Source organism: Budorcas taxicolor, chromosome X, assembly GCF_023091745.1.
Source record: "Budorcas taxicolor isolate Tak-1 chromosome X, Takin1.1, whole genome shotgun sequence".
In the NCBI taxonomy this organism is placed as follows: domain Eukaryota; kingdom Metazoa; phylum Chordata; class Mammalia; order Artiodactyla; family Bovidae; genus Budorcas; species Budorcas taxicolor.
The window spans coordinates 129,051,986-129,261,637 of NC_068935.1; the positions used below are offsets into that span (position 1 = coordinate 129,051,986).

The 209,652-nt window shown below is 41.2% G+C and overlaps 4 protein-coding genes across 4 annotated transcripts; 2 read left to right on the forward strand and 2 right to left on the reverse strand.

Annotated features, from left to right (window-relative positions):
• Positions 1-21,032: 21,032 nt before the first annotated feature.
• LOC128069667 (carbonic anhydrase 5B, mitochondrial-like) lies at positions 21,033-32,770 on the reverse strand. The gene is made up of 3 exons (XM_052662783.1): positions 32,693-32,770; positions 29,025-29,223; positions 21,033-21,273 (listed from the first exon to the last, which is right to left on the reverse strand). Exons 2-3 carry the CDS (start codon positions 29,168-29,170, stop codon positions 21,033-21,035), a joined length of 387 nt encoding a protein of 128 aa, XP_052518743.1. The 5' UTR covers positions 29,171-29,223; positions 32,693-32,770.
• Positions 32,771-44,200: 11,430 nt separating this feature from the next.
• CLTRN (collectrin, amino acid transport regulator) lies at positions 44,201-87,861 on the forward strand. Its single transcript, XM_052663162.1, has 6 exons — positions 44,201-44,258; positions 44,865-44,923; positions 48,771-48,856; positions 69,649-69,762; positions 74,765-74,959; positions 87,138-87,861. The coding sequence occupies exons 1-6, from the start codon at positions 44,201-44,203 to the stop codon at positions 87,292-87,294; spliced, it is 669 nt and encodes a 222-aa protein (XP_052519122.1). The 3' UTR covers positions 87,295-87,861.
• A 21,500-nt stretch (positions 87,862-109,361) lies between these two features.
• Positions 109,362-156,950, forward strand: ACE2 (angiotensin converting enzyme 2). The gene is made up of 18 exons (XM_052663576.1): positions 109,362-109,547; positions 120,822-120,980; positions 122,506-122,596; positions 124,307-124,450; positions 125,768-125,880; positions 126,690-126,795; positions 129,662-129,759; positions 131,962-132,131; positions 133,870-134,096; positions 138,641-138,785; positions 140,611-140,709; positions 141,394-141,516; positions 141,929-142,101; positions 143,281-143,339; positions 148,287-148,384; positions 150,181-150,297; positions 152,110-152,304; positions 156,821-156,950. Exons 1-18 carry the CDS (start codon positions 109,362-109,364, stop codon positions 156,948-156,950), a joined length of 2,433 nt encoding a protein of 810 aa, XP_052519536.1.
• A 1,783-nt stretch (positions 156,951-158,733) lies between these two features.
• On the reverse strand, positions 158,734-203,462 carry BMX (BMX non-receptor tyrosine kinase). Its single transcript, XM_052663337.1, has 19 exons — positions 203,388-203,462; positions 195,703-195,849; positions 194,611-194,715; positions 192,720-192,801; positions 188,011-188,130; positions 185,754-185,818; positions 181,748-181,923; positions 180,186-180,257; positions 179,455-179,508; positions 177,077-177,131; positions 175,525-175,604; positions 172,606-172,733; positions 169,295-169,369; positions 168,296-168,467; positions 166,716-166,932; positions 165,697-165,761; positions 163,956-164,074; positions 160,451-160,608; positions 158,734-158,808 (listed from the first exon to the last, which is right to left on the reverse strand). The coding sequence occupies exons 1-19, from the start codon at positions 203,388-203,390 to the stop codon at positions 158,734-158,736; spliced, it is 1,968 nt and encodes a 655-aa protein (XP_052519297.1). The 5' UTR covers positions 203,391-203,462.
• Between the last annotated feature and the right edge of the window lie 6,190 nt (positions 203,463-209,652).

The window sequence follows — 209,652 nt, forward strand, 5'->3', positions numbered from 1 at the left end:
GGTAAAAAAAAAAAAAAAAAAAAAAAAACTCTGCCTGCCAATGTAGGAGATGCGGGAAACCCAGGTTCCATCCCTGTATTGGGAAGGTCCCCTGCAGAAGGGAATGGCAAACCACTCCAGCATTCTTGCCTGGGAAATCCCATGGACAGAGGAGCATGATGGACTGCAGTCCATGGGATCCCGGAATCAGACATGACTGAATGACTGACCTGGCAAGAGCACAACTCCCTCCAGTTGAAGAAAACTGCTGACCACAAGAACGCAGATCCTAGACTGGTTGAAATTGAAAACTAATGATGCTTGAAACTTCACCTTGATGCCACCAATCCAAGAATTGTTCACGAAGTGATCATACCCTGCTCCTTGAAAACTATAAAACTCCTCACTACTCTGTCCAGAGTGGGTCACACAATCTTTAGGGCATTAGCCCACTGTGGCCCCCTTTGCCTGGCAAGCAGTAAAAGCTACTCTTTTATACTTCACCCAAAACTCTCTCTGTGTTTCTGTTCGGCACAGTTGAACAGAGACCAAGTTTAGGCAACAAAGACATAATCTGTACCAGGTCTTGAAAACTACAGAAAATTGACAGAAGGGCATTCTCTTTCAGTATGTAAAAATGAACACAATGCACTTGAATGCTCCTTTAAGGGAAAGGAGTGAATTTCCTTGTATCCACAGAGGCTGTGTTTCTTCTAGTGAAAGTGAAAGTCACTCAGTTGTGTCTGACTCTTTGAGACCCCATGGACTTAGTCCATTGAATTATCCAGGCCAGAATACTGCAGTGGGTAGACTTTCCCTTCTCCAGGGGATGTTCCCAAACCAGGGATCAAACCCAGGCCTCCCACTTTGCAGGTGGATTCTTTACCAGCTGAGCCACAGGGAAGCCCAAGAGTACTGGAGGGGGTAGCCTATCTCTTCTCACGGATCTGCCCAACCCAGAAATCAAACCAGGGTCTCCTGCATTGCAGGTGGATTCTTTACCAAGTGAGCTATGAGGGAATGGTTGCTAATGTCACTTTTGGAAATTTTATATTTAAGGACTGGAGAAAGTCATTCAGGATTGATTTTTTAACCCAGACAATATTGGTTTAGTGTGCACTCTCCTGTAATTTTCTACCTTCATACATTTCATCCATTCATATATAGTCTGTCTCTAATCTAAAGAACAATGCCTTTTCTTTCTTGTGAAAGAAGAAATGATCCAGGTATACAGGGTAGAGTGAGGCACATTTCCAGTTTACACTTGGAAGCTGATACCTACAAAAAGTGTTCAAAGCCTGCTTGCAAAGATTAGAGCACTTCAGTCCAGAGGTCTGTTACTGGGCCGACCCCAATACTGAAGTAAGAGAGGGGCAGAGACAGAGGCCAAGAGAGGCAGCAAGTAGTGGATCAACAGATTTGTCTGGTTCTGAGAGGTGGAAGGCTGAATGAGGAGGGCACTAGAAAGATCTTGATGAGGAAACAGAAAAGACTTCAGTATTAGGGAGGCCAGGCCAAGTGTTGAGGAAACGGATGCTGTCACCTAACAGGTGGTGGAGGTTGCAATTCCTGCCGCCTTCCACTGAGTCATTCCTTTTGGTTTTGGGGTTTGTTTTACTCTTGGTTAAATTTCTTATTTAAGAATGATCCCCAAGCCTATGATTTTGAAATAAAGGAAATTTCCTATATTATTTTATTGTTAATTGAGACATGTCTTCATAATAGTAGAAATGAGTTAATTTATAGCTAAGATACCTCTTAAGATGCTCGTAACACTGAAGTGGAATTACAATGCAATTTGGCATTTTTTGCTTATAATGTATTTTTTTTCTTCTCATCATCTGCAGAATTTCCCACGTCCTACTTTGCAATGTAACGCAGAGGGTGTCGTTCTGGTTTGTAGTTACTGATCCTTCAAGAAATCACACCCTTCCTGCTGTTGAGGTACAGTCAGCCATCAGGTAATCACTGCTAAGTATGCCTTCTCCTGGTAAATCAACTTGTTGATTAATTCAGCTGTTTTCATAGATTTTGAAGACTTCTCTCTCCGCTTCGCAATGATTTGTTGATTAAGGTGTCAGTGATTTTGCTGTGGTGGGCCAGAGGCCACCAGCATGGAGTGGGCAGAGGTTCGGGATGCTAGGGAACACCCTCCAGTGCCCAGGACAGCACTTCCCAGCAAAGAACTGTTCAGCCCCCAGCGTCAGTCGTGCTGCGGTTGAGAAGCTCTGCTTTAGCATTAGCTAAGGTGGTTTCGTTCTGTCTTCCTTTGGCAAGAATACCCTGAAAGGCACTATTGTGTGATGGCTCATCACATGCATTCTTGAGCCTGAATGCTCAGGTTTTGAATCGTCGTCGTTTTGCCTCTTGGTAGCTATCAGAATACAGACAAGTTACTTCCCCTCTTTTTGCTTTCCTCTTCTCATCTATAAAACAGAAAGAATTATGGTACTCTCCTCTGGGAGTTGTTGAGTAGATTAAATGCAAAGCATTTCGAGGGGCAAGTCATACCTTTGACTTTTATTTAGAAGTCAAGAAAAATATTCACATTTCTTGGGTTTCTAAGAACTTACCTTCTTGAGTTAATGTACAGTCCTTACCTTTAAAGCATACCTTTTGGGGTTAAAAAAAGGTAAAATCTTGACTCTTATATAAATGAAAAATAAATGCTGTCAAAGAATGTGGGCTTTCCTGGTGGCTCAGGTGGTAAAGAATCCACCTGCAATGTGGGAGACCTGGGTTCGATCCCTGGGTTGGAAAGATCCCTTGAAGAAGGCAGCGGCTACCCATTCCAGTATTCTGGCCTGGAGAATTCCATGGACTGTATATCCATGGTGTCACAAAGAGTCGACACCACCGAGTGACTTTCACTTTCACTTTCATCAAAGATTTTATTATCTTATAAGTTAATGAGGAAACTAGTAAGATATTAAAACCATTTTAATGGAGACTTCAAGGCAGCATGCAAATATAGGAATTGAAGATTTGTGGTGTTTATTTACTAAAAGATACGCCAGTCTATCCATTGGCAGTGCTCCACCAGACACAATTCACCTGATTTTCTGTGGACAAGAATCATTTACATTATATTAGTTTTCTCAACTTACAAATCTGAAAAATAACTCAAAGACAGTAAAAGGTGGAAATTGTTCAGAAGGGTAGACTGGCCAGACACTCAGTCATATTTTTCACCCATTTGAAGTTTTACCCATTTTTTTCTGACAGTTCCCCTCCTCCTCTGCTTGGGATTAGAATAAACTTTCAGAAGTGAAATATATTCCTTTCGGCACAGAAGGAGAGGATGCAGTTTTTATTTCAATTAGTGTGCAATTTATGTGTGTCAGAACTTCAGATACCACACATGATTGGTGTTGGGCAAATTGATTTAGAAATCAAGAAAGATATACAATTTCTTGGGTTTCTAAGGATTTACCTTCTTGAGTTAATGTATAGTCCTTAGCTTTAAATTTTAGGGAAAGAAGGGTAAAATCTTGACTCTCATATAAATGAAAAATAAATACTGTCAAAGACTTTGGGCTTCTCTTGTGGCTCAGCTAGAGAATGAATTCCCAATATAATCTTGATCCTGAGAAAGAAAGATTGAAACAAAGTTCACCCTCCTTACAAAGGGATTTACAGGTTATTGAAATGCACATTTTTCTCATTATATCTAGTGAAAGAACTCATTTGCCCTTTGTAAAATGTTACCATTTAAGGCAATATGTGTATAATGGAATGCCAAATGTTTTTGTGCCAACAATCATCTGTTCCCCTTGCTGAAGTGAAGGCATTGTGGCTCTGTACCAATGGGAAATGGTTTAAGAAGAAGGTTTGAATTAAATTGTTTCTGCACTTTTGCCACTAAGAATACTGCTGAGAGCCACTACTTAGGGAGTAAAATTAGGAATACTGTATTTTGTGAGAAAGGGGATTTTATTCAAGCCCTGTGATCAGGGAGGACTACAAGGAAAATGAGGGCACTGTGGTTAAAGCAGGCTTCAGTTATTGTGGGGGGAGGAGTGAGTGCTTAGGCTGAAGGTGGAGGATGGAGATGAATATGTTCCCAACAAAATGTCTGTTTCAAAGGCCCCAGTAGGAAGGGCTGTTTGGTGGATGATGGCCAGTAGAATGGGAATTGATGTCAGGGTATGGATAGGGCTCATGAGGAGTGTATGAAATTAAAGGAAACAATACCAGGAGGGCAGGACAGAGTGAAAAGAAAGGACATGGTACCTGGAAGCAGCTAATAGGAATTTCAAGGCTGAAGAATCTATGTCATCGGGCAAAATGATACTAGTTCCACCTAGTGCTTGCTTAGTATCTTCTGGTTCACGAGGCATATTCTGATGCATCTTTGGCTTTTAGTATCAACACCAGTCATTTCTGAGTAGTTATTATTATCCCTGCTTTACAAATGAGAAAATTGAGGCTCAGGGAGATAAATTGCTTTTCCCAGGTCACCTTGTGAGAAAAGTAGAGTGACGACTTGAACACAGGCACGCTGCCTTCGCATCCAGTGATTTGTTTTCCCCTACTCTACTAGAGTATCCACACCTATGGCATTAGGTGGGGGATGAAAGATCAGTTCTAAGATGTCTGCTTTTGGTCTGTTTTGAGGACCTGGCCTTATTCAATGCCAATTTTGAATAGAAAGTATCCATGGTGATTGACGCCTATTGGGGATTTCAGTGGTAAATGGAGATATAGTTTGTATTGAACTGGAACTTCTGATCAGCCTGACTGCTAAGCAACAAAGTAGACAGAATGAGAACACAGAGCAACTTTTCATTTTACTGTTATCTGTTGGTAGGGGGCTCATCATTTTGTGAAAAGTTTTGTATTATCGAAATTAGGTTACAAAAAAAGAAACCATTCCATCATTTGATAAAAATTGCACTGAGATTGTCCTGTGCTGCAGATTACCTGTCTAGGATTCTCCTTCATGTGAGTAATCTTGCCTCCCTGTAGACTTTCATTTACTAAGGGTGGTCTTTCCTGACACCCTGGTACTGGTCTGCAGAGATTCTGAAGCTATTACTCTCAGGTTCAAGATGTGCACTGTCCAGTACAGAACTCAGCAGCCACAAGTGGCTCCCAAGACCTCGAAATGTCTCTAATCCAAGATTAGATATGCTCTGTCAAGTACACACTGAATTTCAAGGACTCTGCCCAGAATACAATGTAAACCAACTTACTCTTGATTACACGTTGAAATTATCCTTTCTTGGATATATTGGGCAAATATATATTATATTAAAGTCAGTTTTGCCTATTGCTATATTTTTAATGCAGCTCCTAGAAAATTTGACATCAGCTAAGGTAGACTGCAGCCATGAAATTGAAAGACGCTTACTCCTTGGAAGGAAAGTTATGACCAACCTAGATAGCATATTAAAAAGCAGACACATTAGTTTGCCAACAAAGGTCCGTCTTAGTCAAGGCCATAGTTTTTCCAGTGGTCATGTATAGATGCGAGAGTTGGACTGTGAAGAAAGCTGAGCGCCGAAGAATTGATGCTTTTGAACTGTGGTGTTGGAGAAGACTCTTGAGAGTCCCTTGGACTGCAAGGAGATCCAACCAGTCCATCCTGAAGGAGATCAGCCCTGGATGTTCATTGGAAGGAATGATGCTAAAGCTGAAACTCCAGTACTTTGGCCACCTCATGCGAAGAGTTGACTCATTGGAAAAGACTCTGATGCTGGGAGGGATTGGGGGCAGGAGGAAAAGGGGACGACAGAGGATGAGATGGCTGGATGGCATCACCAACTCAATGGACATGAGTTTGAGTGAAATCCGGGAGATGGTGATGGACAGGGAGGCCTGGCGTGCTGCGGTTCATGGGGTCGCAAAGAGTCGGACACAACTGAGCGACTGACCTGAACTGAAGATTCACATATTCTGGTTTTCAGTTCTGCTCTAGAGGTTGTTGAAATCAGCTCGTCTAGTGTAAATTCAGAAAAGGCCATACAGTATCTCCAGGCAATCGCCCCTAGTTTGCAAATTCCAGCTAGAAATTTAGTTTTAGTGAAATAAGTTTTTGCTACCAACCCCTCCCTGACTGCTACCACCACCCAAAATGCAGATTTTCCCCAGGGAACGTAATACATTTACCTTCGTGTTTCTCTAAACTTTTGCTCCTAAAGCACCATTTACTTTAGTCATATGGAACTACTTGCAGTTGACGAAACAAATCATACTGTATACCAGGTCTCCAGTTCCCGTGCTGACTACAGGTCTGAAGTGAGTACTTTGGGGCTGAAGTATTCCTGCTTGTCCCTCAAAGCACAGCTCAAAACTTGTCTTCCTAGGAAACCAGCACTGACTTCTTACTATGATGACACCTCTGCTGTATTCCCTCAGTGCCTATTTTTACCTCTTTCATAGAACTTTTTGTACTGCACTATGATTGTGGAGGGACTGGTGGGCTGTTGTTCTAGGCTGTAAGCTACTTGTTTTTGTTTTTGTTCCCATTTGTATCTGTAGCACCTAGCAGAGGATCTGGTACTTAGTACGTTTTCAGCAATTGTTTGTTGAATTGAATGGAAAAAAAGAAAAAAGATCAAACTGATGGATTAGCAGCTCCTCCTGGCTTCATGTTTTCTTTCTGCTCCTGATTTCCTTTTATTCTTATGTTTATCATCCACTTTTTACATATTAGTTTGTGTTTTCAGGCTGTTGGTGTTTATGTCAGCCACCTAAATAGAGTTCCCTCATTTTAATCTAGATGCTACCTCTCAGGAAATAAAATGTGGTGGGCAGAGCTCAAAACTCAGGACTTCGCGTGACTTCTAGAACATTCATGACAATGGAGGGCAGTGGTGCAAGACAAGCACCTCTCTGGCAGCCAGCACCACCACTTAGAGCGGAAAACCACAGCATGATTGCCCTCATCAGACTGTTCGACCTGAAGTCTTCTGCTGGGGAGATGCTCTGTTTATAGAGGGGGTGGTAATCCCGGGGACACAGGGCTCTACCTTTGGTTTCTAATGTTTCTTCTCTCTTGTTTGTTTTTAATCATCCTTGTATTTTAGGATGAATAGAAACCGGATCAACAATGCCTTCTTTTTGAATGACCAGACTCTGGAATTTTTAAGAATTCCTTCCACTCTTGCACCACCTCCTGACCCATCTGTGCCCATCTGGATTATTATATTTGGTGTGATATTCTGCATCGTCCTTGTGGCAACCATGCTATTGATTTTATCAGGAATCCAGCAACATAGAAGGTAAGATATTTATAAAGGGAGACATTGAAAGAGCATTTTCCTGTTTCCTCATGACTTGGAAAAATAAGGAGAGGATTTTCCCCTACCTGAAGTGAATCCCTTATATTATAAACTGAAAAAATGGGCAGTTTTCAAAATATCACTTATGCTTTTGTTTTTGCACACTTTTTGGAGTCCAGAGTCCCTTACTTGACTATGACTACTTCTATTGCCATCTTTCTTTCTTTTCTACACCATGTGAATGTTTCCCATCTAGAGTTGTTTTTAACGTCTGGGTTATGATTTTTTTACACTGGATATACACAGCTTAGCAGGCTTCTCAGATAGGCAGAGTTAAACTTTGGTTTTCACCCACCTCCATACTAGTTCCACCGTTGTTTTCCTACCCTCCCTGGCCTGCCTCTTCCAGTACCTACAGCCACCATCTTGTACCAGATACTTTGTGATGTCTTTACATTCCCTCCCTTTGGACGCTCTTCCCTCGAGTCAGGTGATTTCATATAGACCCATGTTCTTCACAGTGGCCTTTGAATCATCTCCCTGTATCAGAATCACCTGGAACACTTGTTGAACACATAGGTTCCTTTGCTCTACACAGAGCCACTAAAGTTCATTCTCTGAAGGAGATGCATTCTTTTAATTGAAACAGTTGATGTACAATTGAAAGAGATATGTTTTAATGAATATGCAGCTAATTCACTTTTTTGAGGGCTTCCAATTTAACTACTTACATTTCGATTACCACTCATGGAGTTCATTTAGCTGAATTCTGGGGCACATGCAAGCTTTGGTCACTAATTTATTGATATTACTTCCAGAGAGAATTTCAGGCTGGTGAAAGAGTTACTAAGGTAGGGAGGAAACAAAGCTTTCACAATGCAAGGAGAAAATAATCTTGTGTACAAGCACCTGTGATTCAGAGGGTAAGTGGAGAGAGTCCTCAGCTCTACCTTGATGCTCCTAAACCTTCCCTTCTGACACCAAGGAAGGGGAATTCTGTGAAGTGGGCATCACAGGCACACACATTGGTTTTCAAAAGCGTTGGTGCCCACATGGGACATGCAGGTTGTGTTTGGCCAAGTTTGTGTTCAAGTAAATGTTTCTCCTGAGATTTTCCACTTTCCATATGGTTCACGCTGGTTATTAGCAGAAGGTAATCATTTTAAATTTGTGGCTTTGCAGTTGTTTTTCACAAATGATCAGTGAAATGCTGTGGAATGAATGTGATCTATGTCTAGTCCCTGCATTAAACTTAGGATTAAGATCAGGTTGTAATTGGTTGATTTTCTTGCTCTTGGCATGACATGCAATGCTGAGAGACTTGATCCAAATTATTAATTAGTTTTCTTTTGCTTTCTAGAATATTAGAAAAATTCTGTTCTGATATTTGCATGCCTGTGTTTAATAGCTTTAAGTTTTATATTAATCCGGAAATGCTAGGATTCCGTGCTTTCTAGCAGTTGTAACCTTCATGAATTCACTTCATCCCCTTGTTTCCCAATTTCCTCACTAGTATGTTATGGTGTAGCTGGTGGAAGAGTGGGCTTTGGAGGTGGACTGCTTGGATTCAAGTTGTTTATTGGCTGGACTCTGCTCTGGGATGTAATGCATTAACTGTATGGCTATCAGGAAGCACAGGCAATGAGTCAGGGAAGCCAAGCTGAAGAAGACATGGTTTGTGGTGCTGGAGTCAAGTTGGTTAAATGTTTCTTTACTATCTGTGCATAGATAACTTTGCTCGAGGGACAGTGAGGTGTGTTAGAAAGAATTAATTTGTTGGAATTAAACGTTAATAGAGTAGCATTCTCGAACGAGCGCCTGGCACACAGCAAGTGCTGAGTAAGTGTTAGCTCTCAGTGTTATTTCATTATCCTGCTGTTGCTGGTCTTTCAGTTCATTTGTACTGGGATCAGCTATCTTCCTTCTGAGCAAACTCTCCAGTAATATAATAATTGGGCGTGTAGCATCATAATCTGTTGCTTGGGAGAAGTGACCCTGTTGCTACAAGCTTGCCTTCACAAATTTAGTTCATGTTCAAACCAGGAAAACAGATGGACAAATCTCCTGTGTCAACCTGGAGAGCATCAATAATCAGCAAATAGAGACAGGACAGTCATGATAACCTTCTGAAGAAAAATTGATTTGTTAGGTTTTCCACTTGATATGGAAAAATTTTGCTGGGTTTCTCTTGGGAAAAGTATTGCTTCAAAAGTGGGGAGAGGGTGCAGTTTGAAGTGGGAGGAGCTCTGATCTTTGTGATGAAAGTTTTGTCTATTTGTTGAAAAGATAGAAGTTGCCCTCAAAAGCCTTTAGTGTTGAGGAAGACACAGATTTGTTCAAGAATGCAATCGACAGGTTAGATGGTAATGAACACAGTTTGTGTGACAGAACACCTTAAACCTAGAAGATCAGGAGGGGCCACAGGGTCATCTGAATCACCCTTCTACTTCTACAGAGAAGAGTGCCAGTGTCCTCTAAGACCTGTACATCTTTTAAGTTACCTTTGGGGAAATTCTCAGGTGAAGCTTTAACTCTTCTGTTGGCCGTGTCAATAACAGCTTTCCACTGATGGTTCAGAACCTCTGGGTGGAAAGTGTGCAGTCACTGTGGCCCAAATTAGGTGAACTCAAATACTAGCTATACCTGTTAGCTGAGCGAGGTTTGTTGCATCATCAAATTTCTCCATCTGTACGAGGGAGGTAATGTCTCACAGGGCTTCCGTGAAGATTGGGTGAGAGAAATGTGTATAAAGTATAATATGTACTAAATAAATAGTAATTATGATCCAAGATGAGCTTAACCCATTTCTGTGATTAAAGAAGGCTGGAAAAGATCACTTTTCCATCCAGATATTGCCACAGTAGTACAGAAGCTTCTCCAGTTCATTGGCCTATTGCTTGAGATTTTTTAGTTAACAAACACCTATTTTAAAAAGCAAGAGGTCTTGGTAGGTCAGCTGTTTACTGTAGTAGTGGTGAACTGGCTAATCAGCCTTCTCTCTAAAAAAAACAATATCCTGATTCATAGCATTGGCTGATTTCCTATCCAGTCTGAAATTTCTGAATATTTAACAGTCTCCTCTTGCAAGCCTGAGCCAGCAGGTTTCGGCATGTCATCACAACTGCTGCCTCTTCGGGAAGTAAATTTGAGGAGATTGCTTCCTTTCTCCATTACCATCTAGTTGAGAATTGCACTTTGTGAAATAAGAGGTTTATGGAAGGAAGAGTTAGAAAAGCGATTTTTTTCTTTTAGAGAACGATTAGGAAGTGGGTAGGTGGAAAGGCAACTAAGACAAACTGCATTTACTTGACAGTGACATCTGTACTAGATCTGTGTCTAGCCCCAGGCTGGAAGTGGGCATTTTAGCTCTTTGGTCAGCTTTGATAATGGTGATGATGATGGTGGTGACAGTGATGGTGGATGATGGTGGTGATAGTGATGGCTTTAATGGTGGGAATGATGTGCTAATGGTAATGATGATGAAGTTGATGATGTGATGTGTGTTTTAGTTGAAAACCACTGGATCGATACTCTTGGTTTTGGGTCCCAGTCTTAGGCCCTAGCATTTATTGGCTGAGTGCCTTGATGCAGTCACATACAGAAAATGAGGATAGTATTTTCTTAAATAGTTATGCTGATGGGAAGACAAAATTAGAGAATACACACAAGTGCTTTAGACACTGGGGAATGCTATATCAATGTAAAGAAGCATCACCATCAAAAAGCAGTTACAGAGTGCTAATTCTATGCAACCTGGCATTTTGGGCTATGAAAGGAAAGTCAGAGACACAGCACAATTTGACTTGTATGTATATAGTAGAAGTGATTCATGAATCTTTTATATAAATGGACTGTTATAATGTTGTTATCTTAGGAAGGGACCTTAAACAATGATCTGTAGCCATTTCTCCAGATGCCGCGAGGCCCAGGGAGGTAAAAATTATGTTTTTCCATTCCTTTATTGACCATGCATTCTGTGACAGGAACTCTAGAATGTATTGTGGAAGAGATGTACAGAGATAACATGGTTGGCCCTTGCCTATAAGGAGATGATAATCTTGTACTTGTAACAAAGCCAGGTCGAGGACTCAGGACACTGAACCCTAGCTAATGTTTACAGTTGACTAGTGAGTGAAATGAGTGAAATTCACTCAGTTGCGTTGGACTCTTTGCAACCCCATGGACTATACAGTCCATGGAATTCTCCAGGCCAGAACACTGGAGTGGGTAGCATTTCCCTTCTCCAAGACAGTTGACTAGAGTCACTAGTAAATTCACTTGATATCCTTCTGGTTATATTTCTCTTCCCATAAGGTCAATAGTAAAGAAAAGTGCATTTGAGTTTCTATGAAGTTTTTCACACAGGGGCTGGGGCTCAGCCAACGTTTTTACATACTGAAACTTCACATTCTTATAAAGTCTCAATCAAATGAGTGAACTGTCTTGAAAATAGAAATGTAAATGAACTGAGAAATGTTAGAGCTAATAATTGTTTTACTTTGCTGATCTTAAATTGTACATACTCAGTAGGAATCAAATATGTGTTTTGAACAAAGTCTGGGAAGATGAAGTAAGTCCCAGGTCCAGTCCTTTCACCAGTCTTGTCCCATCCTGAAAGATAAGTTCCTCTCCATGTTTGAGTCTCAGTTACTTCATTTGAAGAACAGAGATGATAATAAAATCTACATAGTATTAACAGTAGGAATCAGCTAAGATGATGTATACAAAGCAGTTGTCTTTGTAATAGACACTAATTCTTATTGTTTCTGCTATCACATGGCAGATAAAAGAGAGACCAGTTAGAAAGTAAGGGCATCAGTATTTAAACCAGATGTCCTTGGTGCCAAAGCCCACCAGACTCACTATGCTGCAGCGCCCACTAAAATTGTTCCAGCAATTCTGCAGTTTCTCCAGGGCTAATCTACACTGATTAGACGACAGTTGCAATTCCCCAGTCATCAACTCTGTCCCATTTTGAAATCATATTTGTGTGTCCTTTGTTGTTTTTCTGGCTGTTCTTGAGCCCTGCTTTTCAACCTTATCTTGTTTGAAGGGGGACAGAAATACTTTTTCTGGTTTTAGCTGCCACTAGTTTATCTTGAGCAAACTCTGTTCCTCAACACCCCCTCACCACGTGGGCCACCCAATACAAGCAGACCTCCTTTCCTTGTGCTTCACTTTATTGCATGTTTTTTACAAATTGAGGATTTATGGGAGTTTTTTACAGTTTTAAGTTTTATGGCAGCCTGCATCAAGCAAGTCTATCAGCACCATTTTTCCAACAGCATTTGTTCACTTTGTGTCTCTGTGTCACATTTGGTAATTCTTGCAATGTGTCAGTCATTTTCATTATTTTTATATTTGTTATGGTGATCTGTGATCAGTGATCTTTGATGTTACTGTTGGAATTTGGGGTGTGAGTTCCATAGACCATGCCCATATAACATGGCAAACTTAATGGTGAATATTGTGTGTTCTGACTGCTCCACCAACCAGCTTTTACAATCTCTCTCCCTCTCCTCAGGCCTTTCTATTTCCTGAGACAAGAATATTGAAATCAGGCTAATAACCCTACAGCGGCTTCTAAGTGTTCAAGTGAGAGTCATGTATCTCACTTTAAATCAAAAGCTAGAAATGATTGAGCTTAGTGAGGAAAGCATGTTGAAAGCTGAGACAGGCTGAAAGCTAGGCCTCTTACACCAATCAGTTAGCCAGGTTGTGAATGTGAGGGAAAAGTTCTTGAAGGAAATAAAAAGTGCTAATTCAGTGAATACAGAAATGATAAGAAAGTGAAACAGCTTTATTGCTGATGTGGAGAACGTTTCAGTGGTCTGGATAGAATATCAAGCCAGCCACAGCATTCCCTTAAACCAAAGCCTAATCCAAGCAAGGCCCTGATTCTAATTTGTGGAGGCTGAGAGAGGTGAGGAAGCTGCAGAAGAAAAGTCTGAAATTAGCAGAGGTTGGTTCATGAGGTTTGAGGACAGAAGCCATATGTGTGACATAAAAGTGCAAAGTGAAGGAGCAAATGCTTATGTAGAAGCTATAGCAAGTTCTCCAGAAGACCTAAGATAATTAATGATGGTGGCTATGCTAAACAACAGATTTTCAGTGTAGATGCAACAACCTTTTATTGGAAGAACATGCCACCCAGGACTTCCATAGCTAGAGAGGAGAAGTCAGTCCCTGCCTTCAAAGTTTCAGAGCACAGACTGACTTTCTTGTTAGTAGCTAATTAACTGGTGACTCAAAGTTGAAGCCAGTGCTCATTTATCATTCTGAAAATTCCAAGGCCCTTAGAACAGAGCCTGCATAATAGCACGTCTTTTTACAACATGGTTCACTGGATATTTTTTTAAGCCTACTCTTGAGGCCTACTGCTCAGGAAAAGATTCCTTTCAAAATATTACTGCCCATTGACAATGCACCTGGTCACCCAAGAGCTCTGATGGAGATATATAACAAGATCAGTGTTGTTCTTATGGCTGCTAACAAAGCATCCATTCTGCAGCCCATGGATCAAGGAGTAATTTAGACTTTCAAGCCATATTATTTAAGAAATACACTTCATCAGGCTAGAGCTGCCATAGTGATTGCTCTGGTGGATCTGGGCATAGTCAGTCAAAACCTTCTGGGAAGGAGTCACCACTTAGATGCCATCAAGAACATTCATGATTAATAGGAAGAAGTCCAAATATCAACATTCACAGGAATTTGGAAGAAGAAGATTCCAATCATCAGGGATAACTTTGAGGGGTTCTTTGCTTAAGTGGAGGAAGCAGCTGCAGATGTGGTAGAAAAAGCAAGAGAATGAGAATTATAAGGTGACAAAGGAGGCTTTGAAGAACTGCCTCACCATTTGTGTGTGTTTGTGGTGGGTGGGTAGAAGAGTGTTTCTGGTGGCCCTAGTATGTTCAAGGAAACACTTTCAAATGCTGCTTTAGAAGGGCTGGACCCACTGATACTCACAACACTGTCTTGGATTCCAATTCTATGCATCCTTCCCAACAAAGTCCCTCCAACAATCCGTGGTTTTCTGCTAGTGAGCTAGAGGTACTTATAAGTGAATCACTCACATGCTTTTACTGGTATATCAACATGTTGATTAATTAAATCCAATTTCTTAGACTTCAAATATGTTTCTTTCAGGCACCAAGAGGTAAAGGATTTCATTGGTCAGTTAATATTGGAGATTAGCATATATCAGTGGTGCTCAACCAGGGTTGAGTTTGCAGTGGACATTGAACAAGGTCTGCAGACATTTTTGGTTGTCAGTACTTGGGGCTATTACTGGCATCCAGTGAGTAGAGGCCAGGGATGCTGCTAAACATCCTACAGTGCACAGGACAGCCTCCCATAATGTTTCTGTTGGTATATTTATTGGGACCACATAAAATTAATGGAAAACAAACAATTTATCAAGAATAACCATTTAAGGAGAAGTGACATCAAAGGTGTCTTTATGATGTATTCCTATTCAATAAAATGGCATGGATTGTATAGTTCAAGTTTTTTTGGGTGCCTTAGGAATGTTTTACAGTTGTTTTGGTTAACATTTTATGTTAAATTCATTGCAAGGTATTTTAGTTTTTTAGTTTGCATTGTAAGTAGGGTTCTTCCTTCCATTATGTCTTCTGTGATTTTATATGTCAAAGGAATTGACTTCTATAAATTAATAATGGCATTCCACTAATTTTTTTGTAATTTCATTTATATTTTTTGATCTAACTTTATTGGCTACTAGCAGAATTTAATTCAATTCAATATTTAGTATGCTAATAATAGTGTCATTAGTAGATATCCTTTCCACATTAGGCATACTATTTACTTTTTAGCTGATATTAATCTACTTTATTAGGTTAGGGAGTTCTTTCATTTCTGTTTTATTTTTAAAACAATAGATGGTGATTTTGTGGAATGTGTTCTTGGAATCTCCAAATATATGTCCAAACTGAGACAAGGTGTTAGCATATTTTTTTTTAATGTAGAAGCATTATGAGATGTTAAAAAGTGAGGTCAAGGTTTGAGCCCAGCCTTGTGTTAAAGAGGCAGACTAGAATTTCTTAATTTAGAAATGTAAGAAGAACATACCTGTTCATGATCTACCTCTTATGGGCTGCTTCCAGGTGACAGATTCTGAGAGTAGCAGGTTAGTCAGGGACCTTGAATAGGTCCCGTAATCCAGGCAGGTGAGCATCAGGCAGGAAGAATCAAATAATCCACAAGGGCATCTCTTTGTGGTGAAAACCACTCAGGAACTGGATGATGAGGTGATGGTACCAGGGGAATCTAGGGAACCAGCAGTGGTCCAGAGGAGCTCCAGTTACCTCCAGACACCTTAGGACAGCATCATGCCCATGCTTTGCTCCTGTAATTAACTACAAATCTCTCTTTTTAAAGTTTAGATATAACTGACTTAAAAAAAAAATTGAGACATAACTGACATTTGTATAGTCCTCAGTGGGAGGCGTTAGGTGGTAGCTGGTGCATAAATAAGAAGGCCTCTCTTTTTCAAGAGAGACTAATGGAATTTTCATTTCTAAAATGCAATGTAAATTAATCTTTGGGGTGGACAGAGGTATCCACCCTGAAAGATGTGGGCAATTGTTCTGTAAAGCTGGACAAACCAAGTTTCTATCAAACTTTTCTCTGCTTCCCACCTGTGGGAGGGTAGCTAGACTCCAGAAGGCTGCCCTGAGGGTTTGCACAAGGACTGAGAAGGAGCAGGGGTTGGGGCCGAGAAAGGGACTCGTTCTGTTCCCGAGTCCCTGAGTGCTCAGTGGCATGGCAGCCAAAGCAGAGCCCTTCTGTCCCCTGCAGAGTGTCCCAGGGCCAGGGGCTCTCTCAACAGAAGCATCATAAATGGAGAGTTGTCTTAAAGGGCGACTTTCAAAGAGAACCTCAGTTGCACTGAGGTGAGTTACATTTCCCAACTCAAAGTGCCCTGTTATTGTCTCCACTCAGAGATTGAAACATAAAGCATATCTCAAGTGATTTAGAGGGGAAAAATTACTTTGTGCTTAATTGATGGCAAAATACCAGTTTCTGTAGCTCTTTATGATGTTTGCCTAACTAAAGAACAATGAATGAGAAAATATTAAAAACAACTGACATCTCACTCTAGAATTGTAACAGAATGTAAATTAAAATCAGATTGGTGATTACCTAAAAGCAATCCACAGTACTGCAACTGCGATTAAATTGATAATTTTTTTTTTACATTTTATAGTGTTTATTTTTTTAAACTTTTTATTTTGTATTGGAGTATAGCCAATTAACAATGTTGTGATAGTTTCAGGTGCACATCAAAGGGACTCAGCCATACAATTTAGAATGTTATAAACGTCACTGAATGAAAGTAGACAAAACAAATGAGCAGGCTATTTGTTGATAGGCTGGAACCCATAGTCTGGGAAAAGGAAAAGGTGTCCTTTTACTCCATCAGCTTCCCTCTCTGGGTCTCACTGGTGCTTGGCACACAAGGGCTCTGGAGGAGGAAGCTCTCAGGGCAAACCAGAGCACAGTAAGGCACAGCTTTCAGTTCAGGCCCCTGAGTCCTGAGAAGCCTTAGTGCAATAACCATGTTTTCCGGTTTCTATATTTTATGCTTTGAAAGCTGAGGTCTTGCTAATGCTAGAGGGATCCCCTCTCCCAGAGTTAGTCAATTGCTAGAGAGAACAACAGGGAGCACACCTTTCATATGCAAACCAGCCAATCAGACCCGAACTACTTCCTTTTGGGGGTTCTTACACTGTAAGTCACTATTCTTTGCCCTAATAACCCCAGGGCCACATACCAGACAACTAGGGAAAGCCTCTATGCCCAGAGCCTGCTGAAATTATCCAAAGTGGCCAATCCTAAACCTGCTTATGTTGTCTTACCTATTCCTTCCCATGGAAACCACAACAGAGGTTCTGTCCATGTATTCCCCTGCTCTCTCTGCCTCCTGACCACCCCTGGAGATTCCCCATGTGTCCCCACATGGCATTCCATGTCTCTCCTTTTTAGGTATTTGTGAGTATAATAAAATTCTTCCTCCACGATAGCCACAGTCTGTGTGTTTTACCATACCTGGTTAAAATAAAACCTGGGTGCCCTTTAAACACTCAGCATCCACAGTGGACTAAGGCAGGGAGCTTGCAGGAGGCCTGCACCTGTGGAACCTGTAGGAGCTCAGAGATCCTGTGTAGAGTATGGTCCGTAGAGCTCCAATCCAGTTCTCCAGTTGCTGAGTGACCTGCCAGGAAAGCATTTAACTTCACTGAGCTTTACTTTCTTCATCTAAAACATGGAGATGAGGGTCTGCCAGAGAGCCTTCTATGGGAGATAAACGAAGCACTCAGCAACTGTCGTAAATGTTAGTTCCCTTCCTGATCATTTCTCATAGTTGTTTGCCTTTATCTTTTTACTCCATTTAAAATATATTCTTAACAAATTTCACACTTTAACTGGTATTTATTATTATCCCCTTTTATCCTTTTATACCAGTGCCTAAAAATAGAAATATAATGCAAACCACAGAGGTAATTTTAAAGTTTCCAGAAGTTGTACTAAAAAAGTTAAAAAAGAAACAAAACACAGGTGAACTTAATTTTAATACATACAGCACATGTGAACTTGTATGCTAAATTTTGATCAGAAATACTTGATTTGTTTATTTTACACTTGAGTTGTATATTTTACACTTGAAAATGTATATATCATACCCAAGCTGTTCCAGACATTTTCAAGTTTTCCAATAACTGAATTGTCAGTTCCTAAATTTAAATGACAATTGATTAAAATAAAATTTAAAATTCATGTCCTCACAGTAGCCACATTTTAAGTGCTCAACAGCCATATATGACCTGTGGCTACCATACTGGACAGCCTAGTTTTATACCATTTGAAATATATTCTTAATCTTTTAACCATTGTTTATCATACCAATGTATTGATCCCCATATTCTTAAAGTAAATAACAATATTCTAATGTTCTATTTTTTCATTCTAGAATGCAACACATCATTTAAACTTGGTAAGATTTTTTTACCTTTAAAAATATTCCTACCATAGCCAAACCATCTTCTTCCAGTTGCTGCGCCCTCAAAACTTTCAAATTGGATTGCATTCTGATATACCAAGTGCAGCTGAAACACCATTAAACGAATTAGTGCCTGATCATATAGGATCACTCCAAAATAAGTTGGTGGCCTTATTCAGCCTATACTATTTAAACATGTTTCCTCACCTAAAATAAAGCCACTGGTAAAAACATGACAGTCTGGTGCAAAATGAGATAGAAACAAAGAATAGGAAGAAACCTATGCAATTAATTATGCAATTAATGGAGCAGCAATTAATATTACTTGGAATAAAGGATTTATCTGGGGAGAAACATTTTAAAAATTTTATAGTAAAATGAGTAACATTTCAGTGAGGGATCAATATTTATTCATTTTCATCTTGATCTGCAGGAAATACTAAAATCCAAAATCCATCTGCATCAAAAGGAGAGAAGATGCTTGTCTTGAGAGAAATAGATTCTTCCTATGGGAATTAGACAGGAATTGCAGACATATTCCTTTTTTGAGGCATAACCAGTTGAAATGTGTTTCTATTTTTAATGTAACATTTAAAATTAAATTAGCAGAAAAGTTGTAAGAAGAAATTTTTTTTTCTTACATGCTCCCTATTTTTCCCTACAAATTATTCATTGTCCATCATTCATGAACTTTCTGGAATTGCCACCCCAGAGACTCCCAAGTGAGACACCACAAGATCACGGTTAACTTTGCCTTCTTCTCATTTGAAGAAGACTCCAAGTTCTTTTATTTTTATTTTTTGCTTTTATTTTTAAAATGATTGTTAAAACTTGCTTTCTCTCCTTTGATTGCCACAGGCTCCCATCATCTCCCATGTAGATTAATCTTGTACTGTTGCCTGGGTTAACCTCAAAAAAAATAAAGCAACTGACCAATTATTTAGATGATATCATGTTATACCATTCTCTTGTTTAAAAATAACCAGTGTTATTTTTAGGCAGTCAGAAGACTGCCTTCCATCTACCCTCTTAATCTTCAGTGGTCACCATTCTTCCTGCTTCTCCCCACAGCGTACCCTCTCATGTTGGCCACAGTGGGTTTTGGACACTTTCTTAACATCTGTTTCTGCACATGATTTTCCTTCAGTCTGGAATGCCCTTCTAATCCTCTTGGCACATGCCTATTCATCCTTCAGTACCCAACACAAATGTCCCCTCCTTAGTGAAATCACCATACACTCCTCTGAACAGTCTCTATCACACCCTCATCTGTGGTCCCACAGTATTTTTAGAAACTCTTTTTCAAATCATATTTGCTGTATAATTCTAATTTACTATATGTTTCTCTCACTAGTCTTTGAATTCTGGGAGGCCAAGAATCGAGTTGTTATTTCTAGCACTTAGTGCCATGTCTGGCACATGATTGGCACTTAATAAATGTTGAATTAATAAATAAATCAATGAATGACAAAATACATACATGTTGCTGGGTGACCAAATCTTTTTCTTGCCTGACTAGCCTTTTGTTCTGTACAGTTGACCTTTGAATAACGCAGAGGTTAGGGGTGCCAGCCACCTCACAGTTGAAAATCAGCATATTTAATTTTACAGTTGGTTTTCCTCATCCTTGGTTCCACATCTGTAGATTTCAACCAACAACGGATGGTATAGTACTGTAGTATGCCTTTTTTAAAAAACCCATGCATAAATCTGGCTAAGTAGTATTGCTATTTAATATGAATTTTATTTGTCAAGTCAGTTAGCAGGGGATTACCACATATTCAACACACACAGGAAATAAATTTCTAGCAAAGTTTAAACTTCATGCCCTATCTTCTACATCAGTAATACAATCTATACACAGAGATATATGTATTAACAGAAAATACTATTTATTCTAGTAGATGGAAACATGAATAAAAATGAGAAGAGACACTTATCATACACTCAGAGAAGTCTAAGGAGGATCCAGCAATCCTGCTTCTGGGTATATACTCAAAAGAATTGAAAACAGCATCTTGAAAAGATATTTGTACACCCATGTTCATAGCAGCATTATTTACAATAGCCAAAAGGCAGCTGCCATGAATAGATGAAGAGATAAACAAAATGTGGTATATACAGCTGACCCTTAAACATCATGGGTTTGAACAGCACAGGTCCACTTATACGTGGATTTTTTTTTTCCTTAAGTAAATATGCCAGTACTACATAATCTGCAGCTGCGTGGCTCCGCAGATACAGAGGAACTGCAGATATGGAGGGCTGGCTTTAAGGTACACTTGGATTCTCACTTTTGTAGAGGGTTGGCACTCCTCTGTGTTGTCTAAGGATTAACTGTACATACAATGGAATATTATTTCTCTTTAAAAGGAATGAAATTCTTATACACGTTACAATATGAATGAACCTTGAAACATTATGCTCAATGAAATCATCCACTCATTAAAAGACAAATACTATATGATTCCACTTAAATGAGGCACCCAATAGTCAAAATTCATAGAAACAGAAGTAAAATGTTCATTGCCAGGGGCTGGAGGGGTGGGGGGTGGGGAATAAGCAGTTATTATTTAATAGGTACAGAGTTATAAGGATGGATGGTGGTGATGGTCATACAACAGTGTAACTGTAGTTAATACTACTAAACTGTACACTTAAAAAAAAAGCTAAGATGGTAAATTTCATGTTATGTGTATTTCACAATGAAAAAAAGAAGTAAGTCCAATGAGTCCCATACCACTGCTACCAAGAGACTTCCCGGGGCTGTGTGATGTGGCCTGTGCTGACATGAAGTTGTCCCTTTAACTCCAGATGAGACCACGGGTCTGGCTCTCACCTGATTTATCTGCAGAGTCTTCAAATTCCACGAGGAAAGAGTACCCGTTATTCCAGACGTGGAGGCAGGTGGTCGGGTCATAAGAGATGGTGAGCGGCTGTAAGCCAGGATCGTAGACACTGTCCCTCCACCGGATGTTGATGGGCGACTGGCGCTCACCCGCCGGGGCCAGGTCCACTTTCTCCCAAACGGGGTGCACCATGGGGCTGTCATCGAGAGGCCCACTAGCTGGAATCCTCACTGTGGGGATCATATGGGCCCACGTAGGCGTGTCCTCTGAGTTCACCTCTTATGGGAGCCAGCTGTGAGGATTAGGCAGACATCCTGCAAAGCCTGGCCAGATGTTACCATTGCTAAGGTCCCTGGAGTTCTGTCTGTCACATGCGTAGCTATGACACTGTAAGTTCAGGGGTACACGCACACTCTGTCTCACATGGCATCACCGGTGCTGATTTTTCTACCAGACTCAAGCGCCAGGTCTTTGCGGCAAGTCTCTGATAAATCTCAACAAATTTCTTATAATAAAGAGAGCTCTTCACTTTCACTTTTCACTTCTATGCACTGGAGAAGGAAATGGCAACCCACTCCAGTTTTCTTGCCTGGAGAATCCCAGGGACGGGGGTAACCCCAGTGAGCTGCCGTCTATGGGGTCACACACAGTCGGACACGACTGAAGTGACTTAGCAGCATGCACATGTGATAGACAGACTCCATGTGTATAATTCAGGTTGTCCAGGTCTCTGCCCTTTAGAAGCAGCATGGATGGGCAGAACCAAGACCAACAGGAAAACCAGACAAAATATGAATTGAGATAAATCATGACCAATGCCCCTCTGTACCTCATCCCACCACTGAGAACGAGCCTGAGGATTTGAGAACGTGACAAGGCAGCTGCTGCCCAGTCAAACCCCTCTGTGCATGGCAGGGTCACTGGTACTCCACTTGTCAGAAAAAAAACAAGCTTGCCCCCGGTTTCCTCTTACACGGGAGATGGTTCTCTTCCTGAGATAGCTGCCCCAAGCGGGATCCTACAAGTGGCCCACAGTATAGACAAAGAGCGTGCCAAGGCAGTTTCTAGACCAGTGGTTCTCACAGGAGGGAGCTATGGGGACCCCAGGGGACCTTTGGCAATGTCTGGAGACACTTTTCAGTTGTCCAACTGGAGGAGGGTGCTACTGACATCTAGTGGGTAGAGGCCAGAGATGCAGCTAAACATCCTCCATAGTAGCAGGACGGGCTTTCACAAGAATTACATGCCCCCAAATATCAGTAATGCCAAAGTTGAGAAAGCTTGGTCTAGAGCCAAAAGCAATAGGCAAACTCAGGGTATTCCCTTTTTTCTGCTCAGCTTTTCACATACTGCAGATCATCTCTTCTCCAGAGAGGTCTGAACCCAACGTTTTGGGTTTTCTCCCTCGGTATAAAGTAACTTCTGAAGAACAAGAACTTACTTGAGCGCAGGAGAACTTTCTGTTTCAGAAATCTAAAGTGAAAAATGGAGGGAACTGGCACCATATAATTATATTATTATTGGATTGGAATGCAGATTCTTTGCAGGCAGGAGCCATGTCTTCCTCCCCCCTGTAGCTCCTAATTTGATAAATGCCCTTTAATCTGAGCATGGATTATCCAAATGCTATTGTTAGGTTAAAAAGCTGTATTTGGTAGGTTTTTAGTTTGGTATTTTAAAACTTTCAGAAACCCCCAGAACAGGCCTGAGTCAGTCTTAAAGCTTACCGCCAGCAGAGGCCTGACATCATTTCCCCTCTGAGATGCCCAGAGGGAGGCTGAGGCTTTGAGCATTCACACCCTTCAAAACCAGCTGGTGAGGGTCTGTCTCCCATGGAGACTAGGGAAGACAGGAATGACGAGCAGATGCCTAAGACGATGCCCTGTTTCACCTTTAATTGGCCACCACTTTGTTCAAGAAATGCGTAGAATCTTCTCCCTCACCCACAGAAACAGCAGCCTGAGGAAACCAGGCCTGTTGCTTCAGTGGCTCTTTTATGGTCGTAACACTCCTATCAATTCACGCCCTTCAGTTCCCAAGTTTAGCTTCCAGGCTTTCTCCCACTCACCTCCTCCTTTAGGAACTCAGACCACCCCCCACAACTATCAGGGAATCTTTGGTCACCGTCCTCTTAGTGAAGCCAGCTTTTGCCCAGGGCTTGTTTTACTAAATTCACATTTTTGTTCTCTTCTCTCTTCCTGCATTCTAACAAAGTAAAAGTTAAAATTATTTCTCGGTAATTGCTCAGACTTTCCCTCCAAGTAGGAAGGTGATTATATGCGCTAATGGAGCCTGTGTTTCCAGCTTCTTCTGTGGGGAAAATGAAATAAACAGAGCTAGTGATTCCGTCAACCAGGGTTTAAGGGGTGACACCACACTGTCATTAGGAACAGTTCACTAATGTGCTAACAGCAACACAATCCCTCTAGATCCCATAGTGAAGATGTGCTCGCCTTTAGTCCTTATGTACCTGACTGGTCCTGGCTTTGCTTGACTTTGTGCTTGTACCACCTTTGGCTCCTGCCTCTGAGGTGTCCGTCTTTCAGCATCATGCCTGCCTTAGCCCCTTTATTCCTATTCCTCCTCAGAAATCAACTTCCCCTCATTCAGTTCAGGTTTGGCTCCTATTTTTGGCTTCTCACCTCTTCAGCAAGTGTCATTTCCATACCTCTCTGATTATCCTCTTAAACAATCCTCTCTTATTAATCATTGCATTCTGGTCTTTTCCTTCAAAACGTTTATTACACAGGTATAATAATTATATGCATGTATGCATACTTATCTGCTGCCCCTCTAGTTCCCCCCTAGCTGGCTTTTAATCACTGCTTGTGGACTAAATGTACAAAATAAAGACCATTCTGGGAAGGGTTTGAGAGGGTAAGAGGCAGGAAGGCTAGGGCCCCCAAAACGGAGGAAATAGGCTGCAAGTGTCAGACATTTTTTCTCTCTCTAAAGCAGTAGGAAGAAACAAACTACAAGTCAGATGTTTTTCCCTTCTCTATACAAAATTAAAAGGTGGTTTCCTTTAAAATTCTGTGTTGCCATGACAACACCTGTTTCCACCAGAACTTAACTTTTCTCAAACCTTGAGCTAAGCAAACAATGTGTTTTTCTTATGGAAATGTTTTTCTTAAGCTATGTTAATGAACTATGTATTTATCTTAGACTCCCTCTTTCTTCAGGTCTATTCTGCTTAAGACTCAGAACCCACTTGACAAACCAGTATGTTTTACTCATGCAAATGTTCTCTTAAGCTGTGTTAATAAGACTATGTATTTACTTGGAAACCTGCCTTTCGTCAGGATTCATGTCAGTCGTTTTAAGGCCTGGGATGACTCACCTTATGCCAGTGCTATCTCAAAATGGATGTTGTGGGTGATGTGCCTGATGCCACTCAGTTTTGAGACATTTCCTTTCTCTATTAGCAGCCTGCTAGTAAGTATATAACTTCCTGCTAAAGACTAGCAGCGGGGCACTCTTTCTGCCCCTTTCTGATGTCTCCGTCAGAAGCTTTCTCTATCTCCTTTATACGTTAATAAAACTTTATTACACAAAAGCTCTGAGCAGTCAAGCCTCGTCACTGGCCCTGGATTAAATTCGTCTCCTCTGGAGGCCAAGAATCCTGGCGTCTTTCAAGGCTCAGCAACAACCTTTCAGGTTCATTCCTGTCTTACCTTTATTTCCTTTTACTCTGCTGAGCACATTGTTTTTTCCTTAAGGATCTTTGAGGTTTCTCTCTTCTTTGCCCAGCCCATGACCACCAGCCTAGTTTAGGCCCCTACACCATACACTTTTCCTCGAAGAAAAGTCCTTTTGCTCACTTTTCCTCCTCTGTTACTGTTAGGAGAAGCACACTGATTGAAACTGCCCACCCTGGCCAGGCACCATAGTAACCATTTGCGTAAGTTGTTTTATGACAGGAGATCCTGATAAGAAATACGGAACTAATAAGCCACCACCAACCGGAAGAATTCGGGAAAGGTTGAAAGGAAACATTGGGTGTCCGTCCACTTTCCAGAATCCCTCTCGCTAGCATCCATCTTGGCTGAGCGATGTGTGCGCCACCAGGAAAGACTCTGAATTAGAATGATTGGCCAAAGACCACCAGGAAACTAATCCCATCACCATAAAACCTGAGACTGCGAGCCACGCGGCAGAGCAGTTTTCCTGGGTTCCATTACCCTTATTGCTCTCCACCCAGGTGCCCTTTCCCAATAAAATCTCTTGCTTTGTCAGCACGTGTCTCCTCGGACAATTCTTTTCCATGTGTTAGACAAGAGCCCAGTTTCGGGCCCTGGAAGGGGTCCCCTTTCCTGCAACATTACTACCCTCTACTATGTTTTGCCATCCATCAATTTTCCTAAATTACCACCTTTATTATGTTGTTCCCATGTTAAAGACTATGTGAAGTTCAAACTTCTGTGTCCAGGCACCAAGGTTTTCATATTAGGAACCCACCATGCCCATCTAATTTTATTTCTCATCCTTCCCAAACTCTGGTCTTGCCACGCTATTCCAGAACCTTGCCAGGTTACTCCCATTGGTCAGTCAGTGAGATGTGCTGAAAATGTAGGGTATAGGATACCCCACTGGGCTTTGAAGACTTACTCATGTAAACTACCTCACTAATAATTTTTATATTGATTACATGTTACAGTGATAATATTTTGGATATATTGAGTATATTATGCACATGTGTGCATGCTCAGTTGTGTCTCTTTGCGACACCATGGACTGAAGGCCCACCATACACCTCTGTCCATGGAATTTCCACGCAGGAATACTAGAGTGGGTTGCCATTTACTGCCCCAGAAGGTTCTTTCCTGGGACCAAACTTGCATCTCTTGTGGCTCCTACATTGGCAGGCAGATTCTTTACCACTGTGCCACCTCAGCATTTGACCTGTTTCTTTATCCCTCACTTAGTGTGACTATTAAATCAGAAGAGTACATGTGGCTTGCATTATATATCTTTTGGACATTACTGCTCTATACCGTCATTAACCTTTTCTCCTGTATCTTGCCCTCTACTGTCCTTTTTCTTGAGATATGCTATTTCCTCATCAAATTGAATGCCATCCTAGTGGGCCTAGGGATACTGCAGTAAGAGGATACACAGGGACCCTCCATGTGACTTTGTTGAGGATGGTCACAGAATCACAGACTGCCTTGTTAGAGCATCAGGGCTGTAAGAGGCACTTTGACGCTGAGCCCAGGTAACCACAGCATCACATGCAGTTACCTACAGCAGACTAAGGCCCATGTTTCCTGGTGGTCAGTTTAGGGCTTTTTGCTAGTGCTCTGTAGCTGCAGATACCCCTGAGGTTGTTAATTAAATCCAAAAGGTTCTTAATGCATCCATTGTTTCTCAAGATAATTTGAAAGTTAATGGAAAACAATATAGTCTGGGTATCCCAGCCCATATTATCAGGGGAATAATGGAATTCTTTGTGAAGACACTGCAAAACAAGCTTTTCTCCAGGCTTTATTAGTGTTCTTTGAAATTAATTAGAGAAATAATAGAACAGTTTTCTAACATAGTTCAGTTATAAAATAGACCAGTCCTGTCAAATAGAAGTTTCTCTGCTAATGGAAATTTCCACAGGTGGCCATACAATCTGAATACATTATTTACATGTAAATACATACATGTGGCTAATAGCTACATTTTATACATTGCTATTCTATTCCAATTTGTTTTAAAAATAAATGTTCCTCTTCTATCTAAAACTAGGGAGATCACAAATGTTAAGAATCAATAGAACAGTAACAAATCTGTACCATTTCCATTCTAGATTATATTTTTTATATTTCATTAAATTAAAAATTAGTATTATTAAACCTATTTCCCAATGGTCTAAGATCTCATACCTAAATGTTTTTTATCAGACAAAAAATTAGGCTAAATTTCACTAGATGATACGTGAAATGTAATTAATTTTTTTCATTTTGGGTAATTGGTGCAGGCTATCTTTATTTTATCATATGACCAGTCTGCAGGGTTAGGACTGTCAACATTTACTGTCTGTAGCTTGAGAGCACAGCAAATAGCAGTTTGAGTTGACACCAGTGATTCCCTGGGGCTGATGGGGAATGAAGGTAGAGCACGGGGCACAGGCCCCAGTGAAATGCTGCTTCTCAATCTGCCATCACCCTCCTCAGTCAGTCCTCGCTGTGCTCCCCAGATCCTAAAAATGGTCAGACATCTGAGGGGGCTGCTGAGCATATGACATGATGATGGTGGTGATGGCATAACAACTGTGGTACTGGAGGTAGCTGCCAGCACTGAGTTCTCACTGTGTGGGAGGCGCTCGCTAACAACTTTGAACATTAACTAACCCCTAGTGGTCTTGGGTCACAAGGGTATTGGGCCTTCCTCTGGGGTACTAAGCTTCCAGAATCAATGAGTATTGTCTTCCTAACCAAATGATGAGGGACTAGGATATCCAAACAGGACATGCTCAGTGGCCCAGGGCACCAAAGACCAATATTCTCCTGGGTGAAACAAGGAGGGACAGTGTAATATGTGAAAACCGCAATCAAACAGTGAGTCTCACCTGTTTCCTCTAGTAAGTAACAAATAAGAACATTTCATCTGATGTGGGAAATTAACCAAAAGAAGTCCCCCTGGGACTTCCCTGGTGGTCCATTGGCTAAGATCCTGCATTTCCAATTTCCAAGTAGATCCCACATGCTGTTCAAAAAGGACCCCATGTGTTGCAACCAAAGATTCCGAGTGCTGCACTAAAACCCAAATAAATAAAAATAAATATAAAAAATGTTTATTGAAAAACAGACAGAATACCCCACCTACCTAAGCCACTACTTTTGGGGTTTTGTCAGCACTAAAAGGAGCAAACTATCCTAAAGACATGAGCATACTTGATTTACTTTCATCACTGTGTAAATACAAAAAAGTAAATACTTTCTGTAAATATAAACAAACAAGAAAATAAGGAATACCCTCACACACAAGATTTAGTAACTAGATAAATATGACTACTTTTTTCCATTTTTAGCCTTAGACTGCAAAGTACCAGTGTTGAGAAGAAGCCATTCTGGGGAGGATGTGGGCTTGCTGGTAGGAAGCCACACCCAGCAACCAGAAATTTATTATGACTCAGGCCAGTTCAGTTTAATGAGAACACAGTTAGTGATGGAAGAAACAAAATAAACTTAGAATAAAAATATATATATGAAGCAGTTTCAAGGCAATGGATTCAGCTAGACTGGCATTCTCATAAATTCCTTTTTTAATGTGCAAATAAGGTCAGAGAGAGTAAACCCGAGGAAGAAAAGTTGAGAAACCTACAATCTGGAAGCAAACCAACATTGGAAAACTGTGTGAATTCACTGTGAATGGTGGGAAATATAGAAAATAACTATTTGGCAGATACACTTAACCAGTGCATTAAACTCATGTCTCCACCATCACACACATTATCCGCTCCTATCATCCCAGGGGTTGTGTGCCAGTGTCCCTTTGCCTCCAGGGGACCTTTAGGGAGGTCTTGAGACAGTTAGGGATGCCATGCAACATCTGCAGCGCACAGTCCAGCCCCAACAGCGCGGAAGGAGCCACCCCCACGGCAGCAGTGCCGTGGAGTCAGGCAAGACCATCTGCCACCTCCCCTGATCTGCGGGGTCACAGCGAAGCACACATGGGCCAGGTGGTCAGCTACAAGTAACTCTTCTGCAATTTCTAATGAGAGATGGAACATTCCAGACTACATCATCATGATGTGTACCTCAGACTTAGGTCAGCTGTAGCTCAATAAAGTTAGGGGAAAAACTTCCCATATTTTAACAAACAGAGAAATAATGGGGTATTCTCCTCAAGGCATCTAATCCCAGTCTGGAATGCCACTGACATCAGAGTTGCACACACTCAACACACGTGACTCTTAGGAGACAACCAGGCTTCCGCTCTGTCCAGGCAGCTGTGTACTCACAGACTCGGTTCCGGGATTTGTAAGTGCAGGTGTAGAGGCTGCAAGGCCTTGCAGGCGTGGACCTCGGAATCTGGAACCTTCTCCACTGTGTCTTGCATGGAGAGGCTTGAAGAATGACCCTCAGGTAACTCATCACCACCATCTTTAGCTTAAAATCTTGATCAGCTCTCCAGTAGCTTGCAGAAACCTAATAACCTAGAGGCAGGACAGAAGAGGCAAAGCCATAAACAACACAGGTCCCGATCATGTGGAAAACATCATTCAGATTGTATGGGGAAGGGGGAGGTAAAGATGGTAGGAGTGGAGTAACCCAGGAGGAGGGTGGTAGGAGATGAGGTCCAGAGGTAGTGGATGCCCTATCAAGGAGACATCTAGGCCATTGTAAAGGTTCTTTCTCAGGGTTTCTCAGCTTAGGCATTGTTGACATTTTTGACTAGACAAGTCTGTTGTAAAGAACTGGTCTTTGCACTGTAGCATGTTGAGAAGCATCCTTTGTCTCCACCTACTAGATACCAGTGGTACCCTCCATCCAACTGTGACAACCCAAAATATCCTCAGGCATTGCAGATGTCCCCTGGAGAACAGGAGTCACCTCTGATTGGGAACTATTGCTCTATGCAAAATGGGAACACAATGAGGTTTTTGGAGTAGAGGAGGAATTTAATCTGATATACATTTAAAAAATATCATTCAGGGTGGCCTATTGGAAAATGACCAGAATGGAAAAAAGCAGCAGGGACCCCATTCAGGATAATCCAGGGGCTGATGCTGCAGTGGACGTGGTGGGAAGTGGTTGGGCATTGGCTGTATCTTCGGGACAGAGCCTGTAAGATGTGAAAGAAAGTAGTCAAGGAACACTGGCAGATTCTTGGCCTAAACAACTGCAAGGATGGAGTTGCCATGAACTGAGATGGGAAGGCTGTGTGTGGAACAGGTTTTGGGTGGGAAATCCATAGATCAGATTTGGGTATGTGGAGTTTGAAATGAAATTCTGATAATTCAAGTGGGAGAATATGGTAGAATAGTCTAGCTTATGGTAGAATGAGGATGAATCCCTGAACAGAGACACAGAACCTGGCACAGTGGGCGAGGGAAAGATGGTGCTCTTATTGCTAACCCTACTGGATTTGAGGTGCTGAGGCGGGGGCAGGCGAGAGCAAAGGTCTAGGGAGAGTTGGCAATGCAGCGCTGCTGCTCAGGAGACGTGAGGCTAGAAAGAGAAACAAAATCCCCTCCTCCAGGGGTAACAGGTGTCTAGAGGGAGACTAACAAAATGGAGTGACTAGGGAGGCCTAGAGAAAAGGAAGTCAAATGCAATCAAGGAAGGAAGGGAGCATGAAAGGTCAGGGGCAAGGAGGGTTCCAGGGAAATCTGAATAGAAAATTTAGCCTGCAATGTGGGAGACCTAGGTTCGATCCCTGGGTTGGGAAGATACCCTCAAGGAAGGAATGGCAACCCACTCCAGTATTCTTGCCTGGAGAATCCCCATGGACAGAAAAGCCTGATGGGCTGCAGTCCATGGGGTCATAATGAGTCGGACACAACTGAGTGACTAAGCACAGCACAGGCTACAATACCTGTAACAAGAGATTATTTATGTCAAGATATATGCTTCAGAAAGATCTTTATCAGAAAAATGTTTATGAATTTGTACCTAAACTGCAAAATTTAGCATTAAAAGTAAACTAATACTCATTATTAAATAGGCCACGGGTGAATCCTGGAATGTATAAATGTACAGTATTCTCAAGCTGTATTTTGTTTATAGGCACAGAAAGATGTACCCATGACATGGATGGACTCCAAGGAAGGTAAGCTTTCTGTGCTACATCCCCTTTGCTATTATTATTTATGTTCTTAGATTTCACTTACACCTTCCTTATCTGCTGTTTTGCAGACAGAAATCCATGAATGAAAATAGATTCCAAAAGCCTTTTAAAATAATTTGTAGATTAGTTATTAAAATGCCTTGGCTCTCGAACTCTGCCTGATTAAGCCATTTATACTTTGCAAAACAGAAAAAAAATAACCCAACTAAAGGTTATTATTACGTTGAAAACAAATTTCTTGATTCTTATCAAATGGGCTGTTGACTTTTTGCCTTCTGATTTAGAAAGGAAGATAGCCTTTTCCAGTTCTCTGAAATTTTAATTATATGTTTCCTTATCTTGACTGAGAAAGATCTGCTTCCTCCTCTGACTCACTTCTTTCAGAGTATGATCCCAATATGGGGTTATCAAAGGTTAAGTTTATAATTGTTTAGTGTGCTGCAACTAATTGCTCCAGTGGATTTTCCCTCTTTCCATCAGAAGTCCTCAATATTCATATTTAGTCAAAAGGAACTCAACTCTTATTGTACTCCAAGTATAAGTGGTGGCAGCCTTTTGCCTGGCTCCAGGAACATCAGGGCAGATGTGCACAAGCACAACAATGGTGCTCTTGCTTCTTTCGGCCTTTAGATGAATTTTTAGACCTGGTATTGAGTTTAAATTTCTGAGTAAAGTAGGAAGGCCTTAGAAAGTTGAAAGGTTTTCATTTCCAAGATACTCAGGAACAGTGTAGCTCTTTATTAGGGCCCTAAGCGGGGAGGGGGGAAAGCAGGAGATGAACTTTGGTAAGCTGTGGACTTCAATGCAGGCTGAGAATAGAGACCATTCTGAGGGATGTGCAGGGGCAGCTTATGGGTAGGGTGAAAGCTTTCACCAGATTCCCGAGCTCCCTCCATATTCCATCAAGAATTTTAAACAGCACAGTGAAGATGACCAGGTTGTCAGCAAAGGAAAAAGGGGAAGCAGAAAGCAATGCGGTTTACAGTGGTTGACAGAGAATGAATCCTACTCAACATATGGTGAACACACCTTTGTTATCTCCCCATGTTTTTCACGCTTTTCAACAAAAATAAACAAGAGGAAATTACATTAATAACAAGGAATTTCCAGCATCCTTAGAGCAGTATCTTTTACTTTATTTATTTTTTGGCCTCCCTGCATGTTAGTTTCCAGACTAGGGATTGAACCCGTGCCCCCTGCAATGGAAGCTTGGAGTTTTAACCACTGGACCACAAGAGAAGTCTGAGAGCAGTAGCTCTTAACTCATGCCACAAAGAATCACAGCCACCACCAACATCTGTATTTGGTAGACTCTTCCCCTCTAGCTCCAGGACTGGACACAAAAGAAAAACAATAGAAGAACTGAGTAGAGAAGGCTTAGATACGGCCACAAGACATAGCTGCTGATCCTCTGCTCTGAGGGTGGTTGTTAACCTGTCCGTAGCCCTTGGCATAGTCAGGGAGATCAACAATGCAGGTATGACTGAATCCCAGTTTGGTAGGACTCGATCACTGAAACTGCCAGCACCTCACTTCCCAAACTCTCTGGGACACCTGTTCTACTTTTAAATGCACAAAACTCTAAGGGAGGGGGTGTAGTTCTCTGGCGACTCTCATAGCAGTGGAACAGGATTAGAGGAGGGAAGGAGTGATTTCCTGCTTCTTTCTCCTCCGTCCAACAGAGGAGCCCGGCCGGGACTGGCCATCTCTAGAGGGGCCAAAAGCTGTCCCGGGTCCGGAGCCCACTGCAGCGCGTGGTAATGTGTAGAAAAGGATCCCTGCTCTCTCTGCTAGGTAACGCTTCCCTGCGCCCACGCTCCACTTAACCGCCCGACCTTATCCGAAGATTTCCCAGAGCGGAAACCCCTCTGTTTGCCACCGGGATGCGAGGGTCATGCGTGCGGCCATCTTGTCTACGGCCCCTGTCGCCTAGATACGCCCCTCACGCCGCAACACGTCATTTCGCTTACCCCACGTCACGGCCCCGCGCGCTCCGCCCACGTCCCGACGAAGCCGGAAATCCTCCCCCGCCCCGGGCCACACTCCCCGTGTCGGAGCCCGAAACTCTTCTCCGCCCAGCCTTCCACCTGCGCTTCTCCCTGACTATACCGCTGCTGCCATCGCTCCGGGCTTCCAGCCGCGGTAAGGAGCCTTACCAGTTGGTCCCGCCTCTGGCCTCTGCCTGGACCCACCCTTCCCTGGAGCAGGGCCATCTTTGTCGCACACCTTAGAGCGTCAAAGCCACGCCCCCACAGACCATCCGCGGCCACGTTCACGGTACGTCCTTACGCTGCGCCTACACCAGGGCCCGCCTTTCTGTTACGTCACTCGCGTCTCATACGCCACTCCTCCCCACCGACACTGATCAGAATCCTTTCACATTCTTTTTCTCCTTCGGGTCATGTTTGTTGAGCTGACACCACGCCACTCCCTTTGTGCTTATGTCTCTGCCTCCACTTTGCTAGTTTATCTGCCCTCTGCCTGAGCTCACACCCCGCAGGCTCGACCGACTCTGTCTTGCGCTTATGAACGACTATGCCACGCCCCTCACGTTCCGATTGAGTCCAACGTTTTCAGGTCACGCCTCTGTGCTACTCCTAGGCCCCTCCCCTCCCGACGTGCCCGTCGCTGACGCTCCTTCCCACGGTGTCCAGGCCGGTCTCTCAGTTCCTTGCCGCACCACATGATCCTGACGTGTTCGTTGATCACACTAACTCCGCGCACGCGCGTTTCCCTGTATTCCGTCGTGGCCACTCCCTGGATTCCCAGGACATCCACCCACTTCTGGTTACACTCTTGGCAGATCCACGCCCCCTGCTGTCCCCTTCTTGGCCGAGCCTGATCTTGAGAAGCCTCAGAGAAGCGGGCGGAGCTTACGAATTTCTGGAGGAAATCGTCCAGGTCTCTCAGAGCTAGATGTTGGCGGCTTTTACAGGGTGAAACGAACTTGCAGGTTTCTGCTTCTCGCCTAAAAATAGGTTTGCTTCATATTTCTCCGGGTTCCAAACACCATAACTCCAAGAGCAGAAACAGGGTAGGAAAGGTAACTGAGGACCAACTGAAACTATGTTCCTACCAGCTCACCAACCGAGTTTAAATAGCGGGCTGCATAGATTAAGCACACGCCTCTACTTCCTAATGTCTCCTTCGACTTTTTAAGGTACCTAGTGCCCTCCTGCTGTGTAGGGCCTGTGACGATAACACCACACTTAGATTTATGCGTGTGGACCCCTTCTTCGAGAGGTCTTTACTGTCTCGATTTACAATTCTGGGTCCACAGAGAAAAGATTAAAGAGGTTATTACCAGCTTTTCCACCCCTCCCCCTTCCTGTCCACAAATCTTTGTCTTCCCCTTCTAGGGGAAGAACACTTTGCATTAGCCATTCAGTTATTCATGCACTGAAATGATATTTATGGAGTACTATGTTCCAGTGCCAAGAGAGACTTCAAGGAGCTTATAGCCTGAGGTTTCCCAGCTTGGGTTTGGATGGGATAAGAATTGAAGAGAAAATTAGCTAAGATGTGGTCAGGGTGTTGGTTATAGGTGGAAGAGGACTTGGTAAATGCCTCTCTTTTTAAAATTGAGATTTAATTGACATATTACAATATATTGGTTTCAGGGGTACACATAATGATTCAATATTGATATAATTGTGAAATGATCACCACAGTAAATCTAATAAACATCCACACATAGTTACAGATTTTTGTGATGAGGCCTTTTAAGATTCACTCTCTTTGCAACTTGCAGATATACAACACGATGTTGTTAACTGTAGTCACCTTTCTGTACATTACATCCCTATGACTTATTTACTTTATAAATAAGTTTGTAGCTTTTCATTCAGTTCAGTTCAGTCGCTCAATCCTGTCTGACTCTGTGACCCCATAGACTGCAGCATGCCAGGCTTCCCTGTCCATCACCAACTCCCGGAGCTTGCTCAAACTCACGTCGAGTCGGTGATGCCACTCAACCATCTCATCCTCTGTCATCCACTTCTCCTGCCTTCACTCTTTCCCAGCATCAGGGTCTTTTCCAATGAGTCAATTCTTTGCATCAGGTGTCCAAAGTATTGGAGCTTCAGCTTCAGCACAGTCCTTCCGGTGAATATTCAGGACTGATTTCCTTTAGGATGGACTGGTTGGATCTCCTTGCTGTCCAAGGAACTCTCAAGAGTCTTCTCCAACACCACAGTTCAAAAGCATCAATTCTTGGGCACTCAGCATTTTTTATGGTCCAACTGTCAGATCCATACATGACTGCTGGAAAAACCATAGCTTTGATTAGACAGACCTTTGTGGTAATGTCTCTGCTTTTTAATATGCTGTCTAGGTTGGTCATAGCTTTTCTTTCAAGGAGCAAGCATCTTTTGATTTTCATGGCTGCAGTCACCATCTTCAGTGATTTTGGAGCCCCCCAAAACAAAGTCTGTCACTGTTTGCATTGTTTCTCTTATCTGTTTGCCATGAAGTGATGGGATTGGATGCCATGATCTAGTTTTTTGAATATTGAGTTTTAAGCCAGCTTTTTCCCCTTTCCTCTTTCACTTTTATCAAGAGGCTTTTTAGTTCCTTTTCACTTTCAGCCATAAGGGTGGTGTCATCTGCATATCTGAGGTTATTGATATTTCTCCCAGCAATCTTGATTCCAGCTTGTGCTTCATCCAGCCCAGCATTTCGCATGATGTACTCTGCATACAAGTTAAGTAAGCAAGGTGACAACATGCAGCCTTGACGTACTCCTTTTCCAACCAGTCTGTTGGAACCAGTCTGTTGTTCCATGTCTGGTTCTGTTGCTTCTTGACCTGCATACAGATTTCTCAGGAGGCAGGGGAGGTGGTCTGGTATTCCCATCTCTTGAAGAATTTTCCACCCACACAGTCAAAGGCTTTGGTGTAGTCAATAAAGTAGATGTTTTTCTGGAATTCTCTTGCTTTTTCTGTGATCCAGCATGTTGGCAATTTGACCTCTGGTTCCTCTGCCTTTTTAAAATCAAACTTGAACATCTGGAAGTTTTCGGCTCATGTACTGTTGAAGCCTAACTCGGAGTACTTTCACTCATTTTACCCACCTCTACCCCCTGCCTTTGGCAACCCCCAATCTGTTCTCTGAATCTGTGAGTTCAGGTTTGTGTGCGTGTGTGTTTTTGGATTCCACGTATAAGTGAGATAATAAGGTATTTGCTTCCTCTGTCTGGCTTATTTCATTTAGCATAATGCCCTGCAGGTTCATTTGTTTGTTTTTGAGATGCACAGTTTTTCTTGATGTTTAGTCCCAACGGAAATCCTAATTTCTCATCATAATGATGCTATGAACTAAGTAGGACACAAGTGTCTTAAAGAATTTCATACAGATCCCCTCAATGTAGACTGTTGCCATAGTAACAAAGCACAGTTCATTAAATCAATTCTGTGAACCACCCACACTTTCCTGTTTATTTGAGATCACAGACCCTTAATGGTATGGCTTAGTCAGGGCAGCGTTAAGGTCATTATTCCCCATGATGGCAAGTAAGTTTCAACTCACATGTCGACTGACTGAATAACTGCATTGGAGTTTTGTGATTGAGACCGGGCTCAGAAGTAAAATGTTCTATAATAGATTAACAATGTCTTTTGTGGGTTCAGGATGGATGAGTGGTTGCAAAAACTTATCTGGCATCTCCAATTTGTAGTAATAGAGGTCTTTCATCCATGTCTTTTAGACAGTCTTTAAAAATATTTCTTACTGTAAGTTTTTGATGATTTCATAAAGTAGAAAGATCAAGGTCATTGTCACTGGCCACAAGGGCAAAAACTTTGATCTTTTGATTACTTCATGTACTTTGTGTATCAACCAGAATGAGGGTAGCTTAAGCTGTTATGAAAATGAGAGCATCCATGAAATTAAAAGACTCTTACTCCTTGGCAGGAAAGTTATGACCAACCTAGACAGTATATTCAAAAGCAGAGACGTTACTTTGCCGACTAAGGTCCGTCTAGTCAAGGCTATGGTTTTTCCAGTAGTCATGTATGGATGTGACAGTTGGACTGTGAAGAAAGGTGAGTGCTGAAGAATTGATGCTTTTGAACTGTGTGTTGGAGAAGACTCTTGAGAGGCCTTTGGACTGCAAGGATATCCAACCAGTCAGTCCTAAAGGAGACCAGTCCTGGGTGTTCATTGGAAGGACTGATGGATGCTAAAGCTGAAACTCCAGTACTTTGGCCACCTCATGCGAAGAGTTGACTCATTGGAAAAGACTCTGATGCTGGGAGGGATTGGGGGCAGGAAGAGAAGGGGACGACAGATGAGATGGCTGGAAGGCATCACCGACTCCATGCACATGAGTTTGAATGAACTCTGGGGGTTGGTGGTGGACAGGGAGGCCTGGCGTGCTGCAATTCATGGGGTCGCAAAGAGTCGGACACGACTGAGTAACTGAAGTGAACTGAACCTAAAATATACAGGGCCTCGCTACCTCTTTGTGCGTGTATACTTGGTCATTTAGTTATGTCCAACTCTTTGCAGCCCCATGGACTGTAGCCCACCAGGCTCCTCTGTCCATGGAATTTTCCAGGCAAGAATACTGGAATGGGTTGCCATTTCCTGCTCCAGGGGATCGTCCCAGCTCAGGGGTGGAACCTGCGTCTCTTGCATTGGCAAGTGGATTCTGTACCTCTGTGCCACTTGGGAAGCCCTCTACCTCTTTATGGAGGTTGTTAACAACGGTACCTAGTGGCAGGGCTAAATGTGATTGGGTAACACTAACTGGCAGTCAGATACAAGATTTAAGGATGGAAAATAGTACTCCATAGAGCGTGGTTACAGTAGTTTTTACCCAGACAAAAAATATCATGACTTGTTGAAACCATGAGAAAACTCTTAATACAACACCCAAGCAGCGTTGGCTATGTCAGTAAAATCTTGTTTTTATTGCATAGGACTCATTTTTTAAAAATTCTTATTTAAAAAAATTTTATTTATTTTCATTGAAGTATAATTGGTTTACAATAGTGTGTTAGTTTCAGATGTACAGCAAAGTGATTCGGTTATGTATATATATTTCATATTATTTTCCTTCATACGTTATTATAAAATACTGAATATAGTTCTCTGTAATAGCAGTAAATCCTTGTTACTTATCCACCCCCTCTCTTCTTTGGTAACCATAAATTTGCCTTCTATAAGTATCTTTATTTTATATAAAGATTCATTTGTAATATATTTTAGATTGTACATAAAAGTGATATCATATCATATTTGTCTTTGTCTGACTTCACATAGTATGATACTCTGTAGGTCCACCCATGTTGCTGCAAATGGCAATATTTCATTCTTTTTTTATGGTTAATATACCATTGTGTATCTATACTACATCGTCTTAAGCCAGTTGCCTGTTGATGGGCATTCAGGTTGCTTTCATGTCTTGGCTATTGTAAATAGTGCTGCTGTGAACATTGGGGTTCATGTATCTTTTCAAATTAGAGTTTTCATCTTTCTTTTTTTTTTTTTAATTTTCTTAAAGAATCTGCATCCTGCTTTCTATAGTACCTGCAACAATTTACATTGTACGTGGGACTCATTTGAATGTATTGGTCTTCATGGACAAGATAAGACAGTCAGTCACATATGCATTCTGTTTATGAAAGTGTTCTTTAAATTGCTACCTTAGGAATATAAAATTGGCAGAATTATACTCACTTAGTTTGTCTGAATTAATCTTTATTTCTAAAGATTAGTGATTAACTTTCTCTGAAGCTGAAAATTGTTACCCTGTGGGGGTGAGAAGGTAAGGTTCATAAAGTTACAGTTGTTGATTAACCTACAAAATTTGACTAGCCTTCGAATATTATAGCTTTGGATTTTTTTTCTCATCTAAAAAGGGCTTAAGGTCTGGGAGTAGAGACAGAAGTTTTCCAAAGCTCAGGGTTCCTGATTTGTCAAAGTACTGGGAATTGTCTTTCTCGGGTGGAGATGGTCAAAGAAATTGCAGTGTACTTCATGATACTTCATTTCCATGGTCTTAAGTGCCTTAGAATGCCTATTTGTGACTGAAGTAAGTCAGCTCAGTTTTACTATCAAATATTCATGGGCCATGAGAAATGCAAATGGAACCAAATATAATCCCTGCCCTCCAGGAACTTAAAATTTGAAGGTTCCAGAAGCAAATCATGTTGGCAATAAATGTGAACAAAATGCTGTGGAAACACAGGACAGAGAATGAAAAGTTAGAGTGGACAAGCCTACAACAAACAACAGCTAACAATGTATAACAAAAAGAAAAGAAAGATTTCTTAAAAGAAGTGATCATTGAGATAGACCTGTAACAGTGGTTAAAATATTTAAAGATTAAAAAAATGAAAGCTCACAGTATTCAGGTTATTCTAGGCTTGCAAATTACCTGATTGTGACAGTGAAGCTATCAGTTACAATTTCAAAGCTGCATTTGTCCTCCATACTACATCTTGTTTTATTGCAGGTAAATGGAGCATATATCCGCCACATGCATTTACAGCTCTGATGAACTTTAAAAGGCATCTTATGTGAGTCAAAAGACCAACCCATGTGTTTTCTTTTCATCTGATCTCATATTTAATTCATTCTCCAGATCAGTAGTTATGTGCCGAGAAACTGCTTTTCAGTAGTGGTGTGGAGTATGAAAAAGCATGGAGAAATCAATTTCTCTTTCCTGTCTCAGGAGACTCTGCCTTTTGTATTGCTCATGGCAATAGTAGTCTCAACTTTTTATCTGCATTCTTGAAACTCTAAACACTGGCAGTAATAGGGCCATATTCTGAATGTTTGAAACCACTTTAGTTGTCATCATTACCACTGTTACTGATAAATTATTAAGCTCCTATTTGTAAAATTGCTGAAATGAGCATTGTAGGGAACAAGTTTGATATGAATTTTCTGGAGGTTTAATACTTACAATTGTGCATGAAAATAAAGACTAAGTATGTGCAAGATTTCGAAAAGTGGAAGAAAAAACCCCACTATGTTGAGAGTCAAGAACGATAGCATCTAGTTCTGGGTTCACCACTTGTACTAAACTCTCAAGCTCTTTAGTTGTTAAAATCTTTTTTAGTACATTCCAACTGATCCAGACCTTGTTTTAAGTCAAGTTATTGACAGTATCTTATTTTATCACTAAACGTTTTCTTTTTCTATTCATCTTACAGGACCTATAAAAGGCAATATTTTTAATCATTTCATTTTTGGCTGCTGTTTCTTTTGCTAATGACAAATACTTTTCTAATTTTCTAATACTTTTCTTAATACTGGGGTATAGAAAAATTAAAACTGTAATTGTAGACTATTTAGAAAATAGAATGAGATCACTGTGCATTTGTACTTGTTATGTCCTGTGGCCAGAACAATATTCCAAGGAAAATTCATAGCCACAGATATTTTCATATTAACTGTGAAAGATTAAAAATAAATAAGCCTATTAGCCAGTTCAAGAGTTATAAAAAGAACAACAAAATCAGTATGATGGTGAGAGTAAAGAATAACTGTAAAGTTGGATGAATCAGGAAGCAGAAGAATTAAAAATTAAATGCAAGATCTTCTTTGATTAACCAACCAAAAGAGTAGGTAAATCTCTGGAAAGAACAGTGGAAAAATGAGGAAAAAATGAATATATAACTGGGAAATATAAAGGGACTATAACAATGAATGGAGTATTTTATGAGATATATATTGTATACAGTCTATGAGAAGACTGGAAAATCTTAATGAAATGAATGCTTCTCTTGGATATTGTAAACAGTGAAAAGGGAAAGAAATAAGAAACCTGCAATTAATGACATTATAAGAAAGTTTTAAAATTAAGAACTTTTCCTCCAAAATATATATAGTCCAGATTCTTCAACTCTGAATATTTAATTTCTTCTGCATTTTCAAGTCTTTGTGAATGTAGATAATGTTACAAATCGTTTTATACCATTTTTCAGGGTGGTACTGTAAGGACTGGAAAAGGGATCAGCACTTGAATAGGAACCTAAATGGTATTCTTCTATGAAAATGGATTTTAAAAGCTAAAGAAAACAAACACAGCAAGTAAGTCCAGAAGCAGGTTAGAAGTAATCAAACTAAGCTTATCTAAGGATTGGATCAACCTAAAGAAATTTTTTAATATAACATGCCAAGTGGTAAAAGTTCTAGGATCATATTAATAGATATTGAAAAGGCAGGTGATAAAATTCAATGTCACTTATTGACAAAAGGAAGTTTTCAGTAAGTTAGGAATAAAAGATGCTTTTATCTTACGATATGTCAAATTTAAAGTGACTCACTGGGGGATTCCCTGGCTGTTCAGTGGTTAAGACTCTGTGCTTTCATTGTCAAGGGCATGGGTTCAATCCCTGGTCAGGGAACTAAGATCCCACAAGCCACACTGCACAGTCAAAATAAATAAATAATTATATTTAAAAAAGTAAAAGATTCACCAGATCCCATGGGGAGCAGCATTCCCATTAGGGTGAGGAAGAAGACAAGGGCCCATGTGATTCCCACTGTGATGCTGTCGTGTTCTCACAGGGCCACTACAATGAGACCAAATGACAATAGCGTCACAAGGGAACACACAAGAAGATCCAAGGCTAAGGAACATGTGTTCCAACTATTAAAAATATATTCACACTGGTCATCCGTATGGGTGATATTGTAGGTATTTTGTACTTTTCTCTTTTTGCTTCTCTGTATTTTCTGTACAGAACTTCTGTTGCCCTTGTCTCTGTTGATTTTTAAAATGAGGCAACAAACATTGAGAAATAGTAATTCAAAAGAGAAAAGAGTTTCTTCTCTTTTCAAATGAATGGCTTAAATACAGTTCACTGTTTTACTGTTTGCAGTCCTCCTAAATAAAAGCAAAAGAGATACTTGATATTTTTATGAAGTCTTAAGGCTAAAGCAAGTCTGAATCCGATTCTTACCTCTCCAGGGCTTTACTATATGCAAACAATCAGTTTTGTTACAATCTCCACCCTCCTCGCTGCAGGATGCCGATAGATATCTGGTCTAACATTTCCTAAGATAAGTTCATGTAGTCTGACTTTGTTTTCAGGGGTTAGTTATGCAGGCCCTTCCTTCTAGGAAATTTCCATTTCCCCTAATAGTGAAATTTCTGGAATGACAGGGGTTCATTCCAGAACCCAGAGAGACTGGGCCACGTCTCTCTCTAGCACTTTTCCTGACTCTGTATCCTGGCAACCGAGGTGAAGGAGATGAAGAAAAGCTCCTTAAGTGGAGTTCAGTTCAGTTCAGTCGCTCAGTCGTGTCCGACTCTTTGCGACCCCATGAATCACAGCACGCCAGGCCTCCCTGTCCATCACCATCTCCCGGAGTGCACTCAAACTGACGTTCATCGAGTCGGTGATACCATCCAGCCTTCTCATCCTCTGTCGTCCCTTTCTCCTCCTGCCCCCAATCCCTCCCAGCATCAGAGTCTGTTCCAATGAGTCAACTCTTCACATGAGGTGGCCAAAGTACTGGACTTTCAGCTTTAGCATCATTCCTTCCAAAGAACACCCAGGGCTGATCTCCTTTAGAATGGACTGGTTGGATCTCCTTGCAGTGCAAGGGACTCTCAAGAGTCTTCTCCAACACCACAGTTCAAAAGCATCAATTCTTTGGCACTCAGCTTTCTTCACAGTCCAAGCTGACACCAGTGTGTCATCTATAATAAACTATCACCCTAACCAGGAAGTGGAAATGAGAAGTGTAGTTATTGATATTTTTCTTGTTGTTTCTTTAAAAATCCAAATTTTATATTTAACAGTGGGGTCATCCAATCTGATTTTTCCATTCATGGTTTTTAAGCAACAAGGTAGAATTTGGGGACTGAACTCATGCAGAGGCTCCGTGATAGAGAGGAAAGCTCCAACACTGGCCTGTTGGGGGCTTGATTGGCATCTGTAGAATGCCCATGAGGGGACAGTTCTTCTCTACTCACTGCCACAGTCCTCAGAGCATCTCTGAGATTTTGTTACAATGTCCGTTTTGACCAGTGATGACCCAAAACACAGTCTGGTTCAGCATGGTGGAGGTAGGGTTCAGGTGTAAGTCATCCAGGCTGGTAAAACAACACCCATTCCACTCCTCCTGTTGCCACCAATGCCTTAAACACTGAATCCTCAGTTTTCTCGTATGTAAGATGATTATAATGCAGCAATGAAGGGCACTGTTTTGAGGATTAGAGGAGTCGTCCAGCGAAGCTAGTTCATGGTGAAAGTGAAAGTTGATCAGTCGTGTCCGACTGTTTGCGACCCCATGGACTATACAGTCCATGAATTCTCCAGGCCAGAATACTGGAGTGGGTAGCCTTTCCCTTCTCCAGGGGATCTTCCCAACCCAGCTCTCCTGCATTGCAGGCGGATTCTTTATCAGCTGAGCCACCAGGGAAGCCCAAGAATACTGGAGTGGGTAGCCTATCCCTTCTCCAGGGGATCTTCCTGACCCAGGAATCAAACCAGGGTCTCCTGCATTGCAGGTGGATTCTTTAGCAACTGGGCTATCAGGGAAGCCCCAGCTCATGGTAGGTAGTTCCTAATTACTTTTGTATAACTGCACTGACCATCATAGTCACTAGCCACATATTTTTACATTAAATTAATACAAATTCAGTTTCTCAGCAGCAGTAGCCCCATTTCAGGTGCTCAACAGCCACCTATGCCTAGTGGCTAGTACGTTATATGTGCTGTATACATACTATATTATTGCAGATATAGAACATTTCCATCATCACGGAATGTTCCATTGGATAGCACTGCTCTATGTCATTAATTTTACACAACTACCAGACCTTAGGGCTGACCAAAAGCATTCTCTTTGATTTGGAAGCCCTCCTGAATGTTTACCTGTGGAGGTGACAGTCAGATGAAGCCAGTCTTGGAAGGGTGTCCTTTGTTCACCAGAGATAGAAAGGAGTGATGTTTGTTTCCTAAATTAAGATAGTCTATCTGTAAGCCAGATATTTCAGTCCTGAAAAGGCAGAGAGTTCACATTGTAAACCTCCGGAAAGGACTAATTCTTTCCACTGTGCATTTAACCAGACAACAGAAGAAAGGGCCGGGGAGGATTCCAACTTCTGAGTCAGCAGAGAAAACATTCTTTGGAGGTAGAGTTTGGGAAGGACAGCTAATCTGTTTTCCAAACAGATTTTCATAAATAACTGACAGGAGATGGGCTGCTTCTATCAAAGTATTAACCCAAATGATCGGGATTAATCATTAAACCTTTTAGGTGGTGACTTGCTTCTTTGTCTCATATTCTAATCTGGGTCACAGAATGGCTAAGGCAGTTTTAAGTGAAGGGTGAATTTTTTTTCCCTCCGTTTGCCTTGTGTTTTCCACTCTGAAAGAATGTTGTGGCTGCTCTTTTTTCTAGTAACTGCTATTCGTGCCGATCTCTGTCAACCAGGTACGTAAGCCTTGAAACTTTGAAATAGATTAACAGTTTTCTGAATGATTGACAAGTCTCTGACTGAAAGACTTTTTATTTTTCTAAATCTGCCGATGTGTTGTGGCTTGAAACTTGAGCCTATGAATGTTTTATGAGTTTGAAAGAAAAATTTCAACCATCTAAGATGATTGCAGTTAAACTTTCAGAAGTATTAAGGACAGTTTAATTGCAATCTGTGTTCTGTTGATTTGAAAAAAAAAAAAAAGTGAACGTGAAAGTCGCTCAATTGTGTCCGACTCTTTGCGACCCCATAGCCTGTAGAGTCTGTGGAATTCTCCAGGCCAGAATACTGGAGTGGGTAGCCTTTCTCTTCTCCAGGGGATCTTCCTAACCCAGGATCAAACCCAGGTCTCCTGCATTGCAGGTGGATTCTTTATCAGCTGAACCACCAGGGAAGCCCAAGAGTACTGGAGTGGGTAGCCTATCCCTTTTCCAGAGGATCTTCTTAACCTAGGAATTGAACCAGGGTCTATTGATTTGAGTTGCTTTAAATATTAGGATTTACCAGGCTCCATTTTGACGGATTTTGTCATCATGTACTGCTGTCTTTTTTCTCTCTGGCAGATGCAGAAAATGCTTTTAAAGTGAGACTTAGTATCAGAACAGCCCTGGGAGATAAAGCAGTAAGTGCAGATCCTGCATGTTCCTTTAAAATTTTGTTTGCTAATAACACTGCTTTCTCTGATTATGAGCCTGTGTGCATAGTTACCTTAAACTTGCACAAACTACTTTTAAAGATGTCAAATCTGATATTTTCTTAAAGCAAAACGATTTGTAGTAAAATAGAAATTGTTAATAAAGTGATTTTGCCTCAAGTATTTAATCTGCGGTGTATGCTGGAAAATATGCAAAGTTCTGTACTACCCAAAACAGGCCTGATTTGGGCTCTGCTCCTCACCGTGGTGGTCATTCGAATTTTGTCAGTCACTTTTCTCATCATTGAAAAGAGGGCATGTTTCACCCACGTAAGATTTTTCATGGCACAAAATGTTCCACTTCTGTGGTCATTTGTCCTCAATTCTCAAAATATCAAGATAGCAGCATGAAATATATGTTTATGAAATTAAAGTTAAAAAGCACTCATGGGGCCACAGTAGCTATAGAAACAGTAAAGCTGCTGCTGCTGCTAAGTCGCTTCAGTCGTGACTGACTCTGTGCGACCCCATAGACAGCAGCCCACCAGGCTCCCCCCGTCCCTGGGATTCTCCAGGCAAGAACACTGGAGTGGGTTGCCATTGCCTTCTCCGATAGGAACAGTAAAGAGTCTCGAATTAATGAGATGGAGTTGTGTCATTCTAGTTTCAGTTTGCCAGTGTGGTCTGTGAAAATTTTCCCCAATAGAAGGTGAGAGTAAGATGCCTCAGGCTAGAGATGATAAAAAGAAATGCTGAAGAAACTTGGACATATTCAGTTTGCAAGGCAGTCCACCATTTTGTTCACTCAATGAGTAATAATCATTCTAACACCAGCATTCCCTGAGAACTTAGCTTGCTTTCTACCTGGGACCCTTCTAATCACTTTGCCCACATTAGCTCATTTAGCTCTCACAACAGCCTTTTGAGGAAGATGACATGGGTATTCCCATTCTCATTAGGTGGATGAGAAAACAGAGGTGCAAAGACATTAAGTGACCTACTCGTGATCTCAAGTCAGCAGGGGGCGGTGGTCAGGTTTGATGGCAGAATCCACCATCTCTGCCAGTGTGTAGGGTTGCTTTTCCCAGAATCCTCTGAGGGCAGGCACCACGCTGGATGCTCAGGATGTGGTACAGCTAAAACCAGACTTATCCTTGCCCTTGGGGAGCTTATAGTCATGGGATTGGTTGCATATCCAATGAACCAAATGCAAGTGTGTGATCTTGACAAGCATTTCAGGAAAGAGAAGTCCACAGGGACTTTGGCCTCATTAGAGGCCACAGGACCTGGCATTTACTGTGAGGTCTAAAACTAGTAGAAGTTTTAGAAGTGCTAGTAGAAGTGAACCTGGGGAATACAAGGAAAGAGGGTGAAAGGACTAGCACATGCCAAGGCTTATTACAAGGGAGGAACGTAGGAAGAGTGAAGGGTGGAAGGATGGCCAAGGTGTTTGGAACTGGAACAGTGAAGAGGAGCATCGCGTGTAATAAGCTTCGAGAGAAAGGAGGGGTCAAGCCCAAGAATGTATGGATTGTATTGAGGAGTTTTGCTATTATTTCTAAAGCAAGTGGGGGTTTCGTGGAAGGGGTGTCATGACAGAATGTGTGTTTGCAAGACACTTTGGCCACAGAGTAGAAGAGGGACTCAAAGAGACTAGAGTAGACAGAAGGAACCAGTTGGGAGGCGATTGGAGCAGTACGGGTGAGAGATGATGGCCATTTGGAGTCCAGTGTGTTGGTGGAGAGAGGGGCAGTGAAAGGATTTGAGAGCCATGGGATGGGATGGCAAGGAAAGGAAGAGGATAGGTCAAGGATAAGCAACTAGATGGATGATGGCCCCTTTAAGACTCAGGGAACTGAGAATAGATAAGAAAACCATGGCTTTTGGACTTACTGAGTTTGAGGCATTATTGAACTGGCTTGAGATATCCATTGCCGCGTCTCTTGCACTGAAGTGATGATGACAGTGCTGATGAAGAAGGTGGAGGATGGCCAGAGGAGAGGGGCTGGCCGTGAGCTTTGTGATTCTTAAAGCGCTTGGAGAGGAGGCAGAGGGACAGCAGGAAGACCAGGAGGATGCTGTGTCAGGAAAGGGAAGAGAGTGCTTTCAGATGAAGGGAGTGTTCAAGAGCGTTGAGTGCTGTTGAGGGGCCAGGCGAGGGGAGACTGAAAACTGCTCATTGTGTGGAGCAACGTGAAGATCATTGGTAGCACGAGAGAGCTGCTTTGTGGAGTGCAGGGACCGGAAGGCAGGTGGAGGGGGTTCAGAATACATGGTCAGTGACCAGCTGCAGACGGAAGGATGGACAGCTCCTGCAAGAATTTTGGTTGCGAAGGGCAGGAGAGAAACGACAGTTGGTAGAAGAAGGAGGACTGAATGAAGCGGTTTGGCTTTGTTATTTTAATGGTAAAGACTTAAGCATAGTTCAAAGTCAATGAACAGCTTCCAGTCAGCATTGAATGCACAGAGGGAAACGGATATAGTTTAGATCCAGAGAAGGGCCAAATGGAAGCATTCCTAATAGAGGTGGATGGAGCAGCCATTGACCAGAGGGGAAACACCACATGTGGCCCTTGGGGGAGGATGTGGATACGACATGTGCCTGTGGAAGAAGTTTTGTACTTGGTGTCAGGAGGGCAGGAGGTGGGACGTGCGTCAGTGGATGACTCGAGATGTATCTATTACTTAAGAAACAAGAGTGCTTAGTGAAAGTGAGGAATGAAGGAAAGCACAGAGGTGTGGAGGGTGTGGTGGGGGCTGAAGGAGATTTGAAACAGTCATTGTGAACCATGAGGGAGAGACAACTGGTGGAAGCCCCTAAGGGGATGCCAGGCAGTTTGGGAGTAGGTCACCATGAATTGAGTTAAGCCACACTGTTTTGTGATTTTCTCCAGTTATGCTAGATTACACACCTAAAATGTGGGTCAACCACCTTAGTTTGCTGCTGCTAAGTCACTTCAGTCGTGTCCGACTCTGCGACCCCATAGATGGCAGCCCACCAGGCTCCCCCGTCCCTGGGATTAGGGCTGCTGTAATAGTACCACAGACTCGGTGGCTTAAACGATGGACATCTGTTTTCTCTCATTTTGGAGGCTGGAAGTCCAAGATCAAGGTGTCAGCAGGGTTGATTCCTTTTGAGTTCTGTGAGAGAGGGATGTGTTCCAGACCATCTCCTTGCTTGTAGGTGGCTGTGTTCACATGTTTTCCCTCTGTGTCTGTGTCCAAATTTCCTGTTCTTACAATGACACCCATCATATTGGATTAGGACCCACCCTAATGATCTGATTTTAACCTAATCACCTGGGTAAAGACACTGTCTTCCATATATGGTTACATTTTGAGGTACTGGGGGTTAGGATTTTAACATACAAATTTCTTTGTGGGAAGTACAATTCAGCCCATCACATGCACATACACTCAAGTTTTCAGCTAAGAAAATGAAAACTTGTATTAATACAGGAAAGGAAGCTGAGATGGGGAGTCAGTTTATGAGGGAAGAGAGAAAGGATGAAAAGGAATCAACTGTTTACATACAGGATGAGATGTCCAAATGCCCTGTTTGTTGACTGGTTACTAATACTGCAGATTTTGAAGAAGAGTGTGCAGTGGGAAACACACCACACTTGCAGTGATAGAATAACCAGGAGATTCTATCCTAAACATTATGGTGACATGATTTATCATGGTCCCCAGTCTTTTTTTATGTAAGATGAAAGAGAGAGACACAGACAGACATACACACACCAGCACCACTGTGGCCGCAGTTACAACCCAATGGACCAGTTCTTATTCCGTGCCTCTCTACTTTTCATTCTCTGTGTTACTTCTCTTTCAGTATGCTTGGGATACAAATGAAGAGTATCTCTTCAAGGCAATGGTGGCTTTCTCCATGAGAAAAGTTCCCAACAGAGAAACAACTGAGTAAGTAAACAGTGAAAAGTCTTAATTGATTGCTTGCAATATTATTTGAGATAGAATTAATGTAAAACTCAATCTTGAAAATTATTTATTTAAATATTACTTTTAAGGGACCCACGTTTTAATTTAACATTTAAAAAACCTTTATAATCTAGGTCAGCTTATAGTTTATATCATGTTCAAATAATGCTCTTCATTCAATAGGCACTATGGAGATAAATATAAAAATTTGTAGTTATATGTCAGAAGCTTTCTTTTTTTTTTGTCATAAGCTTTCTAGATTTCTATTTTATGTATATTTCTCTTGTTGGTACGATAGATAGATGGAAAGAGAAGAGTTCTATTCTCATTGTATTGGTCTGCTCTGGCTGCCATTATAAAATACCATAGACTGGGTGACTTAAACAACAGAAATTTATTTCTCACTGTTCAGGCGGCTGAGAGAGTTGAAGAATAAGATGCTGACAAGGTAGGTTTCGATCTGAGGCCTCTCCTTTCAGCTTGTAGGTGCCACCAAATCTTTGTATGCTCACATGACCTCTTTTTGGTTGAAGGAGAACTGGCAGGAGAGAGAATGAGCATTCTGGAGTCTTTTTGGACGAGGGTGGTAATCCTTTCTATCAGTTAAATGACATCTCATTTAACTCAAATTATCTCCTTATAGGCCCTGTCTCCAAATGCATTCACATTTAGGGTTAGAGCTTCAACATATGAATTTGGGGAGGAGGATAAATCCATAGCACTCATTTTGAAAATAATTTTACATATGTATAGGTTCATCGTACTGTTGGTATCTGTCATAGCACCTTGTTTATTTTCTTAAAAGTTTTAGTACAGTTTTAATAGTTTTACATTTTTGTCTATTCTTCCAGAGGAATCTTCCCTATTTATGATGTTTCTTTTCATCTCTATTTGTGGTTAGGGTAACACTCCTGGTTTTTCTCTACCCTCTTCCTTCACTATTCCCCTTGAGAGGTGAAATGACTGGACTGATCTGATTGATGGGCTGGAAGGGGAAGCCAGCGTACTCTCAGCACACATTTTTCTGTGCTGCTCCTCACACTAAATACAGAATCAGGCCCTGCCTGGGCAGGCTCACACACCCTCACGGCTCTTTGTGCTTTCTACAGCTATGGACTGTTTAGATTGGTAGGTACCAGATCCTAAAGTGTTAAATATCTTGCCTCTTACTCCAGTATGTGGTGATAGCTGTTCAGCTCTACCTGGGTCGTTAGAGATGAATTTATCTCATTTCAGAATTTTTTTACAATTCGGAAGGAAATTTACCTGCTGATGGAAGTCATATCCTCCAATGAAGTCTTTTATTTTAGTCTCCTGTTTGCTTCATTCTTTTGTCTTCTGTTAAAAACCTAGCAGAGAGGGTTTCTATTTATTGGTCCTACTCAAAGCCACAATGTATTATGCAGGAGCTGTGAATATAAGGAATAAACAGAAGAGTAACATTTGGAGGAACAAAATAAACATACAATATGTGGATTTGTGTGTTCACACACACACGTATTTTAAAATATGTAACATATTCACATGATTCAAAAAATTAAAAGAAGGGGGTGTAAGGTTAAAAAAAAAATGCCCTAAGTGAACTCTACTCTTATTTTATAGATTTTTAGAAAAGATATATTTGCTTTTACTTATGCCTTTAAACTGAAGCATCCTTTCTGAAATGATATTAATATCCTTTTTAAAGTAAAAAAAGTAGAAGATTGCCTTCTAAAAAATCAAAAAGGAAAAATACAAGGAGAAAAGGGAACCCTAGTACTCTATTGGTGGGGATGTAAATTGGTGCAGCTACTATGGAAAACAGTATGGAGTTTCCTCAAAAAACTAAAAATATGTGTACGGGCATAAATATATTTATTATGTTTGTAAAAATTCATTGTGTACAATTGCAGACCAAGGTTGCTATTCTGTAATTTATGGGATACTATGTTTTAAAGACCATCTTGGAATACAATTAGAGAACTTAGTATTTTGATGTACTAAGACCTATTTTAAGTTTAATATTTTACCTATGCAAAAACTTTAAAGATGTTATTTTCAAAAGTAAAAAAAAAATACCCTAAAAATAGAATTAACATATGACCCAGCAGACCATTCCTGGTTATTTATCAGAAAAAAGAAACATGCTAATTCAAAAAGATACACACATCCCAATGTTCATAGAAATGTTATTTACATTAGCTAAGATTCAGAAGCAACCTAAGTGCCCATCAGTAGATGAACAGATACAGAAGATGGTGTACACACACACAGACACAAATGGAATACTACTCCGCCAGAAAAAAGAGTGAAATTTTACCATTTGCAACAATGTGGATGTACTTGGGAGGGTATTATGTTTAGTGAAATTAAGTCAGACACATACTGCATGTTATCACTTCTATGTGGAATCCAGAAAATCAAGCAGACTTGTGAAAATAACAAAAAGAAACAGACTCAGATATAGAGAACAACCTCAGTTCAGTTCAGTCGCTCAGTCATGTCCGACTCTCTGCGACCCCATGAATCGCAGCACGCCAGGCCTCCCTGTCCATCACCACCTCCCAGAGTTCACTCAGATTCATGTCCATCGAGTCAGTGATGCCATCCAGCCATCTCATCCTCTGTTGTCCCCTTCTGCTCCTGCCCCCAATCCCTCCCAGCATCAAAGTCTTTTCCAATGAATCAACTCTTTGCATGAGGTGGCCACAGTACTGGACTTTAAGCTTTAGCATCATTCCTTCCAAAGTAATCCCAGGACTGATCTCCTTCAGAATGGACTGGTTGGATCTCCTTGCAGTGCAAGGGACTCTGAAGAGTCTTCTCCAACACTTCAAAAGCATCATTCTTCAGCACTCAGCCTTCTTCACAGTCCAACTCTCACATCCATACATGACCACAGGAAAAACCATAGCCTTGACTAGACGAACCTTAGTCGGCAAAGTAATGTCTCTGCTTTTGAATATGCTATCTAGGTTGGTCATAACTTTTCTTCCAAGGAGTAAGCATCTTTTAATTTCATGGCTGCCATCACCATCTGCAGTGATTTTGGAGCCCCCACCCCAAAAAGTCTGACACTGTTTCCACTGTTTCCCCATCTACTTCCCATGAAGTGATGGGACTGGATGCCATGATCTTTGTTTTCTGAATGTTGAGCTTTAAGCCAACTTTTTTCACTCTCCTCTTTCACTTTTATCAAGAGGCTTTTTAGTTCCTCTTCACTTTCTGCCATAAGGGTGGTGTCATCTGCATATCTGAGATTATTGATATTTCTCCCAGCAGTCTTGATTCCAGCTTGTGTTTCTTCCAGTCCAGCGTTTCTCATGATGTACTCTGCATATAAGTTAAATAAGCAGAGTGACAATATACAGCCTTGACATACTCCTTTTCCTATTTGGAACCAGTCTGTTGTTCCATGTCCAGTTCTAACTGTTGCTTCCTGACCTGCATACAGATTTCTCAAGAGGCAGGTCAGGTGGTCTGGTATTCCCATCTCTCTCAGAATTTTCCACAGTTGATTGTGATCCACACAGTCAAAGGCTTTGGCATAGTCAATGAAGCAGAAATAGATGTTTTTCTGAAACTCTCTTGCTTTTCCCATGATCCAGCAGATGTTGGCAATTTGATCTCTGGTTCCTCTGCCTTTTCTAAAACCAGCTTGAACATCAGGGAGTTCACAGTCCACATATTGCTGAAGCCTGGCTTGGAGAATTTTGAGCATTACTTTATTAGCATGTGAGATGAGTGCAATTGTGTGGTAGTTTGAGCATTCTTTGGCATTGCCTTTCTTTGGGATTGGAATGAAAGCTGACCTTTTCCAGTCCTGTGGCCACTGCTGAGTTTTCCGAATTTACTGGCATATTGAGTGCAGCACTTGCACAGCATCATCTTTCAGGATTTGAAATAGCTCAACTGGAATGCCATCCCCTCCACTAGCTTTGTTCATAGTGATGCTTTCTAAGGCCCACTTGACTTCACATTCCAGGATGTCTGGCTCTAGATGAGTGATCACACCATCGTGATTATCCGGGTTGTGAAGATCTTTTTTGTACAGTTCTTCTGTGTATTCTTGCCACCTTTTCTTAATATCTTCTGCTTCTGTTAGGTCCATACCATTTCTGTCCTTTCTTGAGCCCATCTTTGCATGAAATGTTCCCTTGGTATCTCTAATTTTCTTGAAGAGATCTCTAGTCTTTCCCATTCTGTTCTTTCCCTCTATTTGCATTGATCGCTGAAGAAGGCTTTCTTATCTCCTTGCTATTGTTTGGAACTCTGCAATCAGATGCTTATATCTTTCCTTTTCTCCTTTGCTTTTTGCTTCTCTTCTTTTCACAGCTATTTGTAAGGCCTCCTCAGACAGCCATTTTGCTGTTTTGCATTTCTTTTCCATGGGGATGGTCTTCATCCCTATCTCCTGTACAATGTCAGGAACCTCATTCCATAGTTCATCAGGCACTCTATCTATCAGATCTAGGCCCTTAAATCTATTTCTCACTTCCACTGTATAATCATAAGGGATTTGATTTAGGTCATACCTGAATGGTCTAGCGGTTTTCCCTACTTTCTTCAATTTCAGTCTGAATTTGGTAATAAAGAGTTCATGATCTGAGCCATGGTCAGCTCCTGGTCTTGTTTTTGTTGACTGTATAGAGCTTCTCCATCTTTGGCTGCAAAGAATATAATCAATCTGATTTTGGTGTTGACCATCTTGTGATGTCCATGTGTAGAGTCTTCTCTTGTGTTGTGACCAGTGCATTTTCTTGGCAAAACTCTTAGCCCTGCTTCATTCCACATTCCAAGGCCAAATTTGCCTGTTACTCCAGGTGTTTCTTGACTTCCTACTTTTGCATTCCAGTCCCCTATAATGAAAAGGACATCTTTTTGGGGTGTTAGTTCTAAAAGTTCTTGTAGGTCTTCATAGAACTGTTCAACTTCAGCTTCTTCAGCATTACTGGTTGGGGCATAGACTTGGATTACCGTGATATTGAATGGTTTGCCTTGGAGACGAACCGAGATCATTCTGTCGTTTTTGAGATTGCATCCAAGTACTGCATTTCAGACTCTTTTGTTGACCATGATGGCTACTCCATTTCTTCTAAGGGATTCCTGCTCGCAGTGGTAGATATAATGGTCATCTGAGTTAAATTCACCCATTCCAGTCCATTGTAGTTCGCTGATTCCTAGAATGTCAATGTTCACTCTTGCCATCTCTTGTTTGACCACTTCCCAATTTGCTTTGATTCATGGACCTGACATTCCAGGTTCCTATGCATTATTGCTCTTTACAGCATCGGACCTTGCTTCTATCACCAGACACATCCACAACTGGGTATTGTTTTTGCTTTGGCTCCATCCCTTCATCCTTTCTGGAGTTATTTCTCCACTGATCTCCAGTAGCATATTGGGCACCTAATGTCCTGGGGAGTTCTTCTTTTGGTATCCTATCATTTTGCCTTTTCCTACTGTTCATGGGGTTCTCAAGGCAAGAATACTGAAGTGGCTTGCCATTCTCTTCTCCAGTGGACCACATTCTGTCAGGCCTCTCCACCATGACCCGCCCCTCTTTGGTTGTCCCTCAGGCATGGCTTGGTTTCATTGAGTTAGACAAGGCTGTGGTCCTAGCGTGATTAGATTGACTAGTTTTCTGTGAGTATGGTTTCAGTGTGTCTGCCCTCTGAGGCCCTCTTGCAACACCTACCATCTTACTTGGGTTTCTCTTACCTTTGGCGTGGGGTATCTCTTCATGGCTGCTCCAGCAAAGCACAGCCGCTGCTCCTTACCTTGGACGAGAGGTATCTCCTCACCGCCGCCCTTCCTGACCTTCAGCGTGGGATGGCTCCTCTAGGCCTCCTGCGCCCGCACAGCCACCACTCCTTGGACATGGGGTTGCTCCTCCTGGCCGCCACCCCTGGCCTCGGGCGTGGGGTTGCTCCTCCCGGCTGCCGCCTCTGACCTCGGACACAGGGTGGCTCCGAGTGACTACCAAAGGGGAGAGGGAAGGGGGAAGGACAAGAAGGGGCATGGAATTAAGAGGTAGAGTTTGCTGTATGTAAAATAAATAAACTACAGGGATATATTATATAGCAGAGAAAATATAGCCAATATTTTATAACTGTAAATGGAGTATAGCCTTTAAAATTGCAAATCAATATGTTGTACCCCTGAAATTTATATAATATTGTACATAAACTATACCTCAATTTAAAAAAAGAAAAACATAAGGAAAAAAGCCATTGGCCATCTCACAATGCTAAAACCCCTCAACTAGTCTCTTTTAATCTCTGTTATTCTTGATCAGCAGAATTTATATATACTGTTTTTTATTATACTCTTACTTCCTCTGAGTGCAAAATTTCATCTTGTGACTATGTTAAATCATGCTTCCATTCTTAGGAAAAGTTAATTTAAATTTATAATATTTTAGATTAATTTTGAGAAATTCACTTTTGAAATTTTTTATTTTCCCAAGCCTGCACCTTGTAGGAGTCTATGAATATATGATCTGGTTTATTTGCTGAGATGTTTTAACTGGGTGCGTAGGGTATATACTGTAGCTTTTGTTGCCAATGTCAGTTGAAAAAATTGAAAAGTGCAAAACTAGATTGGGCTTCAACAAATTTTTCCCTGTAAATGCTCAGTTTGAGTTTCAGCAGTACTGCTGTCAGAAGGCTGAGTGATGAGGGCTGCCTAATGAATCAGGATGTGTTTAAGATGCAGTACAGGTGCTGGGCCCGATTCTACATGTGCTGCCCTAAAGGTGGCTGCATCTTTACCCGAGCATGTGGCCCTCTGGGAAAGGGGACCACACGACACAAGATAGATTGAAAATAACTTCCCAGGCAGACTGCCTCTCCCAAGTGTGACAGGTAACAGAAAAACACCAGTAGCTGGGCAAATGGATCAGATTTTAAATCTGCCTTTCAGAGGTCTTTTCATGCCAGTGTCAGGCAGATTGAATTCAAGAGGGGTGGCATGTATCCCTTTGAGGATGGCTTCAGGGATTCAAATTGTGAACGTTTGCCAGTTTAAAAAAATTTTTTTCCTGCTTATTGCTTATTCTATGGATATTGCAGAAAACTTAAAGATACTGAGGTGTACTGGATGGAAAATGTAAAGAACAACTCACTAATGAGGGCTTCCCTGGTGGCTCAGTGGTAAAGAACCTGCCTGCCCAGGCCGGAGACTCTGGAGACACAGGTTTGATACCTGGGTTAGGAAGATCCGCTGGAGGAGAGCATGGCAACACACTCCAATATTCTTGCCTGTAGAATCCCATGAACAGATGAGCCTGGAGGGCTGTAGTCCATGGGGTCACAAAGAGTCAGACATGACTTAGCAACTCAACAACAACTCGCTAAAGATAGCAATGAACAGAGTAATGAAGAAGTGTCATGATCACCTCCATGACACAGGGTTATTGTCTCCTCTGCATATTTGGGAACCTATGAGCAGCCTACCCTTGACCCAGTAGAACCTGGCTGGACTCTGCAGGAGGGTGTTCCTTCTAGAGTGAGGTCCTGGCTGCCTCCATGTGGGACTTACGTCCAGTCAGCATGACCCCACGCAGGCAGTGGAAGAGAAGGTCAGGGGTCCCAAAGGCAGAGGTGTGGGCCTGCAGAGAGGGGGCGGGGCACCACCACCACCCTCCCCGGAGGACGGGTGGGCTGGGTGGCAGCAGTCTGCACTTGCAGCCCACAGGGAGCTGACAGCTGGGCCCATGTGAGGATCTGGTGCCCAGGCCACACTGGTGCCAAACTTGCCTGCTCCCCTGCCCACCCCAGGTCACACAGAGCCGCCAGTAGAGAGAGGAGTCGTCAGTGAGAGGAGAGATGGGCACGTCGTTCCCCAATTTGCACACGTGCCGAGGAGTAGCACCAGAGTAGCAGCGCCTAGAGCTCTGGACACCATGAGAGTGTGTCCAGGCACTGAGACCATCCTGCGGGTGGAATAGAGACTGGCACCTGCCTCTCAGCTGGAAAGCTGAAGGCAAAGGGAGCTCGAGCCTGCATGAGCGAGAGTGGCTTTGCCAGCAGTCTGCCTTCGGATGGCTGCTGGGGCCAAGTGGAGGCCACTGAAGGGAGCTGGACGGGCCTGTGGGGCCCAAGATCCAAGTGCAGGGCCCAGGGAAGGCGGAGAGTGGGCAGGCAGGGCGAGGTGGAAGCCATCGTCTGTGCCAGGGGAAGGGCCAGTGCAGAGATCACCAAACCTTTTCTGAAGGCCCCAAGTGCACTCTGGAGGGACAGGAGGGCCCACCATGATGAGGCCACCAGCAGGCAGGGGCACACGGGGAGCCCACCTGGGGAACCGAAGCTGGCCTCGTCCTCTCCTGCAGTTCCCCGCCCCCTCCCCTGTCCCTTTTCCATCCCTCAGTGAGCAGGAGTCAGGGGAGGTCAGGGGCTATGGGCAGGAGGAGTGGAGCCTGGAGGGCAGAATGCATCCTGCACAGGCCAGCCCAGTGGGGAGGGAAACTGGGTGTTTTAGAGGCGCGAAGACAGTTGATCTAGGTTTTGGTGAGACTGGCCTGAGCTCTTAAACACCCAGAAATGCCACGCCAGCTCCATCAGTCCCTCCAGATGCTGCAGGAGTGAAGGAGAGAGAGAGCTGACAGAGCACCCAAGGCAATGGTGTGAGAAGCAGAAGACTCTTCTTCACTGGGCTCTCCTGAGGCTGCATGTGCCGCACTGCTGGGTGGGAGCCAGAGAAACTGGTAGCCAGTATCGGACGCCTGCTGTGTAGGCTGCCACATAGGCCCTGAGACTTCAGTGATGGATAAATCCAGGTCCCACAGAGGACATTCGCGAGAAGCTGGCCCAGGCACACATGGACGATGAATGAAATGTGACAGAACCAATTCTTTTGAAATCATTACTGACAGATCTTGATATCAGGTGCTTTTCTTGCTCTTCCACGAGTTTTCTTAAAAGTAGGGGGGATGATTCAAGTAAAAGACTAAGTGGAAGAAAGTTCTGCTTTTATTGGATCAAGTTACATTCAGTTTTCTTGGGACTTTGAAAATAGTAAACAGGTGTTTTCAAGGTTTTGTTGTAAAGTTTAGTCCAGATTTTTGAAAAGATTTTCACAGGAAGTTTTAAATGTTGAAAGTATTATCTCAGGAAATTATGATGAACTTTTAGTCCATTTTCCAGGTCAACTGAGAAATTTATCTGCCTCCTTTACTCAAGTACTGTTTTTATCAGATGATTTATCATTTTTAGCAGAGAAGAAGTGTAACTCAAGCACGGTGTTCTCTTTCTGAGTAAAATGATGTAGGGCACAGAATGAATTTCTCCCTCTGTCTAATTATTCAGGGATAAGCCTTGTGATCTAAGAAGGAACAACATGCTCTTGTATCCATGGTAAGGGGATTAACGGTCTTGTGCTTGTAAAAGAGCAGCCCAGCTCCTATTTAGTCCTTTGACTTCAAGAAACAAGAGCCTGATTCTTCTCAGCCCAGTTGGCCCTGTCTGGTGCCACTGATGAGAAGTGGCAGTGGAGCCACTTCTTAGACAGTTCCCTTCAGTCCAGGGCTCCCCACGCTTTAGGAAAGGGAGTGGACAGTTCTATCTTTTTAGTGGTTTGCTGACAGAAGCAATTGTTTATGTCTAAGTATTGCTGTTTCTGACACAGTTTGACAAAATTATTATTCAAGTGAATACAAAGAATTCCATCAGACCCACGTATATTTACAAATCTTGAAAATGTGTGTTTTCCATTTAGCTGTGCTAGTGCAATTTCACTCTGTGTTTATTTTTATTGAACTGTAATAGAGCCCATTATGTGAGCTGCAAGTGTAAAACATAATGACTTGATATTGGTGTGTATTGTGAAATGATCACCACAATAAGTGTGAATAACATCTGTCACCATGTATTGTAATAAGATTTTATTTGTCGTGATGAGAGCTTTTAAGAACTTAGGCATTTCAGTTTATTTATTACATCAAAACATGCTTGAAAGACACATTTACTTCAGTAAGTGCTGTTGGCTGATTTTTCATTTCATGCAAACCCTAGAGGACATTCACTCTGGTCACTTTGGGAAGAAAGGCTGTGGAAGAAGTCATGCTGGTTGGATGTATGATGTATGAATGGAAGGAATTTGCATCTTTTGGTCGCTAAGTAAATTATCTATTGAAATCTGTAAATCAGTCTTCATGTTACTTACTTTAGCACCAACTTTCTTTACATGTACACTTCCGCTTGGCTATTTCTGTCTGCATGATATTCAGGAGTCTTCGTATACTAGGGAGTCCTCTGTGTTATGCTGTCTGAATATTTGTGACTGGGGAACAAAGGTTTGGGAAAGAAATCTCCCTCCTTTCCTTTATTCCTTTTCTATTATTGCTATGCTACCCCCAACTTAGTTTCTCTGTTCCTCTCTTTTTGGGATATTGTAGAAACAGTGAATAAAAACGATGGAGCTCATTTCTCCATTCTGTTAGTTCATCCATCCATCCATTCATTTCACAGTCCCTGAGTGTCCACATGGACGGCTCTTTGGGAATACAGCCTTGGCCTCAGGCCCCAGGCCCGGAGAAGTCTTGTGTTGCTGATGGGCAGGGTGCCTGATAGGCTCCCAGGGGATGTCAGCTGATAAAATTGAAAATGGTGTTCAAAGCTTAGTCTATGAAATTCTCCTGTAGGTAAAAATTAGAACCCCTCCTGACAAAGACTGTCGACAAGCAACATGGAATTCAGAAGTCCTGTTCTCCCGACAATCCTGGGTCAATTCTCAGATGGAGCATGGAGCTTGTGGGCAGATTCTGGCAACTTGGGAGTTTTGGCTTCCATGTTGGATTTAATCTTTTGTTAGGCTCACACTGTGAACTTGATCTTCAAGAGTGTTTTTTAAAAAAAATTTATGTAGTTTTTAATTGAAGGATAATTGCTTTACAGAACTTAGTTGTTTTCTGTCAAACCTCAACGTGAATCAGGCATAAGTATACACATGCCACCTCCCACTGGAACCTCCCTCCATCCTCCTCCCCACCCCACCCATCTAGGTTGATACTGAGCTCCTGTCTGAGTTCATAATTCCCCCGAGTCATACAGCAAATTCCCATTGGCTATCTATTTTACTGGCTTAAAGCTGGCTTAAAATTCAGTATTCAGAAAACTAAGATCATGGCATCTGGTTCCATCCCTCCATGCCAAATAGATGGAGAAACAATGGAAACAGTGACAGACTTTATTTTCTTGGGCTCCAGAATCACTGGAGATGGTGACTGTAGCCATGAAATTAAAAGACGTTTGTTCCTTGGAAGAAAAGCTATGACCAACCTAGACAGCATATTGAAAAGCAGAGACATTACTTTGCCAAGAAAGGTCTGTCTAGTCAAGGCTATGGTTTTTCTAGTAGTCATGTACGGATGTGAGAGTTGGACTATAAAGAAAGCTGAGCGCCGAATAATTAATGCTTTTGAACTGTGGTGTTGGAGAAGACTCTTGAGAGTCCCTTGGACTGCAAGGAGATCAAGCTAGTCAGTTGTAAAGGAAATCAGTCCTTCCAATGGACTGATGTTGAAGCCAAATCCCAATACTTTGGCCACCTGATGTGAAGAGCTGACTCATTGGAAAAGACCCTGATGCTTGGAATGATTGAAGGCAGGAGGAGAAGGGGAGAACAGAGGACGAGAGATAGTTGGATGGCATCAGTGACTCAATGGACTGAGTTTGAGGAAGCGCCGGGAGTTGGTGATGGTCAGGGAAGCCTGGCAGGCTGCAGTCCATGGGATGTCACAGACTCAGACAGGACCGGGCGACTGAAGTGAACTGAATTGACCTATTTTACATATGGTAATGTAAGTTTCCATGATCTCACCCTCTCCAAGAGTCTTAATAGCACTAAATGCCCTTGCAGTTGAAGTCTTCTCCCAACCCCCGCTAACCATAGTGGCCAGTCATTGTTAGCTCTTAGTGAGCATCTGTGAGTGAATGAAGCATGCGTAACATCCTGGCTGTTAACCCAGGGGCCTCCTGGGCTACAGTGAACATGAGAAGATGTGTGACCCCCCGTTTCTCCCTCTCGTTGCACCTGACTACTTGGGTGGATACTCCCTGGGGAATGTAGTGGGGATGGTCACAATAGAAGGAGGTCTCCCTGCCTGTGGTTTAGCTCATGTTGGACTTCAGTGTCTGACCCCTGTGGGAACCAAGACAGTGGTTAATTTCTCAAAGGATCTTCCAAACCAGGAGGCAACCCCAGCCCACTGGGGCATCTCCATCTTCACATGCAGCCTCTGCTTTGCAGCTGCCTCCAGAAGCAGGGGTGTGCTTTCCCCTGGCCCTTTGTCCACAACAAGTAGGCTTACTCCATCCCAGGTCAACTGCTTCAGTCAGAAGAAAATGGAAACACATCTCTGCAATTCTGTCTATTTCTGCAGCTGTAATTTGTAGAGCACAAGCTTACTGGTGTGTTTGCTTAAAACCTTAGGCTTTTTTTGGCCAAACCATCATGGAGGAGGGATACTTACATGTTCTTCTATTGAGGAAGACCCAAGCAGCTAAAACTAATCACCTTTTTGCTGATATCAATTTTGGAGAAATGATGCTTCTTAAGACATAGAATGGGAGATATCCTAATAAATATTTGTTTTTTTAATTTAAATTTATTTATTTTAATTGGAGGCTAATTACTTTACAATATTGTGTTGGTTCTGCCACACATCAACATGAATCCACCACGGGCGCACACATGTTCCCCATCCTGAACCCCCTCCCACCTCCCTCCTCATACTCTCCCTCCAGGTCATCCCAGTGCACCAGCCCCAAGCATCCTGTTTTGAACCTGGACTGGTAATTAGTTTCTTATATGATATTATACATGTTTCCATGACATTCCCCCAAATCATCCCACCCTCTCCCTCTCCCACAGAGTCCAAAAGACTGTTCTATACATCTGTGTCTCCTTTGCTGTCTCGCATACAGGGTTATGGTTACCATCTTTCTAAATTCCATATATATGCGTTAGTATACTGTATTGGTGTTTTTCTTTCTGGCTTACTTCACTCTGTATAATAGGCTCCAGTTTCATCCACCTCATTAGAACTGATTCAAATGTATTCTTTTTAATGGCTGAGTAATACTCCATTGTGTATATGTACCACAGCTTTCTTATCCATTCATCTGCTGATGGACATCGAGGTTGCTTCCATGTCCTGGCTATTATAAACAGTGCTGTGATGAACATTGGGGTACACGTGTCTCTTTCAGTTCTGGTTTCCTCAGTGTGTATGCCCAGCAGTGGGATTGTTCGGTCATATGGCAGTTCTATTTCCAGTTTTTTAAGGAATCTCCACACTGTTCTCCATAGTGGCTGTACTAGTTTGCATTCCCACCAACAGTGTAAGAGGGTTCCCTTTTTTTCACACCCTCTCCAGCGTTTATTGCTTGTAGACTTTTGGATAGCAGCCATTCTGACTGGCGTGAAATGGTACCTCATTGTGGTTTTGATATGCATTTCTCTGATAATGAGTGATGTTGAGCATCTTTTCATGTGTTTGTTAGCCATCTGAATGTCTTCTTTGGAGAAATGTCTATTTAGTTCTTTGGCCCATTTTTTGATTGGGTCGTTTGTTTTTCTGGAATTGAGCTGCATGAGCTGCTTGTATATTTTTGAGATTAATTCTTTGTCAGTTGCTTCTTTGCTATTATTTTCTCCCATTATGAAGTCTGTCTTTTCACCTTGCTTATAGTTTCCTTTGTTGTGCAGAAGCTTTTAAGTTTAATTAGGTCCCATTTGTTTATTTTTGCTTTTATTTCCAGTATTCTGGGAGGTGGGTCATAGAGGATCCTGCTGTGATTTATGTCAGAGAGTGTCTTGCCTCTGTTCTCCTCTAGGAGTTTTATAGTTTGTGGTCTTACATTTAGATCTTTAATCCATTTTGAGTTTATTTTTGTGTATGCTGTTAGAAAGTGTTCTAGTTTCATTCATTTACAAGAGGTTGACGAGTTTTCCCAGCACCACTTGTTAAAGAGATTGTCTTTTCTCCATTGTATTTTCTTGGCTCCTTTGTCAAATATTTGGTTCATTTGCGTATGTAAAAGAACTACTGTTAAAAAATTTTGTGTAATTATTAAAGCCAGTCTCATATGGATGAACTGAATATCTTTCGGTTGAATTCAGCTTATTTTCAAAGTACATTTGTATCTGTTATGTGGTTATCAATGAAGCCAGTAAGAACTGTTACTTTTCCATTGCCGCCTTTTATGCTTAGAGATCAGTTTACAATGCTCAGGTAAATTTAAAAATCACTGGTTTGCTCCTCTATTTTTATGAATATGTGTAAATTTTTCCTCTGTTTCTCTGAATATGTGTATGTGTTTGTGTAAATTTGACAAAGATCTCTCTATCTATATATATACTTAGAAAAGAGTTGAAAAATAATACCGAACTCCTGTGTACCAGGGGCCCTCCACCTGGGGGGGCTTCATCCTTCCATTGCTCCCAAGGATATGTGGAAATGTCTGGAGCATTTTGGTTTTCACAGTTCGATATGCTACTGGCAAGAGTTATTTAGCTTAAAATGTTAACAGTACTGAGGATAAGAAAGAAACTCTGCTCTAGACCTGTTTCCTAATGGGTTAAATCACCATGACAGATACATGAAAATTAAGAAATTAATGTGAATTCAATATTATTAAACTATGGAATTTTTTAATTTCCCTTTTTAGAAACCTGTGTCCTTTTTTTCTGTTCCGAGAGCACCCCATTTTAGTCTGATCCATTCTGGGACACCATCTGCAACTTGCTTTGTTTTTCATAACCTTGGCACTTGAGAAGCAATTTCTTAGTGTCTCTCACCTGCATATGGTACACACTACATCCAGATAGCACCTCCAGGTGGCGCATGGAAATGAGGTATGTCCTGGGGGCATGCCAATTTGGAGGTTCCCTGGCACTGAGCCGGTGGAGAGGAGAGATAACCAACGCGGTGCTGAGCTCAGGAGAGCCGCACATCAGGAGGAATTTCCCCCTGAAAATGTCAACGGCACCCTCACTGATGCACAAAGGTCCCACCCAGTCCCTTTCTAGTAGGTGATGCAGAGTGAAATGCCTTGTCTCAAGTCTAGCAAAGGGCAGGTAGCAAACTTCAAAATAAAAGCTTGATTTCTTGAGTTTCAGCCCAAGACATTTGCTGTGTAACAGTAACTGTCACCATTGAAAATGTTGGCTTTAACAAGTATAGGAACAATTTTAATGATCCGGAAGTCTTTATCTCTAAGTAGGTAACAGCTTTTCCTTGTATTTGTTGAGGTGCTGTGTAGCAGCCTGAGTTGCGTCTGGTGAAAACTCTGAGTGAAGAATTGGAATGCATGGGAAGGGACAGTGGAGTTTCCTGGTGATGGGGACAGAGGCAGCGTTCGTGGCCTCAGGGGGTGGATGGAGTCGTGTGCATCCCTTCTCCTGCCTTGCTTCTTTTCATAGCATGCCTCCTCGCCTACCAGTGTGCACATTTATTTATGTGCTTACCTTCTGTCTCTGCCCTCTTAGAAAACACACTCAATGGGAGGGACAAGGGACTTTGCTCTTTATAGCTATCTTCCAGCTCTCTGAAGGGGAATAGTTTGAAATTCATGTTTGAACAGATTTAAAGATGCTTCAGATGGAACAATCTAGGCAAAGTGTCCAAATGACCCCTTGCTTGGTTCTGGCCTTCTCTATTATGCCAGCTTGTTACTCTGTTTTTACTTAATGGATAGGAATGGCTATGCCACCCATAATATGCCACTCCCACCTTTTTCATTGGACAGGATATTTTTGAGTTCTTTTGTTTAAAAAAAAATGTAACTCTAGCTCCGTAGTTTTCAACTAGGGGTCATTTCTGTCCTTCAGGGAATGTTTGGCAATGTCTGGAGGCATGTTTGATTGTTATTACTGGAGGATGTCCTGTTGATACCTAGGCCATAGAGGCCTTTGCTGCTAAACGTCCTGCAACCCACAGGGTGTGCACAGCACAAAATTACCTGGCCCAAACTCAGCCGTGGAGGAAATCCTGGGCTCTTTCCTGCCTTAAATCTGTGGAATAGTCGTCCCTTGGTAGCAATACCATATTGACTTTATCCCTTCCTCTTTATTGGACGTTTAGATTCTTTCAGTTCTCTCAGCTGACTAAGGGGGCTGGCAAGAACCACTTCACCATCTATGAGTGTTGGGAAGAAGGTGAGTGAAAGAGTGTTTCTGGTGGCCCCACTGTGTTCAAGGAAAAACTTCCAAATGCTGTTTCAGAAGGGCTGGACTCATTGATACCCACAGCACTGCTTGAGATTCCAATTCTCTGCATCCTGCCCAGCATTTGATATTAGTCACCTTTTTGAGTTTGCCAACCTGAAGATGATAAATGAGTAGCTCCTTTTTAAAAATTGCATTGTCTGATTGTTATGTGCTGTGTGCTTAGTCGTGTCCGACTCTCTGCCACTGCATGGACTGTCACCCGCCAGGCTCCTCTGTCCATGGCGATTCTCAGGCAAGAAATCTAGACTGGGTTGCCATGTCTTCCTCCTGGGGATCTTCCCGACCCAGGGATTGAACCGGGGTCCCCTGTTAATAAGGCTCAATACATGAGTCATTAGCACCCCAAGCATTCTAAAATTGGGGGATATGTCATTGTCAAGCACACACCATTTCATTTTGTTCATCTCTGTGTTTTTGAAAATGGCATGTGTTGGGAGACCAGGCTTGACAGTTCCTGCCAGCAGAGGTCACTGTCCCTCAGTGATTCTCCACCAGTGTCATTCTGCACGGACCCCCCTCCCCTCCTCCCCCGGCAACATCTGGCAGTGACTGGAGACAGGTGTGATTTTCAAAGGAGGTTATGTGCTGTCAGCTAGAGGAGAGGTACCAGAGAGTGAGTGAAAGTCGCTCAGTCGTGTCCGACTCCTCGCGACCGCATGGACTGTAGCCTGCCAGGCTCCTCTGTCCATGAAATTCTCCAGGCCAGAATACTGGAGTGGGTAGCTGTTCCTTTCTCCAGTGGATCTTTTGAACTCAGGAATTGAACCCAGGTCTCCCACATTGCAGGCAGATTCTTTACCAACTGAACCACCAGGAATACCCAGAGGGGAGAAACCAGGGTTTCTGCTAAAACCCTGTGATGCCGAGGTCTGCACCCCACAGAGAATTGTCTGGCCCAACAGAGCCAAGGTGGAGAAAACATACTGTGGATAAAATCCTAACATTTGAATCTTTGAAAGGAAGACAATGACAATCCTCATAGTAATAATGAAACTTTTTATTATTATGTAAAAGAAGAACAACCTTTAAGCTCTATAAAGGTTATAGAGGGAAAAGCTCACCTTCCTGAGAAGGGTCTTCTTGGGGGAAAAGGTAGGAAGGAGTGAAGGCTTGGGAATTAGCGGTGCCCCCTCAGTGTGGGCTCTGCAGCGTGGCGGGGTGGCTCGGGGGCTGGGCTTGTGTGCTGGCTGGGGTGGAGGGAGGTGGCTTGGCTGTATATGTGACTCAGGCAGGGGTAGGGCAGGGCTCAGCTGGGTAAAAAGAACTGTGGGTGGGAGTTTCATGGGGAGGTGGTGTCCGGTCCCTGGCTCTCTGGACAGAGGGGGACATCAGGCTGCAGGAGGCCCAGGACAGAGTGCTGGTCTGCTCCCATCTCTGCAGGGAGGCTCTGTGACTCTGCCCTGGGGGTTGGGGGTGGCGGATGGGGGGAGTAGGGGGTGGGGGGTGCTGGCCTTGGAGCAGGGTGGGCTGCAGGCAGGAAAGGCTCAGGCAGGGCCAGACATCTGCTTCTCAGATGCTGTTGAACCCACAGCAGAAGCTCCTTCTCAGAGGCCCCGGCTTGGGCACAAAGGCAGGGACCACTCCGTTCCTACACACGGGCTGGAAGGCCGACAGCCTGGGCTCCGGGCTCTGCCTCGGTCTCTTGGTCTCAGAACAGTCAAACAAGTGAGGCTCGTCGAAGCTCCTTTCTCCTTTCTGGCATCGAGGGAGGGTTCTCAGTCCGGTCTCATTGGCACAGACGTCCGGTTGCTCCAGGCGGGGCAGGCACGTGTAGACGCTGCTGGTGCGCTCAGGGAGGGTGATCTGGACGGTCACCAGGCTCCGTCTGCTGCGGCGGTTCCGGCGGTTCCGCGGGCGAGTCTTCCTGGAAGTCTTGCGATGGCGGGAAAAGTGCAGCCCCTTGAAGTGGTGGAGGAGCAGCCAGCTGGGAAAGGGCCTCCAGGCCTGGTACACCAAGGCCCTGCAGGTCGGACTACGGTACAAGCTGGGCGAGTTGCCCTGGAGCCGGCTGCTGCGGCCCCGGGGCGCACGGCGGACCAACAGGACTTGGCCTGGGCCCTGGCCCAGCGGGAGACGAGAGGGCTCTGGGAACCCAGGCTGCGCGGCCTTGTCTTTGCCCAGCCACCAGCCCAGGTACCTGCTCAAGAAGCTGCCCATGCTGGCCGGCCGTGGGGTCGGATCTTCGAGCTGCTTTGGCTTCTAGGAGTCCGAGGTCAGCAGACGTGAAGCGCAAGAGGCTCAGGTGACCGTTGGCGTCGGGCTACAGGCTGGCGTGTGTGGCGCTGGCACCTCGGGGTCCTCTGGGCTCGGGGTCCTGCCCACACTAGAATTGTGCCCCCGGACGCAGGACCTCAGCGGCTGCCCCTGCCCTCTGAGCAGAGTGGTTCCTCCAAGGTTCCACTGCAGGCTCTGGATCTTGGCTCTGGGCAGATCAGCCTAGGAGTGCCTGAAATCTTTGTGCTTTATATTTGAAGAGACAAAAATGAAACAGTGTACAAGTTTTTGTATTCTTGTCTTTTGAAGTAAAACAGTGACTGAAAAGATAATGATTGGGCAATGTGCAAATACAGAAACAAAGAATAGCTTTTGGGCTAGGGAACTAGTTGCAGTTTAGACTGTAATTCGGCTACATAGCAGAATCATTTGACTCCAAGTTCCTGAAAGATACAGATAAAGGCCTGAAGCACATTCCTAAGTTGTTTTCACAGGAAGCTGACCCACCCCACCCCTTAGGGCTTCCTGGGTGTCTCGGTAGAAAAAAAAATCTGCCTGCCAATGTAGGAGATGCGGGAAACCCAGGTTCCATCCCTGTATTGGGAAGGTCCCCTGCAGAAGGGAATGGCAAACCACTCCAGCATTCTTGCCTGGGAAATCCCATGGACAGAGGAGCATGATGGACTGCAGTCCATGGGATCCCGGAATCAGACATGACTGAATGACTGACCTGGCAAGAGCACAACTCCCTCCAGTTGAAGAAAACTGCTGACCACAAGAACGCAGATCCTAGACTGGTTGAAATTGAAAACTAATGATGCTTGAAACTTCACCTTGATGCCACCAATCCAAGAATTGTTCACGAAGTGATCATACCCTGCTCCTTGAAAACTATAAAACTCCTCACTACTCTGTCCAGAGTGGGTCACACAATCTTTAGGGCATTAGCCCACTGTGGCCCCCTTTGCCTGGCAAGCAGTAAAAGCTACTCTTTTATACTTCACCCAAAACTCTCTCTGTGTTTCTGTTCGGCACAGTTGAACAGAGACCAAGTTTAGGCAACAAAGACATAATCTGTACCAGGTCTTGAAAACTACAGAAAATTGACAGAAGGGCATTCTCTTTCAGTATGTAAAAATGAACACAATGCACTTGAATGCTCCTTTAAGGGAAAGGAGTGAATTTCCTTGTATCCACAGAGGCTGTGTTTCTTCTAGTGAAAGTGAAAGTCACTCAGTTGTGTCTGACTCTTTGAGACCCCATGGACTTAGTCCATTGAATTATCCAGGCCAGAATACTGCAGTGGGTAGACTTTCCCTTCTCCAGGGGATGTTCCCAAACCAGGGATCAAACCCAGGCCTCCCACTTTGCAGGTGGATTCTTTACCAGCTGAGCCACAGGGAAGCCCAAGAGTACTGGAGGGGGTAGCCTATCTCTTCTCACGGATCTGCCCAACCCAGAAATCAAACCAGGGTCTCCTGCATTGCAGGTGGATTCTTTACCAAGTGAGCTATGAGGGAATGGTTGCTAATGTCACTTTTGGAAATTTTATATTTAAGGACTGGAGAAAGTCATTCAGGATTGATTTTTTAACCCAGACAATATTGGTTTAGTGTGCACTCTCCTGTAATTTTCTACCTTCATACATTTCATCCATTCATATATAGTCTGTCTCTAATCTAAAGAACAATGCCTTTTCTTTCTTGTGAAAGAAGAAATGATCCAGGTATACAGGGTAGAGTGAGGCACATTTCCAGTTTACACTTGGAAGCTGATACCTACAAAAAGTGTTCAAAGCCTGCTTGCAAAGATTAGAGCACTTCAGTCCAGAGGTCTGTTACTGGGCCGACCCCAATACTGAAGTAAGAGAGGGGCAGAGACAGAGGCCAAGAGAGGCAGCAAGTAGTGGATCAACAGATTTGTCTGGTTCTGAGAGGTGGAAGGCTGAATGAGGAGGGCACTAGAAAGATCTTGATGAGGAAACAGAAAAGACTTCAGTATTAGGGAGGCCAGGCCAAGTGTTGAGGAAACGGATGCTGTCACCTAACAGGTGGTGGAGGTTGCAATTCCTGCCGCCTTCCACTGAGTCATTCCTTTTGGTTTTGGGGTTTGTTTTACTCTTGGTTAAATTTCTTATTTAAGAATGATCCCCAAGCCTATGATTTTGAAATAAAGGAAATTTCCTATATTATTTTATTGTTAATTGAGACATGTCTTCATAATAGTAGAAATGAGTTAATTTATAGCTAAGATACCTCTTAAGATGCTCGTAACACTGAAGTGGAATTACAATGCAATTTGGTATTTTTTGCTTATAATGTATTTTTTTTTCTTCTCATCATCTGCAGAATTTCCCACGTCCTGCTTTGCAATGTAACGCAGCGGGTGTCGTTCTGGTTTGTAGTTACTGATCCTTCAAGAAATCACACCCTTCCTGCTGTTGAGGTACAGTCAGCCATCAGGTAATCACTGCTAAGTATGCCTTCTCCTGGTAAATCAACTTGTTGATTAATTCAGCTGTTTTCATAGATTTTGAAGACTTCTCTCTCCGCTTCGCAATGATTTGTTGATTAAGGTGTCAGTGATTTTGCTGTGGTGGGCCAGAGGCCACCAGCATGGAGTGGGCAGAGGTTCGGGATGCTAGGGAACACCCTCCAGTGCCCAGGACAGCACCTCCCAGCAAAGAACTGTTCAGCCCCCAGCGTCAGTCGTGCTGCGGTTGAGAAGCTCTGCTTTAGCATTAGCTAAGGTGGTTTCGTTCTGTCTTCCTTTGGCAAGAATACCCTGAAAGGCACTATTGTGTGATGGCTCATCACATGCATTCTTGAGCCTGAATGCTCAGGTTTTGAATCGTCGTCGTTTTGCCTCTTGGTAGCTATCAGAATACAGACAAGTTACTTCCCCTCTTTTTGCTTTCCTCTTCTCATCTATAAAACAGAAAGAATTATGGTACTCTCCTCTGGGAGTTGTTGAGTAGATTAAATGCAAAGCATTTCGAGGGGCAAGTCATACCTTTGACTTTTATTTAGAAGTCAAGAAAAATATTCACATTTCTTGGGTTTCTAAGGACTTACCTTCTTGAGTTAATGTACAGTCCTTACCTTTAAAGCATACTTTTTGGGGTTAAAAAAAGGTAAAATCTTGACTCTTATATAAATGAAAAATAAATGCTGTCAAAGAATGTGGGCTTTCCTGGTGGCTCAGGTGGTAAAGAATCCACCTGCAATGTGGGAGACCTGGGTTCGATCCCTGGGTTGGGAAGATCCCTTGAAGAAGGCAGCGGCTACCCATTCCAGTATTCTGGCCTGGAGAATTCCATGGACTGTATATCCATGGTGTCACAAAGAGTCGACACCACCGAGTGACTTTCACTTTCACTTTCATCAAAGATTTTATAATCTTATAAGTTAATGAGGAAACTAGTAAGATATTAAAACCATTTTAATGGAGACTTCAAGGCAGCATGCAAATATAGGAATTGAAGATTTGTGGTGTTTATTTACTAAAAGATACGCCAGTCTATCCATTGGCAGTGCTCCACCAGACACAATTCACCTGATTTTCTGTGGACAAGAATCATTTACATTATATTAGTTTTCTCAACTTACAAATCTGAAAAATAACTCAAAGACAGTAAAAGGTGGAAATTGTTCAGAAGGGTAGACTGGCCAGACACTCAGTCATATTTTTCACCCATTTGAAGTTTTACCCATTTTTTTCTGACAGTTCCCCTCCTCCTCTGCTTGGGATTAGAATAAACTTTCAGAAGTGAAATATATTCCTTTCGGCACAGAAGGAGAGGATGCAGTTTTTATTTCAATTAGTGTGCAATGTATGTGTGTCAAAACTTCAAATCCCACACATGATTGGTGTTGAAGATACTCATTTCTTGGGTTTCTAAGGATTTACCTTCTTGAATTAATGTACAGTCCTTACCTTTAAAACATACTTTCTGGGAAAAAACAAAATCTTGACTCTCATATAAATGAAAAATAAATACTGTCAAAGACTTTGGGCTTCCCTTGTGGCTCAGCTAGAGAATGAATTCCCAATATAATCTTGATCCTGAGAAAGAAAGATTGAAACAAAGTTCACCCTCCTTACAAAGGGATTTACAGGTTATTGAAATGCACATTTTTCTCATTATATCTAGTGAAAGAACTCATTTGCTCTTTGTAAAATGTTACCATTTAAGGCAATATGTGTATAATGGAATGCCAAATGTTTTTGTGCCAACAATCATCTGTTCCCCTTGCTGAAGTGAAGGCATTGTGGCTCTGTACCAATGGGAAATGGTTTAAGAAGAAGGTTTGAATTAAATTGTTTCTGCACTTTTGCCACTAAGAATACTGCTGAGAGCCACTACCTAGGGAGTAAAATTAGGAATACTGTATTTTGTGAGAAAGGGGATTTTATTCAAGCCCTGTGATCAGGGAGGACTACAAGGAAAATGAGGGCACTGTGGTTAAAGCAGGCTTCAGTTATTGTGGGGGGAGGAGTGAGTGCTTAGGCTGAAGGTGGAGGATGGAGATGAATATGTTCCCAACAAAATGTCGGTTTCAAAGGCCCCAGTAGGAAGGGCTGTTTGGTGGATGGTGGCCAGTAGAATGGGAATTGATGTCAGGGTATGGATAGGGCTCATGAGGAGTGAAAAGAAAGGACATGGTACCTGGAAGCAGCTAATAGGAATTTCAAGGCTGAAGAATCTATGTCATCGGGCAAAATGATACTAGTTCCACCTAGTGCTTGCTTAGTATCTTCTGGTTCACGAGGCATATTCTGATGCATCTTTGGCTTTTAGTATCAACACCAGTCATTTCTGAGTAGTTATTATCCCTGCTTTACAAATGAGAAAATTGAGGCTCAGGGAGATAAATTGCTTTTCCCAGGTCACCTTGTGAGAAAAGTAGAGTGACGACTTGAACACAGGCACGCTGCCTTCGCATCCAGTGATTTGTTTTCCCCTACTCTACTAGAGTATCCACACCTATGGCATTAGGTGGGGGATGAAAGATCAGTTCTAAGATGTCTGCTTTTGGTCTGTTTTGAGGACCTGGCCTTATTCAATGCCAATTTTGAATAGAAAGTATCCATGGTGATTGACGCCTATTGGGGATTTCAGTGGTAAATGGAGATATAGTTTGTATTGAACTGGAACTTCTGATCAGCCTGACTGCTAAGCAACAAAGTAGACAGAATGAGAACACAGAGCAACTTTTCATTTTACTGTTATCTGTTGGTAGGGGGCTCATCATTTTGTGAAAAGTTTTGTATTATCGAAATTAGGTTACAAAAAAAGAAACCATTCCATCATTTGATAAAAATTGCACTGAGATTGTCCTGTGCTGCAGATTACCTGTCTAGGATTCTCCTTCATGTGAGTAATCTTGCCTCCCTGTAGACTTTCATTTACTAAGGGTGGTCTTTCCTGACACCCTGGTACTGGTCTGCAGAGATTCTGAAGCTATTACTCTCAGGTTCAAGATGTGCACTGTCCAGTACAGAACTCAGCAGCCACAAGTGGCTCCCAAGACCTCGAAATGTCTCTAATCCAAGATTAGATATGCTCTGTCAAGTACACACTGAATTTCAAGGACTCTGCCCAGAATACAATGTAAACCAACTTACTCTTGATTACACGTTGAAATTATCCTTTCTTGGATATATTGGGCAAATATATATTATATTAAAGTCAGTTTTGCCTATTGCTATATTTTTAATGCAGCTCCTAGAAAATTTGACATCAGCTAAGGTAGACTGCAGCCATGAAATTGAAAGACGCTTACTCCTTGGAAGGAAAGTTATGACCAACCTAGATAGCATATTAAAAAGCAGACACATTAGTTTGCCAACAAAGGTCCGTCTTAGTCAAGGCCATAGTTTTTCCAGTGGTCATGTATAGATGCGAGAGTTGGACTGTGAAGAAAGCTGAGCGCCGAAGAATTGATGCTTTTGAACTGTGGTGTTGGAGAAGACTCTTGAGAGTCCCTTGGACTGCAAGGAGATCCAACCAGTCCATCCTGAAGGAGATCAGCCCTGGATGTTCATTGGAAGGAATGATGCTAAAGCTGAAACTCCAGTACTTTGGCCACCTCATGCGAAGAGTTGACTCATTGGAAAAGACTCTGATGCTGGGAGGGATTGGGGGCAGGAGGAAAAGGGGACGACAGAGGATGAGATGGCTGGATGGCATCACCAACTCAATGGACATGAGTTTGAGTGAAATCCGGGAGATGGTGATGGACAGGGAGGCCTGGCGTGCTGCGGTTCATGGGGTCGCAAAGAGTCGGACACAACTGAGCGACTGACCTGAACTGAAGATTCACATATTCTGGTTTTCAGTTCTGCTCTAGAGGTTGTTGAAATCAGCTCGTCTAGTGTAAATTCAGAAAAGGCCATACAGTATCTCCAGGCAATCGCCCCTAGTTTGCAAATTCCAGCTAGAAATTTAGTTTTAGTGAAATAAGTTTTTGCTACCAACCCCTCCCTGACTGCTACCACCACCCAAAATGCAGATTTTCCCCAGGGAACGTAATACATTTACCTTCGTGTTTCTCTAAACTTTTGCTCCTAAAGCACCATTTACTTTAGTCATATGGAACTACTTGCAGTTGACGAAACAAATCATACTGTATACCAGGTCTCCAGTTCCCGTGCTGACTACAGGTCTGAAGTGAGTACTTTGGGGCTGAAGTATTCCTGCTTGTCCCTCAAAGCACAGCTCAAAACTTGTCTTCCTAGGAAACCAGCACTGACTTCTTACTATGATGACACCTCTGCTGTATTCCCTCAGTGCCTATTTTTACCTCTTTCATAGAACTTTTTGTACTGCACTATGATTGTGGAGGGACTGGTGGGCTGTTGTTCTAGGCTGTAAGCTACTTGTTTTTGTTTTTGTTCCCATTTGTATCTGTAGCACCTAGCAGAGGATCTGGTACTTAGTACGTTTTCAGCAATTGTTTGTTGAATTGAATGGAAAAAAAGAAAAAAGATCAAACTGATGGATTAGCAGCTCCTCCTGGCTTCATGTTTTCTTTCTGCTCCTGATTTCCTTTTATTCTTATGTTTATCATCCACTTTTTACATATTAGTTTGTGTTTTCAGGCTGTTGGTGTTTATGTCAGCCACCTAAATAGAGTTCCCTCATTTTAATCTAGATGCTACCTCTCAGGAAATAAAATGTGGTGGGCAGAGCTCAAAACTCAGGACTTCGCGTGACTTCTAGAACATTCATGACAATGGAGGGCAGTGGTGCAAGACAAGCACCTCTCTGGCAGCCAGCACCACCACTTAGAGCGGAAAACCACAGCATGATTGCCCTCATCAGACTGTTCGACCTGAAGTCTTCTGCTGGGGAGATGCTCTGTTTATAGAGGGGGTGGTAATCCCGGGGACACAGGGCTCTACCTTTGGTTTCTAATGTTTCTTCTCTCTTGTTTGTTTTTAATCATCCTTGTATTTTAGGATGAATAGAAACCGGATCAACAATGCCTTCTTTTTGAATGACCAGACTCTGGAATTTTTAAGAATTCCTTCCACTCTTGCACCACCTCCTGACCCATCTGTGCCCATCTGGATTATTATATTTGGTGTGATATTCTGCATCGTCCTTGTGGCAACCATGCTATTGATTTTATCAGGAATCCAGCAACATAGAAGGTAAGATATTTATAAAGGGAGACATTGAAAGAGCATTTTCCTGTTTCCTCATGACTTGGAAAAATAAGGAGAGGATTTTCCCCTACCTGAAGTGAATCCCTTATATTATAAACTGAAAAAATGGGCAGTTTTCAAAATATCACTTATGCTTTTGTTTTTGCACACTTTTTGGAGTCCAGAGTCCCTTACTTGACTATGACTACTTCTATTGCCATCTTTCTTTCTTTTCTACACCATGTGAATGTTTCCCATCTAGAGTTGTTTTTAACGTCTGGGTTATGATTTTTTTACACTGGATATACACAGCTTAGCAGGCTTCTCAGATAGGCAGAGTTAAACTTTGGTTTTCACCCACCTCCATACTAGTTCCACCGTTGTTTTCCTACCCTCCCTGGCCTGCCTCTTCCAGTACCTATAGCCACCATCTTGTACCAGATACTTTGTGATGTCTTTACATTCCCTCCCTTTGGACGCTCTTCCCTCGAGTCAGGTGATTTCATATAGACCCATGTTCTTCACAGTGGCCTTTGAATCATCTCCCTGTATCAGAATCACCTGGAACACTTGTTGAACACATAGGTTCCTTTGCTCTACACAGAGCCACTAAAGTTCATTCTCTGAAGGAGATGCATTCTTTTAATTGAAACAGTTGATGTACAATTGAAAGAGATATGTTTTAATGAATATGCAGCTAATTCACTTTTTTGAGGGCTTCCAATTTAACTACTTACATTTCGATTACCACTCATGGAGTTCATTTAGCTGAATTCTGGGGCACATGCAAGCTTTGGTCACTAATTTATTGATATTACTTCCAGAGAGAATTTCAGGCTGGTGAAAGAGTTACTAAGGTAGGGAGGAAACAAAGCTTTCACAATGCAAGGAGAAAATAATCTTGTGTACAAGCACCTGTGATTCAGAGGGTAAGTGGAGAGAGTCCTCAGCTCTACCTTGATGCTCCTAAACCTTCCCTTCTGACACCAAGGAAGGGGAATTCTGTGAAGTGGGCATCACAGGCACACACATTGGTTTTCAAAAGCGTTGGTGCCCACATGGGACATGCAGGTTGTGTTTGGCCAAGTTTGTGTTCAAGTAAATGTTTCTCCTGAGATTTTCCACTTTCCATATGGTTCACGCTGGTTATTAGCAGAAGGTAATCATTTTAAATTTGTGGCTTTGCAGTTGTTTTTCACAAATGATCAGTGAAATGCTGTGGAATGAATGTGATCTATGTCTAGTCCCTGCATTAAACTTAGGATTAAGATCAGGTTGTAATTGGTTGATTTTCTTGCTCTTGGCATGACATGCAATGCTGAGAGACTTGATCCAAATTATTAATTAGTTTTCTTTTGCTTTCTAGAATATTAGAAAAATTCTGTTCTGATATTTGCATGCCTGTGTTTAATAGCTTTAAGTTTTATATTAATCCGGAAATGCTAGGATTCCGTGCTTTCTAGCAGTTGTAACCTTCATGAATTCACTTCATCCCCTTGTTTCCCAATTTCCTCACTAGTATGTTATGGTGTAGCTGGTGGAAGAGTGGGCTTTGGAGGTGGACTGCTTGGATTCAAATTGTTTATTGGCTGGACTCCGCTCTGGGATGTAATGCATTAACTGTATGGCTATCAGGAAGCACAGGCAATGAGTCAGGGAAGCCAAGCTGAAGAAGACATGGTTTGTGGTGCTGGAGTCAAGTTGGTTAAATGTTTCTTTACTATCTGTGCATAGATAACTTTGCTCGAGGGACAGTGAGGTGTGTTAGAAAGAATTAATTTGTTGGAATTAAACGTTAATAGAGTAGCATTCTCGAACGAGCGCCTGGCACACAGCAAGTGCTGAGTAAGTGTTAGCTCTCAGTGTTATTTCATTATCCTGCTGTTGCTGGTCTTTCAGTTCATTTGTACTGGGATCAGCTATCTTCCTTCTGAGCAAACTCTCCAGTAATATAATAATTGGGCGTGTAGCATCATAATCTGTTGCTTGGGAGAAGTGACCCTGTTGCTACAAGCTTGCCTTCACAAATTTAGTTCATGTTCAAACCAGGAAAACAGATGGACAAATCTCCTGTGTCAACCTGGAGAGCATCAATAATCAGCAAATAGAGACAGGACAGTCATGATAACCTTCTGAAGAAAAATTGATTTGTTAGGTTTTCCACTTGATATGGAAAAATTTTGCTGGGTTTCTCTTGGGAAAAGTATTGCTTCAAAAGTGGGGAGAGGGTGCAGTTTGAAGTGGGAGGAGCTCTGATCTTTGTGATGAAAGTTTTGTCTATTTGTTGAAAAGATAGAAGTTGCCCTCAAAAGCCTTTAGTGTTGAGGAAGACACAGATTTGTTCAAGAATGCAATCGACAGGTTAGATGGTAATGAACACAGTTTGTGTGACAGAACACCTTAAACCTAGAAGATCAGGACGGGCCACAGGGTCATCTGAATCACCCTTCTACTTCTACAGAGAAGAGTGCCAGTGTCCTCTAAGACCTGTACATCTTTTAAGTTACCTTTGGGGAAATTCTCAGGTGAAGCTTTAACTCTTCTGTTGGCCGTGTCAATAACAGCTTTCCACTGATGGTTCAGAACCTCTGGGTGGAAAGTGTGCAGTCACTGTGGCCCAAATTAGGTGAACTCAAATACTAGCTATACCTGTTAGCTGAGCGAGGTTTGTTGCATCATCAAATTTCTCCATCTGTACGAGGGAGGTAATGTCTCACAGGGCTTCCGTGAAGATTGGGTGAGAGAAATGTGTATAAAGTATAATATGTACTAAATAAATAGTAATTATGATCCAAGATGAGCTTAACCCATTTCTGTGATTAAAGAAGGCTGGAAAAGATCACTTTTCCATCCAGATATTGCCACAGTAGTACAGAAGCTTCTCCAGTTCATTGGCCTATTGCTTGAGATTTTTTAGTTAACAAACACCTATTTTAAAAAGCAAGAGGTCTTGTTAGGTCAGCTGTTTACTGTAGTAGTGGTGAACTGGCTAATCAGCCTTCTCTCTAAAAAAAACAATATCCTGATTCATAGCATTGGCTGATTTCCTATCCAGTCTGAAATTTCTGAATATTTAACAGTCTCCTCTTGCAAGCCTGAGCCAGCAGGTTTTGGCATGTCATCACAACTGCTGCCTCTTCGGGAAGTAAATTTGAGGAGATTGCTTCCTTTCTCCATTACCATCTAGTTGAGAATTGCACTTTGTGAAATAAGAGGTTTATGGAAGGAAGAGTTAGAAAAGCGATTTTTTTCTTTTAGAGAACGATTAGGAAGTGGGTAGGTGGAAAGGCAACTAAGACAAACTGCATTTACTTGACAGTGACATCTGTACTAGATCTGTGTCTAGCCCCAGGCTGGAAGTGGGCATTTTAGCTCTTTGGTCAGCTTTGATAATGGTGATGATGATGGTGGTGACAGTGATGGTGGATGATGGTGGTGATAGTGATGGCTTTAATGGTGGGAATGATGTGCTAATGGTAATGATGATGAAGTTGATGATGTGATGTGTGTTTTAGTTGAAAACCACTGGATCGATACTCTTGGTTTTGGGTCCCAGTCTTAGGCCCTAGCATTTATTGGCTGAGTGCCTTGATGCAGTCACATACAGAAAATGAGGATAGTATTTTCTTAAATAGTTATGCTGATGGGAAGACAAAATTAGAGAATATACACAAGTGCTTTAGACACTGGGGAATGCTATATCAATGTAAAGAAGCATCACCATCAAAAAGCAGTTACAGAGTGCTAATTCTATGCAACCTGGCATTTGGGGCTATAAAAGGAAAGTCACAGACACAGCACTCTTGTATGTATATAGTAGAAGTGATTCATGAATCTTTTATATAAATGGACTGTTGTAATGTTGTTATCTTAGGAAGGGACCTTAAACAATGATCTGTAGCCATTTCTCCAGATGCCGCGAGGCCCAGGGAGGTAAAAATATCTCATTCCATTCCTTTATTGACCATGCGTTCTGTGACAGGAACTCTAGAATGTATTGTGGAAGAGATGTACAGAGATAACATGGGTGGCCCTTGCCTATAAGGAGATGATAATCTTGTACTTGTAAGAAAGCCAGGTCGAGGATTCAGGACATTGAACACTGGCTAATGGTCACAGTTGACTAGATTCACTAGTAAATTCATTTGATTTCCTTCTGGTTTTATTTCTCTTACCATAAGGTCAATAGTAAAGAAAAGTGCATTTGGGTTTGTGTGAATTTTTTCACGTAAGAGACTGGGGTTCAGCCAACGTTTTCACATATTGAAACTTTATGTTCTTATAAAGTCTCAGTCAAATGAGTGAACTGTCTTGAAAATAGAAATATAAATGAACTGAGAAATGTTAGAGCTGATAATTGTTTTACTTTGCTAATCTTAAATGTACACATTCCATAGGAATCAAATATGTGTTTTGAGCGAAGTGTGGAAAGATGAAGTAAGTTCCAGGTCCACTCCTTTCACCAGTCCGTTCTGAAAGACAAGTTGCTCTCCATGTTTGAGTCTTAGTTCTTTCTTTCAAAAACAGATGATAATAAAATCTACATAGTATTACAGTAGGAATTAGATAAGATCATGTATACAAAGCAGTCTTCAGTGTAACAGACACTAATTCTTACTGGTTTTGCTATCACATGGCAGATAAAAAGAGACCTGCCTACACACATATTGTTAGAATGTAACAATTCTAGTATTTAAACCAGATGTCCTTGGTGCCAAAGCCCACCAGTCTCACTATGCTGCAGCGCCCACTAAAATTGTCCTAGCAACGCTGCGGTTTCCCCAGGGCTCTTCTACACTGAGTGGACGACAGTTGGGATTCCCCAATCATTAACTCTGGCCCGTTTAGAAATCATATTTGTGTGTCCTGTTTTGTTTATCTAGCTGTTCTTGAGCCTTGGCTTTTCAACCTTATCTTGTTTGAAGGGAGACAGAAATACTCTTTCTGGTTTTAGCTGCCACTAGTTTATCTTGAGCAAACTCAACACCACTTCGCCACGTGGGCCACCCAATACAAGCAGACCTCCTTTTCTTGTGCTTCACTTTATTGCATGTTTTTTTTTTACAAGTTGAAGTTTTATGGCAGCCTGCATCAAGCAAGTCTATCAGCACCATTTTTCCAACAGCATTTGTTCACTTTGTGTCTCTGTCACATTTGGTAATTCTTGCAATGTGTCAGTCATTTTCATTATTTTTTTATTTGTTATGGAGATCTGTAATCAGTGATCTTTGATGTTACTGTTGGAATTTGGGGTGTGAGCTCCATAGACCATGCCCATATAAGATGGCAAACTTAATGGTGAATATTGTGTGTTCTGACTGCTCCACCAACCAGCTTTTACAATCTCTCTCCCTCTCCTCAGGCCTTTCTATTTCCTGAGACAAGAATATTGAAATCAGGCTAATTAATAACCTTACAGTAGCTTCTAAGTGTTCAAGTGAAAGAGTCATGTATCTCACTTTAAATCAAAAGCTAGAAATGATTGAGCTTAGTGAGGAAAGCATGTTGAAAGCTGAGACAGGCTGAAAGCTAGGCCTCTTACACCAATCAGTTAGCCAGGTTGTGAATGTGAGGGAAAAGTTCTTGACGGAAATAAAAAGTGCTAATTCAGTGAATACACAAATGATAAGAAAGTGAAACAGCTTTATTGCTGATGTGGAGAATGTTTCAGTGGTCTGGATAGGTGTAACAGAAACAGAAAATCACCATATAATAATAATTGATTCTGCAGAGGCTTCTCAATGGATACTATCACTGAGTAGAAGTTGATTAGAGAATAGGATACTCACAGGATCTCAGGATACTCTCAGGTCTCTCCTATGAGCAATGTACTGATTATACAGAGATATTTGTATTTTGTAAATGGGGAAGTTTGGTGAATATCACCAACAATGACACAAAATGACAAGTGCGTCCAGATATGATGCACTGAGAAGATACATTTTTAAAAAACAAAATTCTGTGTTCTGTGTTCCTGCCCAGCTCCATCACCATTTTTTTTAACCCGAATCTCTCAGGAGGAACTAGTCAGACACAAATTAAAAGACATTTTGTAAAAACAGTTGAACTGAATTCAGCACAAAATAGACACTCCACCAATGTGCCTAGAAATGGATGGACAGACATGAGTGTCTGGCTGGCGAGAGAGACAGATAAATGGCTATATCAATGAATGCAGATCAATGACTGGCTGGCTGGATAATAAACTAATAGATGGATGGATGTGTGGGTGGATGGATAGATGATTAGAGAGTAACTGGGTGATAAACAATTGGATGGATGGATGGATGGATGGATGCTCTACACAAAGTTACTCAGACAGTAACTCAAGGCAGATTTTGAATAGGATCTACCAGAAGAAAGAGAAAAAAGAGGGAAAGAAGGAAAAGAGGAAGGGAGGAGGGAGATACACACATGTGATATTTCTTGTATTTCTTGAAGAGTTATTTTTTCAAATGGATGGAGGAAAATACTCATTTTCATACCTTACGAACTACAAGTGGTATAGATTTTTGCCAGGCTTCACTGATGGGTTTTTTTTTTTATTTAAATTTATTTATTTTAATTGGAGGCTAATTACTTTACAATATTGTATTGGTTTTGCCATACATCAACATGAATCCACCACGGGTGTACACGTGTTCCCCATTCTGAACCCCCCTCCCACCTCCCTCTCCGTATCATCCCTCTGGGTCATCCCAGTGCACCAGCCCCAAGTATCCAGTATCATGCATCAAACCTGGACTGGTTTATTAATTTCAAATAGGTGGAGTTCATAACATTCAAGTAGCATTCCAACACCATAGGTCTCACTGTAATCACTTGAAACTATTTTGCCATTGTACATGCTACTGTCAAAGGTCAAAATGTGCCATTACAGCCCCAATGCTGGGAATGAAACTTGGCGGGTTGTAGTCCCAGAGACCTAGGTAAGGACAGGCTGCTGTGTTTTTACTTCCTCAGGGTGAAGATACTCCACTGTCCATTCTAAGCATCAGCAATCAACAATCAGTTCTACTTTGGGTTGACGTACGATTTCCTGTGATGAGAAGGTCCTCCAGCCAGGTGAAATCACCTACCAGAGGACTAGAATTCTTTGGCCCCTCCTCCTGTAGACATGGATATCCTATCACTCTCCACGTTGTCCAAAAAGCAAAGGCAACTGACATTCTATAACCATCGAGCACATCATGTCCATTCATAGTACCCAACACTCATTCGATACCAATGTTTTGAGTGCCTATTATGCATTGGAAGAGACACAGTTCTTTTCCTAAAGTGAACAGAAAGCGCTCAATAAAAAAGAAAAACTCCAAAGTTCACTCATCCTTCCCTCCCTTTTTATAGATTTTAAAAAACAAAAGTGATGGTTCAGTAGGAATGATACCCTAGGGACAAATTTATATTTATAAATTATCATAAAAAATGCCTATGCTGTGCTGTGCTTAGTCATTCAGTCATGTCCAGTTCTTTGCCCATAGACTGTAGCCCGCCAGGCTCCACTGTCCATGGGGATTCTCCAGGCAAGAATACTGGAGGGGATTGCCATGCTCTCCTGCAGGAGATCTTCCCAAACCAGGAACTGAACCCAGGTCTCCCGCATTGCAGGCGGATTCTTTACCATCTGAGCCACCAGGAAAGCCCTAGGTCATGTAATTTCTCCCTTAATCGCTCTTCATCAGGCTTGGAGTAAGTAATACTTCTTCACAACAATAAATAGGTTTTTAACATTCAGATTTTACCCTGAAATTTGTGTATGTAAGTATGAAACACATATTACAAAAATCTTAATGGATAGAGCATTCCAAAATAAGTGGCAGTGCAATCAATGGTAGTCTTAGAAGTAATGACTGCTAGTGTTCATTTGCCAGTTTCTTCAATTAAAAAATATTTTTATGGAATTAGAAGAAAAATTGCAGAGGGCAGGACACTGGTAGATCATGGCAAGAAATTTGCCCTCTCTCAGTCACAAAGGGAAAATAATCCACCAGGCATCAAAAGGAATGGGAAAGAACGAAAAAGGAAGAAGTAGATGAATGAGAACAAGTTTCTCTTCTTTAGAAGAAGGATTTCTTCATCAAAAGGATTCTGAGCGAAATAGCCTTGGAAATGTATCAAAATGAGAGCCGTGTTCATGGCAAATTATGCACATATTATTCTTTTGTGACTTTAGATCCAGTTGTTCAGAGTCTCGACATTGTAGCCTTCACAAACTGCAGAGTCAGTAACTTGCTGGCTGATGGACATGATAAGAAGCTCAAAGGTTATCTAACAGTAATACAGCCCTTTGTCACATTTCGCAGTATGTCCTGTAATAAACTGATTCACTGCCTGTGCATTGCTCTAAGTATAATAAAACTTATCTTTCTGGATCATTCCTATTTGATGTTCTGCTAAAAACATGAATTCTTTTCCCTGAAAAATAAAATTGAGTATTAGTGACTTCTGCTCTTCCTGCATCATCAGGTGGTTCAGGAAGAGGATTTAAATATAAAGCAACCTGTGAGTAAAACACCTGAAAGTAGGTCTTAGGAGCCTTCCAGTGGCTATTTGTCATAAATCCAGACAGAAAATGGGCAAAAGAAGTAACGAAAAAAGTACAGGCATACCTCAGAGATGTAGCAGGCTTTATTAGACTGCAATCAAGTGATCCACATGACGTTTTTGGTTTCCCAGGGCATTTAAAAGCTATGTTTACATTATACTGTAAACTATGAACTGTGCAATAGCAGAATGTCTTAAAAAATCACTGTACATACCTTAATTTAAAAATATTTTGGAGATAAAAAATGCTAACCATCATCCGAGCCTTCAGCAAATTACAACCTTTCTATTAGAGAAGGGTCTTGCCTTAATGTCGATGGCTGCTGACTGAACAGAGTGGTAGTTGCTGAAGGCTGGGTGGCTGTGCAATTTCTAAAAATAACACAGCAAAGTTTTCCACATTGATTGACTCTTCTTTCATGATGCATTTGTCTGTAACATGCAATGCTGTTTGGTACAATTTTACCCACAATAGAACTGCTTTCAAAATTGGAGCTAATCCTTTCAAACCCTGTTGCTGTGTTATCAAAGTTTATGCAATATTTTAAATCCCTGGTTGATTTTTCATCATCTTCGCAGCAGTTTCACTAAGAGTAGATTCCATCTCAAGAAACCACTTTTTTGGCTCATCCATAAAAAGCACGTTCTTATTCTGTTAAAGTTTTGTCACAGGATTGCAACAATTCAGTCACATTCTCAGGCTCCACTTTTAATTCTTGTTCTCTCGCTTCTTCTACCACATCTGCAGCTGCTTCCTCCACTTAAGCCTTGAACCCCTCCAAGTTATCCCTGACAGTTGGAATCAGCTTCTTCCAAATTCCTGTGAATGTTGATATTTGGACTTCTTCCCATGAATCATGAATGTTCTAAATGGAATCTAGAATGGTGACTCCTTCCTGGAAGGTTTTGACTGACTATGCCCAGATCCACCAGAGCAAACACTATGGCAGCTCTAGCCTGATGAAGTGTATTTCCTAAATAATATGACTTGAAAGTCTAAATTACTCCTTGATCCATGGACTGCAGAATGGGTGCTGTGTTAACAGCTATAAGAACAACATTAATCTTGTTATATATCTCCATCAGAGCTCTTGGGTGACCAGGTGCATTGTCAATGGGCAGTAATATTTTGAAAGGAATCTTTTCCTGAGCAGTAGGCCTCAAGAGTGGGCTTAAAAATATCCAGTGGGGGTACTCTTTCTGCCCCCTTCTGATGCCTATGTCAGAAGCTTTCCCTATCTTCTTTATACTTTAATAAATCTTTATTACACAAAAGCTCTGAGCAATCAAGCCTCACCTCTGGCCCCGGATTGAATTCTTCTCCTCCGAGGGCCAAGAATCCCGGCGTCATGATTCAACAACAACCTGTCACCTTGGGGGCTCGTCTGGGATCCTTCAGGACAAGTGAACAGGCTAAGGAGGTTATAAAGATTCTCTTCATCAGTGGAAGGCTTCCCGTGGTGGACATCTCCACTTCAAGGAAAGGACTTTCTCCAAGTCTGTGAATACCTTCAACAACAATCACATGCGATGCCTCTTCATCTGATGACATCTACCAACCCTAAAATGGACTGGTGCAACACGTTGCATTTTAACTATGGACATAATGTGACTTTTAATTTTGACTTTAACTTGTTTTAATGACTATGTTGCCTTACATCTGTAACTGTATAACTGGATTTGTTTCTAGCCGCATGAAAGCTTTTAAGTTACAAATGGTTGCTCAAACTCCTGCTACTGCTGCACCTTCCTCCAACTACTATTTGGGGCCCCTGGATCAGATATCCTCAATATGAGGATTAGGAGAATATGTTGCCTCGCCAATTTAGGGACAACGCCCCTTCTCAGCTCGAAAGCAGTTATGGAACGAGAACGACGCGCCTTTTCCCTAGGCAACATAATTCTCCTAAAAGAAAAGGGGGGAATGAGAGAGTCATTTCCTAGGCAGGTTGATAAAAAGTCTAGGGGTCCCCAAGGAGAGAGGGGTCTGGAATTCTCAAGGAGGAAGAAAGGACAAACTTTTTTTATCTTAAAAGGTAAATTATGGGAGTAGGTCTGGTGAGGTCTTTACAACCTCCAGACATTCTTTGGATTCACTAGAGAGTATATAACTTCAAACAAGCGGGTACTCTTTCTGCCCCCTTCTGATGCCTATGTCAGAAGCTTTCCCTATCTCCTTTATACTTTAATAGAACTTTATTACACACACACACACAAAAATCCAGTGAACCATGTTGTGAAAAGATGGACTGTTAGCCAGGCTTTGTTCTAAGGGCCTTGGAATTTTCAGAATAATAAATGAGCATTGGCTTCAACTTTGAGTCACCAGCTAATTAGCCACTAACAAGAAAATCAGTTTGTGCTCTGAAACTCTGAAGGCAGGGACTGACTTCTCCTCTCTAGCTATGGAAGTCCTGGGTGGCATGTTCTTCCAATAAAAGGCTGTTGGATCTACACTGAAAATCTGTTGTTTAGTGTAGCCACCATCGTTAATTATAGTTGTCATTATTTTGTAAACAAGAGCTCTCTCGTTCTCTCTTTTCTCTGCCTTCCTTCACCATGTTCTTTAAAGCACTTTGAAAATGAACTATCATGTAGGACTGATAGACCTTGATCATCACTGGGGCATCTTCGTCACTTCCTCACCCACTGGAGACTCACTGAGGTTCCAAGGGACTTTCATAGTGGTGGGAGTCCATTCTGTCACCACAGCAATGTCCACCATCCCAGCCACGTGATCCACTCAGGTCTGCCTCTTTGGAGTTTCCACAGATTTCTGGGACAAGAGAAGCTTTGACAGGTCTGGAAGCCTCATGCCTAACATCGTGCCTCCATGGTGCCCCAACAACCTATGATAATCCTCAGAGAAGCTCTTCTACCCTCTGGTTGCCTAGACGTACTCATGTCTCTCTTCTCCACCTTCCTCTGTGATATCAAGCACAATTGGCTCAGTGTCTTGGCCTTCACAAAGGACAGGAAGAATCTTTGAATTCAAGGCTATATTTTTCCACACCCCAGGGAAATATTAAGGGACTGGTTACCACTTGGGTTGAGATACCAGGGTTTTCAAAGGGTCTGAGAATGAGTAACTTAAAAATTTATCCTGTTAAATTGAATTTTTTGAAATAACCTGGGATTATAGCTATGAATTGTAATTAGTAAAATGTGTTCTGAGTTCCAAAAACCTGACTTACAAATGAATGCAACTATTTTGTAATGAGTAGAGGCAAGGAATGATAACTGCAGTTTATAATGATTACATCCTTCTACAAAGTAATGTGAGTTTGCTTCTTGATATTTCATTTCAATCTGATTATACATTTTCCTCGCATTCCTTCATGCAATTTGTGTGTGTGAATGTACATATGAATATATGTGTATATACAAACATACTCATTTGTATAAATATATATATTCTTTCATATATATATAATTCATGCAGACTTCTGATCTTGATTCCATCTTTTCACCTCATCAGCTTTTTATGATCCTTGAAATCTATTTGAAAATACACAGTGTCACCCATTTTTCCAATCATTCTAAGGTTCCTCTTCCCTTTCCTGATCTCCATGTTGGAACAGAAGACCATGCTTTCTCTTCCTAGATCTAGATCCCAATCATTCTTTTTATGTGCATTTAGGAAAAACAAAGGACCATCTGAAATGGAAGACATTGAAGATAAGTGTGAAAACGTGATCACGATTGAAAATGGCATCCGCTGTGATCCCCTGGACATGAAAGGAGGGCACATTAACGATGCTTTTGTGACAGAAGATGAGCGGCTCACCCCTCTCTGAAGGGCTACTGTTTTACCCTCCCCCCGAAACTCAACACTTGTGTCTGTGCAACTGCTGAACATCACAGTTTATCAAGGCAAGACTATGTATTTTGTTTTCATCATTCTTCTTTTGTAAGAATTTTGAATGTGCATGAAATGAAAAGGCAATGAATTATACCCATGAAGACCATTGGAATCATAAGCTGCTGACTATTCAAAATATTCTAGAATAATTCCCTGACAACACAGTGTATAAGTGTAGTCATGTGGCATTTGCAGTTATTGATTTTAAAAATATATTAGTATTTAAGCATTTCTAGTCATAAGGTCAGGCCAGCATATATCACACTTTTGAAGATCTAAGAAAAAAATATTTTTCCAGTGGAGAATGCCTATAATATGGTGTCTAAATCATTGAAAGTAGATCCTTTTAAATGTCATATCACTCTGTATATGACTAGATAAGGAAAAATAACAATTACTGTAAACTAGATGGATAAAAATGGGAGTGTTGAAATATAAGGTGGAACTTGATCCTGTTATCATATCAACAGTTGCTTATATTTTTTCTGTCAGTCTCTAATAGGGCAGCTCTGCAGTTTGTAAAAGTACAGTCTATGCTAACTTAATAAAGTACTAATCATCTCTTTTTGATTAACTGACTGATTGTGGTCTGCAATTTGTTTTCACACTGTGGAACACAGTAAGTTTAATTTTTATGTTATGTTTAATCTACTCACCAGTCCTAGAAATAAATTACTTTTGTTGTGTGTATCCCTGCTTGAAGATTGTAGTTTTTAGACTTGATTTTACCCTCAGAATGAGAGAAAATAATAGCAAATGAAACAACTGACAAAGGATTAATCTCTAAAATATACAAGCAGCTCATAAAACTCAATACCAGAAAAACAAACAACCCAATCAAAAAGTGGGCAGAAGACCAAAACAAACATTTTTCCAAAGAAGACATACAGATGGCTAATAAACACATGAAAAGATGCTCAGCATCACTCATTATCAGAGAAATGCAAATCAAAACTACAATGAGGTATCACCTCACACTGGTCAGAATGGCCATCATCAAAAAGTCTACAAACAATAAATGCTGGAGAGGGTGTGGAGAAAAGGGAACACTTTTGCACTGTTGATGGGAATGTAAATTGATACAGCCACTATGGAGAACAGTGTGTAGAGTCCTTAAAAAACGGAATAAAACTACCGTATGACCCAGGAATCCCACTACTGGGCATATACCCTGAGAAAACCAGAACTGAAAAAGATGCATGTAACCCAATGTTCATTACAGCTCTATTTACAATACGTAGGACATGCAAGCAACCTAGATGTCCATCGACAGATGAATGGATAAAAATGTTGTGGTACATATATACAATGGAATATTACTCAGCCATTAAAAAGAACACATTTGAGTCAGTTCTAATGAGGTGGATGAACCTAGAGCCTATTATACAGAGTGAAGTAACTCAGAAAAACAAATATCATATATTAATGCATATATATGGAATCTAGAAAGATGGTACTGATGAACCTATTTGCATGCAGCAATGAGGATGCAGACATAGAAAACAGACTTGTGGACACAGTAGGGGGGAAGGAGAGGTTGGGACGAATTGAAAGAGGAACATTGAAACATTTATATTACCATATGTAAAATAGATAGCCAGTGAGAATGTGCTGTATGATGCAGGGAGCTCAAACCTGGTGCTCTGTGACAACCTAGAGGGTGGGATGGGGTGGGAGGTGGGAAGGAGGTTCTACAGGGAGGGGACATATGTATACCTATGGCTGATTTATGTTGATGTATAGCAGAAACTAACACAATATTGTAAAGCAATTATCCTCCAATTAAAAGAATCATACTAATAGACTTGATTTTACTTCCAGATAGGTATCATTCTAAATTCTAATAATAATTATTATACATGTACTGGGAAAGATTGAGGGCAGGAGGAGAAGGGGTTGACAGAGAATGAGATGGTTGGATGGCATCACCGACTCGATGGACATGGGTTTGGGTGGACTCCGGGAGTTGGTGATGGACAGGGAGGCCTCTCGTGCTGTGGTTCATGGGGTCGAAAGAGTTGGACATGACTGAGCAACTGAACTGAACTGAACTGATAGAAAATTTGCAGCTCAGTCTCCCACTGCCATCACCAACAGTTGGTGTTATAGCAGTAGTTGCTAACTCGCTTCCCATATCCCTTTTTATTTTGAAGGCATGGGATGGACCAATTTGATCACTAGAACATTTTCTTCACTGTTTATCGTGAAGCTGAGGGGGTTTGTTCCACTTGCAAAAGTCTGTTCCACTAAATATCCTTGCTAAGGAAGTTTTCTTTGCTAGCAGAAATGCACTGTAAAATTGACCATCAATATAACAGCAAAATAGAGTTTATGTCTCCTGCACTGGCTTTGACAAACATTGCAGGTAATTAGACAGCAGTCAATCATAAACCATACCTTTCATTTTAAAAATAATGATCCTGTAATGTCCCACAAAGGAACACATTGTGAGGTGATATGTAGTGGAAATAAAATGTTGTAAATTGAGTGGAAATATGGCTGTCACTCTCATCTCCCAGTCCTTAGCAAAAACGATGATGAAACTGGAAAGACAGAAGCATGTGAAAACCAAGTCACTGCAGAAAAAATGAGCTGAGATGGTGATATTTGGATTTGTTTCACAGAAGAAATGTAAATGCAGGTAGATTTTGGTTTTGGGGGTGTAGTTTCATCTACTGTATTTTCCATAAGGACTAATCAATACAAAACATCACTATGTAAAAGAATGCAGTGGACTCTTGCATCTAGAATGATACATGATCAGATATTAATATCATCAAGTGAAGTATACACATTTTTCATCCTTAGATAAGGAACAAGGAATAGAGAACACAGGTGAAGAACCAAAAAGAGTGTAAAATCCCTCAAACTCCAGATTCCCAGTCCTTACTGCAAAAGTCAATGGGCCCCTTAACTTAGTATTTTGTTTCCCATCTTACACCTTGTTTTTTATTTATTTTTAATTTTTGAATTTTGCATCTTGTTTTCTTTCAATTACATAAGCAGATGCATGGAAGTTTTCTTTCCTACTAACCTTCCTTTGACCGCCTCTCCATCCCTCTCTCCCTGCCTGAAGAATTTATTGAATGGAGACGCTCTGTGTAAGATAAGATGCTAGGTTCAGGAAATATAAACAGAGAGAGAATTTCCTAGAAGGGATTTGTTCATTATTTAGATTCAGTTTATTGCCGAGAATACCATTCTTTTTTAGGAAATTTTAGTTTAAATGAATATGGGCATGGGAATATGGGGTTTAGGATGGAGACATTTAATCAGATGCAGAGAAAGAGATCCCAGGGTTTTTTTTTTCCCCAAGTGTCTGATGTCTTTTGGCCCAATCTGAAAGTAGATTCCCAGAACAACATGGCTAGGTCATATCCAAGACCATTGGAAAGGGTGGCACAAGAGCTCCTGGGCATGGTGGAGCTCTTGTGAGAACCAAGGTGAGCGCTAGCCACCATGGGCAGGCAAGCCTAGAAGGTGCCATGGTCAAGTGTCTTGCTGCACTGAACAAGTGGCCCCTTTTGCAAAACTTAGCAAAAGTTCAGTTAAGACTCGTGTTCATCACTCCTGGATTCCATCTGTCCTCCTCTGCTATTAGTTCATAGTCCACCATAATTAGTGAACTAATATGACAATATTGTTTATATCAAGGTTGCATTTGTAAACTTAGGAGGTTGAACCAGATCAAATTGACAAAAATGACAGTTAACCTATGTTTCAAGCTGTTAGTTCTCTAGTCAGTCCTTCGAAATTTAGGAATGATGTTCCCCATGTAAATATGTCATACATAGTAAGGGAGCCTTCAAGCCAGTTCACAGGAGCATATTAACCCATGGTGTAGCAGAAATATTGTATATTTATGTTGCAAAATATTAGAAGACAAACTGTTGTAATGTCAGCAGTCTAATGAAAACAAACAAAAAAGACAATGTAATACAAACCAGCTTTGGTTGTGTTTTATTGTCAGTGCTTGAGGAAAAGCAGATTTTAATGGAAGAGTGAGGAAGTGCATGGAACTGGTAAAAGCAACTTAACTCTGAAGACCTTCAAAAGTTGTTAATCCTGGCTCATTAAAAATTAAGTCTATAATTGTCTTGGCTTCACTAACATCCACATGCTCTCCAACTGTGCCTTCTGGGGTCCATTCCCATGTGTGTGTGCTAAGTTGCTTCAGTCGTGTCTGACTGTGTGAGACCCCATGGACTGTAGCCCGCCAGGCTCCTCTGTCCATGGGATTCTCCAGGCAAGAATACTGGAGTGGGTCGCCACGCCCTCCTCCAGGGGATCTTCCCAACCCGGGATCAAACCTGTGTCCCTTACATTACGTGTGTCTCCTGCATTGGCAGGCAGGTTCTTTACCACTAGCGCCACCTGGGAAGCCCTCCATTCCCATAACCCTGAAGAAACTGTCCCCTCAAAAGTCACTAGTGAATTGCTGGTTGTCAAGGTCACAGTGTCTTGGTCCTCAACTTCCTGAATCTTTTTGACCCTTTGACAGTGTAGGGCACTCTGCTCCCCACCTTTTGATACTCTCCCTTCTTGACTTTTCTGTGATATGACCTTATCATTTTACTCATCCCCTCTCTCTAACCTTTTTTTTTTTTTTTGGCCACCCTGTGCAGCATACAGGATCTTACTTCCCAGCAACCAGGGATTGAATTTGTGCCCCCTGCATTGGAAACATGGAGTCTTAACCACTGGACCACCAGGGAAGTCCCTCTAACTGTTCTTAAAGAATCCAGAGAAGAAATTGAAAGGGAAATAAAGATACCAGTGATGAAAAATTAAGAGATGTGTAAAGTATGGTTGAGCTCTCAGTAGTGAAAGAAAAGAGTTGTCTCTTGTGCATAATGAAGGTGGTGGAGAAAATGCTTGGGCTTAATGGTTCTCTCTGCTGACCACCAACGGTTGCTTGGTATTCAGAGAAGGCTTGGAATAAGAGATAAAATGTGCATTAAGTAGTCATTGTATCTTAAATGATGAGTGCTTCACACAGTGGTGGAGAGAGAGTACCAAGGCTAAGAGAACACACTTTCACAATCCTGCAACTCCAAAATCCAGAACCCTCTAAAAACCGTTTGACAGCAACCCCTGACCCAAACAGATATAGTACTCTTTATGATCTATATTTGTTGTACTCAATGGTCTTTATTTATTGTACTTAATATTATTGAATGCAGAAATAGTCAAGTGTTTACTGATAGGACGCTGCCCCAGATCTCACAGAGTGTAGATTAATACTTGGTATATGCACAGTATTACCTCTATTCCTGAATCATTTTTAAAATATTTATATATTTGGCTGCATCGTCTTAGTTGCACCATGTGGGATCTTCCTTGCAGCGTACAGGATCTTTTTAGTTTTAGCATGCAAACTCTTAGTTACAGAGTGTGGGATCTAGTTCCCTGATTAGGAATTGAACCTGGACTCCCTGCCTTGGGAGAACAGAGTCTTAGCCACTGGACCAGCAGGGAAGTCCCTATATTGCCTGAGTTCTAATCCTAAGACCACCATTTAGTAAGTGGGTGGCCCCAGGTGAGTAGGGGTTCATAAAAGTGGAGAGGAAGCAGTCCAGTGAAATAACTTATTTCCATTTGATGTTAATAGACTAGCTTTAAAAAGGAACTAATACTTGCCCTATCTGCCCAAAGAGCTATTGCGAGAACAGAATGAAATAAAGAATAAAAACAGCAGGATTAATAAAGAAAATGTGCACTGTGAATGCAATTTTTACTTATTAAAATTGATAGTGAAACTTCTCAACTTGAGGCCATAAAAAGTAATAAAGATTTATTTAAGGAAAATATTTTGTTGTATGAATAATTCATAACTATACTGGCTTAATCTCAGAAGTAGATAGCCTGCCCGCCTAGGAAGACACAACTACACATAGATGAAGTATTTATTTGAATTTTCGGCCCAGAGGTATTAAAACCTACAAAACTCCACTAGTGTAATTGCAAAGAAAAAAATCATCCAAGTCCATACACATTAATTCTAACCACTATGATCCCTCATTTTCCCCCCATTGGCTATAATCCTATATAACCCCTGAAGAGACAGACAGAGAGAGCAGCTTGTGGCAACTCAGCTAATTATTCCAGTAATAACTTTAATTCAATTAGGTAACAATGATTATGTTTTTAAATGATTTTTTTTGATTCTCTGACTTATCATTGAACCAGTTGATATTTGTTGAATCAACTGGCCTACCTATCAATTCAGGTAAAAAATTTTATCTGACTGGATGGACAAGCTGTTTTGTTGGATTGACAAGTTAATTTACAGTAGAACTTTGTGCATCCAGTCAAATTCTGATGATACTCAGATTCTCCTGTATCGAGGATTGGTACCTGTGACTTGTCTGCCAGGTATGTGGGAATGATACATCCCCGTTTCTTCATTACTTGGGGCTGTTACTAGCAAAGACTCAAAGGTCCCGGGAAGACAGGGCCACAAGACAGCAATAGAACAATTAATTCATGTGATAAGCCTTTTCGGTTTTTATTTAGGAGAATTCCAGGTAATCTAACATGCTTTCTGAAGAACTAAAGTGAGTGAAGTGAAGTCGCTCAGTCATGTCCAACTCTTTGCGACCCCATGGACTGTAACCTACCAGGCTTCTCCGTCCATCGGATTTTCCAGGCAAGGGTACTGGAGTGGGTTGCAATTTCCTTCTGCAGGAGATCTTCCCGACCCAGGGATTGAACCTGGGTCTCCCGCATTGTAGGCAGATGCTTTACCGTCTGAGCCACCAGGGAAGTCTCTGAAGAACTAAAGAAAATTTAAATCTATAAATGCAAGAACTAAAATCTGCTTGCTCAAAAGTGACAGAGGCTTGTCAATGTTAATATCTTTGCCATCATTCCAAGGGTGACTGAGGCTCATATTAAATTCTCATCACATATTATAGTATTACCTGCTAGATTATCATCTGCTTAGCTATAAAGGGGAATACCAAGGTTCATTTTAGTAGTACGAAAACCTCAGGTTACAGTTTCAAATACAGTGCTTTGACACAGCACAATCCAATAGATCAAGGGGAAAAAATCCATTTAGAAAACCTCCCAAAGGATTATACAGGTGTCTCTTCAGGAGAATTGAGGGTGTGGGGGGCTAGAAATTGGGGTACCTAGCAATTTTTCGCAGAGTTTTGCATAGTACTTTTTTATTTGTGTTGAGAATCCAAATAGATGCCTTACATATCTCTATTTCCTTTCATCACCTCCATCCCAGAGCTATGTTTCTTTCCAGATAGATAGGTTATCCTGCTTAAGTTTTAGTCATTGTAGATTTGCATATTCATATTGTAAAAATTTTTCCCTAAACAAATGCTGTTTTCTTTTCTTTGTGAACTCGAGTTTTAATACTACTTTTTATAAAGGATATATAGGTTTTATTCACAAGGTTAATTTCATTCATGAATTTTTACTGCTTCACATTATTTTATTCAAAAGCAATTATTACTAATCCTACTTAAGGAAAGTAGAAACAGCTGAGTGAATTTAAATATCTTGCCCCAAATCATGCAGCATTTAAAAATGTTCCTGTGTTGTTAGAGGGTTTGAGCACTCATTGTTTTGGTTTTCATATTTTAACTTATTTTTCTACATTTAGCTCTATTCCGCTTATAAAGGATTTTGTCATCAATTTGTCTTCCTAGAGTAACTTGAACATGTCATCTATGCCATGCTAGCTGTGTCCTCAGTGGAGGACAGGAGCTGGGATTGGGGTGCCAGAAACCCCACAACTGGGTATTGTGCGGGCTGGTTGCCAGGATTATTCTTGGTCCAGACTGAATACATTACCATGGGTGGTGGCATACAGAGAAATTAGAATCTGAAACAGATTGAACATGTTTCACAACTGGAAAGTTTTAAAACTGTGGATTATATTTTCGCTTCAGCATTTGTATAGCTCTTCAGATTATTGTTGGCCATTCCTGTGCTATGCTTGATTTAGGTCATTTTCTCTTTATACTTGGCTTGGGAGTAATGAAGGGCACATTTTAGAGGCTCTGGTAAAATTGCAATCAGAACTGCAACTTTCCTCATCCTTTCCTCATATGGAGTCAGATTTAAATGGAGGAAGGAAGCCTTGACATATCCTGTTAAAATGGAAAGCCAGGGAATTCCCTGGTGGTCCAATGGTGAGAATTCTGCGCTGTCACTGCCAAGAGCCTGAGTTCAATCCCTGGTTGGGGAACTAAAATCTCACAAACTACACAACACAGAAATAAATAGCAAACACCCAAATGGAAAGTCAGACGATATCGTTCCTTTGCTTAAACCTCTCCTCTCTACCCATCTCTTTCCGGGTAGAACCCAACCTCTCACGATCTGCCCTCAGCCCCTGTATAAAGGTAAAAAGTAAAGTGAAGTTGCTCAGTTGTGTCCAACTCTTTGCGACCCCCACAGAATGTAGTTTACCATGCTCCTCCGTCCATGGGAGTTTCCAGGCAAGAGTACTGGAGTGGGTTGCCATTTCCTTCTCCAGAGGATCTTCCCAACCCAGGGATCAAACCCAGGTATCCTGCTATACCTCCTGATATTTTTTATTATAAACATTATCATGCATAAAGAAAGGTTGAGGAATAGTATAATGAACACCCACTTATCTCCCACCTAGATCTAACCATTCAAAACTGAAATTATAAAGGGCTAGAAGAGATGGGGTCCTGAGAGGGCTGGCAGTGAGAGAGAACCCACTGGGTAGGCTGTTAGTAGTGGAGGATGGGCTAGGCTGCCTATGAAGCCGAGGTCCTCACACAGGGAGTGGGAGGTAGGGACGGGGAGGCAGGTGAGGAAGAAGCCACATCTGGACTGTGGTTGGGCTCATTCCTAGGGCAGCTCTTGGTTTCATTTGTTTGTTTGCCAGCTTTATAGAGATATATCAGTAACTGACCTATAATGTTGTGTAAATTTAAGGTGTACAATGTGTTGATTTGATACAGATTCTAAAATGGTGGCCACCATAGTGTTAACTAACACCTCCATTACATCACATAATTACAATCTCCTTTTTTTTTGGTGATAAGAACATTTAAGATTTACTCTCAGCAACTTGCAAGTATTTAGTATAGAATCATTAATTATAATCACGTTTTACATTAAATCTCCAGAACTTGTCTTATAACCAGAAATTTGTACCCTTTGACCGACATCTCCCATTTTTCCCACTCCCAACCCCTAGCAACCACCCTGTACCCTCTGTTTTTCTGAACTCAACTTTTTAAATTTCCACATATAAGTGAGATCATACAGTATTCATCTTTCTCTGTTTGACTTATTTTGTTTGGCATAATGCCCTCAAGGTCAATCCACATTGTCATGAATGGCAGGATTTTTTTTCTCATGGCTAATAATAGTCTAACATGAATATGATATATATATATAACACATATATAGCTATTTTATATATGTGTGTATATATATATATATATCACATCTCTTTTCCAGCATCATTGAAATATAATTGACATATAACATTGTATGAGTTTAAGGTATGCAACATAATGATTTTTTATATGTATATACTGCAAAATAATTACCACAATAAAGTTGGTTAACACACCTATACCTCATATAGTTACAATTTTTCTTTTTGTGATGAGAACTTATAAAATCTACTCTCTTACCAACTTTCAAATATACAGTATTGTTAACTATAGTCACCATACTGTACACTATATTTCCAGAACTTCTTTATCCATTCATACATTGACAGACACTTCAGATGTTTCCATATCCTGCCTGTTGTGACTAATGCTGCAGTAGACACAGGAGTGCTGATATCTCTGAGAACCTGTTTTCATTTTCTTTGGATCTATACCCAGAAGTGCAGTTGCTGGACCATATGGTAGTTGTGTTTTTTAATTTTTTGAGGGACCTCCATATTGATTTCCATAGTGGTTGTACCAATTTACATTCCCAGCAACAGTGAGCAAGGGTTCCCTATTCTTCATCCTCATCAGTACCACCTTTTGCCTTTTGATGGTACCCATTTAAAAAGGTGTGAGGTGATATCTCATAGTGGTTTTGATTTGCATTTTCCTGATGGTTAGTGATGTTCGGAACCTTTTCATGTACCTGTTGGCCATTTGTATGTTTTTTTTTTGGCGGGGGGTGGAGAATGTCTTTTAGAAGAGAATGATGTGTTGTGTTTCCGTTGTCATTTGTTTCAAGATGTTTTTTTTCTATTTTTATTTATTTGACTTACTGGTTGTGTGTTGTTTATTTCCCACATATTTATGAATTTCCCATAAATTGAATTTATTTATGGAATAATAAATTCCATAAAATGTTATTAAATTCTAGTTTAATACCACTGCTGTTGGAAAAGATATGTTGGTATGATTTCCATCTTCTAAAGCTTGCCAAGACTTGTTATATGACCTGTCATATGATATATCCTGGAGAGTGATCCATGTGTGCTTGAGAAGAATGTGTATTCTGCTTCTGTTGGATGGAATTTTTTTTATATGTCTATTAGATTCACTTGATCTAAAATATGGTTCACGTCTAATGTTTCTGTATTGATTTTCTGCCTGGATGATCTATCATGGCTGAAAGTGGGGTATTGAAGTCCCTACTATAATTACATTGTTGTCTATCTTCAGATCTGTATTTCCTTAATGTATTTAGATACTCCAGTGTTGGGTGCACATGTATTTACAATCATCATATCTTCTTGATTAATTGACTCTTATTATTATATAATAACTTTGTCTGTTGTTACCATTTTTTACTTAAAGTCAATTTTTTTCTAATATAAGTATAGCCACCCTTACTCTCTTTTGGCTTCCACTTGAGCGAATTATCTCTTTTCATCCCTTTGTTTTGTGTTCCCTTGAAGCTGAAGTGTATCTCTTGTAGGCAGCATATAGTTGGGTCTTGTTTTTAGCTGTTCTGTGTCTTTTGATTGAAGCATTCAATTTATTTACAATTAAAGTAATTATTGATAGGTAAAGACTTACTCCTGCCATCTTTTTAGTGGCATCTTATTCACTGTCTTCTACCTGTTTTGTGGTTCTCTTGTTCCTTTCTTCCACTCTTGCTGTGCTCCATTATGAGCTGACCATTTTCCCTGTGCTGTGCTTTGACCCCCTTCTCTTTATCTTTTGTGGATCTACTGTAGGTTTTCTTTTATGGTTACCACAAGGCTCGCATACAACATCATATGGCGATAACAGAATATTTTACACTGATAGCAATTTAACTTTGATCACATGTAAAAACTCTCCCCTTTTATGGTTTTGATGTCAGAATTTACATCTTTTTATATTGTGTATGCATAACCAAATTATTATAGTTATAGCTATTTTAACTAATTTTGTCCTTTCAAATTTATGCTACAGTTAAGTGTTAACACACCACTGTATTCCAGTATTAGGGTATTCTAAATTCTTTACCAGTGTGTTATATATTATGCTACTAATTAGCACTCATACATTTCAGCTTGAGGAGTTCCTTTCAGCATTTCCCGTAAGATAGGTCTAGTGGTAATGAACTTCTTCAACTTTTGTTTGTTAGAGAATCTGTATCTCAACTCCATTTTTTCCTCTACTTTTTTCACCTCCATTTTTGAAGGACAGCTTTGCTAGTTACAGTATTCTTGGCTAATAGTTTTTTTTTTTTTCTTTTAGCCCTTTGAATACATCATCCCATTTTCTCTCCAAGCTTAAAAGGTTTTTACTGAAAAATGTGGTTATACCCTTATTGGAGGATTCCCTTGTATAAGAGAAAATTTTTCTCCTTGCTGTTTAAAAAATTCTCTCTTTGGCTTTGACTTAGTTTTATTATAATGTGTCTTGGAAAAGACTGTTTTGGATTGAAATTTTGGAGGTGACCTATTAGCTTTGAGAACTTGGATATCCAAATCTTTCCCCAGGTTTGGGAAGTTCTCAGCCATTATTTCTTTAAACAGTCTTTCTACCATTTTGCCCCTCTCTTCTCCTTCTGCAATTTCAATGATACAGACATTATTTCTCTTAATGGTGTCCCATTATTCCCGTAGGCATTCTTCATTCCCTTTCTTTCTTTTTGTTTTTCCCAGAGCAGCATTTGACTGGAGCTCTGACCATCCAGCTTTGACCTCTGTCAAGGTCAAATTTAAACCCTCCTAAACCTTCCTCAGCCTGTGAAAGCTTCCAGAGACAAAGATTCAATAGTCTATGTCAGTGCTGACAACTGTCAAGTGATTCTCCCTTAGGACTAAACTTGAACTCTTGCCATCGTGTCCTCTCAACCCATTTCCTCCTCTCCTTTTCTTGGGAGTAACAGAACTGTCTGGATTATATCTCCTACACATTGACGTCAACAAATTTCAAGGCAGAAGTACAGCATCATTTTCATCTATTTTTAAAAATTGTAGTTATCTTCTTCTTCAATAATCTTACTGGCACTTTTGAACTGAACATCCCATGGAAAGAGACAGGAATTGAAATGGAAAACACACTGGCAGATTTACCCTGGTTCTCTTACTGGGTCGTATAGAGCTAGTTACTGATCATGCTGAGTGTTTAGAAGTAACAGTTTCCACAAATGTAGATTGTGAACACTCCGTAAGGTGATCTATAGTAAATGCTTTAAGTGTTAGTTTCTCTCCTGTCAATTTAAACTCAGGGCTGATTATTTGTACTGATATTTTATTTTATTTTTTCCTGCTTTCTCCTATTTGTTATTGAGACTAGTGCAAATGCAGACATATAAATGTCTAAACAGGGTTAGTTATTACTCAAATCTCTACAGAAAATGTCCCAGAAATAGCGTGACCTAGATTAAGTATGTGAAAGGCATTCCCTCATACTCTCTTAAGACATAGTCGTGTTGAGCTGGAGGTCTACCATTTTCCAGCATGAATCAGATGTAAACCTTTGTTAGTCTAAGTCAGTTATGCTAGTCCTCTGAGAAAGCTTTCCTTAGTCTTAAAAAAAGTCATTAAAAAAAGAGAGATTCACAAAAAGAAACTGTTCTTCTTTTTCCATATTGTCATTTCTGGATGTGACACTTGAAATGAGTGTAGCCATCTTGTGACCCCAAGGGGAGCTTTAATCAGAACAGAGGCCAACATGCTGAGGGTGCACAGTGGAAAGATGGAAGAAACCTGGGTCTTTGATGACATCAATAAGACACTAAATTAACTAACTCTGGATTTAACACATCATAGTCTTTCATTTGCATGAAAGTTAATATGTTTTCCTTGTTGTTTAAAGCCAGTTGAGTAAGAGTGTCTTACTTGCAATCCAAGAGCTTCATAACTGAATAGAGAATTTGGAAAGACCTTTGTGAAGTTATTGAGAGGTTGTGTGGGTTAGCTTTTGCTACACAAAAAGCCACCCTAAAACTCCGTGGCTTGAAATGGTAGCCATTTGTTTAGTTCGTGATTCTATGGGCTGATAGTTTTTTCTGGGCTCACCTGAGAAGTTCTTCTGGTTTTAGTTGCTCTCATTCATGCATCTGCAGTCAGTTGCCAGGGAGGCTGGGAGCTGACTGGTCTAGGATGGCCTCAGCTTGGTTGTCTTATCTGCTCCATTGGTCCCTCACTCTGCAGGACTTTCAGTCAGGTTGTTCACTTGGTAAGCTACTCAGCCTTCAGAAAAAGAGAGAGAGAGAGAGAGAGAGAAAGAATGGAGTGGCCCACTTTCATTTCTACCACATGCTGTTGGCCAAAGCAGGGAAGAAGAAGAAGGGAAGAAGGGAAATAGACTATATATCTTGTTGGGAGAAACTGCACAGTTACATTATAAAGGGTGTTGAAGAAGTAGTTTTGTAGTCTACTGCAAATATCTTGTAGTGAATATTTACAAAGCCCTCTCCCTGATTAGTTGAGCATCATGGTAAATAAATGGGTTAAAATGTGGGCACCTCTACTTGTTAAACAGACTTGGGCTCTTTAGTTAACCTCTTTAAATCTTCATTCACGATCCTATTAGGTGGAGATCATCATGATTCTTTACCCATAGGGTAACAGTGAGGATTCAAGAAGATACTTCTTCTAAAGTGCTTAACACAGTCCCTGGAATATAAATATTAATCATGATTTGTAATCTGTAAAGACAGGCCTGTGTGCTATCTAGTTAATGCCCTAGCATTCTCTCTCCCTCTTTCTCATTTTCCTCATTCTCTTCTCCTCTCTTAGTTAAACAAAACTGAGTAATTTCTTATCTGTTCTGCCACTACCTTTGCCCTATGGCTATTCTAGTTGGCAGCTGGATCACAGCATCTCCATATCTGTTAGGGGCTCGTGCCCCCAGTGAAGCTCTTTAGGATATTGGCTTGCCAATGCCTAATGCTCACTGATGGGTGCAGTGGGGCCTGGCTTAAGGCCTTACCTTGTCTTGGGCCTTGTTACTTCTGGGTTTTGATTACCAGCAGCTTCCTCTTTAGGAGAGTGCCAGGTTGAAATCCCAACCTTGGAGATTTTGGCCCTCCCCTACTACTTCTCCAAGTTTTCCAAGGACTGTGTTACTTGTAGGCATAGATCTAGACTACCAAAAATGTCTCTCAAGTGCCCCATGCTCTCAGGCATCCTAGATCATCCAGAAACATTGTATGGAAAAGTTGGCGCTGTCCCCAAATTTCAGGTTCATGTTGAATTTGTATGGAACTTGGCCATAAAGACTTCTTGACCAAATAAATTCAGAGAGGATTCTGAATCAGCTTTGAAAGAAGATCAAGCATCCCAGCAAGCTATAACTGACTCCTGCTCCCCAGCTAATTTTAGGGAAATTCCAGTTTTACAATAGGAGAGGCAAAAAAGCTTGTGACAATACCAATCAGAAAATCCAGGGGAAAGAGTGAACAGAGAAAGATACTCTATGAGAGTTCCTCCAAGTGTATTCTCAAATTTTCAATATTCACAATTGCTTGGTGATTTTATCCTTGCACAGATCTCTGAGGCTTTGCCTAACCTCATATAAAGCAATGTCAAAATATCAGGAATATCTGAGATCCAAAATTAACATCTTGTAACATAATGGCATGGTCCAAGTTCCAAGGTCCAAAAGACCTTGATTCTTTCCAAATGAATATTATTAATATCTACCACATTCTGACTGTCCTAGAAAAAAATGCAAGGCTGTCCTGGGATTTATGTTATATAGTGCCTGCTTTCTAGGCATACTTCATCTGACATGTTTCTCCAGCCAAAGAAGATTCCTAATGAAACTGATGACAGGCCGGCAAACCTTGGGAGGATCTTTAATGACAAAGAATGAGATAGTTGTCTCTTACTCAGCTGAGCTTCCAGCCTTTATGTATTTGTGGTGACATTTCATCAAAAGCCAAGATATTTTTATTTAAAAAATGGTAGATTCTGAAGTCTCAGAAAAGTTCTTATAATTTCAAGTGCTTGTATAGGCAAGAGATTGAAGCTTTTACCATTCAACTTTTGACTTCCAGACTGATCCTCCTTGAACCTCAGATGTTAGGCCCTTGAGGATTTATAATGTGATTTATCTACTCCACATCTCTCTGACCTGGCCAAGGTAACTAGCCCTGGCCAAGCCACCCTGATGACCTACACCAGATACATCCCTTAGAAGACGAGGTAGGAAGGGTACAATGTGTCTCCAAGATAAACCTACTAGACTTCAAAAAGACGGCTACTGTTGGACATTTCTAGCTGGATCAGAAAATATGGCTGTTACACTCAATTGACAGACTACAGTAGAGGTCAGTAGGGATGAAGGCTTATCCTAAGATATTTAGTTGGTGATGGACAGGGAAGCCTGGCATGCTGGAGTCCATGCGGTCGCAAAGAGTTGGACACAACCGAGCGACTGAACTGAACTGAGGAAATATTAACCAAAGTGTAAAGGTCTTCAGTCACCCTCAGATTCCAGCAGACAGGTAGGAGCTAGCTGCAATGGAGTCTTCTATGCTTTGAATGTCCACCCGTGTTTCAGCATTGACCTGGACTGGGTTTAAGCTACTTGGCTTCGACTATGTATCATGTCAGCTGCCTTCTCTGCACCTGCACCTTGCTTCAACTCAACCATCCTGTGCTCCTGAGATGAGTCTACTCTTCTATAAAGCAGTTGAGAATTGTGGTACTCCCTTTTATCACTTCCCTGAACAGTCCACAGATGGCTCCCCTAGAGAGGGTTATTTGAAGTAACTTTTTTCCTTCTTATTCCATCCCATTTTCCTCCTGAGGTCTGGACTAAGTCATACTTGCCAGCACACCAGAATCCTGAATAAGTAAGACCCTTTCCTCTTTGTCTTAACTGAAAAGACCTATTTGACTAACCATCTCTAGATAACAGCTCTCAAACTTTATATCTTCATCCCCGACTTCACTGCCAAACTGCAGGTTTGTATATCTAGTTGCCTCTTCAGCACCCTCACTTGGATTTCTCATGACCTCAACTAAACTCCTAGTCTTCCCTCCAAACCATTTTACCTGCAACCATCCCATTTAAATTGATGTCAGTATCATCCTTCTAGTTGTTCAGTCCAAAAACCCTGGGATAATCTTTGACTCTCTCGATCTTTCACAGCCTACATCTAATTCCCCAGAGAATCCTGCTGGTTTTGCTTTCAAATTGTATTCAAAATCTAGCCACCTGTTCTCCATAAAGCAGCCAGAGTGATTCTTTCATGTATAAATGATATGGTGTCACTCCTCTGTTCAAACTCTACCATAGAGTCCCATTTCACTTAGGATAACGGTTCAAGTTTTGCTTCTAAGGCCCTAGATATAAATTTATACTAGTGGCTCTAGTGTTACCTGCTATTTTGTACAGTTTGGGTGTGGGAATAAATGTGGGTTATATGACAAGCACTGTACTATCATAAATTCAGACAAATAATCAGTATAACCTTCCTGGAATCCACAGTTTGACTTTTACAACTTGAACTCTGTCTGTTGAAAACATTTGTCAATTGGTTAATGAAGATTATCTTTGCTCTATCTGTAAGAAAACGGGACAGCTATGCAGCTAGAATGTAAACAGGAAAGAGCTTTAGCTTTTCCTTTGGGTTAAAGAGTCAACTTACTGTTTATTTTAAGTAAAGTACTTATAAATTCACTTTGTGTGATAAATATGTGGTTGAAACCAATTGGACTAAAGGGAAATCATTCTTGATCATGTACAGTTTTAAATTCCCTCTGTTTTATATTCCTGATATCCTTTCTTATTTCTATTAGAAGCATTACTCTATCAATTTTAAGATAAGAAATTATGCAAAACATCCTTTTTTCTCTGACCAAAGTTATCATCTCAACTTGGAAAACTAGAGGAAGTTTATGCTATAGCTATTTAGAGACCTCACCGTTTATTACTCATTTGGAAGTAGATAGAAAGCTGAGCAGTAAGGGAAATATGGATCTCAAAGTCTATGCACTTTGCTCGAGCAAGATGAAGACCCACCCTCAGGTCCAAGCCTATGAAGAGGGAGCGTCCTAACTGAACTCCATGGTTGTCTGGTTCTTACTTAGTTCTCAGCATACAGCACATCAAACACAGGAAGAGAATTTGCAATGGGCAGGGCCACTCAAAGTGCATTCTTCAAGAAGTGGCACCGAATTCAGAGCCTGCAGAGACAGCAAAGTTAATAGCAATAAAGCTGTTTGGAGCCATTTAATGTACAACCCCAAAGATGTTGTCATGTTGGAGCCTAGTCAGTGAATGCTGTCCAAGATGATGACACTGAGTCACCTGGAAAGAAAAAAAGGACACATAGAATAATGTTCAGGCAACATTCTGATTAGGATGGAATATATTGTAGGAAAATACCTACCTTAAATGGTTAAAAATGCAAAACTAGTAAAAATCAGAGCAGTACCTTTTCATTTTGCCCACATGTGCACACTTATTCTCAGAATATGACAGTTTTCCTTCAGAACTCTTATGGTTGAATCTCCCATCTGCCTCACTTCTCAATGTCCCCTAATTATTACATAGCTTTGCACACTTTGAGTGACTTTTATTCCTAGTCATTTTTCTCTGTATTCATTCATAGAACACATACAATGTCCCTGTGAGATGGCTATACTATTATTATCAGCTTTGAAATAAGGAAATTAAGTATGAGGGAAATATTAAGTATTATCTGCCCAAAGTCATACAGCTAATTAGTGGCAGAGTCAATCTGTTAAGCTACCCAAGTCTTCTAAATGACAGTCCTGTGACAGAGGAGAGCAGTCTTCGCTGGGTTTCCTTTCTCACGTATGCACCGTGCTTCAGATAACGTTATTTTAGTCCTACTTATTGCAGAATCTCATGGACAGAGGAGCCTGGTGGGTTGGTTACCCTTCCCATAGGGTCACAAAAAATCAGGCCCAACTGAGCAACCAACAGGTTCTTGCTTTCACTCTTCTTTATTTTCCTCTGGATGCAGCCATGTTGGATTGATAGCTCATGTTAAGCTTTTATTCAGCCTCGCTTGACAAGCCATGTATAGTAGCTCCCTGACTGACCTCCTTGCTTCTGCCATACTCCCTCAGTGTCTGTTCTCTAACCAGCAGTGAGAGTGATCCTGTTTAAACAGTTGCCAGATCACTTCTCTGCTGAAGGCCCTCCAATGTCTTCCCACATTTCTCAAGAATAGAAGCCAAAGTCCTACAGTTGTCTTTAAGGCCCTCCTTACAGCTTCCTATCCATCTTCACCTCCTGCCACATTCCCCATGCACTTTGGGCTCCAGCCATAAAGGCCTCTGATGTTCTTGAGACCTTTGCACTCGCAGTTCCCTCTGCCTACGACAGACTCCCCTCAGATATCCGCATGGCTTTCATCTCTTCCTCCAGGTCTTTGCTCAAATGTCATCCTGTCATCCCCACCGCATCACTTACCACCCTGCTTTCCTACTTATTATAAAGCCATGGCATTTACCACCAGCTATTTGTTTCTTCCTGCTACCTCACCTCATATATTATCCACAGAACTTTTCTTGTCTTATTCATTAGTGTGTATCCAGTATTTAGAATAGTGCCTTGCATATAGCACGTAGCCAATAAATAATTGTTAAATCAAGATTCTTTTTAAAAAATTGAAGTGTAGTTGATTTACAATGCTGTGTTAGTTTCTAGTGTACAGCACAGTGATTCAGTTTTATACACACACACACACACACACACTCACACACACACACACACGCATATCTGGGCTTCCCTGGTGGCTCAGATGGTAAAGAATCCACCTGCAATGTGGGAGACCTGGGCTCAATCCCTGAGTCGGGAAGATCCCCTGGAGGAGGGCATGGCTACCCACTCCAGTATTCTTTCCTGGAGAATCCCCATGGACAGAGCAGCCTAGTGGGCTGCAGTCCATGGGGTAGAAAAGAGTCAGACACAAGTGAGCAACTAAGCATAGCATACACGCATGCGCACACACATGCGCACACATATATATTCTTTTTCAGATTCTTTTTCATTATAGGTTATTTTAAGATATTGAATATACTTCCCTATACTATATAAGACATCCTTGTTGCTTATCCATTTTATATATGTGACTCGAGACTTTTGTTGTCGTCAACATGAATTGTTGTTGATCAGGGGACTGCTTAATTCTGTGCTATGTGGTTCTTTCGGGGACATTTAGATCTAGTCATAGAACTTCACATTTTGTTAAATCTCTTATTGAAATGGAAGATACAAAGGTAATGAGTCAGGCAGCATCTGATTTGTTCCTAGTGAATCCCTAGATATATATTTGAGATTAAAGATATATATTTTCCAAGTACAAACCACATTCTAAAAAATGATATTTTATAGTTTTGTCAGGTGTCACAACCAAACTCTCCCTCTATCCTTTTGAAAAGAAGAGTAAGTTTCCTCAATCTCCATTCTACTTTTTTTCTAGTTCTTCATTCTTTAACAAAGAATCTGTTCGTCTGGCAAGTTGTTTTTCTGGGTCCCATCCTCTGGGTCTTTAGTGGATTCTTTCCATTTTCAGAATGGGCTGAGAGAACACCTCTGGGGAGCTAGCATTACATGAGTATCTTCTCAGTAGGGAGTCAACAAAAATTTCAATAATTAGTCACTGCTTACAGTTGGCCATTGCGAGCTAGTTTTCCTACAGAATTATTGTGACAAAATTCTCCCATTTCCCTCACTCCTCAAAATTTCTTGGCTGCCAGAATTTTCCTGCCTCAGTGTTAGGCTCCTTGTTCATCTATTTTTAGCTTTCTGATTTCATATCCTGCTTTCTCTATTTCAATTCGATTGCATTCACCTGACTTTCTGCCTCAATGTGTTGGAGTTGGACTACTCCCATTTTTTTTTTCTGAATCTGAGAGCTTCATTCAGGAAGCAACCTGAGTAGACTTGTATTTCAGCTTTTATTAAAGTGACATCCCGCCTCTTTGTTCAGAGCCTCACACACTGCCCTCTTTTCTCTTGACCGGTTTTTCTCTTAATGCTGAGAAGCGAGTAGATCTCAGCTTCCTTGAATGTGGGAGGAGTTTGACTGAAACTGCACTGATCCCTGCCAGCTCGCTTTGTTTTAACCTTCTTGATCATACTTGCTTAAATGTGTCAATTACTTTATGTCTTAGAAAGATGATGCCTTTTGGTTCATATCAAGGGTAGTAAGAATCCACCTCTTTTTGATGTGGCCGAACCAGATCCATCATCCTCCTCGAAGGCCCACATCCCTGTGCTGCTCCCCATCCGTACCTACATCACTGCTGTTAGACTACTGACAGCACTAAAGGCCTATAGTGTACACTCAGACGGCATACCTTCATATCCTGGCTCTGCCGCTTCCTGTGTGAGTGAGGTTTGCACATTTATTTAAGTTCTCTGAGCCTCAGTTTCATAATCTGTATAATGGCAATAAAAATGTTTGCCTCTAGGTTTACTTCAATGAGATATTATAATGCAAAGCACTTTAAACAATTGCTTTATTATTTTTTGCTTTTCAACAATAATATGTACAATGTTAGAATAAGGGGAAGTAGTGGAAAGTTTGTTTTAAAGGCCTCGTTACTGCCATTTCACCTGGACCTGGAAGACTTGTTTTTCTGGGTGAAGAAATGTTTTCCCTGTGTGAAAGTTTCATAATCACAGCCAAGCAGGCCCACAAGCCCTGCCATTTAAAGCGGCTCGTCTTTTTTATCTGTAACACTTATATCTATAGCCTGGGAATGAGGATAGTGGTCTAACCCCTGATACTCTACAGGATAACCACTGAAATCTTTCTGAATTCGATGCCATGATCCATGGCTATGGATGACCAGGACTGACATGGACACTCTCTGATTTTCATACCATGTGGTGGCGTTCTGATTTCCTTGTGAACTTGATGGAGTTTTGAACAGGTAAGTAAGTGAAAGGGATGGAGGCACACAGTGATCATCTGAGAGATAAAAAATGACCCTTTTGAAGTTTTTCCAAGTTAAATCAGGAGACTCAACTTGTGGAGTGAAGGGTAGTTTTATAATTCAAAAAAATGGCCCTGGAAATGAAAATTTATCAGAAAAAAATGAATTCTATAAAGACAAGAGCAAAGTTGTTTACTTAGGAAAGGAAAGTATTATCCAAGTGGAGAGTTTTTGTGAATATGAGCTTAAAATTAAAAAGGAAGGAAAGATAAATGATCACTAATGGACTTGTCTGTAAAACATCTAAGTCCCCAACATCAGCCCCAAGATTCCTAATACAAGAGTTCATTGGTCACTGTAAAATCCTAATATCTTCAGTGTATCTTTAACAGATTTTAAGGAACATATTAACCAAATGTACAAGTTTTGATTTAGCCATAAAAATGCAAGAAGAGCTGTGATTCTCTAGGATTAATGAATAACATTTGTTTATTTGATTTGCTCTAAGAAATCATTCTAAAATCTGTTTACATATCTGGCCTCTCCAGGATGAGTTTTATGTTGGTTCAGCAGATTGTTTACAGTTTTCTCTTCTTCTTCCTTTTTTTTTTCATCTTCCCTGCTCAGTGCCCAACCCAAGGTCAAAGGCTGATAGAGAGTAAATCTCATGAGGAGGTTTTACTCTAGGGAAGTTGTTCAGTGGATGGGATCTTGGCGTACAGAGAAAGATGACAGGCTCTTTCTGGCTCCTTCTCAGCCTTGTTGCTGTAACTGCTGCTCAATCCACCACTGAAGGACAGGCCAAGACATTTTTGGAGAAGTTTAACCATGAAGCCGAAGACCTGTCTTATCAAAGTTCACTTGCTTCTTGGAATTATAACACCAATATTACCGATGAGAATGTCCAAAAGATGGTGAGTCCTCATGGCTACAGAGGGGTATTGGTTGCTTCTTAAAAATCAGCTTACTGCCCAGGAAACTGAAAAGGGAAATCAAACAAATGCTCTGAGCTGTGAGATTGGATGTTTGCCTCAGTATTTCTGATTCTGGAGTCCCAGATGACTGAAAAATTGACCTTTGAGTTTATTTGAAAAAATGTTACAAAATAATTCACTGGTCTCAGTCCAGATTCTTGGTGAACATGCTTTAGAAATTTGCCACCATAATTCTTATCATAGTCAGGCTTTCAAAGCATGTCACAGAAATGCCATAAGTTATTCAGTTAATAATTTCCTCAAGCCTACAATGTCAACAGGAATATCTAAAGACTCTCTACAAATCATCTATTAACTGAAAAAATATGCAGCTGGAGGCTTAGTGAAAGAACTCGCTAGTAATTAAGATTACCAGGGGTCGGGTGAGGCTGGACTTGGGAATTCCTTCCTTAATTGTCATGGAGTTCTGAGGGACTTCCAGAGCATACAAGATCCACAGAGCCCTCCAAGAAAACCTGTAATCAAACCAGTTTTGACAGATCTCAGAATGCTCTGGGAAAGCAAGATGTACTATTTGACAAGTGCAAGGATGTAGGAAGTTCCTTCCCTCGTATATCTCAAAGCAGTGCTGGAAATGGAGTGACATTATTTAAGGAAAGTTTTTGTGACATTTGTCCAGCAATGCATTCTTTCAAAAATGTAGTTCAAATCTGATTTTTTCAAATAGTCAGTTACAGGTTTAAGTTAAATCACTGCCACTCACTGGACAGATTCTATATTCTGGACAGATTCAGTCTGAGATCTGCTGCTTCATGTGAATTCCCCAGGAGATTTCCCCCCCACCCCCTGCCACAGTTTTTCTAAAGCTTTAAGAGATCCAGGAGATTTTGACAGCCCAGTGTTGTCATAGGAGACCTTTTTTTTTCTTGTCTCATATTTTGGTCTTACCTTTCTTCATCTCTTCATGTTTGTTTTTTTCTAGTGTTTTATTTGATCTTGATGTGCACTGTGCATTTGTTTTCATTCTCAGTCAAATTGTCCATAGGTGGTGTTGAAGGTAGGCCAGCATTGTGCCTAAGAGCTCTGGAGTCAAACTGCCGAGGTCCAAATCCTGGCTCCACCACTGTCTACCTGGGTGAACTTGAACTACTTAATGAATCTTTCTGCGCTTTAGTTTTTCTGCCTGTGAAAAGCCACCTAATACTCATATTTGCTTCATAGGGTTGCTGTGACAATAGTTAATACACAAAACCACCAGAAGTGTGCTCAATGCTTGTGGGCCTGGGAGAACAATACAGTACCGCTGCTGTGAATGTGAGAGGGAATTGTAATTGCTGAAAAAATGTGTAACAGTTCTGTTCAGTGTCCAGATACTGAGAAGGCATTTTACAGAAGGAGATGTAGCGATGTTTGTTGAAATCATCTCTGGATCATTAAGTGCTATCACTTTTGAATTGCACTGGTTGATTAGAGGAAAGGCAGAAATGAAAGGGCGTAAGTCCAAGAAGGGTAGTCAAAGTGCAGACAGTATGGGCCCTTTAAAGAAAAGTGAAAATATGCAAATACAGGAAGCAAGCAGGGGGCCCAGTATCTCCTTCCTCCAGCAGTGATGAAGGGCGAGTTAGCGCAGTAGTGCATCTGTGTGGATTTACCTGGGGAGGAGGCAATAGACAGGGAGGACAATGGCTCATCTGTTTTCTTATCACATTTATTGAGATCCCCTAATGAAACGGGAACTGCAGCTGGTGCTACAAGAGGTACCAAGATGAATAGGAAGCTGAGATAATGGTCCACTGCTGATGGCCATGCTTACAGAAAGAATTGGAGAAATGGAGAATGTTTTCCAAGAAAAGAGCCACTGGAGTGATTTACGGGGATGAGAGAGAGTTAGAAGGGAAAACAGAATTAGCTCTACAAAGCCTAACTCAAAAAGAAAAACAACATGAGTCTGAGATGGAAGAAGAAAGGATAGAGTGTTCCCAGTTGTATTGGCCAACTCTCTTCAGATTAGAAAGGTGGTGCCTTTGAAAGCTCAAAAGAGATAAATTTACAATAAATAGGAGGAGGTGCTGTTTCTATTACAGGTAGTGAAACTGGTAAGACTTGTAAATCTAGACCATTCTTTAATCTGAAAAAGTGAGACATTGAAAACTATAAATAGGTTTTGGAAATATTTAAGCAAATGTAAGGATTGTGGATCCACTGTGGGGGAGACATGCATTTATGAGCCCAGTTCTTTACCTTCCTCAGTATCAATGCCCAAGGCTATGTCACTTTACAGTGCCATCTCACTGAAGATGACGTGACTGTGTCCTTTGCCATGTGACTTACTTTGACCAATGGGCTGTTAGCAGAAGTAGAGGTGTGGAAGGACTTGAACAATGGGACTTTTCCTTTGCACCTTTGCCTTTGCCATGAGGACATGCCTGGATTGACCAGGTAAAGAGTGAGAGATGTGTGCAATAGTTGTCCTGGCAGAAACTAATCCCCCAGAGTTTTAAGAGGATCCAGCCAAGATTAGCAGAGTTGCCTGGCAACACTCAGTGATTCTAGGCACACAAACAATGAACACTTAGGCTGTTGAGATTTTGGGTTGTCTGTTATGTAGTACTATTGTAGCAATAGATAACTAATATAGGAAGAGAAATTTGGGCTGTATGACATGGGTATGTTCATATCCTATTATGGTCACATTATTGAGGGCAATCTGTCATTTCATAATTATCCCTTGGTATAACATTCAGAGTCAGAGTATTGGGCTTATCAGCCAATCGACCTAGTGTGGCAATTCTTAGATCAAGTCATGAGAATAGTTTAAAATAATAGAAGGCACTAGAATTTGATCAGTATAGTGTCCCCAAAGCTCCCTGTTTAGCAGAGGTCCATCAGATAGATATAAGGAAAAAAACTTTGTTCAAAACAGATTTCCACATAGTTCAGAAATTCAATGAAAATTAATTACCAGACACTTGCTTTAGAGCAAATACAATTCTCATGTTTGAGATCAAGCATTCACCAATTAAACTGTAATTCTCTTCTCAGTAAAATGACATTACTTTTGTGCATTTATTGTTGGTTTGATTTTTGAAAGAGTCCTTTGTAAGTCAAAGGATTTTTGTTTCTTTTTTTTGCAAAGTCAGAAGCTCTTTGGCAACATGGGAGGTCCCTGGACAATTTTTTTTCCCCTAGAAGAGAGTGAAAGGATCCTGCCACTGGCAGGGGCATCCTGGTTCTTTGTTCCAGTATTTGGCAGTAGCTACTACAGCTGCCCCCAATTCCTGTGGGCACAACTGTGAAGGGAGCATTGAAGACTGCCCTGTTGGAGCCCCAGAGGTCTCAGAACACTTCATAAATATTTCTTGTTGAGTTATCAGAAGCTGTGAAGAGACAGCATAAGGCCCACACTTACCCTTTGGGTGGTCAGGGCCCCTAGAGCCCTTGGGCACACCTGCTTCCTGGACCTTTTCCTCTGTCTTTAGGGCGGGGACACAGTGAACCCAGAGCAGGGTCATTTTAAACTGCTATTCTGTACCCAAGGAGAGAACGCAGACTTCAACCCTGTCGGCAATGAGTCTGTCCCACACTCCCCAAGATATGTAGGCACCTACGCATAGGTACAGGGGTGGGGAAAGGTCAGTGTGATGCAGATACGATGGAATTCAGGAAATCTGATACTATCCTGATTCTGCTAAGCTGGCTGTGATGCGTTGGGCAAGTCACTTACTTTTTATCTCATAAATGTAAGATAGTAGATGGGCCCAGTCAAGATTTTTCAGTGGATAACAGTGGTGAGTGGAGAAGTTCCACATGTGGAGGATTAACAGGAGTCAAGTGCATTGGAGGTATTGTTCATACTAGTTTTCCTTTGTCATGAAAACTTGATAATGTCCCAGTTGAGTGATGTAGTTTAGTAAAACTGAACTTGAGCAATTCAAAATGACATGTTTCATGCCATCCAGATTTGACACTCATTGATCTGAGCACTCTGACAGGACACCAGGCGGCCGCCAGCTACACCCAGGGAGGGCAGCCTAGTGGTCAGGGACTACTGCTGCTTCTCAGTGTGTGCCAGGTAACTGGGCAAAAGGGAAAACACTTAATTTTGGCTAAATCTTTTGGTTTGGAGCAGTTCCATGGGGGTTTCAGATCCAGTTCTAGGACCTAGGGAATAAAGTGGGTTTTCTTTTTCTTTACTTTTACTATTAAGGGCTTTTATAACAACAGCTTTATTGAGATATAACTGTGTGCTAAGTTGCTTCAGTCATGTCCAACTCTTTGTGACTCCATGGACTGTAGCCCGCCAGGCTTCTCTGTCCGTAGGATTTCCCAGGCAAGAATACTGGAGTGGGTTGCCATTCCCTTCTCTAGGGGATCTTCCTGACCCAGGGATCGAACCTGTGTCTCTTACATCTCCTGCACTGGCATTGGCAAGCAAGTTCTTTACCACTAGCACCACCTGGGTTATGTACCATAAAATTCACCAATTTAAAGTATACAATTCAATGCTTCTTAGTATATTTACAGAATTATGCAAATATCATCACTATCTCATCTTAGAACATTTTCATCACTCCAAAAGGAAAGCACATGCTTATTAGCAATCACTCTTCTTCCCCTAACCCCCCAGCTCTCAGCAACCACTAATCTACTTTCTGTCTATAGATTCGCCTGTTCTGGACTTTTCATATAAATGGAATTATACACTAGGTGGTCTTTTGTGATTGGCTTCTTTCACTTTGCATGCCGTAGCATGTATCATTATTTTGTCCCATTTTACTGCCAAATAGTATTCCATTATATGGATTTTACTTTACTTTTTATTGTAAAAATTTTCAAGCACATATATAAGAAGAAAGACTAATATGTTGAATCTCCTTATACCCATCACCCAGCTTCAGCAATTATCAACACTTCGGCCAATCTTGTTTTATTTTTCTACCCGACGCCATGTTTATTGGATTATTTTGAAGGAATAACTATATGTTTTATGTAATAAATGTTTCACCTTGAGCTCTCAATGTAAGAATTTTTAAATAACCTTAATAGCAGTTTCATGTCAAAGACTTAACAATAATTCCTCAATATAATCAGCTATCTAGGCAATATACAAATGTACCCTAATATCTCATTTTAAAAATTCAGCTGGTTTGTTTTAATCAGAATCTAGCAAAGTCCTCTCTTGATCATTTTGGCAGATGTACTTTAAGTCTCTTTCAGTCTATAGAGCCCTTCCTCATTTTTTTTTTTTTTGTAATTTATTTGCAGAAAAATTGAGTTGTTGCTCCTAGAGAAACTCCCACATACTGGATTGGCTGATTGTGTTCCCATAATGTTGCTTAACATGCTCTTTTGACCCTTGTATTTGCTACAAATGTATAGATCTGGTACAGAGGTCAGCACACTTTTTCTGTAAAAGGCCAAGTAGTAAATATTTCAGGCTTTCTGAGCCCTACAGTCCCTATTCAATCCTGCTATTGTAGACCAGTCAACTCTGCCATTGTAACACAAAAGCAGGTATAGACAATACATAAATAGGTGTGAATATGAAAACTTTATTTATAAAAACAGATGGTAGGCAGAGTCCTGCTCTAAAGACTTGATCAAAATCAGGTTTCCCCTGTGAGGTTTTTTAATAGGTGTGGAAATTGAATTTACACTACTAGCAGGGTGCAGGAATATTGAGCCAAAAAATTAATTCAGGTTCCTAGAGCTCTGGAAAAAAGAAGGAAATTAAAAAATCTGTAGGGACCCTTTTTAGATCCAAAGCTCAAGGCATTTCTACTTTATGCAATAGATACAAATAAATTTAAGATAGACCAAAAATTAAATAGGAAAAGCAAGTCAAGCTTTTATAAGAAAATATAGGTGACTTTTGGTTAGGAATGGTTTATTAAGTGAGTCTCGGTTGGAAATGGTTTACTAAATGAGTTTTAGTTGAGAATGGTTTATTAAATAAAAGACAAAAAGATCAATCTATAAGGAAAAGGCTGAGCAAATAAATTTCATCAGAATTAAAAACAAACTTTTGTGCACCAAAAGACATCATAAACACATACACACACAAGACAAGAAGCAGAGCTTGAGAAAACATTTTGATACATATAATTAACAAAAGATTGACAGCCAAGATATATAAAGAAATTTTACTAAATGATAAAGACAAAAATTCACTAGAAAAATGGGGGAAAGATATGAGCAACAAATGCATAGAAGAAGAAATTCAAATAAATAAATATATATATGTATATACCTCATATATATGTTTAACCTAACTAATAATCAGGATAACATTATTTTAATAGTGAAATACCAAATTGACATCAAATCATATTTGCCAAAATATGGTATCTGTAGAAGTTGAAACTTGCTTTAACCCATCAGTTTCACTCCCAAGAATTCCACCTGGAGAGCCTCACCTGTGTACTCAAGAAACTTTATATATTTGCAGATTTAAATTAAATATTAGCAATTTTATATGATTTAACCTAATACAAGGATGTATATGGTAAAAAAGTATTACTTAAAGACAGGAAACGTTCATAGATGAGAAATTATTAAATAAATTTGAATTTGGTCATATACTTAAATATTATACAGCAGTTAAGATCAATAAGGAATGTATACTTGAAAAACTGGAAAAAATAAGTAATGCTAAGTGAAAAAAGCAGAGAGATTTTCTTTTTTTCTCAACTTTATTGAGATATAATTGACATATAACATTGTGTAAGTTTAAGGTATACAAACTGTTGATTTGATACACTGATATATTACAAAATATATGGTAGCAGTAGTAGCAGTAGTCTTAACTAATACCTGCATTATGTCACATGATTACCATTTGAGAACATTTAAGATGTATTCTCTTAGCAACTTTTGAGTATATAATATGAAATTATTGACTCTAACCACTAAATAAATATGTCTGAAGCAACTATTATAAAGTATTAACGTTTTAAAAACCTGAGTAGAGGTTTTTGTGACATTTGCTATGTTATTTATACTATATTACATTTTTATTATGAAATATATAAAATATATATCTGGTGGGCCACTTTCTGGCAGAACCTAATTTCAGGAGTGAGGTTTTTTTTTCCCTATAAACTAAAATTTTTTTAAAATTAAAATGTTTGGAAGCCACATTGCTTCCTCCCATCTGGAAAAAGAAAAAATAAAATTTTGATTCTCAAGACAAAGCAATAGAATTCATATTCTTATAATTTAAATTCCTTACTTTGTCGAATGGAATAAGTGTTTTTAAAAATATGCACATATCTGGACCTATTTGAAAAGTAATCAAGGCAGTTTTCATCTTTAAATCTGATGTGGTCTGGATACAGGGCCAATACATGGGGCCTGAGGGTGGAGGGTTCCCTGGGAACTTGTTGGACGCCAAGTCACTGCCTATATGTTAAGGTTCCTTTCAGTTTTTCATCTTCTGTCTTCAGGAGACTCTCATACCTACAGGGAAAGAAATGGTTTAGAGACTGCTGAAAGAATAGCCTAGGAGTTGATAGTGAGGCATAGAAAAAAAGATGAAATTTTAATTTTTTGCATTTCAAATAACTTATCACAAAAGCATTTTAATTGTTTAAATAAAACTATCATAATTTGGATAGAGACCACAAGACCTATGACTTAAGATGAAGCTCATATGAAAACATCTAAAAGCATAATGAGATCATATTTAACTTGCATATCATTAGGGCCAAAAAGAACAGGATATCTTTTGGAATGGAAGGAAATGGCAACCTCCTTCAGTATTCTTGCCTGGAGAATCCCACAGACAGAGTAGCCTAGTGGGCTACAGTCCATGTGGTCGCAAAAAGTTGAACACAACTAAGCAACTAACAGACACACAAAGTGTAATTTAGGATTTTATATTTTCAGTCCTTGAAATGACAAAGCATCTCTCAATAGGATGAGAATATGGTATCCACTACAGTTATACATAGCGGGTCAGAGAGGGTTTTAACTTCCTGTGATTGTACTGAGTAATGTGTGTCTTGACCCCAAGCCCCCATCAATGGCTGCAGAAACATTTGCTGTGTTAATTGCTGCTCTTCTGTGTTTGCACAGAGGCAGTATGGGATGCTGTTTATTTGACCTGTAATGGTTCTTTTTGAACCCTGTAGCTATGTAAGTAACTGTCTATGCTTCAATTCATTCATCATTCAAATCCAAAAATTACATATAGCTGTCAAGCATTATCTAAGTGACTTGGTTGGTATGTATGAACTGACTTTGATTCTCTGTGTAACTGCTTGGCTGTCAGTTTTATTTAGGCATGGGTACCTTATAGTATGAATATGGAATAAATTGTAAAAAAGATTAAAAAGAACAGCTTGAGATGGAACAGTGTATCCTCAGGGGCCAGAATTCAAGACAACATAATGTTTTTGTGATACAAAGTATAACACTTATGATAATGATAAATAAAACAGATATCCTCAAAGTTCCCACATACATTATAATTTTAAAAAATGTTTTAAGACTGAGGCCTTTTGGGGATTCTGGGTTGTCTCCAAGGGAGATTGAAATAAACAATGCTCTTAATTTAGGATCAAATTTTACCAGAAATTTTGCTGTAAATCATCCTAGATTGGATGAAAAAGGGTAGGGGCTGAGAGATGGGTGGTGGGTTATGTAAATGAATCTGTGCTATAGACCAAACTCCTCTTTCCATAGCTCATTCCTTCTCATTCAGACATGGTACAAAGAAGACTAGAATATGTTGAATCCAATCTACAGCCAGTGGTTAAGAGCATTTAGCTTTAGAGGCAAACATATCTGTGTTGATTCCCTGATTCTTCCAGTTAATAGCTGTGTGACCTAGTCAAAATTACTTACCTGCTCTGTGCTTCATTTGCCTCATTTGTGAATTGGAGACAATCACAACTACCTCACAAGATTGTGCAGATTCATTGAACAGTAGTTCCTAAGGGGTTGTGTGCTCAATAAAGAGAAATCATTTTCCATTTCACTGTGACTATTCTATTCATCTCTTGTATGATCCATTGCTGCACCTTTCATGAACCACTTTCATTATGTCACACACCTGCTTGCAACCCATAAGTGACTCCCTAGTATTCACAGGATAAAAGTAAAATTTCTTAATCTAGAAAATGCAGTCATGCCTGGAGTCCTGCTTTGGAATCTCTACTATTTATCTATTGTGTAAAAGATTACCACAAAAGATTATCTATTGAGTAAAAGATTACCAGATCAAAACAACACACATTTATTATCTCCTGGCATAGTTTAGCTGGATCTGCTTCTGAGTCTTACAAGATTACAATCAAGGTCCTGGCTAGAGCTGTGGTCTCATCTGCGACTTAACCGGAGATGAATCCACTTTCAAGCTAATGTGGTTAGTGGTAGCATTCAGATCCTCATATGCTCCTTAGGATGTCAGTCAGAGGCCATCTTGAATTCCTCACCATGTGGCCCTAGCCATGGGATAGCTCACAACATAGCATCTTGCTGCATCAGTATTAGCAAGGGAGATTCTTCAAACAAGATAAAAATGATAGCCTTGGAAATTCCCTGGCTGTCCAGTGGTTAGGGCTCTGTGCTTCCACTGCAGGAGGGAACGAGTTTGATCTCTGGTTAGAGAACTAAGATCCCACAAGCTGTGTGGCTAAAAACAAACAAACAAAACAATCTTATCTAACATAAACATGTATATCCTTCACTTCTGCTGTATTCTCCTTGTTGGAAGTGAGTCATAGGTCCTGCTCACACTCAAGGGAAGGGAGACACAGGAGGGTGTGCCACCAGGAAGTAGGGGTCCTGGGAACCATCTTAGAGTCTGTGCGCCTCAGGATCCAGGATTCAGACGCTGGCAATTAGTTGCTGGCTCTACTGTTCATTTTTCTTAGCTCCTTCTTCACATAATGAAAAATGGAAATAGAATAATTTTCTGTCTCTTGGGATTGTTAAGAAAATCAGATGAGGTAAATTATTTTGCAAAGTACTCTACAGCGGTCTGTTTTCTGCCTACTTTAAGATCTGTCTTAAGTTCCGCCTCCTCCAGGAAAGTGAAAGTGAAGTCGCTCAGTCGTGTCCGACTGTTTGCGACCCGTGGACTGTAGCCCACCAAGCCTCTCCGTCCATGGGATTCTCTAGGCAAGAATACTGGAGTGGGTTGCCATTTCCTTGCCAAATCTGGTCCCTATAACAGGAATTGCTTGGCCCCACTCATAGTTTATATGGAATCATAGGCTTTTATGTTTCAGTAATGAAACATTCATGATGTGTATCTTATCTGCTTGATAAAACAATAAGCAGCTTAAGGACAAGGACTTTTTTTCTATAAGTGATAAAGTAGCTACCATTTTTTAGTGCTTAGGATGTATCAGGGACTCTTGAGAGGCATTTTATTATTTGTTAAATTTTCTTGTCCTTTCAACAACCCTTTGAGGTGAGTTCTACTATTACTCTCATTTTATGGATAAGGTAACATGACTCAGGCTAAGTAATTTGCTCAAGGTCACACAGCTAGTTAGAGGAGTCTGACTCGAGGAATGGAGTTCTTACATGCCTCATATGCTACCTCTTTTTTATAGTCTAGAGAAGTACAGTGTAGAAAGGGGTTGCTCGTTTTACCCTTTGATAAATGGAAGTGAGCTTGTCCACTGAGAGAAGACTGCATTGGATGCATATGGAGAAGTCAAGATGGGGGCAAGTGAACCCTGCTATCACTACCTGCTTCTTGGTTTCTCTGGTGAGTGGATAATCACCATGGCTACCAAATAGCCGTGTTCAGGGCAGTCTTGAACTGGGGATCAAAATTCAAGATCAGAATCTCTGGTAAATCACAGTACTATGGAGTTTCCTGCAAACTGGTTATTTCTCATGGTTCTCATCACCATGAGAAGCTGTATTCTCAGGAAGTGCGCTCTGAGCTCTGCTGGGCTTTCCCTTTAGAGTGTTTATCGTTGAATCCTTGAGCGACTCACCCACGTCACAGTGCTAAGGCCGTACATTCCAGGACCCCACAACATAAATCATCTGTGAGAATTCATTTCCAGTTCTGGGGACAGGACCCTTGGGAAAACGAAGCAAAAGGCCAGGAAGAGAGAGTGACCAAGAGTGGCTTGGTCACGCTTAACCTAAACCTTGACCTTCAGCAAAGTAGAGAATTAAATAACTCAGGAAATATTAGATGTTCCACCAGATGTTCTTTGGCCTGTATCTTCTATTTGAACAGTCCCATTCTAACTTCAGCTTCATTTTTTGTTGTTGTCATTTCAGAATGAAGCCAGGGCCAAATGGTCTGCCTTTTATGAAGAACAGTCCCGGATGGCCAGAACTTACTCACTCGAAGAAATTCAGAATCTCACACTCAAGCGTCAATTGAAGGCCCTTCAGCATAGTGGGACCTCAGTGCTCTCGGCAGAGAAGAGCAAACGAGTACGTGACGTGCTAGCACTGATCCCAAGCATGGAAATACTGGGGAAATCGTAAACATTAGTATAACTCAGGGCTGCTTACTTTATCTGCAAACCTAGCAATGCTCAGAATAGAAAGAGTGCTGTGCTTCAGTGGGATGATCATGTAATTTATCCTCCAAATTGGGATCCTTTGAGAGTGAAGGGGGACGCTGGTATGTTAGGACACATCATTAAACTAGGATAGTCAGGGCTCTGCGGTCCATAGATGCAGTGACAGAGGTCGCCTTCCTGAGGACCAGGCACTTAGTCCATGTCTGTGCTTCTCAACTGTGAGTGATTTTGCCCACCAGGGCCATTTGACAATGTCTGGAGATATTTTTGGTTGTCACAACTGTTGAAGGGTGTTATTGGCCTCTAGTGAGGAGGGATGTTGCTAAACACTTTGCAAAGCACAAGGAAGTCCCCAGTGACAGTCGTCTGGTCTAAAATATCAGCAGTCCTAAGCTCGAGAAGCCCGATATGTCATTTCATCCTCCCCAACCCCTTTCATTCTTGACTGTCTTCTGCAACTTCTTTAAAATGTTGCTAAACCACCCCAGCTCAGACCACTTTAGGGATAGGCAAGTCACTTCTTTCTAAAACATCATTTCCTTACGTGGGTCCCTCTAAGTAATGGCAAGATTCTTCCTCCATTGAGCGTAAAGCGATTTACCTCCACTTTCTACTGCCTTCTGGAGCCAAATGGCTGTCTCCTATAATAGTCTTCAAATAAAGGAAGGCAGATTTTTTTTAACTATTTGAGGCTTTTTTCTCTAACCTAAAACATCCTTCCATCTGTTGATTTTTTTTCTTATATGATGGTTTCAAGTTCCCTAACCAGTCCTGGTTGCTGGCTTCATTTTGTCAGTATTCTTGGACTGAATGCAGCCCTCCAAGTGGGTTCATCTCTGCATGAAAGTGAGCAGGGGTATGACATCCTGCTCTTCCAAGACATAGCTCTAATGTGCCCCCTCTTTGAAGGCATTCCTGAATTTCCAAGTTACTGATTCAACCGCTCCCCCCATCCTGCCACACCTTTCTGGTGACAGTTGTAGCATCTGTCACTCTGTTATATAATCATTGATTTCATGACTCGCTGTGGCATGTCTGTGGGGCTCTTAAAGACCAGTGACTGGTTCATGTCGTAATTATCAGAGTATAGGACATAGTAGATGCTCAGTGAAGCCTGAATGGAACAAGAAACGCACTACGCTGCGCATGTGTAGGTGAGAAACATTCTTGGGATTTGGGTAGATCTGTATTTTTTTCCAGTCACTCCACATGTATTTATCATATGCTTATAAAGGCAGTCCATGCTAGTTGATGATGGGAAAATTTAGCTGAGATACTCCAACCCTACATAAAAGAAGATACTTGGCCAAGAAGCTGTGAACTTCTGTATTTTGAGGCATAAAAAATTGCATGATTGAAAAGACATCTCTACATTAGCATTCTCTTTTGTATATCTTCCATTTTTAACATTGTTTATTATCTTTAATTTGTAGTTGAACACGATTCTAAATAAAATGAGCACCATCTACAGTACTGGGAAAGTTTTGGACCCAAATACACAGGAGTGCTTAGCACTTGAACCAGGTGGGCTATTCATTTTGAGCAGTGATTATAAAATTTACTTTTTTTTTTATTCCAAGCTTTAAAAATGAGATTAACATTAGATGGTGATGTTGTGCCTTTCAGATGGACAATCCAAAGAGGGAAAAATTCCAAATGTGTGTATTTTAGCACACGGATGCTCTTTTAAGTTTTAACAAAACTTCACTATAAATCCTGCCACACTCAAGTAGTTTAATTAAGTTAGTAGTTCAATGATCTCAGTGGTTTATTTTCTCTGCAGAATTATTTTGAAGCTCTTATAAGGGTGAGGACACAAAATGGATTAAAGATCTAAACGTAAGACCAGAAACTATAAAACTCCTAGAGGAAAACATAGGCAAAACACTCTCTGACATAAATCACAGCGGGATCCTCTATGACCCACCTCCCAGAGTAATGGAAATAAAAGCAAAAATAAACAAATGGGACCTAATTAAACTTAAAAGCTTTTGCACAACGAAGGAAACTATAAGCAAGGTGAAAAGACAGCCTTCTGAATGGGAGAAAATAATAGTAAATGAAGCAACTGACAAAGGATTAGTCTCAAAAATACACAGCTCAATTCCAGAAAAATAAATGACCCAATCAAAAAATGGGAAAGAGAACTAAGCAGACATTTCTCCAAAGAAGACATACAGATGGCTAACAAATACATGAAAAGATGCTCAACATCACACATTATCAGAGAAATGCAAATCAAAACCACAATGAGGTACCATTTCACACCAGTCAGAATGGCAGTGATCCAAAAGTCTACAAGCAATAAATGGTGGAGAGGGTGTGGAGAAAAGGGAGCCCTCTTACACTGTTGGTGGGAATGCAAACTAGTACAGCCACTATGGAGAACAGTGTGGAGATTCCTTAAAAAACTGGAAATAGAACTGCCATATGACCCAGCAATCCCACTGCTGGGCATACACACCGAGGAAACCAGAATTGAAAGAGACACATGTACCCCAGTGTTCATCGCAGCACTGTTTATAATAGCCAGGACATGGAAGCAACCCAGATGTCCACCAGCAGACAAATGGATAAGAAAGCAGTGGTACATATACACAATGGAATATTACTCAGTCATTAAAAAGAATACATTTGAATCAGTTCTAATGAGGTGGATGAAACTGGAACTGACTATACAGAATGAAATAAGCCAGAAAAGAAAACACCAATACAGTATACTAAGGCATATATATGGAATTTAGAAAGATAGTAACAATGACCCTATATGCGAGACAGCAAAAGGGACACAGATGTATAGAACAGTCTTTTGGACTCTGTGGGAGAGGGCGAGGGTGGGATGGTTTGGGAGAGTGGCATTGAAACATGTATATTATCATATATGAAACAGATCGCCAGTCCAGGTTCGATGCATGATACAGGATGCTTGGGGCTGGTGCACTGGGATGACCCAGAGGGATGGGATGGGGAGGGAGGTGGGAGGGGGGGTTCAGGATGGGGAACACATGTACAACCATGGTAGATTCATGTCAATGTATGGCAAAACCACTACAATATTGTAAAGTAATTAGCCTCCAATTAAATAAATTTATTAAAAAAAATAAGGGTGAGGACATGAATGAATCATGAGATTTCATTTATGACCTTGATATTTGCCAGCCTTTCAATTCTTTACAGATGAAAATTTCTAAAACTGCATGTTTTTTTTTCCCTTTGGGTGCTTTGTGATAATAGGTTTGGATGACATAATGGAAAACAGCAGAGACTACAATCGGAGGCTCTGGGCTTGGGAAGGCTGGAGGGCTGAGGTTGGCAAGCAACTAAGGCCATTGTATGAAGAGTATGTGGTCCTGGAAAATGAGATGGCAAGAGCCAACAGTAAGTTTGCTGGGCTGTGGTGGTTCTGAAGCTCCCTATAGGGCTGTGAGGCTATTTCTCATGAATTACCAAGCCTGCCCTTTGATATAAGGGGTATCCCTAAATTAATCACCTGCTGAACAATTCAGGTTACATGTCTCCAAGAGGAGACCACTAGGGAATAAGGAAAGGTGAATTGACATTCTACACTTTAAAGGGCTTGAGAGCGAGACTAAGTTACCAGGCCTCAAACAAATCAGTAGTCTGGGAAGGGCTCAGGCTCCTGAGGGTTCCTAAGGTAGTCTGCAGATGGAAAGATTCTATTTACCAGAAAGGATGAGAGACAGAGATACCGTCTCTCCTTTAAACTCCCATGTGGCCACAGTTCATTCTCAAAGGTCAGTTGTGTGATTACCTCAGAGTGGTGTCCCAGAAAGAAACAAATCAGAGTACTTTAGGCTGGAAACTGTGGTCATCAAAATCTTAACATGGGGAGGAATTTCCATATCGCTCAAGTTATCCTCCTGCCTGAATAATGAACTCAAGCCATGGCATTGTGAGGAAATTTCTGTTTTGGTCGTTTACTGCCTCCTGGGGTTGAGGAAGGGAAAACAGTTTTCATCTGTCCTTCTGTGCTCTACTGCCACTTAAACTCATATTCTCAGGCCAGAGGCAAACTGGAGACTGGAACCCATCTCCACATCCTTCCATCCAAATATTTACTTCTCTCCTCATCTTCCTGATCATTCATTGCCAATGAGCATGTAAACATTAAAATGCCGAAAATACATTTACAAAGTTTATTAGCTGTTATCCCGACCCAAGCTCATGTTTCCTGATAACGAGACACTGCATGAAGCACAGAGATGGGCCCACTGTGGCCGTGTCCAAGAGGGGTTGGGTTACAGTTGAAAATATAAGGCCCTAAACAAAATGAGAATTTAAAGACCCAATCACATGTTTTAAAGCTAAAGATGCTAACTGACCTATGGAGAGAGTAGAGACCTGGGGTTAGGAGACTAGGAGTCCGCCTCTCACCCTCACCAGTTGTGTGACCTTGGACGAATCCTTTAATCAGCCAAGAGCCAGCTCTTACCCAGCACCATGGGGATTGTAATACTGACCATCTTGTAGAGTTTTTGTGCTCATTAGATGAGATAATGAATTAAATTTCAGGCATGTTAGCTAGTGTTATTCATTTGTATCCCTTTGAGTTGAAGGCCGATAAAAATGTGACAGGTCTTCGGATTTTTTTAACCTCCCAGGAAGGCTAGTCTATGTATACTGTGCTTTATCTCTTTCTTTCCAGATGTTCTCATTTTCTTCTTTTTAAAACAGATTATGAGGACTACGGGGACTATTGGAGAGGGGATTATGAGGTGACTGGGGCAGGGGACTATGACTACAGCCGTGACCAGTTGATGAAAGATGTGGAACGTACCTTTGCGGAGGTAACGAGACACAGAAGTTCACATATTGTATGATTTCATTTATATTAAATGTGTATAATCAGCCAAACTATAGAGAAAGAAATCAGTGATCACCTGGGGCTGGAGGTGGGAATGGAGTTGACTGCAGATGGGTACAAGAAAACTTTTGGGAATATTGGAAATGTTCTAAAACTGGGCAGTAGTGATGGTTGTCCAAAAGTATACTTTTATTAAAACTCACAAAACTGTATACTTTAAAATGGGTAAATTTTATGATATATAAATGATACTTCAATTTAAAAATGAAGGAAGTAGGTAGCATCTTAAAATGAATATATATATTTTTTGCATCTGCCTTCCAATTGGGGCTTCCAAAGTGGTGCAAATGGTAAAAAAAAACCTGCCTGCCAATGCAGGAGACATAAGAGATATGGGTTTGATCTCTGAGTCAGGAATATCCCCCAGAGGAGGGCATGGCAACCCACTCCAGTATTCTTGCCTAGAGAATCCCATGGACAGAGGAGCCTGGCAGGCTACAGTCCATGGGGTCACAGAGTCAGACACGATTGAAGGAACTTAGCACGCACACCTTCCATGTGGTGTTTGTATACCTCCAGATGTGTTCACTGCTTTATTTTATGCAGTGGAACTAGTCATCATCTATATCTGGTAAGAAGGAATGCTTTCAAACTCTTCGGAATATTCCAGAGGAGAAGAAATTAAAACTTAGGGTAATTCTACTGTCTAAAGAAGCCCCTATTTTTAGTGTTGGAAATTGGAAATTGGAATAGGCTATTCTTGGTCTTAAACTGTCTTCCTGGGCTTTTCAGATTAAACCATTATATGAACAACTTCACGCTTATGTGAGGGCAAAGTTGATGGATACCTACCCTTCCTATATCAGCCCTACTGGATGCCTCCCTGAGCATTTGCTTGGTAAGAAACTCGAGGAATTCCTTGTCTACTTTGCGCTTTGTTGTTTCCACCAATAAGGTTGTTATTTGGGGGTGAGGCCCAACTTTTGAAACATTCTGTGAATGAAGTTAGTAACATTATAGAAATCATATTTTGAAAGCACTGTCTTCACCAGAAAAGTCATTTTAAGTTGTCCTCTATTGCTTTACTTTATACACAGAGAGTTGTTTTGTTTGGGCTCAATCCATAGGTAAAGGGGTTATTTAAGATCACCAGAGAATGAGAGTGAAAATGGGGGAAAAAAGTTTTTGTTTTGTTTTTTAAGATCCTCAGGTTTATTTTTATTTTTTAATTTTTTTGGCTGGTCTCCCTTGCTGCATGCGGGCTTTCTCTAGTTGTGCTGCGTGGGCTTCTCTTGTTACACAGCATGGGCTCTAGGCACGTGGGCTTCAGTAACTAAAGCTCATGAGCTCTAGAGCGTGGGCTCAGTAGTTGGGGCACACAGGCTTGGTTGCCCTATGGCATGTGGAATCTGCCTGGACCAGGCATCAAATCTGTGTCCCCTCCATTGGAGGGTGGATTTTTAACCACTGGACCACCAGAGAGGTCTGAAATTAAATGGTGTTATTCAGCTTGATTGGCTGACCCTTGAGGTGAGATTTTAGCATCATGTTATCAGACGAAAGAAGCTTAGTTGGTTGGGAGTGGTCAGGGGTGAGAGAAAAGCTATCTAGAATTAAGGTATAGCCTAAGTGAAAGCTTGGTAAGTTGACTGTTCAACTGCAACAGTATCTTTTGCTGCTAAATACTTGGTTTGGAATCATATGGGTAATCAATGAAATCCTCCTCATGAAGAAAGCTGCCTAGCTTAAGAGGAGAAACAGTCTTCAGAGCACTCAGGATCCTGCTGTAGAGCTTTGGTAGACCAGGCAAGACCTGGGGCCCTTTACTGAACTCCTTTATTTCTTCCCAGAGAGTGATCACCCTCCCTCCCCTCTCCCTCACCCTCAAAGCCTAGGCCAAAGAAAATATCTGTGTTTGGAAAGTTTATGTCCTGCATACACAGCAGGCCTACTACAGGCAAGCTAAGTTGCTAGTAGCTGATTCTCTATAGGCAAGCCTCTTTCTTAGCATGAGGGAATCTGGACAAAGGAGCAGTGGAGACTTTTTCCTCTAAAGCAATATATAAATACTCTCTACAGTGTCTTTGGCAACCATTCTTTGGTAATTCATTTTCTGCTTAAACCTGTCTGGCGTGAAGTGGCTCTTGCTTCCTTCCAAAATAGACTCATCTATCACTACACTGTACCAATTACAAGAAAGTCCTACGTTATGTGGAGGTGAACCAACACCCCTCTCATGCCTCCCATTCATTCTGCCTAATTCTGTGCTCTGAGGTTACCCAGAGTATGTCCACTTTTCTTCCACAAGATGGCCTTCTAGAGATTTGTAAACAACCACTGTCAAGGTACAGCATAGTTCCTGACACAAGAGTATGTACTCAGTATATTTTACTATTATTATTGTCATCATGTATACACTATTTTCTTCTTGTATGTTAAATATCCTATACAGACTTTCAACCATTCTTAAAAAATCTCACTTTTCTACTTGTTCTCATTTGGACAAGCAAATAAATAAAATAAAACTTTATTGATGTCCCTCTTCAAATATCATGCTTAGAACTGAGCAGTTACTCCAGCTGAGGTTTGACCAACATAGAATAAAGATAGTGCTGTGACTTCCTTTGTTCTAGATACTGTAATTCTATTCATTTACCTTAAGGTGATATTTGCATTTTGGAAGCCACGTCATACTGTTTGTTGGACCCCTTTTGGTCTTTTACATGTGAGCTGTGTTTCAACCTGATGTCATATATCACATATTTCTATAATAGCTATTTCTTGACAGTTGAAGCATAGGAGTTTGCGTCTATCTCTATTGGATTTTATCTTTTAAAACATGAATTTGTTGGCATATTCTTCAGGTAGTTATTTTGCTCCATTCCTTTGGTGCCAGAATTCTGGTCCTGCTGTTACATTGATTTTTTTTTCCAGACCCATTTTCTCTTTTAGGGTTTCTGGCCTTGGAATCCAGTTTAACATTTGTTTGAGATGTTTGAAAAGTCACCCAGTTAAGTAGATTACTATAGTATAGTAATAAAAGTGGAACTTAGTTACTAGTTACTAGCAGAGTTTCCTGAATGATCATCCTATATGCTCTCACTTTTCTTTTCCATTAAGTTTATTACAGGATCTTGAATATACTTTCCCATGCTATACAGTAGGACCTTGTTGTTTATTCATTCTATATATAAAAGCTTGCATCTGTTAACCCCAAACTCCTAATCCATCCTTCCCCCACTCCCTCTTCCCCTTAGCAACAGCAAATCTGTCTATATACTCTCTCTTAAATTCAATATCATAGATTACTAACAGTTTAATTTGTAGTATTTTGTCCCATGGATGAGGGACTATATAAACCTATTTCTAATCTATAGTAGCTATGATGTCCTATATATTTAATACATTGTGCCTTTGAATTGTGATTTAAAATGAAAGAAACAGGGATGATTCCCTAACAAGGTTTGCCTCACCACATCACTCTTGCCATTTTAACCGTTTAGAGGAGACAGTAAAAGAAGGGAATGTTGAAAATATAAAATAAGAGAAGAGGAGAAGAGGTAGTGAAAGGAAGCACAGAAACTATTGAGTTGGCCAAAAAGTTCATTCATGTTTTTCTGTAACATCACTTTTTGGCCAACCCAATAAATTAAATCTAGAATACTCTATGGCCTGTTTACCAGTCCTACCTCATGTGCTATGTAAAATCATGTCTATACTTCTAGTGTATTTATCACATATTAACAAATCTTTTATTTTAATAGGTGATATGTGGGGGAGATTTTGGACAAATCTGTACTCTTTGACAGTCCCCTTTGAACACAAACCAAGCATAGATGTTACTGAAAAAATGAAGAATCAGGTAGGGAGAAGACACCTTGAAAACTAAATCCTCAACCTCATTCCTTTTTATGCTACCTTTCTCTTCTTATGTTATAAAGTCATGTAAATGAGAAAATTTTCAAGCAATTTTAAATTTATTTCTTATGTAGGTATCCTTTCATAGAAAAGTAGTTTACAATGACAGTGACATCTAGTACCTAGAATAAGTATGGCATTCATCTTGCTGAGAGTAACTAAAAGTGGAGATGACCTGGTTTTCCATTAAGCAATAAGATGTGAAATTGTGAGCTTATAATTCTTTCTAAAGTTAGTCATTGCTATGTAGTCAGTAACCTCTATGAATAGGGGAAAAAAGGATATCTTTAGGAGATTTTTACATATTAAAAATCATTATTGTTAAAGATACCATAAGAGTCTGCAATGGTTTGCAAGTAAACTTTTTGTTACCATCTTGGAATAATTGTTTTAATTCTCTGTGTTCCCTTCCATTGATGAAAGCATATTATAGCTGTAATTATGTGTTTTTCTTTATTGAGCTAATACTCTACAATTCTGGGTAGAATCTATAATCATACATCTATTAGCTGTGTAAAATTTTTCCAAATCGTTGCACTGTGATTTACGTTAGTATTTATGCATTACTTGTGAACAGTTTTAAATCTGTAAGCAACTACGCAATGAACACCTTCACTTGCATAACATATTCCTGAGATAAGTCCACAGCAGAAGGAAAACGTGAAGCTTCAAGAGCCCCCAAACTCCTGCAGCTGTTCTAACCCCATTTTGCAATTGAGTAGCAGCAGGGGCTCATTTTTCTGTACCTCCTTAGCCTGTCTATGGTGTTTTCACACCCACCATCTCTCCTAATGTTATGTTTACAACAAATCTGTGGGACTATCAGGGCAGGTATTGTGATAGTTCCATGTCGTAGGTGAGGAAACTGAGGCTTGGGTAAATGATTCACCCAAAGTCACAAAGACAACCAGTCAGTGGCAATTAAGGTTGGAACACAGAATTTGCAGTCTGGTTTTCTACCCATTCATTCTTCATTCAACAGATATTAACTGTGCTTGCCAGTCTACACTCTTTTGGTATACGTTCATTTTCCTTAAGAATACCATAGTCACCAATAGCAATATTGTCTGACGTTAAGCCTTTAAAGGTAAAACAACAATCCATAGTGTCTCTTATACCCAGTTTCCTATTTTCAAGGCAGACATGAGAGAAGAAATTAACTTGACTGGTTTTTAAGATCAGAGGAAGTTTTCTGTGTCACTAAAAAGTGATTCATTAACTATCTACCAATTATACAAATTTAGTTTGACTGATGTATGGGCCTTATCTCCAAAGAAGTCTTGGTCAGCTCCAGGGACACTGGTTCCCAGAAAGATTTGCTGAATAGCAGACACCTTCTGCTGCCCTTCTGCAGTTCCAGAATATTCTGAAAGTTTAGGTTCCTATACAGACTATGAAGCCAAGGCCCAGCTACCCATTGGCTGCTGGGTCTCTTGTGGGCCTTTTTGACTTCGAAAGCAGGTGACTTCATGTTTGCTTTATTGTTTGTGTCTTCCTCTGACACAGACACTAATAATCCCCAGCCTAATACTAGGGCCTTGTTCACTGAACGAACTCAATCAAGGGTTGTTGTCTGGAGTTAAACAGTTTTTTAGCAAATAGAAGGTCATTACTACTTGTCTTTATACCTGGAGCATAAAGGCAAAAAAATTCATATATAATCGCAGTCTACTCCTGACATTTTAATGCACTTCTTCATTAAAATTATACTATATAAGTGTTTTACATATTTTATCTTCTCATTATTATTTTTAAAAATCAATACAAATTCTTTATAAATCCAATTTATTTAGGTTTTCTATTCCACAAAGGCATTGTTATTTACTTAGCCATTCTGGAGTCTTTTTCCACTTTTCCCTCTATTAAAAATCATTTTGTAACACTTTACAATTTGTCAAATATATTTTAGTTGAAAAACAGTAATAAAAATCATTTAAAATGTAATTCTTTGACCTAATTTCTGAAAATTTCCTAGGTTAGTTCCCTAGAGACTGGATTACTGAGACAAAGAGTATAAATACTGTGAAAGCTGTCTGTACATGTTGCCAAATTGCCTTTCAGAAAGGCTATGCCTTTGTACATACCCAACAAAAAGAATGCTGTGATTTTAATGCTACAATTAAATGCTGTTCTTTTTTTTCCCCAGTCCTGGGATGCAGAAAGGATATTCAAGGAGGCTGAGAAGTTCTTCGTGTCTATCGGCCTTCCTTACATGACTCAAGGATTCTGGGACAACTCCATGCTGACTGAGCCAGGCGATGGCCGGAAGGTGGTCTGCCACCCCACAGCGTGGGACTTGGGGAAGGGTGACTTCAGGTAGTGAGACTGACGTTCACACTGCCAGAATTCGAACAGGAGACAATGGAGGGATGAGGATGAATTTGGATTCCTTGTCTGATTCTCTGAGCACGGAAGAGAGGAGTGAATTTTCCTTGAATAGAGGTTGGGAGTCCAGGAGACCACATCTGGGTTTCTGAGGAAAAGGGGATTGTCATCAGGCCCTCAAGTGCACCTTTAGACAGTTTACCTCGTCTGAAACAATATGCATTCATTAGAGTTTCATGGTCATAAGTATGGTGGTGCCCCCATTAGGAAAGGCTTGGTGCAAAGATTTATGGGAGATAAAATAGATGAATCAGACATTAATCCCCTCTCCCTGTTTCTTTCTTCTGAGTGAACTAGGACAGGTGGATGGAAAATCTTGTATGTATCATAGGAGAAATGCAGAGAGTACTTAAATCGTTTCTTTAGGCTTCGCAGGTCTCTGTTGAAATTGCTCGTCTCTGCCCTGTGGCATGCAAGCAGCCAGAGACAGTACGGAAGCAAGTGGTTGGGGCCGTGTCACAGTCAAGTCTAATTTATCACAACAAGTGGCCAGCTGCAGGCCAGAGCTTACTGACTCCAGTACTAGGGTAAGGTTGAAAATGAGGAAGTGTATATAAGCTTCCTAGCACAGGCTCTTACACACAGTAGACATTAAGTAAGTACCTATTCTTATAATTGTGTCAAAGAGAATAGAGAAAAACCAAAATTAGGAAAAGAGGTCATATTGGGTATATAAAAGAGATTGAGTTTGTTCCTGAGCAGTGGGAGTCCTTAAAAGGTATTTATCAGGGGGATGGTGTGCTCAGAGTGGTGAGAAGATGACAGCACCTACTGGAATATGACCCCTCCACTCACCTACCTGAAACTGCTCTTGCCAAGTTGAAAAGGACTGGTATCTAATTGCCAAATGCAGTCTTTGGGCCACAGCAGCATGAGACAGTGTTGGTTGGTTGTCTTTGATGTGTTTTTTTTCCACTAGTGTTTGCATTGTCCTCCCTTCTGGACTTCTTTGACTTCTCTCTCTGTTCCCTTTTCCTCTCTCCACCCTGTACATCCTGGGACTTCCTGGGGCTTGTCCTTGGCCCTCTTTCCTTGCCATCCTACACTAGCTCCATGGGCCATCACATCCACTCCCCTACTTACATGCTAATGATTCCCAAGTGTCAATTTCTAGTCCCTCCCCCCTCCTTTTTTTTTTTTTTTTTTTTTTTTTTACTGCTTCTCTGTCCTAACTGTCCCAAACTGCTGGCTGTGTTCCCATTCTTTTCTCAAGCCATCCTCATTGAGCACTTCTATGAAGGTCAGTCTCTTGACCCTTCCTGCCATCTACCTGGCAAACTGCTGTGCTTTAATCAAGGTCCAGATTGCTCATTGCATCTTGAGTCATGCCATTCCTGGTGCTTCCAGAAGACTAGGCCTGCATTTACTCATCATTATGGACAAGGCCATGTCTGCTGATCACTTGTAGAGCACTTGCCTCAGTTTTTGTAGTAAAAGACTCTGTCTTCCTTTCTATTAGTCTGTGAGTAGGAGGACAGGATTCAGCCCTGCCCATCACTTTATATTGAACACCTAGAACAGTTTCTAGAATATGTAAGGTAGGTCCTCAAGATTCATTGGTCAATAAATCTTGGAAATGTGATCCATGCTATAGAAATCCCATATAACTATTATGATGAATAAATGAAATCCAGTGAGGTTCACGTTAATCTTGCCCATTTTTGTTCAGGATCAAGATGTGCACGAAGGTCACAATGGATGATTTCCTGACAGCCCATCACGAGATGGGCCACATCCAGTATGACATGGCGTATGCTGCACAGCCCTACCTGCTCAGAAATGGAGCTAATGAAGGTTTCCATGAAGCTGTTGGGGAGATCATGTCACTGTCTGCAGCTACACCTCACTATTTGAAAGCGCTTGGTCTTCTGGCACCTGATTTTTATGAAGACAATGGTATGAACATTTTTCTCATGGCTTCTTTTGGGTATTCTTTATTCTGACATGGGCAAAGGTATTTATTGTCCTGCATAGGATATATTTAATTTTTGCCATATAAAATATAATGTAATTATGGGTAACTGGGACTTGCTTCTGGTTAAAAAAAAAACAGTATATAACATAACATGCCAACTTTCGTTTTTGTGTCTTTGAGAAGAGGTAACTAAGTGAATGATCTTGGGACTCTAAGAATCATCTAGCAGAAAACTTTTATTTTATTTTACTTATTGTTGTTGTTTAGTCGCTCAGTCATGTCTGACTCTTTGTGACCCCATGGACTGTATCCCACCAGGCTCCTCTGTCCATGGAATTTTCTAGGCAAGAATACTGGAGTGGGGTGCTGTTTTCTTCTCCAGAGGATCTTCCCCATCCAGGCACTGAACCTGTGTCCTCCGCATTGGCAGGGGGATTTTTTTATCACTCGGCCACCAGGGAAACCCAGAAGATTTTTAAAAAGATGTTAAAACAGACCCACAGAACTGATATGGCTTATCCAAGGTCACCTAGCTAATTAGTGTCAGAGTTCAGATTGAATTCCCCCAGTTCTAGGTAAAAACCTCAATGGTGGAGCTGGAAAAGATTCTAAAAATCACTTTGTAGAGGAAGCAAGCTGAAGGCATGAGAGGGAAAATAACTAGCCCAAGGCCAAAAAGCAGCATGGCAGAACCAGAACCAAAGACCTAATATACAACTTTTCCCATAATATTATGGGAATATTATGGGAGTTCTTAGGGAGCAGGTGGTAGAATACAAAGACTGGAAGAGACTGAAACATTTTTTTTCACCTAGCTGAAGCATGAATTTGTCCCATAACATCCCCTCAGATCCAGGCCATCATTCGAGGCACCCTTTTTCTCTTTGGATGGCCTAGACTTGATGGAACCCAACAAATATTCATGAGATCCAGATTTTTTTTCTGTGAGGATTCTTCGCTCAGTCGTGTCTGACTCTTTGCGACCCCATGGACTGTAGCCTATCAGGCTCCTCCATCCATGGGATTTTCCAGGCAAGAATGCTGGAGTGGATTGCCATTTCCTTCTCCAGGGGATCTTCCCGACCCAGGAATCGAACCCAGGTCTCCCGCATTGCAGGCAGATGCTTTACCATCTGAGCCACCAGGGAAGCCCTGTAAAAGGACACTTAGAACCAAATATGTTCTTCTTTCCCATGTTTTTCTCACCCCTCATTTTAGCCATTTGGGACATAAACATCAGCTCTATTTAGTCAATGAAGTCAAGGTCATAAGCTCCACCTTTGTGTGGACAGTTCACTTTGCCTTGACTTCTGACTCCAGACCTTGATGATCTCACAAGTGCCTGGGAGTAGGTCACTGTAAAGCCATCATCATGTCTGAAAAAGTGTAAGCACAGACCCAGTGGGTAATAGACAAGTAGCAGTATCCTCCCAGAAGTGAGCAACAAAGGAAAGGGGTTTCACAGTAATCACACCTGTTGCCTAATTTTAAATGATCATTCTCAAATCAATTCCCAGAAAAGTGTTTTATCATTTTTTAATATTCCTTGACAGCAGGCAAAGATGATTGAATCACTGGTTTGAAAAACTCCTGCTTCTTTCCTTGGCTCTGCTCCTGATCTGTGAATTATATTTGACAAAATAAAGTCCTTCATCCCTTCTTTTCCTCTTTCTTTCTCCCTCTCTTCCTTTCTTCTTCCAAAAGTGTTTACTGAGCACTTTTTACGTGTAAATCATTTTTAAAGACACTAGAGAGATACAGTGATAATACCCCCCGGTTACATTCCAGTAAGCTGCATTTATACAACAGATATGAGCTCCACTGCCCTTTTACACCACTGCTGCTGCTGCTGCTGCAAAGTTGCTTCAGTCATGTCCTACTCTGTGCGACCCCATGGACAGCAGCCCACCAGGCTCCTCTGTCCACGGGATCCTCTAGGCAAGAATACTGGAGTGGGTTGCCATTTCCTTCTCCATTTATACCACTAATAAAGGATAAATGAAATAATGTAATTTGTTAAAGCATTTTAAACTCTGGTAAGAAAGATATTTGTAAGGCCTGAGGAAGCCTCACAAATAGCTCTGAAAAGAAGAGAAGTGAAAAGCAAAGGAGAAAAGGAAAGATATACCCATTTGAATGCAGAATTCCAAAGAATAGCAAGGAGAGAGAAGAAAGCCTTCCTCAGTGATCAGTGCAAAGAAATAGAGGAAAATAATAGAATGGGAAAGACTAGAGATCTCTTCAAGAGAATTAGAGATAGCAAGGGAACATTTCATGCAAAGAAGGGCTTGATAAAGGACAGAAACGGTATGGACCTAACAGAAGCAGAAGATATTAAGAAAAGGTGGCAAGAATACACAGAACTGTACAAATAAAAGATCTTCACAGCCCAGGTAATCACGATGGTGTGATCACTAATCTACAGCCAGACATGCTGGAATGTGAAGTCAAGTGGCCTTAAGAAGTATCACTATGAACAAAGCTAGTAGTGGAGGTGATGGAATTCCAGTTGAGCTATTTCAAATCCTAAAAGATGATGCTGTGAAAGTGCTGCACTCAATATGTCAGCAAATTTGGAAAACTCAGCAGTGGCCACAGGACTGGAAAAGGTCAGTTTTCATTCCAATCCCAAAGAAAGGCAATGCCAAAGAATGCTCAAACTACCGGACAATTGCACTCATCTCACACATTAGTAAAGTAATGCTCAAAATTCTCCAAGCCAGGCTTCAGCAATACGTGAACCATGAACTTCCAGATGTTCAAGCTGGTTTTAGAAAAGGCAGAGGAACCAGAGATCAAATTGCCAACATCCGCTGGATCATGGAAAAAGCAAGAGAGTTCCAGAAAAACATCTATTTCTGCTTTATTGACTATGCCAAAGCCTTTGACTATGTGGATTACAATAAACTGGAAAATTCTGAGAGAGATGGGAATACCAGACCACCTGACCTGCCTCTTGAGAAACCTATATGTAGGTCAGGAAGCAACAGTTAGAACTAGACATGGAACAACAGCCTGGTTCCAAATAGGAAAAGGAGTACGTCAAGGCTGTATACTGTCACCCTGCTTATTTAACTTATATGCAGGGTACATCATGAGAAACCCTGGGCTGGAAGAAGCACAAGCTGGAATCAAGATTGCCAGGAGAAATATCAATAACCTCAGATACGCAGATGACGCCACCCTTATGGCAGAAAGTGAAAAAGAACTAAAGAGCCTCTTGATGAAAGTGAAAGAGGAGAGTGAAAAAGTTGGCTTAAAGCTCAACATTCAGAAAACAAAGATCATGGCATCCTGTCCCATCACTTCATGGGAAATAGAATGGGAAACAGTGAAAACAGTGTCAGACTTTATTTTTGGGGGCTCCAAAATCACTGCAGATGGTGACTGCAGCCATGAAATTAAAAGATGCTTACTCCTTGGAAGGAAAGTTATGACCAACCTAGACAGCATATTAAAAAGCAGAGACATTACTTTGCCAACAAAGGTCCATCTAGTCAAGGCTATGGTTTTTCCAGTAGTCACGTATGGATGTGAGAGTTGGACTGTAAAGAAATTGAGCGCCAAAGAATTGATGCTTTTGAAGTGTGGTGTTGGAGAAGACTCTTGAGAGTCCCTTGGACTGCAAGGAGATCCAACCAGTCCATCCTAAAGGAGATCGGTCCTGAGTGTTCATTGGAAGGACTGATGTTGAAGCTGAAACTCCAATACTTTGGCCACCTGATGCAAAGCGCTGACTCATTTGAAAAGACCCTGATTCTGGGAAAGATTGAGGGCAGGAGGAGAAGGGGCCAACAGAGGATGCGATGGTTGGATGGCATCACCGACTCAATGGACATGGGTTTGGGTGAACTCTGGGAATTGGTGATGGACAGAGAGGCCTGGCATACTGCGGTCCATGGTGTCGCAGAGTTGGACACAACTGAGCGACTCAACTGAACTGAACTGACGGAAGATATCAGTAAATTTAAAGTTCATGATACTTCTGATTATACACTGGATAAATAGAGGAGGGAGGCTGTTTTTTTCTTTTTTTTTTTTCCTCCCTGGTTTACTGGCTTTTGGCCACATCTGTTTAATATCCATTTGTTTAGCAAAGACTCACACAGGGCCTCATGTAGCAGACACCAGTTTAGGCATATAGTCTTGAATGAGACATTGACAGTCACTGCCTTCATGGAGCTTACAAGAATAAATAGTATGACTAGGAAAGCAGGTGAAATAGCCCTACTTAGCTCTGACAAGAGGTAGTTAAGAAAGGTAGTACTGAAACTAATGCAAAAAACAGGGTTACTTGTGGATTTATTTAACCTATTCTATCCAAGGCTTCACCCTACTTCAAATCCCTCAGCTGAGAAAATGAATAAGTACATATTATTATGTCCACTGTCAATATTTCTCATGTGATCATGCTTATAGTAAGTATATCTTGAGGAATAATATCTTGAGATTAGGAAATTATTGAACACAAAATGTCCACTGTCATCCTTATCTTAATATTTATCCTTTCCCATTTTCCTTTCAGAAACAGAAATAAACTTCCTGCTCAAGCAAGCACTTACAATTGTTGGAACTCTACCATTTACTTACATGTTAGAAAAGTGGAGGTGGATGGTCTTTAAGGGTGAAATTCCCAAACAGCAGTGGATGGAAAAGTGGTGGGAGATGAAGTAAGTCAGTGAATATGCACGCAATCAGTAAAATGTTTTCTCATGAATTTGCTGTTTATTTAAAAGCATCTAATTGGCCTGTATAGACACATACACATTCACATTAACTACTTGCTTTTTATTAAGTCTCCATTTGGGTGCCTTCTTCTCAGATAACATTTCCTTGGCTTTGCCCACCCCCTCAGAAGCAGGGTCAAGTGACAAAATTTCTCATGCTCTATCTTCTTGCATGTTGAGGCACCCGTTAAACTCTGATATTATTTAGGAAGTAATCAATGTGTTCATTTTCATTTTTTATTTTGTCCATTCTTTGAAACAAAAATTAATAATCCCATATTGTAGGTAAAGCACCAGGGATCCAAGACTGATCGTTTGCACCAGGGATCTGAGGCTGATCGATTCTGATGTTCTCTTTGACTTCCAAGAGCTTTTAGTTTATGGAGGGATGTAGAAAATGAAACCACTGCAGTGTGTTGAATTGTGATGGAGGGTGTGGGGATCCGTGAGCATCCAAGGGGGGATCCAAAGCCCTGGCCAGTGAGTCAGATGAGGAGAGGCATCCAAGCTGAGGTTTGAGAACAATGTGGGAGTTAACCAGGTGTATGTGGAAGGGAAAGGAGAGAATTCCAAGCAAGTGAAAGCCTGCCCTATTTGGGCAACAGATGGTGATGCCTTTCAATAGTTTCAGTGCTACGTCATTCATCACTATATCCCAAGTGCTTTGTGCAGGGCCTGGCTCAGACACATATGAAATAATGATGAAAGTACTCCTGAAGAAGATGGAAGGAAGAAAAGCGACCTCTCCGCCATATTAGTCAGACTCCTGTTAATGATTTTTCTTTGTTTTTCCTTTTTGGAGTGAAGATCTACAATTATAACATTTAGCCCCACGTCCATAAGTTGAAGTCAGTGCCACTATTCTGCTAAGATTCAATCTGTTGACATAAATCCTCCTTGGGAGGAAGGAAACAGCATCTCTAATAACTGTCTCTAGCATTTAAGTATTACCAAAATTATGTCTATCATGATCCCACAATCAGAAAGGACAAATGTATTCAAACAATGCCAAATACATGGTTTCTGTACCTTTTTATCCTGGTTAAATTTTTGACCCCTTTTAGTTTATTTCCAAAGGTACATGGGATCAGGCCCTTAAAATGATTCATTGTACTCTATTCATGTAATAAGTCCACATGAAGTCTTTTCTTAGCATTGGGCATTGTGGCTGGCCCTGGAACTATAAAGATGACCAGAACACAGCCCTGTCCGCTAGGTGCTCAAGTCTCCAGAGCAAGAAGGAGCTGTATGTGAATAATTATAAAACAGAGAGAGAAATGACAAAGGAGGCAGAGCTAGAGAAGGCCTAGCGAACTGGAGGGCTTGCTGTGGTGGCAGGTGCTTGGGGTCAGGGGCAGGACTTACAGATAAGGGGGCATTTGAGCTGGCCTTGAAGAATCAGATCAATCAGAAGAATCAGTGAGGTTTCAATTTTAGAAAATTCTGCCTACCAAGAGCCCATAAAATATGGTGCAGGAGAGGAATTTTTAGGACTTTCACTGTATGGTTTTGGTCACATAATATACTTTATGAAATTGGTGTTTTGATGATACAGCTATTTTTCAATGGTATAGACTGGCTGAAGTAACAAAAAACAGAGATGATTACGTGATGGGATTTATTCTGTAATTCTTTACACTGTTTCAATTTCACCTGACCACAAATTCCAATAGAAATGCCATTGACTGATGGCACTGCACAATGGCACCATCTATACTTTCTGTCAATGAGCGACCCACAGCTAATATACCTTCTTTTTCCTCCAAAGGCGAGAGATAGTCGGAGTGGTGGAGCCTTTGCCCCATGATGAGACATACTGTGACCCCGCGTGTCTGTTCCATGTGGCTGAAGATTACTCATTCATCCGGTAAGTGACAGTTTTCTTCTGTTTCACTTCTAGAATTTGTAGACAGAGTGACAACTTTAATTTCTCCATCTCCATTCCCCTCCCCCTTAGAACCTCAAAATAGATGATCAGTTTCAATTCTATGTAACTGAACATGATGTATTGAGTTCAACAAAAGTTATATGAGATCCTTTTCTCCACTAACAGGGAATTTATAGTCTCCTTGGGAGCAATAGAAATGTTTTTGTTTGTCTCCTTGTTACTGGCAGAGTTCAGGGTGATCAGAATAGAGCATTTTTAACTTGAAGTCCCAAAATCTATGTTCTTCACCTATTAGCTCCAGATCTTGAATTTGTTGAGTCTCAGTTTCTTTATTTGTAAAGTAGAAATAATATTGATGATTTGCCAAAAGGATTGATTGGCATCAGTTATGTGAAAAGGCTATAAATTGGTAAAACACAATACAAATGTGAGCTCACATTTAACAAGATAATGCTGCCTTTTTATCAGCTGATACATAAATGCAAGTATGATGAGTCTATAGGGTTTGTGTTTGGGTCTTTCTTGAGTGAAAAGAGGTTTAACTGATACTTCATTGGTTGCTGGGGCCTCAAAATTTAAATATATGTCCCAATCTATGACTTTACCACAGAAACTACACACGGGACAACTCTTTTTTTGTTTGTTTGTTTATCTCCTTTACAGGTATTACACAAGGACCATTTATCAATTCCAGTTTCATGAAGCCCTTTGTAAAACAGCTAAACATGAAGGTGCCCTGTTCAAATGTGATATCTCAAATTCCACTGAAGCTGGGCAGAGGCTGCTGTAAGAGATGCTTCAAAAACATTGAACCTCTCATCCTACTTAATGTTACTCATTTCCATGCCTAGGTTTGAATTTGATTTCTTTGATCCAAAAAAGAAAATTTGAGGACTCAAAATGTCTTCATCCATGAATTAAATGTTGGTTTTGTGATCACACAGGAACCTGGATCCTGTGATGGCTAGACAGGCCACCTCCTCGCCCCATGTCGTAACTATAGAGCTCTCTGGGGAAGGGAGATTGAAAGATGAATACATCTTTTACCATGCTTTCTTGTCTTATTTGCCAGGAGCAAACTTAGTCAAACCAAAGAGGAGTAACCATAGATTGTACATGTAAACAGATATGCATCTGGAATCCATCCAAAGGCCCTGAACCCACCTTCCCCCGCTTTTTTTTTTTTTTTTTAATGTAGCCAAATGCTGCGCCTTGGAAAATCAGAACCCTGGACCTTAGCATTGGAAAATATTGTGGGCATAAAGACTATGGATGTAAAACCCCTGCTCAACTACTTTGAGCCCTTGTTTACCTGGCTGAAAGAGCAGAACAGGAATTCATTCGTGGGATGGAGCACGGAATGGACTCCATGTGAGTAGATGGCGTTGACACGTTTCTAACGGCCCTTTTTCTGCTTCCCTAGTCCCCTCTGGCCCTGGTCTCATGGGACTCACACAGTTGAGTGTGCTCTTCCTCTACTTACCCCCTGTACTGTGGTGGCAGATGCCATTTTCTCTGGGAGGAAACACATTTGTTGAGCACCTACTGTGTACCCGACACGTGAAAACTCCCCCCTTCTTGTTTTCAATCTGCTTTACTAGCCCCATATTTAACCCACTGTATGTGAATCCTGCCCTTCAAAGGCAAATACGTTTAACAATTTTAATGCAATCCCCTCTTCTTTCTGGCAGTTACATTCATATTTCTAAACAGCTTGTTTATATTGTCATTTCCCCATTGCTCAGTTTTAGACATGCACTTCTGCCTACTCTTCTGCCTCCATTTCCCATTCTCCCAATGAAATTTAATGTAATTTTTAGTAAAGAAATTACCAACATTTGCATCATTATAGCTGCAGAACCGAGTAATATACTATTTTATATCTTTTTAAATGTAGCTTTTTGTTTGTCCTGAAGTTTCTATTGCCTCACTTTTTTGCATGCCTAATTTGCTGTCTATGCTATATTCTTCTCCAACTATTCCAACGTATCTATTCTTTTCAGTCTCATTTTTCCCTAAAGAACTCCCTCTTGGAGTCCTCCTGTCTCCATCTGGACCACAGTTTTCATCCCAAGTCACCCCTTTGCTGCTGTCCTGAGTTGAATCCTCTCCTTCCTGGATGCCATATCTTCTTTCATGAATTGCCTCCCATTTTGCTGCAGCACGGCCTACAGGTGACTTTCTAAGCAAGAACTCATGGGGTAGGAGCATCAGCTGTTCCCCTAAGTGGCTATAACCAGACCTAGATTTTCATTTTCCTTGTTTTCAGTCCAGTATCTTCTTCCCACCCCCTGCTGTACCTGAATCCCAGGCCTCTCCTGGATTCTCTGGGGGTCTCTACTGCTTGTGTGTACACATTACACCATGACTTCCTGACCCTTGGGAAAGCATTTACCACTCCTCCATAACTTCTCATTTTCCAAAGGAGTGTTTATACCTTTAAAAAATTCCTTTACTATCACTTTAGTGGGATCTTGGGAAAGGAAGGAAATAAACACATGTGGTCAATCTGCTGTCTGTAACAACAGTCTGTTATTTCTCTTTAATCAGATTCTGACCAAAGCATCAAAGTGAGGATAAGCCTAAAATCAGCTCTTGGAAAAAATGCTGTGAGTATTCTAGATAGCACATCTATGACTTTTCAGTGCATTCCCTTATTTAGGGCACAACAAGCCCATTTCAGTGCAGTTGAAAAGATGAAAGGGCACATGGTTCTCTTAAAAAGCCCTAGATTCTGGCCTCTGGCATTTGAGCTGGTTTTTTCAGTAATACATTCCATATTGAATTGGCTATGCCTCTGTTTTCCTTGTGACTCTGAAGGTATTATGAAGATCAGTGAGAAAACATCTAAAGTATCATATACCTACTCTCCCAATTCACTCTAATCTAAAATGTATTTTTAAAAAATATATTTATGTGGCTGTGCTGGGTCTTAGTTGTGACGTGTGGGATCTTTAGCTGCAGCATGCAAACTCTTAGCTGTGGCATGTGGGATCCAGTTCCTTGACCAGAAATTGAACCCAAGGCCTCTGCTTTGGGAGCCTGGAATCTTAGCCACTGGGTCACCAGGGAAGTCCCCATTGCTTGTATTTGAGGAAGAGGACATGTTTATATTTTTAGAGACTGCTTTCAGAAGTATTGTAGGCAGTTTGGCTTTGTTTCGTCTTAGTCAATCATCTAGGTACTAGAAGCTTGTTTTAATCTTAGACCCCAGCCTTGGACCTCCTTTATCAGAATCTGCACTTTAACAACCCCCCAGGTGGTTTGTAGACACAATAAAGACTGGGAAGCAACAATTCAGACCACTGTTTCTCAAGCTTGGCTCACACTGGAGTCATTCAGGATGTTTTTTAAAATATTAATGTTTCAGTCCCATCCCAGAGATTCTGACTTACTGCTCTGCGGTGTGGCATCAAAACCCACTCCAGTATTCTTCCCTGGAGAATTCCATGGACAGAGGAACCTGACGGGCTACAATCCATAGGGTCACAAAGAGTTGGACATCACTGAAGTGACTTAGCATGCATGCATCTGGCATCAAGTCATCAAAGTTCCCCAGGTGATTTTGATTACAGCACAGCTTGAGAACCACTGAGGCAGAGATGCATTTCTGGACAACAAAAAGTTTTACAGAAAATCAGATTACTTACACTGTCATGTGAATTACTTTAATCAGCTATTGCTTTCTCCTAAACACCTGTCTCAGGTTATCCAGTTTGAAGCAATTTGTTTCGGGGAAAAAAAGAGAGGAGAGGATTGCCTCAGGCAGATGGAGATCAAAGGCATAGATGGAAGTGTGGCACCCAGGAGGCTTTGCAGGATTAGAGAACAACCTGGCATTATTGGATAAAACAGTCCAAGGTGCTACAGAAAATTGTTCTTTTCACTGGAGAGAGTCAAAGATGGCATTTCTACCCCCATACTTTTCTTGGGAAGTTAACTATTGTCCAAGGCTCCATAAGCAAAACATCTAAATATAAATAACATGTCATTGTTGTTGTTTAGTCACTAAGTGATGTTCAACTATTTGCCACCCCATGGACCATGGCCTCCAGGCTCCTCTGTCCATGGGATTCTCCAGGCAAGAATACTGGGGTGGGTTGCCATTCTGTTCTCCAGGGGATCTTCCCAACCCAGGAATCAAACCTGGTCTCCTGCATTGGCAGACGGATTTATTACCACTGAGCACCCAAGGAAGCCCATAGTAGGAGTAAAAAATGAAGATTTAAGAAACAAGTATAAAATGGAGGTGTATCACTTCTCAGACTCTGAAAGTTCAAGTTCCTATTTCTTAGCAATCATTGTCTCTGGGGTTATTTCTCCTTCTGTCCTATTTTTATTAGCTCTTCCTTGGACTGATAAAATTTAATTTTAATTTAAAGTATCCAGTAGATCAGGATTCTTTTCAATTATCTTCTTTTTTCTTGACATGTTTTTTTCCCATGTTCTCTTTCCATGCAGTGAGGGATTAGTAAATAGTCTTCAGAGGGGTAGATGGTGTAATATTCTGAGGCCCATTCACAGAGCAACAGGCTGCTTTGATGACAGTGGAGTTATACTTTTAGCCAGAATAACTGTCCAGTTCAAGCTACTTCATAGCAAAGTCCACCTGGATCTTTGATACTATATTGAGAACTTAGCCTTTACTTTTTTAATATAGAAATAATAACCAGAATATCAGTCGCCATGTTCAGTTCAGTCGCTCAGTCGTGTCCGACTCTTTGCGACCGCATGAACTGCAGCATGCCAGGCTTCCCTGTCCATCACCAACGCCTGGAGCTTGCTCAAACTCATGTCCATTGAGTTGGTGATGCCATCCAACCATCTCATCCTCTGTCGTCCCCTTCTCCTCCTGCCTTCAATCTTTCCCAGCATCAGGGTCTTTTTCAGTGAGTCAGTTCTTCACATCACGTGGCCAAAGTATTGGAGTTTCAGCATCTGTCCTTCCAGTGAATAGTCAGAGCTGATTTCCTTTAGGATGGCCTGGTTGGATCTCCTTGCAGTCCAAGGGACTCTCAAGAGTCTTCTCCAACACCACAGCCATATTAATAATATTATTATTACTATTAAAGCAACTTTCCCAGTAAATGAGTGGTATCAAGCTGGACTCAATGTAGCAATCCTTTGAATTTTTTTTTTATATACAGCTAAAATTTTCTTTTGAAAATGTAACATTTTCAAATTGAAGTGTAGTTGATTTAAAATGTGTTTGTTTCAGAGGCCCAGAATCTGTTCAGTTATACACATACATATATATTTTTCAGATTCTTTTCCCTTATAGGTTGTTAAAAAATATTGAGTATAGTTCTCTGTGCTATACAGTATGTCCTTGTTGTTTATTTTATATATGGTAGTGTCTGTCTGTTAATCCTAAATTCCTAATGTTTTCCTCCCCCCTTTCCCCTTTGGTAATCTTAATTAGGTTTGTTTTCTATGTCTGTGGGTCTATTTGTTTTATAAATAAGTTTCTTTGTATCATTTTTTTTAGATTGCACATATAAACAATATCTTATGATATTTGTCTTTGTCTGGCTTGCTTGCTTCACTTAGTACCATCAGTTCAGTTCAGTCGCTCAGTCGTGTCTGACCCTTTGTGACCCCATGAATCGCAGCACGCCAGGCCTCCCTGTCCATCACCAACTCCCGGAGTTCACTCAGACTCACGTCCATCGAGTCGGTGATGCCATCCAGCCATCTCATCCTCTGTCGTCCCCTTCTCCTCCTGCCCCCAATCCCTCCCAGCATCAGAGTCTTTTCCAATGAGTCAACTCTTTGCATGAGGTGGCCAAAGTACTGGAGTTTCAGCTTTAGCATCATTCCTTCCAAAGAAATCCCAGGGCTCATCTCCTTCAGAATGGACTGGTTGGATCTCCTTGCAGTCCAAGGGACTCTCAAGAGTCTTCTCCAGCACCACAGTTCAAAAGCATCAATTCTTTGGCGCTCAGCCTTCTTCACAGTCCAACTCTCACATCCATACATGACCACTGGAAAAACTATAGCCTTGACTAGACGGACCTTAGTCGGCAAAGTAATGTCTCTGCTTTTGAATATGCTATCTAGGTTGGTCATAACTTTTCTTCCAAGGAGTAAGCATCTTTTAATTTCATGGCTGCAGTCACCATCTACAGTGATTTTGGAGCCCCCAAAAATAAAGTCTGACACTGTTTCCACTGTTTCCCCATCTATTTCCCATGAAGTGATGGGACTGGATGCCATGATCTTCGTTTTCTGAATGTTGAGCTTTAGGCCAACTTTTTCACTCTCCTCTTTCACTTTCATCAGGAGGCTTTTTAGTTCCTCTTCACTTTCTGCCATAAGGGTGGTGTCATCTGCATATCTGAGGTGATTGATATTTCTCCCGGCAATCTTGATTCCAGCTTGTGTTTCTTCCAGTCCAGCGTTTCTCATGATGTACTCTGCATGTAAGTTAAATAAGCAGGGTGACAATATACCCTAATCTCCTATAATTGTTTTTCCTAAAAGGGGGAAGAGAGGCAAGCTTTGTGCTAGTCATGATCTCTACTGCCATCTACTGGAGGAAAGGGTGAATTTTTTTTCTCTTTGAACAGGTTTTTCCTGGACTACACAAATTTTACACAAGCCATTGGTTTAGCACTGGAAAATAAGAATTACCTTGTCTACAAAAAGCTATTTTTTCCTTTGAACTTGAAGTTTCTTTTTCTTTTACACTTACACATCTGAGAACTTGCTATAAAAATAGTAAAAGGTCAGCATACTTGTCTACAGTATATGGATGTTTTAACCAAAACCAATGGCACACATAACTCCCATCTATAAACCTACCCTAGAGTGCTTATTTCAGCTTACTTTAAGTTAAATTCAAAGGACCAGTGAGCCCTGTGGTTCTTAAAGCGTTGGTGCTGGAACAGCAGCGTTAGCACCATGTGGGAGCTTGTTGCTGCTGCTGCTAGGTCGCTTCAGTTGTGTCCGACTCTGTGAGACCCCACAGATGGCAGCCCACTAGGCTCCTCTGTCCCTGGGATTCTCCAGGCAAGAATACTGGAGTGGGCTGCCATTTCCTTCTCCAATGCATAAAAGTGAAAAGTGAAAGTGAAGTCGCTCAGTCGTGCCCGACTCTTCACGACCCCATGGACTGCAGCCCATCAGGCTCCTCCGTCCATGGGATTTTCCAGGCAAGAGTACTGGAGTGGGGGTGCCATTGCCTTCTCCATGGGAGCTTGTTAGAGATGCAGAATTCCAGGTCTTCTCTGAGGCCTGGGCCCAGAATTCAGTGATTTGACAAGCTCTCCAGGTGATGCCAGGGCACACTCAAGTTGGGGATCACCGACTTTATGCAGAGCTAGAATCTTTGGCATATTAGACAATTTAAAATTAACACACGTCGGGAAGTCCCTGGTGGTCCAGTGGTTAGAACTCTGAGCTCTCTCTGCTGAGGGTGTGTATTCAATCCCTGGACTGGGAACTAAGATCTCACAAGATGCATGGCATGGCCAAAAAAAAAAAAGCTTGTGGAATATCAGGTTTTAATGACCCCATGATCTCTACTGAGCAGTGTTTTTGTTGTGAATTTGCAGTATGAATGGAATGACAACGAAATGTACTTGTTCCGGTCGTCTGTGGCATATGCCATGAGAACGTATTTTTTTAAAAAAAATGAGACCGTTCCTTTTGGGTGAGTTGATGTGCTGTGCTCTCAATCAGTATTTCCCTTACTCTTGGATCAGAAAGTTTTATGCTTCAGCTTTTATTCACGTGAAATTGAGAAAAACCTCCTAACTACTATTAAACCTCATTAATGTCCTGGAATTAGGGCCACCTTTTTTTTTTTTTTAGGGCCACCTTTTTTTAGGGACGCTTGTGACTTATTTGACTTGTAGATGGAAGAGCTTTGTTATTATTAAATGGCCCTCTCCTCACCTCTTCCCCCCCCCCCCCCGCACTTTCTCTCCTCTCCCTTTCTTTTCCCCAAATGCTCTCATGCACCCTCAGCACTGCAAACAAAAGGCAGAAATCTCTGCTTTCATTGAGCTTGTATTCTAATGTATCTGTTTTGTGTGTGTGTGTGTGTGTGTTATAGACAGTCAACAAAATATATAAATGAAATATAGTAGAATTTGATGGTGAGAAGTGCTAAGCAGAACAGTTCAACAGGAAATGGGCAAGGGAGTGCTTGCTAGTTGTGTGTGTGTGTGTGTGTGTGTGTGTGTGTGTGGGTGGGTGGGTGGGTGGGTGCGCGCACACGTGCACATGTGTGTAGGGTTCCATTTTAACTAAAATGGTCAAGGAAGACCTTGTTAGTATTTGAACAAATAGCTGAAACAGGAGAGAGAGTCAGAGGTGCAGACCATGGGGAAAAATGTTGCAGCTTGAAAAATAGCAAGTAGAAAGATCCCGAGGAACAAGAATCCTTCACCTATTGAAGGAACAGCAAAAAGGCCAGTGTGGCTGGAGCAGAGTGAGCTAATAGAAGACAGGAGATGCGGTCGGGGCAGACAGGGCCATGGGGGTGGAAAGGCGAGAAGAAAGTTTGTGTGTGCCTCCAAAGACATTCTAAGGCCATTGGCTTTCCTTCTGCATGAGAAACGCTCTGAACCATGTGATCTGCCTTGGGTCTTTTTTTGTTTTGTTTTTTCAGTAAACACTCGTTGTTTTATTTATTTTTGGCTGCGCTGGGTCTTCATTGCTGCCCGTGGGCTTTCTCTAGTGGTGGCAGGCAGGGGGCTACTCTTCGTTGTTGTGCATAGGCTGCTTCTTGCAGAGCACAGTCGCTGGCACGAGGCATGTGGGCTTAGTGGTTGGGGCTGGCTGGCTCTAGGGCACAGGCTCAATAGTTGTGGGGCACAGGCTTGGATGCTCTGTGGCATGTGGAATCTTCCTGGACCAGGGATCGAACCCCTGTCCCCTGCATTGGCAGACAGATTCTTATCCACTGTACCACCAGGGAAGTCCCTGCCTTGCATTTTATTAGGATCAGTCTCATCAGCTATGAGAGCATAGTCTTGTCACATCCTACTATAAACCCCACTCCTCACCCTCACCTGTGGGGGCAACATGACGAGTTTTGCCAGGAGGGGCCCAGTTGGAAGATATCAGGGCACCACCTCCGTCCACGGAAGGGAGCCATCACTGCCCGCCATGTTATCACAATCCTGGGTCACCAGTGATTCCTCGCTGATTCTTCTGCTGCTTTGTTTGAAATATTTCTATCACTGAAAAAAACTGTGGTTCTTATATGGTAGCAGAACCAATCATGCCAAGACTTGTTCTCACACCTTAGGGAATTGAGTTCATGTGCTTTGGGCAGTGTCAAAGTTATTGGGACAGTGACATCCTCCCATGACGGGCCCTGCTCCAGGGCTCTCCACTCTACCCTGTGATTGTCCCCCAATCTCCAGCAGTAGAAGTCTTCATTCTCTTCACAGTGTCCTCTGTGCCACCAGGGAAAATGTTTCTTTTGTTTCTCCACAGGGAAGAGAACGTGTGGGTGAGTGACAAGAAACCAAGAATCTCCTTCAAGTTCTTTGTCACGTCACCCAACAACGTGTCTGACATCATTCCTAGAACTGAAGTTGAAAATGCCATCAGGTGATATTTTACTTTCAAATGTAGGATAGAAGGGTGAGGGGGTCCCAATGCAACAACAGTAACGAAATGATTTGTGTGTTCCTAAAGGTGCCAGGCACTGTTCTGAGTCATTTGCGTGTTTTTCCTCATCTGAAAAACTTGGGTTTTAATTCCAAAAGGATCGCATAGCAAGGGGATTGCCTTCATTGGGTTTCTCCAGATGCAGGTCCTTAGACAAGGATTTGAAAGTAAGTGGTTTATTTGGGAAGTCACCTCAGGAAGAATGGATTGAGTGTGGACTGGAGACAGAATGGAAGGAAGGTAACCTGACATGTTATGAGCAAGTTACCACTGTGGGCAGCTAGAACTCCATTCTGCTGGGAATTCTGGGAGATGCACCAGAATTGTCCCATCAGAGCTGGGGTATTTATTCACCACTTCCTATTAGTCACTGGTTGAGAACTGCGTACAGGGGGCAGTAATTCCCCAGCCTTACTGGTCTGCGGATAGGGCTGAATCTTGTAGCCTGAGAATGCTCTCAGGCAAAGGCAGTAGGTCCTGGCTGAAGGAAGTCTAATCAGCACGCCCGGAAAATGGTAAATGCAGAGGGTACATGGTCAGGTGTCGCCATCATTGCTGTAGGGACTTTGATGCAGAATTCATTTAACCAAAGTCTGAAACAAGGCTGGCAGGGACAGGATTCCTTAGATACTAAATAAGTAAGTGTTAGTCGCTCAGTCGTGTCCGACTCTTTGCGACCCTGTGGATTGTAGCCCACCAGGCTGGATAGATGTTGATGTTTCCCCTTGTCATTAAAAAAAGGAGAAAGAGAAGAAAAAAAGGCTTAATATACCATTGCTATGGGAAATGCTACTAGGCGGCGCTCTTGGGCTGCTTGTCGTCTTTAGAAGCAGAACCAAGACTTGCCGGGCAGAGTTGGCCTAGAAAATCTGGCTTAGTGGGGTTTACAACCCAAGCACACCCAGACTCAGTGGCTGCCTCCACAAGACTTGTCTTGGGGGAAAGTGCTAGCTGAGATCATCACGAAGGAGCCCAGCATTCCTGCAAGCTCTGGGGAGTCCTCAAACTTCCTATTTCCAGAGTGACCAGACTCTTTCAGGTGGAGGTTGCTGCTTGGATTGCTCTCTCTCTCTCTCTGGCTGGACTCTGACTTCCTGACCTGCACTGTATTCAATGGCAGGAGAATGGGATGCCAGCCACTTTGGTTTTCAATCTGGAATACTGAACATTTCACTGTTTTTTGTTTTAAAAATAACCTTCATCCTTTTTTCCTCTATGAAATTCGGCCATATCCCAGCACAGTGCTGGAGAATTTGGCAAAGGCTCCTTCTCTGTGTTCCTCCCCAGAGCTGTCATTTATTAGGATGTCAACACCTTTTATTTGGAAAATGCAGCTGTTGAGACTTGTGTATAGGGCCTGATTCATTTGTAGAAAAGGTGGATCTGATTGTCCTTTTCCATTATTTGATATAAAGTCATTATAGACATACTTCAACAGAAGGGAAATTCTTACCAAACATGCAACTTCGCCTTTACAACACAGTAGTCACAAATGAACAAATGCCAGCCATCTGCACATTTCCACACTTGCAACCTCATTTTCCAGTGAAGCTGTTTCCAAACCTAATCTAGATCACACGGTATGAAAGAGGTATAATTGTTAAAACTCAAATCTGTCAGTGAACCTGGTTATTGACTTTGATTTCATTGCTTCTTTGGGTAAGCCTTATCAAATACTTTTGGAGACAGTGATATAGGCAGTAAATCACTGCACCGTTTTCTTTTGCCTGAGTGTTTTGCTTTTGGGAATAGGTTGTGCCGGGGCCGTATCAATGATGCCTTCCAGCTGGATGACAACAGCCTGGAGTTTCTGGGGATTCAGCCGACACTGGGACCCCCTTACGAGCCACCTGTCACCATATGGCTGATTATCTTTGGGGTCGTGATGGGAGTGGTAGTGATTGGTATTGTTGTGCTCATCTTCACTGGGATCCGAGATCAAAGGAAGTAAGTGACCTTTCTTGGACTTATTTATCCTAAAACAGAACAGTTTCATGAAAACTAACAGGAAAATTTGCAGTAAGTGGTAGGTTGTACAAGCCAATTACGTATGTGGACAATTCCGCAGCTAAACATTCTTGTGCACCCGCTAGAAGTTCACCAGATTTCATCAGCACTTCACCACCCTAGCAGGCCCCACCATACAGGAGATCTCCAGCCTGGGGTTTACTACTGGTATGCCCCAGTAAACTCCATCCTGGCCACAGCATCATTTCCCTACTGCTAAAAGGCACTCCAAGTTCTGCAGTGGTGAGTGGGCTCGGGGCGGGCGGGGGCGGGGGGGGGGAGAAATTATCCTTACTGAGGAGTCCTCCTTGGTCTAGAAGTGATCCTAGAGAATGCATTAGTGATGGATTTGAACTGTGAAATCGTTCAAGAATGAGCTCTGAGGTTTGCTCCAAACTGCTATGCTTGAATCCTCTGCAGCCCTCCTCCCATGGCCTGGACGCCTTACTATACCCTCAATTCATGGGTCAGGCACCCTCTAAATTGTTCTCAAGTTGAAGATCCAAGTTCACTGTGGATTTAAATCACCAGAGGCCTGATGTATAGTTGTGCCCTGCCACTAGATTTGTTTTCTGATCTTGAGACAGCGTTTATTTTGTTGGGCTTGTGTAATTCAGGTTAATTATATTTTATAACACCTAACAAAACTCTTTGCACACATTAGGTTGTTTAAATGTGTTCTTTAATTTTTATATGCACTAGTCTGTTTTGCTTAGTCTTCTTCACTATGTTGTTTCCACAAATAACTTCATTTTTAAAATTAGGCATTGACAAAAATATATTCATATAGTAAAAATGTTTTAAATACAAAAGGATATATAGAGTTTCCCTGTCACTCTTTGCTTCCAAGTTCCCTTCCTAAAGTTGACAAAAATGGTCAGTTTAAAAAAAATTTTTTTAATTGTATAGTTGATGGACAATGTTGTGTTAGTTTCAGGTATACAGCAAAGTAATTCAGTTATACATGCACACACATCTATTCTTTTTCCGACTCTTTTCCCATAGAGATTATTAGAGAGTACAGAGCTCCCTGTGCTATACACTGAGCCCTTGCTGGTTATCTATTTTATATATAGTAGTGTGTATCTGTTAATCCCCAAGTCCTTATTTATCCCTCCCCCCTTTCCCCTTTGGCAACCATAAGTCTGTGACTCTGAAAAATGATCAGTTTTTTGGAGACTCAGTGTATCAGAATCTGCATTTTAGTAAGGCCCTCAGGTGACTCATACGCACATTACAGTTTGAGAAGTGCTCTTCTTCATAGTACAGGTTTGCATGTGAGATGCTATTCCAAAGTTCATTCATCAAAGAAATTCTCTTTGGGCTCTTCCTTCATGCTATACACTGCATTAATAGAAGCTACACAAAAAAATAAGACTGCTTATGTATTTCTTACATTAATGTATTCAGCAATTGTATAATATATAACTATGTAATTATGTTCATGTATATATAAGACAGAAATTCAGAGAGGCCAAGAAACCCTCTCAAGTTTGCACAGCTAGTCAGTAACGCATGAAGATATGCACTCGGTTTCTAAAGCTGGTTGTTGTAGTACAAAGCGGGCCTATCCTGACCTTCATACTTTGGAAAGTGGTAATTTAGTAGGGAAGTTTTTTATAATGAAGTGATTGGCTAAACGACCACTGAGTTCCTAAAAATAATAATAATGGTTAATATTTATTGGAGATTATATGCCAGATACTGTGAGTACTCTGCCAGCATTATTTCACTGAGTTTACATATTTGCCATCATTTTCTGAATAGTTAGACTGAGGCACAGAGGCCCCCACTCTCAGACTTCAGAGCTTATACCCTAACCAGTCTCCTACTCTGCCAACCATCGTGCCAACTGATCATCGGGCTAAAGAAGTGAATTCAATGCACTCTGGGTGCCCACAGTCCATTAAAAGGGGACTGGTATGCAAATGAGTACAGGTGGTAAGATGCTGAGATGGAAAAGATACCCGGGCCATTGGAGTCCAAGGGAGGCCGTGTCACTCTAAGATCACGATATTAAGGTGAGTTCACTTTATTTAACAGGAAAAATCAAGCAAGCAGTGAAGAAAATCCTTATGGCTCTGTGGACTTGAATAAAGGAGAAAATAATTCAGGATTCCAAAATACTGATGATGTTCAGACTTCGCTTTAGAAAAATCTTTTTTATTTCCTCTTGAGATGATTTTATTGTATGTAAATATTACTTTCACCATACAGAACATAGGCAATTATAAGAATGTCATTAACTGTCAAAGCTCTGGCTCTGTTCAGGAAAAGCTGTCCAAAGAAGGCATGCCTGAGAAGAGGGCATCTCCCCTTGCATCACTTTTAGTACTTGTTTCTGCCTCAGGACTTGACTTCTATTTCCTTAAAGAGATGTTTCTGTTTGAGAATAGAGACAGTATGTCTTTGGCCTCACAGGCTGTTCAGGGGTAATGGAAATGGAAATTTCCATTGTGTTGCTGGAGATGGAAAAAAAGGATACAGGGCAGGAGCAAGTGTGTGGAATCTGGACAGATGGCTCTTAAGGACGTGCCTGTGAATGGATGGAGCTGCGAGGTGGAGCCCGGCATGCACTGTTCACTTGGGTTTACTTCAAGTGTAAAGGAGGACATGCTCTCTTCATGTTAACTTAATCTAAGTACTCTAGTGATTTTCCCCAGTCATGATTGGACCAGAACATGCCTTCTTCAGAGTGACAGGGCTACAGAAGAGAGAATCCAGACAGCCATTGGAGGACATTGCCTTTTTGCTTTCAAGCTGCTTGGCCACCGTCTTTCTGACATCACCCTAGCCCTAGGGGCCGCCATGAACCCCCTCCCAAGCTGCCATGATAGGAACTTGCTCCCGTTGCTCTCTAACTGTGAAGTGCATGGGGACCCCAACTGAATGCCGCTTCTGAAGTGGGCTCCCAATCTCTTGAATCTTCTGTATTTACCCATAATGTTTGAGTAGTGCTGAGCACAAAGCTCACAAAGACAATAAATACTTGATTTACACACTTCTGTGGTCTCGTGTGTACTTCTGTGCTCGGCCTTCTGTGGATTCCCTCTGCTTTTCACTTTCAGGGACAAAGCTGCCTGGGTGTCCCAACCTCCCACATGTCTTGAAGTGTATCCCAGTATGTTCAGTTACTTTATTGTATAAAGTGATCATGTTCAATAAAATCAGTTGAAAAGAGTTGTGTTAAGAGCAACTACACTCTTAGGTTAGGAGCCAAACTTGGCAATGGTTTTACAAATCTCAGAGCCCCTAGCCCAGTTCTGAGCACAGAATCCAATACAGACCTGAAAACTGGTATAAAATGGATTATGTAGATTAAAATATCCAAACTCTACCTATCAGTTCACTTCATGTGGTGACCAGCATACTGTAGAGTAACTTAGTCAAGTAAGAAGAACTAGCAGCTTGTGCTCAAAAGACTAGAACTTCCTGCTCACTTTTAGGAAAGGGCTTTTAAAGGCAACATTAGAGCTGAGGGTTATAGGGTGCCTGATCAGCTTGTGGACATTCTTCTGATCGGCAGATGGTGAGGTAGCTTGGGTGGTATTTCAAGAGTCAGCATCATCAACCTTCTGGTTGTAACCGGTCTGGGGTCTATGTGCTGGTGGTCAGGATGCAGTTAAGTTCTTCCACCTGGTAGGGATTTTAGTATCTGCCAAACAGCTCAAGGACATGGCTCAGGATATTATCTGTAACCCTTGAGGAGGAACTAAAGTTCCTTTACTTTGCTTTATGGCTAAACTATGATTATTTTGTCTTGATTGACTGTTTTTCTTTGTTTCTGCATTTTCTCTTTTCTCTTATGAAATTTGCCCTTTAGAATGCAGGGAAGGTCTAGGAAGCTAAAGATTTTCTACAAACAAGAGGCAGGGTGATGGGAAAAGGGGGGAGTGTCTTTCCCCAGGAAGGTCCCATAGAGTCCTGCTCAGTTTCATCTTTAGAAGATCAAGTATATAAAAATAAGGAGAAGAAAGAAAAATACCCTTCGGCAGGGGGGGCCAGGAACACCTAGTTTGGGCATGAGAAATCTTTCTCATGGGAGCATTAAGTCTGTGGTGCAAGTCTCTGGTGGATGGAATCAGAGCTGCAAAGACTGGCACCCACTCCTGACAATGAGCCTGTTGAGGGGGAGGGGCTGTATTATTTGTTCCTTTTTTCTTGGGGAGGAAGGAACCTGGCACACAGTACCTGCTAAATAAATGCTCACTGAACATATAAATGCCCTAGTGGCTGTTTCAAAAGTTCCATGAGATTTGTGTGCCTCTGTTAAGAGAAAAAAAAAAAAAGGAACAAATAACCAAGAACAATCATTCACAATAGCTGAGGGGGAGAGGAATGAGGAAGGGTGTGAACATCTCTAAAGGGAGATTGTTCTGTATAGAAAACAGTAGCGTCTTTTCACTGTAACAGAGCCCTTCACATAACCTTTCTCTCTCCCTTCTTGACATTACAGACATGACAATGACGGACTCCAAAATGATGAAAACCTAAGGGTTCAGCAGCAGGCCGTGAAGGTGGACATTCCCAGGAACAGTTTGAAAGCTACAGTACCTTTTAGTAATAGTCCTGAGAAGCTAAAATAGGACTCCTGTACTTCTGTGTCAAGATAGAAGACGGAAAGAGAAAGTTCAGTTATCAAACTAGCCAGAAGTCCCCAGGCTCCAGACTCAAGGATTTTAAATGGTTACAGTAGGCCTCTCTTATCCCCAGTTTCACTTTTGGTGGTTTCAGTTACCCGTGGTCAACCACTATATGAAAATATTTAGTAGAAAATTTCAGAAATAAACAATTCATGAGTTTTAAAGTGGTGAAATCTCGTGACGCCAACTCTGCTCCCCCAGGACGCGAACTGTCCCTTAGTCTGGTGTGTCCCGCCCATTAGTCGCTTAGTGGCCGTAGTTATCAGATCTGCTGTCACCGTCTCACAGTGCGGTGTTCAAGGGACACTTGTTTTTCTTAATCCTGGCCCCAAAGTGCCAGAGGAGTGATGCTGGTGATTTGGAAATGCCAGAGAGAAGCCCCAAAGTTTTAGTTTCCTTTAAGTGAAAGGGTGAAAGTTCTCAATATGGAAAGAAAAAAATGAATGCTGAGGTGGCTGAGATCTACGGTAACAATGAATCTTTTATCAGTGAAATTGTGAAGAAAAAAGAGTTCATACTAGTTTTGCCGTCTCACATCAAACTGCAAAAGTTACAGCCGCAGTGCATTAAGTGCTTAGTTAAGATGGAAAAGGCATTAAATTTGTACAGTTAGATATTCTGACAGAGACACCACATTCACATAACTTTTATTACAGTATATTATAGTTGTTCAATTTTATTATTAGTTATTGCTGTTAACCTCTTACTGTGCCCAACTTATAAATTAAACTTGATCATAGGTATGTATGTATAGAAAAACATATTATATATGGGGTATGGTATTATCCTTGGTTTCAGGTATTCATTGGGGGTCTTGGAATTTATCCCCTGCAAATAAGGGCAGAGTACTATAGAAAGCAACAATCTGATACAAGACCACGGTTATAATTGAGTTGAAATTCATAATAGTTTGAGCATAAGGAAAAAGGCATGAAGTTTTACCGTAGCATCTTTAAAAGTTGTCTCTGTGACACATAGTTAACATATTATTGAATAATGTTTAGCTTCAGTTGTATATTTGTGTACATGATGACATAAATCCATTGTTCTGATTTGGATATCAGATGAGAACTGTATCATTTGAATTGAATTATGGAACACCTAATGGTGCCCACCACATAATGAGGTCTCCTAGGGCAATTCGGAATGACTGCACAGAAATATCTGGGAGGTTATTAAAAATACAGATTCTCAGCTTGCGTTCAGACCTGCTGTACCAGAATCTCTGGGGTAGTTCCTAATGAACCTGTGTTTTCATAAACTCTCCATTTGATTCTCATGCATGCTAAAGACTGAAACCATTGAGACATGAAGGCAGGTATCACCATTTCTATGCTTGTTAATAGCAGATTTAATTATCATGATAGTGGTGATATTAAGAAAAACAACAAATATCCAAAAACTAATTTTTCATTTCTGCTCAATCTTTACACATAATATACATCCTCTCTATTTTGCAATCAGAAAATGTGCTTCTGCTATAGGCTGGGAGGTGTAATACTAAGAGAAGCATAAACAAAATTACTAACTTGACCTAAATATCAAGGAAATCTTTTGTTTCCTACCTTGTTTTTTCTAGATAATAGAACAGATAAAACAGCACACAGAATACCATTAAGGAAAACTAGCTAAATTACAACATCTGTGCTAGGCTACTTTCCTTAAAAAGAATGAAAATGTTGGTCAACATTTATACTCATTCTCATCAGATCTTCTCACTTCTTCTTCAAGGCTTGTCTTTTTCCCGAAGTGGTTCAATGGATGATAGGAGCTGCTGAAATGTGGGACGCTTTTCTGGAAGCTAGATAAAAGAAAAATCCAATGGTTTAATTTATGAGGGTTCCGATTTAAAATAAACTATGTAAAATATTTATACTTCAGTCCTAAAACTAGCAATTCTTAAAATGTGGAAACGCTATAGACATTTCTTGTAAAGAGAAAACAAATAGAACCCTAAGAATTGGGAAAGAAAAATAAGAGTATCTTTATTTGCATAAGATACGACTGCATACCTTGAAAAACCAAGAGAATTAATGATAGAACAAACCCAAATAACAAAGGAATTCATCAGGAGAGCAGCATATAAAATTAACTGACAAAATCTATAGTCTTCCTGCTGCTGCTGGTAAGTCGCTTCAGTCGTGTCCGACTCTGTGCGACCCCATAGACGGCAGCCCACCAGGCTCCGCCGTCCCTGGGATTCTCCAGGCAAGAACACTGGATAGTCTCCCTATATATATATATACAATAACCAATTAGAAGATATACTGGAAGAGAAAACTCCATTTACAATAGCAACAAACCCCAATAAAATACTAAAAAAAGTACCCCCCAAATGAGGAAAACTTTAAAATGCTGCTGAAAAACACAAGTGTAGAATTGAGCACATAGAAAATAACATTGGTTGTCTTTGAATAGGACACATCAATAACATAGAGATGATGAATCTCCCAAGTTAGAATACAAACTCTTCCAAATATGAACAAGCTTGTTTTAAGCTGAACAAATTGATTATCTAGTTTGTGGATTTTAAATATGCAAAATAGCTAAGAAAACTATTCAGAAAGAGCCAGACACAACTTAGCAACTAAACCGCCACCAAGGGAAAAGGAAGTAGGTCTGACTTACAGGTGTCTGTTTCTGAGTGGGAAAATAAAATTATGACTACAAAAAGTGGTAAAGAGTTTTGTGGAAAGTGGACGCTGGGAAAAGAGTTTTGTGCATGGTCAAGATTGACTAAGTTTAAAATAAAATTTAACTGTAAGTGAATTTAAAAGTAAGCTGAGCTTCTTAGGTGGTGCAGTGGTAAAGAATCCTCCCGCCAATACAGGAGACGCAGAAGACACGGTTCGATCCCTGAGTGGAGAGGATTCCCTGGAGAAGGAAATGGTCACCCACTCCAGTATTCTTGCCTGGAAAATTCCATGGACAGAAAGGAGCCTGGCGGGCTACAGTCCATGGGTTCACAAAGAGTCGGACATGACAGAGCAAGTAAGAAGAGCATAACCACAACTAAGACTCGACAGAGCCATAAAGAAATATGAACAAAATTGTTGGCACCTATAGTGCTGGTTTCAGCAGGGGCCCAGGGCCATCGTCACCTGCTCTATAGCAAGTGTGCACATGCTCAGTCGCTTCAGTCCTGTCCGACTCTTTTGTGACCCCATGGACTGCAGCCCGCCAGGCCCCTCTGTCCATGGGATTCTCCAGGCAAGAACACTGGAGTGGGTTGCCATTTCCTTCTCCAGGGGATCTTCCAGATTCAAGGACTGAACCGCATCCCCTGTGTCTCCCGTATTGCGGCCAACTCTTCACCACTGAGCCACTCGGAAAGCCCCTCGAGCAAGTGCCTGCGCTCAGAAGCGCTGCTTCCGGCGGTGACCCAACACGCAGCCGGATGCGCCCGCGCCGCTGCCCGCCCCGCCCCGTCGTGGGGCACTCGCCTCGTGCCAGCAGCTGTACATGATGTGGTAGACGGTGTCCGACGCCAGCTGGGGCCGGTAGAGCCGGTGGCCCTGGGAGACCTTCACGACCACCTGCGAGTTGTCGTACAAGTCGTAGGGCTGCTTCCCCAGGCTGAACACTTCCCACATCAGGATCCCTGCCCCGCGACGAGGGCGGCCAGCCGACAGAGGAAAGAGAGCCCGCGTCAGAATGTACAGTTTGTCACGTGAGCTTCACGCGTCAGCAAGGCTCTGGGTCAGAGCCTGGGTCCCTGGGGGATGAGTCCCAGCAAGAAGGGCCGGTTAGGGAGGACAGACTGGGCTAGCCCTTCTGGAGCCCCAGCTCTCTTATTCCTGCTCCCTGAGGCCCCGGCGCCCATTCTTGCTGGGAAACGGGGAGGCGGCCTGCGTCGCTGCAGGGGGAGGTCCCTGGGGCCAGGGCCCCTGGGCTGCTTCAGCGAGGCGGCGGCCCCGTCGAAGCCACAGGGACAGCCCCAGCTTCAACCCTTAGAGCGAGGCGCGGAAGTCCCCGCCCTTTCTCTCTGCCTTGGCAATAATTTCCTGGCACTCACACATTACCTTTGGGTGGAAATTTAAGATAAGGTCATGGACAACTTTCCGGCTTTTCTATTGCCTCAGCCCTCTGGAAGGTGGTTCTCCACCTTCTTGGCACCAGGGACCCATTTCGTGGAAGATAATTTTTCCCCGGGACCGGAGGGGGCAGGATGGTTTGGGGATGTTTCAAACGCGTTACATTTATCATGCACTTTATTTCTAAGCTAGTGTTGCCACTGATCTGACAGGAGGCACCGGGTTTCTGCCCTAGAGGTTGGGGACCTTTGTTCTAAAATACTTTGTGGGTCAGGTGTCCTTTTGAGAATCTGCTTAAAACCATTGGCTTCCCCTCAAGACAGTGAATGCACAGAATTTTCTGACTCATTTTCTGGAAGTTCACAGAGTGTTTTCTGGAAGTATCCAGAGTATGGCAGACTCCAGATTAAGGAACTGAGCTCTGGTCATGGTGGGCAAGAGGGTGGCGTCTGGGGCCAGTCAGACATGGCTTTTGAGGCACAGGTTTGCCACTTACAAGGTGGGCAAGCTTCTTTGCCCTTCTCAGTTCTGCTTCCCCGTCTGTAATATGCGGATATTTGCATGTCACAAAGTTGTCATGAGGATTGAACAGGATGAAACACTTGGAGCACTTAAAGGACACTGGGGACATTTTAAGCTCTCTAAATGGTGGCCATTGTGCTGTCATACTAGCCATGCCAGAGAATTCCAGCAGTCAACCAACCTCAAAAGCTTTAGAAAAACAGACATATGTAAGAAGGGAGAAAATTGTTCTAGAACCATAACTGAAGTACTAACTTCAAAACTTTGACTTTTAGGGCTACAGATTTTATGTAAAATATTTATAGTCGGGCATTATTACAATTTGTGGGGACTGTGTGTGTGTGTTTTAAACATTCTAAAAGAACCATCCAAAAATTTGTTGACCCCTTCACAACTCTCTCCTTTGAAGCGGGTCCACTTATCTCATGAATAATATCATTGCTTAAAATGTCTGGGGCTCCTCTTTGATAATTGCTTTCAGAGGTTTTGGTTTATTTTGAGTATTCTTACTAGGGTCAGATTATTTAAGAATGAATTTAGTTTTTGGAAACAGCCAGAAAATATTTGCAGCCAAATTCTGGCACATAAAAGATAAGCAATTGACCTGGGTAATACAATTTTTGGTCAAAAAGCAGTTGTGACTATTACGAATTCTGATATTTTTTTCTGAGTAAGAAATTTTTATTAACTTGAAAACAAAGTATTTGCAGAGTGTTATGTGTATGCAAACTAACCTGATTAATTGCCCTTTACACTCCAGAAATATCTTTGTACTGTATTCAGTCAGGGCTCTGGGGCCACCTTGAAGGGGCAGAGTAGTGGCTTGGCTGCCTGGGGTCTAAACTCCTTCTTGGTCTACTGGAGACATTCTGATTTCATCTATTTGTACACTGGGACTTTGACTAAGATATATTTTAAATAAAACAATTTTCTGATAGTTGGAGTGGGGCGGGCCTGGATTCTTATTTTTTTTAATATCTTTTATAAGGCATATGAATTGGTACAAAGAGATTGAAACTAATTTTGACAAGTTCATCAGCACAAAATTACATCGAGTATTCACTAAAATGCTCTTCGTAGTTTTTCCTTTTTCTGTATAATTCTTGGAATATTTTTTACAATGAACAATACCACTTTTATAAAAGGAAGAATTATTTTAAAAAATTATCACATAGAAAAATAAATGGCTAAGTAAATTTTCCTTTGTTCAGACAGTCTCAGTTGTCATGTAGAAAGTCAAATTATACTTATGGACTAAGACAGGCATGAAATAGTTCTCAGTTGTATTTAATATATTCCATAACCTTATGATAATTTGTAATACTTATCCTGGGCCCATCTGACAGTGATTTTAAACAAGCCTGACATTCCTACTGATGTGGAAAAATACCAGAATATCTACAGAAGCACAATTTAAGAATTATCTCTGTTTTCTAATTGCTGTTGCTGTTTATTCGCTAAGTCGTGTCCAACTCTTTGCGACCCCATGGACCGTAGCCCGCTAGGCTCCTCTGTCCAAGGGATTTCCCAGGAAAGAATATTGGATTGGGTTGCCATTTCCTCCTCCAGGGGCTCTTCCTGACCCAGAGATCAAACCTGTGTCTCCTGTTTGGCAGGCAGATTCTTTACCACTGAGCCACCAGGGAAGCAATTTTGTAATTATGTTTACTTAATTTCAATGCAGATCTTTTAATAAAATAGGGAAGGCCACATAGTAAGTTTGCTAGGTTTGAGGGTCATGCAGTCTCTGTGGCAGTTACTGCTGCAAGCACAAAATCAGCCACAGACGATACGTAAACCATATGTACAGAGGACACGGCAGCACTCCAATAAAACTTCCCCTGTAGAAACAGGCCACTGGAATTGGTTCTGTGTCATGGTTTGCTGACCCCTGATCTAAATGATGAATTTTAACAAAGACACTAGCTGAAATTGGGATGGCCAAAGAAAGTGCTAACTCATGTTTGGTGTTTACACCAGGCATGCCCCCCCAAATTGGTCAACTCAGAATAATGGTTATTATGCCACTTTCATGCACAAAGCTGATGACTTCGTTTTAAGCCCTTCAACGTTTTATACCTCATGCAAACTGGGTTTTAGTTTTCAGTGACTCCTTTTTGAAAACAAAATCTTCAATGCAAAAAGCATTTAGCCCTTTTGATTTTTATGAGGAGGTGTTAGCAACACACCAATTATACAGTAAGTGGCAGACATCCTAACACCAACCCAAGAAAGGGTCACCATCATCGTCTTCAATCCCTTGCTTATCTCTGGGTATACAGGTAATTTTGTAAGTGCTCAGAGGGTTTGCTGAAAATGGATGTTGCTGCTATGTGGTTTCCTGTTGTGGAAGCCAGCTTGTGAAATGGGTCTCATGTGGCCACATTCTTACCGAATGCCCATACGTCTGACTTGCTGCTGTATTTGAAGTAGTGAAACACCTCTGGGGCTGACCACTTGACTGGAAACTTTGTTCCTACGGAACTGACGTACTGGTCATCAAGAACATACCTGCAGGGGAAAACATCAACACAGCCTTTACACCACTTGGCTGTATCAAGTGGGAAGCCCTCTGCTGGCCGATGCAGGGCTTGCAGCCATCCAGTCTCGGCTGCGGGCCTCGATTTTCTGAATCTTTCAGTTTTGGGGCTTAGCTAGAGGCTGCTTATGACTTGTAAGCATTTTTTAAAAATGATATCTAGTTTTGAAAATACCAAAATATGAATGCAAAGTATTTTGTAAATATAAAATATTTTTTAAAAAACATAAAAGTGAAATCACTCTGAATCCCACCCCAAGGATAGTCATGCTACCACTTAAGATACATTTTTGCTTGTACTTTCCAATCTTTTTTTATATATAATTTGAACAAAATTGGGTTTCTGTTGTACTGAGGTTTGCTTTTATTTTTCCTTTAACGACATATCAAGAACATTTTCCCACGGTTACGTTTTCTTGTGCAGCATCATGTTTAATGGCTGGATAGTCTTCCCTCTTATGGATTAATGTAATTTGTTTAACTGTGTAAGTTGCTTCTAATCTGCTGTCATAAGCAATGATGGACAACAATATCTTATGAAGATATCAAGATGATAAAAATATATGTTCAAGGATATGCAGTACACTTTTGTTTATAATATTTAGGGGTTCCAGAAGAGGAGCAGCTTTTCATAATGAATTTTGAAGAAAACTTAAAAAAAAAACACAGGTCTCTCTATAGTGTTTTCAGGGACATGTTTGCTGAATATAGGGCTGGCTTTGGTCAACTCTTCAGATCTTTTTGAAACTATATTATCCCTCCTCAGAATTATGTTTATGTTGAATTGGTACAACTTTATAGTTGTATTTTGTCTCAATGGCAGGGACATCTGCTTGCCCTCTAGACTCAACTGTGGGCATTTTGAGGGCAGGGATTAACCCATTTATATCAGTATCTCCCACAGGGCCTAGGCATTAGGCACTCAATAAATGTTTGTTGAATGGAAAGGCTACCAGATATGTCTTCATTTCCTGTATAAAACCATGAAAATTGGCTCTGAGGCTTAAATAGTAAGAGATTCAGAATTCAGGAAATGGAAGATTCTTCTTAAACTGCTATCACAATCAAACTAATTTTTCAAATCCTAAAGTGTTGCTAGAATGCCAAGAGAATCTGAGTCTACTGCCTTACCTGATGCTACAGAAAATTTAATAAATGACAAGAAAAATTTTCCTAGTGTTAATGCTGTGCCCATTTGAGCATATAGTATGAAGAAAAAACCAGAACGGGCTAAAGGAGAAACACACACACACGCACACGTTCTCTCCACCCCACCTCCGCCCCAATCAAGGCTTTTTAAACTTTTCTTGTTTTTTTCCTGGCTGTAACAGGTTATGTATGAATATTTAGGATCTTTTGTGGATTTATTTACATTTAGAAAATATTTATCAAGGTTTTGAAAGAATTAAGAGAGCCTTGGGATAATTTCTGAAGAACAATCCTATTTTTATCAGTGAAGAAATGAGTGTTCAGGGGTAGTGTGAGTGAGGAGATCCAGGTTTCTAAGCCCCCAATCCAGAGCATGTTTTGTATCCCCGTTTAGATGTGAATGGAAATCCTTCTTTCATTGGTTGCCCTTTTGGAACTGGCTTACCTCGTCATCCCGAAGTCAGAAACCTTCACAGAGAGATCACTGTCTACCAAGCAGTTCCGAGCAGCCTTTAGAGGGAAAACAAAATTACCAATAGTGAAAATGACCAAGGATCCCCTGACATCAAAATCACACATTTTCCTTCCCTTTGGGACATTTGTCAGCAAAATCTAAGATATCACAACCCCAAATGCTGTATTTAAAAGGAAATATCTAGAGTATAGATGTCGTCTTTTTTCCTTTGCAATTTTCAATCTTCCACAATGACAATGTGCTCACAGAAGTATCTTCCCTCAAGCATCCATCCTTGTCAAACAGTATGAGAGGTGTTAGACATGAAACACAGAACCTGAGCTCATCAACAAGAAGGGAAAAATCACGTCTAGGGGTTCCCTCTCCATTGCTAGGACCCTGTGTGTTAACAGGCGCTTTGAAGGTGTAAATGCGGCACTGAGAATCCGGAATGCACTGGCCTAGCATGCGTGGCACGTTTGCTGTTTAGCACCAGAAAATCTCTAAAGATCAATCAATACCAGTGCAAATCAAGCAGAATACTCTCCACATCCACCCTGACTCAAAGATGCATGCATTTCATTTCTTGTATTTTCAGTTATCGTATTAAATGATTGCTTTAGCACTAAATCCTTCCTGGAGTAAAGGTTAGCTTGGGTTAACTGGTTCTGGGAAACACTAAATTGACCAAAGTCTTTCCTTTGCATCTGTTTTCCATTATACCACGACCTAACTACATAGACCTTGATGGCTTCTTTAGAAATTCTTTTTATACTTGAAGTGTTTTATTTTGAATTGTGGTTTTTATCACAAAAGTGTCATGTGCTTAAGCAAATGAGCAAAATATTGGTTGGTCAAAAAGTTCATTTGGGGTTTTTTTGTAACATCTTATGGAAAAACCCAAATGAACTTTTTTGCCAATGCAGTGTAAGTGAAGATGCTCTCTTTGCTGTCCCTCCCAATGGCCCCGTTGCTGGAGACAGGAGCTGGAGATGGCTTTCTCTCCTTACCAAGTCCCGATGTATGAATTGGTGGCTCTCCAAGAAGGCCATGCCTTCACAAACATCATAGCACATTTCTAAGAGCTGGGAGGGTTCAAGTCTTTTTCCATGACTCTTCAGGTAACTCAGTAAGCAGCCATTGGTTATATATTCAGTCACTATGTATATAGGGTATCTCTTTGAACACACTCCGTAGAATTTCACCAGCTTGGGATGGTTGAGTTTCCTGGAAGCAACAGATATTCAAAGTTCAATACTGAATTTCCATACTCTATTTTCCAGATGTCCTGAAAAAGAATCACTGTCAGATTTTTGTTTGTTTTAATTTCTGCCCTTATACTGGAACAGAAAAGAGGGGTAAGTTTAGAATCTGATTCTGGGAGCATTAGCCTTTGGAAGCAGAAAAATGCTGCCTCCTTTTGGGCGCTGAGAACCTCAGCATCCATTAAGCTGCTTTGGGTTCTTGTTCAGCTTTCCTGCAGAGAATCAGGGAAGCAGTGGTCTGTCTATTACCTCAGAAATCCTGCTTAGTCTTGTAGCATCTTGAGAACTTCTATGACCGATTTGGAGGAAGCTATATCCTAAGAGCAGTCACTTCCATTTTAAAGCATCTAACTGATGTCTAAACATTTCATTAAAAAAATAGAATATGAAGGTAAGATGAAAACAGTTGTCATATTAGAGAAGTGAGATTAGTTGTGATTTTCCTTTCTTTTAAAAAAGCTTCATTTTGAGTTATTATTATGTCATTTTTTGTTAATAGATTTAGAAAACAGTAACTACATGACATGGGCTTCCCAGGTGACTCAGTGGTAAAGAGATCCGCCTGCCAAGCAGGAAACATGGGTTCCATCCCTGGGTCAGGAAGATCCCCTGGGGGAGGGCATGGCAACCCACTCCAGTATTCTTGCCTGGAGAATCCCATGGGCAGAGGAGCCTGGCGGGCTATAGTCCATGGGGTCACGAAAGAGTCGAACATGACTTAGCAGCTAAACAACAACCAGAACCACATGACATAGCACTTCTAGTAGGTCCCCACAGCTATTATGGTGTTCATCAATTACTCCTTATGTAACTGACCTACTTTTGTCAATTAACAGGATGATTCTTTTTTTCTTTTCCATTATGGTTTATTACAGGATATAGAATATAGTTCCCTGTGCTATATAGTAGGACCTTGTTGTTTATCCATTCTGTATATAATAATTTGCATCTGCATTTGCATTTTGCACCCCAAACTCCCGCTCCATCCCTCCCACTTCCCCTCCCCCCGGCACCCACAAGTCTGTTCTGTATGTCTGTGAGTCTGTTTCTTTTTCACAGATAAGTTCATTTGAGTCACATTTTAGATTCCGCATATAAGTGATATATGATATTTGTCTTTTTGTGTCTTCACTTAATATGCTAACATCTAGGTCTATCCATATTGCTGCAAATGACATTTTTCATTTTTGTGGCTAATACTCCATTATATAGTCTATGATATGTGGACTCTTGATTCAGGCCTTACAGATGTTAGGGACAGTCCTGTTAGCATGAATATCCTCTCATGATGAGGGCTAAACAACAATTCCTCAGAAGAAACTTACGTCATGGTCTGGGCCTCCTGGAAGAATTCATCTTCTGACATGGAGCCCTCCTTGATCATCTTAACAGCAACATCATACTGCCCCTTCCACTTGCCCAGATGGACCACTCCAAACTGGCCACTTCCCAGCTCCTTCAACAGGGTAATCTCTTCACGTTTCAGTTCCCAGATTCCTAATAAAGCAAGACAGGCACTCTTTAGGATAAGAATAGAAGGGTTTGAGGCTAACAGCTTCTCAAGTGACTTCCTCTCCAGTGAGACTTTAATATTGACGACATGAAGAACAGCAAGCCTTTTTTAAAAAGTTGCTCACTTAAAAAGAAAACTGTTAGTTCTGTGATCTTACGACCTGTTAAACCACATGACAGTGCCACCAGAACAGCTTCAATTAGTGACAAGAAAGATTAGAGTTAAAAAACCTTTACCAACCAGAGGTATGTTGGAAAGACTTGATGTGTTTAGTGCTCTTAGCTTGGTGAAATAACATTACATTTTCTTATAAAACAAGTTAAACTCTGATTTGGGAGGGTGTCATTATTGTAAATTTACTGGGAAAAAAAAAGGAAGACAGGAAGCAGATCCCTGTTCAGATAGTGCTAGGGAGGGCCTCAGCTCTAATATATTCATTAATTTTCTTGAACAAACTAAAATCTTTTCTATCCTCCCAACCTAATTTTGTAATCTCCCTAGCATACCAAAAAGATGGATCCACTGCCTGTCCTTTCTTATTCTGGGAGTCTGTGCCTGATCATGGGGCTAGTTTGCAACCTTGTGTTCTTATGATAATGATACTCTCCCAGATCAGAGTTTAATTTGCTTTATAAGAAAATGTTATTTTACCAAGCTAAGGGTACTAAGCACGCTAAGGATTCTTTACCGCTGAGCCACCAGATAGATAATATATAAAAATGTATGTCAGTGTATGTATACATACATATAAATATATATATTTTAAAACCAAAAAAGATAGGAGTTTAGGACCACAAGGGCATGTCCTTACCGCTTCCCAAGGACACAGAGATGGGAACCTTATTGGCCTTGGTCGACACAGGGTGGCGGAGTCGTGTGATCATGCCTGCAATGAAATCAGCAACAGTATCATCACTTGATCACATTGTATCACATCACATTACATTACATTGGTTCACATCTCTGCTTCTGCTGTCTCTAGAGGAGCTAAAAAAGCACAGAGTTCAGGATGTTCTCATGCAGAATCTATTCTGACCATATTCGTCCTGTAAAATTAATTTGCTGGACTTGACTAATTAGTTCTATATAAAGCAAAAATTAAAAGTGTAAAACTACTTTATGTGATTTTAAAAAATCTCATCAAAATTAGTTTCTTGATGGAATCTATTTTAAAATTTTTCCCATTTTTGCTAACTTTTTTCCTTTTTGATTATTGTGTTATTAGCTAGCCATCTGGAGAAGGCAATGGCACCCTACTCCAGTACTCTTGCCTGGAAGATCCCATGGACGGAGGAGCGGCTGTGGTCCATGGGGTCGCTAAGAGTCGGACACGACTGAGCAACTTCACTTTCCCTTTTCACTTTCATGCATTGGAGAAGGAAATGGCAACCCACTCCAGTGTTCTTGCCTGGAGAATCCCAGGGACGGGGGAGCCTGGTGGGCTGCCGTCTATGGGGTCGCACAGAGTCGGACACGACTGAAGCGACTTAGCAGCAGCAGCAGCAGCACAGTGGATTTACAATACTATATTAGTTTTGGGTGTACAACCTAGTGATTCAATATATTTATAGACTATACTCCATTTAAAGGTATTAGAAAATAATGGCTATATTTCCCTGTGCTGTATAATATATCCTTATGACTTATTTTATAAATAGTAGTTTGTATTGTTTAATCCCCTACTCCTGTCTTGCCCCTTCCCTGTCTCTTCCCCAGTAACCACTAGTTTGTTCTCTATATCTGTGAGTATGGTTAGTTATATTCATACATTTGTTTATTTTTTGGATTCCACATATGTGATAACAAAGTATTTGTCTTTCTTTGTATGACATTTCACTGAACATAAACCTTCTAGTCCACCGACTTGTTGCAAATGATAGAATTTCATTCTCTTTTATGACTGAGTAATATTCCATTGTATATATGTACCACATCTTCTTTTGGAGAAGGAAATGGCAATCCACTCCAGTACTGTTGCCTGGAAAATCCCACGGACAGAGGAGCCTGGAAGGCTACAGTCCATGGGGTCACAAAGAGTCGGACATGACTGAGCGACTTCACTTTCACCACATCTTCTTTATCTGTTCATCTGTGGATGGATACTTAGGTTGCTTCCATATCTCAGCTATTGTAAATAATGCGTCTATGAACGTGGGGTACATATATCTTTTCAAGTGAATGCTTTTATTTTCTTTAGATATATACCCAGGAATGGCAATTTCTATATATATATTTCAGCAGTCAATCAGACAAAATTAAAAAGAGTGATAGTAGCCAGGGTCAGTAAGAATGAAGTGTTGCTCTTGGTAGGAGTGTACATTTCTGAAAAGCATTCGACAGTGCCTCAATTTTAAATGTTCTTAACCATTATCTCAAATTCTTTTAGGGAGTTTGGCTACAGAAACACCCATATAGGTGCACGAAGCTATATTTACTGAAACAGCCAGTAGTATGGGAAAATATTGTATATACTCCAACTGCTTATCAGTGCAGGATTACGTGAAAAATTATGGAGTAATTCTACACTAGAATTCTCTTTTAACAGAACAGGCTCAACTGTATACATGTGCATGGAAAGACCTCTAAGATGCTGAGTAAAGAAAGTAAGCTAAAAAGTAGTATGTGTAGAATTGGAGAAGGAAGTGGCAACCCACTTCAGTGTTCTTGCCTGGAGAATCCCAGAGACGGGATAGCCTTGGTGGGCTGCCGTCTATGGGGGTCTCACAGAGTCGGACATGACTGAAGCGACTTAGCAGCAGCAGCAGCAGCAGTATGTGTAGAATGATCTCATCTCTGTAAACATTAATGTGTATTCATACACACATATATAATATATATACATATATAATGAATGTTAGTATCAGCGTAGAAAAAAAATTCTTTCAGAATAGACACTGACTTGTTCATGGAGGTTATGTCTCCAGTGATGCACATTTCTATATTATTTGAAGTTTACAATCGTCTTCTATAGGCAGAAAAGAAACCTGCAAATATTTTAAAAGGGAATCTCTACTTCTAAGTCACCGAACTCACTGAGCTTTGTTTTTTTCTGGCATTGTAGAGTGTATAATGTTGTATTCCAGGAATGTGGGTTAAAAACCACACAGCAGGGCTTCCCTGGTGGCTCAGTGGTAAAGAATCCGCCTGTCAATGCTGGAGACACAAGTTCGATCCCTGATCCAGGAGGATCCCACATGTCGCAGAGCAACGAAGCCTGTGCCCCACAATTACTGAGCCTGTGCTCTAGAGTCCAGGAGCCACAACTGCTGAGCCCAAGTGCCACAGCTATTGAAGCCTGTACACCCTAGAGCCCGTGCTCCACAAGAGAAGTCACTGCAGTGAGAAGCCCACGCACTGCACCTAGAGAAAGCCAGCGCAGCAACAAAGACCCAGCAGAGCCCCAAATAAATGAAGGAATAAAATTGTGTGTGTGTGTATATATATACACACACACACACAAAACCCCACACAGCATGCATAGGGCGTGTGAGCATTTTTTCCCTACTTTTATGGTTCCTTATATGATTGAGAGTATTGGGGGAGGGGGAGGGATAAATTAGGAGTTTGAATTTAGCAGATACACACTGCTGCTGCTGCTGCTGCTGCTAAGTCGCTTCAGTTGTGTCCAACTCTGTGCGACCCCATAGGCAGCAGCCCATTAGGCTCTGCCATCCCTGGGATTCTCCAGGCAAGAACACTGGAGTGGGTTGCCATTTCCTTCTCCAATGCATGAAAGAGATAAGTGAAAGTGAAGTCACTCAGTCATGTCTGCCTCTTAGCGACCCCATCGACTGCAGCCCACCAGGCTCCTCCATGCATGGGATTTTCCTGGCAAGAGTATTGGAGTTGGGTGCCATTGCCTTCTCCGAGATACACACTACTACATGTAAAACAAGCAAGGTCCTACTGGATAGCACAGAGAACTATATTCAGTATCTTATAATAACCTAAACTGGGAAGAATCTGAAAAAGAATATATATATATAACTGAATCACTTTGCTGTACACCTGAAACACTATAAATCAACTATTCTTCAATTTTAAAAAAGAGAATTTGGAGGGTCAGTAATATCCAAGAAAACTTATATTCATCAACATAAGAGAAAAACTGAACCAAGTTACCTGCTGAATTGTGTTGATGATAGTGAATAAGCTTTGGAATGGAATCAAAACAGTAGTTTTCTGCCAGGTACAATTTGTTCTCAGCATTTGTATGCACATGGTAATGTTTGACAGTTCCTTTTTTATCACTGGTAAGGAAGAAAGAATGTTAGAATGTTTTAAATCAACAACTGAAGCTTGATTAAATAATGATTAAATCATTGTCTTTGCAAATTTTGGAGAGGGAAGTCAGAGACGGTTTCTGTCTCGACATCTGATGTTTTTTCTGGAGGTGTACATGACAAGCCATAATTATGTAAGAGAGCTCCTCTCTAAACTCAGCGGATCCTTTGTGCTCATACAAAATTCACCTGTCATAAAATTCCCCCTTTCTGTACGGTTCTTCCCTTAGTAAGTATGAAGCAGCCATCTTCCTTTGATGATTGAGAATCCTGCAGTTTTTAGGATCATTATTCTGAAATATCAATTCTCTTTTAGGATAAGAATGGAGATTAAAATGTGGGAAGAAATGGTCATTAGGCTGTGGGTGGAGGCTCTTTTGGGAGTGGAGTGTACAGGATGGAGTGGGTGGGAACAGCCTTTGATTCCTCTTGTGAACTTGTACCTTTTCCACATAAAACATTCTTTTTCTTTTGCTCTACTTGTAGAAAATAGTGGTGAATTGATGCATGTTGATTTAGGCTAACCAGCAATGATGTCCCTGTCTTAGATTTTAGAGTATGGCATGGCAGTCCAGGCTTCCCTGGTGGCTCAGACAGTAAAGAATCCACCTGCAATGCAGGAGATGCAGGAGACAAGAGTTCAATCCCTGGGCTGGGAATATCCCCTGGAGAAAGGGAGGGCTACCACTCCAGTATTCGGGAGAATCCCATGAACAAAGGAGTCTGGCAGGCTACAGTCCATGGCATTGCAAACAGTCGGACATGACTGAGTGACTAAGCGTGTGCGTGCACACACACACACACACACACAGCAGTCTAGGCCTGGGTTTTGAGTAGAGTTCTGTTGCTGGCTAGTTACCTCATCCAGTTATTACAAAGTTCAGATGAGATTATGACCATATCAGTTTGCACTATACTTGGCACATAAGAAACTATTAATATATTCTTATTGCTATAATACCACCCTTACTAAAATTGTAATTATAAAAAGAGAAAGGATGCTTTCTTGTTGCAAATGGCTCATTGGCTCTTGGTCTTAGAATCAAATTCAGCCCACTGATGGTGTTTCATAAAAGAAACCTTCTGTAGTCATTCACTGGGATTCTTTTCGTTTGATTCCTCATCTGTTTGCTGATTTTTTTCTCCCTGGCCACCTTCAAAAATGAATCTGGTGTCAAGAAACTTAACTAAGAGGACTTTTGACATCAGATTTGGCTGAAACTGGAGGGCCTCAGGGCCACAGAGATTTTGATATTCAGTGATCCAAGCCTTCTCGCCTTCTTACTGGGCTGGCTTTAGTCACCACCCACATTTGCAACCTTGTGCGTGAGGTGCACCGGGAATGTGGCTTCTAGCATTGAAAGATGCCATGCGGATGTTTATGGTGCATGCTGTTATCTCAAATTGGAAGTAGGCACTCTGTGAAAACATTCCTGAAGTAAAATAACTTTTACATTAATTATTTCTAAAATACATATATGCAACACGAGACAAGGCATATCGAGAAACCACCAAGGCCCTTCATTCATTCAAGGTCAGTCAGTCCAACTGTTAAGAAAGGGTCGCGTACATAGCCATTTTTTTCTCAAATGGTCCTAATCAAGATCTGACCAGATTTCAGCAAAGACACAGGGATATGGTTGAGAGAACATGAACATGCACTCAGCTGTTGAAGGTCTGGCTTCAAGTAGGTCATTTATTAGTGTTGAGGGTGGGTCTTTGTAAGCTCTGTTTAAACCACAATCCTCTCATGTAAAATGGTGCAAGTAAAAACAGCTTTCCTGTTTGCTTCACAGGATGTTTAGAAGGAACAAAAAGGCTAACAACCAATGGGAAAGTGGCTTATAAAACTCTGGAGGGGGATCCTGATGTTGTTGATGACAGCTTACTTGAGATGACTGTGGGGGCCTTATATACACCTAAGTGTTGGGATAGAAGTAGTGAAGCAGCTCATATTACTTTTTCCAAACAACAGCCCACCAAGCTCCTCCATCCATGGGATTCTCCAGGCAAGAATACTGGAATGGGTTGCCGTTTCCTTCTCCAACAACAATAATAGTAAACACTTATTACTATGTGCCAGGCACTGTTCTGCCCCAATATGTCAATTAACCCATTTCATCCATAGAACATAATAATTGTTATTATGTCCACTTTTCAAATGAGGAAATTGAGGCACAGAAATTAAGTAACTTGCTTAATGTCATAATGTTTTGGAATGGCAGAGTCAGGATTTGGACTCAGAGGTGCAGCTTCACACCGGAACTCTTAACCCAACCAATAGGAGAGCATCCTAGAAAGAAGCCATCGGCGAAAACACTGCTACACTGAATCAACCTCCTGCTCCCACTGGAAAGACTTACTAAAAACCAGACGTTGGGGTAGGTTTCTCAGTTCAGCTGGTGGCTAGAACCAAGAGTGGAGAGGCACCATTGCTATTTTTCTCTCTTTCTAGGCTCAGGATGAATCAAGGGGGAATAATGCAGGATTCCTTTAACAAGCGTTTCCTGAGGCAGTCCATATACTGGGCAATACTCTGCTGCCTGCAATGGGTAGGAGCGAATCACCTAGAAAACAGCCTCTTGAAAGTAGTGGGGGTAGGGGAAGGCAACTACAAATGGTCACATTCAACAGAAATACTTTGATTCCAAATTCCAGAGTTGAAAGATGGGGTCTTATCACAAAATGTGACTGAATGACCAGGATATTCAAAGAACATACACAAGAAGATAGAAAAAGAAATCCACATCGTACTTACTTCATAGCCTTACTAAACAAGGACACTGTGTACATTCCCGCCTGGCTGGAGTTTCTAACCATAAATGCTCCTTCTTTCCCCTAAAAGAAAGGCAGATATGGAAGGGACAGAAAACATTTTCATTATTCTTGAAAATGACTTGTGCTGGTAGGTGGTAGGAAAATAGATCTTTTAAATGTCATTGACAGCACAGATTGCCCACTAGTTGGCACGGAAAGAACTCCCAGTTTAGCGTCCCTCTTTCCCTCATTCATTGTCTTTATAGGTTTACCCTATGTGCCTCAACTCTTCCTCTCCAGTTAATTTTTAACCTGTGATAGTTTTCCCTGTTTGGTGTTTGTGCAAGCCTAACATTTTAATCTTTCAGAAATAAAATTTAAAGCCAGCTATCCAGATGGTAAAGAATCTGCTTGCAATGCAGGAGACCTGAGTTCGATCCCTGGGTTGGAAAGATCCCCTGGAGAAGGAAATGGCAACCCACTCCAGTATTCTTGTCTTGAATTCCATGGACAGACCATGGGGTCGCAAAGAGTCAGACATGACTGAGTGACTAACACTTCTATCACCGTATCTTGCCCCTGGAACGTTTTAGAAAACCAAAGATGCAGAACAAATCATTTGTTAAATTTATGCTCAACCTGCCTTGCTTAATGTGCTGATTCTAAGCAAGTTTAGATTGAGACAAAGTGGATTTAAAAACTGTGAATGTGAAAAACTACTGAGTTAGATAATGGTCACCACCTTCTCGTTATTACCCCTCAAAGAAATAATTGGTGTGCTGTATTAGGTTGAACTATAGCAAAGTGTCATTTTTGTAGATCAAAAGAGTTTGCCATTGGTAAGTCCATTACCAACTAGTAACAAAATCCGATAGATTTACTCCCCATTATATCTGCTGTACTCTGGTTTAGGTGCTAATGGTTTTTGTGACAGAATTGAAGTGTGAGGTACAGATGGCCCCCAGTAAGTCTTCTCTTTGTATATTCCTGCTCTGGGCAGTCCCCTCCCACATTGACTCTGGGCTGGGCCATGTGATTTGCTTTGGCCAGTGGGACATTAGCAAACATGACAAAAGCTGAAACTCCATAATCACTTGCCCTGAACTGTGAGGCTTGGCCTCGTCAACCACTGCCTTGAGATCACCATGCTGTGAGGAAGCCCAAGTTAGCCACATGGAGATGGAACATGGCACCCACCCTGGTTGACTACCCCAGCTAACCCCACTGTCAGTCAGTCCACCAGCTAAAGGCAGCCACATGAGTGAACCTAAGCAAAACCTGCAGAAAAACTGCTGGCCCAGCTGCCTCACAGAATGATGAGGAATCATACATCTTGTTTCCAGCCACTAAATGTTTGAATGGTTTATTATAGAGCAAAGGGAATAGAGGGAGGCTAGATGTGAAGGGCCTGGTAACCCATAAGCTGAACAATTAGCACTATGGTGTCTGGACTGTATAATTACCAATAGGGTTTCTGTGAGCAGTGCGTTACCCTCTGAGCCCAACAACAGAAAGACGTTCTTAGAGGCTATTTTAAAGATGAAACTACTCACCTTTTGTCTCAGTAACTGCTCAGATTGTGACCTGGAGATGTTACCTGCGAACCAGCTGCAATAGAAAAGAATTCCATTTTGAGAATGAGTAGTTTTTAATTGCATAACTTGTCACTTAATGTTCTCATCTGTAAAATGAGGCATTGGCTTAGATCAGGGGTTTCCAAACTTGGCTGCTGAAGAGAATCACTTGAAGAGCTATTTTAAAAATTCAGATTCCTGAGTCTCCACCACCCAGTTTTGATTCTGGGGGTGGGGCCTACGTATCTTTCCTGATTGTTTCCCCAAGGCACACCTCTCACCCTGCTTTGGAATCTAGAAATGATGGAGACAGAGACTGTCTGTATGGTCACAGCTGGGCTTTCTGAATCAAAGGAAGCCTTCCATTTCATCTAAATACTAAAATCCATGATGAGAGGTTCACTCCCATTGGTTTAAATCTTTGTCAGTTGTTAAAGTACAATTATCTTTGGATAATTTTTGTGCTAGTCTTTCCCAGTCATTTTTATCTTAGTTTGAATTATTCCAACAGGTGCCTTCTGGAGGGTAAATACAGGGGAAGTAGAGGCGGTGACATGTACTTTGAAAAAGCTCTCGCTACGCTTGTAGCCAATGAAACAATAACAGAACTCATACAAAAACAAAGCTAGTAATACGTGTTCTCCTAGTGTCCAGCTGACTTAGTCACTGTCAGGTAGCAGGTGTCTGAGAGATGCAGTGTGCCTTATTATTCCCACTTCTCCTTAATGCCAACCTCTTAAGTCCCTGGTGGCTCAGATGCTAAAGAATCTGCCTGAAATGCGGGAGACTTGGGTTCAGTCCCCAGGTCAAGACGATGCCCTGGAGAAGGGAATGGCAACCCACTCCAGTATTCTTGCCTGGGAAATTCCATGGACAGAGGAGCCTGGCGGGCTATAGTCTGTGGGCTCACAAAGAGTCGGACAGGACTGAGCAACTACACTACAACTAAGTCCAAGAGATGATTATTTGTGCCTAATTGTTGTCCAATGATAGAATCTTAGGTTTTGGAAAGGACCTTAACAGCCACTTAAGACCACTCTGTCTCTGTGAATTGAGGTGAGCACACATTCTTACTTGCTCAGAGGAGTCCACTTTATGTCTGTATGGTCCTGTGTCTTTGTCCTATGTCCAGGTGTAAAATTGAACAGTACATTCTCCCTCTTCTTAAAGTATCCTAGTTTGGACGTTCAATGATAAGGTCACCCTTGAAATAGGAATCTCCCAACAGTTGTCCTCAGTTGTGCTACTATGTGAAATTACTGCATCATAACTAACTTCAAAATTGGACTCAAAGCTAATAAGAGCCTTCAGAAATCATCCTGATGAGGGCTTCCAGGAAAGAAATAATCAGCAGAAATGTCATAGGCTGTATCTATGAAAACAAAGCAAAATGAAGGATTGGGGGTCAGCTATGTAATAAATCCCAAGAATTTGTGCAGCCAATTTAGATCATCTAGATTGGGGGGAAGTATATTGATGAGAATGAAAGAGGAGAGTGAAAAAGCTGGCTTAAAACTCAACATTCAAAACACTAAGAATATGGCATCTGGTTCCATCACTTCATGACAAATAGAAGGGGAAAAAGTGGAAGCAGTGACCGATTTTATTTTCTTGGGCTCCAAAATCACTGGTGACAGTAAATGCAGCCATTAAATTAAAAGATGCTTGCTCCTTGGGAGAAAAGCTACGACAAACCTAGACAGTGTATTAAAAGGCAGAGGTATCACTTTTCCTACAAAGGTCTGTCTAGTCAAAGTTGTGGTTTTTCCAGTGGTCATGTACAGATGTGAGAATCGAACCCTAAAGAAGGCTGAGCTCCAAAGAATTGATGCTTTCGAATTGTGGTGCTGGAGAAGACTCTTGAGAGTCCCTTGGACGGCTTGGAGATCAAAACCAGTTGATCCTAAAGGAAATTAACCCTGAATATTCATTGGAAGGACTGATGCTGAAGCTGACGCTCCAGTACTTTGGCCACCTGATGTGAAGAGCCAACTCACTGGAAAAGACCCTGATGCTGGGAAAAATTTGAAGGCAAAAGCAAAAGGGGATGGCAGAGGATAAGATGGTTGGAAGGCATCACTGACTCAATGGAGATGAGTTTGAGCAAACTCCAGGAGATAGGGAAGGACAGGGGAGCCTGGCATGCTGCAGTCCATGGGGTCACAAAGAGTAGGACACGACTTAGCAACTGAACAACATTTTCATTAGTAACAGCCCAGTTTATTGTCACCCATCCTCCAGTTTCATGGCCCAGAACCTCACAGGAGTTTCTCCATGTAAATACAGCCTTTTCAGAAGAATAGATAGAAATATCTATGTCTAGTTTTAAAGGAACACAGAGGACTTTCAAAACTCACTCATAATCATCAAGGTTTTCCTCTTCTTCAGATGAACTTGACTCAGGGGAGCCCCTTAAGAAGAGAGGAAACGTGGTTAATACACACACACACACACACACACACACACACACACAACCAAGCAATACTCCAAGTGCCTCACAGTGCCATGTCAAATCCCACCCTGCTTTTATCCACATAAATAAAATCTGCACTGTTAGATTTCCCTTTTTTGCACTTGGGAAGGGGTCAGCAAAGTGAAGAGAAGGTTGCTCACAAGTTGAGCTCATGCCCAGTTTCATGAGACACTGGCTCCTTGATACAGGAGGATCCCAGGAATGTAGATTTCTTTGACTCGGTCAGAAGAGCAGACTCGTGAAATAGATGAAATGCTTCAGGGACAGCTGTGATATGAAGTTAGAGGAAGTCTTGTGAGTGTATAGAGGTATTCTCAAAGAAGAGTTCCTTAACACCACCTTGTTTTCCCTCCGGCTCACATGCCTGAGCCAAGTAGGTTGTGTTCATGCTGACACCTGTGTATATCATGTATGATGGGTAGGAAATATCAGTGTGACCTCAGAAGTTATCCATTCAGACCACTGTCAGGGTTCAAAGAAGCAAACTCCGTGTATTTGTTTGTTTTATAGTCACCTTAAAATTAAAGGCTAGTTGCAAAATTTTTACACCTGTGATTAGTTTTCCTGCAGATGAAAGAAATCCTGGCTGCAACAGAATATCTGAAGTTGATTTACCATGACATCTTTGAGGTGTTGTGATTTACAACATTTCTTTCCCTTTGATTACTGCATGCCAAATCTTCACTGCTACAAAAAAGAGAGATAAAGTTTATAAATTTATATTTATTTACAAATGTTAAATGGCAAAAGTAATTGTTTGGATATGTTTTAGCTTTATTTAATATTGTGACCCATATATGTCACTTGGTTTGGAAATTGAAGCTAATGAGTCATTTTCACATTTTCATCCTTGCAGTGACCCCACTAAAAAGTAGTCATTTGATAGGATGCCTAAACAAAAGAGAGTTTTTAATAATGGCTCATAATAACCCCAAACAGTAGAAAACTTGGATTAATAAATCATCCTGACTGGGTTTGCTCTGATTTTCTTGTATGTGTGCAGGCATTCTGTCATTAATATATTTTAATATAAGTTATTTTCCTCTTTGCCGTTATGCTTGCAATGGAAAGTCCTGAAAATACTGAACCTTTTAACTCCATGTGTACACACACAGATCTGCAGGGTTCTCTTCATCCTCTCCACCCATCATTTTATCTCTTTTACTTGGTGTGTGAAACAGCCCATGAGGAAGTGCCAACTTCTCCAAGTCCAAAGGCTGTTTTAGTTGGAAGGTAGGACCTATTTCCTGTTTGCCTTCACAACCCAGGCTCTTTTTCAAAACCACACTTCAGAGTGACAAGCTTCCTTAGCAAGGAAGTGCTCCTCTGGCTGCAGTTCAAGGAAAGCCTGGAAAGCCCCAGCTTCCCAAAGAGCCTTGCTCACTAGCAAAGCTTTTTCCCTTCAGCTCTTCATAAGAAAGCTCTTATTTAAAAATACCAAGCAATTTAGCCTTTTTGTGGTTTTTAAGAACATGTGGAGAGTGTCCATCAGTTGTGCATCACTTAGGTTTGTCCACATGATGGAATGCAATACAGACATTCACGATAATCAGGTGGCTTACACAACAGTGGGAAGGTAATGAACACTGCTGAACTCTACACTGCAACATGACGAAGGTGGTAAATTTTGTGTTGTTTTACCACAGCTGAAACATTAAAAAATTAAAAATGTAGTATATCCTCATGTCTTAAAATAGGAAAAATGTCCCAGATGTGAAGTGAAAAGTGCAAGTGGCAAAGAAGACTATAGGTGAAGGTGTACATCCTGAGAAGGCAGCCACAGCCTCGTTTGAATACTTGTCATTGGCCAGTGATGCCAAAGCACGTTGCAAAAACCTACCCACTCTAAGCTGTCTCAGATAAAGGATATATTTTAAAGATTTGGTGTTCTGGAATGCGGGGTTGTTTGGAGGAAGAAGGAAAGAAAGGAAAGGGAATAAAGTGCTCAAGTATTGTACACATCATTAGATTCAGTCATCTAAATGGCAAGTCTGTGGTGCTGAGTCCCAGTGGGGCCACCACTACTTTAGGCTTCTGGCTCAGGCACTGAGGATTTTCCGAGAGGGCAGCCCTGTCTCAGCCATGGCCTGTGCAGGCCGTGCTGAGGCTCAGCTCCGAGGCAGTGGGGTAATGTCTGCTTGACGTGCTGTGCAGCTGGACTGAACGCTGGGACTTACCTTTTCAGTTTTCTTACTTGCCACCAGTCAGGGAAGTCTTCTTTTGGAATATACTTCATGTTGATGTTTGACTGGGAGCCATAGTTTTTCTTGGAATCACTGTCATACTGGGCTAGAGTGGTACTTGAAGATGGTTCATCTACTTTGAGAATAGGAACTGCTCTAGGAATCTTCAGCTTTGGAGAACAAGAGATTCAAGTACATCACAGTGAGGCACAGATTCATGAGCTGGGAACTGACAATCAAAGTATATCAGCTCTTAAAAAAAATGGGAAAGAAAGGGGTAGTAACTAGTAGTCACAAGACATGGAGCAGCTGGAACTCTCAAACTTTCTTGGTTGGAGTATGAAGTGCATGACCACACTGGAAAGTTGTTTGCACATATCCTAGGACCCATATATGCCCAATAGTGAAACCAAAAGACATATAAAAGAATGTTCCATAGCAGAATTATTTCAATTAGGTAAAAACTGGAAATGACCTTATTGTGGCTGTAGTTGGCTAAATCATGCCCTTTCCCCAAAGATATTTATGTCCCAGTCCCTGCAACCTGTGAGTATGTCACCTTACATAGTAAAAGATACTTTGCAGATATGACTAAGTTAAGGATCTTGAAATGAGGTGATTATCCTGTATTACTGGGATGAGCCAGATATAATCACAAGGGCACAAGGGCACAAGTGAGATGCACGAAGGTCAGAGATTAGGGGGCAGGTATAAAGATGGAAACAAAGATCAGAGAGGAAAGCAGATGCTACCAATCTGGCCCTAAAGATGGAAAAGGGGGCCAGGAGCCAGGGAATGTAGGCAGCCCCCAGAAACTAGGAAAAATAAGTAAATAGATTTTCCGTAAAGCCTCCTAAAGGAGTATAGCTTTGTAGACCTGATTCTAGACTTCTGACTTTAAAACTATGAGAGAAGAACTTTGTGTTGCTTTAAGCAACTGAATTTGTGGTAATTTGTTACAGCAGCAATAAGAAACTCATACAGCATTAAATTCGCACAATGGAATTCTGTACAGCAATTGAGGATAAACTGCAACCACATACTAAACTATGAGTGAATCTCATGAGAATATAGGCAGTAAACAACTATATACTTTATAATTCCATCTATGTAAAGTTCAAAGCTAGGCAAATAATCTATGATATTATATGTCAGCCTAGTGATTGCTTTTGGTGGGATGTAGTGACCCAAAGGGAAGATAAGGGTGGTCCTGGGGTTCTGAGATGTTCTGTTTCTTAATCTAAGTGTGGGTTATACGATATGTTTGGTTTGTGAAAATTCATGAAGTTGTCCACTTAGGACTTGTATGTTTGTCTAAGTCCATGTTATACTTCATTAAAAATTCATATAGATATATAATCTGAATTTAATTTTTTCACATATTTAACCTTTTTCCAGGGATTGACATCCTAGTCATTTTAGCTATGCTATTTATGAGCTGTGAGGTGCTTCTTTCCAAAGATAAATGCAGTAGAAATTTCCCTAAACAGAAATCTAAACAGAATGACTAGAGAGCAGATTTTAATTTTCCTCATCTCAGTCCTCTACTGAATGATCACGTGAAAACAAGCAGAGGAAAACATGCTTTTCACAGTATCTTCTATGATCCCTGATCACTTAGGGCAGCTTATAATCAAAACAGACTTGGTCACTGATTTGCCCAAATGATCATTTTCAACACATTTCACAAAGAATTCCTTACCAGAGACTAGATGCCTCATTTGGGCTCCTAAATTTTCCTCTGCTCTTAGATTTGTTTAAAATAAACTTTACTGGAGCACAGTTTGTATACCACATGCCACCCTTTGTGGTATTCACCCTTTGTAAGTATAGGATTCAGTGACTTTTAGTAAATTTATCAAGTTGAGCAATCATCACCACCATCCAGTTTTACCATTTTCCATTACTCCTATAAGATCTCTTGGGCCAATTTCTTAGTCAATCCCCATTCCCATACTGACCCTAGGTAACCACCAATTGACCTTTGCTTATTTTGGACATTGCTTTTAGGTGTTTTACAGAGCCATAATTTTCAAGCTTCAGAACTGAAGCATGTATCCAAACCAAAAAACAATGTCACTGATAACAACATAAAATCCCCAAACCTTAATAATTCTATCAGTTTCCTGGGACTGCCATAACAAATTTTACACATTTAGTGGTTTAAAACAACAGAAATTTATCCTCTTATAGTCCTGGAGACCAAAAGTCCAAAGGCAAGTTTTCATTGAAAGGCTGCGAGGGAGGATCTTTGCTTGCCTCTTCCAGCTTCTGTTGAGTCTAACCATTCTTGGCTTGTGGCATCATAAGTCCAATCTCTGCTTAGGTCTTTAAGTGGCTACCTTCTCTGTGTATCTCTCTGTGTTCCCTCCTCTTCTTACAAGGACATCAATAATTGAATTTATGATCTATCCCAATCCAGGATCTCATCTTGGTCCTTAACTAATTATATCTCAAAGACCCTCTTTCCAAATAAGGTCACATTCTGAGCTTTTGGGTGGATGTGAATTTAGGGAGACAAAATTCAACCTGTGACAATAATGGATTTAGTTTTGTCTTTCATGTTGGTTTACAAAAATTATATGTTGTTTTGTTTTGGCTGTGCTACACAGTATGGAGTTCCCTGACCAGGGATGTAACCCATTCTCCCTGGAATAGAAATGTAGAGTTCTAACAACTGGACCACTAGGAATGTCTCTAAAAATTATATGGTTTTTACTTATAGAGAAGTAAGTATGCATGAATGTGTGTAGGTGAAAATAAGTACCAAAGCCACCACAGAGCTGATGGGTGGATGGAGATGCTCTTTTCATTTCAGGTGAGCTTCCAGAAAACTACTGGGAGCCCATGTTATATGTCTCATGGCATTTGAGGAGGCTGACACCTACCTGGGAAGCCTAAAAGCAGGAAGTTATAGCTTTGAGCCCAAGAAAGCAGGGCAGAAGGATAGCCTGTACTGTGAACTTGAGCCATATACAATTTTACTAAGCAGAGAGATCAAGGCTCTGTTTGTTTTCCTGTAGGCCAACTCCACCTTTGAGAGAGGGTTAGCAGGAAGCCATCTTGAAAGGAACTCTGCTCAAAATGAGTGAATGGACCCAGCAAAAAGTTGGAGGGGTAGAAACCAAAGAGCTAAGGTCAAGACATTTGCTCTGTCATAAAACTGCAGCCCAGGGGGAGACCCATGAAAGTCTCCCATATGATGAAGAGTCAGTGTTAGAAAACTATCTCACCCAGAAGCCACCACTACCAAATCATGATGGGGCCAGCCACATATGACTCTCTTTTTCACTAGACCTTCTCTTCCTGATCCTTGATCCTGAAAGGGTCAGAAATCTTAGCCTCTCCATGACCTCTTCCCCAAAGCAGGCTGCCCTCTGATGCAGACTTGAGCTAAGGGAAGGGGGTAAGTTTTAACTTGAAATGGTGTTTGGAGTCATATGATTATAGTATTGGATGGATCACTTTAGAGGCTATTCTCATGACTACTAGTAATTGGGAAAATTTATTTCATCTGAGGCGACTGGAAAACTATGAAATCTCCAGATTGCATCCAGGAACAGAGAAGAAAGCACACTGAGTGGCTTTGAAAAGATAATGGAGGAAAAGAATTATATTCTGCTGTGGTGTCCCATTCCTTTCCCAGGGCACTTACATGAGGCAGATTTAGCCACACTGATGGTAGAGGAGGAATGCCAGCCAGTAATAGCTGCCTGTTATATGTCATACCATCTTAAAGACTTCTCCGTCATACACCATTTTTTTTGCGTTTACAGGTTAGAAATAGGCTTGGTTATCAAATGCAGAAATATAACATGATAAAATGGTTCTATGTTTGAATTTTTTATTTGCTACTGCCATGACTATTGGTGATAGCTCACGTCTTCTCTCTCTTGCTGGGCATTCTGAATGAAGCCCATGTTTTCTAGTCTTGAATTTGGCAACTCTCGGTTTATTTAATATATCCTGACTGTGAAAAAAAATTGAAATGTTGACTTACCACTCTGTCTGGGAAGATGGGAACCCTTTGTTTTTCTTCTTTGGGTACAGTGTGCAGATCAGCATCTGAAGAGTAAAACCAAGTAATATCAGAAGAAAATTTAAATAAAACAAAATAAAACACCCAATGTTATGAATCAAAAGAATGAACTAGTTAGTGTGAGCAATATTCCAGATTACATGGACTTAGACACAACATCTGGAGTGATAATGTTGCTCTCCTGTATGATATCCAACTCAAATACCACTTCACCATTGATTATCAGTATCTTCCTGAGCAGATAAGAAATTCAAGTTGCTCTAAATTCTATAAGCTGTTAATTTATACCACATTGCCACCTGGTATTTGAATAATAGATATCTAATGTCATTGGGTAGTGTCAGTGACCCTAGGATTCAGAATCTGGGTCTGATTCTTCTTTGATTGGCTCACACGCAATGCATATAAATAGCTGATTTACAAGTGAACAGATCTATGCTAAACTTTTTCCTCTCCCTGTGCTTAGTATAATTGTTGGTTTTTCTTTCTACTCACATGTGTAGATAAATATCCAGGCTGTGAGTGTGAAACCAGTATATGCCTTTTAAGTGGGGTTGCCGTATGGTTTATTGACCCAGCTGGGACATTTCTGACAGTGATATGTAGGCTTTTATAATTATGCCAGGTCCCCAGCTGAAGAATGAGACTGTCTCAAACAAACTGGGGTGTATGGTCAACTTACTTTAGGCCATGTACTTTGGAAAGATGCCCAACTGTTTCCTTCCTCGTAGATGTCCCTGTGGGCTGCCCTGTAGCTCACAGAGGAGGAGGTTGAGGGAGTAAATTACACTTAGGCAGATAGACAATATCACAACTGCCTGTGAGCCTAACGCCTCTACTAAATTCTGTAGTTTTCTTCAGAAGCTGGCAGAGAGCCTGTGGCACCCAGGACACATGGCAAGTGCCATGCAGACAGAGGCCAGGAAGATGATCCCAGGACAGTGCTCTCTCTGGCCTGTTTTCTTGCTCTTTCTCAGGAAGTTAGGGTGAGTCCAGAGCTGGAATCTGGCCTGCTGAGTAATAATGCCAACCACAGACAGAAACACTGGGGTTAATGATTACTGTTACAAGGAAACATTACTCTCTGGCCTTCACACTGGAGGGAAGATCCATACACAGTACATTCTGTAAAGTTCAGTGAATCATTATCATTCATGAGTATAAAGGGCAATGTGATCTAATTAAGATCAGTAAATCTTCACTGTGTAGTTTCATTGAGATGGGAAACACAATGAATATTTAGTCACTGTATAAAATTACAAGTAGTAACATTAACATGATTCTCAGTGAATTTGAATAATATTTCATGTCCCTGTTTGTTCTACAGTTCTTGAAGTTGTTAGCATGTAGCTGATCTCATATAATTCTTTAAAGTAGTTATAATCCAAGCATATTTTGTCCAGGTTGGTAAAACTGTTACCAAAACAAGTTCTCCTTTTTATTTATCAACAACTTAATGTTGTTAAACAATGATAAGCTTCTAAAGTATATGATTGTTTCATGTAAGTATCCTGGTGATAGAACAGGACTCCACAGGGCACAAGCAGAAAACAGTATAATTCTTTCCCTCCATTAGGCCTTCAAAGCCACTCAGTGGGCTTCCTGTCCCTGGATAAAGTCTCAGACAGACAGATCTCCCTAGAAATATAACTCTGGATAGAATCTGCACGTAAAGCAAACCCTACACTACCTTCTCTGTTGTTATGAGGAAATCAACAAACATATACAGAATGGCATTTTAAATTTATCTTTGAAAACTTGGCCATCCATCATTTTGGTATCTATGGCAATACTTATATTTTATCCTTTGACATACTTTTTATAAGAATGTTGGTGTTTTTAGTTTATGATGTTAGTTTATGAACCATGGTGATATATGTTCACCACATTCTCCTCTTTTGGCGTTTATCTTAAACCAGGAAGAATTTTGGAAGGAAATAAACAGCTCCTTTCTTGATTTATGATTTCCCTTTAAAAACACTTCTCATGACATGAATGAATGGCAGATGTTCGTGTTGTTATTATTTTATGGAACATGACTCAGTTGACTCTGGATTATGTTTCATTTGTCAGATAGCATGTTCAAGGCTGGGTATACACGATGCCGACCAATCTGGCACATTTTCTTTTCCCGAACTGGCGAGCTGTTCTGGCATTTGCCAGTTTTGCCTAAAGGGCATTGTACCCAGGGTCCAGCCCAACAGAGGAGTCACGTTACATGCTTCCCAGAGAGTACATCCTGGGGCCGCTTTGCAACTCTGCTGGCAGCACAGGAACTTCCCGTCCACGAAGAACCCACTGTGGTACTTGATCAGCAGGTGGGGGTTGCCCCTTATCTCTGGGGAGCAGGCAGGAAGAAAACACAGCATGAGCAAATGTTGACCCAAGAGAAGAAGCACATCAGTAAGTGCTGTCATCATAAAACAATGAAACCTCATTTTGCCAGTAACCAGCCTAAGAGCAAATGGTTCCTAAAGGATGTAAGTCTTTCACTCAGAAGTTGAAAAGCCAAAGAGAAAAGTCTAACCATGTTTATAGTGAGAACACACAATAACTTACATCAGTCTTAAAAAAAATACCTACTAGAAAATATATATACACATCAGCTTGGTGTTAGGATTTTAGAGTAGGACTAGATCTTAACAAGAAGAAAAGAAATTTCCAATAAACATATACTCCCCCTTCCACTTTTTATTTTGAAACATTTCAAGTGTACAGAAAAGTTGCTAGGACAGTGAAGGAAATGTCTATATACGCTTCACACAGACTCACCTAATTTTAACTGTTTGTCACATTTGTTTCTTCTTAGTCTCTTTTTTTACATACATATTATTAAAATTTTATCATTATTTTGCTTAACCATTTGAGAGTAAGTTGCAGATATCATGACCTAAATAATGTCACCCATTAATACTTTAGCATGTAACTTCTGTTAACAAGGACATTCCCTTATATAACTACAATACAATGATCAATTCAAGAAATTTAACATTGATACTGTACTAGTACTTAATATACATTTTGTATTTAAAATTTTTCCCGTTTTTCCAATAATACCCTTTGTAATCATTCACTTTTTTTCTGATCAAGGATCCAATCTAGGTTTTCTTGGTCTAGAACAGTTCCTTGTCCCTTCTTTGTCTTTTGTGACTTTTGACCTGTTTCCACAAAGGATTAGATGGGAATATAATACTAAGGAATATGGGATTACTTTTCTAGGAGTATGTGTGTATTTTAAAAAAATGTGGGAATAGGGCAATGTTAAATGCAAAGAAATGAAGTTCCAATATTGGAGTATGATACTGTGTCTGCAACAAATTCACCTCTCTCAAAATGCAGCAGAGAAACGTAAAGGGTCTTAGTAGAGAACAGTTCAAGAAGAGTCTCCAGGTAGGGAGGGCTGGTCTAGGTGTGACTTAACCTTCTTCCTTCTTGATTTTATATTCATCTTGAGGATTCCGTATTTTGATACCAGGAGAACAATGCTCCTTCTTTACAACCCTGACTCCAGGAAGTGTCTGGGAATAATAATATCTACTTTGCTGGGTCATTGGGAGGAGATGAGCCAATGTATGTAAAGCATCCGGCATAATGTGTGGCTCAGAGGAGGTGCTCAGTGAACAGTGGGCTATAATGATATCATTTCCTTAGTTTAATTCAACTCAACTTAGCTAAAAAATTTGGCATTAAAGAGCTTTACCAAATATTAATGGGAATTAAAGGGAAATTATTACAGAAGTCACAAAAAGCAAAAGAAGTTAGGATTACAAAACACTAGTACTTGACCTTAGTCCCTAATGGTCATTGCAATTCCTTGGGTACATTACATGCCTTTCTGCTCCGTAACCTCCTGGTCTCTGTGTACCAGAGTTCCTATTACTTCCTATTACATGAATTTAGCTTCCTGGGTAACTAATTGTTTTCCAATCAAGTCCAGAAGTCCACGTTGCAATACTCCTACCATCTAATAATGACAGTAAGAGAAACTCATATATTAAAATGTGTATAGGACTTCACATTTACATATTTCCCCTCACTTGCACCACTTCTTTTAACTACTCAGCAAACTTGAGGGGAGCTGCTATTGCTACCATGGCTCTCACAGAGTCAGGTAAGCTGAGGCACAGATGTCGCCTGATCAAGTTCACGGTCTAGCACATCTGAGACTCAGACCCAGGCTCGTTCCACTATATTCCAGTGCTCACGTGCCCAGTTCCCTGCCAAACTCCCTTCAGTTTTAATTTTTGGGAAGAAAGGAACACTTTATTCACATCTGGTCAGCTGAAGTCAGAGCCACGGTAGCTGACACTCCTGAATCAGCCCAAACCCAATGTAGGTTACCATCTGGGAAATTTCCTGTCTCCGGTGTCCACCTTCGTTTATAATGCCTGAGCCAAGTAATAGACACAAAAACGTTGGGACACGGATGGAGGGCTGTGGTGTCATTCTAGATCAGGGAAACTTCATAGGAGAAAGGATTTGAGTGAGGGAACCGTTTTGTTTTCCTGTGGCAGATTGGTTGGCCACCCCGACAGCTGATCTCACCTACCTTCTCTCTTGCTATCATCCATCACAGAGGCTGGAAAAGCCAGATGCTGTCTTCCAGCCTCCTTCTCACACAGAGATGGCCATGAGACACAGTTTTGGCCAATGAAACACAAGCAAGAGTTTGCAGAGAAAGGTTTCTGGGAAAGCTCAGAGCCTTTCTGGGAGCCCCTAAGGGTAGCAGAGCAGAACTCTAGAAGGAGCCAGTGTTCCTGCTCACTTCATTGAGCTGCTGCACTAGCCCTGGGCTTGTTTACTTCTGGTTTTGGAAGAGGAACAAACATGTATTTGTTTGAGCAGCTGTGTGGTGTCTTTTTACCTGCATCCCAAAGCATCACTAAGTGGTGCAAAGGGCTTACTGTGCACAGGGCAGCCCTAGTGATAGGGGCTCTCTCTCAGTTTAGAGGCTACCAGAGTCACTTCTGCTTCTCTCTCTGCTCTCCTTTTATGTTCCATTTGCCTTTACATGAGCTGCCCAGGCAGAGAAGGCAATGGCAACCCACTCTAGTACTCTTGCCTGGAAAATCCCATGGACAGAGGAGCCTGGTAGGCTGCAGTCCATGGGGTCACGCAGAGTCAGATACGACTGAGCAACTTCACTTTCACTTTTTACTTTCATGCATTGGAGAAGAGTCGCACAGAGTCAGACACGACTGAAGCGACTTAGCAGCAGCAGCAGAGCTGCCCAGGGCCCATCCAAACCTGCCTAGCATATATAGTTCCAGAAAGACCCACACAGGACCCTAGTGCATGACAGATAGCTCCACAGTGAGTGTCTACATAGCAAGTGCCCCTGGCAAATCACCGCAAAGAAGACTGGATAGGAAGCAGCATCTTAGAGTTCCTCCCGAAGGTCCCGAGATGACACAGTGGCTTGTGTTTGAGTCTCAGACACTTTACTGTATCTATGAGTCATACATTTGTAGCTTGTGACTGCGCCAGGAAAAAAAAAAAAGAAAACTGACCTCCTATTTTACAGGTCAGGAAACTGAGACCCAGAGGTGTTAGATGGTTTTGTAGATGACACAGTAAAGCAGAACAGTCTGACTCTAAGAAGGATGCCCTTCTCACTTCAGCGAGCTGGTGGCAGGTAGAAGGTGACTTTTCTCCTCCCTGGACCTCCTCTCCTACATAATAGGATGCTAAACCCTTTCACATGAAGGGAAAAGTAAGCCCTAGCAGTGAAAAAGCATGTATTTGCATCAAAATAGAGTAGGTGTAACCCACTCCAGTACTCTTGCCTGGAAAATCCCATGGACGAAGGAGCCTGGTAGGCTGCAGTCCATGGGGTCGCTAAGAGTCGGACACGACTGAGCGACTTCACTTTCACTTTTCACTTTCCTCCATTGGAGAAGGAAATGGCAACCCACTCCAGTGTTCTTGCCTGGAGAATCCCAGGGACGGCGGAGCCTGGTGGGCTGCCATCTATGGGATCGCACAGAGTCGGACACGACGGAAGCGACTGAGCAGCAGCAGCAGCAGAGCAGGTGGATGTCTAAGTGTTGTAATTTGAGGTGTGGTGAAAAAGAACCTGAATCTAAAACTTAAACAAAATCATCCCCCTCTGGGAGCTTAATATCTTAAATTCTACCAGTAGAGTGCCTCGTTTGAGTTAAGTATTGTCCTTACACCTTTACCCCTCTTTAAAATAAAAATATCCTAGGGAGAAACATCACAGTGCCAAGTTACTATTAATTTTCTCTCTTCTGCCAAAGGATGTTACCAGGGCAGCCTAAGAATCACTAAATAAATGTTTCATCAAATTCCCAGTTTTGCCTGGCATTTATACTGTATTGTTTAAAAGTTGGATTTGGGTAATTGAGTTATATGTTCTTTGCAATTAGGTATTTGACGTTGGCCATGTCTTTTTAACTTCACTTATCCAGAAAACAGAGAATAATATTACTGCTTGCCATAGAGTTGTCAAGAGGATTACCTAAGAGAGTGTTTTACAGCTATTCGACATAGTAGCTGGCAAACAATAAGTACTTTGTAAGTGTTAAGACATAAATTTCTATAAACATCCAAAGTACAGTAGCTACAGGAGCTGCCAGAGCCCCATGAGGACCTAGACTTCGCTCTGATAAAGGCAAGCACAGTGGGTGGAGAGCAGGTGGCCTGACTTCCTCCCAGCTGCTGGATGGCACAACGCACAACGGCCAGCTCTGTGCTACCAGGCAGGAAAGGGAATCAGATCCCCAGGCTTCCTTTAGGTAACAAAGAGAATGCAAAACGAGGATGAGTGCATCACATTCTCTGAGGCTGGTAGGAAAATCAACAGATTCTGTCTTGGCAGTAGGCCCTTTTACTGCCACGTCTTTTCTCCACCAAGTCTCAAAGAACTCAGTCAGCAACTCCCTTTTATGACTTTTAAAAGAGTACCTTTTTGTAATGCTTTCAGCCACTGACTTCGGCTCTCTTCATTTGATGCATACACATAGAGAAGCCCATCTTTATAGACAATCTGGAAAGGAAAATATTTGGTGTGTTTCAATGTAACTGTGTTATAGTTCACTCTGGTGCAACTACAAAATTTTTGTTATTCAAAAGAAACATTGAGTTTTATTAAATTTAGTTATTTTTATCCCCTACCCCTCAATATATTTTATCCCAGATATGTTTACACTTCAGAAAACCACAGCAATGATGCATCTAGCAGCAAATATGGAGGTCTCAGCAGGAATCCCCGAGCCATGGAGAATTATAAGAGTATAAGGCCTTAGGCATTACAGATGTCTTAGGAGTGTTCTGGTCCATCCACCAACCCAGTGCATGACTCTCTTTGTAGCCTACTGCAAAGTGTTTTTCTGCTCTATTCTGGAAAATATCTTCAGGGATGGGATGTCCTTTACTTTTGTTATGTCATCCTGGTCAGTTTCCTTTCATTCTGATCATTATATAGCTCATGCTTATGTTGGGTTAAAATGTGACTCCCTATGGTCATGTCCCACCTTGGGAGTCCCCAGGATAAACATTTTTCTGTTTTTTAAGACATTTGGTGAGATGTGTGAACATTCTAATGTCTTGCCCAGATCCTTCTCTAGTTTATTCAGCTTTTGTGGGTAAACAATACATTGCATTTATGCTCTTTTCTAGACAGTTTAACATTTTTATTCCCTTTCAACTCTACAAAAATATGAGATTATGCCCACTGCAAATGAGGAAACAAACTCAGAGGTTGAGAATATTTGTGGGGCATCAAAGCCAGTGTACTTTTGAGTATTCCATGCCATGGTGATATTCATTTCAGAGCTTCTGCCATGAGCACATACTCCCCCTGGTTTCTCCCAACTGAGTAATGTTCTTTTTTTTTTTAAGTTGGAAATATGGGTTGTTCACTGACTGGATTATTTTATTTTATTTCATTTTTGGCCATTGTTCCCTCATACTAGCACAGGGTAATCTGACCATTGGAAGGACAGTCTGTCTGTCTTTAGAGCAGATTGATAAATATTCCTAATATAATAAAAGGAGGGAAGCTGTTAGATCAAGCCATTTCCACCTGTACTGTAGACACAGTCTTCACAGCAGGTCAGTGTTTGAAATACTTGAGGGTAAAACTCTAACTCCTTAGCAGCCATTCATGATATGGCCCGGCCCACCTTTCCAGACCCACCTGTCACTCTTTCACTGGGCTGCTTAATTCTAAGCACCATCTGGATCTCTCTAAACATGCCGTACTGTTCCCGCCTACCAGTGCCTTGACATCTGCTATTTCTTTGGCTTTGCTGCCCTCCTGTTTTTGCTGGGCTAAACCCCATTGTTTTTCCCAACCCAAGTATCACCTCCAGCAGGAAGTCTCCCTGACCTCTTGGAGTGAGGAGCGCAGCTTCTGCTTTCTGGGACACCATGGGTACGCTGCCTAAGGCTCTGTAAATGCCTTGGGGACAGGGATGGCATTTTATTCCTGACAGTGTGCCTAGTATCTTGCAGTGTAATGGAAATGCTCTGCAATTTTGGATAAAAGAGATCATCAGACCCCAAGGCAAGTCAGACCACTGAGGCTTACACACTCATCTATCTTTCTCTCCCTCTAGGGAAGGGAGTTTGGTGGATTGAATTTTAGTAAACTGCCCAACTCCCATCTGGGGATGTTACAAATTCAGAGAGAGAGGTTGAGAATGCTGTCTATGGTTACATAAATATAAGCACACGCCATCATCTTAATGAACCATTTTGCAGTGTCTTTATTTATCCCCTCAATACTGAGTTCATAGTAGAAAATACTAGAAGAACAGCCATCCGTCCAATGGAATGTTATCTTTCCCCTTACCTGAAACGGGTACTGTCTCTCCACAGGGGTCTGCTCCTCAAGATTGACTTTCTCCACACATCTGATTTTCTTAATCTCAATCGATCCTTTTCTGCTGCCTCTTTTCTGAATTAAAAGGAAAATATAAGATGCCTCATGTGATATACAGTGGTGCACAAAGAAATGCATGAAGTTAAGGTTATGCTTAGGAGGGAGAGATTGTGAGGTGACATGAGCATGTGAAAATCATTCTAATTATTCCGTAATAGTAAAAATTCAATGACAACATAATATATTTTTCGAGTGTGGACATAAACTTAATTAAATTCCCCCAAAGCAAATCTTCAAGCAGCACTTGATTATTTGATAATCTTGAAACACATTTCAAATCACCTACCATATGGTTAATCTACTCAGTATCATCAAGGTTTAACTCCACAACGCATTTTCATTCAGTATTTCTACCATGATAGATTTCTCAGCTGCATATAAATACTCTTATTTCCACCCAGGAGACGCCAATAGCAAACTGTCTTCCACCTTCAGTGATGGCAACCAACCAAAAATGGTCCTAGCCATTGCTGAGTGTCCTTTAGGGGGCAAAATCACCCTCAGTTGAGAATCAGTCTTCTAAAGTTACACTTTTCCTTAGTAAAGTTAACCAATGTTTGAAAAATCCTTTATTTTGAATTATGGGTTTCACTGGTGGCTCAGATGGTAAAGAATCTGCCTGCAGTGCAGGAGACCTGGGTTTGATCCCTGGGTGGGAAAGATCCCCTGGTTGTTCAGTCACTAAGTCATGTACGACTCTTTGCAACCCCATGGACTCCAGCACACCAGGCTACACACTCCAGTATTCTTTCCTGGAAAATTCCATGGACAGAGGAGCCTGGCGGGCTACAGTCCATGGGGTCACAAAGAGTCAGACACGACTGAGTGACTAACACTGGTATCTTGAGTTAATTATAACTTGGTTAAGAAAAGACAATGGGATAAGAGAGTACAAGTTGGTTTTTACTGTGTAAGCTGAGAAATCTGTTTCCTTATATTAAGCACTTTGTAGAGACTTAAAAATAAGTAGTATAAAAACAATGGAATAAATAAGAGTCTTACCATTTTGTCATATTCATAGTAGGAGAGGTTTGTTTTGGTTAAAACAAAAAGCCGCTCTTTGTAATTATTGGGTGACATTTTCTTCTTTTGCTGTGACCTTTTGAGAAGAAGTTCTTCTAGAATGGATTTTGTGTCCATATTGTCGTCCTAAATAAAAGAAAGTGATTTAAATGAGTGTTAGCACCATCTGGCTAGGTTCTCTTTTAGCTTTCATGATTTTTATTCAACTATTTCTCGTTAAGGGATAGTATTGCTGTTCAGTCACTAAGTCATGCCCGACTCTTTGCGACCCCATGGACTCCAGCACACCAGGCTTCCCCGTCCTTTCATTATCTTCCAGAGTTTGCTTAGATTCATGTCCTCTGAGTCGGTGATGCTATCCAACCATGTCAACCTCTGCTGCCCTCTTAGTTTTAAAAAATTAGATTTATAACTACAGAGGAAAATGGAATGAAGCACACTCTTAAATGCACACATACCTGCACTTTTTTCCTACTGCCTTGGCTGTGACTTGTATAAATATGTTGATTTTTTAATATCATTTTTATGTGTGCTCATCCCCCACTTTGGATCATACATTCACCATCTTCACACTACCCTCCAGACCACCACATCAAAATTCTCCTTTTTCCCAAAGTATTCTATGGACATTTGTTGAATTGAATTGAATACCATCCAACTTTTAAAAATTTCAACTCTTGACAGTTCACCATGTTTGAAGTAACTGATCAACTGAAATTTCCCTCCACCAATGGGGTCAATTGTTGGACCAAATTGTCCAAACTACTGTGAGACTCTGATATTGTTGGTGAATGACACCACAACCCCTGAACATGATCAATCTTTAGCATAAAGGACATGGGTATAATTTTCACTATTTCTGAGCATTAAACTTTTTCAAAAGTTATCAAGAGAGATGTAAAAGAACTGAAAGAATTGGTGCTTCATAAGCTAAAAATACTCTTGCTTTTTCTTCCAGAACTGCATAGAACATTAAAAGTTAAGCTATTTCTGGAAAATGAATGCGTTTTCTGATTTCTATTGTTGCTTCAACCCTCTGTCTGATACCAGGTCTGGTAATGAAAAGGAACGCTAAGTAGTCATTCACAAGAGAACAACTTCCTTATGTTCTTCTTTGTTTTGTGAAATCACATGGTTCTTAGCAGTCAGATGCCCAATCATTACTATCTTTTTTGTTTGCTGATAATCTGAAGGTAATTAACTTTACTCACCTTAATTTCGATAGAGCCGAAGAAGTGTGCTTCTACGTCTTTAACTCTCAAGCTCTAGGCAAAAAGTCACTGCTCTGAAAAGTCACTGCTCTGAGGCACCCCACTCATATTCCTTCAGGCTATGCCAGGGTCATGCATTAAAAAGAAGGTATTTGCATCCAATTCATCACTTGATCAGGAAGCAGCCACACAGACATTGCTCTGTCTGGATGGAGGCAGATGCCAAGTGAACCCATCCAATCACTAACGGGCATGGCCCTGGAGTATGATGGGCCCGCTGTGGTAGGGGAGTGGAAGAAAGGGAGACTGAGAAACTCAGCTTGACACAGCATAAACTATCTCAGGCCCAGACAGCTTCCCTCCTGACATAGGCCACGCCACTCTAAAAATGGGAATCAAGCAACTCAGCTTTTGTCATTTTTCATACATGGATCAGGCGATTATTTATGAATCCCTCTAACGTTCTCCATGGAGAGGGCAATGGCACCCCACTCCAGTACTCTTGCCTGGAAAATCCCATGGACGGAGGAGCCTGGTAGGCTACAGTCCATGGGGTCGCTAAGAGTCAGACACGACTGACCGACTTCACTTTCTCTTTTCACCTTCATGCATTGGAGAAGGAAATGGCAACCCACTCCAGTGTTCTTGCCTGGAGAATCCCAGGGACGGGGGAGCCTGGTGGGCTGCCATCTATGGGGTCGCACAGAGTCGGACACGACTGAAGCGACTTAGCAGCAGCAGCAGCAACATTCTCCAAGGGTATTGCTTTTCTCTTAGGCAGAAGTAGTAATCTTATCCATTAAATATAGTAAAGTCTTTGTAACTTTTTACTTTGAATATTGTTTTATCTGGAAGAAAAGTATAATTCCTTTGAGTGCTATTCTCCATGGTCACTGGTTTGTTTGCCTTGGACTCAAAAATGAGGTAGAGATTGGGGTGCAGTAAACCCAGCCGGATCTGGGAAGGCAGGGATCACATCTTCCTTTCACCTTTGCCTCCATGATGAAGCCTGTTCAGATAAGATTATTTTCTACACCTATAGCCTATGGCTGGAAGAGAATTCACTTGAAGATTTACTGAAACTATGAAGGGTCTACTTTTTGTTAAAGTCCGCTTTGGAGGAGCCATATCATACTGGTCAGAGGTGCAGGGAACTTTTGCCTTTTAAATTTCTCCATGAAAAAAATTAACAAAGCAGAAAGAGAACACTGTGAAATCTGTCAAAGATCTTTTATATCCACACCTGAAACATTCTTCCTCAAAGCAGAGTCATAGTTAAATAGATGTGGTAGTTAAATAGATGTGGTGGTTAGTTGAATACAAAGTTAATGTTGCAACATTTATTTCAGATGCTGAATCAATGTATAAAATTAAGAGCACTGTTTTAGGGGATTCCCTGGTGGTCTAGTGGTTAAGATTCCATGTTCTCACTGCTGGGGACCAGAGTTTGATTCCTGATCAGGGAAATAACATCCCACAAACTCAAAAAAAAAAAAAAAAGCACTGTTTTAAAAATGCAAATTCCAGTGTCCAAGGTTGTGAACAGCCCTTCCTGGTACTACATGTGATACACATGCTTTTCTGTTTTTGGAATTTGCACATTTATCACATGAAAGATGCTTTCTTGGGGAATTTTATCTAAAAAGTTAGTATAATGAACCACAGAAACCATTGACAAATGAAATTCACAAAATCTCTTCTGTATATTGAAGGGAAGAAGGACATTGACTAGAAAGGAAGGTACCAAGTCCTCCAGAACATTTTCTAATACAACTCCAAGAATTTATACACATTGTTGCATCTGATGAAATATAATTTGTCAAATTTTAACAAAAATGTTTATTCCAAATCCTAACCTTTGTGAATTTTTTGGCTTTCATTTTTAAAATCATATGAATATGTGTTTATTCAGCAAAACCAAGAAGTACAGACAAGCAAAAGGAAACTTAACATTTTGGTGAATATACCTCTAGATTTTTTTTCAAATTACATAGGCAGTTGTTTCTTTTCACAAAAATGAGTTCACATGCTGTACATATGTGTCTGTAATCCATGGTTCTCATGTCATAAACACCCGGAGCCACCTGCTTTTGATGTCCTTCAAAGTTCCACTCCCTAAGCTGGACTCCGAGCATCTTAACAAACTTAAAGAACCCTGTTTGGATGACTCACACTTTTTTCACCTCCCGATCACTTTCTTCTGAGACAAAACCTGATTCCCGATCAAGTTTGAACCAGCCTTTCTCCTGTTTTCTTCTGTCCCTTCCTTGTACTTCCCTCTTTTCTGAGATTAGCATAGATTCTAAGTTGGAGGCATTTCTATGGTGAGGACTAATTTTTAGAAATAGCATGTCTCCTATCTTGTATTAGCACAGTAAGTCAACAGGGCTCTGGGACCACTGTTGACTCAGCTACCTCTCCAGCGACTAGCAAAGTCAGGTCTGCCTACCCACATTTAAGGAAAATTCATTTGGGAAGGTTTAAAAAGAAACTAAACAGAAGAAAATTCGATCCTAAAGCTAGGAACCAGAGATCTATTTCCATAGAGAAGCTGGTAGGATTTGGTTGGATACTCATATATCAGTACCTACATAGAATAGATGCATCAATTTGCTTACCAAATAGCTCAGGCTGCCTATTTCCATAAACACATGAAACTAGGAAGATTAAAGTGCAGGGGAGGCAGAAAAACCTGGAAGAAATCAGTATTGTAAGGAAGTCAGCAACCATGTGTAACCTTTAATGCATAAAAGGTGCATGCTGAATTAACCAGACGTGTGTGTATTATATATATATATATATATATATATATATATAATACACACATGCATATTGTTTTCAGATTCTTTTCCCTTAGAGGTTATTGCACAATATTGAGTAGCGTTCCCTGTGCTATACAGTAGGTCCTTGGTGGTTCTCTGTTTCATATATATTAGTGTGATCTGTTAATCCCAAACCCCTAGTGTATCCCTCCTCTCCCCTTTCCCCCTTTGGTAACCAGAAGTTTGTTTTCTGTGTATATGCACAGCCCATATTCTTGACCATAACACTGATGATAGAGAAGAACATGCCAGCTGTGTAATCCTCCTAATCAGAGAACACTCTAACCTAAATTTAGGGAGCTAGCTGCTAAGTCACTTCAGTCGTGTACGACTCTGTGCGACCCCATAGATGGCAGCCCACCAGGCTCTGCCATCCCTGGGATTCTCCAGGCAAGAACACTGGAGTGGGTTGCCATTTCCTTCTCCAATGCATGAAAGTGGAAAGTGAAAGTGAAGTCGCTCTGTTGTGTCCGACCCTCAGCGACCTCATGGACTTCAGCCTACCAGGCTCCTTCGTCCATGGGATTTTCCAGGCAAGCGTACTGGAGTGGGGTGCCATTGCCTTCTCCGAGGGAGGTAGCTACAGGGTATCAAAGGTGGTAAAGTGAAAGTGAAGTCACTCAGTCGTATCTGACTCCTAGCGACCCAATGGACTGCAGCCCACCAGGCTTCTGCGTCCATGGGATTTTCCAGGCAAGAGTACTGGAGTGGGGTGCCACTGCCTTCTCCAAGGGAGGTGGCTACAGGGTATCAAAGGTGGTAGAAACCCTGTAAGTCATTTTTCAGAAGCAACACTGAGCCCCAACAGCTTAGGTGACTTAGCCAGAATCGCAGCAGTGTGACTTGAGAGACACAGCCCAGGGAGACAGATCACTGGTGTCATGCCTGGGACACTGCCCACCCCTTCATGGCAATAAATATGCTAAAACATCTATGTGTTCAGCTAAACATATGATACCCTTGCTTCAGCTTCAGTATGGTAGGACTCGGCATCAATTTTAGTCTTGCCAGACCCACACAAGGGACCTTTATTGGAAATACCAGAAAGATGTGACCCGTTAAGTAATCTTTCAGCAGGAACCTCCAAAGCACTGTTAAACAACAAAACTCTAGCCCACATTTTGAAAATAGGCAAGAACATACAACCACAGAAGTTGGAATAAATTCTAAGTGGTGCAGAAGTGGAGCAGGAAGCAGGAAAGGAAGGGAGAAAGGTATGTACAATTAAACGGGGCCATCGGATAGTTCCTGAAACCAATGTGTATATTTCCTGACTGGCTCAGGATGGTGCCTTTAAAGCTTTAGTTTTTAGAATTGAGAGGTGAAGGTAGCAGTTTCTTACCCCTTTATTTGATTTAGTTATCCTCTTTTACTTTGCATGTCATTTACCTAAAGATTTTGATAGGTGTCAGGATATTAAAATAATACCTAGCGTGTGAAAGCAGTGGAGGAGGGAGGCCGGGAAGGAAAGGGAAGACGCTCCAAGTGCAGACTGGGACCCAAAATGGCTAGACCTGTGACAAACTTGATCTTCCACTATTTGCCCAAGGCCAGGCCTGCTTATCTTTCCGCTAAATTACTGGAAAAAAAAATGATGGTAAGTTAAACGGGAACAGAAAGCTTAACTCAGAATCAGGTAAAGTGATTGAAAAATACAACTCTTAAGACCCTGGCCTGAGATGAATACTGGCTCCACGGAAACTATGTATCTTAACCACTGTGCCACCTGGGAAGCACCCCGCAGAAGCTGCCAGGTCCCCATTTCATGTGATGTTTTGCAGGCAAGAGAAAGTTACAACTGATCTTGGCATGACATGGACAGAAATCCTTTAATAGTGACACTTGAATCCAGCATTTTGAAACACCATACTTTGGTTGCTCCAAAATGAATTTTTGAAAACTACACACTTTGTGAAGCCATTTTTAGACAAAGAAGATGAAAATGCCAGTATCTTTCCTGTTGGAGCTAATATTTGCTTTAGGTGTGAAATTTCGTCTTCAGTGCCTCATAGAGCTTTGCTAAACCCTTCCTTCTCCTCAGCAACCTCTTTCCTTCTGCTCCCTCCCCTCTGCCCAGGACACCCTTCTGGGCACCTTCCTTAGGAAAAAAGCAAAAAGTGCTAAATCCACATCCTAATACCTCATGCTGAATTTGTTTAACACGTTACACTGCTAAGGATACAGGTTGATGTGGACAAAAGCACCAGGCTTTGGTGGGTTCAAATCCTTGCCCTCTCTCTGTGCAATGTGGCAGGTTACTTAACCCTGCTAAACCTCAGCTTCCCTATCTGTAAAGGGAGTAAAACAATAACTACCTCGAAGGATTATGAGGAGTCGAGAGAAAATGGCAGTATGATGCCTAGCACCCTAGTAGGTGTTCCAGAAACCTGTACCCCTTCCTCTCATCACTCTGTAGGTGAAATTTTTCAAAAGATCATAGTGAAGTTTAAAAACTGGAGACAGTGAGATGACCTTCAACATAAATTTCAAGCCTCACCCCTCTTCCCCCAGCACCCCTGGCCCCGCCCCCCCAGGGATAAGAGGTATTGGGAAGAAGATTCCCCATGCCTTCTCTAGTCAACAAGCACCTGCTCTGTGGGTCTGTTACAATTCAGTCCAGGGACTGGTTACCTTAAAATCAGATGGACTGTGTATTTGTGCCACCAGATTTCTAACAAATCAATATTTGGATGTTATTCAAAGTGTGGTCCATGGACAGGTAGCATCAACATACCCTGGGAGCTGGTTTTAAATTCACACTCTTAGATCGCACCCCAGCCCCAGTACATCAGAATCTGCATTTTAGCAAGATCCCCAGGTGACTTATGTGCACAAGAGAGTTTGAAAAACACTGACCTAGACTACATTATAGTTGTACAACTTTTTAAACCCAATGAAACCATCTGGGTCCATGAGAACTTTCAAAACTCTATGAATTTGGCTGCAACTGTGTGGTTCACCTCCCTCCCACCTTCTACCTCCATCTAAAATACCCCAGACCCCTGAATTAGGGAGACTTCAGGAAGCTAAGAACAGATACTCATAGCTAAAATAACATCAAAAAACACAGGTAAATAAAAGAAGGCTTGACTAACATTTCTTTATCTTTTCAGGACTAGTTATGAAGCCAGTATGAAAAGTCATGGAAGGGCCTATAAAGGAAAAGAATCTGAAAAACTACATATATATATATATATATATATATATATATATATATATACATGAATCATTTTATTGTACACCTGAAACTAATACAACATTGTAAATTAACTATAGTTCAATTAAAAAAACAACTAAAGGAAGAAAAAAAGTCCTGGAAAGGCAATGGCTAAAGAATAGTATGGAGAAAATCAGCAGAGGAAGCGACACAAAGCCAGATCAAGCCAATGGTGATGTACACACAACCTGACAGTTTCCATGATGTTGAGCTAGGAGGGAATTTCCAGTGAATTTCCTATATATAGCAGGCCCCTGAATGACATGACCCCACCAAAGAGCCCCATCAATGTCACATTCATAATTTTGCAGTATTTTTCTTAAAGTGCTCCCCTCTCCACCCCGTCTGTGAACTTCAGGGTCTACAACACCCAGATGCAAACCTATTTTGTAGCCACTTGCAGCTTACACGCACCATTTTGGCTGGTCCTGCTGCCCAGGGCCACGGCTCTGAGGTTGCTCTGCTCTTGCAGGAACACAGCCCCAGCTGTCCTCCTTCCAGCGGCAGCAAACTGCCTCACATTTTCCCAGCTGCAAAGTCAGAAATGGCCACATTACTCAGTGCCCCCCAAATGTCTATTGTCCTGCAAGGCCTTACACAATCCCACAGGAAACCACGCTCAACGCTTAGCCAACACTTGTTGACCTGATTGAGCGCAACAAAAACGGAGACAAAAGCATATTTCATACAGGTTCCAACTTTGATAACTACAGCTCCTGCTTTTCCCAGGCAGCTCTCGGGTACATGTGATAACCTGTCTTTGTTTGCAGAGCTCTGTGCTGGAAAGCAGGAGAAAATATCTTGGCCAAGCCTGCTTGTGACGCTGACTTCTCTCACACGAGTCAGGAAACCATGAGGTAATGCCAAAGTGTGCAGAGAATAAGCAATGAAAACTAAGCTCAAGAATGGACCCAGGGAGGCTAGAGAGGGTATGAGAGAGCCAGATGGTCAAATGACCAAAAAGAAGCCCATTTCCACAGCTTAAGAAATCCAGAAATGGAATAGAGGTGGGTTTGGCTAATGTACCATGCACCAAGAGTGCAATGAAAGAATGTGATTATCACTTGACTGATTTATGATTATCACTCTAATGATTTATGACATCGCAACATTTAAACTTTATTTTTTATTAAAAATTTTTATTGCAGTATCATTGATTTACAATGTTGTGTTAGTTTCAGGTGTACAGGAGAGAGGAAGGAGGAGACAGGAGACGAGAGGAGACAGGAGCCAGGAGACAGGAGAATATTGCCTGAATATGGCAATAAAGAGAATTTAAAAGGAAAATGGTTTATAATAATAACATTTGCAGTGTGCAAATGCCTAGGCATGGCAGCACTAGAAGACATAATGAAGTCAGATGTTTTTGCCTATCAAAAGTAGGTTGTCTCCTCTCCTCAGTTATACATACATATATATATATTCTTTTTCCAATTCTTTTCCATTATGGTTTATTACAGGATATTGAGTAAAATTCTCTGTGCTATACAGTGGGTCCTTGTTGTTTATCTATTTTATATATAAGTGTATCTGTTAATCCCAAACTCCTAATTTCTCCCTTCCCTGCCTCCCTTTTGGGAACCATAAGATTGTTTTCTACGTCTGTGAGTCACAACATCATGGCTTTACTCATCTTACTATCTTCTCCTGTGTACACTGACTGTATGTAATCAGTAATAAATCTAATGATTTATTTTAGGCTCAGCTATGGACAGCTGGTTCCAAATTGGGAAAGGAGTATGTCAAGGCTGTATATTGTCACCCTACTTACTTAACTTATATGCAGAGTACATCATGAGAAACGCTGGGCTGGATGAAGCACAAGCTGGAATCAAGATTGCTGGGAGAAATACCAACAACCTCAGAGATGCAGATGACACCACCCTTATGGCAGAAAGTGACGAAGAACTAAAGAGCCTCTTGATAAAAGTGAAAGAGGAGAGTGAAAAAGCTGGCTTAAAACTCAACATTCAAAAAATGAAGATCATGGTATCCAGTCCCATCACTTCATGGCAAATAGATGGGGAAACAATGGAAACAGTGACAGATTTTATTTTCTTGGGCTCCAAATCACTGCAGATGGTGACAGCAGCCATGAAATTAAAAGACGCTTGCTCCTTGGAAGAAAAGCTATGACCAACCTAGACAGCATATTAAAAAGCAGAGACATTACTAGACAAGGGTCCGTCTAGTCAAAACTATGGTTTTTCCAGTAGTCATGTATGGATGTGAGAGTTGGATTATAAAGAAAGCTGAGCGCCAAAGAACTGATGCTTTTGAACTGTGGTGTTGTAGAAGACTCTTGAGAGTCCCTTGGACTGCAGGCAGATCCAACCTGTCAATCCTAAAGGAAATCAGTCCTGGATATTCACTGGAAGGACTGATGCTGAAGCTGAAGCTCCAATACTTTGGCCACCTGATATGAAGAACTGACTCATTGGAAAAGACCCTGATGCTGGGAAAGATTGACAGAGGGAGAAGAAGGGGACGACAGAGGACGAGACGGTTGGATGGCATCACCAACTGGATGGACATGAGTTTGAGCAAGCTCTGGGAGTTGGTGATGGACAGGGAAGCCTGGCGCGCTGCAGTCTTTTGAGAACCTGTCTACTAAGCATTCTGTTAGGAGCTAGATGCAGCAGTGAACAGAACAGAGGCAGGCCAGACCTTCGGGGGACTTATGTCTCATGGAGGAAGGACCGCGGTAAAGTTTTAATTACCATAGAATGTCTGAAAAATATTTCCGTTTGAAACTGGAATTTAGGGAATGACAAAGAGTCCTTTAGAACAATTTAAAATAAGAGAACTTAACACCCTGACATCAGCAAAGAAGTCACTGATGGACTCCACACAGCTCTCCATCCTCTAGCAATCAAGTAGGCAGTCATTTGAGAAACCGAGGGTGAAGCAGTGTGACTGTGGCAAAGCAATTTAGCCAAATAAATTAATTCTGCCCTCTGCTAATTCACTTCCATTCCCATATGGTAATTTGTACTTACTCTGCTGTTTAAACATGGTAGCATGGCTGAAGATCAATTCTAGAATAAAAAGTCAATTTAGGGGAGGGAAGGAGGAAGTAGCAGAACTCTTGAAACACCTAGGTACAATCTCTTGGGATTCTCATCCCTTTTTAAGGGCTTGGAACACTCGAGGGCAGCTGGGAGGAGTGTTTTCCTCTGAGTCAAAATGTCCCAGATTTATTTCTTTATTCTATTCATTCACTTCCTCTGCCACTTTTCCTGAACCTTTCTTGGGCTCTGTATTTTCCATGTCTTTAGTCCAATTCTAACTTGTTGTGGCAACCTGCTATTTCCATTACATGATTTGATTTGCTTAAATTTATGGTCTGTGTTGTCACCTCTAGCCAGGGAGACCCATAGGAATTTCCTCTTAGCTTCTCTTCCTGAGCTTTTAGCAGGCAGCACGCTTGTGGGGTGATTTGACTTCATGATGTAAACAAGCTTGTTCAGTTGGGAACAGTAATGCTCACATTTTTTACAAGAAAGAACCTGGTAGGATCCATTATGTGTGTATGTGTGTGTGAGAGAGAGACAGAGAGGGAGGGAGGGAGGAAGGGGAGGGAGGGAGGAAGGGGAGAGAGGGAGGAAGGGGAGAGAGGGAGACTGTCTTTCTTCTGGCTTCTGACTGACCTCTAGTTTTCTCTTTAAAAAATTCCTTTGACTCGTGGCTTTAAACACCGTCTATATGCTTACGGTTCCAAATTTCAGCCAGGCCCTCTCCCCTGAATTCCAGGCTTGTATTCGACTGTTAGCTTGCCCATCTATACTTGGAATATCCAATAACTATTTCAAACTTAACATGTCCAAAGCTGACCTCCTGACTAACCCCTCAAACCAGCTCCTCCTACAAGGCTTGCCTTCTCAGCTAATAGCAACTTTAACCTTCCAGTTGCTCAAGCCAAAGAAGGTGGAATCACCCTTGACTTTTACCCTTCCTTCACAGCCAGCATCTCATCCATCATGAAATATGGCTAGCCATATTTTCAAAAGATATCCCAAATCTGGCCACTTTCCAGCAGCTCTACTGCTACCTACTGGTCGCAGTTGCCACCTATCTGTCACCTGGAGTATTGCGCTTGCCTCCCGCCTGCTCTCCCTGCTTCCGCACTTGCTGCCTGCTATCCCCCACTGACTAGCCCAAACGATGCTTTCACGTGTACCTCAAAGCCCACCACTCCTCCTGTCTGCACTTTTCAATGGTCCCCCATCTTCTGGTCCCCAATGCCATCTCTAACATCATTGTGTGATTTTTCTACTTTATATTGCCACTCGAGTCTACAATATTCTGAGCACTACCCACTGCGGGGTCTTTTCACAGGCTGTTTCTTTTGCTTGCCAAACCATCACAGACATCGGCGTGGTTCATTTCCTCATCTCCAGGTTCTGTGTCAAAAGGCACCTTGCTAATGAGCCCTACTTAGACCATCTTGTTAATACTATACCTTGCTCCACCCAGCACTCCCAGCCTCCCTTACTCTGCTCACTTTATCTTTTTTTTCATAGCACCTAACACGTTAAAACCAACTACACAATTTACTTATCTGTCTCTCTTCTCTGAAGAGTAAGCCCACAAGAGCTCCAATAGCTTCTCTCTGTAGCCTGAGCTTTTTCCACAAGAATCTCTTCACGGAGGCCATCACTCCATTACCTCTGGCTCTTATGCCTCCTGGTGTTAAGACAATCTACTTGGAGGTTGGATTCTGATGTGAATAGATTACACTTACTGGAAGCAAAGATGAATGTGTTATCTCTTCTAAGAATGCTTGCATATTAAACCTCAGGTTCAGTGGTGGAACAATAACCTTTTTTTCCTCATGAAAGGAGATGGTGAGTGGAGGGGGAGGGTTAGGGTGGACATAGAAGAGTTGGTTCTGTGGGGATTTGTTTTGCAGGATCTTAGTTCCCCGATCAGGGATCAAATCTGAGCCCTCAGCAATGATAGCACTGAGTCCAGACCACTGGACCACCAGGGAACTCCTTGGTGTGTGGTTTTGTTGTGCCCTTTCCTGCTATATGTGAAATATTTACATAGACTGTTGGCATTTTATCAACTTCACTCCCTATTTTTTAGTGGAAGGTAAGGACTTGGGGTCTAGATGGAGTTGGCAGGCTGTGACTATCACCTGTTTTTGGAAGCAAGATTTATTGGAGCACAGCCACAGTCATTTGTTCACGTATTGGGTGAGGCTGCTCTCCTCCAATGGCAGAGTTGAGTTGTGACAGAGGCCATGTGCCTGCAGTCTCTTAATATTTACTATCTGGCCTACATAGAAAAAATTTGCCAACTCATGCTCTCGAAAAATCCTGCCAGCTGTGGAAGTGACCTAGAAGCTTGGAATTTAGCTCAACAGCTCAATTCAATACATCTTCACTAAATTGTATAGTGTAGAGGTACCAGAGTTGAAAGCAAAAGAAGTAGGCAAAGGGGAGATCTTTATGGAACTTCCAGCTACGATTCTCACTTTGATTCAAATTATTTTTTCCCAAAATTTTATCATGAATAATTTCAAAATACAGAAAAGTTTTTAAAAAACCAGTACACTGCTAGATTCTATATTTACATTTACTGTATTTGTTTTGACATCTATTTATCAACCCTCTATCCATCTGTCAATCCACCTTATTGGTATTACTACTACTACTATTGTGTGTGTGTGAAGTCGCTCAGTCGTGTCCGACTCTTTGCGACCCCGTGGACCGTAGCCCGCCAGGCTCCTCTGTCCATGGGATTCTCCAGGCAAGAATACTGGAGTGGGTTGCCATTTCCTTCTCCAGGGGATCTTCCTGACCCAGGGATTGAACCCAGGTCTCCTGCATTGCAGGCAGACGCTTTATCCTCTGAGCCACCAGGGAAGCCTACTACTATTACCTGGGTTCAGTCTCTGGGTTGGGAAGATCCCCTAGAGAAGGGAATGGCTACCCACTCCAGTATTCTGGCCTGGAGAATTCCATGGACTGTAGAGCCCATGGGGTTGCAAAGAGTCAGACACAACTGAGCAACTTTCATTTTCACTTTTTCCCCACCACTACTGTCACTGCATTTGTTGTATTTAAAGTAAGTTATTTGCTGCATTTAAAGTAAGTTGCAAACATTAGCAAACTTTATCTGTAAACACTTCAGAGTATGTAACTGAAGATTAATTCAAATTAGCCTTTTATTTTAACTCCAAGACTGTAATCTTGAAAGCAGCCTTCATTTGGCCAGAAGACAGGGCATTATACGAGCTGAAAACTGAGAAAGGTTTTCAGGATAACTGAGTAAAGTATCAGGGGAATCATTCACCTAAATTTCTCCATTTCCTTCATTCAGAGATGAATCAGCCTTTCAGGGCTGAGAATGTTTTGCCTGTGGTGAATTCTAGGAAAGTTCTGTGGCTGAGAAGAGAGGGTCATAAGCTGTTCCTTTCTGGCACACTGCCAGAAACCCATGGGAAAGGCAGTTATGAGTTTCAGTGGTTGATCACATGTAGCATCTAGGTCAGAACCCTGGCTAATGGACCAGACTGTGTCCGCGCAGATTGCTCTCACGAGGGTGGAAATGGGAGTCAAGTGTACACATCATTCCTAGATATTTTTTAATGTCCTCGACTACGAGCATATCTATGTCCTTTGTAAACAAATGCTTATAAAATAATCAGTCGCTGACTTGGAGCCATTTC

What these genes read in the sequence shown, in the direction of transcription:
- LOC128069667 (XM_052662783.1), bottom strand. Translation starts at nt 29,170, where the DNA reads ATGGTGGTGATGAGTTACCTGAGGGTCATTCTTCAAGCCTCTCCATGC. An exon ending in TCCCGGAACCGAGTCTGTGA is followed by an intron (nt 21,274 to 29,024) that starts GTACACAGCTGC and finishes TCTCGATGACAG; the next exon opens with CCCCATGGTGCACCCCGTTT.
- BMX (XM_052663337.1), bottom strand. An exon ending in ACTATGAATATGACAAAATG is followed by an intron (nt 194,716 to 195,702) that starts GTAAGACTCTTA and finishes CTTTTAATTCAG; the next exon opens with AAAAGAGGCAGCAGAAAAGG. An exon ending in AATTCATACATCGGGACTTG is followed by an intron (nt 165,762 to 166,715) that starts GTAAGGAGAGAA and finishes TTCCCTCTAAAG; the next exon opens with GCTGCTCGGAACTGCTTGGT.
- ACE2 (XM_052663576.1), top strand. Translation starts at nt 109,362, where the DNA reads ATGACAGGCTCTTTCTGGCTCCTTCTCAGCCTTGTTGCTGTAACTGCT. An exon ending in CTGAAAAAATGAAGAATCAG is followed by an intron (nt 129,760 to 131,961) that starts GTAGGGAGAAGA and finishes TTTTTTCCCCAG; the next exon opens with TCCTGGGATGCAGAAAGGAT. An exon ending in GAAGTTGAAAATGCCATCAG is followed by an intron (nt 150,298 to 152,109) that starts GTGATATTTTAC and finishes TTTTGGGAATAG; the next exon opens with GTTGTGCCGGGGCCGTATCA.
- CLTRN (XM_052663162.1), top strand. Translation starts at nt 44,201, where the DNA reads ATGTTGTGGCTGCTCTTTTTTCTAGTAACTGCTATTCGTGCCGATCTC. An exon ending in CAGCCCTGGGAGATAAAGCA is followed by an intron (nt 44,924 to 48,770) that starts GTAAGTGCAGAT and finishes CTTCTCTTTCAG; the next exon opens with TATGCTTGGGATACAAATGA. An exon ending in GGAATCCAGCAACATAGAAG is followed by an intron (nt 74,960 to 87,137) that starts GTAAGATATTTA and finishes ATGTGCATTTAG; the next exon opens with GAAAAACAAAGGACCATCTG.